This window comes from Sphaeramia orbicularis, chromosome 19 (assembly GCF_902148855.1).
Source record: "Sphaeramia orbicularis chromosome 19, fSphaOr1.1, whole genome shotgun sequence".
Taxonomy (NCBI): domain Eukaryota; kingdom Metazoa; phylum Chordata; class Actinopteri; order Kurtiformes; family Apogonidae; genus Sphaeramia; species Sphaeramia orbicularis.
Window position 1 is genome coordinate 21,235,705 of NC_043975.1, and position 288,358 is coordinate 21,524,062.

Here is a 288,358-nt window from a genome sequence, read left to right on the forward strand (position 1 = left end):
TATGTGAAACCTGAAATAAAATGACTTTGACACCAATGATTGTTAATATCTTCAGTGTAATTTTGCATTTCACAAATTCATCCCACAGGCCGGATTGGACCCTTTGGTGGGCCAGATTTGGCCCCTGGGCCGCATGTTTGACTCCTGTGGTCTATAGCTCTGTAAAGAGGATGTGATATTGTTTATCCCATGTAGTCCTAATGTAATGTCATAATAGTCACATTTATTTCTGTAAATAGTTGAATACATTTATTTGCCAAGATTTTTTTTTGGTCATGGGAGAGTTAGTCCACTGTGTAAAGTCTTCTTCATCACATCCCAAATATTCTCAATGGGGTTCAGATCTGGACTCTGTGGTCGCAAATCCACGAGTAAAAATGCTCCCATGATAAAGCCTTAATAACAAACAACTTACTATGTAAAAGTAAAATGGGAAAGAGAATTTGACATAGAAATTGATGATATAGATTGGCTAAACATGTGGAAATTACATCATACAACTACTAGCTCATGGAGGGAATTCGCCTGGAAAAACCTCATAAGATTTTTTTTATTACACCCAAGTTTAAAAGTAAACAGTTACAGAGGCATCAGAAATGTTGGAGAGAATGCGGGGAGATGGATGTTGCCCATTCTCATGTTCAAAACTTTTGGAATATTAGGAAATGATCTACAATGTCCTATGTGACACATATATTAGGGTGTGTGTATTAGGGTACACAGTTCCAAAGAAGCATGAAATTCTTTATTTGTGCAACTTTGGTGATGGCACTATATGTGAATACGATAAATATTTGGTAAAGATGATGTTGATAGCTGCAAAAAAAATGTGTAACAAGGAAATGGGGGAAGATGAACATGCCATCAAAGGATCAATGGATAACTACGATTGAGGACATATTTCTAATGGAAAAACTAACAGACAGATTGAGACTACAAGAACCACAAATGAACAAAAAGTGGAAAAAATGGACATTATATAAGCAAAATTATTGGTAAGACTGTGTTACCCAGACATGTTCATGTTGTTGTGTTTTCAATTTGTTGTTATTCTTTTAAAATTAATAAAATATAAGTTACAAAAAAAAAAAAAAAATGCTCTCATGAACCACCCTTTCACAATTTTCATCTTGGAATACATATGTGTCATGAGGAAGGAAAAAAAAAATCCACTGATGTTCAGGCCTGGTCATTTACAACATTCAGGTTGTCAGGTGACCTCATTTTTTAACACATAATGTTGCTGAACTGTGACGGCCTCCTGCCTCAAATCCAGTTCCTATTTTACTTGTACTGCAATCTGGAGGTGTGGTCCTATCAGCAAGATTGGACCACACCTGAGTTGCAAAGCAGGCTTTACTATATATAGAGGCCCAGTTCAGGCAATCTTTTTCTCCTTCCTAGGTTGTTGGTTTGGGAAATTTAGTTAATTTGGCTTTGGTTGTAGCACTTTCATCCAGATCCATACAATACACTCACTACTGACAAACTGACTTTTTTAATTTAGTTTCTTAAATACATTTGGTTATATTTTAAAGAGTGTTGTGTGGTCTCATTTTTTTGTCCTTCCTCTGAACCATGTTCAGAACCTAGACCTGACCAACTGAATCAACCCCAGATCACCGCACTTCCCCCACAGCCTTGTACTGTAGGCACTAGGCATGATTGGTAATCACTTCATCTGCCTCTCTTTTCACCCTGATACGTCCATCAGGGTAAATCTGGGCTCATCAAACCACATGACCTTTTTCCATTGAAACACAGTCTAATCTGTATGCCCCCTATCAAACTGATGGTTGTTAAAGAAATAAGAAGCTACTCACTGTATCAGAGTTACAGAATTTGTTGCTACTGAGACAAATAAATCACTGCAGTAATTATCCAGCAGAAGGATCTGAAGTATTGACAAATAAGTCAAAACAAAGTATATGAAGCTATTTTACTCACAGACACGGCTGCTTCTGGATCCAAAAAAGCCAAGATAGGGAGGGTTAAAATGCAAGCTCAAGGCTTCATAACAGTATGGTACCTGTCACAGTAACATCACATGACCCCTCTGAGGAAGGCTACAGGTATAGCTGAAACATGTAAAGGTAAAAATGAACTTTTTTTTTTATCTGTCTGACAAAAAAAGAAAAGGAAATCCTTTGTATGGAACCACTTCTGCCGGCTTAAAAATGCACAGATAACATTTTTAGCCACCACATTGTGTAGTCTTATCACTGGATATTACTAAATCTAACCCACTGGACCTTAGTAAATGGAACTTCAACATATATTTTTCATTCTATATGTCTCTGGCTGTTTTAGTTCAAAGGGTAAAGCTTCTGACACCTGATTAAAGCAGAAATACACTCAGCAGCCACAAGGTCAAACCTCATCCTGACCATTAAGATTAATTTTACAACCACTGTTGCCAATGTTAATGACCACAGGAAGGGAAGCTCCTTAATCAGTGTGAGTATTTTTGTCATGCCTTCCCTGTTTCAGGAGACAAGGGGCCTCTCTTCATTTGCACAGTGACGCCTGTGTTGCAGGGGGTGTCCCTGCCGGCTGGAGATGACGGCTGCAGAGAGGCAGTGGAGTGACTGACGACTCAGAGATAGTCCGTCTGTCAGACAGAGTGATGGCTGGGAGACACTTGCTGACAGATTAGGCGAGACGAGATGAAATAAGAGGAGAGGAGGAGGAGGAGGACGATGAGGAGAGACGGGGGGAAGCCTGCCAGCTTTGTCTTTCAATCTGGGGAGATATGGGAGGTGGGGACATCAGAAAAAAGCAGTCAAAAGTGCTCAAGTGGCTCTCTGCAGGATCAGGAAGCACCTCTACTCGTTTTTTAGTCTGGGAGGATTTTAAGACTGAAAATGTGCTCCGTTAAGCTCCATTAAGCTTGTATCCATCCAGTGTTGGTCGATGATATCAAAGATCCACTGCAGCCGGTGTGAAAGCACTCACCCTGGGCAGACATAATGAACAGTCTAATCAGACAAGTATGTAATCAGCCAAGGATCTTAATTAGGCTTGGGAGGATTTCTGAAAAACAGAGCTCCGCTGGTCTCAAACAGTCACATTTTGACTAGAGGGGGAGAGATTGATTGATAATTCCTTTTGATAATAACACAGATGGGTTCTCCCCTATTGTTGTATTGTTTGTTATTGATGTGTCATGTGTTGTATTGTGAAGCCTTTTCATTAGGAAATCATTCCATAGCAGCATCGTTCTCATGGGGTCCTCTGGTATAATCTTAGAGATAATCGGGCTCTTTCCATATTATATATACTGTATATTGTATATATACAGTATATATTCCATATATATCAACGAGTTTGTTCATATGGTCAATGTTTCAATTTCAGAAATAGACAAAACATTAAATAACATCTGGTTTAAATTTTTGGTGTGACAGTGTACAATAGGTTGCATCACATCACAGCGCCCCCTACAGGTGGAGGACAGGGAGTTTATTTCCCAAAAGAAAACACTGACTGTTTACGTGCACATTTAAACACCGATCATTATCCAATTTCTGGAGTTATCAGATTATTCAAGTGATCAAGAAAACAGCATAATCTGATATGCTTTATCAGATAACGGCACTAATGTGATTATGAGAAGTTGAATTAACACACGTGGATTTCTCCTCAGTACTCTGATGGCTTCATGCATGTTTACCCATTAATCAGATTTATTTTATTATTTTACATCTGCGCACGTGTAAAAATAATAATAAAAAAAAGAAGTCATGGAAAAGGGATGTAACATTCAAACGTGAGTGAAAACAATAATTTGAAGTTTGCGTCTACTGTCACGACATACTCGTGTGAAAGAAATCCAATAATTAACTGAAACATTGCATTTTTGAAGTGCATGTAAACGCATCATATTTGATCATTGCAATTATCTTATTACTCCCATTTATTTTTATGGTCATGCTGTCAAAATGCCTCTGATTTGAGTCATTTAGTGTTGCTCTAGTCAACAACAGTTGCTGTTCATAAAGAAAAAAATGCAAGAAACTGGACACAGACGTTTGTTTCAACTGTATTTTGTTCACTTCAACTGTCTGTGCAGAGTTGTAGATCTCCATGCCACTAACACTTAAATCAAGTTAACAGTTGTACAAAAAACATAAATACGATGGAAACTGCTTTTAGTGATCAATCTGTCCCATCTGATCAATATCAGCAAATGATTATTATAACCTAAACTCTACATTTGTCATCTGTGTGTCAGTCTGATACTAGTTTAACTAGCAATAATCAGGTCTATTTACTGATCCAGCGGTGGTTTTTAGACATAAAGTCATGAAAAAAATTATTAGACCACCCTTGTTTTCTTCAATTTCTTGCTCATTTTAATGCCTGGTACAACTAAAGGTACATTTGTTTGGAAAAATAAAATGATAACAACAAAAATAGCTCATAGGAGTTTAATTTCAGAGCTGATATCGAGGCATTCTCCATGGTTTTCTTGATAATAACCAAAATCACTACACTTTTTACATCAATAGCTATGGCATTGTACTGACAAAAACAATGCTTTTAGGCATTCCATGTTTTCTTTTCTGTCTGTTTTAGTCACATGATACACACAGGAGTTAGTACTTGTTTGCATAACCATTGTTTTTGATGACTTTTGATGGTTTAATAATTTTTTTCCACAACTGTATTTTGGTACATTATGTTGCTACATACACATTGTTGTAGGGAGAAATTCACAATCATACAAAAAGACTTGGAATTAAAAGGGGCTTATCTTTGGGACTCGTATTCAAAGCCTGATCGTTCATCATAGCAGACTCAGTTACACAATGTTCTTTTTGTTTTTAGTTAAATCATTAAAAAGAAGGCTGTGAAAATTCTGTCATTTCACCTTCGACATCACAGAGACATTACTTTACCGAGCATCGATCTACTTGATGAGAACATACATGAGTGATTCTGTCCCAGACATTTTGATCCATATACAGTCATATTAAACCCATTTTCTGGCAAAATGCTGTGATGTTTGTTGAGGTGTGACATGGAGATATCCAGGCAGTGGTGCTTACTGTTTATTTACAGCTACACAATGATCATGTAATGGTAAAACAGTGATTTTAACCTCATGAATAATAATCCTCATGACAGAATGTGACAAAAAAAACAGAAAGTCACTAATATCACTGTTAAATATGTTACTTTTAGCTGCATTTTCACCCACATTAAAAGAAAAATGTACATATAGCTGTATCCATTTCAACTTACAATACCATATCATGTTTATTATGTCAAATCATGGAAATATACCTCTGCCTTCTTTTGTTTATTCTGTGCATGTAATATGGAAAATATTGGCATGTATGTTAATATCGCACATTTATGAGTAAATAAATGTATGAATCCAACAGGTCAAATCTGTGAATTATTTAAATGGGGGATTTACTCCTTATTTTCCTCTGTTTCTAAATTAATTTCATCATTTATGTTCTGTGTTTGTATTTACATTTAAAGCTAATTGCCCGATTTGGGGCGAACTAAACTGAACTGTGAACTATGAAAGAGTTAAATTCATTTACATATTCATAGCTACTTAGCAGTCAATCATTCCTGTGTCGGGCAAAGTGCTTCTCTGGGGGTAACACGTGGTTTTCAGTCTCAGGTTTGCCTCCTTCAGGCCGAACATATCCAGGACAAGGAGCAGCACTGAGACGTACATTAGCATAAACCCTTCCCTCTCACAGTTTCCCTCTGTCTGCCCTTCACACATTCACTGACAAGTCCTGTTTCCTGCACGTTGAAGCTAATTGGCCTGGTTAAAAAAACCGAGCTGCCTGTTGGCTTTGTTTCTCCTGCTTTTACAACTCGATTACTTTTCTCTTTCCAGTTCAGCTCAAAGGCAGTTCAATCTAGAGCTGTTGCAACATTTGTATTCAGCACCATTGTATGTGAAAGATCCTTCAGTTTGGATGAAATACACAGAGTTTATCAGGTGCTTTTAAGAGCCGCTGGCTTAAGCTCTGAAGTCCTGGTGAGTCATAACAGAGAAGTCTTGATCGTTCTGAAGTAGATTGGTTCAGCTCAGGTGTAAGCATCTTGCCATCAGCTCTTACCTGCTACAAACTGAGCATGTGTTAGACGACTGTTTGCGTAGTCTTGTGGTATCATTTTTAGGATCAAATACTGCAGTAGTGTATTGAAAAAGTGAGATCTGGTTGATGCATTGCCTGTCAGAGAATCTGTAGTCATTTTGTAAGAAAGTGATGGTCGTGCCTACTAACTGTGTCATCGTTATTCAGCAGGATGGCGGCGTCGCACTCTGTACTGTACAGCCTCGGGGTAAGAGCTGAGAGTTTAACTGAAACATGCACTGGAAGCAGAAAAATGAGATGGAACATAAAAGAGTAAATGTAGAGAAAACAGAGGAGGTTATAAAATAAACTCTGAGGACCGTTTTGATGTTTTTGTCAAAGCTTTCTATTTTCATTTCTGTCTCGTTGCTGTTGCTATACTTTCTCCTTTCTTTCTGCTTTAAGTGTGACTCATCTTACTTTCTGCCGCTACCTTTTTTCTTACGATCTTTTTCTTGTTTTTCTTTCCACTGTCACCAAATACACACACACACACACACAAAACTCTCTTTCCCGTCATGTCATCATTGATTAAACAAACTTCCGAGACGCACCAGCTATAATCAGCTCTTAAAACTGTTCATTAAATCTGCACATCCCACTGCTCCACACCTCCACAGGTTTGGCTCTGAAGAGGACACACAAACATTTATCGTCACTCATTGGCACACACATTCTCATTTAAATGTAGCTTTTTTCCAAACTGTACCTACCAATTTCCAATGTTTTACACATAATAACTTCATAAAATGAACATGAGACCGTAACATTTAAAGGTACAATTGGCAGGATTTGTTAAAAACATTATCCCCTTCTCTCAGTATTTTAAAGTTCCATTCATTTGTTTGGATTGTTATGTAACTGATGCATGTCCACTCTAATATGGATATTTTTCTGAACAGGGAATTCCTTCAAAAAAACCTGTCCACACAACTTTCGTTTTAGAAAATATCTCTGTCGACATTTTAATGTAAAACTAGCGCTGTCAAACGATTAAAATTTTTTAACAGATTAATCACAGTGTTGCTGTGGATTAATTTTGATTAATCACAATTAAATATAATTAATTTTTAATGTATATTAATCGTGTTTCATTTTGCATGAGAAAAGAGACTCAAGAAAGAAGGGAATATTTATGCACTTAACGTGTTAGCTGAAGTGCTAGCAGAATCCCCGATTAATGTATGCTTCATGTTAATGTGGTATTTTAAGCTGAAACTGCGTGAAAAGAAAACTCCTTCCTGCAGAGTGTGCGTTATACTTTATGTTGGTCGACTGTTTCGTCTTGGTTTTTTTTGTCCTGATATTTCCATCCAGAGGGCCAACGTGCTGTTTGAAGTCTTCCATCTTTATGGGTTGGTTCTGCTGCCTGTCACTAACGGATCAACTGCCCATTTGTTCATGCGCGATGGTAACTGTATTTGGATAAACTGCCCGAAATGTGTCGGTAGACATGTTCAGAGCTGTTCTACGCTGCAGATGGGTTAATTGCATTAAATTTTTTAATCAGATTAATCACGATGATGGATTAATCTGCATTTACGTGTTAATTTTGACAGCCCTAGTAAAAACATATATTATACACTGGATACAGAGGCTTTTATCTCTGACAACCACAAGTCATAATCTGTATTGGTTTGAGTTGTCGAAGTGCATTCGCTACATTATGTAGATTTCACGTGTCTCCTGAAGGTGTCTACGCTGACCTCAATTTCCTGCAGTACAGCAGTGCACTGACTTTTCCACTTGGATGACCTATAGTTGATGTTTCAGTTGCAAATTCATGACACAAGGCTATAATACACATGCATAAATTAGCGAGTGATGCTATACTGTGTGTTATGCCTCCATATTCTCAATAGGCAAACACCCACCGACATCTGATTTAGATCTTCATTGCACAATCTACATTCATTCCTGGACCAAACATCCATCCAGTTGTCCAGCTGGATAGTTTAATGTATTTTATGTATTGTTTGTAGCAGTAGTGGAAACAACACCTGAAGGTACCTGCTATTTTTCACCCCTTCTCAGACATTTGTCTCCTAAATGTGTCTGTGCTGACATCGATCTCCTGCAGGTAATAAATACACTGACTTATACGCCTAAACGATCTATTTTTGATGTTTCAGGCGCAGATTCATTGATATGCAGCCATAAATTGGGGTGTAATACCATTGATACCATCCGTTTCTGATCTCTTTATTTTCACTTAATTAACATATGAACTGGACAAAAAATCATCACTTTGGAATGTTTTCTTAATCTTAATTTTTGCAACTAAAAATGCTGTTCATGTGCGAAAAAGAGAATCCATGCTAATCTGCATTTGCATGGATGGAGTGTTAATGCAAATATGTTCACTCAGATCCAAACACACAAACAACTAAGCGACTGTAGTAGCCCAGGAACTCAGATGTTCTGTGAGATAATTACTGTCCTACTTCTTTTTTTTTTTTTTTTTTTTTTTTAAATCAAAGGTCTCAAGTGGTTTTAAGGAGAATGATGTACACTGTATGTTTTGGCAAGAATGTACTAACAAGAAAGCAAACAGCAGAAACATATCAGCTTAAGAGTTTCACAATAAATCGATTGAACTCGATTAATTCAACTTTTTGTTTTTGAACAAAATGAAAACAGCTTAAATTGTTCCATTGAGAATTGTGTTCCCCTGCTATCGCTTCAACAGTTTGCTGTCCAGTGTCTGCAGTAGTTGGCCTCAGATAATGCTTATAATACATCCAAGATACGTTGTTTATAGGTCAGTATCTTCAGCCCAATGACCCGCTACACTCCAACAGGGCTGGATATGCAGAGTCAAATGATCAATACTGATAATGTACAAGAAACCACAGTGCTGCCGGACTCCAATGCAAAGCAGAGGGCGAGAGAACCAAAAAATAATTAATGCAAAACGTGTTGAGTCCAGCTAATATTTGTAACTCAGTAAATCAGAAGACATGCAGACTAGAACCGGACATTTTCTATTATCATTATGACATGCAGTTACTTTGGTAAAGCCTCTGTGTAAAACCAGACTTACAGATGACTGCATGAGAATTCACACACCAGCCCTTTAAGGTTTTAATTTGACGTGACTTTACAGTTGCAGAAAACATGTCACACAAACTCCTGCAGCTTAAAGTGGACTGACTAAACAGTTTTATTGCCGACAGATTCTAAAAAGTTGCATAGACTTAAGACTTAACCCTGTAAAGTCTGAACCATTAAATCATGGACAGAAAATCCCAGTTCTTTGAAACCAGAGCCTTTATTGGTCCTTCTGAACAACCCCCCCAAAATTTTTTTTTTCAACTATAAATTTCCATGTATGAGTTTCAATTTTGTATTATATTTGATACATTGGGTCTCAATGCTCAAATATTAGTATTTTTGAACAAACAAAAACACAATATAACACAAACATGTCTAACAAATCGGTAATTCCTTTTCAAAACTGGCAAAGTTCTTCCTCCTTCCTCATTAATGACAGTCTTGTAGTGTCACTGGAAAGGACTCTGGTGAACAAATTCCTCCCCCCTGGTGGATTATCCATGTATTGCATGTATCTAATTGTATACATCAGGTTTTTCAAGCCAAGAATACCACACTGATCATTTAGAGGGCTTCAAAATTCATGTATCAACTATGATACGTTCAGCATTATAGGGCTAATATGCACTCTCTAGGCTAGCAATACCAATGTGGACAACAAGAGATAATGCAACATAAAAACTGTCAAAGGGTTACAATTTTTTTTTGCTTTTAAGAAATAATGCACACTGACAGCCTTGCTTGTGAAGCTTGTTACGAAATTAACAAAATTGTGAATCCATGACTCTAGAGAAAAATTACTTTTGGCCCCATGCACCTCCATTTACAGTATATTTGAAATAATGTGTCGAGAAGAGTGTTTTTTGTGTGTTTTTTTGTCTTGCACGTAAAAGTGAGCTCCAATGTACGGTTAGCATATTAGCATGGTTATCTGAAATATAGGTTAATGCCACTAGTATTAACCATATTTCAGTGCAGTAGAACTTTACAAATCACAGCAAAAAATCTACGGACAGAAGAGTAGAGCATCTGCTGACAGTGAGGTGGATTTTCCATTGGACATCTGTGCAACACTTTACCGATATTTACAAAACGTTGAAAATACAGAAGTGCCTAATGTCTGTTTTTCCATTAAATCACAAATGCAAGCATGTGTTTATTTCTTATTGCGAGATGACAGGAGAAGTCATTCCACAAACATGGCGACGAACGTAAATATCACGTTGATTTACAGATATATTAATTATTATTACATATTACCCCTCTATCCCGTGCTAAATTAAAAAATGATTTGGTTTCCTGGTATGTCCACACATACTCTGCCATTTTTCTTTTAAAACTCTTCTTCTTTGCTTGTTGTAACATCTGTCAACATCCGTTTTTTGTTTTTTTTTTGTATTCACGTGACTCTAGTTGTGAAAAAAGGTCTTTCCATTGCAGTTTTGCATGATATACCATTTGCGCTACACCCAAAAAAACACCTCTTGTCAGCACATAAACTTTTAATTGAAAAACAACAGTTTTGGCGAAATTGTAATTTTTTCATTAGGCAAATTTTTATGCGCAAGTTATATTTATGCAGGGCGACACAGTGGTGCAGTGGTTAGCACTCATGCCCCACAGCAAGAAGGTCCTGGGTTCGATTCCAACACCAGTTGATGGTGTTGTGTAGAATTTGCATGTTCTCCCTGTGTCTGCGTGGGTTCTCTTCGGATACTCCGGCTTCTTCCCACCATCCAAACACATGCACTGATAGGTTAATCAGTTAATCTAAATTGCCCATAAGTGTGAATGTGAGAGTGATTGTTTGTCTCTATATGTCAGCCCTATGATGAACTTGCGACTTGTCTAGGGTGTACCCCGCCTTCGCCCCTATGTAGCTGGGATAGGCTCCAAGCGACCCCCGTGACCCTAGTGAGGACAAAGCAGGTTCAGAAAATGAATGAATGAATATATTCGTGCAATTTGAGGGTCAATGAAAAGTGACTTTTAACTTCCCTGGAGAAATATTACAAACTACTGCCCAAGTGAACACCGTCCCTTCTGTTTATCATTTCCACTATTCCACTTTTTGTTACTCAAAATGTACCTAATATTATAGTCAGAGGCGATTTCTCATAGACTGCAAGGGAAGCTCGGCTTCCCCTAAAATTACAAAAATTAAATGGTTAAATATGTACGGTTGTGTTGACATTTCATTGACTACAAATGTGTTAGGACACGTTCATCTCACAGATGAGTTCGTTCAGAATCAGCTTTATCACAAATCAACGGACTCGATGTTGTTCACTTCTCATACATTCCCGTTGCGCTGTTTTCTCATACGATCTCTGCTCAGTGCATTTGCCCGTAGATGCTCGGCGTCCATGCACTTCAATGGGACTGAGTGGAACAGTTTTTTCATTGCCTCTAAACTGGACGGTAATTGGATAAATGCCACGATATTGTCCCGCCCCCGGTCGCTCGGCGTCTCTGGGGGTGAATGGTGCTGTGGGCGGAGCTCGGCTGGGCTGGACGCCAGGCTTCCACATGCTGATTGGAGGATCAGTCGAAAGGCTGAATCCCGTTTGATGGACAGCTATTTTGAGACATACTGCTTCACTTGACAGAGTTCAGTTTACTACCATTGCGCATTCTGCTGTGAAATCGAGAGAGAAACCACTATGAAATTACTTGTTTGTTTCTTGCACTGTAAATAAAACACACTCGTTGTACTTCCTTGTTTCAATTTAATATCTATTCAACATTTTCTTGTTTACCTGGTACGATAAGGTCACTGACCATTTTCTTAAAAAGGAACAGAGGGACGAATTTATGTTTAAATAACTTGAGATTTTTTTTTATGTAAGCTGACAATGAGCTTCCCCTCTCTGAAAGACGAGCAGCTGCCACTGATTATAGTGAATATCTTTTCCCCCAAAATACATCTTCAAACATCAAGAACAGCCTTAAGTCATGATCAAGTATGAGGAGTTCTGATTGGTCCTCTCCCCGTCTGTGCATCACTGTCCCCTCCCCTAATTGGCTTCCTGGTGTTTCCTCCCACGGTGATAATCTCCAATCAACCATCTGCCATGTCATCTCTGTGCGCCACCATCCTGCCCTTCCCTCTGTCCCTTCGCCATGTTCCTAATTCCCCCCACCGATAATGTCAAGATGCAATATTCCCTCAAAACAGCCATAAACTAAATGCTTTGCATGAAAACAAAGGCTGCAATTAGCTTTGTACTGTCCTTTCTGACAGTAGATATAACCAACATCAGTGAGGATGTGTGAGTTTGGACTTCTGTGTGAGTGTGAGTGTGAGTGTGTATGTGAGTGTGAAAAGGCCCTCCTGTGATGGACGTAATAGGCCAGGACAGATGGCCTCCTTCCCACCCACCCGGGCCGACACACACACACACACACACTCAACACACACACACATTAACATGCATGTGCGCACACGCCTGAAGCGCAGCCTCTGTGTTTAGTCGTGGTTGTTGTTGCCTGTTCCAGTACTAGCCTTATTCTGTCGCTCAGAGCAGCAGGAGAGAGCTACATCTGTGCCACGTTTGCTTGTGATGTCGGTACAGAAATAGAAGTGAAGAAGCTGGTGTTTGAACCGACCATTCAGCTCTCTGACATCCCTGGGTAAAAATAAAGCTGTCTGGGACGTGGTTGGCTCTTTGGTGTTTGGTGTTGAGTTTAACATCTGCTTGTCATAACCTGGTAAAGTATCAGAGCGTGACACGGCAACCACAGGTGTGTTAGTGCTGCGGTAACTGATGAAACTGCTATTGACTGTTTTTACCGATGCCAGTCAAGTGTGTTTTCATTTTCTTGATTACCTTGAGCAGCCCAGCTTGATAGAGGGGGGAAAGTAGGACATTTTCTTTTTTCTTTTTTTTTTTCTCCTCTGAATAATCGGCCACAAATACTGTAAATAATGCGATGTCATGCTGAGAGACTTGAAGTGCAGTAGAGCAGGATTTGATGGTAAGTTACCGACATTATCCACTTTATGCGTCAATAGGAGCAATAAACTCGTACTAACTTTTAAATGTCCTAGTTAGCAGAGTAAGTAGCTCTTTGGATTCCAAGTATTGGAAGAACTTCATCAATTTCACAAAAGTTTCTCAGTTGCTTGAGGTGGTCGTTGCCTTTATCAAAAAAGACTTAATGAGTTCAATGCGAGATGGAAACACCTTTTCTAAATAGGTTTTCTCTGTAGACTTTATATAGACAGAGACAATGCAACTCTGCTCACTCCTGCTTTGTAAAAATGAAGCCAAATTTTTTCTTTCTTCTGCTTCTGTTATGCAATTTGGAGTTTATGAAGTAGAAATGTGCAGATGTGGCACCCGTCCGCTGTCTGGTCGTCTGATTCTTTTTTCCTCCAGCACAGGGGTGTCAAACTCATTTTGGCTTAGGGGCCATATTAAGCCCAAACTGATCTCAAGTGGGCCGAACCAGTCAAATAATAGCATAATAACTTGTAAATAATGACGACTCCAAATTTTTCTCCTTGTTTTAGTGCAATCAAAATTAAATTCTGAAAATATGTACATTTACAAACTATCCAAACAAAAATGATGTGAATAACCTGAAAAAAAAAACAAATTTCTTGAGAAACATAAGTGCAATTTTAACAATATTACACCTCAACTTACCATCTATACATGCATATATATTATGGATTGGATCTACAAAGGCACAAAATATTTAATAACAGGAAGTATAATGTTAAGATTTTACTTACAAAATTTCAGGTTTTTCACATTTTATTGTTAAAGGATAGTTTGTAAATGTTAATATTTTCATAATTAAATGTAAGTTTTTACAGTAAAACAAAAAGAAAATTTGGAGTTGACATTATTTATAGGTGTAATGTAATATTATGTTTTTCACATTAAACTAAGAAAGTTTGGAGTCATTATTTATAGGTTATTATGCTATTATTTTAGTTGAGATCACATTGTCCTGTATGTGGAACCTGAACTAAAATGAGTTTGACATCCTTGATTGTTTATATCTGAAGTGTAATTTTTGCAAATTCATCCCCCGGGCCGGACTGGAACCTTTGGTGGGCCGGATTTGGCCCGTGGGCCGCATGTTTGACACCTGTGCTCCAGCACATCTGGAAGGTTCAATACAGCTGTTAATCACTCATTTTTATTGAACTTTTTTCTATCAGCCCTGTGTCCAGGGTACAATCTGCCTTCATCCATTGTTAGCCCGGGCAGACTTCAACATCATCCTTCAGAGGATTTAAAAGAATGAATGAATAAACAAATTGATTAGAAACCCGATTAGAACCTCAAACATTTAAGTCACATGACTAGCTGTTTCACTTTCTAGAGAAGAAAAAGCTATTTCCATCAAATTAGATATTAACTATATGTGAAAACTTGGGTGGTTTAAGTAAATGGAACTCTTGGCCACATGGGGATAAGGCAAATGAAAAAAAAAAAAAAAGAAAGATCGAGAGAGAGAGCGAGAACATGTTTTTTTAGCGACCCTGCTCATAAAACTACAACAGTACAACACCTAAACGGAACAGAGCTATAATATCATTCATGTTCATATTAACTGAATGTACCCTGATGGAGAGGCACTTTATTGCTTCTAAAAAGGAAAGGACATTTTGTTATTTGTCATGTCAAAAATAAAATTAAAATGTCAAATACTCTTCAGACTTCTCCGTAGGTATCATCACATCCTGTCCTGAGTATTAGATTGATCAGCATACAATGGAGTTGAGTGTACGTGTCCAAAAAACTCAGTTGCACTTGACAGAAGCATTGATTCGGTAAATGCTAATTCCAAATCTCTGCTGATCAGAGTTGTCATCGACCTGTCAAACAAGCCAGTAAAAGAGAATTTGGTCTGTTGCAAAGTGGTACAGAGTGTCAGACAGCCAATGAAACGAGTTCATCATCCTATCTGCTGACAATCAAACTTGATATATCAAAAGGCATGAAGCCAAATCCCAGAGGAAGAAACCATCAATCTGATTATAATTACTCTGGATGAATCAAACCACTCTTGCATTTCTTTTTAGATTAATTGCTTGTTTAAATGTGTGGATTCAAGTCTGTGTGTCAATAAATGCATACGTGTGCGTTTTTGTGAAATGATTAACCTTGCTATCGGTGTAAAACACTGCAATAATACAGTACGTTTCTGCAAATCGGAAATATTCTCAACAATTATGCGCCAAAATTAGGTTTGTCATCAAAAGTTTTACATCATAAATGTTTAGGCACTGACAGCACTTGGTTAAAAAAGGCCTGGCTCAAGAGAGAAAAACTCTGAATTGAAGTGACGAAAAACAATTCAATGATAGTTACATGAAGTGATATTTAAACAAAACCACACACTTCCCTTAACTCTAATCAAAGTTTTTAGTTATTCAGCCTAAAAACATATAGGAGTTGGGATGCAAACCACCTTCAGTCCTAACAACTTCCTGCATAATGGTGAAAGGCAAATAGGTATGGCAACTGAACTGGTTAAAATACTACTATTTTTTTTTAAATATACTGTATGTGTTGTAAAATATTAACCCATAAAGACCCAAACACCCATGTCTACCTAAACCACCCACTGATGTAACTGTTTAATACCTGTTGAACCACTAATCCTATCAATACATCAAAGTAATTGGTGTAAAATGCAGTTCGTCATCTTTTCATGGTCATCAGATATGACCCATCTGGACATTCAGAAGCTCCGTCATCTTCTACAGCATTGATTCACCAGTAAAACCCATGGATTTGGATCAATGACAGTGGATGGAGACACTTGGTTTACGTTCAGTTAATGATAGATTTACTGAAAAAGTAACTTTATCTGCAGTTTTCTCTGTGTCTGATTTAATAACCCTCAACTTTCATTTAAGCTTTTATGAACATCTACATGATTAGTGAATTAAATATAGGAAAATACCTGATTTCTACTAAAAAAAACACAAAATACAGAAGATAGTATTACAATAAATGTCACTTTTTCTGCAGTTTTCTCTGTGTCTGATTTAATAACCCTCAACTTTCATTTAAGCTTTTATGAACATCTACATGATCAGTGAATTAAATATAGGAAAATACCTGATTTCCACTAAAAAACACAAAATACAGAAGATAATATTACAATAAATGTCACTTTTTCTGCAGTTTTCTCTGTGTCTCATTTAATAACCCTCAACTTTAATTTAAGCTTTTATGAACATCTACATGATCAGTGAATTAGATATAGGAAAATACCTGATTTCTACTAAAAAACACAAAATACAGAAGATAATATTACAATAAATGGTGATAAATCACTTAATGAAGGTTAAATATAGAGGAAAAAAATCATTTGGGAATTGCCATAAAAATAACATTGGGCCCTAATGGGTTAATGTGAAACTCAAAAAATGTAGAAATAATTTTCTAATCTACACTGTAACTAGGTAAAACAGATATTTTCTCTTTGTTTGGGCCTCTCATCCTCATGTAAACAGTGCTTTCGGTCAAACTGAGATTTTTAAAAGTGTTTTCTAAAGAGAAGATTTCACTGGTTTATGTCTATTCATGTGGACAGGAAAAACAATATCCACATTTTACCTGAAACATTAAATACAAGTGTATAAATCAGTAAATCACTATCAGCAATTACACATTTATGAAAGAAACCAGACTCTGCATGTGCCTGCATTGTACCAAAATCAACATAATATAAAGAATACACAACAGTGACCCAAACCAACATATTTTTTTCTACGGTTGGGTCTTGTGTCCACATATAAATGCCATTTTAGGTCACATTAACCAATAAAGATCCACTGCTACTTTTGTGTCAGTTCTCAAACAAATTTTTTCTAGATTTAAGCTTTCTTAAGTGATTGATCACCATTTATTATTTTTTTATTATTATTTTTTATTTTGTGTTTTTTCAGTGTAAATCATGTATTTTCCTTTATTTATTTCACTGATTATGTAGATATTCATAAAAGCTCAGATTTAAGTTGAGGGTTATTATACCAAACAACTGAGAAAACTGAAGAAAAAGTTACTTTTTCAGCAAATACACTGCAAAAATCAAAATCTTACAAAGTGTATTTTTCTCATTTCTAGTAAAATATCTCGTCACACTTAAAATAAGACATAATCACCTAAAGAGTAACTTCTAAGTGAGATATAAGAACTTATTTTAAGACAATAGATCTTGAAAATCTAATTTCAAGAAATTTTACCAAAATAATTTTCACTTGTTCCATTGGCAGATTTTTTTTTTTTTTGCTTGAATTAAGCAAAGAAATTTTGAATTAAGCAAAAAAAAAAAAAAAAAAAAAAAAAAAAAAAAAAAAACCTCTGTCAATGGAACAAGTGAAAATAATCTTGGTAAGATTCTCAAGGTCTATTGTCTAAAAATAAGTTCTTATACCTCACCGAAAAGTTACTCTTTAGGTGATTATATCTTATTTTAAGTGTGATGAGATATTTTGACTAGAAATGAGAAAAATACACTTGGTAAGATTTTAATTTTTGCAGTGTATACCAATAACTGAACGTAAACCCAGTGTCTCCATCCACTGTCATTAATCCAACTCCATAGGTTTTACTGGTGAATCAGTGTTGTAGAAGATGACGGTGTTTCCACGGTAACTACGGAGCCTCTGAACATCCAAATGTCTCATATCTGATCACCATGAAAAGATGACAAACTGCATTCTACACCAATTATTTACATGCATTGATAAGATTAGTGGATCAACAGATATCAAACATTTTAGATCAGTAAATGGTTTTGGTCACCGATGGCTGTTTGGGTCTTTATGGGTTAACTGAGATATCCATGTAGACAAGGAAAAGAAAGATCACAAAAACTAGGTGTTACACCCTATTTTACTCCTGTCTCTTATTACTTTGTGTAATGAACCTGCACCTGAAACATCAAATCTAGGTGTATACATCAGAGTATGACCTGCAGTAGATTGAGGTCAGCATAGATACCTTTGGGGGACGGACCAGACCAGTGTTATGGTGTAAAAAATAAACTTCCACAACTTGAACAAACTCTAAGGGTAGCTTCGGTTTATAGCTCAACTTGTTGTTGCTGTTCTCCTTCATGATATATTAAAGCCTCTTTGTCCACTCCATCCATTACTATCCGGTGTGCTACGTCTGACAGAAACAATAGTTTATCCCAGTGTTTGTACAGGTCAAGACACAATTATCTTTTAACAACAGTGGAGGAAAATACCCATTCAGAAAAAATATCCATATTACTGTGGACAGCCATACACTGTAGAAGTATAGCAGAAATGCACAATGGCATCATTTTACTCTTGTGACCTGGTTGGAAACCGTAGCCTTCTAATGTGTTTGTGTCAGCAGTTTAGTTGTGATTACATCTTATGGTTTGTTTGTGTGTGACTCTATTAAATGAGAATGTGCTCATGGGCAAGCGTGAGCGCCTTTGTGTTCTGAGCATAAGTTTTGGTGATTTCGGTGTTTGTTGTCTTGTTGCCGACGGACGCTACAGGCAAAGAATAATAAGGCCACAACAGAGAAATGATGAGTAATTACAAACTGAACTGTGCAATTACATGGTTCTGTTCCAACAGAAAAAGAACAAGAAAATTAAAGTTTAAACGACTCATTTGCACATACAAGCAATAAAACAGTCCTCAGCTATGTTATCCGTGTTTGAGGGCATACAATGCCAAGTTCATCATGCATTATTAACAAGACTTATATTAAAAGTAATTTATGCACATTTCCTGCACTTGTTATTACTGAGTATAAGTGGTGCTATTGATTACACCCATCATGTGTCAGGTGATATGTGAAGCCAATCCATAAAAACATAAAATACCAAACCACTATGGGGGGTGGTTATTGCTGGTTTTATATCCTTATAATCTATTTAGCAGCATGGCTGTGTTTTTCAAGTTTACACTCTGTCAAAGTGTGCATATAATCTTATTCAATCAAATCCACCCATGTGCATGCATTATTCATGTGTTTATGGAGAGCACGTTTTAATATAATTTCATAACTTGGCCATGCTATGGGGGAAACGGCAACAAATTGATAACAATATCTGCCATAATGACAAAAAACAGATACAAATCCTTTGAGACCTTGCCTTTTGGGGTTTACCTTTTGCCAGGTTTGAGCCTCTAAACCACAGGTGTCAAACATGTGGCCCAGGGGCCAAAACCGGCCCGCCAAAGGTTCCAATCTGGCCCACGGGATGAATTTGAAAAGTGAGAAGAAGATATTAACAGTCAAGGGCGTCAAACTGGAAAATAATAGCATATTAACCTAGAAATAATGACTCCAAATTGTCTTCTTGGTTTCATGTGAAAAAAATATGACATCAGGCTTGTAAATAATGGCAACACCAATTTTTTTCTCTTTGATTTACTGCAAAGAACATTAAATTCTGATATCCTTTAATAATAAAATGTCAATAACCTGAACAAATATAAACAACCTGGAATGTCTAAAGAAAAATAAGTACGATTTTAACAATATTCTACCTGTTTTGTGTCTTGGTAGATCTGATCTGTAGTGCACATGTATTAATCATAAGTTGAGACAGAATATTGAATATTCTTATTTTTCTTCAGATATTTCAGTTTTTTCAGGTTATTCACATCTTTTTTGTTTGGATAGTTTGTGAAATGTAAATGTTTTCATAATTTAATATTATTTTTTGCATATAAAAAATTTGCAGTTGCCATTATTTGTAGGTTATTATGTTATTATTTTACTGGTCTGGCCCACTGGAGATCAAATTGTACTGAATGTGGCCCCTGAAAGAAAATGAGTTCGACACCCCTGCTCTAAACTCTGGTTACCAATTCTGGACCTTGATTCACAGCAGTCCGCTCATCACATCAAATGCATTTTCATCCCAGGGGTCTGCTGCCCTGACAAATGCTATTATGGTTTTAAACATTTTTGAGATTGTCCGGTGTGATTGAAACAGGCTCGGCTGCAGTAATTATGATGTAATGAGATTGCGACGATAGCTTTTGGGCTGTCATATGATGTGTAATTATTATGTACTTTAGCTAAATATGTCCCACCTTAAAAGGAGGAGTCAATCAATCACTAAAGAATATGTGTGTGCACCTCTTGTCTACCTGTAAATAATTCCAAAGTCTCATTTCTATCACATCAAATATTTAAGTGGCTCCCTGAGTAATAAAGTTAGGATTGATTAGAGGACGTGCTCTTACGTTTGGGCGCCTGGAGCGGGATGGAACCAATAAGAAAGGTAATTAGGGGAAGAGAGATGAGAATGAGATTAAGCAGGAGATACACTCTGTCTGTCACAGTGTTGGCATCTGCATTCGACAGGTTTACAGTCAAAGGGCACATGTTCAGTTTAACTTCATCACAAGATGCTCTCATATGAACAGGGTAAAGTCAACCAATTAAACCTATGTAAATATCAGACACTTACTGCTGAGATGTACACTCAGGCTGTCTGTTATCATACATGGAGGATCTTGGAAAAAAGTCTAGCTTTGCATTTTTTTTTTGTTTTTTACTTCAGTGTACCTAGGCTAGATCCTCTGCAAAGCACATGTATGCCATCTAGTGTTCAATTATGGAAGAAACGCTGAGGCTGAATGCAATAAACTGAAGTCTGAAACAGCATTGCACTTAAAAGTTCTGCATGAAACCCTACAGAAAAAAGAATTAGCAGCAAAGCGTCATTGAAATTATGAAAATAAATAAATATTCTGGTTTCCTGCCTCAGACTGATACTGCCAGACAGCAACAACAACAAAATCTTCTGGATGACTACTGGAGGTTTGTTGATTTAAAATCTGAAATAGGTACTTCTCCAGCATGTCATCACAATTTGTCTAATCTTGAACTAAAACACATTATTTTGTCTTCACAATCTAAATATAACATGTACTAAATTGGACATAATTACTTACAGTTAAAAATTATCGAGCCCAATGACAAATAAGTAGCTGTACAAATTAATAATATTTCAGAAACACCTCAGGAAACAATTAGATGGACGTTAGTAATTGTCTAGAGCACTTCTTAACCAATTTGATGGCATGTGCTGAATGACCATTTTTGGAGCACATAGTATAACATTACCATTCTGCCATCAGAGATCAGTAATCAATGTAGGAATACATGGTTTAAACACCTTCAAAGACCTCAGGAATAGGGGTGTAAGAAAATATCGGTTCTGCAATATATCGCGATATTTCATTTCATAATACTGTATCGATATTAAAAAGTACTGTATTGATATTTTTAGGTATTTATTCAAATGCAGATATTGTGGAGGTTCATTTTTGTTTTTTCTTTTTTGTTTATATTTTATTTATTATTATTTAACACTCTTTTATTAACCTCCTAAGACCATGTAGCTATGGGTTTTTTTTGTCTACATTTGTGGACAAGAGTTTCACAACTTTAATCAAAGAAAAGAAAACTGTCCACCACAAAGGACATTCCATACAAATTTTAAAAACTGCATCTGAAAAAACTGTTGCATCATGATGTTTCCAATATAAGCACTTATTTAATAAAAAACAAAAAAAGCTTGTACTTTGCTGACATTTCCTGGGTCTTCGGAGGTTAAATAATGTTAGTTCCTTTGTTGGGATTGCACAAAAATAATGTTATGACGATCTTCAGGATATTGTGTTTTGTGAATGATGTATTAATTTTGATCACTGATAAAATTAAAACCAAGTTGAAAATCTCCCACTGTGGCCTTTTGAGGTTTTTTTTTTTTTTAATCTGGTGTATATGTCAGGGTAGAGACTGCGATCTGGTAGGATCGGCGATTCTGCCAGTAGAGACTCCGATCGTAGTCTCTACCAGTAGAAACTCCGATCAGAGTCTCTGCCCCTAACCCTAACCCTAACCCTAACCGTAACCCTAACCCTAAACCTAACCCGATCGGAGTTTCTACTGGCAGGATCGGAGTTTCTACCGGTAGAGACTCTGATCGGAGTTTCTACTGGTAGAGACTACGATCGGAGTCTCTACTGGTAGAATCGCCGATCCTACCAGATTGCAGTCTCTACCCTGATATATATAATGTAAACACAAATGTCTGCACTTTTCTGAGTGACTTTTTTTTTTTCATTTTAAAAAAAATGTAACAAAATATGTTAATTACCTTCAATAAGCATATGAATACACTTGGGCTGCTGCTAATGACTATTTCAGCAGTCAACTACTGAAATCGACTACTGTAATGAATAGTCAGATTATGAACTGCAAAGAAAGAAAAAACAAAAACAAAAAAAAAAAACAATGGCTCTTATTTACATGTATTGCAGCGGTAACATACATTTTCTTTCCCTTAAGATCATTTGGTGCACAACAATTAGAATGCGTAACAGTTTTTTAAACAAATATTCAATAAATATATTAAAGCAGCAATAATTTTTTTTTTCTTCTTAAACAAAAGTGGATGTTGTGGTTAACAATTCCAATATCTAACAAAGTTTGTTAAAACCCAAGGTTCTCAGTCTTCCCGTGGCTAAAGGTGATAGAGGAGAGACTGAATTCTGGGAACATCTGTTCCCTCTGAGAGAATCATGTGTCAGTTTGTGTTTTCAGCCACATCAGTAATGTGGTAATGTGGTATCAGATCATATCTGTGGAAGTGAAACCGGGTGTTTGAAACATGTACAGAGTTACAGATGGAACATACAAGAAGATACTGTGTCCACAGATACATTGTACATATAATAACCAGGTGGTTCCTAGCCTTTTTTGGCTCATGACCCCATTTTAACATCACAAATTTCTGGCAACCCCAGACATTCAAAACGGAGACTTTTTTTTTTTTTTTTTTTGCTAAAATGTATTTGTTTTTGATCATGTAATAGTTTGCTATACATTGTTGCAAATAAATGTTAATTTTAGATGACATTTAGTCTATATAATGTATATTATTATGGATGGAGGCAGAAAAGCCAGGTGTAGATTACTGCACAAAGTGAGAATTTTGTTTTCCTTGGTCAGGATATGTACAGTCAGTCCAGCTTGGATTTACAAGGCTGACAATGACTACTGAACAAACAATAACTCAAACTATGAATTATGAAAGAGCTGCAGCATCTGAAATTGACCACAATGAACATTTGAAAGATAAACAGTACCACAGTGCTTCAGTTTCAGCTTCAGAATTTGTCATGTCTGTTATGTATTGTGATTGTCTCTGTCAACTCACCATATATTTTTTATTAATACTTTTTTTTTTTTTTTTTTTTTTAAATTTTTAGCAATTACTCGAAATTTCAGGCAACCCCATTTGAATTCCAGGCGACCCCATGTGGGGTCCCAACCCCAAGGTTGAAAAACACTGCAATAACCTCTGTTTAAATCCCGTTCAGTGTGTGTCATTTTTCAACTAATCTCTAACCTAATTACCCTGTCTAACCTGAAAATGTAAGTGTTTCCATGCAGGTGTAGTCAGTGAATGCAGCACGATACGGACAGTGATGGAGATGAGCTGCAGTGACCTGAACATTACACAAACTATTTCAGGGTCATGTTAGATAGTACACGTACATTCAGTTAATCTGCTCTGCTAAATATCATCTATATCATTACATTCATGCTCTGTGTAGGATGTTTCCATCCTCAGTATAGTGTGCTGTTAATTATCCCACTTGTAGATTTGCTGCCTCAGAGGATGAAATTATAGAAATGGAGGCACATCATACAGAACAGATAACACCTTCTCTGTGCTGACACTGCTGGGTGACATTTTTTTTCTTTATTCCATTCTTCTTTGTGTTAAATGCAGATCTTGGTTTTTGGGAAAAATGTTTTAAAGAGAAGTTGACAAAATGTTCAGTTTGGAGAATTGTGAATTGCTTTGTGCTGGGCTGAAACAGCTTATATTGTGCTTTTTATGATGGTCTTTGTCATTACACGTGTTCCGTGTAGGAGGTTAAAGTAATGTCAGCAATGTATTTGTCACACTTGTAGATTTCCTGCCCTGGTGGATGAAATCCTGGAAATGGAGAACTATCATCTAGAGCTGCTGAAGCTGCTGGGTAAGATATTTTGTCTTTATTACTGAAAAGCTTTTTTGAGGTCAGTGAATACTCCATCTGTGGGATGTTTTTGATCTATTGGTGATTTCCTCTTTTAAGTTTATTAATGTCAGGGAAGTTGCTCAGTTTGGTCTGAATCTGTATTGACTTTCAGTGAATAGTTTATGTTTATGTGTGAATTTGTTCAACAGTTTAGGCTGCTGAGTTGTTTTTCTAGAAATTTGGAACATTGAGGTAGTTTGTGAAATGGTGGTTATTCCGATTTATAAAGAGACTTAAATTTGCAACTTTGATATGTGCAACCCTATTGTCATATTAAATAAATACTGAGTGAACAGATGAACGCTGAAACACAAAATATAGTTAGTATAGTTGCAGTTTTATTTTCTGCCAGACAAATGTTCATCCATTTGTCATCCCATCTTTTCTTCCATATTCAGAGAAAACCCAGAGAAATCTTTAATCCATGATTAGTCTAGTAGCTCACGTTGTCTGCCATGCATTTCTTGATGTTCCGCATGAAGTAAAGTCAGATACAATAGCCCAGTGGTTCCCAACCTTTTTTGGCTCATGACCAATTTTAACATCACAAATTTCTGGTGATGCCAGACATTCAAAACAGAGACTTTTTTTTTGTTTTGCTAAAATGTTTTTTTTTTTGATCATGTAATAGTTTACTGTACTATGTTGCAAATAAACATTAATTTTAGACAGCATTTAGTCTATATAGTGTATATTATTATGGATGGAGGCAGAAAAGCCAGGTGTAGATTACTGCACAAAGTGAGAATTTTGTTTTCCTTGGTCAGGATATGTACAGTCAGGCCAGCTTAGATTTACAAGGCTGACAATTAATACTGAACAAACAAGAAGTCAAACTATGAATTATGAAAGAGCTGCATCTGAAACCGACCACAATGAACATTTGACAGATAAACAGTACCACAGTGCTTCAGTTTCAGCTTCACAGTTTGTCATGTCTTGTAAAGATTGTGATTGTCTCTGTCAACTCACCATATATTTTTTATTAGTACTTTTTTTTTGTTTGTTTGTTTGTTTTTTTATCAAGTACTAGAAGTTTCAGGTGACCCCCAGGTGGAAAAACACTGCAATAACTCCACACTAAACCTTTTTGTTTTCCTATGAGGTGGCATTTGATGTTGGAATAAAGGATCGAAATGCATTAAAAACACCTCAGGAAATTGTTAGGAACATTAGTAATTATCTAGAGAACTTTTAAAACCAAATTTAAAGATGGGTCCAGAATGGCCATTTTTGGAGCATGTATGTGTCTCCATTTGGCCACTAGAGGTGCCGACGAGTATTGGAATACACAATTGAAATTACCCGATGAACAGTTTTTAACCAATAAAACATTTTTTAACCAAATTTGATGATGTATCAGACAGAAAAAAAAACATCGATAGAAATAGATTCTTATTTAAAGTACTAATGTCGGTGACTTTTTGCTCAACATTTCTGTTTATGCTGATGATTTTCACACACATGCCCTTAAAAAGTGCATTCAAGTACACTGTCACACCCACAGTGTTTATGGGTTTTGACTGTTTTTTGGCTGTAGTAAACAACAGTAAATACTATTATGTTCATATCGAAGTCCTACGGTACATGGTTTACACTTTACAAATATTGATGATGGTGTCACAAGAAAGAAGAAAACATGAACTTCTGATGCAATCCCTGGTGTAAAATTGAAAGCTTTCTGATACCTTAAAAGTAATAAAAATATAGCTATAACATCTCAAAATGTACTTATTTTGAACATGACATACATAATTTTGAATTTATTGTTAATCTGATCATTTTATTTGGAAAATTTCACATACATAAAAGCAAATATGCCAAAATACGCCCAAATTTTAAAGTCTTTTTTTTACCGAATTTGATAAATATATTAAATGACTGGAATTTATCATTGACAAAAAAAAGCACAAACACTCAGAAAATTTATAAAGAATTCTTTAAACTGGAATGAAGTTACTCTGATTTTTTTTTTAAATTTTTTTTAGATCTTTATATTTTAAAGGTTCCATATTATGCTATTTTTCAGTCACATCATATAGGTCTCAGAAGCCCAAAAACATAGTATTTAAGTTTGTTCGCCCCAAAATCATTCTTTTGATCGGAGTTTCAGCGGTCGAAAAAGTCACTCTCACCAGCCCTCCTCAGAACAGGCTGTTTCTGGGCCTGCTTCCGGGTATGCAAATGAACGCATCTGTCCATGCCCACTCCCCCTCCCCCCTCTGGGAGAGGACGCGGCTTACGCTAGCGGTACTACGTGCTAATGAGTCTTATCTGTTCTGAATACACAAGTCACCTGTCTGAGGGGCCGTTTACACGGCGTAGGATTCAGTCGACTCCGGGAAGATTTCATTGCGAATTAGCCTTCTGTTAACATGGAAATGGTGCCTAGAGTGCCTGAATCCGGAAACTTTTGATACCAGGGTCCAGGGTGGAATGTTATCGATACGCTTCGCATTTCAGCTCCATGTTAATGTGAGTCGGAGCATTCCGGGGTAAAATATGACGTCACCGCATGCACGCGCAGCCAAGAACTGCTAGTTAACCCACTCCAGGCCAGTTGGTGGCGGTAATGCGCCTCCAAGCTGGTTTGCCAGCCTCTATGACACAATAAAGCTGCAGAAAAAGAAGGAACAACCACAACAACAATGGCCAGTTTCAGAACAACATACATGCTGCTAACTGTGCTCAGCTTGTCTGTCCAGACAAAGAAGTCCTGCATCTTTGGACGACCACTCGCCATTGTTTGTAAATAGTGTTGTCCGCCTCTTCTTCTTCTTCACCTCATTTAAAGGCTGTCTAAACCGGAAATCGTTTGTGCGCAGGCGCGTGTTTTACCGCCACTGTTTCACTACAGCTCTACATCGCCAGCTACTGGTCTGGCATGGCCATTACAGCGTATTCAGCCGTCCTCGCGGACTCATGTTAACGCAGATCGTTATCATAGCGGCTTCGTCTTAACGCGGAATGATTTTATAACGCAAAGGAGAAATCTTTGCGGAGTGTTGCCGTGTAAACGTACCCTGAAATGCCCCTCTCTCGTCTACAATACACATGTCTCAGACAGAACGTCTTTCCAAACACTGGCTTTCTTTGCCTTGAGGCGTGATTGAGCCCCGACGGAAAACGGCGGTGTTGTGTCGGGTTCGTGGACCTGACACGGAAAGACGCCTGCCGCCACTAATGCAGGCAGCTACTAACAAGCTTGATGCTAACTCTACTGATGCCAACCACCAAAGGCCCGTGTTCAAAGTAGTTCTGTTGAATGTCTCTTGATATTATCAGCTCTTGCATGTTAACGGGGACGCAAACGTTAGCAGCAGTAACCGAGCTATGTTAGCTGCCATGCTAACGTTAGACATACACATCAACAACCACCAGCTTATCCATAATGTAGGGTTATGCAGTAAAGATACAAAAAAATAAGAACTTACATCTCCCACACTTGTACTTGGGTCACGAAGCGTTGGTACTGCGTCCTTCTTGATTCGGAGTCTTTGTGCTAAGCCGGAGCTGTATGGGCCCATGTTCGAAAAACACTCCTCCGTGAAATGCCGGGCACACACATACAAGCGTTTGGGAATGTTGTTTGGTACATGACCATCACAGATATAATCCAGCCACTTTTTTCAGAGAGGCTCGGAAGTGGGGAGCAAAAATAAACTTTTGTGTTGGTGTGTGCAGCCAACAACACCACAACATGCGTGTCCCGCCTTCACCATGTTTGTTGTCCAAGAGGTACTATGCCAGGGTGGGGCTCACCTTTTCATGCAGAGTGGGGGCACAATCAGGGGGAGGAGTTAAATCCGCTTATTTCGTCATAAGCGGACCCAACTCAAACTCGGCCGTTTGAGCAGGCATTTTCACAGAATGTGGTGTAGCAAGGCAAGGAGGAAACAGACAGTTTTCAAATTCGAACCTCATAATGAGGCTAAAGCAACACACACTACTATAAGAAAACTTTCACAAAGTGAGATTTGCATAATATGGGACCTTTAAGTTACTATTATTATAATTATTTGTCTTTTCTTCTTTGTGTCTGTAAGCCTTTGCATTATGTTAATTTATTTGTTTGGAGGAGTTTTCTTTCTGACATCTTGATGTTTGTTCAAAAATTTTCAATGTTTTGTATTCATGTATGTTTTCAGTAAAGTTGGGGAGGGGGGTCTGGCACAATGTCTTATCTTTGATTTTTGGTGAGATATCAGATTATTTGAACAACATCAGGAGCCAAAAAGGCTGGGATCCACTGTTTTAATCTTTATCGATATGTTGTATTTTAAAAGGTTACTGTATTGACAGTGGAGTGTTGTGGAATAGAAGTATAAAGCTCTTGAGTAAAGACAGTATATGAGTAAAAGTACGTACCTCCACCACTGTCCCGTTACATGACAAAGATTTAAAGAAACATTTAATTTGTGGGACTTAATTGAATTAACAAATAAGTTCAGTTTTATATTATGAATATGAAATGACACATGCCTGCCACTGTCAACTGAAGGTAAATGTATTTTATTATTCACAGTAAAGATATTCAAATAATACAAATATTGTGGTACAATCAAATGAGCTATACATAAAAATAATCAATTAGATGTGCAGTGTAGAAAAAAATGCTGCCTGGCATAAAACATATGTGATTGAACAAATGATTCTGAATATTAACATGAAAGACCAAATGATTCCATTCAAACTGAAAAATGTGATATAAAGTGGTTGCAAGTGTTTTACACACTTAAGGAAAGCAGCTTTCAGTGAATCTCATGTCTTTAAATTTTAAGAACTCAGTGAAGAATTGTAACAAAAACTATTAAACAAAGTGAGAGAAAAAAAAAACAGACACAATTTTGACACATATGACAAATGTCGCTCTAACAAAGCGAAGCGTGTTTTAAAGATTAGGTTCTGGGTTTAGAGTCAGAATTAGAAAAGTTTAGAATCTATTTCAGTTGTTGGATTTGGTTCCACGTCTAAAGGTTTCACTGTTAAATCCAAAACTTACCAAGTGTATTTTTCTCATTTCTTGTCAAAATATCTCATCACACTTAAAATAAGACAATGACCTAAAGAGTAACTTGTAAGTGAGATATAAGAAATTATTTTTAGACAATAGATCTTGAAAATCTTATTTCAAGAAATCTTACCAAGATAATTTTCACTTGTTCTGCTGGCATATTTTTTTGCTTAATTCAAGATTTTTTTTTTTTTTGCTTAATTCAAGATTTTTTTTTTTTTTTGCTTACTTCAGTTTGTGTGTTAAAGTGTGATGAGGTATTTTGACTCGAAATGAGAAAAATACACTTGGTAAGATTTGAATTATTGCAGTGTTTCAGCCGTCACAGGAAAGTGTGGAACACACGAGTCTTCAGACTTTTGGTTCGAGGTACGTTCCTTGCAGAATACTTGATCACTTTGTACAGGTTTGAACCAGTTCCCAGACCAGAAAAGGGGGACTTTTGCGCAGACCGCTGGTTCCCGTGAAGGTTCCAGAAGGAGGTGGAGCAGCGTTGGAACACCTCGATGTTGACGGCATACTGACCGGGCGCCCACTGACACACACGCACCAGTGTCACAGACGAAGCAAACCCACAGGTGTGAGGAGAGATGCCGTGAAACACCAACTCCCCCGGCCTCACAGACACCCCCCTCTCCCACACCATCCCCGTCTCCTCTGCTATGGCCATTCCACTGAGGTTACACAGGGCCTGAAGGCAGACCTCCTCCAGGGCCTCCCGCTCTGAAAAACGGAGCAGGATGGCGACAAGGCGAGGCACCACACCACGACGGAGCAACTGCTCCTGTAACTTAGCTGAAAAGACAGAAGAAAGGGAAGTTATTTTACTCTGCTATACCATCCAAATGTAAACAGCAGAGTTTACACAAAACTTTTACTGATAAATAAATACTTCACTTATATAACACAAATTTCCAAATGGTGGAAAATCTTCAAAATATGAATAAAACTAGATGCAATAATTTGCAAATCTCACAAACCTGTATTTTATTCATATTTTTCAGAACAGGGGTGTCAAAGATACGGCCCACCGGCCAAAACCAACCTGCTAATGGTTCCAGTGCAGGTTCATGTTTTGAAAAGCAGCCCAATTTAATCTGAAATGGGTCGAACCAGTAAAATAATGTCATAATAACCAATAAATAATGACAACTGCAAATTGTTCTCATTGTTTTAGAGTAAAAAAAATAAAATTACATGAATATGTTCACATTTACAAACTATCCTTTCACAAAGGTGAATAAACTGAACAAACATGAACAACCTGAAATGTCATCTGAGAAATAAGCACAATTTTAACAATATTATGGGTGTTTGTAAATGTTTTGCACCTTTGTAGATCCAATGCGATCTGTAAGTTGAGATGCTCATGTATAAGCTGAGACATAATATTGTGCCATTTGCACTGATGGGAATATTCATACATTAGACATGAAATCGCCCCCTTTTTATGCAAATCAACCTTCCTGTAAAAACACCTGCTAAAGACAGGCAATTTGAGGGGTTTTAAATGTTGTTTTCCTTAAAAGCCAATCTGGGAATGGCGAGGACAGCCAGGTAAAATGAGACATGACATGAATTGTGGAAACATCTTATTTAATGTTACAAATTATACCATATGTGCCAAGTCAATTTTTGATATTTGTATGTGGAAATGTTGCATATTTAACCTTTCATCTGCTCATGCTCAGTGCAGTTATTTTCTTATGCAAAAACACATTTTGTTGTACTTACGGCTGTCATATGTCATGTGTGAGATGGCCCGCGCAGAGTGAAGTAACAGTTCTTGATCTGCACTCGTCAGCACAGACAGCAGAGCAGTAACCAAACCCGAATCAACGAACCCTTTACGAACCATAGCTGAAGAGAAAATAATGTCATAAAAAAGTCAGCAAACTCTATCTATCTATCTATCTATCTATCTATCTATCTATCTATCTATCTATCTATCTATCTATCTATCTTTGGCAAAATTGACTCACTACTCCCTCTACTGGTCAAATACATTCACAGTAACACGTCAACAAAGGTCTGTGAAAAAAAAAAAAAATCACTTCATATCTCTGCAATAAAATACTCTGAAATCTTTGACATATCGTAACTTGTCATTTTGAATACACAAATGATACTTGTAGGTAACATTTTTAATCCCATCCATCCATCCTTCAATCCTTCCATCCATCCATCCCCTACTGGTGAACAGGCTAACAGCTAGCTTGTAGCTAGGTTGTTTCAAGATAGTTACCCCCTGCTGGTGACCAAGTGGAAAACAATCTAGTTTTCTGATAAATCCAAGTGAGTAACAAGTGTAATTGCAGTGCCATATATTACCTAAGGTACAAAGAAAATAAACTACAATATTATTTTTTGTTTCAGGTTCTCTTTAAGGTTCAGCTCATAAAAAAAAAAAAACAAAAAAACAAACAAAAACCTCTGGATCGTATTGGATAAGATCATCATGTTTGTAGTGTTGTCAACGTATTGACCAATTAGACTAAAAGTGTTTTATACAGAATTTGCCTCTGAGATGTGCAGATGAAATGTAAAGAAGCATAAAATGGTAAATTCCATCATGAGGACAGATGATAGACTAACACAGCAAACATTTTTGTTGTATCATACACAGTCCACCCACACTACCATGATGATCGATTGGTCAAATCAACTGGGATTGATGAATGGGTTTAGATTTTCTATGTGATGTTAGGGCAGATATGTTGTTTTGACACTGACGGGGACACATTTAAGTTATATCTATCTATCTATCTATCTATCTATCTATCTATCTATCTATCTATCTATCTATCTATCTATCTATCTATCTGTCTGTCTGTCTGTCTGTCTATCTCATTTATGTAACTTACATTCCTTGGCGAGCTCGGCTACTAGTTTTGCAGTGAGGATGGTGAGAGGCCCTCTGCTCCTCAGTGACAGGGCCAGGATCGGTAGAATTCCACTGATCACCACCTGCTCAGGAGCGCCTTTCTCTGGACACAAGTGGAATTACATGTATAAACACAAAGCTCCCAATATGCCCCTACAAACATGAATATTTTACTGGAATATACTCACATAAAATCTCTCTATACAACCAAAACCAAAAAGAACATTTGTTGGAAGATGACATGACCAGCATGAGTTAAAAAATTCCCTTTATTTATAAACCAAATTGAATCATTGGTGCTAAATTCAGTACTTCTGCGTGTCTCTGTGAACTCTCTGGTCCTCCTTTACCTCATCTGCCTCTCTATCCCCTGTTACTCTCCTGCTGAGAGACACAAATACAGCTTAACGTCTAACCAGGACTCACAACTGTCACAGACTACACCTGATCCCTTTGCATCCTGCCAACCCACAGCTCCACAACCACAGTGGATGTGGCTACGGGTTTTATCATTCGGAATGAGGAGCTATTATCATAAAGCTGCCACTGCCCTGAAATGTATGCTGGTTTAAGGTACAGCAGTTTGAAAATATATAAATATGTAAAGTGTACATGATAGAAGAGCTGTCAAGACTTTGCAATTCAAATGATGTCACATGAAAGTCTAATGATGACTGTAGAAACACAGAAAACACTCTCTAATGTAAAACTATATTGAAAGACAGGAATCCATGTGTAGTTTACAGAGCTGTTTAAGGATGGGTTAGCGTTAAATGGTCTTCAATAATAAATGAGTTGTCCCAGTTTATATGAGGATACAGAAGGACTCACTCCTCTCCTTTATGCTGATCAGCACAGTATTGAGGTGTGGTTTAAGCTCATCTTCAATCAGCTCTATGCCGAGGACTCGGATGGCACCCAGGGCATTGTTCAGATTATCTGTGGAAAAAGAGAAAAAAGGGAGTTTCAACATCGACTGAGGATGCTACAGTAGACACATAACAGCATAGAAACTATTAATGCATAGTTTCAAGAGAAAATAAATATAGAGAATACAAAAGTAAAGAACCTTTCCTACCTCAGACTATAGTATAAATGTCAAACTCATTTTAGTTCAGGGGCCACATACAGCCCAATTTGATCTCAAGTGGGTTGGACCAGTAAAATAATAGTATAATACAGTGTTTTTCAACTTTGGGGTCAGGACCCTACGTGGGGTTGCCTGAAATTTCTAGTGATTGATTTAAAAAACAAACAAACAAAAAAAAAACGTACTAATAAAAAATATATGGTGAGTTGAGAGAGACAATCACAATACATAAAAGACATGGCAATATTCCACAACTGTTTATGTAAGTTTTCTTTAATCACCTCATTAATGCTTATTGGTGTTTAACCCTGTAAAGCCTGAACCATTAAATCATTGACAGAAAATTCCAGTTCTTTGAAACTGGAGCCTTTATTGGTCCTTCTGAACAACCAAAAGAATTTTTTTTTCAATTATCAATTTCTGTGTATGAGTTTCAATTTCATATCATATTTGATACATCAGGTCTCAATGCTCAAATATTATTATTTTTGAACAAACAAAAACATGTCTAACAAACTGGTAATTCCTTTTCAAAATTGGCAAAGTTCTGCCTCCTTCCTCATTAATGACAATCTTGTAGTGTCACTGGAAAGACCTCTGGTGAACGAATTCCTCCCCCCCTGGAGGACTGTCTGTGTATTGCATGTATCTAATTATATACATCAGGTTTTTAGAGAAAAAAATATCACACTGATCATGTAAAGGGCTTCAAAACTCATGTATCAAATATGATATGTTTAGCGTTATAGGGTTAATAAGGATGTTGCTGTACGTTTAATTATCATCATGACATGCTTTGTGAAGTATAGGCCTCATGTAGTAAAGTCAGAAGAATAAAGATTCTCATTTAATTAAATGTATTACAGATATTAAGCGAAAATGACTCATCTCATAGTCATGTCATGCTTATGGCATTAGATTCATGGTGCAGTAAATGCCTCAGTCAAGGACTCTGCCACAGTAAAAAGCCATTTCCTGCTCAGATATTCCCAGCTGGTTTGAGCAAACATTGAACGTCCCAGTTGCCAGCTGAATTCTCCTCTGAAGGGCCCTTAAACTATAGCCCATATGCCAGAATTTAGTTTAATAACCTTGTAATCTACACCTCAGAAAAAAAGACTGAAAAACAGTTAAGTGAAGACATGACGATAATTACAGATTAATAAGGTTCCCATGGCATTTTCAACATTTCTGGTTATGCTCAAAGTCAGATCACATCACTCTAAATTAAACTTTATTATGTTACATACTTGTGCACATAATTGTATTCTTCCAAGTTGTAGTTTGTTTCCATTATCTTTAATATGAGATGTAAAATAAATTAAGCGTGTAATCCATCATAATGAACACCAAGTCTGTATTAATTTATTGTAGTGTTACATGATTGTTATGCTCTAGGGAGGTGTTGACTTTTCTCTTCAGTGCTTAAATTAAATTATACAACAGTGATTAAAACAGAAAGGAAAAAATGAGACCTACAGTTGACTGTTATGGATTACACTACTGATTTTTACTTCCTTGTGGCATTTTGTTTCCTTTTTCTCCCTCCAGTTGATTCACATGGTCTGTAATCTTTCAAAGTAATATGCAAGCAAACAACCAGACTATAAACAAATTTGTAAAAAAAAAAAAAAAAAAAAAAAAAGAAATGAATATATATATATATATATATATATATATATATATATATATATATATATATATATATATATATATATATATATATATATATATATATATATATATATATATATATATATATATATATATATATATATATATAAAATTCATTTCTTTCTTTTATATATATAGATATAGATATATACACTGTATATCTGTTGAATATTATGTTAGTTGCTAGCAAGAAAGTAATCACTAGAAAATGGATGACTGACAACTTACCCACATTACAAGACTGGATAGAACATGCTAAAGAAAATTCCCAGATGAAGAAACTCACATTTGCATTGAGACAAGAACACAACAAATTTGAGGCATGCTGGAAACCATGGATGGACTTTATGAACACTAAAAAGGAACAAAACATGACACCCACTGTTGTTCAGCTACTATATTACTGTTGTTTTTATTATTACCCCGTCCCAAAGGGGAGGCAAGGGGAATTGTTTTGTGTTTGGTTTGTTTGTTAACACTGTAGCAGGAAAACTTTGCTTGAATTCATACCAAATTGGGTTTATAGATTACCAGTGACCCAGAATAGATGTCAATAGATTTTGGGAAAAATAGATCAAAGTTTCAGTTTTTTATGAATTTTTAAAATCTTTTCTTCCCCCCATTTACTTATAATGGGCGGAATTTCAAATGTCTATAAAACATCAATTTTGTTTCAATTTACTTCAAACTTGGCACATGTATAGAGGCAGTAGATATGCTGACATCACCACATGCATAGACATGATGACATCAGCTGGATCGCTGCCAAAATAAGTTACAATATGTGTGAGGGGCGGGGTTTGTTGTGCCTGACACTTCTTTATTTTTTTTTTGTCACGGTTATGTTGTTAAAAAAAAAAAAAAAAGGGGGGGGGTAAGAAAACAAGAAGTGAAGACATTGGAGATATACACAGGACAATAAATGTACAGATAGATTATTATGTTCTTTTCAGAAAAGAAATATAGATGTAATAGAAGTAAAATGTTATATGTGCATGTGAATGCATAACATGTAAATTCTCCATTACAAAATCAAATAAAAACTTGAATATAAAAAGTAATATGCTGAGCACCAATATATAGCTTTTACCCGTAATTTTCCAGTTGTACTCACCGTTGGGTGTGTAGGGCTGCAGCTGACTGGATCTGCGTCTGTCCTTGTGCAGGCGTGCATAGGTGTGTGAGGCCGATACATTGGGGTGTCCCATTTTGCTGTGTCCTGTCATCTGGTAGTGAAATTCTCTCAGGCTGACATCTTCATATAAAACAAACTGCACTTGTTAACGTTAGTCCTCATTTTCAATTCCTGACCACATTTCTTTCCCATCTTGGGGGTGAGGAGGGGTCATCAGTGGACAAAATAAACCTACTTCTTCCAACTTGAGTCACAGAAGCACACACTTTCTTCTCACTCTATTTGATCATAAAAAACATACCAATAAGTACTACTTTGTGTAGTCTGTTTTCCCTGTGCTCCATCTGGCCGTGTCTCCTCTCAGGGTTAATACAGAGCAAATCCTCAGTAAAGCCCTTCTCGCCCTCCCTCCCTCTGCGTTCGAGCCTGTGTGTTTATGTGCGCTGAGATAAGGAATTAGCACTTGGCTGACTCTGCTGAGTGTATTACTACTAGCTGAAAATCTCCCACAATGCCTTTCAGCTTTTAGAAAATCCAAGCCAGAATAACACTGACAGGTAAGCATCTGGCACCTGTTTTTGTACCCTTTAAGTTTTACTGTTACTCCTCACTTACGATAAATCATTTCAGATCCCTTCCAGTCATGTGAAAAGGCATCCAATGACACTCCGCGTCAAAAATAATATTCTTCTGATGCGGTTTGTACATAAAAAGTTCATTGACCTGAGTAAAATTTAACACAGTATCTAATCTGAGGATGAAAAAATAGACTTTTTGCTTTCTTTAAAGTCCAATTTCAGTGTATGAGTTGTGACAGGTTTAGGTTTCGATAACACATTTAATTAAAGCGGAAAAGAAAAGAGTCAACCTTTGCCGACATATTATTCTACGTGAATTCATAGTGAAGCTCCAGGACTTAAGTGCACTTCAGCTTTCAAGTCAAGGGGACCAATAACAATCTTGTTCCATTTGTGATGTTAAAAAAAAGGAAATAGCACAATCAGTTTAGTCATTAAAGTAAACTTTCTAAATTTACTCAGTGTTGGGGTCTCAGTAAAAATAAAACACAATGACAGATTTTTCACCTGTAATTCTAAAAAAATAAAGAAAACAAAGACACCACAAACCCTGCCTAGTAGAAACATAATCTAGTTATTATTCAATAGTATTTTTCCTACATGTTGGTGTGCACATGAAAAGCAGTTTCTCAGGAAAACAATACGTACACTAATGGGGAAGGTGTCTGCTCACTGAAAATATACAATGAAAAAATAAAATGTCTTGATTTACAACAAAATACAACTCTGTGTAGGTAGACTACAGGATGTGTCGCTGTGTGTTACTTGTGTGAGCTCATAAAAGTCACTTACAATTCACATAGAGCCTGTGCGACACATTTAAGTTCCCATTTGACCGTATAATAACACTTTATATTAAGGAACTCATATTCAACATCAATTGGTTACTTATTATCCTCCATCTTAGTATCACACTGGCTCCTTATTAGTCATTATAAAGCAGTTATTCATGCCCTATTCTGTTGAAACGTATTCTACAACTACTGTCAGAAACAAATAGAAACTATTACAAATGAATTACAGTCTTAATATATAGTAAAGGCCTGATACACTAGTAGAGCCAAAAGAACACTCTTTCTCAAATTATGAGATGACTCACATACAACAACTTCTCTACTTAACTATATAAGTATTGTTCTCTAATGACTAAGAGCCAACATGTTAATAATATGGATGTAAATACTCTAAAAGTGAATGGTGAATATGCATTATCCTTAGTATAAAGTATTCCTGAATGTACAGTAACCTTTATTGGTTCTTCAGAGCTGTTGCAAAACCTCAATTTTAGTCCTGAGCATGATCCTTTCACGTGACCAGTCATTTAAACATTTCCTGTAGAACTGAGTCCACTAGAAACAGTCTCATATCCAACAGAGACCAATGTGAGGACGTTGCTCTCCACATCGTCTGCTTTGCACGGCTCTGCTTGCGTTTCTGCAGGAACGGCGGCTCCAGCTTCTGCTCGCACTTTCTTCCTCCCTCGGCCTCGTCCCTTAGCCTTTGAGATGATCTTCCCATGTTCTTTGACTATACCGGGTGCCTTTGGAATCTTCTCGCTGTCCGTGGTACGTGATTTGCGGTGGCGCCTGCGGATGCGCCTCATCGGTAAAGCAGAGTCAGTTGGATCTGAAGCTGCAGCGCCTGACAGGATGCGAATCTGCTGTTCAATCACCATGATAATCATATCCAATGCTACATCCAGCATACCCAGTCCAAGGCCATGAGTGACGTTATCGAACGCACCACTGTTGACAGGATCCTTAAAACATTTTCTCATATCTTCAAGGTGGTTTCTAAAAAAAAAAAAAAAAGAGGGTGTATGATGTTAATCCTCTGTTTACACAACATTCTTTAATCTCTATTATACAAAGGGTTTCTGCAAAATTAAAGTTACGATTTTATCAAAGTACAATTTGTATAATTTGTGTGTGTGTGTGTGGGGGGGGGTATTTACCAGTTGTTGCAAAGCTGTCAAATGGTGGAAACTTGTACAATGTGCTTTATTTTGCCATGAACCCCAATTTATTGCAAAGAAAATGGTAGCCTCAATGTATCTTTAAACTCCCCAGACACCCTTGACAAAACATTTTAATGAAGTATATTTATGTTGTTACACAACTAATTAATCAACTCCTATTTTTTGTTTTTGATAAATTGTTTTGTTTTTTTCCAAGTTAATTTGGTAGATTTTAAGAAGGCACCAGGGTTAGCTTCAGTTTTGGAAATAAGTAAATGTAATTTGGAATGGCATAATGGACATGTTTCAGTCTGAAGAAGTTAAATGTCTTATTTTATGTCTGTATTTTTGTGTTGCATCTTAAAGATACAATGTGTAAAAGTGATGTGCCAATCATGATAAGCACACTAGCAGTTATCAGCACATATTTCAGTGTGGTAGCATGATGAACTAAACACAGCTGTGTAGCAAAACAACTGATCACAGCAGCGTCAAGCATTACTCCAATCTAATGCAAACCATGGAAATATATCCATGGCTCTAACCCAAACAGAACTGCAAAAGCTTTTTCTTTACCAGCCTCCTTTAGCTGAATATAAAACATGTACAATACAGTATAATCGCTTTACATCTTTGACATCCCATCAAAACTGTTATTTTTGTTCATATTTGAATGTTTTAAAGTGGAAACATTACAGATTATTCCTTTAAGCCCTTTACAAAGTTATTTAAGACCCTAGAGTTACTGTGCTAAGGCCAGACTTTGTTGATGCTCCCAATGTAAACGCAAAAAATACAGAGTGATGGCAGCTATTTGCTTGTGGCTTTTTTTTTTTTTTTTTTTTTTTACTTGTGGCTTTTAACAGCAGCTTTATGTTTTTACCAGTTTCCATGCATCTGTTACTGCCTTCATACACAATAATCCTCATTTGAGCTTTTTTTTTGCATAAGGAGGAGCACTAGGTGTGACACCCAATCAGCTTTTAAGACCTGTCAAAATCATACACAAGCCATTTTAAGGGAAAAATGATTGACTACGGCTTTTTAAGAACTGGCAGAAACCCTGACCCATAAATAAAACATGCTTGGCAACATATCACAGTACATACATACTTTGTTTCAATAATTTTGGACCAGTGTTGAACTGTATTTATCTCTGGAATGAGTTGTTTTGCCATGTTGCTGTAGTCAATGTAGTCATGGGAGAAATCCTTCATATCATCACACAAAGCCCTGGTGTCACCTGGAAGATACACCAAACCAGCATTAAAACACGGCTATTGACACTTTTTGTTTTTTTAATTGTGCAAATTCAAACACATTACTCTATACGTTACCTTCAGTGAGTTTGGAGAAGGATGAGGATACAGAGGTAGTTGTGCTTGGTGTGAGGCCCAGGACATTCAAAGACTCTAGAAGAGTTTTCTTGCTGGCTGGACCTCTGCTAACCCTAGTGTAGGCTGCCAAAGACCGCAGGGACATCTTCTCGGGGGCCTCAAGGCGCCGTTTAATTTCCTCATATGAGATGAGATACTTCCCTAAAATGAACAACATGACAGTAATTTAAAACCTGAATCCAAAACTGAACTTGCTTATTATTAAATTTATTTAAAGCTATACCGTATGATGTGTCATTTTTACACTTTTCTTTTGTCATCTTAAAATGCTCCCAATAAGCGTGTGTCAAACTAAAATGGAAAAGAAATCCACCAGGTATTGAAACTTAAAAATGTTTAATTCTCATATATTGCTCATATTTCTGACAGAAGTCTGACAAATCGTTTTATTCGGTCCGAATGAAATAATTGGCCAAGCCTGGCTGAGCCTCCTGTCAATCATCTGTTATTGCCAACTCGCACGGCACAGTGTGCACGCCCATCACCTGGGCACCTCATCGCCCAGGTGATGAGGTGCAGTGAAGACAATGACCCAGCGCTGCACAGACCAGACCCTTAAATACCGGGTCTACTGATGAAACAGCCCAGCAGGTGGATGATGTTGTGTCTGATTACTGAGGGAGGGGTCGGTGGACATGCCAAAGTGGACTGGACCTCTGCCTCCACTCCCGTCTCCACCTCTGCTTCCACCGCGCGTATCAGGTGAGAGGAGGGGAGTGTCAGAGCTCAGGCAGGGGGAAGTGGGTGGGGCTTTGGAGGGAGGCGGGTAGTTCATGTTCAAATTTTTACTAAGTGCTGTGTGAAAAGCCACATCGGTAGGTATAGATTTAACATTGCTTTCAATCTTTAGGAGTATTAATCTAAAAGCATCTACTTACGAGCTTTGGATCCTTTCATATTGGGGTCGAGGAGTGACGACACCTCTGCAAATGGCATCTGTGTTGTGGATTCTGCAGCTGAATTTGTACTTGAGTTCTGAAGAGGGTCCTGATTCTGGGACATGTCCTCTGTAGGGACTGGAGGAGGAGGAACCTGCATCTGTGGTGGCATATGAGGCTGCATGGTGTGCATTTCCACCTCGTTGTGGTCGAGTGTGGCCTGTCCTTGTGTTTGAGGGAGTATCATAGTATTTTCAGCTAAATCTTGGAGCCCGATGTCTCCCTGTCCCACAGTACCAGTTTGCTCTGAGGCCACCTGAAAGATGCTCATGACTGGTTTGACCACAGTGAACACCATGTTTCCCTGGGCATCCAGACCCACCATCCGAGCAGATGGGTCCATCTCTTCACTGGCCCTGACACTGTATCCCTTTAGCTAAGTAAGGGCGTTGAAGAGGCTTTAATTATCAGATCAGGTTTCCCCAGAGGCCCATGTAGTGTTATAGTACACCCCTCTGGTCTTAAAAGGTTATGGTTTAAAACTGAACAGATAAAAAGAAAAGGTAAACTGACCCTCTATTGTCTACAGAAAACATCCCATGCTGAGACTGTGACCAGTTTTCACTTCATCGTCACACATGATGGTAGCCGCAGTTTGACTCTAGAGGAGGAACAGATAGACTGTGGTTAGGTTTAAAATTTTAACCCATGCCATTCACAATTCACACAATTTCAACCCAATTTACATTGATAAAATGAACATTTAAAAGGGGCAAGTGCACTGTGTACATATAAAATGGAAGTACCTCTCTTCTAATGATAAATGTACAAAGAGCTACAGTATGAATGAATATTTTCTCCTAATTCTCTAATTCTTGACAATATAAAAATAAAATATCCCCTTATATAGCCTATGTAGAGTATGACTTGCAGTTCAAAGCATCTCTGTAGCATCACAGAGGATCATTTATAATGATGACACATTGCATTTTTATCAAGAAATTGCAGCTCCTGCAATTTAAATAATGCACTTGGTCATATTGCAATTTCAGTATCATGTCTTTCACTCTGATTGAGGTATTACTGTGACCTCTCTAAAGTCCATGTTCTTCCAATCCACTGATGGTTTTACCTTGAAGAGTACTCATGAGTACTCCACATGAGTACTCGTGAGTACACCACACAGAAGGCACATATATACTTCAAGTCCTCTCCACTGATACTACTTCAAACTTGCCTTTCATCTGTCAGATTATGTTTTACATATAGTGGATACATACAGTACTGTACAAATGCCTTATGCCACTGTTGCATTATTGTTTTCAGGGTTTTAAATAGCATACATATTTATTAAACAAGAAAATACATGCACAACAACCAAACCAACCAAAAACGGAACGAAATGGCCCCTACAGATCAGCCTTTTGTGTGAGCTCTATTTATGTTACATAAAGTTTTGTCAATTATTAGAAACACTTGACATAAATTGAATGAAAACTGGTGTAAAACATATTAGCGCAGGAAAGCCTGAAATGCACAGCAATAACGGTTAATTCTCTAGTCACATCCCACTTTTATCCACTGCAAATCCATCCATTAAGTCCAACTGGTCCAGAACTCAGCTGCTTGCATCATTGCCAGAACCCATCCATACATCACCCTGGTCCTCAGCTTCATTAGCTCCTAGTTCATCCCCACACTGTCTCCATGATTCTATTTTCACATTCAAAGCCCTTCATAACCTTGGCCCTCCTTACCTCTCCAATCTTCTTGAATCTTACACTGTCTCCCATACACTCTCCTCTCCATGTGCCCATCATGGGACTCAAGAGCCCTTCAGCCACTCACCTCTGGAATACTCCCCAAGACATCCACACACTATGAACTCTATTCCTATTTTCTAATCTTACCTCCAATCTTACTTTCAAACTTGCCTATCCAATATAACCCACTCAGTACTGTAACTTTTATTACCCCGCCTCCAAAAAGGGAGGCAAGGAGTTTTGTTTTTGGTTTGGTTTGTTTCTTTAACATTCTAGCAGCAAATTGGATTTATAGATTGGATTTATATATTGCCACTGACCCAGAATAGATCTCATTACATTTTGGGATCAGTAGGTCAAAGTTTACATTTTTTATGATTTTTTTTATTCCCCCCATTTACTTATAATGGGCGAAATTTCAAATGTCTGTAGCACCAAAACTATTGATTGAATTCATACCAAACTGGGGTTATAGATTGCCAGTGACCCAAAATACATGTGATTAAAAGCAAGTCAAAGTTCAGATTTTTATGAATTTTTAAAATCTCTTTCTTCTCCCATTTACTTATAATGGCTGAAATTTCACGTCTACAAAAACAGTTTTGTTTTAATTTACTTCAAACTTGGCACATATATAGAGGCAATTGATATGCTGACATCAGCACAGGCATAGACATGATGACATCAAGTGATGCTACAATACATGCGTGGGGTGGTGTTTGTTGTACCTGGCACCACTTGTTTTATTTTTTCTCCATTCTCTTAAGTGTAATCATAAAGTAGGCTATACTTTATGTATGTTATTGTTGTATTGTTTTATTGCTCTTCTCTCATTTTCTGTATCTGTGTCAGTGTTTTAGAAGGCATCTTGAAATAAAATTAATAACTATTATCATTAATTTTTAGAGTGTCTACAAATTGAGGTCACACGAAATACCTGATATTCCTTATAAATTGTTTTTTCATACAATACATGTAATATTCCACTTGTATCTTGATAGAGTCAGAAATGCATATGATCACTATAACTTGGTACAACAATTAATGCACAATACTGTAGCTATGTGTACAGGTTTTTAAATACATGACATCAACTGGACCTCTATCCATCCTAGTAGATTCACTCCATCCTCTGGCAGAAGCCTCTAAGGACTGCATGTTGTCATACTCAACACAAAAATCCCAGGACCGAGGGTGTAATATTGTACAGTGTGCAAAGCCCCTTGATGGATACTGAATTACTGAAATAAAATAAATTGGATTCATACATGGCTTTGTAAAGGAATGAATGAGATGATATAAATGTACGTCTCCAAAAACATCTACATCCTGTTTGTCCACAGTGCAGCACTCCTGAGATTGGACACACAGAAGGACGACAGGTTTCCATTTTGGCCTAAATAGTTAAACTCTTTACAAAATGAATGAAAACTAGTAAGTAAACAAATGTCCAACTTTTTTGTTAGTGTTAACTGAAGATGCGCGCGACGTAACTGACGCTCGCGCTTGCCTAATATCTGCCTAGCCGGTCTAGTTAGCTTAATTCAATATAAAAATGTAAAAGTTTAGAAAATATGAAGTCCAACAAGTTTCTTCTGTCCACCTGCCACTTTATAAATAATCCAGTAATACATCAGTAGGAGTACAGGAGCAGAGGAAGCGTTAAATGACTTGTTGACGCATAATAACATCATTGCACTTTTAACGTACAACATTCATCATGGCTGCCAGGAGCAGACGCCGCTACGGTTTTGTATGTGTGTGTCAAGCAGGCCCGATTAATTATAGGAAAACCGGTAAAAGCAGCAGCGGTTCGGAACAGGACACGCCGAATTCAAACGCTAACCTTTGTGGATGCAACTAGTGACGGCTGTCCCACTCACCAGTTTGGCGTCTGTTTTTTTCCTAAAACGACACTGATCCTAGAACGGTCCGCGTCGGAGTCAGCGACATTTTCCCTTCCTCTCTGCTGTTTCATCGGCGGGTTGCAAATCAGCTGTACGTGCACTACCGCCCGAGAGCCGCAATCCTGCTGGCGATTGGCCAACTAAGACGTCAATCATATTATGAGTGCCCAGTGATTGGACAGAGAATTTATCAGTAAAGTAACATAGGCGGTACTTCCGACTCCTTTTCGCTCATTCACAGACCAATATTTATTAGTTTGCTTTACTTGAGGCAGTAAATGGAAGTTATGACAAAGAATTACACATTTTTACAGTGAATGTGAATGAATGTGTTGTCATATTTCGTGTAATTCATAAAATGCAGCTTTTATTTTATGATAGTCTACTAAATTATGGGTTCAACCTCATATAATAACTACTGAGGCTGGTACATACATTATATACAAGGCCTCTATTCTTTATTAATATCTAGTTGGAGAATTTAACACAGCATAACGTCACCGCCTATTAAATTGACTTATCTTACAAATAAAAACGTTTAATGTTAAATGCAAAAACTGGCAAAGTTAACTACTGAAATAAATCTGTTGTCACTTAGGGGCTGTGTCCTTCAGATGGCGCACTATCATAAGGATGCTGGTTAGTCTGACTGCTGTCCCCATCTAGCGGACAATTAATTAATCTTTTACCACTTAGAGTACATTACCAGACAACTGAAAATACACGGAATTTATTACTTTAAATCCCATCATCATGCCAGTAGAAATTTAAATCATAAGCATGAGTAATTATAGTGGAAATAGTAGATATTGTTGACATGTTGTAAAGCTGAAATCCAATTAAAAACACTCAAAAACACCCACACAGATTCATTGTTATGACCCTCTGTTATTAGAGTTGATGTAATTTTAAAAAGGAAAAATAATTTACCCTGGAATTAGGTTCATTTTCATCTTTTGTCACTCTCCATGTTTCCTGCAAACACGTGGCCACAAAAAACAACACCGACAATAAACTGATTTAATTTTTGCTTATTTAATTTGAATTCGTCTGGGTACAAATAAAAAAAAATGTACAAAATAAAGCATAGAAAGTAGTAATTATGAAAACAATATGTCAATGACAACAATTTGGTAACATAAAAGAAAAGGCAACAGTTAAATAATTCATTAAAAATATAGCAAACCAATTTGGAAAAGCATCTTGTACTATATTTTTCCAGTTCTGGAAATGAACACATCTACACAACAATATGACAAGTTCGGGTAAAAAAAAAAAAAAAAAAAAAAAAGGCATAGACCCAGGGGAATTTGTGGATATAACATTGTCCAAGAAGGGCACAAGAAGTGAAATGATGAAGTTGTGTTTTCTTAAATCAAATGTCAAGGTGTTATTTTAAAACAGAAACAATGCCACTACAGAAACAATGACTGATGCTTTAAACATTTTGACTGTGAAATACATTCGCTACTTCCTGATGCTTAGTTACATTTCTGACGTGGGGTTCCTCCCTGAATGAGAAGCACTGACTTTATTAAACCAAATTTAATGATGATGCATAACTATTAGTAAAGTGTTGCCTTTGTGACGGGATTGATGATTTTCTACTCGACAGTTACACAAGTAATTCAGCACGACACCAAGCTACTGTGGAAACATTTGACAGGACAGAAGATCCACTGTACGTCTAGTACTCAACATCTCTGACGTCTGGAGTCTGGTGGGTCTCATCCTTGTGGGGTTCAGTTTGCTGCACTGCCCCCCCAGTCTGACCCACAGGGGTGAAGTGTTCATTCGACTGGGCTTTGTGGTTCTCTTACAGGCTCAGCTGGCTTAGGTTTTAGTGCTGGTGTTGGGTGGTCTGAGTCCTCTGCTCAGTGTCTGCGTGTGCGCTGACTCCCTGTGCCTGTGGTGGTGATGTACAGGAGGGGTTGGGGCTGTCGCAGCTGGGGCACTCGCTTCAGGTTGTTCATGTGGGGAGAGGATGATTCTGCGATGGAGCCTGTGGAGACGGGAACAACTTAGCCCACTGTTCATATTTACTAGTTTCACACAAACACAGAAGACACATGCTATTCTGGTCTCCACACCTAGTTTAGAATGAGAATTTTGGTCAAACAAAAATTGTTTTGGAGGAGAAAAACAGGTTTTCTCATGAGGTGAAGTGTCAACCATGGATGTGTCATGTTGTGTCGGTTTACTAGACTGAGACATGGCCTCAAATGTAATCAACTGATCAGAGGTTATCAAACTTTTTGGTAGCTTTTAGAGCTGCACAATATATCGTTTGAGCATCGTCAATGTACATGTGCGCAATAGTCACATCGCAGGTCCTGCAATGTAGGACGCAAATGAACTCAACATGTTCTCATCTAATTTCAACCTGGGTACCTGACACACACTGCGCACAATGATCCACCAATCACAATCATTCTTAATCAGTTTGCCGAAGCAGACCACACCCCCTGCACATGGAGTGAGTCGCTGGTAATAACATTGAAAAATGAGCAACAAACAAAAGAAAACCACCGAAAATGAATTCTTGGTGCCAAAAAGAAAAACAACATCAGTTATCTGGAATTATTTCAGGTACAAGAAAAATGATACTGAAACTCGTGTTCTGTGTCAGGAGTGTCTTGCACCTGTTGCCACAACGAGAGGTAATGCAACTAATTTATTTGACCATTTACATCAGCTACACAGCTATTATATCCTCCTGAGTATTTTTTTATATCGCAATATATATCGCAGGGTTAAAAAAAAATCACAATGTCAGTTTTTTCCAATATCGTGCAGCCCTAGTAGCTTTAGTAACTTTTTGGAGAAAAAATTCCAAGCACCTACTCATGATGGTGGCATAGATTAAGATTATCCTCTTTACATATGAACGCACATGCATGGACTGTTCAGGGAGTGGGTGTTCTGCTCATTGTATCTGTGAAACTGGTTGCATTTGTAGAACATGAACGATGTAGGGGTGAATTACTGACAAGATAAAGCTGTCGTTTTAGGATCATATCTCGTCTCAAGCTAATGGATTTTGCACAGTTCAGTGAAACATTTTTTCTTGGACTACGTATACTGCATGAATCTCCTCAGTTTCCATGTTTGTTCCCAATGAAGGTAGATTTGTTTCTTTATTATTCAATCAAAAGAAAAGTTGCCTAAAAAAAAAAATAATAATAATAAAAAAAACTTCACTTCAATCAAAAAAACCCTTTTCAATCAAAGAAAAAAAGTGTTCAAATGCAATTTTTTGAGTCTCAAATATTTCTTTGCATTCAAACACTTTTTTCCTTTGATTGAAAAGGTTTTTTTAGATTGAAATATTTTTCTTTTGTTAAGGCAACTTTTCTTTTGATTAAATAATAAAGAAACAAATCTACCCTCAAAGTTCTCTCCATTCTCAATGATTATAATGGGAAAGTCACATTGCAGCATCCTATATGCTATGTGTTTAGTACATCCAGGGGGTGAGATGCCATTTCAAGTATTTCTATTTCTAAACCTTTGTCATAAACATCATCATAGACATGTTTCACAGTTTTTAACACATTTCAATTCAAATCATTTTATTACCATATATTATTATTATTCAGTGTTTCTTGTCTGTCTTTCCATCATTTAAAACACCTAAGTCTAGTTTGCCACTGATAATTTTTAAACAGACATATACAACTGGTCAAACCCTGTTTTTATTGGGTAATAGAAACCCTCGTCTCAGTATTACAGCCCCTACACTGGCAGTACATTTACCTGATTGCTGGATGCTGTGGGGTGCCCTGACTTTGGCGAGAGGAGGGACCCCTCTGTATTGGGGCCGGAGCAGTGGGGGTTGACCATTGATGTGGAGGTGGGGGTCTGATGTGCTGTCAAGAGGACGAAACCTCTGAGCTGTGGCTGTCTTGGTTTGAGGCAGCTGTTCACAAAAAAAACAAACAACAACAGTCAAGGGGCTGTTTTTTTTTTTTATCTGACCCACATTGTAACAGGACAAATATTTGAAAACCAACCGCTGTTACAATGAACTCAGCAAACAGGAAATACTCACTGCTTGACCAGTGACCTCAAAAGAGCGTGAGCGCCTCTTCTTTCGGCGAGCCTCAAAGTCCACTTCACGTGGGGTTTGATTCTTGGTGGTGACCTGTCTGTTACGTGGGCGTGTCCATGTGGCCTGTATCCCAGGCCCCTCCCCCGTGCTGCTGGAAAGGTTATCGTCTGACGTGGCGTGTCTGAGCTCGGGGCTCGGCTGCCGGCCGCAACGCATTGGCAGACCACGAGGGGGCGCCTCACTCAACGAAAGGCTGCTCTTTTGCTTCTTGGGGTCCAGGGGAGAAGGAGGGGGAGGTAAGCGCAAAGCATCCACCTCCAAGGCTTTGGAGCGTCGGCAGGCCGCCTTCACTACGATGTTCTGGACTCCTTTTAGGATCTGCTGTCTCTCTGCACAGGCAAAAGGACAGCTTTGTTACACGATATATTTAATTACTTCACCTTCATTTAGCTCCTCATGACCTGGAGCACCGTTTCATGCAGTTTTGCAGCTCATTACAAGGTAACATGAGTAGCTCTACAATGTCCAGTGGTTTCTTACCGTTTTGTGAAAGGGGGACATCAGCTCCTGCCTCACTGCTTTCAGGCGATGAGTCCAGGTGGCTGCTGACGCTGTGGCTCAGATGACTGTAGCTCAGAGAACTCTCAGGAACCAAAGGCTGCAGCTGCCCCAAGGCGTGACGAGCAATATTAGAATCATACGGTTTTCCCAGTACATTTGTAAATGAATAAAAGTAAGTAAACTCATGCAGGAAGTGATCCAAACAAATTCCCTCTGATTATTTTTCTCTATTTTCATGACAAACCATTTTCTTTTCACTTCAGTTATTGTGCATACATCTGCTGAAATGCTCTTTACAGGATTTTACAAATGTTTTTTTCATTGCTGAGGTGTTAATTTCACAACAGTTTTGGCAGCATTGACTGATTTCTTTCACTACTGCTGACGTTCGTCTTTTTCTTACAGCCTGTTTTGTGTTCTTTCTCAAATTTTGTGGCCTTTTATGGTGCTCAGGAGCTGTTACTTCTCCTAACACAAAACAATCACCCACAGCTGTCTAATTCATGATTAAGTGGGATTCATCATGCAGCACACCGGGGTAAAAGCAGACTTGGACAGTTATGACAGTTTGATACATGAGGTTTCTAAATAGAAAATCAGGAGAAATTTAAGAAAGTGTTGCTGCATGAATAGTAACAGCTGGAAAACATACAGGATACAAGAGATGACAGCAAATAATCATTGGAATACTATTTGAGCTTCATTCATGAGGCTGCATAGATTGAAAATGTTCCGGTAGATTGAAATACCTATTTGAGTTCAGTTCAAACAGACACACAAATTCCTTGAAGTGACAGGTAACAGTACTGTGGTATTACACAGCATAACACATTTCAAAGAAAGCAACTGAACTGACATGAACATGGCTAGAAACTGCTCATTACAGCTGCCCTCACCTCTCTGTTGCTCTTTCCGTTGATGTGAATGGGAGGTGGGGTCATTACAGCAGTGTTTTTCATCTGCCTGGCATGGGGGCTGCTTTTAAACACCCTGTTATTGTCCCTGACAGGATGAAAGAGGAAAAATGAAAGTTGTTCATTTTACCAGGCCCTATGGTGATGCTGTAATGGATGATTCAGTTATTTCCATTTCACTCTACATTTGAAAGCAAAAAAAAAATAATAATAATAATAATGATCTCTTACAGCTCGGGCTCAGGCAGAATGGGCGGCAACGTATGTCTGCGGATTTTGGCTTGGACTCGTCTGTTATCCGAGCCCATGTTGCGAACACTCTCCTGGTCTGAGTCCACATCCTGCACGTTGTCACGACAGTAAATGGGCAAGGTGATTTTGGGTAAAGAGCCCTCCTAGAGACATGGAATGCACACAGACAAGGTTGTATCACAACTGGGAGGCATTTTCACACTATACAACAAGTCAAAAATATATGCTTTAGCTCTGTTTTGTTGAGTTGAGTTTATTTATTTATTGTTTTGAAATTATCTTTTTATTGGAAAGGCAAATGTCCATCACATACATTAATTACAGCCTTCATCATTCAAGATAATAAAAAAAGGGTGGATATAGAAAGTTTAAATGATTATATCCATATTGTCCTTCTAGAATTTCCTTTTACGGACCATCAATTTCAGTTGAAACAATAACACAACAAAACAGAACAGGGGAACGCACCACCTCATACAATCACAACCTCACATAAAAGCGGATAGGTTCACACAAAGCACAAATACAGTCAAATGAAATCAGATCTGATTGGTTTTACATACCCAGTCCATTTGGACCAGACATTATTCATTTTTTCTTTTTCAACTCTGAGGGAAAAGGATATCTTCTCCATAGCATAAATCTCACAGACAATTCCAATCCAATCATCAATGGTGGGTGGGAATTGAGTTTATTTATGAGTTTATTTGTCATTGTAAAAAGACAAGTTACAATGGTTTACAAGTTTAATATGGTTTAGCTCTGTTTTGTTACTTGTGTATCAGTGAGGTACCTTGATGGTATGTCTGGTGGTCACTTTATCCAGGGCCATGGCTCTGTCCAGTTTCCTTTCGTCCAGTTCTCTCATATACATATCATATAGCTCTTGAAGGTGTGGAGGTACTAGTAGACTGTGGTCTGCAACAAACATGTACAGGTCAGATAAATCCATGCTACCTAAAGACCTAAATGACAGAGCTTACAATTACTAACAAGGAGGAATTTGACATTAAGACATAGACATTTGAAAGTGAAATCTGATATTTGAGAAAATATAAAAGACCACCACCATTTTTTTAACATTATCACCAAACTGCACCATAAATGTGTCACGTTTTGTCTTATGATTTTAGAATATATATTACACAGACATAGTTTTTATTTTGACCTCAGTTTGTTTTTTTTCATTCATGATTAAGTTTTGTGGCTGCAGAAGCCATTCAATATTCATTTTGAAGAATTAGCAACTGACAATGAAACTCAGTGACTATGAAAAAAAACATATTATTTATTTTTTTTATAGAAGATAAAAGAGTGAATTCCATCAACTATAGCCATAAAAGTGATTGTTTATTAGTGACACCATATTGTGCAGAGCCATTTTATCCTGATCCCCAGTCTCTTCTTGGAGCTATTATGGCAAGAAAAAACTGATTTGATTTGAAGTTCTATTTTGTTTTAGTTTGGGCTGCTTTGCATCATTATAGTTATCCTGTAATTGTTTTTTTTTTTTTTTTTTTGACATTTTAATTTCACTAGTAATACATTTTCAAATCTAATTTTAAGATAAACAATATTAAATTCTATACAAATATCATGAAACAAAATATGAAATTATGAATCCCACTATTTTCCCAATGACTTTTCAGTAAATGCTATGTGTTGTACAAAAATCTTGCACCTATCCTTTCAAAACTGTTGAAAATGATGTTGAGAATGGGTGTATTGCATTTACCTTTATGCAACACTTTACCATATCTTGAGATGTTATGTAAAGACATTATGTATATTAAGGACAGAAATGCCAGTTTACATTACATAAACAGATTAGATTAGATTAGATTAGATTAGATTTTACTGACCCCACAATGGGGAAATTTATTGGTCATGGCAGCAACAGGATAAAGTGCAAGAAACTGTGTATGCATAAAGATCATCCAAAAAACAAACAAAAAAACCCTGTTGACTATATACATATTTACATAAGAAGTAAAATTGCACTGACAGACAACTGCAATATGTCAGGTAAAGATATTAAAATATTTTTTATTCAAATTAACTCTGAATATGTCAAAGACAAAGGAAGCAAAGAGGACAAAGTTAGATTTAGAAAAAATAAAAGGTATTTTGTTCAGTTAACTTATTCTATTAAGTATTCCCTGCAAAAACAGGAGAAAATATTTCTAATCACTGACAATAGCAAAAAAAAACCCAGACAGTACAGGTATGCAGTCATTTTTCTGTCACAGCTAAAGAGTATTGCTAAGTACTGCTAAGGAGTTAAATCAGTAAGGACTTTAATTTCCCTGTCATTAGCATTTAACAAGAGGCATTTGCATAATTTATCATAACTGGAAAATGCAGATGGACTCACCGTTAATAAACTGCCTCTGCTTCTGTATGATCTCATCACATAGGTGTCGGTGCTGCTCGAAGCGCTGCACCACAAAGTTTTTCTGCCGGATGACATTGTCCTTGAGCAGAGCGTGCGACTGCATTTCTGCGTTTTCGATCTCCAGCTCATGGACTTTGCAAAGGAGGCAGAGGACCTCGCGCTGCTCCTCGGAGCTCACCCTCCGAGGCAGCAGTTCCTCCAAGCGCCGAGCCTGGTCCCGTAACTCCAGAAACCTGCGCTCCAGCAACGTCTGAAGGACAAATAAAAAAGTGCACAAGATTTATTGAGAAGCTTGTAAACTCTATTGTTTATGTGTCAGAAATGCTAGAATCAACAACACACTTTTTGTTTGTGGAGTTTTTTCTGTTCAGTCATAAGTGTGACGAGGTTTTCTCGGGCCAGTGCGACCTCCTGGGTCTCCGAACTGTCTGGTGGAGACTCAGAGGAGTCAGAATCCTTCTCACTTTCATCCTTATTTTCACTTTCCTTCCTTCTTTCTGCGCGCCATTTCCTCCTGCGTCGACTTCGCTCCTGCTCCCAGCTGGAATAAAAAAGGACAATAACATTTTAATAATGATACATCACCTGGTTTTCATACTTTACAGATGAGGAGTACATACATTGAGCCTCATGTATTAATGTTTTCCTATTTTTCTCTTGTATAAGGGGCCATGCCAGATGAAGCTCCGCAAACCTCCTCAATGACAATCTACGATTCACTACATACTTTCAGAAAAAAACATTATTGAAAGCCACAGAAATTTTCAAGCTCATATCTTCATCAGATTTTAAATGTTAGGGCTTTGAAAACAGCAAGTCACTGCAAAAACAAGGTGAGAGAAAAAGATGCTAAGTTCAATAAGGCATTACTTTTGAACTTGTCATGACAGATGCATGAAAATGTCACTAAACTTGTGCAAAATAACATTAGCAGTTCCTCATCTGTAAATATTAAAGCTTGCAGAAAATTGACTGTTGTTTGTGTTTTAGAGCAAATTTGGCCCTGTGTATCTCCAAACTCAAGTGTTGTACATCAGAACTGCTGAAAATTCCATGCATCTATCATGAATAGTTTAAAAGTACTGACTTCTTGAATAGCATTATTTTCTGCACTACTGGTTTTTATAGTCACACCCTATTTTCAAAGCCCCCATATCCAAAACGCTAAAGATATGAGACTGAAATTTTGCATGGTGTTTACCAGGATTAATAACATTATTTTATGAAAATATTAAGCAAATCAGAGATGGTCAGCTTCAATCATTCTGTGAAATCTGGTGACTTGAGTTGGAATTATCATGAGTGAAATGTGTATATACACAGGGTTGTTCTAACCTAAAGAAGTATTGTTACAAATCCAATTTGCTCTCAAATTAGAGGGATGTTACAATTCATTTGAAAAAAGAAAACATATTTATATATTTAGTTTATATACATTTATAAGCGCTAACCACAAACCAACTACAATTTACACTGAGGTCACAGAAGACAAGAAGGAAAAAAGGAAAAGAAAGAAACTTCACTTAATGATATTTTGTTCTGGGAAAATAAAAAGTGAGCAGTGGTTTCAAACTAATCTACAAAATCAAAAATCATTGTAGCAGAAAAACAGCAGTTAAAACTAGCTGTGTAGAAGACAGAAATCTTAATTAAATAAATGAAATAGTTTGATCTGAAAATGGACTTGAGTTGTTTTTCACGCGAGACTCAATCATATTTAATAAGTGTTAAAACATTAAAAACAAGTGGTGCCAGGTACAATAAACCCCACCCCTCGCACATATTTCACCCACTGGGAAATGGGAAGATTTTAAAAATGTATAAAAAATCTTAACTTTGACCTACTGTGCCCAAAATGTAATGACATCTATTCTGCGTCACTAGCAATCTATAAACCAAATTTGGTATGAATTCACCCAATAGTTTTGCTGCTCGAGACATTTGAAATTTCGCCCATTATACGTAAACCTCTACTATCATGTGTGAGGGAGGAGGAAGAGACGAACTCTGCGATGGTGAGTAGGTGTTTGGAGGTGTCGATCTGGATCTCCATGTTGCTGTTTTCCAATTCCATCAGGCTCTTTCTAATCTCCATCTGTTGGCGGAAAGCGTCCAGGAGCTGCTCCCTCAGCTGGTCCATCTCAGCCCGACTCTGCTGGCTCGAATGCGCTTGGACTTCAGCTAGAAAATGTGGAGTAGACAAGATGTGAGTAAGGATATGTCATCGTAACTCAACTATTACACGGTGGCTGTGTTGTGTTTTTTGTATTGTTGAAAACAGGAGGTTTTACCCTGAACATGGCGGATGTCAGCCCTGTCGGAGTTGAGCTGGCGGCTCGCCTGGTCTGCGATCTTCTTCTTGAGACGCTGGATCTCGCAGCGTAAATCTGAGATGATGTTGGTGTACTGAGCAATGTGGTATGACACATTTATCAGGTTCTTCTTTACCTGAAACAAAGGTGACACAGAAATAGCACAGAGTAAATACTAATAAGAAAACTGCAATATAATGTAATTAAGAATATAAAAGAAATATGGGGCAACTTACCCGTGTTCTAATGCTTTTGGCACGGTCAGCATATGTCAACGTGTTACGAGATTCTTCAAACGCCACGGAGGCGGGACTAATATGGGCAATCATGACAGTACGACTGTTCCCACCTAAAGAATCCTATTAATGAAAAAACAACAGAAAAACATTACTCAAACATAACATCACATGAACTACGCAAACAGCAGAAGAATGTTACTAAGGACTTGTACTCAAATACTTTTAAGTACAATTTTCAGGTACTTGAGCAGTCCCATTTTTTTCACTTTATTCTTCTGTTAATAAGAAAAATTGGATCTAAATATCAAACAGTGTGAAAACATCACAAAATTTAAAAAGATGAATAAAAACCTTATTTTCCAGAGAAATAAAATAAGTATCATCTCAATAAATTAGTAAATAAATTAAATGAATTAGTTTTTACCTACATTTTTTATTAATTATAAATGTTCTACCTGTGGATTTCTGTAATATTTATATTGTTCTGACTATAAATAATCCTTTGAAACCAAAAGTAACTGTCTGGATTCCTCAACTTTCAGTCAGGAAGGAAAAACAGCTTTTAAACTTAAAAACACTGATGTCACATTTATCACAATAATTGCTGGCAACTAACATGAACATTTTCAATCACATTTTAAGCCTGCTGTGGGTGTGATGTGTTCCAGTATTTTTGTCCATATGGTGTATATATCTCTTAAAAAAAATCCTTCAGAACTTCTACTTCAATATTTTCATCATAATCCTAATACTTAAGTACTTTTACATCAATGCAACTTGTCCCTTTTGTTTTACATTGTTGTATTAGTAGAGGATCTCCATGTGAACTGCCGTACCTTCAGCAGACGAGTCAACTTGCTGTCTCGATAGTTGACGTATTTATTGCCATTTTTGTCACTCAGGGCGTTGATGCAGTTTCCCAAAGCTAGGAGAGAGCGGTTGATGTGGGCTCCCTCTTTCAACCGCTGACCCCTGTTCTGAGTCTAAGACAGAAAGACACAGAGTCAAAGAATGAGACACTTTTCTTGAGTCTTCATGTTCCATTCTCGTCCAGCAGATGGCAGTACTTCCTTCTATTTTCCTTCAGTTTTTTTTCCCTGGTTCAACTGTCAATAGCTTCTTTCTTTTAAATAAATGACCAGAGCCACTGACTGCTTGTCGTCTTTCTCTTATGAGGCGGACTTAATGTCTCCCACGGTTTTAAGTGACAAATGTCAACCTGTTATCCTCTGTTCATAGTGGAGGCCTTGTGCTTATTCATTAATAGTCTGCCTTGAATGAACCTTTTAAACAGTCCCCATGGTAAATAAGTGTTCTCATTTGCAGACCGTTTGCATGTTTCTCTGCTAAGAGGTGGTACTGTGACAGCAAATAGACAAGGATGACAAGCCATTTGTATTACTTGTTTTTAACTGGAATACCAGGAGCAACAAATTGAAGAGGCATGTCAACATGTTGCTTGAATGCCTGAAAAGAAAATGCCAAAGACAGAACAAAACAACGAAACATCAGTGGGCTGCAGATGCTGTTTTGGTGCTTTCGGATTATTCAGTCCTGTTCGTCTCCACACCAGTACTGACTTAGAAAACCACAGAAAACACTCTCTGTGAGCAGCTAACGATGTAACACTGGCTTAGGGACCAAATTCATGAAACAATATTGGATGCAATCAGTGTTTTTAAAGGCTAAAAAGATTGTTGTCTGTGTTGTTTTGTTGGGAAAGCAAAGTCAGCATGGCCATATAAATACATATAAATACGTAAAATATTCACAAAATGAACACTGTATATGGTGTTCAGATAGATGATCATGTCTGGGGGAATGAAAACAAATGTGATGATCACTGCAATTACATCTATAACACACTGTTTATGATTCTTTCCACTGTGTTGAAAAGGCTCCAAAACTATTTGTTCACTGTACTGAGGTGATAAAAGAGCCTATTTGCCAAAATGTAGGTGTATTACTTAACCCATAAAGACCCAGTGCTACTTTTGTGGCTGTTTAAAAAATGAATTTTTCTCTATTTAACATTTCTTAAGTGTTTTATCACCATTTATTAAAATATTATCCTCTGTATTTTGCATTTTTAAGTAAAATCAAGTATTTTTCTATATTTAATTTACTGATCATGTAAATGTTCATAAAAACTCAGATTAAAGTTGAAAGTTATTATGTCAGAAACAGAGAAAACTGAAGAAAAAATGACTTTATCAGCAAAGATATCAATAACTGAACATAAACTAAGTGTGTTCATTCACTATCACTGATCCATCTCCATGGGTTTTACTGGTGAATCAAAGTTGTAGAAGACGACAGTGTTTCCATGTTCACTACGGAGCCTCTTAATGTCCAAATGAGTCACATCTGATGACCATGAAAAGATGACAAACTGCATTTTACACCAATTATTTACATGTATTAATAAGATTAGTGGATCAGAAGTTATTAAACGTTTTAGATCAGCAGATGATTTTGGTGAACAGTGGCTGTTTGGGTCTTTATGGGTTAAACTGCAGACCAGACCATAATGTCTAGTATAAAGAGGCTTTTATTAAACTCTCCCCTGGTTTATTCAGACCTTGTAAAAAACAGTCTGGCAAACATCCCTAATGGACAGACTACAATTTGAGGCCATATGTTTTCAAACCACACTGGCTTGAATGAAGCAGCATATGTAATGGGCTCCACAGTCTGTAGTCTTTAAACTCTAAGGATGGGGTGCACCTACAAAGATTGGGTTTTAAACCTGATTAAATAATTGTTTGACTACATTCAATTGCATCTAAATGTAGTATTAAATTCAAGACTCCCTTTAAATCTTAAGTTAGTTTTTTGCACATTTAATTCAGTTCCATCAAAACTTTAAACTCTAGTCTCTAATGTGATCCAGTATTGTCTGTAAGCTAACACACTAGGAGGTTAAACTTACAAAATAAACTTAAAATAGCAGATATTTTTAGAGGGACTGCATAAAAATAATCACCTTCTATGAAGAAAGTGAAGTACTAGACTCAACCCAATTGACTTTTCTTTTTTACACTCTTTTCTTTTCAAGTTTTAATTTGAGTAATATCCATTTTGCTTTCACTCCAGTTGAATTGTTAAAACATTCTTCCACTTGTTGTCAGGCTATTTTCTGTCTCTTTTCCCCTTACTTTGCTGCTGTCTGTCCCCATTATTTGTCCTTCTTTCTCCATTCAAAATGGGTAATTAGCGATTTTAGACTCTAGCTATCAAACAATGTAACATGTCATTAAGGAATACAGAGCAGCAGAAAACTAACGATGTCCCTGAATTTCTCCTGAAGCATGCCAATTTATCTTTTATTTAGCAATTGTAATTCAGGCATGAAAGCACATGCAATTTGAGTTTACTTCTACGTAATTTTGGCCAAACAAAACAGCTCTGCTTAGTGCCAAATCAGGATTTATTTATTGTCAACTCACTTTTGCTAAACTCTCATTAGAGCTAAACTGAGAATAAATGAATCTCCTACTGGAACCCTGTCTATGTTCAGCAGCAAGTTAGATGAAAGAAGTGATATTTTGCTTTTTTTTAAATGGAATTATTCATTTTAAAGCATTTCCCTGTGGTCTACATAAACTGTAAATGCTATGCTTGGGTCTGAATTCTTCATTAATTCAACTCCACAGGTCCATCTTCAACCCTATTTCTGAGTAATGACACGAGAAAGGTCGTTTTGAACGCTGGCCCTTTAAATGTAAATGAGCCACTTCACACCCCACCCCCTCCTGGCTGTTGACTGTGCTGCTCTGTCCTGTTCAGCCACTTGCATTCGTTAATAAAACCAACAACTGAACATTTTAGGTAATTGGTGCAAAGTTTGGACATATTTTCAGTTTTTACTACTACTGGTGCTGCTGATAAACAATTATGGCGTACTCTGAGGAATGTTCATCAGAAGTCTTGACCTTATATGTGCAAATGTCATGACATAACTAGTTATAAAACGTAACAAATTAAGAAGGAATTGAAACAGGTTGTAGAAATCCCCTCGATTTTTGCCAGAATGAATATAAAGATAGCTTTGCAGCACCTGGAGGGTTCAAATACAAAGTTTTTGAACTATCACAGTCCCCAAATACACATACAAATGTATTAAAGACTAATAAAAGTGGATTTAGCAAAATAAGACCCCTTTAACTACTGTACAGTCATGGTCCAAGGCTTTGTCAGTCTCCCAAATGTCATTTTCACATGCTTTTACATTTCTCTCCATATGTTTTGGAGATATATTGAAGATCATATACAAGTTTTATAAGTATCAAAGACTTATATTGCGAAAGAAATCCCATTCATGCAAAAGTTCGTTTGTGTCTGAATTGATTTGAGTTCCTTTATTGCCGTTGCGCACTGAAACACAGTGAGATTTAGATGCAACTCTTCATAAATAAAACTATATCATATTCCACACATTACAGTTACATTTGGCCATGACTGTAAATAAATAATGTCAATGTAAAGCTCCAGCTATTTAATCCTCTACCATCAAACACCTCTTCAAAGCACCTTGGCTTTTATTTACCTGAGCAGCTCTTTCCGAGCCGGCAAGGTCGATCATGAATAGCCGTGCAAAGCGGACCTCCTGCAGAACATCTCGACACCGACTCTGCTGCTTGACAGCTACCTGCAGCACAGCATGGGAGCGTGATGACGTCTGATTGGCGGCGGTTGGCTCCTGTGTGCGTTGCTTGTTTCCCTTCATAAGCAGCTCCATGATCTGACACAACATAAGCAGAATCGTATGTTGCACAGGGTGAAATATTTTATGTTTTAAAGCAAGAATGATCAAGTTTGTGTGCAAGTCTCACCTCTTGAGCATTAATGGTTGACACCTCAGTGATTCCAGCCACCTGAATCACTCCTTTAGAGTCTTCTCTCAGGTCCAAGAAGCCTGAGGACGGGTTCAGCAGGTCACGGATCATCTCATTGTAGATCTAAATACATGTAGATACAAATAAAAGAAAAAAAAAATCACTCAATGTTCTTACAGTTTAAGCTTGTGAATTAGTGGAATGTCTGATGTTACTGATGCCAAAATATTAAGATGTTTAATAAAACAAAATGGATTCTCCTGCCAGTTTCATTTACCAGAGTCTCTGCTTACTGGATTGATATTTTTGTTCATTTCAGTTCTAAAATGCATCCTCAATGCATGGAAAAATTGAAATCTTTTGGGGGTATTTTTGCTCTTCAGTTACAGGGACACAATGATGCTGAGTAGGTTGTCTTACAATGCATCCATTATTACAGAATCGCTCATCAGTGACACTATCATTATCAAATAAATGCATTGTATCCTGAGTTATTCTGTGATTCAAACCCCTTTTGCAGGACTGTACTCAAGTCTTAGCCCACCACAAAAAAAAAATAAAATAAAATTACTAAATGCCTGTGTGACAGTTTAGACATCTTGAATTCTCTTTGGGTTTAACTGTCTGGAAGTTTTCTTAAATAATTTGGTGGTATATTATTCCAAACTTACTTCAGAATGTCCCAAAGTTGTTCTTTAATCCTTTCCATTATCCAGATGATTCCATACAGCTCTATAATATTCATATTTATAAGATTTACATTCATTCAGATTTTTTTGTTTGTTTTTAATCCTATTTACATATTTCCCACGCATTCTGGTGATACATATGGTGATACAGAGATCAGGAAATGTCTATATTGTTATTATACCCCTGTTAAAACAACAAATATAATTGTGACTTGAGCACAGTAACATGAAATACAGATAAAACACTGAATGGTTCTCATCTACTTGTACATCATTTAGGCTATATTCATAAAAGTTACAGGCATTTTTAAGAAAAAGGCTCCAAAAATAGGCTCCATAAAAAGTTTTGATACTTTGTACACATACCTAGACCTGACAGGAAAATATTAATGGCTGTATTTTCAGCAGCCTGTCATTTAGAAACCTCAGCGTGTTGGGTGGCAGGCAGTCATCAACCTAGTGGCAGTGCTGTTCTTTCATGATACTAAATTTCAGGTGACGTTTCTGGACACTGACGCTTAGAGAAAAAGCCCCTAGACCCACATAAAAGCCAAGTGCAGGAAGTGACATCCTGGAAAGTAACCAGTGGTAAACGTGAAAAAAAGAAACTACCTGGTGGTAGAAGCTGTGAATACTGTTGTGTTTGTTAAGCAGACCCCAACCACAAACTCTGAAAAGGGGATGCTTTTACTGAGACTGACAGTTGGGTTTTTACTCTGTTATTTTTTCCATCTCAACTCATTCATTGATGTACAAGTCTGAAATAGGCTTCTCCTCCCATTATGTTTGCTAAACATGAGAAGAGCAGGGCAACAAAACCAGAATAAACAGTAGAAATGCAAAAGAGTTTTGCTTGTGAGTGAGAAATTATGAATGCACACTTACTTTATTCATGGATTGTACAATTATTTGCATTAGGTGTATGTGCTCATGTGCATGTGTATCACAGATTGCATGTCAAAGTGAGAGTGATTTGAAAAAGAAAGGCAGCAGATGTGTGTACATCGCTCAGCGAGGCTATAAAATGGCGTTTAACCTCTTTGTGGTGAGGCAGCAGTGGCAACAGATTGCTCCCTGGAAACAGCAAACACACATCACACACAGCCTCGTGACAGGATTCATCCTGAACAGTTCAATACAGTTCAGAGAACATCCACACTCTGCTATTGGCATGTCAATAGGACAAATGTTCATATTCATGCACCCGTCCTGAGATTTTCAGGAACAATGTCAGTCAGTGAAAATAATCATAGTGTTTAGCACTAGAAATACAAAATGTAATTTCATAGCCTGATCCTTTCAACAGAGAAGCTTTGTATTCAACAAGCACCCCTGTTATTCCATTTCCATTATATGTTTGGTTTTTTTTTAATGAGGATGTATTCTTCATACATGTCTTTTTATTACTTCCATCTATTTTTCAGAGGATCACTCTATTTCCTGAACATTTTACAGTTCATCTGACTCATACTTTACATTCACGTCTGTACTGTTTGCATATATCCATTCAGGAAATGAAATAAAATGAATGAATCACTCAGTCTTAGCAGTAACGTATAATACATATGAACTATTTGTCTTAAATATTTCTGCACTGAAATAACTAAAAACAATTAGGTCTGTGTTTTGTGTTGACTTGTGCCCAAATGTTTCTGAACAACAATCAAATAAATATATAAATAAACAAATATATGTATTTATGTTAAGTGTAATGGCATGCTTCACTGATCATATAAGATACAAACTAGACTGTATGTTATTCTATTCTGTTATTATACATTCTGGAACAATTAACAACAGAAAATGTTCAAGACATGATCTCACATCCTGCTCAACAACTATCTTTAAACCTCTTGATGAATATCTGTAGATTAAACTACTTTAAAGTTGGGCTGGATGCTATGGATATTATGATTAAAAATTTCAGGCAATTATTAGTACTTACCACAAACAAATCATTATTTATTTCAAAAGATAAAAGAAAAAGACTGAAAAACAACATGATAAGAACATACCTTTAGTCTTTGACTTCATAATTTACTGCTTATGTAATTCATTTTGCATGTTTTGATTTAATGTTGTGGAAGTTTGCTCTTTCACAACATTAAATCAAATGATTATAAACACTAAATGAGTGCAATCTGAGTCCTTATTAACAAAATTCATAATTTTCTAAGTGTTTACTTGATAATAGTAAAAATATTAAAATGAATCAACGTAAAATTCTAAACTGATAAATGTCACGCAGCTCAAAAACGAACAAAATATGATAACATAACATGCCCGCACTTGAAAACCCTTGGCTTTCAGTCCACACCAAAGTTTTTGCACATACGGATGGACAGATGGATGGATGGATAGACAGACGAATTGATGACAGTACCCTGCAGTGAGGGCTGAGGGTAAAAACAAATGTACGCCACTTCATGTAAACTGACAAAGACTTACACATTACCTCATCCATAAACATAAAAGCCTCATCTTCAAAAGGCTATTGCAGAAAACCAATCAGTTACCAAGGTTATTGAATAGAAATATAAAATATATGCCTATTATTCCCATGTGAACACCAATGCACACCCATAAGGCTCAGTTACTATCATTACAGCCAAACAAGCCACCCTCATTGAATCAGGTCTATTATGTTCATTGTCATTAAAACCACACCCTGAGCTCTACCTGCTCATCAGTAATGAGCCTCCAGGCGGCCATATTCAGAAAACACCATAACCAGACAGCGTCTTATCAGCCACTGACAAAGCCTTTTAGATAACCCCTGAGCTTCTGTGAGCCAAAAAACAGCTGCAATCGCTTTCTTTACTGGGCATTTTGCTAAGTTTGTGATATTTATCAAGCTGTAAGGGTGTTGACGGTGTACTTAAAACCTAAATAAGCATAACAGTAAATTTTATAATTACAGCCAACACCTCATAATAATTATAATAATAATAACACAGCTATGCTTAACCCCCTCAAAAAAAATCTATATCAACACTTAAAGACTACAGTCGATTGCTGGCAAACTAATGCATGCTGATATGGAAAAAAATAACTAAGTGCCTGTTTTCTTCAACAAATGTCACTAAATGAACTTGTTTATTGTGTTTAATTGTCTAGTCCATTACTGTCACTATATTGTGCATGGGCTAGCAGGAGTAATTTATGCAGCACTTGTGGGAAAATGTCAGACTTTAGACTAATAGGGTTTTCACACAATGTTTTATAATTCCCTGAGTTGTGTTTTATTTTCTCATGCAACAAAGCTTTTTCCACTACACCAGAACCTGATATCTACGTTACTATACAAGTGTCATGCAATAGGGGAGGAAGCTAGTATCACTTTATAGGGAATACACATGTTGTTTCATGTTATACTGATGACAAATTCAGTCTTTTTAACTGAAAGTCTGACTTTTTTTTTTTTTTTCATCTCTGTTATAAAATCATTTGAAATTGATACATCAATGTAATGAATAAAGAGAAATTTCCTGCTTTTAGCACCTTTGGGGGTATTATTTTTCATCAAGATCTGTAACATCCTTATCATGGGTAACATATGAGACAGAATTCAGAGCTGCACTTTCAATCAAATTGCTATGTTATCTTGTGCAATTATATGATGAATAATGACAGCTACAATTTTTCATTCCTGTGTATGTATTTTGATATTTTGGACTTAGGTGGACTGTGTAAAAAATAGCAAAGTTTTTTTTTTTTTTTTTTTTTTTTTGTAACGTAGTTGAAATTTATGTGTGAATTAAAGAAAATCACATTTTAAAATAATTTCTCATGTGAATTTTCGTTGTTTAACGAGCAAGAAGACACAAATTTTAATCATGTCCACAATAACTGCAAATACAACTTTGTGACTAAATCATGCAGCCATAACAAAAGTGGTTTGTGAATGAAAAAAAAAAAAACTTCCTATGGTGTTTTCTGACCTCCAGATAGGACATGGAGACACTATATAGCATGTCATCGCTGGTCTCTTCAATGGCACGGAACAGGTCGTTTAGAGTTCGAACATAGATGCCAGGCTCCTTGTCTGTCCCCAACATGGTGTATGTCTTCCCACAACCTGCAAACACAAAACAACTAAATTTAAGACACACATGTGACAACTGAAGTAAAATGAGCTGTCAGTTTCCATTTTTTGGGGTGTTTTAGCAGACGGCTTGTCTGGGCTGAATATATACAATACATTTAATACTATTTTGTAGAAGATACCATAAATGACCATGTGTATTTACATCAAAGGTGTAGCCTATATGTTGAATAACTGAGTTTTTAATCACAAATAATTTACACATTATATCTACAAGTGTTTAAAACATTCAGTCTTGTTAAATTAAGCCATGGAAACTGTACAGGGAGACTGAATTACTGCGAAATGGGAAAGAACTTACATTTGGGTGCTTGTATGAAACTGGTCACTGCGTTTATCTAAGGTCATCATTAGATCCATCCTGGGAGGAAATATGTCTAAATTTCTCAATTATTATTGAGTCTAAAAAAGCTGGCAAAGTGCCAGATACCAAAATGAACCCAGTTTCATAGAAGCACCCCTTTATTAATTTACAAGACCTACTTCCATTTAACTGTAAAACTGCCAACACAGGAGTTTTACCTGAAAGTATAATAAATTAATAGAAATATACTGTGCAACAAGATCTATGCTGTGTCTTGTCTTGTTTTTATTCTCTTTTCAAAGTACTGCTAAGATATTTACTATTTGCATAGTTACAGCAACAGATACAGTTAGACATTAATTATTTAGTTATGCAGTATACTATGTGTTAAGTAAAGTGCTATTTCTCTGTGTATATAGACATGAGTTGTGATGTTTTTTTTTGTCACCCCGTGGAATAAGAGTGCTGTTATAAAAGCAAATGAGTTGCGTTAAATGGGGTGTGGAAACAGTAAGCTTATTTGCATCCATTTACTTTCTTTCAGATAGAGCTCCTGTTTAAATATTTATAATTTTGTATGCTGCCATGTATTGTTGAATTTATTGTTTTGTTAATCATTCATGGCTGTTTGACATCTTTGCCTGATGATGCAGATCACAATGTTGGAAAGCACTAGTACACAAGTAAGTGCACTGTTGAGGTGAGACTGTTTTTATGAGTACACTTCAGATAGAAATTTAACATTTGCTTTAGTCATAATCACTGCTTTTTGTCAATAAGTGATGTAATGTTATAATTAAATGTCACGGATTTGCTCTCTTATTTATATATGCAAACTCACAAACAAATATATTCCTTGTTTAATTGCCCACAAGAGCAGAACAAAGGCCTGAGAAAAAGTGAGACAGATGGGAAGGCAGAAGGCTGTAGAAGGCAACAAGACAGAAAGACAGATGGGTAACTTAGAGAAACAGTGCTCGACTTTGACAATCTGCCGCTACCCACTGGAAAAGTGGGAGGCTAAGGATGACTCACTTGCTAATCAGACCTGTATAAATATTAAAAGCAAAACAGATGACAAGAAAATGTGTCACTTTTTTTTTGCTTTAAGTGTGGTGTCTGACCAGAGCTTAAAAGCCAAAACCCGCAACTGAATAATTGGTGGGTAACAGACCTCCATTTAGTCAGAACACTAAAGCATCACATTAGGTCATTCCAGAAGACTCATACATACCTGTGGGTCCGTAGGCAAATACAGTGGCGTTGTAGCCTGATATGAGGCCCTCAATCAGTCCTTTGGTTGTAGCTCTGTACACCTCCTCCTACACGGAAAGACAAAAATACAATTCGATAAACAAGTCCTGTATTCCTGGTTGAATATTTGTATTTGTTGCTTCCGACTGACCTGACTGGCTGAGTAGTCGAACGCCACATCAAACATGTAAGTCTTCTCCCTGGAGCGGTTGGCACGCAGGATGTCGTCGGGGTCCTCCATGGGGTCCATTAAAACCACCATCTAGACATGGTCGAAGAAGGAGAAAAAGGAGGCGCAGACATACAGGATAAGTTCCACAAGCCATCAACTTGACATCTGAGCAGTCAGTTGAGATGAACATGTGTCAGCTGTCAATCAGAGAGTTCAACTAATAAGAAAACATGCTGTTACCTCAGTTAGCTGATGTTCAACAGTGCAAGTTAATGACAAGAAAGTACATGTACAGGGGTTGGACAAAATAATGGAAACACCTTCACCTCAAGATGATAATGCCCCAATCCATACAGCTAGAATTGTTAAAGAATGGCATGAGGAACATTCTAATGAAGTTGAGCATCTCGTATGGCCGGCACAGTCCCCAGACCTCAACATTATTGAGCATTTATGGTCAGTTTTAGAGATTCAAGTAAGACGTCGATTTCCACCGCCATCGTCTCCAAAAGAGTTGGAGGGTATTCTAACTGAAGAATGGCTTAAAATTCCTTTGGAAACAATTCATAAGTTGTATGAATCAATACCTCGGAGAATTGAGGCTGTAATTGCCGCAAAAGGCGGACCTACACCATATTAAATTATATTTTGTTGATTTTTTAAGGTGTTTCCATTATTTTGTCCAACCCCTGTAAATGGGATACACGATATGTTACTGCAGTAATGAACTGTAAAATGGTTCTAACCATGTGTGAAATATCACACATTTTTCAAAAACAACCAAAAATCATGCCAGGACAAGAATTATTTAATAAATAAAGATATAAAACCATAAATGCCTTTTTTGGTCACTAACAACATAACAGTGACCAAAAAGTGACTGAAGATGGCTTCAGTTTATGTTGCTGTAGTAACTGAGTGAGATGCTGGTATACAAATGTGTGATAACCCTGGTTTTAGACAGTTAACTAACAACATTCACATGGGCATCTGTTTCTGTCACAACTCCTCGGTGCTGGCAGACCAGAGATTCTGATAGTTTTGTTCACTTATTGCAAGTCATATTATACTAAACAATGTAACCTTGCATTTCACATTTCCTTTATACTGTGCAGACAGAATGAAGAGAAGCAAAGACATAAAGGTGGCTACTGTTAAAGGAGATGGTATGGAAGTGAGTTGCAAAGGAAAGCAAAAAAAGAAATTACATAAAGGAGCCACATAGAAGTTAACTAATGGTCTCTTCAACATGTAAGTGCTATTTCAATATGTACTAGTGAAAGAAGCCTGCTCTATGTTGGACAGGTTGTCCTTGTGACAAAAACAACACTTGTACATCATAAACACATCCTAGTATGTAAGCATTTATGCAAATAAGACACTTCAGCCATCTGCTGTACTCTGAGTCCTGCCTGTAGGGCACAAAGCCGACCAGAACAGAGGCACCAAGGAAGGACAAGAAGGTACAGCTGAATGTATTTATTTTATTCATATATATATATATATGTATATTTTTATACAATAGACAATACGAGGATTAAAAAGCTCCATCATATTCCCCTGTGAACACAAAGTCCAAAGAGGTCTCATACTTCCAATTGTGCTCTTGGGGAAAGTTAAGTCTGGGCCACAGTCATCAGTAAATCACAACTTCCAAAGTGGATGACGGGGACAAACTTATAAACAAAAATGCCATAAAACTATGGCAGAAAGGTCTGTGGATAAACTGCCGAATGTGAAAGATTGTAACTGGCTAGACAGGCTGTCTGCAGCTCAAGGAAAACTATTCTCCTAAAATGCTTCAATCTTGAGTCTGACTTTTATTACCAGAAGTAAGGTTGCCCTCTGAAACAAAATGATTCAAGTCTTCCATTGTTATGTCATGGTTATTGTTGTTTTTCTTATTCATTTATGAAAAACTACTGGGCCTACCTCTTCATTAGATGGAGCGGCTTATGAAGAGCATCCAAACAGAATGAAATTGTCTGTCTGACTGCTGTAGAGTGTTTATTTGCCATCACTGTGGGATAAATTGGGACATGAACTATCTATAATGCCTTGATGCTAGTGTGATGCATAGAGCTGGTCAACAAACGAACTTACAAAAAGGTCACAATATAAGGTTTGCACATTTCCAATTGATATAGATATAAATTGAAAAGTTATACTATCAAAGTGCCACATTTTTATTTTGTGAGTAAATCTACACGGAGACAGAAACTTCAAGGTGCATTCAGGTGCACCTCATAAACTCTACAAAGCTACACAGACAATGTTTAAATATTAACATTTTTTCTTGTTTTCCATTGCTTAAAAACAACAATCCTACAGTGAGAGAAAGAAATTGTGGGTGTATGTAGTATTATGAAATATAACTAATAAACCCCCTCTTTTCAGGGTACTCCTCCTACCAGCAGCATTATCCAACTACATATTCTGATAAATATTGATAGTAGTTTTCATAACAGATATGTAACAGATCTGAATGGATAGTGCTCTTTCTTGAGATTTTAATTAAACTCCTTGTAAGCCAGAGGTTACTGGCTTTGGTCTATTATTTATTTATTTTTTGATGCAAAAAATATGTTCCCATGACTCCACTGCATTTAATGTGGTCAAGATCATCACTGGAATTGTGACAAAATAGGGAAAAAAAATAAAGAAATTAAAGAAATAGTCCAATTTTAGCCCTGCATCATCAAATCTGACACAACATGCCAAATTCTGAGTTGTTTTTATTATTATTCATTTTATTTTATACATAAGTTCTTCAAATATAATGATGGGAAGGCTCAGAGTTTTCCAGGGCTCAGCTGATGAGCTCTGTCGAACCACACTGAGCCTGGAGGGTCCTGAGAGGCCTGCGATGCTGAAGCACCGGGCTTGTTTGATGACCTCCTCAACCACTGAGCCGCTCACTTTGAAGCCTCTCGATTGAAATTCAAGAGGAGACATTTTACTTTTAATAAACTAACAACAATGGATGAAGGCAGGAAGCATGGCAAGCTTACACAGCCTGCAATCAATGAGAGGAGACAGGACGACATGATGAGGACTGGACAGCAAGAAATAATTAAGCAATGCATCTTCATCCTCTTTTTTTTCAATAGTAATCTTGTCTATGGGGTGCACGTGGGGGAAATCATCTTGTCACGAGGCAGAAACCATGGTCATAAAAGCAGCTGAGAACACTTCTCTCTCCTGCCTTTTATTAAAAATTTCCTGCTTCTACAATCATATACCAATTCTGAACACATTTCACAGTAAGAAAAATGTGAAAAGGAAGCACTTAACTTGCCACTCAAGGCTAAAAGCACGTGTGCTGCTATGTCGATGCTGGTCTGATTCACAACCAGCTGGGCTATAATTAAAAAAAAAAGATGAAGAATGATTGAGTTCTTTAAGCACTGGAGACTGAAATGAGTGGACTTCAATGTCAGAGATGCTCTATCATATCCCTCCTTTATAGACTCTTTATATTGTGTTTCATTAGAGCTAATGACAGTTCAATGTAACACAGTGTACCTGCTGTCTTCACAATATCTCTTCTAATAGAAAACAGTGGGAAGTGAAGCTGTGCAAATGATAATGGAATCTATGATAGTCCTCAGAAATCTACAAAATTGTGCTCAGATATATCAGTGGTAGAGATAAGATACGTTAGGAAGTTTTTCAAAAAGCTTTTCTATCTTCAATTGAGTGCATTAACTCTATTTTAAAAGAGGCAAAAACCACCTCAAACGAGACTAAAAAAAAAAAAAAAAGTCTTGAATGTGTGTTTTTGGGTTATGCAGTTTTCACCCATCATTGCTAATGGACTTTGCTAACCAGGACATTTACAAGTTTTTTTTGTCTTTCTGACACTTTCTGTAGATATCTCAGTGTCAACGTTGCCCTAACAGGAAGTACTGCATTATATTCTGCATATGTGGACAATTATTCACAAGAGAGGGAAAACGTACTAAAACTTGAAAATGTCCTACTTTTATCCAAAAACGTCCACTTGTACTTTTCACAGGAACAACCAGGTAAGGATTTACAAAAGTTCTAAAATAATCACTAAAATGGAGGAAAAAAAGTACAGAAAGAGAGACTGCAGGGCTGGATGCAACAGGAAATTAAACCAATTCAGCTAAATTGCTCTGACATAATTACGTATGTATAGAAGGTATCAGATAGTGCACGCATCCATGCACAGTCTCATTCATGTGCATGCTTTTGGGACAATCATTAAGGACCAAGGGTGTTGATAACACCTAGTCCCATCTGTCACCTGTGTTCCTTAAATTACAGTAGCTTTCACGTCTCCACCCATGGACGTCCACATACAGCAGCTGCTACTCGGGCAGATTCTATACCACTCATTTTCTTAAGACTTGTGATAAGATGCAGAGTAAGTTTCTGGCTCTGGTGACAGTACACTCTGTACCTTGGTGTCTGGGCATGCACCTGGCAGACTCCTGTAAAGACATGCCAACAGTGGACTATAGGTAACCCTCTTGGGTTTAGGCTTTGCCAAAACAAGTGCTTTCCCCGTCTGTTCTCTGAGGTCAATTAAGAGGCTTCTGAGAGAGTCGGAGGTAAACTCCAGGTCAGTAATATCCATTCAGCCTTGATGAAGCTTTAGTAGTCACTTAAAATACCACGGTCTTATTGACACCATTACATGATCCCATAGTTGGAAAGTAACTGAGTACAAAATACATACTACGTAATAAAGCTGTGAGTTTTCATATATCTGTACCTCAATATAAAGAACAATTACTCCTGTTATTCTAACATAAATATCTGTATGAAAATGACAAAAATGATGCAAAAACAAAACAACACAATTGACATATGAGACAAAAAAGTGTAAACATACATAAAAGAGACCGAACTGCAGAGGAAAGATGTTATACTGGTCTGAGTCCTGTTGCTGACATTTCAAAATGATTTGCACAGTGAATTAATTCATTATTTTAAGAATGTTGATTTGAGATGCAATATTCAGTTAGCTTTGCACAGAAATGTCCATTAGAGATGTCCTTCACAGGACTACTTTTTACTTTTATACATAATAAATTTCAAAGCCTGTACTTAATTTTCACATGAGCAAAAAAGTTAAACCCTTACTGCACTCTTGTTTTTGAAAGAAGTATCTCTGCTTCTACTGGTGAAAAAGAACATGAATCTTAATGTATCTTTAACCACCTCTGAATGACCTATGTGCATTGTAACAACTGCACATTCACATGGATACCATTCAATGACCTATATATTTACATGCACACAGACACAATTAAATGACCTATATATGCCTTCCCATAGACACCATTTAGTGACATATATTTACAGTCAAAGGATACCATTAAATGACCTCAATATACATTTCCATAGATACCATTCAATGCCATATACTATACTTGCAGTCAAAGGATACCATTAAATGACCTAAATGTACATTCTCATGGATACCTTTCAAGGGCCTGTATATACAGTCTCAAGGATACCTTCAAATGACCTATATATTCTTTATTTTTCTCTCTGTATCTTAGTTGCATGGAAACTTGCACTCATACCAACAACAAATAAACAAATGGTATATCTTGTCTGCAGGACAAACAGGGTTGCAAGAGGCATGACTGCCCACTGAATACGGTATATACGTGGTAATTGTGTATACCTGCACATATACAAACTCTGTACCATGAGCTCAACTGTTAGAAACTGTACAACAGACCTAATTATCAGTTTGCCACCGTGCACTCCTCAGTGCACCCTCATTATCCACTTTCTTTCACTGATATAACATTCAGTAAACTGAATTGCGAGTCTGTGGGCAGCTGCACAGCAACCACTCTATAAACACACCTGGCACAATGCAGCACACACATAAAACCCAATTAGACAAATAAAAACTGGTTCTGGTGTAGATGTGATTCTGGCCAGTCGACTGTAACTATGTATTAAAAGACTTCATGGCACCACAATGGGAAATGAGAGGCATTGACTGTGATTAAATATCACATTACAGCTTGGAATTAGAGTAAAAATTGCTTGGTATTTTTGGTATGAAAGGAATCTAGTGGAAACAGGCCTCATATAGGAGACAGACTCATTAATTGGTTTGGCAAGTTAATCAGTGATACCTTGATAGTGGATTTTACACAGTATCCACAAGTATTTACATGCAATAGTGGCCAGGAGATTATATTAGGCTTCTTGACTGGAAATAATATATAATAAAAATAAAAAAGCACCTAGAATTATCTTGATTTTTGTGTTCAGGTTTTATTCTAATTTTTTGCTATTTTAATGCTCATTTAACATTTATCAGTAACAGAATTGTTCACGGATTGATTCATTCATTTACATTAATAACTTTATAACTTTAATTTACATCCATTTCAACTAATCACTAGTCATTCTTAAAGCCATTTATTTCATGGCAGTGGTGATAAAAGCCCATTAACTGCCATTAGCTCATTACATTGTTATAATATAAGCCTTTAAAAATCCACTGACCTCTAATGATAATGAGGTTCAAATGACAGTCCACGTACAAGAACCATGAGATATGAGCAATTTAGGAGAACTTCCGATGACAAAATCATTTATGACAGTCACATAAATACATCAGTGACTCACATTGTTGACATTTGTGCCATTATTGTCATGATGGTTCATCCTCCACAGTATGAACTAGAAACTTCAGTTGCAGCTCCATGATCCTTCTGAAGCCATTTAATTACATGCAAAGATTTAACTAATGTCAGTTTTTTAAGTTGGCATTCAATTTAATATTTACTTAATTTTACTATATACTTTACATAATCTGAAGAATTTGCTTAACATTTATTTTTACAAGCATCAGGAAAAGTATTAATGCTGGTGTTTTAGCCACAAACTCTTTCTTTAATTGATCTACTCACTGTAAAAATATTGCTAGAGAAGTTTTTAGCTTGTTTCTAAATCAAAAATGTTTAGCTAGTCTGGAACTGGTAGAATGCTTCAATTCTTCAAAGTTAGTTGAAGCAGTTATATAATAACTGCAAATCATGCAGTTAAAGCTTCTTTATTTTCAATAAAACTGTAGTTTCACAACATACCCACTTCTGAAAAAATATGGAGTAAAGAGTAGAAAACTTAAATAAGAGAAAATACTTGAATGAAATAGAAACTGTGGTTGTTATTTCTTGGAAAAATAACCACAGGATTAATCAAATTGGAAAATATAATTGGAGGAAACGGTAGATTAATTAAAAAATCTAAAATAAAATTGTCAGGCTAATTAAAGCCCATTTAAAGCCACTTGACCAACTCTGCTATATGACATGTCAGCGTGTTCCTCTTGACCCTTTAAAAATCCGGTCAGGTAGCAATACTGTCAGACAAAAGAATGACTGATCTAATCTAATAATCGATAATAAGATGATGTTTGGGTGGGTCAGATTTTCCATCTGGGATTGAATTGTCTTTCGTGGCTTTTTCTACCAGGACACTTTTTTTTATAACTACTGATTAATTCATGGTGGCCACTGTTAGAGATGTCAGCTTTGACACAAGTGAGCCAGAAGTCTGACAGACTCAAGCACTGCATGAGGGGGAAGTGAATGGCAATTTCCTGGTTGACAGCCTCCATAGCCGTGGTGTCATTTTTAGCAGTTTTAATCATGCTGTCCCCCCACCACAATAGAGATCACATGTTAGAGGCACTTTTCATTTGGATGCGGGTCTCGACTCAGTTCAACATGACCCTGGGGTTTGACAAAACAAATGGGCAGAGCGTGAATTTACACACTGGCTATGAAAAAGGACAGCTCCTAAAATATTCATGTCCTCACAAGGATCAGCCAAAGTCATAACAACAGCTTGCTTATGCAGCGACATGAACCCAATTAGCGTGATGGAGTTTTCTAAATGCCATAAAAAGGAGTAGGGTGCGACTGAGACCCCTTGCCCGGTGCCTTTCTTGGCTGATGGCTTTTTTAATCATCAGGACCTGCTGCGCTGCTTGTTAAAGCAACAGGCTTGACAATGGTTGGCCATCTTGCTGATTGTAGCACTGCTAGCTCCCACCGCGGATCCATTATTCAAAGCCTGGATGTGGTGTGGTTTCACCTGCCTGCCCTGGTTGGTTCTCCCTGACTTGCTCCACTATCATGTGCCAGGAGGCAAATGCTGCCAAGATAGGCAACAAAAGTCAGCAGTCAGCAGACGTCAGCCCCTTTAATGGGCACTGGTTTCATTACACACTAATGATGGTGACAATCACAGATAAAAGCACAAAAAAAATAGATAAATGAGATGTCTTCATGTGATCTAGACTAATGTGAATTTAACTCGAATTTAAAAAGAATTTCTGTGCTATTAAAGAGGCAGGAAGATGCAACAATGAATAAATAAATAAATAAAATGCATAGAAAGTCCATTCCCTACTCTATGCATGTTGCAGTCACTGATTTTACTTCTTGAATTTCTTTTCCAAATACAAAACTCAAACCTGAATCTGTGTTTCTTTTTTAAAGTGCAAAACATGATGAGGGAACATTTCAATGACTGTAAAAAAAAAAAAAAGAATCAATATAAAACATAAGTGGATAAAAAGGAGCCCTGTTTTTAGTACTTTGAGATGGGATGTGTTCATCTACAAGTTAAAAGCTACAGTACTTCATAGAAAAATAAACAAATGCAATAAGGCATAATGGTGAAATCTAATTTCCTTTCAGACTGTTAAAAATTACAGTTTTGCTCAAAGTCAGATTCTTTCCTGTTTACCCGTGTGGGTTTAGTGATTCATGATTGTCTCTATTTGGTCTTATTGCCAGCAAATAGGGCTAGTGAAAATTTGGAAAAGTAAACATAACAAAATTAGACAATAATCATCATTTAAATGATGTGGTCCATTTTTTATACACACTTGCTCCTATGATCCGCAAAGCTTGTGTTTTAATCACCCCTGCATCAGCATTAACACTTATTAGCTGGCAATTATTGGGAATATTAAATAAAATAATACAGTAATGTTGTGCTATGAGGTAAATTCTTAATATAAGCATGTTGATTTTTACTAATACGCTGGGTTAACTGTTTCATTAAAGCATTAACAGCATTATTTCTCTTAGTCATTTCCATATTCTAGTCGAGTTGTTGTTGTAATTGAAATATCCCTAAATTAACTGATGCTGCTTCAAATTAAATATGACCAGGAATTTAATTTAATTTCATTTAATGTGTACCTTGTCATTCATTTGAGTAATAAATGTCGCTAACCAACCCTCAAACCACAATGTGGAAGAGAGACACCAGCACAATTTACCTTTTAACGTCATTATATTCTGTTTTCCACCACTTAATTGTAATGCTAACAATAGTTAATAACAGCTGACAGGGAAATGGAAATAAAACAGTGCAGAGGGGGTGTGATTCTGAGCGATAGGGTTACGCATGTGGACACAGCCACGTCACATTTGAAGGCTTACATTAGTGTGGACGGTCATAAGATTGTATTTTTAGCCTGCCCATAGGATTCAGCGTGCATGTTTAGAGAGATAAAGAGCGTTGCTTTTGTCCGAATGTATCTGCATGTAATATCTAAAGTCCACTCCCATCTGCGCATCCCCTCCAGACACTATCCTCTTCTACTCCTCATCCCCAGCGGTTACCATGGAAGCGTGTTTTAGTTTCAATTAACATGAATTTCTGTGAAACTGGGGAACATCTTGAATCTGCCAACCCCTTAGAGAATATAATATTTATTTACACAGCAATGAAATATTATGGGATCTTAATTCTGTTTCATAAAAGTGTTAAAATGCATGATGTATTCACAGTATTCACAGTGAAATCCTTAGTTGATCTGTTTTATAATGAAATGCGACTGAAATTAAAGGCAAATAATGAGCAGATGAATAAATACGATGGAATATAACCTTGAATCAATGCAAAATAATGCAATAAAAATTAAATACACATCAAACTAAACCTTTCATATTAGGCTATTTAATTTCAGCCAGACAGCATGAACCAAAACATAAAAAAAGCGCATGAATATTTATATGGCTGTATGTAGTGACTGTTGAGCTTTCCCCATGTCCATCCACAAATCTCCTCTCTTATCATTCAGATGCACAAGGACACAACAGTAGAGCCATTTAACCATGACATCTGCGTGCCACAATACCACATGGAACAAAGGATCAAGATCACACAAAAAAGGCCAACTAGGTCTCAACAGTGACCTTTACGGAGCAACCTTTCAAGCTGCTCTTTCACAAATGCAACCAAATGCTTTGGAAAGTCCAGCGGGCACAATTGCGGTCGGTTATCTGATAGAAAACCTCAGAGCTGCCCTCTCTGCACCCCAACAATGCTACTGTATATCTCGTTTCAGGGGCTCTTGATGAACGGAGGTTGTGCGCTGGACTGCGGTGTACCTGATACGGGGCTGGTGCTTGGTAGCATGGCCTGCTCCTGATTTGGGATTACGTAAGATGTCTGGCTATAGGCATTGGTCTCAATCTCTCTGGCAAACGAGCAACAGATCAGTACAGTCAGATCAAGCTCACTGTAATTCCAACTCAGATGCTTGTATCTGTGGTCCTCGCAATTAAACTTTGAGCCCTTTACAAATTTAGAGATCACAAAGTTCAACAGCAGAGCAGATCTTTCTTCCTTTTTCTTTCCTTTGTATCCGAGCACGACGCACAAATGTCTTATTGGATAACAAGAGTGCAGATGGTTACAGCAAAATCAATTTGTTCCCCATGAAAACAATTTACAAAAATTGCCAGATTGCAATATTTTTAAGAATGCAGAAGGTGCTGTAGCTGCCTTTTGGTTAAATAAAACACAAAACAGAGCTGTAGATTTTCACCCATATATCTTGTTTTCTGATTGTATAGTAATTCATTAAGAAAAACAATGTAAAAGGTTACCTAGTTCTGATAGATTTGTGCAAAAAACTCTTACTCTGGTTTCTGCCAATTGAAATAGCTTGCCAGTAGGTGCAACAGGGACTACAAACATTTAGAAAATAAGTGTTTTTTTTTAGTATTTAGCTAGCTACCAAATGACAAATATGCCGAGTTCTGCCGAGTTGTGAGAACATTAAAAAGTGGCACCGGCTGCTGGGTTATTAAAGGTCAGAGGTAGTCTTAAGGCCAGGGGCCGTAGGTCAGCTATAATGCACAAACTAGGACAATCACCAATTACCAAGACAACAACACACAGACACACACACACGCCTTTGCACACACCCTATGCAGAATCAGGTTACTGCCTTATAGCCTTGTAGGTCAACAACCAGCCCAAGGATGACTGAGCACTGAGGGAAAAAGTTTAAGATCTAGATCTAAAATCTAATGAAAAATAAGTGAGGAGCCTTTAACAGACACTTGGACAATTTCACCGCAACAATTAGGCTAAGATATGCTCAGTTCGTAATCACTCTTTCTATTCTAGTGCTCAACAAGTAAAGGAAATTAGAGAAAACCAAGTGAGTGGCATCTTGTTTTTGTGACTTATGAAGCAAAAACAGCATGGATGTGTTTTTGTAAAAAAAAATCAATTCAGCTGCAAAGCACGGTGAGGATTTAAAAAGGAAAATCATCTGAAACATTATCATCATTAAATGTGTTAAAACGTGATTGGTTTCAGTGTTGGGAACACCTGTTGCTAAGTGACTGACAAAAATGGACATCGCAGTTTTGTAAAATTAATATTTCAGTGTTTTTTTTCAATCTCCTACTGTCAACACACATCATTAGCGTGGACGATAACAGTGTGAAAGCACATCTAAAGCACTGTTTTTGGAAAGAGGATAATTTAACATATCATTACACAATATATCATACACAAATGGACAAAAGTATTGGGACACGTTGAATTCAGGCGTTTCTTTTCTAACAGGGGTCTGGGCTACAAAATAATAATGACAAATATCATAATATAGTTTTATATTATCATAAACATTATATTGATTGCTAATATCGATGTTTATATCTAAAATCAGCATGAACAGGACATCTTACAAGCTGTAGCCATGATGCATGTCCCAATATTTTTGTCCATATAGTTTATACACTTCAGTATTTCCTTTTTAAGTTTAATGGGAGATTTCTTTTCCTAAGTGAGATGTGAAGAGAGTAGATGGTTAGTTATGGTAGACAATTTTCATGTATAGTCAGAGCATGAAAATATTTTAGAAATTTAGAGGTAGAACATTTAAAATCATAGTCACGGATAAAAAAAAAAATACACAAAAAAATCAATGTTGAGAGAAATTAAGTAAAAACCATCTCTGAGGCATTTTGGAAGCAAAGATAACAATTGAAACCAAACTAACCAATGCAATGTAATATACGACATTTGTCATTATTTTTTCGTATCCCAAACCCTTGTTAGAAAAGAAACGCCTGTCCCAATTCTTTGGTCCATATAGTGTATGACTTAGACAATTATGCTATGAGGCAAACGATACCATTCTATGAAGATAAAACTTACTAAAACATTAAGACACATTTACTGAGGTCACATTTTGCTTTTTTATTTTATTTGCATGTACTCTGAGTAATGTTTAGTTTATTATAAGATGTTAGCCTATTAAGCACAGTTTGTGATTTCTGATATGTGCCTTTTTCACTCAGCTTAATGCACCTCTCGTGATATGTAATCACTATCTTTTTCATCCATTCATGGCTCTCATCAGGCCTGGCTATGTAACAGATTAGAGGAGAAAAAATGATTGTGGCTTGAAATTCAGAGTGCTTGATAATAGCCTTTTCACAAGGCTTTGTGCTCTACACTGTCAAGTTAACTTCACACATGACATCTGCAGAATGGGCTATTTTCAGGCAACGACCATTTGAGTCCATTTTCTATTCTATAATGCAGGACAGTGTGTGAGACGTGTAACACAAAAACAGCTATTACTGTTTTTTTTAAGAAGCTGCAAGTCCTCTGCAGCCACAGCACAGTGTGACCTTTCAGTGAAGTTTCAATAACACACTATTTTCTATGTCCTGGCGATGAAAACGTGAAGTCTGGCCATGCACATTAGCAACACGAGGACGAACACATAACGGTACAAACACGTGCTGAATTCAATAAAAAACATGCTTTTACTTTTTTTTTATGTTACGTCTTTTGTCCAAGGTTTTTCCCAGGAACAAGGTAATACCACGAGAAAAGAAACACGTTTTAGGCTAAGCTGTTCCAACAGTTTAGATGTGGTACTATACTTCAAGTGCAGTGGTTTTTGGATTTTCTATATTAATGCATCTATCTTCACTTCTTGTACCTTACAACCTTACCTTACCACCCAACCTTACACCTAGGGCTGTGCCATATGGAAAAAAAAATATCACGATAATTTTTGTCATATCAGATGATATCGATATGCATCACGATATAAATCAAATCACTATTTTTGTCAAGCTTAAATTTTCCGGTACTCATAAGTTAGTTGTGAAGACATCAGAAGGTTATTTTTGATTTAAATATGATTCATTTTCTGTCAGAGGCTGAACATGACAGATGTGCTGAAGAACATTATACAACTGTTTCAGATAAATAAAACAGGTACATATATTTAAAACTAAACTAAAAGTCTGACCAGCAGGCAAAAGCTTTCAAGTTTTAAAAGAGAACACAAACAAAACAGACCATCTTCACAAAACAGTGTCAGGGGTATATATGTGGGGGGGTGTTCGAAAGTGAAACTTAACATGCTTTGAACGTCTGACTCCCGGCTTCTATGCCTCTGTTGTACGCTGGAACTGAAATGGCGTGCACCCTACTTTTCAGTAACCCAGTCGCCCAAGTTCTTAGTCAAATTTTCTCCTGAGGGTACACTCATTATCTCCCGCTGCAGCTTTAGCGTGTGTGCTGTGGCTGCTCTTACCCCTGTGCTGTGTGCGTCAACCTAACTTGATGTAGCTCTAGCGTGATCGGTTCTGTGCAGCGCTACTTAATTATGACTGGCTGTTCTTACATCTGTCAAAACATGGACGAATGAATTCTATCAAAATTGTATCGAGTATGTCTCATATTTCTATTGAGGAAAAGTTATTTCGCCATATACTGTATATAGTTATCATTTTATCGCCCAGCCTTACTTACAACCAAAGGGTGTAAGGATTGGACGTTTCTGGGGAAAAATATGATCACAATATTGTTCCATCGGTCTGACTCACGGGGGCACTATCAAATCTTTCATCATCATTGATATAAGTTTTATCATTATCCTGTTTTAAGATAGTTTTATGTCTCAGTCCTTTAGCTATGTTACCAGTCATGCCCTTTTACAACAGTATTCTTCATCATTTGGGCAATGTCTGTGTAGTATTTTTGTGTTCGTAGTTTATACATGTTCCTTACACAGCTTAGTTGAATATGGACTGTTTTTGCAGTTTCAGCTGCAGAGAGTTTATCATATCAAATATCTTCTGCCTTACATCTTTTTTTAGTAAGTAGTCACATAATAAGCAGTGAGCTGGTCATGTGTCAACCTTTACCACCTGTTTTGTTTTTTGTTTTTTTTTGCAATAATAACAGCCTTGCTGCATATTCTAGTTTTCATACAGTGAGCTTTATTTAGCTGTTATTTGGTATTTTTCAATACATGCAGTGTCTGTTATTTTTGTGTTTGCTGCTACAGGTTACTCTTGACAGATTCATTGTTAAAGAGTATTAATTTGGTTTTGATGCATACATTTTTTTTTTTTTTTTTTAAATCGCATTCACATTCATCTCTGATATTTAAAATACTGTAGTGATTGTGATGAGATTTTGGTCACTATGATGCACAGTCCTGGTTGAAGGTGTGTCATTTGTCAACAAACGTCACTTTTCCATAGAGGATAGTCTCAGGATGAGCCACACCAGACAAACAACATGTTGTTATTACCGGGAAATTACACAAAAAACCCAATGGGAATCCCAGTCACATAAAACCACAGTGTGTAGGGATTTTATTTCTCTAAGGCTGCTCAGTGCCTTTTTGCATATTTGTCTGTCTTTCTGCCCTTGTTCTCATTTCTTTTCATTGTCACTTTTACACAGCCCATTTCACTGATATTTTACTCTCTTCAGGAATAGTATTTTAGTTCAGCTCAACAGAGGACGTCTCTGCCTTTTAGGTTGTTGTGTGAAATGACATGTGATGTATTAGCTATGTTACAATACAGAAAGTCGTCTGGCTGGAAGCCCACTGAAGATGACACATCAGTGACCCCACGGCTGGCCTGTATTTCCTGCTTGTGTAAGAGGTATTAAGTGGCAACAGAGGAAGCAGTGGAACATTGTGATTCAGTTACACCAAGCTGGAGGGACGCACACACATCTGCTGAGGGCAAATGAACATGAGCAGCACAGACCGGTAATATGCTTTGATCACAAAATTGTGTTTTTCCCCTAAAATGGGAGGGATTTCAAGCCTGTGCAGGATGTAACATAATTAGCTGATGAGGTTACAGCAAAAGCCCTTTGGGTGGCTACTCTTACCGTCACTGCCCTGTGGACTGAAGGGTGACTCAGAGAGGACGGTGTAGACAATTCCCACCAGGTATATAATACGATATTATGGCTAGGTTGTATAACACTGTTTTTACATCAAATGGGATAACAGATGATTCATGTTAATAGCTATCTGTATTCTAGTCTTTAAAGAAATGGTTCCCAGAGCTCTAGTCATTGAGGATTTGGTAGCAGGCAGTAAATGAGGTGTTTACTTGAGTGCTGAAAACATTCAAGGGCTAACAGCAGGGCCACTCGAGCCACTCACCTCCTCCAGAAGCTGCTTGTGGTTATCAATCCACGCCCTGACCTCTCATTGAGATTGGAAGAGGACGAGAGGGAGTACACAAACACACACAATAGCACTCAGTGTAAAAGAGCACTACTGTGGACAAACAGTCTCAAAAACTACCTGCTACGTCCCTTTTCTAACCACTTTTCCTTTACCTCAATGTGCGAGGTCAAGCATAGATGTGAAAGGAACATTCATAAGGACCCGAGTTAACCACGGAACTGAGAGGATCCAACTGCGCTTGCATTTAGCGACGTAATTATGTGACAGCAGATGTTAATGACACGGGCCTGCCATGGTGAAACTACAATGTTCTAGAGATGTACCACTAAAACCACATATTATGGCATCTTAGCTACTCCATCCTGTGTTTTCTTGCCCTGTCGCTGACTCTGAACATGGACAACCTGGTCATCAGTTCATCATCATGATTGAAAATTAAATATAAAAAAGGAACTGGCTGTTATACTAAGAATAGTTTGTCATGCTAAGTCTTGGTCCGTCCATATTTATTGCTATGAGTCTTCATTTGAATGATTGTATGAGAACTTCTTACATTTCTGCAAGATAGCCACAGAGTTTGTACAACTTTTGCACATCATAAAAACAAATTCTGGCTATATTCATATGACACATATACACACTGCAAAAATCAAAATCTTACCAAGTGTATTTTTCTCATTTCTAGTCAAAATATCTCATCACACTTAAAATAAGACAATCACCTAAAGAGTAATGTTTCAGTGAGATATAAAAACTTATTTTTAGACAATAGATCTTGAAAATCTTACCTCAAGAAATCTTACCAAGACAATATCCACTTGTTCCATTGGCAGATTTTTCACTTGAATTAAGCAAAAAAATAAAAATAAAAAAAAATCTTGAATTAAGCAAAAAAAATCTGCCACTGGAACAAGTGAAAATTGTCTTGATAAGATTTCGTGAAATAAGATTTTTATTTATTGTCTAAATGTAAGTTCTTATCTCTCACTGAAAAGTTACTCTTTAGGTGATTATGTCTTATTTTAAGTGTGATGAGATATTTTGACAAGAAATGAGAAAAAATACACCTGGTAAGATTTCGATTTTTGCAGTGTATAAGTTAAATTTAAAAATATACCACTTCCAAAACCAGTTTGGCTGTATTTAAAGCCAAACTTTCATGCTTTCTCTTACGAAGACATCAATAATTGAAGTCAAATTAAAGAATGTCACATCTTAAGACAAAACAACAATGGTCAAAATGAATAATATAAACTAGAAGAGGGAGTTTTGTCTGGAAAAGTGCTTGTGTCCTAAACCCTCCTCAATAAAGGAGCTTTACAAACATAATAGATACTCATTATAATCATGGATCACTGCAACGTTAACTTAATTTTGATCCTTTTCCAATAAAACTAGTAGTGTAAAGTTCAGAGTTCACCAAAGAACAAAACATAGATGTATAATCTGTCGGTCCTTGCATCCTATGTTAAAGGAGACACTAAACTGAAGCATGTTACCTTGGCTGCCACTTTAAATACCTCTGGTTCATTTCAGTTCAGGGTCTTCCAGACTGAAAAAGGTTCTTGGAACACAGCCCACGTGTCCAGATGAGCAGTGTATTTGTGTACATCTTTAGAAGTAAAAGGGAGGGGTAAGGATTTAAAGGAATTTCACTCAGCAGTCGTGAAGGTTAAGTGAAGTCAGAGATTATCCACTAATCGAGTGAGGTCAGACAGTCTATTTGTGTTGACACATTAACCTAGCTATGCAAAAAGTAGGCCTACCTCATTTGCGTAACCCAAAGTAAACTCTTCTGTATATTCTTGCTGATTTCTGTCTCTGTTGCCATTTTAAGTTCAGGTTTCATCCTTGGCTCTGTCCTTGTGTGTGGAGGTTAAATCTTCGCAGCTAAAAAGGACATGGTTATTTGTAGTTCCTTTCCCTCTCTTGTCCTGCCTGAAGCTATTCAAACAGTGTGCCTCGTAAAAAAGGGCTGTGAGTGGACAAAGCGTGCCTTTCCTCACATTTTCCCAGATTTGTAACTGCTGGATTACAAAGATGAAGTGTTTTGGAGATGACATGTAAACCTTAAGAAAGTGTCAATATACAGAGACAGAACTTCTGATCAGTATTACCGATTTCTCACCTAACCTCTAACTTCAATATTTTTGACTTAGTTAAAGCCGATTTCTTGTTTTCTTCTGGAAAGTGTCATCTAGTACAAGTAAACAAATCAAAAAATACTATGGATGCTTGTTCTAAACACAGTAAAAAATGTTTAGTCCTTTTAAAGAAAGAAAAAACAAAACAAATGAACGTTAAAGAGGTTATATGTAGTATTTCTACTTTCAAACATCAACAAATGACATAAAATCATCATTATAGTGTTCTGAAATTGCGCCAAAGAAAAAGCCAACACATTGGATGACAGATAAATGCACCTAACTGACAGGCCAGTGGATTTATGTGACCACTAGAGGGAGTAGTGAGTCACTATACCTTCCATGATGAGTAAAACCAACGCCACATGTCATTTGACCAAAGTTTAACAACACAATGAAAAAGGATGACAACTGTTAAGAAACAACTTTTAAGAGCAAAGAATGAGAGAAATCTATTAGTGCTGTTGTTTTCACCACTGGACACAGCTCTAAAAGAAAAGAATGGAGTTTGATGGTGAAATTGTAGCATTTTTTTTTTTTTTTTTCTCAACCAAGGTGAATTTGACTATGAGGCTATAGAGTTATTATGTGATGTCATTGTGTGCATGAAGTTTAGTTTGTTCATTCATTCTTTCAGATCAAACTGCAATAATTCTGACCATGTTTGGACAATTCCAAACAGATCTTTAGTGCAACATAAACTGTACAGAAAGCTGAGGTGATTTGTGGTTTCACTGTAGCTGTTTTCAGTCTAAAAACAGAACAATAATGTAAACTATCAGCCTATACCGCACCTGAAGATTATAAGACCCAGTGTTATTTTGACCAACTGTTATGATAACTAGCTATGATTTTTAATTTGAAGAAGAAAACTTGATACCATAATATAGATCCATGCAAATTTTGTCCTAATGTTAATCCTAAGTGTGTTCTGGTATGTGACATCCCTCTGCTGTTGAGAGTTTGGAGTATTAATGCTACACATAACCTTTTTCATGTCATGTGAATTAAACTTTAATTCATTACCTTGTCTGCAAACGAAGTTGCTCTTCAAGTCATGTCATAAATATATCTTCACTGACACTAACTCTGATGATGCCACACTACTCCATAACATCATCTACTACTGTTTTTCATTTTTGTTGTTATTAAGAAAGCCCTAGCAGTAGAAATTACATACTGCACATTTAAATGCTGAATACTTGATTAAAATAAATCTTCAGTTTTACTTAGATACACTTTTCATGCATGCTTCTAATATGTTCACATAGTGCCAGAGTGGATCTAGCTAATATCTGAAAGAGCAGCAAACGTCTTCAGTTCTCAGGTTTACAATCAAACCTGTTCTTTTTTCCAGACTGAGCTGTTTTCGTTGAATCAGATCAACTGTGCTGCCTCCAAGGTGAAGGCAATTTGAATCTCCTTTCAGTGACAGACCTGTGTAGAGGGGAGCAGAAACTCAACACTGAGCACTTCAAAAAGTGTGGTGCTTTATACCTCAAGAGAAAAATGGACTCATACTGAAAAGCAAGAAAAATGCATTTTGTTTGTATGCTACCTAATGTCTACTCTCAGAAATCACAATAATCCACCTGATCTTAAGCTATTTTTCCCGATACATGGCGAAGCACTTATTTTTTTTCTATAAAGATTTGTTTTTATTAACAGAAGCTCTTACAGGCCGTTTATGGTCTTTAGCAAACATCTACAGTTCGTTACAGTGAGATAAGGCAAATTTTACATAAATGTATAAACTTACAGATACATGACATAGGGATGATTTCTGAACATCAGAAGAGAAAAGGAGAAAAAATACTAATAAAAATAAAATCAAAACAGAACAAAAAATATTACATGAACTTTTCCCATCCCCCACCTTCCTCCCTCGTATGGCTCTCAGTTTCCTTTCATTTATATACCTACACAGTCTGTGCACATAGTTTATACTTACACCCATCTGCATGCATTCATATGTATATAAACCAACACACTACTCACAACAAATAAATCAATGAGGAAGTTATACAAGAAGAACCTACAAATGGCTAATTTGAAGCTGGTCCAGGAAGGCTCCCACTGTACATGGTGAAGCATTTTTAAGCTTCTTCACTCATTCTACTGCAATAAAACCCTTCATTATCTGCACAAAAATACAACCAATTGAGACGCTGACCACATAGCTAATGCTGCAATCAGTGCTTTTGTGTGATATATTTATTGCCACTACACTTGCAATCCACCCCCAAGTGCAGGAGCGACAAACCTCCAGCCATCTATCAAGCTACACAAATGTTGCATCAAAGAACATATTTATTGCAGCCATGAAAAAACCCAGCCCTAAAGGACTGCCATGGTGGTTGGGGCCTTGTTCTCCTGCTGTTTTTCACGTCTTACTCTCCCACATCGAGGACTGTACTACTGAGGAACACGAAAGAAAAAAAAAAAAACAACACACAAAAACAAACAATGGCCCTGACCTTGTCGAGGTGTCTCCATGGAGACAAGGCCTCACTATAAAGCATTCTCCACTGGGTGCTACTGTCAGACCAGCCCTGCACAAGACATGCTTAACAACTTTGAGAGCTAAAGAAGACACGTTGAGCCCGATGTAAACACCCACCTCTACGTATACGACAAGCATATGAAAATCCACAAGTATTTTTGATATGGGTTCTGTCCTTAGCTAATCTATGGCAAGAAATAAAAACCTATGACGTAAAAACGTGACAGTAATACCCACACAACTTGACATTAAGCATATTCTGTGAAGTCAAGCTGGTTTAATTGCCTGGATCAAACCTCAACCACGTGTATGTACTGCCCCCAAGCCCACACTAGGCTGCTGTAAGCGGAGTAAAAACAGTAGTGAGATAAAATGGTCCTATCAGGTGTCTCATTCACGAGGTTCAACAAACATCTTTATCTCCGACAGCTAAAGATAGCATTAGTGTTAGGCCTCTTAAGGACGTATACTATCACCTCTATAGGTCTTTTACTCTTAAGATGGGATGTACTGACCAAAGCTGCCTCCAGTGCACTACTACTAATTAAGCCATTAAATAGACATTAAAGCAACTCTCACTATTATCACCCAGATGTATCTCCATGCTCGGTTGGTTCTTTGGCACTACAGGAAGGTCTGGCCCTGTCCACTATCATTCTGTAAGAGAATTAAATTTTCACTGGTACCTGATCTTCACTAAGTTATTTAGTATTTCTATAGCATCGGCCTGATTCAGGAGAAGCTAAGTTTCATCTGGTTCATTTTAACCTCCTAAGACACAACTATGGGTTTTCTGTCCACATTTGTGGACAAGAGTTCCACAACTTTATACAATAAAAAAAGAAAACTGTTCACCACAAAGGACATTCCATAAAATTTTTAAAAACTGCATCTGAAAAAACTGTTGCATCATTATGTTTCCAATACAGGCACTTATCTAATAAAAAACAAAAAGAGCTTGTACTTTGCTGACATTTCCTGGGTCTTAGGAGGTTATGTTAGAATTGTACATTTGCTTCATCTGAGAATGAATAAATGATGAATTTATAAGAAAAAAATACTGTAAAATTTGATGTTTTTTAACATGTTATCTATAGGTGGTTTATTTGAACATACAGTAGATGAGACAAATTAATTATTGTCTATATATAACCTAAGCTAAAGCCATTTAGTTTCTCTTCCCTCAGACACCTCGCACAATTTTCCTTGGTACCTGATCTTCACTAAGTTATTTAGTATTTCTATAGCATCAGTCTGTTTCAGGAGAAGCTACATTTCAATTGGTTCATTTTAAGTCACAATTCTACATTTGATTCATCTGAGAATGAATGAATTCATGAGAAAAAGTACTGTAAAATTTGATGTTTTTTAACATGTTATCTATAAGTGGTTTGTTTGAACATACAGTGGAAGATATAGACAAATTAATTAGGCTATTGTCTATATATATAACCTAAGTTAGAGCCATTAAGTGATTCAAATTATGAAATTATGATTAATTAATTTTGCTCAATAAACATCCAGATAAGACCTATAAAGTACCAATGATAAGCTGAGAAAAAGTGCACTTTACCTGAATTTTAAAGCATATTGCTATGGTTAGTGATGAAAAAATTATTGAACTTTAGATGCTGATTTTATTGACTTTTAACACTTTTATCTGATCTACAGCTCAGCATTATTCTTCAACTCCCTGCCTTTGAATTTTGAGCTTTGTGACTTCATCTTTTTTTTTTTCATACAAGGTTTACATTCCCTTTCCGACCTTTGCCTCTAAATTAACTTCACGCCTTGGAACATATAAAATATCTTGCATAAAAGCCATTCCTCTATACCACTAACATTTACTTTAATATGAACATAATTGCAGGATTACCCTCAGTGCAATTACAACTTATTATCCCCTATACAGCAGAAATGACTGATCTCTGAGTGTTTCTTTGAGTCAATGATCCATCCTTGGCAGTCACTTCCTCCACAGTCCATGATAAAAGTCCCTCCTACGAATCAATACATCCATGAATAAACAGTTTAACTAGAGTGTAGATAAAGTGCCGCCTCCAGTTTAGTGGTTCATGGTAATGCATTGACACACACGACTCTATTCTCTTGTAAAAAACTAAGAAATGCATTTGAAGGTGAAGCAGCTTTTATCTGTTCTGCTGCTCAATGGAAGGAACTTACCTTTACCCCAAATGTGGACATCTTTCAAATACAACAATACATTTCACTTCAATGTTATTTAGTTCTGGAGTACTCTATCTGAATTTCATCACTTTACTCTCATATTATTTTCTGTATTTTGTGCTTTCTTTTCTCAATATGTACGTATATTTTCTGTGATTTTATTTCCCTCTGGACATTCCATTTATGTATATGCATGCATACTGTGTATGAATTGTTGTATATAATGTGAATAAACTTGCCTGATAAGATTGCAGAATTATTATATTTAAATGCGTTTTGTTGTGGTAAAGCGGGTCTTTAAAATTATTTGTTTGTGGTTAGCTCTTTGTATAACCATTTGTAGTTAAAAGACTTAAACAGTCCAAATGATTATTGAGGATCCACAAAAGTATCTGGGTCCAATCAAGCTTAAGTGAACATCAACATAAAAAAGTAAATTTGCACATATCATTTATCAAGTGGGCTCATTTTTTTAGCTAAAGATCTCCATTTTATGGAACTGTTATCTTTTTTAAAATACCACTTGTAGAAAAAAGTTACAACAGATTTTATCAATTGTACATTTTACGCCACAGCCATAGCTCAAATTTAACGCTAAAAATTATGAAAAATTTGAAAATGTATTCAGTCTGTTGATTATATAGACGATTGTTAAGTTTCAAGTATTAGATTTACATTATTTTGTGAATATTATTGATATTTATGAGTTTGAACAGTTGTGAGTTGCTTAAAAGGCAGCGTCCACGTGTTGCCACAAAAATATCAATTTTAAATTTTCAAGTTACGTATAATTCAGATATTTGAGTGAAACTTTCAGAAAGTAATGATCTTTTGATACATTTTAGGTGATACATACAATGGTAAAGAGTCGTCCACATGTTACTATGGCAACTGTCCATGTGTTACCACATTCTCATTTCAATAAAACAGAGACTTTTCAATATTTTACTCAAATTTTTTTTTTCAGCATAATTGAACATAATATTTAAAAGGTTTTGTCCTACTTGAGATTAATTTCTGTCAAGAACCACATGTTTTGAATGTTTGCGTAAAGCTTCATAAAATGATGTCTGTTTTAAGTCCACATGTTACAGAGCAGTAATTTGACATTTTTCACCTAAAAATTTTATTTCCTCAAATTTTGTTATACATATTGTTAGAGTGCTTATATACACCTACTGAAATATGTATAATACATGCATATAAGTTACTCTGCTTACATGATAGAGACTGTTGAACACGAAATGTGTCCGTGTGTTACCGCTTGATCAGACCCATCTCTAGACCTTCTCCATGGAAGAATTCTGGATCCTGTAGTGAAATCTGACAATACAGCATTATGTAAATGATAGCAAAACATCTTGTAGCATATGATCACATGGCCGTTTAGTGTGTAGACCAGGTTCAACGGCTGAGGCACCAAAAACAAACTAATCTACTGATATATGTGTGGCGATATTTTGGATTCAGTGATACTGGGCATGTAGCGCCACATTATGTAATAACAGTGCAATATGTAATAATGTAATAATTTTTCACCTCATCATGTCAGAATGCCACATTTTATAATAAACTTTGCTGCATTTTGTAATAACTTATTACATATTGCAACAGTTACCTATTACAAAATGCGGGTGTAGCACCTTTTTTGTTTAAGAAAATGTAATTATTTGGTGCATTATGTAATAAACCATCAAAAAAGCATTGAAATTGATGTCTTAATTGGAAAAACCACCATACCAGCAGAACAACATTAAGCATTCCAGCTGAGTTAGATTTCATTTTTAAAAAAACTAGTAGGATGTTTTATTGGTCAAACCTACAGTAAATTAAATGTAACTGTATCCATTATAATGGAGAATGTTTGTAAGATAGAGACAAAAGCTGCACTAATTAAATATTGTGTAAATGTGGGCATTTTATCACAAAATGCAGCGTCGTTATGTAATGAGGTGAAAAATTATTACATTATTACATATTGCACTATAATGCGGTGCTACAAGGGAAGAAAGAGGCAACGTGTAAAACTATGCATTTTCCTTGTTTTCCTTGATAAACAAGTCAATAGATTCATGACATGATATGTTTACTGAAATATTCTCTTTAATAATATTAGTATGACTTTTTCACTGTGTTGTGTGACCCTAAGAAAATGACTGAATACAAACACTGCTGCCAAAGCTGTTCCATTACCTCATTCACAAAGCCACTACACGACACCTTTGACCTACGTAGTACTCACTCAAGGACAAGAAAAGCCCATTGAGCGTAGTAGGCAACAGGTGGTCTCTGAAACCCAGTCTGATCACCAGAGCCACTCACTGGGGTAGAGTACAGAGAAAAACATATGGCAGCAGGCTTAACGTCAGCTAAAGCCCAACCGATGAGCTCATCTCCTCGGGCTTATCCAGCATCTCGTTGTCTGCTTTCTGCCAGGACAGCCAGGTCTGGATACTCCCACCCAGTCAGGCACCAGCACCCTGTAAATCTGTCTGAGCATTACCTGCAGCCTTACACAGCCATATGGCACTGAGATGGCACGAAGACGGACTGAAGGACTCAATATAGTATGCATTAATGCTTGTATATAACCACAACCTCAGGTCCCATCATATAGAAATGATGACGCAAATCAGAACACAGGATAGATTCTGTAAATTCAATAAATAACAAAGTACAATTATTACAGAGTATATGGGCCTGAGCATGACTTCTAATACTCATTTTTTACACATATTTTCTGTACTTATTTATTAGTACTGTTTCTACTGTGCTATTACATATATATATATATATATATATATATATATATATATATATATATATATATATATATATATATATATATATATATATATATATATATATCTGTGTATTTGACTTTGGTTTTAGGTGGTCAGAGCTACATGTAAACAAACTCAGCCATCACATGCACAGTAATCTCAACCCCTCCTGTGATGGTTGTGACCTACCAGACTACATCCCTTTCATTTATGTCAGAGTAGCACAGGTAAGCTCTTCTGAGGACACAGGTAAACAACCACCTCCCACAGTCCCTCTGTCTTCATGGTAGATGTGAAATGCAAGCTGTGCAAATCCTTTATCACAGAGACCATACAGCAAAATATCAGCTTATACTCAAAGTTATTTACACTCAACAACATAAGCACTTGCAGAGCTCTATATAAGTATGATTTGGTTTAATAAATGTTAGTACAATAGGATGTTGATGATTTAACTTGATAGCGGCAGGAAATACTTCTGAACAGGTTTGTTTGGGCAGGAGACAATAACAGCCTTGTTGTGTTGACTGTGTCAGCACCATATCAACCTGCCTCGCCTCTCTATGCTCTATCTAATCCCCTGTGTCCAAGCCTATTTTAATGATGTCACGGCAGACAGAAGTGCTGATGTTGTCCTTAAGACTTGGTGTAATTGAATTACTTCTGAGAAGACAGACAAACAACTCAGACCTCAGCACGGTGGATTATCTGTTTCGAGAAGTGCGCTCTGGTAAAACCCTTCAGCGGCATTAACACACCACTCCTAATCATGTCCTTTCCATGAATATTACACTTGCCTTCAGCACTTGTCACTGGTCTGAAGAAACTATGAGTCATGTGGAAAGTGTCAGCTGTTGCTATGCTGTTTCTTGGTTAATGAAGAAACGCTGCCCACCAACATGCCCACCACTGCCTTAATGTGACTACTGATGAGGAAAACCAGCATGTCTCCTGTCATCCATTCCCATCCATTATCATTTACACTACCTTCATCATCATCACACTCTCACTGGTGGTTCTGCTTAATAGTCTCCGGGTGGGAACCGTTCACTGTCAAAGAGCTGGGGTTGTACTTACAGCATGTATTTCCCATGAGGCAGATCTCATGACAACAAGCGCACAACAAACGGCTTTAAATACTAAGGACTGGTTCGCTCAAACTGACGCCGCATGCAGCAACAGAGACGTCATTAACGGCGCTTCAGTGAGAGGCAGTTAGCAGAACGCCAACCAGAAAGACAAATGAGATGATAAATGAGTATGAGGTTCACGGAGGGAGATGGAAAGCATAAATAACTATGTGTTCTGAGTGAGTCACACAGAAAAATTAATGACTAAAGGAAGCATCAAGCATTTAAATGTAGGTTTCAGAGTTAGGATCATTTTTAAACAATGGCTGCCGTCCTTATATTTCCGAGGCTTAATATAGTTTCCAGCTTGCAATGGAAGAAGATTTTATTCTGTAAAGTGCAAATAGAATGGAACTTTGATCACCTTGCAATGCTGGAAGGTTACAATTAGTGCATCGTAGTTTTTTTCCCTTGTTTTGGGCTATTACTTTTTCTTCTTTTATTCGTTATTTATTTTTGATGTGTTCTTCTTCATGTCTGTACACAGTTTTGGTTTTTTGGCGTTTTTTTGTGTGATTTTGTTATTTGTGGGTGTGGAAGAATGTAACGTTTTGAGTGAATTATTTTAGAACTGTGTTACACTCCAATGTGTTACATGCAGAAATCTCAGTATGTGTTGTGTTTCCGCCTGAGATTAAACAAAATATAAAACATAAATACAGCTTTTAGCCTTTGAAAACAAACCTAGCTCATTTTGTCTACACTCAAGTGGTTAAACTGCTCTTTCCATCAGACTCCTCTAACAAAAGCTAGAGTTTTAACTCACAAAATACGAGAGCCGCGAAGTAAACGATGAAAACATTCTCAATTTCCAGTAGAATATACTAAACATCTGAGCATGAAACAATTTAAAATGAGGTACAATGACACAATTTTTAAGAGATACAGGACTGAGGGAGGTGTTGGGTATCACTGGGTGTTATAAGGATGTACAAGTATATATGTGTGTGTGTGTGTGTATGTGTGTATGTGTGTGTGTGTGTGTGTGTGTGTATATATATACATACATGAGTTATTGTATTATGGGTATGTGTAAATTAAATTTATATTTCTTCATAGTAACATAAAGTCAGAAACAAAATTATTTAACAATAAGTAACAAACAGAGTATAGACATGTTTAGACTAGGAAGCTTATTATTGTTATTAATTATTTAAGGAGAAGGGGTGGGAGTTTATAAGTTATACTTCTCCTTTTTGAATATGTATTTTATGTCTTATGTTTAAATGTTTTGCTTGCTTATTTCTTTTTCTTTTTTTTACATTCATATTCAAAATAAATTCTTCAATCAATCAATCAATCAATCAATCAATCAATCAATCAAAAAACAGATACTGATTTTCAGTTGTTTTTCCTTTTTTCTACCAGTCTCCATTGCTTTGTATCAGAGTCAGTGCAATACCACTATGGCTACTTTTTCTGCATTTATGGAAGTTTGTTTTGTTTGTTCAAGTATGAAATTAGGTTCTGGCAGAAAATCTTATAACTACATAGGACATGCAAGTTGGTGGTAGTATTTTTGTCATGCTTCCTTATGAAAAAGAACACACAATTACATCAAATGATGTCTTTACTGCTGCACACTACCATCATCAACAGAAAGAAACCAAAACATGGCTTCAATTCAGGAACAAAAACAATGACAGTTCTAGATATAAAGCCTGTAAAATGGTCATTTGAGGAACACATGCATGCTATTTTCTACGCTGTATTTACAAAACATAGAATTGTTCTGGTTCTCTATGTGTACAGCTGCTCTGACACTGAAAACCAACATAAGTCTAATTCTTTTATTAATAAAAGAAACTGATCATTAATCAATAGGTGGAATCAATCAGGAATAAGATGAAAGTAAGTGAAATAGAAATGGGTCTTAGCTGTTGAGTACTTGTAAACTCAAATTATTAGCTAACTATTTTGATAATCAATTAATCAGTTTGAACTGGGATAGGCTCCAGTGACTCCCATGACTCTAGTGAGGATAAAGCAGGTTCAGATGATGAATTAATTAATTAATCAGTTTGAGTATTAAAAGAAAGTCAAATTTCTCTAATTGTAAATCTTAAAAAATCAGTATTTTCTGTTTTCGTTTCTCCTGTGTGATAGTAAACTCAACACCTTTGGTTTCTTGATGCCATCTTGAACTTTGATGAACACAGTTTGACATTTTTCACTATTTTGTGACATTTTATATACCAAACTAACCAATGAATTAAAAAAAAATCTACAGTGAAAATACAGTAATTTTTAGTTGCAGCCCTTATGACATTGTTATCAATAACATCATATCATTTAATATCCTAAAAAAAATATCCATTTAATATCCTAAAAAAAGATATTATTCATTATCTTATTAACAAAACAATGATATAGCATGAAAAAAACTGTCCTTAATGAAATCATGTATTTTAATTGTGCAAAGAGACAGAATCCATTTGCTTCTCTTATTCTGTACAATTCCGTCAAGAAAGAAAGCAACTCAAGCCTTGAATATGATTAAAACATCTTTTGGCCACAGAGGCCAGACCTCCACAGAGAATACACTGCCTTTAGAGTGAAGGTTTTATGTTCACTGTATTAGACAGCTCTGCAGTTGTTTATGTTCAATTAAACTCCTGGCATTCAGTATTCAGCAAAGCTTTCATCCAGCTCCTTATGAAGGAACCTGAAGCATTCTATCAGTCATTACAAAGGTCACTCTCATTGCTTCACCTGTGAGCCATCCAGCAGCATTCATTTACAGAAGAAATGTGACATTTGCGCTTTACAAATGAGTTAGGTTTAAAAAGACCCGAGACCCCTGGAGATACCTTATCTGAGGAGCCGTGACGGGCAGAAAGAGGGCAATGAAACAGAGACAAGGCTCTCCTGCACAAGCACACTGACCCCATCAGTCACTCAGTCACATGCATGCATACTGTATGTGCACCGACGTAAACAGGACACACAGCAGCAGGAGAATAATAAAAGGGCCGCCGCCTCTCACCTGGTCGTCCACTCTGTGGGCCACGATCGTAGCCGCCTCCTCCTGCTCAGCATCACTGAGGGGTCGTATCCTCAAGGCAACCTGCAGCACACACAGTCATTACCATTGGCCTTGGATTTAATCAACACAGCAATATTCGATTTAGTGGAAAAATGGCTTTGAAAATAAATTGAATCCTGTCTCGAGAGGAGGAAATGACACCGACAGTACACTATAGTACTCCATCCTCTAAAATACAGATGTCTTCTTTAGAAAAGGTGTTTTTCTGGAGTGTGTGGGTTAGACTCAGCCTTGTGGTACAATTCAATATTCACTGTAAATGCACTGCTATTCTGTGTACAGAAAAGGAGCTCTGCTTTTTTTTCTTTGTTCTGTGCACTTTCTTATTTTTCTTGGGTTTCCCGTGGATAGCCCAAACACGTGAGAATCAGACACGTTAACATGGCCACAGCTCCTTTAATAGAACCTACAATAATGAAATCTCTAACTTAATTCATTGAGAGTGAACAGTTTTGGTCTCACTGACTTGTGAGTGGAGCTTATGGTGTTTTCTGCCCAAATGTATGATCAGTGCATTGAGAAAATATTCTGCAGATTGACCGATTTGAAAAGTAATCCATATCTGACACCTTTGGACCTGCTTTCTGAACAAAATGACAGAAAACAGATGTATGCACTCTGATTATTTCACTCCAGATGTCACTTTGGCTTTTTTTTTTTTTTTAGCAAAAAAACAAGGAAAAAAGCAACTTTTCTCACAATAAGCAGTGTCATCTTGTGTTTTTACAAGTAAATTAGCCTTCCATTACAACTTCAGTCCACATTCTAACGTGTTGAAACACAATAAACTGACATGTATTAATGTATTACTACATAATTCACATGGTATCCATGCTGCTACATCCCTGCATGAATTATAGACATGTTCACTGAATATGTGTTTTTGTGACTACAGCAAATAATAACCACAACGCTGTGACTACTACAACTCCTACTGATAATAAATCTGGCTTTAGAATGATAAGGTCCCCTTAAATCAACACAGCGTAGATAGTGTATTTACAAGGGTGTCAAATGTATGGTCCTCCAAAGGGTCTAATCTGGCCCATAGGATGAATTTACCAAGTGAAAAAATTACACAGAAGACATGGGTGATGGTGAGTCGTCACAAGTTGTTTTGATCATGAAGTTACATGCTATATTTTTAGTTTTAGCTAAACGTTTTTCACATTTGTACCGTGATCTGTAAGTTGTAATACACATGAGTAAATGATGCACTGAAGCACAATATTGTTAAAATTAGTGGTTGTTCAGGTTGTTAACATTTTCTGTGAAAGAATAGTTTGCACATGTAAACATTTACATACTGGAATTTCCTTCTTTTTTTAACAAAAACAAAAAGAAAATTTTGGAGTTGTCACTATTTATGACTTATTCTGCTACTTTTTTACTGGTGTGGCTAGTTTGAGGTACGTGTCCCCTGAACTAACATGAGTTTGACATCCATGGTGTATTACACGGTGGACAGGAGAGGCCAGGCAACTGAAACAGCCACTTCAATTATTCAGATATGAGCTGGAGAACACACAGGAGCCTGAAGCTACAATATAGGCAAAATTAGAGTCTAACACCTGGTAAATATCAAACACAAGCCCCTAAATCAACTGCAGTAACATTTACAAGGTGAGTTTGGGTTGTGTTTTTATGTTACCTGCAGCTGTGTTTAGTCAGATGGGCACATGAACATTAATAATTCTAATAAAAGGAGTAAACAGTTGAGACTCACAGTGAGTTGGTGGTCTTTTGATTCCCCCGTGTCCTTCATGGTCACTTGTGGTCAGGCTGGAGTAAAAGGAAAAGTCAGACGGGACACTGGACCATCCTGCTCTATCCTGCTTCTACCTGCATGTCCTCCACAACCACCTGCCGCCTGTCGGTACACAACACAGGGTCTCTGCTGCTCTCGAGGCTGCTCTCGAGCTCAACCACCTGTTTTTTTTTTTTTCCTCTGTGTGTGTATGTTTTTATAAATACTCTCTCCGGTGTCCCAGGCCGGTTCTCTGTGCCGTGTCCGTAGTGCGTCGGCGGCTCCACCTGTGCGTTTTCCCCGCAGACGGAGCCGCAAAGCTACAGGTATAAGGTAAAACCCCACCACCCACAGCAGTGGCAGCAGTAACAGCCCACCTGCTCCGGTCACTTCCACGTCTCCGCTTTTCTCTTCGTGTCCCTGCTGCCGCTGCGCGTTTGTGTGCGCGCGCATGCATGTGCCCGCGTGCCTGTTTGTATACGTGCGCACGTTGTCCCTGGAGATCCGCGAGGAACCAATCACATTACCTTACATAACCCCAAACAATACAACTTCCGATTAGAATCCAGAAACCGCTTTCACTGCATCCGTAGCAAAGGATTTCACGAGAAAAAACATCTATATTCATGAAAAATATTTTTTGAAAGGTTTTTTTTTTCTTTTCCCCAGATTGCTTGTTGTAATAAACATCAAATATTTACATGAAAGGTGCGTAATGTTTATTTGTTTCAGTCATATAGAGTTATAGCTACATTAAAAAATATATATAAATTAAAAAACAAAACAAACAAAAAAACCCACAAACTTACATCATGGTGTAATCAGTGAAAACCGCCCTTTCCTGCAGAAATGTAAAGAACCGACAGAGAACATGCACTGTAGCTCTCTACTGACACCTACTGGTCATTATAGTTCCCCATAAACACTCAAAGAAACAAACAAGATAATCATCATGAACAGACTGAGGAATATTATCATTTATTTATTAATAAATGTACTATATTAAACTTTATGCACTGAGATACTCAATTAGAAGAAAAATGTTCCTCTAGCTGTTTATTTAATTTAATTTCATTTTATTTTATCTCAACTTTTTGGAGATGTGTCACTGTCATCAAATTCAAAATTGCCTTATTTTTATTTTTTATTTTTAAATAGTGCATTTTCTCAGGTTGATGTGTTGCATGATATGTGTTAACATAAATAGGATATGGATTTATGAGATTAGCAAATTACTGCATTCTGTTTTTACACAGCGTTCCTCCTTTTTTGTCTGACATATCCTCACTTTCCCACCAGAATTAAACTTGTAAGTATACATCAGAATAAACACATTGTCAAGTAACAGGATTTTAGGGTTATAAATTGTCCCAAATGGTGTGCATAATGCTGGAATGCTAGTGCACGGTTGCTGATAATGTTGGAATAATTTCATTTTCAGACACATTTTTCTCTTTATTCCTAGTCATACAAATCAGTAAGCACGTTTGACCAGGTGTAATGATTACAAACATGTAATGATTCCCAGTTACACTTTATCTGTTGAGAATAAATTACATTGTCACAATCATTTCATGAGAAAAGGTAAAAAAAAAAAAAAATTAAAAAAAAATTATTCCAACTTTATGGGCAACAGTACAGCTCACTTGAATTCAACCTAAACATTTAATGATGTAAAATGTCAGACACTGTACATGAATGCAGCAATAAATAGAATTTAAAATCTGAAACTTAATGTAAAACACTCACATGGAGCATTTTACTGTATGATGAATAATTTGACTCTTCATACTTACATTGTGCTGATAATTTCATGTAAAGCACAACTTTTACTTGTAATAGAGCAAGGGAGTCAAACTTGTTTTAGCTCGGGGGCCACATTCAGCCTAATTTGATCTCCAGACCATTAATATAATAACATAATAACCTATAACTAATGACAACTCCAAACATTTCTCTATGTTTTAAGAGTGAAAAAAGTAAAATTACATGATGAAAATATTTACATTTACAAATTGTCCCTAAAAAAATATGAATAACATGCACAAATTGAAATTTCTCACAAAAAATAAGTTAAATTGTAACAATACTATGGCCCAGCTTACCATTTACACATATACATTACAATTTACAGATCACAGTGGATTTATAAAGGAACAAAACATTTAGTAACAGCCATAATACTGAGACTTTATGATATTAAGACATTTCAGGTTGTCCATATTTGTTCAGGTTATTTACATTTTTTTGTGAAAAGATAATTGTAGATGTAGAACACATTCAATGTAACTTCACTTTTTTACACCAAAACAAAGAAAAAAAAAAAAAATTGAGTTGTCATTATGTATGGGTTATTATAAGAGCCTTTTACTGGTTCAACCCTCTTGAGATTGAATAGGGCTCCTGAATTAAAATGATTTTGACACCTTTCTGACACCTATCTGTTAAGCCTTTACTGGGCAAGTGACTATTTTTGGTAATTTTAGGTATACATTACAAGACAATGATAACAATAGTTACAGTGAGGACAGTGAGTCAACAATCTCAGGTCCAGTGTGGTCTACAGGGTCTGCAAGTCTGGATCAGCACTTATGTTGTAATGTTCTAAATGTGATGTTCTAATGTTCTAAAATACATGTTCCTTTCACATTACATGTGTTTTTCTTGTATTTTTTTTTTTTTTTTTTTACTTTTTATTTATTTGACACATATGGGTAAGGATGATTAAAAAAAAAAAAAAAAAAAACGTTGAAAAATTTCACAAAAGGTGTTGTTATGTCCTCCAATCACACAGTAAGGTTTACATTTTGAATTTCAGAGTATTTCTATGAGTGCCCTATAAAGGGTTAATATCTTCCATGTAAATTTTGCATTTCAAAAATGCATCCCATGGGCTGGAATGGACCCTTTGGTGGGCCGGTTTTGGCCATATGTTTGACACACCTGTAATAGAGCATTGTTACAGTCTTATATGAGTACTTAACCTTTTTACAATTTTGTTATAGTTATATTTGTTTAAAAAGCTGCGGAGCACACCATCATAAAATAAAGATCCACCCAGTTTTATTCAAAACAGGTTTATTCAACTCACATTTTCATCCCAAAATCTGGGGACAGTCAAAAAATAAAATAAAATAAAATGTACCACCCCAGTGGCTGTACAGTGTAACATGCTGATGAATGAATTAAATGAATTTTTAAAGGAAAACTGCATGTACCCCTAACGAGAATGTATTAGTCAATACTGCGGTAAAGTGATGAAAATAATTACCTGAATGTTGTTGCTAATTCCTAATCATATGGCAAATGCTGGCAAAAATGACACCTTACATTAGTTAAGTTAGATATGTAGAAATCATGTCTCAGTTATCATAAAGGCCCTTTTAAAGAAATACAAAAAGAATGGTGAGCCACAAAAAACTAGAAAAAATATATAAAAATGGCACATTGTTTGGAACAAAATCAAAATAGACCACATCTAAATGAGACACTGGTTTGTTAATGTACATTGTATTTACAGAAGCCATGTTCTAATGGTAGTCTCATCTCAGGAGATTACCACAGGATATTTAGAAACATAAAGCTTCACACTGTAAGTGTGTCTGTGTATTAAAATGTAAATAAGTTATATGTCAACAACACCTTGTCCTGTGTGCTGCTAGTGCTGGGTTTGTGCTTCACAAATATCAAGCATGAAGCGTAAAACATAAAAAATATGGCATCAGTTGTCGTGTTCACATTTTACTCTTTGGAGACCTGAAAGTACATCTGTTCTTGAAAGCAGTAGTAATTCGATTATAAGCTTTGAGGGGTTCCATCCTTCACAGAATTAATCCTTTTGAGTTTTCTCTTTACTGGGAACTTGCTTCAATTGATCTCCATCTTAACTCACTATTTACCTGTTTAATCAAAACTATTAATCACCCTTTTCATCTCCATTTTTCACAAGTGACAAATCCATTTTCCCTTCAGAGCCTCTCAAATACATGACACAGCGTGAAAACAAGGCTGATCCGGAGCTAAATTGTGTCACACAGTTTGTTACAGTATATCTTCATTTTTCAGTGTGTTTCAAAGCTTGTGTCACAGAGCAAAGGAATACAAGTAGGATTAGGAGTTAAGTTAAATTTGACAGCATGTCAACACTGTTAAGCAAGTTCCCCAACCAGTGGCTTGGGGCAAAAAGATGGGATTAATCATTTATGAGTGTATCACGTGAAGAACAGCACAGGTATGGTTCCATTGTCCTGAGTCTGCACAGGCTAATGATGTTCCACTGTTCTCCGTGACGTTTGGACCATCCACACATGTGAGTACAACTGGATGCTGCTTCTCTCCGACACAGTCTATGCTTGGAAGTCATTCCCAAAGTGTCTTCTCTGGTCCTCAGTCATGGACAGATAGGTAGCCCTCATACTAGGGGAGTACTGTGGACAGAAGACAAACACACATAGATACACAACACATTACAGGCAAGTACTCAGGTTAATGTTTAGTTTTTAGTAGTGAAACTGAATACTGTCATTTGCCAAAATACAAAGAATGTCGTCATGGGCTTAAAAGAATACACTACTGAAAATCTATCTTTTGAGTATCAAAATCTCAACAACTGCAGGCTTGAAATGGGACTAAAAAAAAGTAAATTTTTATTCCACTGCTGTCAGATAATTTTTGTCATATGTTCAGCATGCTCCAAATGACTTTCCTTTGCTCATTGTTTGCAATTCTGGGAAAAACTGGACATGAAAAGAACTAAAAGTAACAGAATGAATGAAAAATAAAAGGCTGTCTCAGAAACCTTTTTATCTCAAATAGATCAGGAACCAGTAGATAACAACTAAAAGCTCAACCACAGTCCCCCTTTTGTAGGTTTAGATGTCAGTCCAACTTGGTGACACATTTTTTTTTATGTACAGTCGCAGAAAAAATAATTAGACCACCCTTGTTTTCTCCAATTTCTTGTTCATTTTAAAAAAATAAATCTTTTTTTTAAATTAGTGACAAAATAATCTTAAATTTTAATGAAACCATGCTTAAGCAGAGGGTTAAATGCTTACTTTCAGAAATTTCCATTGGTTAAGCTCATTTGATTACTTAGTGATTTAAAAAAAAACATGTTTTTTGAGAAAAGTGAAATTCCCTACATAACCGGCACCATCTGATATTCAAATGCTTAAAAAAGCAATTCACACCAATTTTTCCGACAAAATAATCTTTGTAATGATAAAAGGGTGTATAAAAAGTCATAAAACTATATTGAAAATAGAAATATATGACTGAGATTTCAAATTATAGCAGTGATAAGTTATGTTTTTATTCATTCTTAGAGAACTTTCCGAGGGACTGAATTTAGTTCATATAAAAAGTTCTGTAATTTTCTTGAAAATCCTTTTTTGGCAAAAATTTTAATGGGTTTAGAAACTTAAGATGTTATACTATTGAACTACAAAAAGTTTGAAAACATTATCTCAATTCTAATTTTTTGATTCAAAGTCAACAGGCGCGTGACTTGACCCTTCTTGAACTTCACCAGCTCTACCATTTTGTCCAAATATAGTCACTTATGGCCAGTAGCAACACAGAACTGCTAAGATTAAGATTAAGATGACTGTTATTTCACTTTGTTATCCCCTTAGAGTTATTGTCTGTGTTTTCCCCATCCTAATACACACAGTACCTAGCAGTAGCATTAGCATTAGCATGTAGCACATAAGGAGCAGTGAGTTGTCACTGAAGGTGCCCAGACGTCCATCAGCAAAATTAGCAAACGCGTCAAGTGTGGGAATCATCAGTTTTCTTTTAAATTGTTTTCTATTTAATATGAATGTACAGGATGGACGTCTCTACACCAGAGGAAAAATGTATGTGTTGCTTTTTACAACTAAGGCGTTGTTGTGTAATTTACCTACTTATATTTCCAGTCTCTGCTCATACTAGTAACTAACACAAGATCGCCTGCTCCAGTTCTTTGGAACGTTTATAGCTCAGCAAAACTGTTTTTTCTATTTATGCACTATTATCATGAAATGAATTACTAAACATCAGCTCACCTGAAACACTTCTTTAAATACCTTTAAAGACATTTTACAAGCTGTGATGAAAGAAAGTTGTTACCGCTTTATATAATCTCTGTCTATGGTGTCAGTTATGAACACAGTTTGGTGCTCTCTAAACTTCTTTACTTCTTATGTTTCTTTTTTTATTCTTGTGTTATTTATTTATTCTGTTTTGAAATCTTGTATTATTTTGTCTTTTGTTCTTTTTGTATTTTATGTGCAACTGGTTTCTGTTTACACCTCTTTGTCACTGCCATTTTTATCATCACGCCCTGGAGGAACAGATCTTACAGTAAGTACTGTGCAAAAGCCTTAGGTACACATGAGATTTTTTGGTTTAGTAAAATTGTATTTCTCAGACTTTGTATTAAGCTACATTCTGGATATATGCCAATGTGAAGTATGTACAGCATTCAAAACAGACGTTTCAGGGGAAAAACAGCTTCTATAAACCAGAGTGGTATTTAGTGTGATCTCTCTTGCATTTATCATGTCTTTAATCTTCTTGTTCAAACAATATGAGATTTACTGCATTCATTTTCTGATGTTTTATACCAGGTTTCATTAAACATATGTCAGATGCTTCTAACAGTTTGTGCTCCTTCTTGTCATGGGGTCAGGGGTCACACACGATAGTGACTTTAGCCTTTACAACCCATTTAGTTCAATTTTTGCATGTCTTTTAAGGGTGTGTTCCTGTATTTTGTTGTTGCATCTGAAGAATAGAGAATGAGAAATAAATATGTATGCTCATTTCAACCCAAAAACAACAGAGTTAAAGGTAGCAAAAGACTTTTGCACAGTAATGTAATCTGCACTGTTTCTTTTAAGCTTAAAGTTTTTATCTGTTTTATCTACTGGTCTGTTTTATCTGTTTTATCTATCTGTTTTTTTTTTCTCATGCCTATACTTTTTATTGCCTCCCGGCTGTAATGCTTTTAATGTTTTATGTAAAGCACTTTGAATCGTCTTGTACATGAAATGTGCTATATAAATAAACCTACCTTACCTTACCTAATGTATTGTAATAAAGGATAAATAAAATAGGAGGTGACCAATTCTAAAATACCATTAAGAATACCTAAAATTACTTTCTAAACCATAGTTAGATCAGATATTTTCATATGGGCGATGTTAAGCACAAGGCATATTATAAAAACATTGAAATTGAATTTAATTTCATTAAGACTTGAGAGACATAGTTCAAAAAATGTCAAAAATAAAAGTATTCAGGGTGTTTTAATTAATGGAAAAGAAAGGAGTCATTCTTGCTTTTCTGGCCTTTGAAAAGTCTTTTTTTTTTTTTTTTTGGGTGGTTTTATGTTTGTCAGATGTACAGATGCAGCATGGTAATGGTAATGGTAATGCGTCTGCCTACATCTTTGGCACGCTGATAGTGTCTCTGGTTCTGTGTTTGAGTGAAGATGAGAGTCTGTTATTATGTGTGTGGGCGTCTATGAGCTGCTGTAATGGATTTGACTTATCATTATCTACAGGCTGCAGACATTACATTAGACAAGGAAGACACTGGAAGGAGCTCAGCTCAGTGAAGCGCACGTTTTCTCTGCTCTGGGTTGTCTTTATTCTCTGGATAAAAAAAAAAAAAAAAGTCTCCCCCATCCCTTCAAATCTATCAATGGATGATTTACAAGCCAATAAATCACGTATACACTATTTCCGGTTGGCTTTTTGGGCTGTAAAGGTGATAAAGTGAGCTGGAACACGCTGAAAATATGACTTGGAGACAAAAAGGGGATGTTCTTAAAAGCCGCATTTCAAGCTAAATCATGGTGAGAATTTGATGCTAAAGAGATTTTCACAGAATATGTGTTTAATTTATTAGAGCTGAATCGTCTCTATGAAGATTTGATGACCACAGAGAGCTAAAGTTTGTTCAGCTCTATGTTGACAACACTATTTTCAGCAATGTTGAAACTACAGTACCTGCATAAAATAAAATAAAATCTATGTGCACCTCAAAGTTGTAAAATCTACAGAGCTGAATGACTGGAGGGGGACTGCATGCACAGGAGGCCAGATAGTGAGGAAACCCAGAAACATTACTACAATACAACCCCGTGAACACCAGGGGGAGACAAACCCTCATTAAGTCAAACACTCAAGAATGAAGACAAGAAGTTGTGAGTTTAAAGCCATGCCAAACAGGAAAAAGAAACTGCACAAGAACTGAACAAACAAGGGCAAAGTGAAGGATAAGTAAAAGACAGGAGGTGCAACAGAGGAAAAGTGAAGGGTGTAGTCCTGAGAAGAGTTAAAAAGACTTACTCGATTTCTATATTGCTGAGAGTATATCTCCAAAAGTTGATTAAAAAAGGAGGAAAATACAGAAATGAAAGATACAAACAAACATACACATGACAAACAAACAAACAAAAATATACAAAAGAAGCTGTTAGCCGAAGACGACTGCAGAAAGCCATACAGTTACAGTCATGAGGAAGACTTTGCTTATACATACACACACACACAGATCTGCTGGTATTACAGGTTTTTTTCTGAATGTGTAAGTACTAACAATGATTCCTGAAACACTATCTTTGAAAACATTAGCTTTTGTGGCAAATGCATTTATAGAATGTGCACTTTCTGCTTCATAAAACACTAAAACAAACTATAAAAAAACACTCTGCTTCACACTTAGTTTGGAAGTTAATAACACACTCATACACACTTGTCTCTCAGTGTGATGTGAATCAAGCCTTATGGTCTATTTCTGTTTCTTGCAGCATAAATGTTTTGCTTTTATAACATTTTCAGGGGAAAAATCCACCATCCGTATACACACATGTATTGAAATACATTTACACCGGATTGAGGCAAACTAATAAATTACTTCCTTTTGTAAGAGAGGCACAAAGCTTTTTTAAGGTTTTAGTGTGAGGTTTTTTTTGTAAAAATAGCCATTCGATGAAAAGAAAGGAAAAAAAAAACAGTACACAAAAAGGCACACTGCATTAACAGTTGAGGTTACTACTGAATGAAAATAGAGGCAGAAGGAAAATGAGCACAGTGGTTGAGAAGAAGATCATGAAAGCTCGACTACGACAAAAACTTTTTTTTTTGTTTTTAATTTAGCTTTAATTAACCATAAAAACTATGATTAAATGCTTACATCATGAAAAGTAATCGGAACTAATAACAGAATAATGGAATTTAAGTATGTTAACCCTTTATTGGGCAAGTGACTATTTTTGGAAATTTCAAGACAGTGACCGCAACAGTTACAGTGAGGACATTGAGTCAAAAGTCTCAGGTACAGTATAGTCTACAGGGTCTGTAAGGTCCACCTCTGCATGAACAGTGAGTGTACCTGCTTTGTTAGGTACCATGAAGTAATGGTACTAATGTAAGGAATGATGTTCAAAGGGATAATGTGGATGTTGACTGGTGTCTGGATCAGCACTTATGTTGTTATGATGTTAAAAAAAATTATGTTCTTTTCACCTTACATGTTTTTCTTGTATTTTATTTTATTTTTTTGCCATTTACAGGTAAGGAACCAAATATGGTAACTTCAATGACCTTGATTTCCTACAAAACAATAAAAATTTTTGAAAAAGTAATAGTCTTGTTATGTCCTCCAATAACAAATAAATGTTGAAATTGTGAATTTCAGAGTATTTCTATAAGTGCCCTATAAAGAGTTCAGACAGTGTTTTCCAACCAGTGTGCCACGTTACATAAGTGTAAGTGAAATCATCAGGTGTTCTGTGGAAGATAATCCAATTTCACCTGACTGGTACTGTAAGTGAGCAACGTGATATAGATACATACGACTACACGCACCAATGATCCACTCTAGAGCTGCAACCGATTAATTAATAAGGTGCTTAAAGCGAATGCAAAACTTCTCGATTCGATTAATCGACTCAAATTGATTGAAGAGAAATATTCTATTGCAGTTTTCCTGAACTAAAGCTTCTTTTTGTGTCACAATAAGCGTCCGTGTGAAACACAACAGTGGAACCAATGTTTAACAGCAGAGAAATGAAGGAAACAAAGCTTTGATTCAGGAGAATTGTGGTTGAATGTTTTTTTTGGATCACTTTGAGTCGATTAATCGGTTGCAGCTCTAATCCACTCTACAACAACAGTCTCCTGTTTCCCTTTGCAAAATAAAAGTGAAAGTGAACCTTCCCCGATGTGATGCATTCTGTTGATAAAGCCCCCCTCACTAGTGATGAACCCGATACCCAGGGTTCGTGGGTATTGGGTTGGTGCAGGGGAGATATGCCTCCCGTACTGGTCCGTCTGAGGGGTCGCTGACGAACCCCTCTCATGTTTTTTGTTCCAAACCTATCTATGCGAGGTGGGGTTTTCAAGCATGACTTGATAAAAGACAAAAAAAGAGAGAGACGCAGAGCTGTTGAGGAACATTTGTCTGTGTCTTTCCTCAATTCCTGAAAGAATATCAGCTTTGTGCTCAACTAAACAGGCCCAGGTTTCACACTGAGTAACTAAATTGAGACTAAATTTGTATTATATTTCAATAAATATTCTTTTCATGATATTTTTGTTTGGTGGTGTGCCTTGTGATTTTTCTAATGTAAAACGTGCCGTGGCTCAAAAAGGTTGGGAAATACTGGATTAAGACATAGTGAAATTTTCCATATAAATGAGATATAAAGGTTTAATAATTTACTATTAGCACTCAATTTTCTTTAACTTCTTTTTGTTTTACAAACTGTTAGATGTGTATGTGGATTTGTGCTTCATCACAGTTAAGATTTGAAGGTGTTGTTGAGCCTCAGACTACAGATCTGACGAGTATAAAACATTTCTATAAAATATTCTTGTATAAAAACTGAGGGACTTCAAACACCTATAAAATGCACTAAACACTTACATAATCCAAATCTATTAAAAGGTCAAATTTATTAAAAATTCAATACAAAAATGTTATTTTTATCTCTGTGATATGACGTGAGACAAACGGCCCAGCAGGCGGTGAATTTATTCAGTGAGGAAGAAAACATTTACTGTCAACAGCAGCTGAGTTTATAGGCTCTGACTCGTGTCACTTCCTCCTGGGAGTTTGGCCTGAGAGAGGCTAAACGCTGTTCGCTTCATGATTAAATATTAACTGCATTACTTCTCCTCACTGCTCTGGCTTTACTGTAAGTCACCCTGGTATAAGGTATGGGGACAGTAAAAGGCACAGTGAACCAGAGTTTCACAACATTAAAGTCTTATAAAAAGCTTATTTACTTTAACAAAGTGAAATCTGGTATGACATTTTAGTAATGCAAAGGTGAGAACATTTTCAACGCCTGTTTTTAGAAACTAATTTCTACCACTGTGATGAAAAAAGGAATGAGATCAGTCATTATTGTTTGATGAAAGTTTCTCATTATGTTGAGAAAATATTTAATTATTTTGACAAAATTATTTTTATTATGAGACAATACCTAATTATTTTGAGATAGTAAGTTGATGTTTTAAGAAACTGTTATTTTGATACAATGAGAGTTTCAATAACTTAGTATCCCAACACAAAATATTTCTCAAAACAATGATTTTTCTGAAAACTAAGAAATTTTGAGCATTTTGACAAAAAAAGTATTGTTATATTGAGCTAAATATAATAAATAAATTCTTATTTTGAGAAAGAATTTCATTATTATGAGAAAATTGTTTTGTTTTTTTTCCCATGACTTCTTACAATCTGTTTTATTTCTAAGGACTAAGTAAGATTACTTTAACTTGTTGCAAAGAAAAAAAAGTTATTATTTTGAGATCCTTATTTTTTTTTTAAAGAGAGAATTTGATTGTTTTGAGAAAGTGTCATTATTTTGAGAAAAACTTTTATTATCTTGAGATGATAAATCATTATTATTTTTAGGAAATTGTCTTTTATTTTGAGATGTCAACTCTATTTTGGGAAAAATATACTGATTTTGAGAAACTGTCTCATTATTTTGATCCTAGACAATTATTTTGAGAGCGAGATTCATTAAATTGCACCAAAAACTTAGTATCACAAAACAAATAACAGTCCTGAGTTATAATTTTGAGAGACAATTTCATTAGTTTGCGAAATCATCTTGTTATCTTGAGATACTGCACCAATATTTTGAAATTCTCACATCATTTTGAGAAATAATTTAATTATTTTGAGCTATTGTGTAATTCTTTTGGTAATAATAATTATGAGAAAGACTCTATTTTGAGACAATACGTTAGAATGACTATCTTGATATAAACTTTTTCCCCAAAAAATAATGATTTCACTTAAAACTATAAATTTTGGCATTTTCAGGAAGTTTCATTTTACATGATTATTCTGACCTACAGGATACTTTTTCATCACAGTGGCTGAAACGGGCCTCTGTACTCTGCTGCATCCCTAAAGAACTAATACGCGATAATAACCTTTTGAGAGAATAAAACGATAATAATGAAAAGTTAATTATCCTAAAATGTGCTCTCATTGCTAGAGTTGCCTTTTTAGCTCAGAGGAAAGTGAAATCATAGAAAGGACTTGGCCTCTGGGACCCAACGCACCGAGGGAGGTGGCGAGCCTCGGCCAATCAGAGGAACGTTCTCGTACCGTGGGTTTCCTCCGAACAGGGCCGTCTGGTTCCTGAAAGACAAATAATAAAAATAATAATAAGTGAAAGTCGGCTCCTGTAGGAAAGACCAATCTAGGTTTTGCTCGTGGCCATACTCACATGTACTCGGACATGGGGGCGTTGGACACGGCCGGGGCGGGCGGGTGGAGGCTGTTCTGGCTGCCCATGCTGCTGCTGTAGCTGCAGAAACTGTGCATGTTGGTGTGGTTTGGGTTCTGGGAGCCTATCCTTCGGGCCCGGGGGTTGAAAGGATCTTCCTCATCGATGTCGTCATAATCTCTTTCCCTGTGAACAGAGCAGAACGTCAGTGTGTGCATCTGGATGTGTGGTTTGGAACCTCACTGTTTTGTTTTGGGTGCATTTTTTCCTATTAATCTTATTATACTAATTTACATCCTAGAGCAAACTGTACATTTTTAGATTAATGACCCAGATTTATCATCAGCTTTAGACTTGAAAGTTTCTGGCACAGGTGATCCATCACAGTAAACAGTAACATACCTTTTTTTTTTTTTTTTTTTTTTTTTGACAAAGCGAAGTTTATGTACAAACAAACTCTACATTTTCTCATCTTGGTGTCGCCAGAAAATCAAACTCACAGTGCAAACAAGAAGTGACCTTGAACCTTGAAGAAGTAAATATGAGCCTTGTGATGTTTTGCATTAACAGGAGGCTTTGTGGCAGCTCATTTTCACATCTTACTGTAGTTGTCAGAACATCCTTGAATGCACCAAGAAGAGCAGTTAATAAAAAAAAAAAAGTCCCTGCTGGCAACTCCATTCCAACATGAAGATAATAATGTAACTGTCCAAAGAGAAGGGATGATAAATCGTTCACTGTGATGGATCACCTCTATAACACAATACTCAGTCTTTAAAAATTTGCAGAGAGATAAATTATGATTTACAGAAGTGCATGGAATCAAAAGAAAACCATATGCTCTGTAATCTGTAATGTATTGAACATTTAAATGAATAATTTAATGTTGTGATGAATGGATGGATGTAGGAAGGAGTGAATGGATACTAATGTTAAAAATAAATACATAATCTTGAAGAATAGCTCAATACTAGTGGAGAATACCTCTTGGTACCTAGGGTAAAAATAGAGTGCAATGAAATAATGACAAAGAACAACTAAATAGTGATGAAAAATAGCTACATAATGAAAGATTGAATGGCAACCGTAATGAAGATTAACAAAATGAGAGTGAACAACAACTAAATAATGGATAATAACTAAAAAGAATTATGTCAAAGTCATAAAGAATTAACAAAAATGAAGACAAATTTATCATTAAAGAACTAAATAATGATTAAAAACGAAATGATAATGAATCATAATGAAACAAAAATGAAGAATAATGAAATAATAACAGACGTTGAATGAATCATCATCATCATCATCATCATCATCATCATCATCATCATCATCATCATCATCATCATCTGTAGTTTACCCTTACAGGTCTGAGCCTATTTTGGCTGTTTTTGAGTACTTTTGATTTTGCCTTTATGAACAATGAAAAAGAAATGTTTATTATACCCATGTTTGGTATCTTTTTTTTCAGGACACCTTCATCTTTCTCACCTGCCTATTATTTTTTCACCTTAACCTACTATATCAACACAAAAGGCCAAAAAACACACAAAAAATATCAAATCCAATTTGAAAAAGTTACATAATTTAATGCTTAAATAACACAAAGATGCTTAAGGAACCTTTTCAAAGACTTGAAAAGTGAATATTGGTTCCAAATATTAGGTATACGAAATCAAAATGGTAATAAATTAAAACTATACTCAAATATTTGACATAAAAGCATATCTTTACATAGGTGTTTTCTCCAGTTTTCTCACCCCCCACCCCCCGGTTCTCTTGGTTTCCGCATCCGGTTCAGGTGGGGGTCATTGTCACCCTTACCTGCAATGCTAATGCAGCAGCTTCCGATGCTATGACGTGTTGAAAATGTCATGTGATTCAGTCACGGGGCCATGACCGTGGACCCCTAAGGGTTAACCTATACACCACATTTAGTTCATTTTTTGTGTGTCTTTTAAATGTATTTGTGTCTGGACACTGTGATTTGTCCTAGAGAAAAAAAAAAAAAAAACCTAAGTGGCCTGGCACAAGTGAAGAAAATCTTCACACACATGCACTGTTTGGTTCACACTGTACGTGATGCTGCATAGGATTAGAAAATGAGGGCGCTCATGCAGGCAGACAAGTAGAGAACGAACCGACCTGCAGGCAATTTGTCTCCAAGCCCTGGGAATGGCACACAGCATGACAGTGAAGGCACAGGCTGCCAGGATGGAGAAAAGACAGAGGTAGAGCACGCCCTCCACCCCGTCGTAGCACACCCCCACCATCGCATCCAGGTAGTCCTAAAGAGGTCATACATATTGTATAAGCACAAACAATGAACATCAGAATTCACAGCAGATGCAATGGAACAAGAACAAGAGCACTTATAGCGTCGCTGTGGTTCCTTCGCTCCTGGAGGACTTCTCCTGTGTACTTCATTCGTGACGTGCGTATTCACTGAAACATTCAGCATTATGCGTTTAACCCTTTTAAGACTGCCAATATAACAGGCCGTCTAAGTGTCTTCATGTTTTCTTTGCAATAAAAGTGTCAGAAAATGTTTTTTTTGAAAATTCTTTTGCACCTCTGTTTTCAGGAGGAAATTAACTTTCAATATCTGGCCATTAATTATTATTATTTTAAATAATAAATGCTTTAAAGGAGTCACATCCTGGTTTTTAAATGGAATTATGCATTTTAAAACATTTCCTTGTGGTCTACATAAACTGTAAATACTATGCTTGGGTCTGATTTCTTCATTAATTCAACTCCACAGGTACATCTTCAATACTATTTCTGAGTAATGACACTAGAAAGGTCGTTCTGAGCGCTGGCCCTTTAAATGCAAATGACCCCACCCCCTCAAGGTGGTTGGGTGTGCTGCTCTGTCCCGTTCAGCCACTTGAGTTTGTTAATACAACCAACAACTGAACATTTTAGGTAATCGGCTCAAAGTTTGGACATATTTTCAGTTTTTACTACAACCGCTGCTGCTGACAAACAATTATGTCGTACTCGGAGAAATGTCCGTCTGAAGTATTGACCTTATATGTGCAAATGTAGAGACGTAACTAGTTATAAAACCTACCAAATTAAGAAGGAATTCAAATGGGCTGTAGAAATCCACTCGATTTTTGCCAGAATGAATATAAGACAGCTTTGCACCATCTGGAGGGTTCAAATTCAAACTTTATGAACTATTAGGGTCCAAATACACAAATAAATGTACCAAAGACTAATAAAAGTGGGTTTAGCAAAATATGACCCCTTTAAATAGAGTGTTTTAGTAAAAAAGAAAAACCAACTTGAAGTTTATAGCATATTTATTATCAGAAACAAATGTAAATGTCCATAATGAATCTTTTTGAAATGGGAAAAATAAACTAACAACTATTTTACATCTGCTCAAACATGCTTTTTGGTCTTGAACATTCAGTATCCATATTATGGCTTCATATTTTTTGTTATTTCCAGGCATTTTTTTAGCCTGTGTGGAAGTCTCTGAAACAGTTCCTTTCTACTTGTAACAGAGTCCCACCTTGCTGCCGTAAAGTGTTATGTAGTGTCGTAATGAAAGCTCAGTTTGAATTTTGTGGATATCACAAACAATTCAGGAGTTGCTGTAATCTGAATGCTATAAAGTGCAAATTGCAGCACTGGAGAGATTGCAGTTGTTAAAGGGTTAAACTACACTGCAGTCATAAGCTGTGCTGCACTAGTCAGAGAAACACTAAACTCTTCATCGCATGCACGCATTACTTTGGCAAAGCTCATGTTTAATTTCAAAAGCTTTTCCGTTGTGTCTCATCCTGCTCTCTTCCCAGTTCCACTTTCTGTTTTCTACTGAAATCCCGCTTGAGCAAACACTCTCGTGCTGACCTAGTTGTGCTGCTGTGATGCCAATTAGGATGCGATGAACAAACCTTGTTGAGCCCCCTGCAGTCCAGCAGGGCGGTCAGCTGGTGCAAGCTGGCCTCTGAGGAGTTGAGCAAATGCTGGATACCCTGTAGGTCTCCCTGTGGAGCGGTCAACAACCATCAATGACCACGTTTCAGAGAGAACTGGGCTAATAAATCTTTTGGAAATCATTGGTGTACAGCGGCGCCAAAATTATTAGAGCAAATGGCAGATCTGAAAATATTGACTTTTTTGCCTCCAAAACACGATTTCATTTCAGAATTTTCATGAAACATGCAGATGGTTTCTGTGAGCAAAACAAATATGAAATGGAGTGAATCCTACTGTTTGTATCTTTTAAAAAATTTACATATTGAGTTGGATAAGCCTTGTACAGTCAACAGAATCACACAGTGGCATTCTAAGACTCTTCCATCACCAGCAATTTAAGCAAATCATACCTGACAATGAATACACAGGAAATCTGACTTCATCTGTGAAGGAATAGGATCATGTGACACTGCTAGTGAAAGCTACGTTGTTGTTTTTTTGTAGAAAAATTATGTAAATCTCCTTATGATGCCTCTGTTCTGTGGTTTACAGAACATTTCATTTCATTTATTTGGATCTCCATTAGCTTTGGCTTAGGCCATCGCTATTCTTCCTGGAGTCCACACCCATCACACTTGTCTTTATACTGCAATACACAAAATACAAAAAACACCCACAACCACACACAAACAAAACAAAACAAAACAACACAAACAACAAATAAAAACCATTCATCACAATTACAAAACAAAAACAATATACATGTTATACAGGACCTTGTTCAATTAACAGTACCTCCCAAAAAGCAGTTTTTAGCATACTTTGTAAATAGTCAGATTATATTTCACAGTTACATATCAATGTAATGTCAATCAACTAAACATTAGAAGACACCAAGCACTGTTTTGCAAATAAATACTCTTTCAGTAATTCTTTAAATCTGTATTTGTTATTTTCTTAACATGAGGATGACTTTGTAGATATTTAATTCAAACAAAACAAAACAAAAAACAGATAAAACCTCTTAAATATGCCAAATGTTCTAATAATCTTGGCCACCGCTGTATATCTAAAACTATTTATTATGTATGTGTTATACCTCGGCTGTAGGAAACAGAGGCACAGCAAACTGCAGCAGCCCCTGGATCTGGATCTGCATGGTGGTCAGGGATCTCTGGAAGATGGTCAGAGGCTGCAAACAAGAAAGCAACTTCAACCAAATGAAGTGGAAAACAAACTGTAGAAATGCACTCACTATCACATTCTGAGCCAATACCAGGTTAAAACCACAATTTGACTGATAGCAAAACCACGAGTGGTCTAAACTCACAGTTTCCATCAATGAACTTGATTTAAAACAACTACCGTCCAGTTTCCACATTTAGTTGCTATCAGAGACACACAGTTCATCTGACCACATAAGCCTGACTGAGCTGACTATAACAAACACTAGTGTAATAATAAGGAACTGAAACAGAACTGAATGTGTGTAACCACAGCAGTTACAGAAAACATGAGCCACATCTGTCAGTGAAGGTCATCATATTCACAAATAATCCCAACAGTAGCCATAATGGGATTCCTTTTAATCTATTTTTATCAGGCTCTATGTATAAGCTTATTGAGAATTTTTGTAATGTTTTAAAATTGCTTTCTTTAGTCTCTCTGATTGGACAAGCAGAATGTGAGCCAAGATTAGCTGCATTTAGCTCACAAAAGCTCATTTAACGAAGTAAAGACTTGTTCAACTGGCCAATCTGTACAAATAATATTATAAAATATTAAATATAACATTTAAAATGTAGTTTAAATAAATTATAACATTTATTAAATCTCAGAAAATGTCACACTTAGAAATTTGACACATCCTTATCAATCTGCTCTGCTTTTATTTATTTATTTACTTATTTATTTATCTTTTTTTTTTTTTTTTTTTTTTAATTTAAATCATTATACTTTGATAATTTTGCCTCTATTAGTAAAAGAGAGAGAGAGTGACGGGAAAACTGAAAGATGGAATGACATGCAGCAAAGAATCCAGGCCTGGGGTAAAACCACTTCGGGGACTCTATGTAGTGGGACAACCTGACCACCCCCTCTGTCTGATTGGTTACAAATCAACACTGACCTTACAGAGTAAACTGTGTTTATTTACAAGTATTAATCATTAACAACCCTTCAAATTCAGTGTAAAAACTGATTACAAGTCTTGTTGAAGTACTGATGATTGAACTGCACTTTTGCATTTACTGCAAAGTTCTGGATTTAACTCATAAAGACCCAGTGCTACTTTTGTGACAGTCCCCAAATGAATTTTTCTCGCTTTAACTTTTCTTAAGTGATTTATCACCATTTACTGTAATATTATCTTCTGTAGTTTTGCACTTTTTCAGTGAACATCTGGTATTTTCCAGTATTTAATTTACAGATCATATACTTTAATCATCATTCTGATATTGCATTTGAGGGTTATTATATCAAAAACAGAGAAAATTAGAGAAAAGGTTACTTTTTGAGTAAAACTGAACATAAATCAAGTGTCTTCAGCCACTGTTATTTATCAAACTCTATGGGTTTTACTGGTGAATCGTAGAAGATTTCCACATTCACTACAAAGCCTCTGAACGTCCAAATGGGTCATATCTGATGACCATGAAAAGACAACAAACTGTATTTTACATCAATTATTTACATGTATTGATAGGATTAGTAGATCAACAGGTATTAAACAGTTTAGATCAGTAGATGCTTTTGGTCACTAGTGGATGTTCGGGTCTTTATAGATTAGACTCAAATTTGACACTGAGATTTTATTTTCAATTCACTTTTAATGCATATTGTCTCAAATGTTGATATCAGCCAAAATACTGGTCAATCCCTTAAAGAACCACAACAAGCATAGACAAGTCAGTCTCACTATACAGGCTGTATCAAAAAACTATACATTTTGAAAAATTACCCCCAGTTCCGCATTTAGGCCTGAAAATATCACTGAGTATAAAATATCACTAACCCTAACCCTAACTTGGCCTGTCCTCAGTGACATTTTCAGGCCTAAACAAGTTGAATTAACTTGGGTATTGGGAATTAACCATGGGTAAAGAAATGAAATTAACATGGTGGCCAAAGTGTTAATGCTGTAACCTTGCAATTTTGTGGAAAACAAGATGGATGCCCATTGTTTCCTCCCATGACCTTTGATTTGATTTAAATCCCACCGCTACTTTGCACAAACCAGTTTTAACTTGGATTGCGCAATTTGCCCCTGCTCACTCAAGCATGAAAACCTGGGTCTGTAAATTTGGACAAATATCCACCAATTCCCTACCTACCGACGTCCATAAAAGAAAATTCCAAAAAATCATGAAATGCGGAACAGGGGGTAATTTTTCAAAATGCGTAGTTTTTTTTGATACACCCTGTATTAAAGTAAAATAGGATAGTCTGGTTCTTTTCTTGTGATCTTGTAGTTTCCATTCTCACCAACAGAGGGCAAAAGAAGACCTCACATTGCAGAAACTAAATGGATAATTAAATCTTACCTGAAAGACAGACCCTTCTGCCTTGTGCTCCTTTTTAAATTAATATCCAAGTCCTGAACATAAAAGAATTAATCTATCATATCTGCAAAGTAAAACTGTATCTTCACAGTCAGCCAACCTAACAAGGAAAGGGTCTGGGAAGTCCCTGGCCTGTGGCACAATGTTAAATTGAAACAGGACATGGTCAATTACCTCAACTATCCATAAATGTAATTGCTTCTCTTTGATGTGACATTTTTTTCTAGATCTGCAACTGTGGTATGACAAACCCTGGTCTAAGTGTCCTCTATTGCGGAGTATAATAGCATGATCAGACATTTTTTTTTTTTTTTTTTTTTTTTTACTTCAGCTTGGGTAAGCTTGTTCTGGGCCAAAATACTGTAAAATAGGACAATGAAGGCAGATGGGAGAGTAGAGAAAGAAAAGACTGGAGAGATGAAAATGATAAGAATAGAAAAAAGAAGCCGAGTTGAGGCAGGAGTGATGCTCAGAGCAATGAAACGCAAGGGCACAGAGGGTAGAGCTTCAGTTCAGGCTGAGAATACATGAGGGTGTATGAGATAGAGGCATGAAAAGCAGGAAAAGAAAGAGGGTGGGAGCTTGTGTGTGAATTCCAGTTTGTGCCGGCTTGCTTGTGAACTTTGCACCTGTTGGGTATCTCTATGGTAGAGGAGAATGCTGACTTTGTTTACCAGGCGGGGTGACAGTTGTCTGCCCTCTGTGGCTGTGCTCTTGTTATCCTTAGGGCATGTCCATGAGAGCTAGATAATAAGATCTGAGCTCCGCTGGGCCTGAGCTCACAGAAATTCACTTCACTGCAGCGATGTCAACCAAAATCTCAACTCTTCTGTAAAGACTAAGAAGATTCACTGAATTGCTTCGTCTAATCAACATTTTTTTTTTTTTGATATCTTACAGCCCCTGTCTTCGCCAAATCCCACCAATTCATTGTGTTTGCTTGACACCTGCCAAAGAATGAGCAAATCAAGCACACAGAGAAGAAGTGGGCGACTGCATTGTTGAAAGGTGAAGTCGGGATGTAAATCAGAGAGACGGGACTGTTGCGAGAGAAAGACTTTGACAAAGATGAGGCTTGAGAGGCAGAAAAATAGGTTTGCTGTGGGTCGCTTCAAGAGTCAGAAAGAGTTCAAGAAGCATGATAAAATTTTACACTAAAAACATAACATGAAGTTTTATGTAGTACCTGCTGGAAGGGGTTGGAGAGAGTCTGGTTGCAGTAAAGATAGTAATGAAGAATATCTAAAAGAAAACACAAACAGGTCAAACATTAGTAAAGATGAATGTTTTTACCTAAAAGGAATTTGGGCTTTAGGAAAAAAGAAAAATTAAATTGTACATTATAGCAGTGGTTCCCAACTTTTTTTGGCTCATGACCCCATTTTAACATCACAAATTTCTGGCGACCCCAGACATTCAAAATGGAGCTTTTTTTGTTTTTTTTGCTAAAAATTAATTTGTTTTCGATCTTGTAATAGTTTGCTATACTATGTTGCAAATAAAGGTTAATTTTAGACTACATTTAGTCTATATAATGTATATTATTATGGACGGAGGCAGAAAAGCCAGGTGTAGATTCCTGCACAAAGTGAGAATTTTATTTTCCTTGGTCAGAATATGTACAGTCAGTCCAGCTTGTGTTTACAAGGCTGACAATTAATACTGAACAAAAGAGAACTCAAACTATGAATTATGAAAGAGCTGCAGCATCTGAAACTGACCACAATGATCATTTGAAAGATAAACAGTACCACAGTGCTTCAGTTTCGGCTTCAGAGTTTGTCAAGTCTTTTATGGATTGGGATTATCTCTGTCAACTCAACATATACTTTTTTTCATTATTAAGTTTTTTTTTTGTTGTTTTTTTTTTAATCAATTACTAGAAATTTCAGACGACCCCATTTGAATTCCAGGCATCCTCACATGGGGTCCCAACCCCAAGGTTGAAAAACACTGCATTATGGCATTTTTTTTCAGGTCCTGGGAACTGTATATACAATTAAGTCATGTGGTTTAACTTAAGTTGTCTGCTTCACTCAGGCACATATCTACTACAAAGAATTGCAGTGTTATATAGTCCTTATATCAGACATGCACTATAGAAAGTCAAGGTTAAGTTTTAAAAAAAGCAATAAGGAAAAAAAAAAAAAGAAAAAATGCCAGAAACAAGTCATAACACCCAGCACAAATGTAAACTGTGAGATCAACCTGCTAACAGTACGCTCACAACATGAAAAAAGCTGGGAATAGCAGTAATCCACTAATATAAATCATAAATGGGCAGAGTACCAATGCAAAACTTGGATTGTTTTTAGCCTTACTTCTGTTTGGCTAGTGTTTGTATTTAGGTCAGTTTGTAGTGATTCTTTGGAGTCTTTGCCAAAGAATAGAGATCTTTTATTTCATTACAAACGGTGTAAAAATAGGTTTGCTTTGTTATGAAACTGTGGCAGCAAATACGCAACCTCATTTATAAGCTATGGATAGCTTCTGGGGTAACTCTTTTTACAAAATCATATCTTGCTGTATATTATGAATACAAGTTACATTTAAATGATTTGTAAATAAAATGTGAACTGAACTGAACTGAACCTGGCCAAAAAAATAAATAATAAAAAAAAAAGCCCCACATTCTTGGATTCTGTGGGACTGACTTTAGCATTGTTGGCCGTATTTTGATTGCACTTTGGCAATGTCATACCATTTATTTTCATCATTTTTCAAACACAAAGTGTTGCTGATCCTAGACCTGACAAACTAAAGCAACCCCAGATCATAACACTGGCACCACAGGCTTGTATTGTAGGCACTAGGCATGATGGGTAATCACATCCTCCTCCTCTCGTCTCACTCTGTTTCACTCATCAGACCACATGACTTTTTTTCCATTTAAGCACACTCCAATCTTTATGCTCTCTATCAAACTTATGGTTGTTTATGAGATACGGTCACAGAAAAAATTGTTAGACCACCCCTTGTTTTCTTCAAGTTCTTGTTCATTTTAGTGCCTAGTACAACTAAATGTACATTTGTTTGGACAAATATAATGATAACAACAAAAATAGCTCATAAGAGTTTAATTTCAGAGCTGATATCTAGGTATTTTCCATGGCTTTCTTGATAATAACCAAAATCACTTCATTTCTTACATCAATATCTATGGCATTGTACCGACAAAAACAGTGCTTTTAGGCATTCAATGTTTTCTTTTCTGTCTCTTTTAGTCACATGATACACACAAGAGTTAGTAATTGATTGCATAATCATTGTTTCTGATGACTTTTGATAATCTAATAATTTTTTCCGCAACTGTAGTAATGGTATCTAGTCTGGCTCAAACTGAACTATGGTTCAGTTTGTTTTTAGTGTGAATGTACTTTTGGTTGGTTTGGAACTATTACAAACCAGTAACTAAAGAATCTGAACAAGAGAAAATGTGTTGCATATGAAGGTTTTCTTAGAATTTTTTAGTAGAACTAATCCAGGGTTTATACAGATTTCCTTTTCTTATTTGTCAGACAGATAGAAAAAGTTAATTCTTTCTGTCTGTCTTTGACAAATAAGAAAAGGAAATCTGTATAAGTTCTAATAGACAGTATGAACCTATTTGGACTACTAATCTAGAGTATTACACTTGAAGTTGTTGTTGCTAGAACTAATGTTATAATAATGACAACAGTACAGTGGAAACAAAATTAGTCCATTTCATTCATTTCAGTTTTCATTTTCATTTCAGTTCATTCAGTTTTCAGAAAAAAATATAAAAATAAAAGGCTAGTCGTTGAAATGATGGCATGCCAACATCAGATGCAGCTGTTAAGTACAGGAAAATGCAACTCATGTAGATGATGACATCAGTGCATAGGTATATTAAGTTCTTTAATGCACGCCCAAAACTAGAATATGAAACCAAAACTAACAAATGTGCACAAAGCAATAAAACCATGAACCTTGATCTAGATCATAGAAGTTTCAGGTATGAAATGATTACAAAATGAGAAGCTTTTGGTCTGTTTCAAGAGATTGTATTTGCTTGGTTAAATCATGGTGGGGACTTTTGTTGGCCCGGCTTTGTATTACTGTTTCATTAAGGTAAAAAATGGGAAACATTTTCATATAACATTACACTGAACAGTTAATTTGTTATTAGTACAAGAAGATTTAACACAATAGAGTCTGATACCCAGCCCTAACAGGAGCACAACTTTTGACTCATCCAAAGCTTAACATTTTCGTGATCTTTACACCCCTCCAGTATTATTCATAATGAGGCTTACCAGCACCGACGGCACCTTTTGTCTGGCTCATGAGGAACTTGTCAGGGGCCACGCAGAAATCACTTGTTCCCTAAAATGAAGCAGAAGATGCATAAAAACAGTTAACATTCATGTGCAGCGTGCGGTGACAAACAAGACATAATGATTTGCATCCATTAAGAACCATCTATGCAGAGAGAAAAGAAAGAATTAGTGTGTGAAACGCTAAGTTCTCTACCTTACATTAATATTTCATTAACACTTCTCCAGGCCTATCTGACATTGCAGAGTAATTATGATAAAAAATCACATTTTACACTGAAGGAGGAAGAAAAAGGAAGTGAAGCAGTTTTTGAGAATCTACTTTAACATGTCTAGACAGGGCTAATTTTCAATTCTGTCACTCAGCTATATCCCTTCTACTGTTCAGTGCTAACAAGAAACCTGTCCTGGCAAAACAACTAAAGTGAAGTGCAACCATCTCCTCTGATACGTGCTGTGTGAATGCTAAATGTCCCCTGGGCTCAGGACAAACACACTGCTTGTAGCCTAACCTTCTCTAGAGGCTACACTAATGAGCCTCACACACAGACGATATAAAACATGCCTAATTTGTCTGAAACAAGGGAAACTGAAAGCTTTACAATCCAGAAGTTAGTTTGTTAGTGGTGCAAAACAGAATTCCAGAAGGAAAAACATTGATTCATTGAAAAACCCAAAGCTCTGACTACCTGCTGTCTATAATTAAGAGTTCTATGAAAGGAGTGCATTCATAATAAATTCATTTACTACACACTCAGGCTCTAATCTAGGTGTAACCCACTGAAATGCAAACACACGTCTCTGCAGTCAGTCAAGCACAAGAACGTTAAACAAGCTGAAATCCACACCTGTAAACACAGACGAGGACACCTACTGAGGCCACACACTTTGATCCACAGACAGGAAGCAAATACACCGTCTACATTCCACACAGACGTGCAGGTTTGTTTTTCCCTTAGATATGTTGGTTGTCTGATATCATTACAGCGGAGCGACAAAACTCATTTAAATCTCATGCGAAGTGGGACACAGCAGTCTGGCTGCAAAAGCAAATGGAATTTAACTCTCAGTCTGGGAGAGTTAAAAAGAAAAAACAAAACTGAATACGACAGTCTGTGCACTATGACTGGAAATGCACTGGTAGTATTTTTTAGAGACTAAAGTTTACTCCTACATGTTTACATCAGGTTTAAAGGTTCAGTATATGTAAGAATTGCACTCACATAAAATTTGTGTTGGCGTCTGTGTTGAGCTGGGATCTGGTCATGTGTTGATTTTAGTTTACTTCATTTCTTAGCTAACAGATGCTAGTATTACTTAAAGGAGGGATATTTTGCTTTTTTTAAATGGAATTATTCATTTAAAAACATTTCCCTGTGGTCTACATAAACTGTAAATGCTATGCTTAAGTCTGAATTCTTCATTAATTCAACTCCACAGGTCCATCTTCAACACTATGTCTGGGTAATGACACCATAAAGGTCGTTTTGAGCGCTGGCCCTTTAAATGCAAATGAGCCACTTCAAACCCCACCCTATCCAGGTTATTGACTGTACTGCTCTGTCCCGTCCAGCCACTTGTATTTGTTAATACAATCAACAACTGAAAATTTTAGGCATTCGGCTCAAAGTTTGGACATATTTTCAATTTTTAGTACAACAGCTGCTGCTGACAATCACTTATGTCGTACTCAGAGAAATGGTTGTCGGAAGTCTTGACCTTGTATGTGCAAAAGTTGTGACGTAGCTAATTTTAAAACATAATAAATTAAGCAGGAATTAAAACAGGTTATAGAAATCCACTCGAGTTTTGCTGGAATGAATATAAAGATAGCTTTGCAGCACCTGGAGGGTTCAAATTCAAACTTTTTCAACTATTAGGGCCCACAAATACATTAATAAGTGTACCAAAGATGAATAAAAGTGGATTTAGCAAAATATGACCCCTATAATGTTGCTGCTGTAAAGGAGCAGGATTAGGGTTCTCTGTGGACAACCAACTCAAATTCTCCACATAAAAATCAGTGTATGGGACTGATTTCTCATGGATTCTTGGATCTAAGTAACTGATTTATTGTTAGCTTGATATTTAAGAAGAATTTTAGGATAATTCCCACAATATTGTGCAATACATTGAATTATAGTCTCTATTTCAGAATATGCATAAGGATACTTGAATCACAGTTCCTACTAAAACCCAGCCTTCAAAGTAAAAAAAGATGATTGTTCGCATTTAGTGTGGGGACACAATTCCATTCTAAGGAATTAACCCATAACGCCAAACATATCATATTTGATTCATGAGTTTGGAAGCCCTCTACATAATCAGTGTGATATTTTTTTCTTGAAAAATCTGATGCATACAATTAAACACATGCAATACACAGATAATCCACTAGGGGGGAGGAATTTGTCCACCAGAGGCCTTTCCAGTGCCACTACAAGACTGTCATTAATGAGGAAGGAGGAAAAACTTTGCCGATTTTGAAAAGAAATTACCAATTTGTTAGACATGTTTGTGTTATATTATGTTTTTGTTTGTTCAAAAATAACAATATTTGAGCATTGAGACCCAGTGTATCAAATATGATACAAAATTGAAATGCTTACATGGAAATTGACATTTGAAAAAATAATTTTTTTGTTGTTCAGAAGGACCAACGAAGGCTCCAGTTGCAAAGAACTGGAATTTTTTGTCATGGTTCAGGCTTTACAGGGTTAAAATTAGTCTACACTATAAATTTAGTTGATTGATTGGTTAACGTCATTGCAATATTTTTATCATTTGTTAATTATCAACATGATTTCACAAGGAGACATTTTAAGCTCCACTCTCTCCTAGCACCTGTATTTGCTTCTATTTTTCATTTCAGTGCAAAATAGGAAAAAAAATATTGGACAAAGCTAGAGAGTTCAAGTGTTTCACATAATACGATGCATTTTTGGTTTAGCAGTTTTTCCACACTCAATCTGCATGCAAGGAAGCTGCACAAACCGATCACTGCTGGTAAGCGAAAGCAAAACAAAATCCTGGCATTACTAAAATAATGTTTATGCACATCTGTTTGGATGAAACAACTCTGCACCACACGTATTATCACCTAGACATAAAAACACATTCACAGGTGTCAATGATGTGTAAATTGCAGCGATGTCTGATTCAGACATCAAAGCTTATTCCTGTAATTTCCGTGTGTGCAGCAATTTGCATCCCTGCCTCAGTAATTATTAAGTATTTTAAAGCTGGGTGATGATTGTTCTCTGGGTCAGCCTCAGACAAATACTACAGAATGACAGATTACAAGAGTATTTCTTATCACTGAATAAAACTGACAAACACACTGCACAAATGCACTGAATGTAGATATTTAGAAGGTGATAATCTATCATACAGGTTTATGTTTGAGGAGAATTGGATGCCTTTTTCAACACTTATTATTATTTAGGTTGTGAAATGACTGGAATTGGCCAATATTGATCTTGTTGAGTGTCATTAACCTGCAAACTAACAAAAAAACTCACTAAAGCCAGTGGCCAATGTTTGTTTGTCTGTTGTTTTGTGTGCTCTGTCTGATTACAGCTCAGCCATGGCTTCTGTCTGCAACTACACTCCATTCAATTTTGCTTCAATACCATTAAGTCTCGTTCAATACGCTGCCAAATAGCAGTTTAAGCGTCTGAATCTCCAGTGACGTGTGTAGTATGCTGAAATCATAGACTGTATGTGCTGAAAATCCCATATCAGAGCATGGCATCTGCTATATATTAAGCTTTGAAGAAAACATATTAGTATTTTAGACATGAAGTCATCCGATATAACCAAAGCAGCAACCTTCAGTGATGGAAAGTGAAGCCGATGCAGAAGTGTCAAACTGTGCACTGAACTGAATGTCCACTTGAGGCTGCCTCCATGAGCGAGTCTATCCCCATAGACCTGAACCAGAAATATATATGATATACTGTATATAATATATGTATGTATGGAGCCTGGTACAAAAAGACAGTTTTGATCTGTATTGTTTGTTTCCCACTCTGTGCATCTGTACAGAACAGCTCTTGATTATTGCATAAACTTTCTTTATTACTGTCTCCGTGATAGGCAGCTCTGCCATTGTTGAGATACTGGTAGATATTTATGGTGTTACTTAGCCGCATTAGCTGATGTTAGCATTAATTCGTTTTGGATTATATATGACTGCATGTTTTCCCTGCGTCTGTGTGGGTTCTCTCTGGGTACTCCGACCTCATCCCACCATCCAAAAATATGCACCTTAACCCCTGAGGACCCAGTGTTATTTCCCAAATGAATTCTTCCTCTATATTTAACGTTCCTTAAGTGATTTAGCACCATTTATTGTAATATTATATCCTTTATTTTGTGTTTCTTCAGTGCAAATCAGGTATTTTCCTACATTTAATTTACTGATCACGTAGATGTTCATAAAAGTTCAGAGTAAAGTTGAGGGTTATTATGTCAAAAACAGAGAACACTGAAGAAAAAAATGACTTTTTCAGCAAATCTATCATTAACCGATCATAAACCAAGCATGTCCAAACACTGTCATTTATCAAACTCCATGAGTTTTACTGGTGAGTTAACGTAGAAGATGACGGTGTTTCCACATTCACCACAGAGCCTCTAAACATCCAAATGAGTTATATCTGATCTGATGACCATGAAAAGATGAAAAACTGTGTTTTACACTGATTATTTACATATATTGATAGGATTAGTGGATCAACAGGGATTAAACAGTTTGCTTCAGTAGATGGTTTGGTAGACGGTGGATGTTTGAGTCTTTATGGGTTAATAGGTTAATCAATACCGTCTGTAGGTGTGAATGTGGGAGTGAGTGGTTGTTTATCTGTGATGAACTGCTGATGCATCCAGAGTGTACCCCCACCTTCACTCACTGGCACCCCATCGACCCTTTTGAGGACTAAGTGGTTCAGAATGAATGAATTGTAAGGTCTGCCAGGTAGCCTGATAGTTAGCTCAGGTCGCAGTAACTGGTTTGTTTGTACATTTCACCTCATTTTAAAACATAACTGTATGTGTTAACAATTATTAAGCAACTTCAAATACTGGATGGCATTTATTATTGTTATTATTATTATTATTATTATTATTATTATTATTATTATTATTATTATTACACTGTTAGTTAATGTGGTTGGTGTTTTTCAATTTCCATAAAACCAACACTGTAATGGCCATGTCACGGCATCTCAACGCTAAAACATTGCAGCTCACAAACTAATGACACCATGGTGGATTTGTCCACTATTTATATACAGTACTTTGAGTAAGTGAAAACAGAAGCTGTGATTAAGATAATTAGCAAAACCAGGCTATACTGTATGAACATTTAACATGGTCATACAGTCATGGAAAAAATTTATTAGACCATCAAAAGTCATCAAAAACAATGGTTATGTTTTAATTCCCAGGAAACGTAACACTATGAAAATTATTACATCTCCTAAGTGTGACTTATGTACACTTACTACTGTAGGATCATTTATACACATATATTGGGAGTGCCCTGGTGTGTTTGCTATTTGGAGGCAAATCTGTGTCATTTTGAGTAATATGGTGGAGATTAATATCCCATTACCACCATCTTTACTTCTGCTTAATGATGACTCTACCTTAGAACTTTCTCTTCAGCAAAGGCGTATATTATGGACTGCCCTCACTGCAGCCAAGAAAATGCTGGCATTGAGATGGCAGCCGCCTCATACTTTATCGCAACAACAATGGATCAATTATTTTCTAGATATAGTTACGATGGAGAGGTCACTGGCTCAGATGCATACAGCCAGTCGAAAAAACCCTTAGTATGTGGGATGCTGTTTACATTATGGTTAAAGAAAGAGTGCAACATAATTGTCTATGACTATCCTGATCACTTACCTGTTTATATTTGTAAATTATACTCATTTTCATCTATACACGTGTATTTGTTTTTATTAGTGGTTTTTGCATTTTGAGATCCAGGTTGGGTTGGTATGGGGGTCGCCGTTGGTTCTGGGAGGGGGGGTTATACTTTGTGTGTCATAAAATCTTGTATCATAAAATGTGAATTCCTTTCTTTCTTTTTTTGTATTGTACTTCTGGAGATGCACAATGAAAATTAATTTTAAAAAATTGCTTTAAAAAAATTGTTACGTAATGAAGCACTACCTCCTGTGTGTATTATGTGACTAAAACAGACAGAAAAGAAAACATGGAATGTCTAAAAGCATTATTTTTGTCAGTACAATCCCATTGCTATTGATGTAAGAACTTAAGTGATTTTGGTTATTATCAAGAAAACCATGGAAAATGGGGAGATATCAGCCCTGAAATTAAACTCTTAAGAGCTATTTTTGTTGTTATCATTATATTTGTCCGAAAAAATGTACCTTTAGTTGTACCAGGCATTAAAATGAACAAGAAATTGAAGAAAGCAAGGGTGGTCTAACAATTTTTTCCACGAGTGTAGCAGTGACTGATTCAGTCCACAACTATAAATCAAAACCTATGCTGTAGAAGCCTATGGATAAAGTAGAAACAAACTATAAATCATTATCAACAAAAATTCTACAGTTGGGAAACCCTGTGATTCTGCCTAGCGTCTGGTATACACACTACACCATAACAATTTCCCCTTAGCTAAATTCAAAACAAGGCATTTAATAAAGCAAGATATACCCCTATTCCCATTCATACACAAAGGCAATCGCAATCCAATAATAAGATTACTCTCAATAGTATCAGTGCTTTAATATTCAGTGCACAACCACCTGAGGCAAATGTCTCAGCTTCTATAACTAATAAATTGGTTGCTATGAAATCTGCTTTGTATTTACACAGATAATAAACCATTTCAGGTGCCGTGGCCATGACATTCATCGTAATAGCTGTAAGAATAACAGTTCATGTCTATATGTTGTCGTCTCTGTTCAATATTATTCATATCACTGATCATGAGCCTGTTTAAGGGCTGAAATGTCAATGACAGGAGCAAAACACTGACACCAAAGAGAGGGAAGACTTAATAAGGTTTTACAACACCCATAGAAGATGAAACCAGAGACTAATGAAAGAAAAATGATTGCACCTCCTGCTGCTTTTAACTCAATGCTCATTATTTTCAGCTTAAATTCACACATGTTAACGATCCTCTACAGCCCCGAGTCAAAAACAGGGGATCCAACAACACATTCGAGAAAAACAGCACAAACGCCTGAGGCCAGTGAGTCAAACACAACAGCCCATTACTCTGAAATGCACTTTTAAATATATCTCTCATCTCCCTGTTTCCACATATTCCTCTTGGTCATCTCAGACATTTTCAAGGGACTTCCTCCTCACTGTGTTTTTGCTATAGCATCATAATAAATCTAATTATCTGCTCCTTGGGAATGGGATTTCTAAGCTCCAATTAAATTCCCGTCATCATAATCCTTGAGTCAAGGTGTGGATTTTGGCTTTTGCTGATCTATTTTTGGTGCTGTGCCGCTTGAGAGGCAGCGATCAAAAGCTCATGAAGTGACAGACAGGCAAAACAAGATCAGAAGAAGCGGAGACTGGGCAATGAGGAGGCGCACAAGTGTTTTCAAATGCACTGCATGGCTTTAGGGGCACTTCATTACTTCATTTATTATTCAACAAGTACATGAAACACTTCGCTTTTGTCTTCAGGAGGGAGACCCATCAGTTCATGCAATCCCTATGACACAAGTTACCATTCCTAAATGAAAAACAAAATAAACTAAGCCACTGTAAAACTTATTTTAACCCTAACAGCGATGTTTTTAACTCTAACCATGTTGCCTTTGTGCATAAGCCTAACCATAACTGCGGCATTATCACATTTTAAACATAATAATGATGCATTATTTCTTACATTTATGCCTTTGGTTTTGTTTTGCAAATTCACATTTTTTTCACATACATATTTTTGGAGTGAATAGCAATCTAAACTAATCTAAAAGAACCATGGTTTGATGGTGATTGCATGTATATTTATATATTTACTAAAGTGAATTGTTGATGAATAATCATAATAAATAAACATCAATCATCAATAATACGTTAAATGCCATTATATGTAGTATTGATATTCCAAACTCTCAGCAGCAAGGGGGAAGTCTCATACCAGAGCACACTTCAAAATCAAAACCACAAACAATTCAATGCTATGTATCTTCAGACTGTATCACTCACTGAATAAAGAATAAATAGAATTGTTTGCACACATCTGTATTATGGCACCAAATCTTTTCTTCTAACAAAAACTCATAGTCTGTTAAAATAACACTGCGTATTATAATTTTCACATGTTGCGTCAGCTGATTGTTTGCATTATAGCTCTGTTTTACACAGAAAACAGTGACAGTAAAACCACAAGTCACCTCTGTTTTCTACACAGATTATATTGTTAATAGGTGCAGTAAAGATCTGTCTGGAATCATCCATACAAGGACAGAACTGTTATAGCTTAGATAAAGGTAATAGCATCAAATAATAACTTTATACCTTCATAAACCTCATGATCAAACTAAATTGTGTAGAAGAAACACTGTGATTAGCATCAAACTCCATTCTTTTCAATCAGAACTGGCGAAAACAACAACAGCACTTCTAGCGTTTATCACTTTGTCACTTTTTTTTATTCTAAAAATAGTTTATTGGTGAATTTTATCCCATCTTGACAAGTTCTACTCCCTTTAGTGGTTACATTAATATGATGGTTTGTAAATACAGTTGTGGAAAAAATTATTAGACCATCAAAAGTCATCAAAAATAATGGTTATGCAATCAAGTACTAACTCCTGTGTGTATCATGTGACTAAAACAGACAGAAAAGAAAATATGGAATGCCTAAAAGCACTGTTTTTGTCAGTACAATGCCATAGAAATTGATGTAAGAACTGAAGTGATTTGGTTATTATCAAGAAAACATGAAAAATGTCGAGATATCAGCTCTGAAATTAACCCTATCATGCATACTGGTCACTACAGTGGACAGTTATTCTCCAGCTGTTCTCTTGTATATTCATGGGTTTTGTAGTTTTAGTTCCATATCAGCCAACACAGTGGACTCTTATGCATCATCCCAAACACTGCAATTCACACCATTACTGTAACTTTGCTGTTCTTGATAAACCTGATCTGCAGTAATATGTTTTAGTGTAAATCAATTGTTATTTGTTAGTCAAAAAATTTTTTGTTTTTTTTGTTTGCATATTATCTCCATGACGTGAGTTATAACTAGCATTAGAATATGTTAAAATGTGAGAAAACATCAGATTAACAGCATTAAAAGGTTTTTATTTCATTGTTTTCATCTCACTTTTTGACATTGAGTTTTAAACATATGTTTCTTTACTTCAATAATTAAATGCATGGACATTCTCAAAATTCCATGAGGAAAAAAAACTTGATCACATTTTTTTTTTTTTTTTCATGCCCAAGGAGGAATAAAAACACTCAATAAAAAAATCTTGACTAAGGTTCTAATAATTTATACATGAAAGGGTTAAACTCTTATTAACTATTTTGTTGTTATCATTATATTTGTCCAAACAAATTTACCTTTAGTTGTACCAGGCATTAAAATGAACAAGAAATTGAAGAAAACAAGGGTGGTCTAATAATTTTTTCCACAACTGTATATTCAGCTCATTTCTCTACAATCTCATATATTATCATCTTTGGCAGAACTTCAGCCTTAACGATACAGCACTTGATGATACCTATATATGAAAGTACAAATACAACATATAGCCCCTTTACTTCCCCACATGGCCCATGATAAAGAAGATTCAGAAAAAAAGAAAGGACACGGCACAAATTGCATAGTCAAAACTTTAGAGACCCTCCCCATGTCTTGGTATGAGGCACTTCTCCAGTTTCCCTGCAGTTCACAAACTGATTACATGCATGCATACACATTTGTAGTCCACAGAGTCAATAATAATTTTGTGTCTCTAACTTTATGTGTAATGTGAGTGTAGTGAAGCAATTCATCATCTCTGACAGATAAGATCAGAATTGATTCTTAGGTCTAGCATGCTATTTTACGTTAGTGAAGCGAAGCAGCTTACCACAGCTGTGGCCAGTTCAGCTCCCAGAGACGCCCAGCTCAGGACCAGCGTCAGCACTCCAAACACCATCATACTGCAGGGACAAGAGCAGCGGCAAGGTTACAATGTAACTCAATACTTTGTTGAATCAAAGGTGTAATATATATGACCTCTATAACCTGCTTACTATTAAGAGGTCTAGGTCTAACAATGTAGAAAATAAATGTCTGGAAGCAACAATGGCTCAGTGAACCTCGCTATTTATCCAAGTGAAGTAAAGCTTGGCAGATGTCCAACTGAAACATTATGATGAACGCTTTACACCATTTATCTCACTTAACGGTAAATAGTTTCCAGTCATATGCATTGATTATTCCTGGACGCAATTCCATAGCTTGTATTACTGCATTAGGAATGAGATTAGTGGATGAGCATTTAATGACGACTTCTAAATTGATTTGGCTGAGGCAGACATATTTGGACAAAGACATCATGAGAGTTTTACTGAAATTGAGCTGTATTTCTGTTACTTTAATCACATGGTGTCATAAAACTCTAAAAGTCTGACCTGGATTGACATGTAAAAGACCCAAATATCCACTGCTGACCAAAACCATCTGCTGGTCTAAGATGTTTAATAACTTCTTATCCACTAAACCTATCAATACATGTAAATAACTGGTGTAAAATGCAGTTTGTCATCTTTTCATGGTCATCATATATGACCTATTTGGACGTTCAGAGGCTCTGTAGTTACCATAGAAACACAGTTATCTTCTACAACATTGATTTACCAGTAAAACCAATAGAGTTTGAAAAATGACAGTGTTTGGATATGCTTGATTTATGTTCAGTTAATGATACATTTTACAAAAAAAAGTCAGTTTTTCTTCAATTTTCTCTGTTTGTAGTATAATAACCCTAAAATGTAATCTCAGCATGATGATTAAAGTACATGATCAGTAAATTAAATATTGGAAAATACCTCATTTTCACTGAACAAATGCAAAATAGAGAGGACAATATTATGATAAATGGTGTTGAATCATTTAAGAAAGGTTAAATAGAAAGAAAAAATTATTTTGGGAACTGTAGCACTGGGTCTTTATGGGTTAAGTCTGTGAAAAAAAATCAAACCTTTTTAAAATTATCATACATTTTAGTCTTGGTTCATGCAAATGGTAATGTTTGGTGATAGAAAAACTCTCAATAACCAGTAGATGTGCTCCCTCATATTCATTTACAACTGATAGTCATTTATTTAGTAACATGCATTGAAATAGAGCTGATATGGTTAAAAAAAACAAACAAAACAAAAATCAACATTTTTTTCAATGTTATGGCCAATTTATAATTTTAGTTGATTAATTTCTGGCCACAAAACACACAGTGTTTCCCCTTAATCAGTGTTTCTCAACCTTTTTTGAACCAAGGCCCACTAATGGCATCATGAGCCTTCTGCTGCCCCCCTATCCCTGAAAAAATTTGCGACAAGGGGGGGTTACGTTATACTAAAAGTAACCCGACAAACCTGAATGTGGAGGACATGGTGGGTTATATAGAAAGCCTCCCTCACCTCATCATTTCCCACCAACCTCCCCCCAAAAACAAATTTGCGACTGGTGGTGGTGGTGGGGTTACACTTGGTCTTTATGTGTGGGTACCACCCCCATTGAGAAACACTATAATAGTCCAACTGCTTGCATTTCAACATGGGGGGAATCTGCTACATCTCCTTTGTACTAATCGCCAGTGAGTGTGATTTTTCATGACTCCCCCCCCCCCCCCCCCCCCGGACAGTGTCCACGCCCCCCTGTTGAGAACCACTGCTCTAAATCTATGTTAAGTATCTGACTAGAGAAACACATTCATAATCAATATATTATAAGAAGAAAACCAGTCGCATTCTACATTTTTGTACAGCATGAAAAGTATCCAGAAGAGAGGACTCATGCAGAGTGCATCATTAAAAAACAGTAGCACCATCACAATGTCCTACATAGCTAACATTTGCTTTAAAACGACCCACTTATCTGTTAATTTACAATATTTTAGAGACGGGATTTCACTAATCTATGGGTTTGAGCTCTAATGTCACTAGTGCAGGTTGATATTTCATTGAGTTTATTTAAGTGAGGTTTTAGCGATACTTCAGCGTCTGTCTGCATTAAAGTGTTTGGGTTTAGTTTACATTAAAGAGTTTGCATTGCAGAGATTGCGTGACATGTTGTTTTTGCTGCTGCCAAAAAAAATATTGATGAAGAATTAGCCTAAGTCTGTCAGCTGCGGGTTCAACTTCTGAACTCCAACATGTTTTTAGTTGGATTTACACAGATGCTTCAGAGCGAAAACGTGTGATTCATTATAACACTACAACTGGGTCACCACAGTGTAGGTAATAATGGCCATACTGTAGCTGTATGTACAGGAAAATGTCAGTTCATGTTAATTTTTTCTATATTGTCAATACTGTACTGATGCCAGTGCAGGATGATGCAAAAATGTACAGTTTATAGTGAATGAAAAAAGCCACTGACCACAGCATATAAGCCTCTCGAGAAAGACTAACGGTTTGGTTTTAACTCGCCTACACTTCATAGAGGAAAAGAAAACTGTGATTCAGATCGTGGATAGTGGATGATCTTTAAACTCCAGTATTTTTTGCTTTTCTTTTCTGGCGCTAAGAATCTATACTTTAGGGGTGTCAAACTCATTTTAGTTCAGGGGCCATATAATCCCAATATGATCTGAAGTGGGCCAGATCAGTAAATTAATAACAGAATAATATATAAATAATGCCAACTCCAAAGATTTCAATGTGTTTTATAATGAAAAAAGTAAAATTACATTATGGAAACGTTTACATCTGTAAACTGTCCTTTTAAAAATGTGAATAACATGAACAACCATGAAAAAATTGAAATTTATTAAGAAAAATGAATGCAATTTTAACTCTATTCTGCCTCTGCTTATCATTTGTAAATGTGCATTACAACTTACAGATCACAGTGGAGCTGCAGATTTACAAAATATTTAAGTAACTGGCAGAATATTAGTAAAATTACACTTACTTTTCTTAACACATTTCTAGTTTTTCATACAGGGTGGGGAAGCAAAATTTACAATGAACATTTAGTTGTTTTTTCTCAGCAGGCACTACGTCAATTGTTTTGAAACCAAACATATATTGATGTCATAATCATACCTAACACTATTATCCATACCTTTTCACAAACTTTTGCCCATATGAGTAATCAGGAAAGCAAACGTCAAAGAGTGTGTGATTTGCTGAATGCACTCGTCACACCAAAGGAGATTTCAAAAATAGTTGGAGTGTCCATAAAGACTGTTTATCATGGAAAGAAGAGAATGACTATGAGCAAAACTATTACGAGAAAGTCTGGAAGATACTATTAAAGAAGAATGGGAGAAGTTGTCACCCGAATATTTGAGGAACACTTGCGCAAGTTTCAGGAAGCGTGTGAAGGCAGTTATTGAGAGAGAAGGAGGACACATAGAATAAAAACATTTTCTATTATGTCAATTTTCTTGTGGCAAATAAATTCTCATGACTTTCAATAAACTAATTGGTCATACACTGTCTTTCAATCCCTACCTCAAAATATTGTAAATTTTGCTTCCCCACCCTGTATTTTTTTGTGAAAGCCTAGTTTGTAAATTTGCACATTTTCATGTAATTTCCCTTTTTTTACACTAAAACAGAGGAAAAATTTGGAATTGTCATTATTTGTAGGTTTTTATGGTCGTACTTTACTGATCTGACACACTTGAGACTAAAGTAGGGCTTTATATGGGCCCTAAAGTAAAATGACTGACTTAAAATCTTGAATGTAATTTTTGCATTTCACAAATTCATCTCACGGGCTAGATTAGACCCTTTGGCGGGCTGGATTTGGCACCCGGGCCGCATGTTTGACACCTGTGCTTTAGATGAACATGCAACAAACTTCAAACAAACTGTTCACTAAAACCTCAGTGATGATGCACCCCAATTCTTACTCTTGGGTGGAGATGAAAAGTAAACTTTGACAAAAAAACATTGTCTTTTGAAGTGAGAAGGTGTAAAGCTTTAGCCTCCTCTAAGACGCTTTTTCATGCATGTAAAGGAATAAGTAGAGTTTCATAAGATGATGTAGGTGGCCCAAACTGCTGAATAAACATGAATACAGAATACACAGCCTTAAAATGAAAAATAGACTGCAGAGCTAAAATGGTTATCCATCCATCCTACACTGAGAAACCAGAGACGCAAATGGATTTTTTTTCTCCTCATAATAGCTTCTGTTATTGAAAGGAAACAGCATAAGCCCTGAGGGGCAGGAGTGGTGATCTCATTGGCTTGTCATCACCAGAAAAAAAGTCAGAGGTCATGTTTATTTCTGTGGGAGTTGATTCTGCAGCTTCAACATACAGTACAGCTGCAGCGTTCCGGGTTTATGAACCGAAGAACAAGCACAGGAGCGCACATCCGCTCTGTTGGCCTATATTCGATTACAGCCCCCTGGGTGGATGAATGTTCCCTGCACCCATGAGGACGTAAAAATGCGGCTTTATTTTACAGTGGGCTCCCGCTCTGTCCTCGCCTAATGACCTCATAGCGTCAGGAAATTACATCATGTGACCAGCGGGGGAATAGAGCCGGAAAGGGGTGAGTGTGGGTTTATGAATGCGGGAGAGCAACAATGAATACTCTGTAAAAAAAACAAAAAACAAAATCAATAAACATTAAGACATGAACTCTGTCATAAATCTGCTTGTTTGGTGAAATAATCTGCTGCAGAACTCCCACTGAACTAAAAACGATTCAAGCACCGTATCCGTTTATGCATATACCCCTTGCAGCTTATTACCAATGTTTAAAGAGCAATTTGTGTATGCATGCCCAGGCACAGTACCAGTGCGTACATCTTTCGACACTCTCCATCTCCTGTTCTAATCCAATTCACAATATACTGAAAAGACACTCAACACTGAACTTACAAGCCACCACTTCTGTCCCCGTACACATTCTTCGGTTATCTTTTTGCTCCTTCTCGCTCCCTCTCTATCTTGCCTCTGCCGTCTGCCTTCCTCACCTTTTATCAGTTTTCACCCTTGTAGTCTGTCGGCTCACTGGTACAGAACCCTCATCGCTCCTTGACACATTACAAGGAGGGAGATACCAAAGAGAGACAGGCTTTGCAAAGTCCTCATCTTGATGTGAATTCCTGAAAGTGTATCTACATACTAAATGTCTGTAGTGCTAGTTGATAACCTGTAGGTCAGGGCAGCTCATGAGGTTCAAAATAACAGAGGTGTCAGATGATTAGTATTAAAATATGAGGGTAAAATTTGGTTTTGTTATTTTTTTGTGCTTCTTTTTTAAAATTCCAAGGAGTTTCACCCATCGTGGCTTTGATAATAATCCTTTAAATGACAGGAAAATTACAGCGCTTGTCCAGGTTTGGGACAAAACTTATCACAATACAACAACATGTTGTTGTTTTTAAGTCACAGAGGTCAGGAACTGCTGCTCTATCACACATGTAATGAGGCTGATAATAGCAGAAATCAAAGCCTCTGCCAGAACATGTTAGTATGAGTGACCCCGGGAAAGGGCAGTTTCCAAACAGGCTGTTTTGTATATAAGGCAGTGCATGAGGAGGTTGCTGAACCATCATTAGAAGCAACTGAGTAGGAACAACCCAGCCCACATGTAATTCCAGAGCATAACTAATACTAACTAATAACTGAGGCCACTGCACAGGTCATGGCTCAGCTGAGCGAGTCTGTATTCAGTGTTTGCAGTTAGTCCAGAACGCCGCAGCATGACTTTTAACAGGGGCCACAAAACATGAATATATTACTCCAATCTTTGCATCTTTGCGCTGCTCCCTGTTAATTTTAAAATTGATCTTAAGATTGTATTGTTTGTTTCTAAAGCTTTGAATGGACTGGCTCCACAGTACATCACAGACCTCATCCAAATTTATACCCCAGCGTGCGAACTGAGGTCTGAGGGCCAGCTCTAGCTTGTGGTGCCTAAAGGCAAAGACACACCAAGCCAACTGCCGATCATCGCCAGAAAAGGTAGCCTGACTAATCAGTCAGCTCCCGTCTCCCCAACACGGTCAAAAAAGTGTGAAGCAAATGCACCAAATGCACTGTTCACAAGCTAGATGTTACTGAAGTTGTTCTTAGCTGTAAAAGACACAATTTCAATGTATAACTTCTGAAGGCCTTTTTTAAGGGGAGGTTCAATATTAGCCAAAACATTACATCAATATTTACAGAGCTGAGATTATGCTTTCCATGTTGGTTTTGCAGTTTTCTTACAGGGTGATGCCAGTCGTCGACAGAAAAGGTAGCCTGACTGATCAGTCAGCTCCTGTCTCCCCAACACGCTCAAAAAAGTGTGAAGGACACCAAATCGACTACTGACTTCAGCGTACATCATGCACTTGTGTGAGATACAAAACCGGAAAATGACGGAACATCTCTGTAAGCACAGAGCTCGCTGTCGTCAGTCATTGTTGTCAGCAGAGAGTGTCGAGTCATCAAGAAGGGTTGGTGTTGTTGTACTTGTTGAACGGATGGATAGTAATAAGAAGATACTGGTGTTGTGAGCTCTCTGGCTTCTTCTTGTGGAAGAAGAAAGATGTCGCAGGTGAAAACTAAGGAGAAATCGCACTTTGCTAACAATGCTAACAGTGTTCACTTCATGGAATGAATGAAGTCCATAGTCAACACAAACTGGCACTCATTCAGATTCGATATAAGCAGTGAATGGCCTATTATAGAAGATAATAATAGTGTGAAGTACTTCGGCATAGCTGTTTTCACATGGAAACTTCTCCTTCACTGATTCACTAGTCAAGGGCTATCCCTCCACCAGTCAGATTGGTCCGAGTGAATGACTGGTAGTGGCTGATTACACATGTTGAATCAGCCGAAAAGACTGGTGACAGCATTAACGATGGCCGATCGCAGAGAACACACCAACCAGACTTGTGTCATAACCTTGCCAGACTGCCCGACGACATCCAACCGCCAAAAATGGGTTGGTGTGTCTTTGCCTTAAGACAAGACTTAAAACCAGCCCCCCCCCCCCCCCCCCCCCCCCCCCCCCACACACACACACACACACACACACACACACACATACACACACACATGTTCAAACAACTCCCATGGTGGAGTGTTATGGGTCTCATCTTAAGACAAGCTTTCATTGTCTGCCTTTTAACTCCACATCAGTTGTGTGATCCTCTGTGTCTTTTACTTATTTTATTACTATTAACAATTTGATTTTATTGATTTATTTGTAGCATTATTGTAGTTTCATGTACTTATTTATTGTTTCTATTGTATTTTCTTTTATTTGTTTCTATATGCAGCTCTTTGGAAACGTTTTTGTTGTTTAAATGTGCTATATAAATAAAATGGATTGGATTGCGCCAATGGGCAAAGGAGATTCACTGGGTCCCACACAGCAAAAGAACAGGAAAAGAAAAGCCACTATGACAGAAAAACAGGGCAGACGATGCTAACAGATGTACTCACAGATGACAACAAGTGGATGAATCAAATCAGTGTGGGAAGTGACTGTGAGTTATCTTTCACTTTAAAGTGCTGCTCCATGCATCTATAAATCAGATTTGCTGGTATTATCATCACTGAACAAATCATACTGACACTGTAACAATTAAAATGTTTAATTAACTGAAATAAAAGTGGAGGCAGAAGTGATTCCAAAATCTGTTAAGACGCTTCTTGTAATAATCACATCTTTTGTGCGATTTTTTTTCACCTTTGATTACAATTATGAGCCATTAGTAGATAAGGTACAGTCCTCATTATACACCCTTAAATTTAGATTTACTGTAGACGTAGCATAGAACTATCAGTCTGTAGTCCGTCCTTGACTGTCTGTCACTTTATTTAATAGCTGTTTAAGGATTAAAATCTCCATTATCTGCATTTGGAATCAGTTTAATGAGACGCAGGTATTTGACGTTTTGCATTCATTGCATAGATACTGTTTTTGCTCATTTGTTTGTCTGTCTGTGTTTACAAGAGAGAAAAATAATTTCAAAGTGAAAAAAAAAAAAAAAAAAATCCTCCTTCATGACACTAGTATTGTTTTACTGACTGAGTGAAAATCTGGAATCCTTAGTTTCCCCTGGATTGTAATAGACCTTATTACAGCAACCGGGGTTTGACTACCTGTCTGTTCTCTATCTATGTTTCACTTACAAACACTTAAAACAGACTTTTATTGTTGCAAGAACAGTGTTGTGGAAAAATGTTCCGAGCTCTGTTTATAATTCCTAATGTTTTCATTCACTCACTGAATATCTAAGATAAACACTGTATTTTCTAAACTAATCTGCAGTTCAGTGTTCCCCTTGAATCCCTGTTTGAGTTTAATGAATAGTCTCCAGTATCCAAACCCTCCATTATCTGGAATAGGGGTAAAAGTTATCATCCTTGTTTATTTAGCTCTTGGGCTGCACTGAGCACAAGATACTAAGACAGGGTTTGCAAAATAGCACTGGGAGCAAAGTTGTTTTGGTTAAAGTGTGTCGTACTGGAAAAAAAAAGCCACATAAAAAGATGTGTCTTTGTCAAAACTTGACATTTTCAGGATGTAGTTGAACTTTGGCTTTGGTTGTTCTTTCACATACATCGATCAGTCATAACATTCTGACTGCTGACAGGAGAGGTGCTAATATTATTGATTATTTCGTTACAATGGAACCTTTCACTGGGTTGGAAATATTAGGCAGCAAGTGAACGTTTAGTCCTTGAAGCTGGTTTGTTGGGAGCAGCAAAACGTAAGGAACTGGGGTTCCTTACGTTAAAAAATTACAAAATGTATCTTACAAATGAATTGTTGATCTGAACTGTTTCTAGTAATTTTGTAATAACTTGATTGATTGACTGGCTGACTGACTGACTGATTGATTGATTGATTGATTGATTGACTGACTGATTGATCGATCGAATGGTTGGTTGGTTGAGAAACTTTGACCAGGTCCATATTATCCTCCTGAGACCTAGGAAAGAGGAAAATTTTTGCTTTTTTTTTTTTTTTTTTTACATTAAACAGTCATTTTGATTGGAAACTGCATAATGCAACAGTTTTTTCAGATACATTTTTAAAAATTATTTCTTTTTATTATTATTATTATTATTATTATTATTATTATTATTATTATTATTTTTTTAATGGAATGTCCTTTTCAATGGGAAGCATGTTTTTTAGTAAAACTGTCAAACTTTTGGCCCTTACAGAGGACAAAAATGCATTGCTGGGTCTCAGGAGGATATAATGGTGATGACTGGGTCAGAGTATCTCCATAACTACAGGTCTTGTTGGGTGTTCCTGGTCTGCAGAGGTTAGAAGCGACCAAAAATGAACTAAGGAAGGACATCCCAACCTCAGACCAAATGAGAACCTGTAGGAAAAGCTGGTCCAATTAAACTGATCCATGGAGACCATAGCTCTTTCAGGGATCCGCTGATAACATCTTGGTCCAGATACCACAACACAGCTTCAGAGGTCTGGTGGAGTCTAGGCCTTGGGTCAGAGCTGTTTTTGTGGAAAAAGGGGAACCTACACAATATTAGACAGGTGGTAATAATGCTCTACTCCCATATATGAAAGATTAGCTGAGATCCAGATGTTCTTTAGATACTTTTGGTAGGTATTAACCACTTTAGATTAGAAGGAACAATAAGATCTGGGAATGCTCTGACCCAGTATTTGGTCATCACAATTTCTCCTTTGTCAAAGTTACTCAGATCCCTACTTTTATCTATTTTACTATTTCTAACTCATTGACTTCAAGGGCTGAATGTTCACTTGCTGCCTAAAATATCCACCCACTGACAGATCCCATTGTTTTGTTGTTTTTTTTTGTTGTTTTTTTTACATTAATACCACTTTTCCTGTCAGTGATCACAATGTCATGGCTGATGAGTGCAGTAAGGGACAGTTTTAAAGTTATAACATACAGGCAGGGCAGGAGGGTCAAACTCATTCTAGTTCAGGGGCCACATTCAGCCCAACATGATCTGAGGTGGGTCGGACCAGTAAAATAATAACAAGATAATATATAAAACATGCCAAATCCAAACCTTTCTCCATATTTTAGAGTGAAAAAAGTAAAATTACATAATGAAAATGGTTACGTCTACAAATTATCCTTTAAAAATGTGAATAACATGAACAATTATGAACAAACTGAAATGTATTAAGAAATAGTGCAATTTTAACAATTTTATGTCTCAGTTTATCATTTACACATGAGAACTTGCAGATCACAGTGGATCTACGAATACACAAAAAATTTAGTAACAGGCAGAATATTGGTAAAATTACTTACTTCTCTGAAGACATTACAGGTGGTTCATATTTGTTCAGGTTATTCACACTTTTTGTGAAAGGATAGTTTGCAAATGTAAACATTTTCATGTTATTTTACTTTCTTTTTTTTTCTTTTTACACAAAAACAAAGACAAAAATTCTGAGTCAGTATTTATAGGTAATTTTGATAGTATTTTACTAACTGATCCACTTTAGATCCTATTGGTCTGAATGTAGAACCTGAATTTAAATGATTGTTAGTAGCTTTAGTGTAAATTTTGCATTTTGCAAATTTATCCCAAGGGCCGAATTGGATCCTTTGGTGGGCCGGTTTTGGGCCATGGGCCATATGTTTGACACCCACGAGGTAGGGAAGGACAGAGGATACCAATCCTAACACCGCACACTGACATATTTACTTTTATTCCAACAGAATACCTCCAGTGAGCGAGTCTATTTGCTGAGTACTGCAGTGAATGGACCATTAAACATGCACTGTTTCCTTGCAGAGTTTCAACATTTTAACTTTTTGTTTATCAAGCAGGTTAAAACTATAAGGAAACACAAGATGTGTGTTTGTGTTTGAGTTATACAGTATTTTGGTGCATCTCCCATTATTAGAGCCATGTTTTATATATGTATTAGATATGCTTTTATGTCAAATATTTGAGTATAGTTGTAATTTATTACTATTCTAGTTTTATATACCTAATATTTGGAATCAATATTCACTTTTAAAGTCTTTGAAAAGGTTCGTTAAGCATCTGTGATATAGTAGGTTAAAGTGAAAAATAATAATAGGCAGATAATACAAATTAAGTTGTACTGAAAAAAAAGATACCAAACATGGGTATTGTAAGCATTTCATTATATAGTATATAAAGGGAAAATCAAAAGTACTCAAAAACGGCCAAAATAGGCTCAGACACCTAAGGGTTAAACCTCTTCTCTGATACATTTTTCTCTCTTAAATTTGAGTGTTATCTGAATTCTAACTTTCCCCTTCAAAAACTATTCATTACCATCATAAGTTTACTTTATCAGTAATCAGCATGTTTTCTTTCTTCTTTTTGTTCATTTGGATGCTAATTTAACCACATCCCACTGATTTGCATTGCTTGATTGTTTTTTTTTTTTGTTTTTTTTTTTCCTGTGTCCTTGCTCTGTGAAGCTCTAATGATTTCTGTCATCCAGGAATATGATTTTCCTCTGATCAAATGGGCACTTGGAATAAATAAAAATCTAAATGCAAATAGGTCTGTGGTTTATTTGCATCTCTGGACATGACTTTCCAGAAACAGTGTTCAACTCAACATAATTTACACGGCTGAAAGTTTGCTTTGAAACAACTTTGCACAGAAGAAATGGTCCCTGTGAAAACTGTTGACAGTGGTGTGTTTGCATTTCTGGCTCCTAGCTCCTCGTCTCAGTTATTACTGTTTGTCGTGCAAACAGTGAGGCCGCCGGTTAGAGAATGAGCACCAGGAAGAAAAGGATGCCCCAAAGCACTTGGATTCCACTGGAAGAGAGCATCTCCTGGGAGGGCAGACACTCTTGACACTGACTCATCTTGTGTTGTGAGTGTTCCTAAGGGGTTGGAGGTTGAAACGAGGGTGGCTTGTGGTTAGTAGGACAAGTTTAGAGCAGATCACACCCTGGGCTGACTGATTGAGAGCGACGGAGTAATGCTCCACTGAATCAATGGAAGCCCGGGTGGATTTCATTCCCTGTGAAAACGCCTTTCCTCCACACAGACAAGGGGGAAAAAAATCACATTCCAGTGGAGATGAATTCAGCTCAGCTATAGATGCTGTGAGATGATTAAATAGAAGGAGAGAGTCTAATAAAATGTGGTACGTTATTATCCATGATATAATCTTTCGTATTATGTGGGAGCCTTAAAGATTTTTCATATAAAACCTCAACTTTTCAACTCCTTCCAAAAATCTAAAAAATTAATCTATTTTTTTCTGTCTAAGGACACTGTAATAAAATTATAATAATACATTTTTATTTCCAATAACAATACTATGCCCTGTGTGCAATTACAGTCACTTAAAAAAATTATTAGACCATCAAAAGTCATCGAAAACAATGGTTATGCAATCAAGTACTAACTCCTGTATGTCTCATGTGACTAAAACAGACTGAAAAGAAAACAGGGAATGCCTAAAAGCACTGTATTTAGCAGTACAATGCCATAGCTATTTATTTATTTGTTTATTTAGCAGGGACAGTACACACTAACGAACATTTCTGTAAATGTGCCAGTCTTAGCAAAAAAGCTATTTTTCAACTGTTGTCCCTGAGTAAGATGTAAAGTGCCAGCATTCATAAAATAAGAAACATTTTAAAAATTAAGGCTACACCCACACATTACATAGGATTAGTTCATTGATGTCAGAACTTAAGTGATTTTGGTTATTATCAAGAAAACCATGGAAAAATGCTAGATATCAGCTCTGAAATTAAACTCTTATGACCTGTGTTTGTTGTTTAGGGATGTAACAATATGAAAATTTCATATCGCGGTTATTGTGACTAAAATTATCATGGTTATCATTATTATCACGGTATTGTTGAAATTGTGCTCAAAATGTTCAAAAAGTACTAATACACACACTGAAATAATTTAACCAAGCTGTATTTTGCAAAAAAAATAAATAAATAAAATAAAATAAAATAAAATAATTGGCACAATGTACCTTCTGTTGTAGAAACATTTAAATAGTATATTAACCCTTAGTGGTCTGAGCCTATTTTGTCCATTTTTCAGTCCTTCTGATTTTGCCTTTATATACTATATAAACAAATGTTTACTATACTCATGTTTGGGATTTTTTTTTCAGCACAACTTCATCTATATCATCCGTCTATTATTTTTTTTCACTTTAACCAACTATAAAAACATAAAAGGACAGAAAACACACAAAAAAATAAAATTTTATTTGAAAAATGTATATACTTTATTGCATAAATAACACAAAGATGCTTAATGAACCTTTTCAAAGACTTTAAAAGTGAATATTGGTTCCAAATATTAGGTATAGACAATTAAAATTGTAATAAATTAAAATTATACTCAAATATTTGACGTAAAATCAGATTTTTACATTGGGTTTTTTCCCCTAAAAGTGTAGTAATCAAACATGGTTATCATGATAATTAGAATTTAAATGGTAGTACTAACTGCAATTTTACCGTGGTTTATCATTATACCGGTAATCGTTACATCCTTATTGTTGTTATCATTATATTTGTCCAAACAAATGTACCTTTAGTTGTACCAGGCATTAAAATGAACAGAAAACTGAAGAAAACAAGGGTTGTCTAATCATTTTTTCTGCGACTGTATTTCTCTTTATTTATTCTTTTTACCGCAGCCTTTATGAAGTAAAAAAAAAAAAAAAAAAAGACTGATTCATTGTGGATGATGTTTAAAGCAGGTTAAGTGTTGAGCTGCAATAGTCACAGTGCAGACAGCCTTGTTCCCATCTCTCCACAGCTTTCCAATCAAATTTATGGAATGAAAATATTGAGATAGCAGCACCAACCACCTGCAATACCAAAAGACAAATGATTTAATAGAGTGGGACTAACGGCACAGTGTTTGTATTAGGACATTATCCGGTGGTTAGTTTCCCATGGGATGAATAGGTGCTTCCTCCAGCGTCCACTATCTGCACTCGCTCTCATAGTATTACCACATTCCATAACGCATTACAGTTAATAATTTCTTATTTGAGAGGGTCTATAGAAAGTCACGAAGGTTAAACACATTCTTTATACAAGTAGATGTACAGATTCTTGCTTTTAAAAGACTCTGGTAAAAGCAGAAGTACTGATGCAACTTCTTTGTTCAAGTAAAAGGGAAAGAAAAGTAAGAAAGTTGAAATAAGTAATTCACTTAGAGCAGCAGACCTTAAAACATTATTACATCTGCTGTCTTCTTCTTGTTATGTTTAACATTTGTTTGTCACACAAAGAGCTCAAATATTCAATGTACTATCTTCCATCCATTTCAGGCTGAAATCTGTCTTTAACCCTCTAACGCCAAATATATCAAATTTGATACACAAGTTTTGAAGCCTCTACATGATCAGCGTGATATTTTTTTTTCTTGAAAAACCTGATGTATACAATTAGATACATGCAATACACAGATAATCCACCAGGGGGGAGGAATTCATTCACCAGAGGCCTTTCCAGTGACACTATAAGATTGTCATTAATGAGGACGGAGGCAGAACTTTGTCAGTTTTGAAAAGGAATTACCAATTTGTTAGACATGTTTGTGTTATGTTTTTGTTTGTTCAAAAATAATATTTGAGCATTGAGACCTGATGTATCAAATATGATACGAAATTCAATTCATACATGGAAATTGATATTTGAAAACATTTTTTTTTTTTTGGTTGTTCAGAAGGACCAATAAAGGCTCCAGTTGCAAAGAACTGGAATTTTCTGTCAATGATTTAATGGTTCGGGCTTTACAGGGTTATTATTGATGTTTATATGTCAAATCAGTATGAACAGGACATCTTACGAGCTATACACATGATGCGTCCCAATATTTTTGACCATATAGTTTATAAACATCAATATTTCCTTGAAGTTTAATGGGAGATTTTTATTAGTGATGTAAAATATATGTAATTAATTATTTGCCTCAAAGGAATCAGTGGTAGCAGGTACAGAGATTTGTTTTAAATATATACTGTAAATGTAAAACATCTGTCAGTCAAATTAATACTCAAGTAAAGAATAAATACTTGAAAAATCTACATACGAATTTGCACTTAGTTACTTTTCACCTATAACAAGATACACTAAGATCGTACTTTATCAGTCCTCAAGGAAATTCAGGTATATGTCGGCTAATCACGGTCTCTCATAAGAAACAGACAACAATTAAATACAATAAAACATAGTAAAAGTAGTAAAAAGCAAAGTAAAACCATATAATAAATGCACCATAATAAAATGCACTCCGTGTACACAAGCCCGCATTGTGATGTTTCTAAATCCACCTCATCATCCTTCTATATCATCACCATCACTCCTCATCCTCACTCCCATCCCGACAACATAACGCATTATCTACAAACACTGCATGATGTTAAAGTTTACCCTTTATTATGCAGTAACACCCACATTCAACAAAAATCTGCTGCTTTTTATATCCTACAGCTAGAACCCCATATGTTATACATTTGCATCAACTTTGTAATACATTATTTTATATATTGCGATGGTTATCACAAACTGGGGGTCATGTAACAGTATGTTGTATTATGTAATAAATAGCCATGTTTATTTGTATAAATGTTATATTTCAACAATTACCCTAAATGAAAGATTCCAAATATTAACCTAGACCAGGGGTGTCAAACTCATTTTCTTCCGGGGGCCACATAAAGCCCAATTTAATCTGAAGTGGGCCAGACCAGTAAAATACAAGCATGATAGCCAATAAATAATGACAACTCCAAATTGTTTTAGTGCAAAAAAATAACATTCAATTATGCCGATATTTACATTTACAAACTATCCAAACAAAATGGATGTAAATAACCTGAAAAACAAAATTTGTTAAGAAATGGAATTACAATTTTATCAATATTATGCCTTGACTTATCATTAATACATGTGTATTACAGATCAGATCTACAGAGGCACAAAATGTTTAGTAACAGGCAGAATATTGTTAAAATTGCACTTAATTTTCTTTAGACATTTCAGGTTGTTCATATTTGTTCAGTTTATTCACATTTTATTGTTAAAGGATAGTTTATTAATATAAATATTTTCATAATTTACTGTCTTTGCACTAAATCAAAGAGAAAAAAAATGGCATCGTCATTATTCATAGGTTATTATGATATTATTTTTGAGTTCGATGCCCTGACTTGCCCTTTGCAAATTCATCCCGCAGGCCGGACTGGAAACTTTGGCGGGCCGGTTTTGGCCCCTGGGCCGCATGTTTGACACCTGTGACCTAGACTCATGGTGATAGTGATCTACAGGGTGTCCCATAAGTCTCCATACATAGGAAAAATAAACGTTTCTTGACATAAACCATTTTTATTTATATAATATGCTCTATATGACTGCCATTTTGTCGGGAACACATTTCAATGCGTGTCCTCCACTGCTGAAGAACTATAAAGAAGAAATATAAAGAAATACATGTTAGAACCATATATATATGGAATGTATTATGCCTCCTATATATGGAGACTTATGGGACACCCTGTAAGTCTAAACAGACACAGAAAAGCATCAGCTAATGTCAGGGACTTCATGTGTAAAACACTTGTATTTCAAACAGGGTTGAATATGTTATGGTATTAGTCAGAGATCCCCTGTGAGATAATCGAAAAACTTCAACCTATACAGAATGTTGCTGCTGCTGGAGCTGCTAAAAGTGTAACCCCCGAATTTAACATGCTTATTAAAACAGCTTATTAAACTCATGTTAGTGAATACAAATTATTGAGTAATGGTGTGTTTGACTTGGAGATGTGACCGTTTATTGCACCGTTCTGTCTTTACAATAACCTACGCTACAACAGAATTGTATTTAAAGAACTTAATTTGTCTTTCTTTGTTAATTGGAACATTGCACATAAAAAAACTCTTAATGGGACAGAGTGCTTCTTAAACAAAAAAACCCATTTGGTCCCTATAAAGAGCTCGGTTTATAGAGGGAGAATTAGACTCACGTGGTAAGCAGCCAACGAGACTGCTTGGCCAGACCCAGACAGGCCAGCAGGCAGATGATCAGGTCCAGGATGAGGAGCAGCAGGTACGTGAGCCACCTGCAGGGACGGGCACAGGGAGAAAATTAAAATGGCGCTGCTTAATGCCAAAGCTGGCAAGCGAAAAGGTGTTTTAGTAATGGAAAATTCTGGTTTCACAATACACAGGTTTTATTTTACAGCTGACTCGACTCTAATCCACTTTCAAAGTCCCTTTAGCGGGTACTACCATACAATAGGGATAATTCACCGCTGTAAACATAGGTGTCATAAGCCTGGCCGTAACTTCAAGTAAGTGAGGTAACTTCAAGTAAGTGAGTAAGCCTTTCAAAAGTACAAAAAAGAAGTAGAAGAAGACTGAAGGCTGCAAGAGATGATGAGGTGTCCTACTTATTTTCACCTCAGCTGCTACAGTACAGTCAGTATCTGTCATCTGTGGAGCCATCCATCTGTCTATCTGTCTATCTCTTCACCTTCATGCTCATTTGTACAGTCTTTCTATGGTTTTAATCATTTCTGTCACTCCATACCCCAATGCCTACGAACACTCTCGTGGTTTTTTTTTTTTTCTCGTCTCCTTCTCTTTAATGTCTCTTTGCCTTTCAGCCCGTTTTTCTCTCTCTTGCCCTTTTTCTCCCTCGCCACCACCCCACTGCTTTTTCTTCCATGTTTCATCTTTTCCCCCTTGGCAGAGCACAGTACCAGAAGATGAAGCATATGGAGGCTCTTGGGTGACACAACCACAGTGTTTGTCTGTGTTATCTTAATCCAATTACAGTCAAACTGAACACAACGTAGAGTAATGTACTGTACGATGTAGTACAGTATGTACTGTCTGAAACAGCTGAGAGGAATATGAAGTATACTGGTTTCATTTTGATCAGCTGAAAGTGATTATACAGTCTATTACTGTCACTTGATTTTCTTTTTTCTCTGTTCATCCACAGAAAGGTCAGACACCACATCCAGCATATGTTTCTCATGTAAAAAATTTTTTGCGGAAATATACGATTTTCTCTACATAAACCCTACTCATACTCTCTTGCTGGGTATTCCACTTATACACTTCCAAGCACACACAAAAAACACAAAACAACCCCCCCCCCCCCCAAAAAAAAAAAAAAAAAAAAAACAGTTCAAGGCCAGATGTCAGAAACAGTGTGGTATTTAGTAGATTAAAAGCCAGATAATTACTTTAATAGTTGTTGGAGATCAAAAAGGAGCTAAAAGGAGATTAATTTCTTTTCTTTTTTAAAATTAATTTTTCTGTTATTTTAAATTATGCATTTACATAAACATGTACTTAGACATAAGGAACCACACAGACACAATACAAATAAATAAATAAATAAATAAATAAATAAACCCAAAAAAAGAGAAAAAAACAACAACAATAAGATAAATAATATTATCAACTCCTCTTTACAATGCTCAGGGCTGATTAAGAGTTAATATAATGTATACAAACAACAAATTTCTCTATCAAAAGGACACAGGAGACAGCAGGAGATGAATTTCTTAGGATAATAAATAAAGGCTTTTACAAATTATTCGCTCTTGAAAACCTGTAAAGAAAAACCTAGAATGCTACTTTAAATAGTTTCTGTAGCTTTTAACCAGTTACACTTACACCCAAAGACTATTCTGAAATGTCATTTCACATCCACGCTGGAAACAGAGAACAACCAATGTGCAGGAGATGTCTGACCTTGGTGATGCTCTGATATGAATACAGAACATACCGGGGGGTGCCTGGTATTTGCAACAACCTTATGTTTTTTTTTTGGAATTCCTCTCTGACTCTAGTGCTCTTTTACCCTTGCATATGATGTAGCTGGCTTCGATTTTTTACAGTGGACTTCAACTAAGCACCAAATGTACTGTTCACAAGGTAGACGTTTATGAACTTGTTCTTAGCTGTAAAAGACACTATTTCAATGTATTACTTCTGAAGGCCTTTTTATGGGGAGGTTCAATATTAGCTAGGCCTTCAGAAGTAATACATTGAAAGCTACATCGATATTTACTGAGTTGAGAGTATTCATTCCATGTTGATTTTGTAGCTGAGTTTGTAGTTTCTGACAGGATGATGCCAAAAAAACCCAAAACAAAACATTTTATTTAAAATATTATTATAATTATTATAATTTAACAGGCCAATTAAAGTTGAACAAAGGCAGCAACATTAGCTACAACAAAGCAGCAAATTGGAGAAATTAAATTATCAGTTTTTTTGTGGTTATTTTACTGTCTTACATTATAAATTCTAAATAAATATGCCCATACTTCTGCACAACCCTACAGGAAGGTTCTGAGTGAACCCACAGTGAAACAATCACAAAATAAAGTTTGTCACATACTTTTTTTTTCTTTATTATCTGACTTTTTTATGGAGAGGTTCAATTTTAGCCAAAACACTACATCAGTATTTACTGAGCTGAGATCATTCTTTCCATGTTGGTTTTGTAGTTTTCTTATAGGGTGATGCCCCCCAAAAAACACATTTAACTGCAAGACTGAAGTTTCTAAAAGTGGCGTTACTAATCAAATCAGTTTTTTTAAGCCTGTAAAAGTTAGATTTAGAGATATACTAGGCTACATGTTTTTAACAGGTCAATTAAAGTTGAACAAAGGCAGCAACATTAACAACGACAAAGCAGTGAATTGGAGAAATTAAATTATCAGTTATTTTGTGGTTGTTTTACTGTCTTAAGATAAGATAAGATAAGATACGAAACGATACGATATGATACAACACGAAACCATACGATACGAAATGATACGATACGATGCAATACGATGTGATAAGAAAAGATAAGATAAGATACGAAACAAAACGATACGAAACGATACGATGTGATGCGATACGATGTGATAAGATAAGATAAGATACGATACAAGATGAAATAAGATAAGCCTTTATTAGTCCCACACAGGGTAATTCCAGGTTTGCAGCAGCAAAGTACAAAAGCACACAAGACCAAAAGAAGTACATACAAAATCAAAAACAAATACAAATCAATTTTTTTTTTAAAAAGCTATATACAATTTACTTCTGGGCACATGCTGATCATGTCACAGGTTGGATAGTACGGTTTATTGCACTGATTATTACATGGTTTATTGCACAGAATTATTTGGAGCAGTTTCTGTTGTTCTGTCTTCTATTATAAACTAAAAATAAATATGCCCATACTTCTGCACAACCATACAGGAAAGTTCTGAGTGAACCCTCAGTGAAACAATCACAAAATAAAGTTTGTCACATACTTTTTTTTTCTTTATTATCTCACTAAGACTTTTTTGATTTCTTGAGAAGAGGGAAAGGGTGAAGTCTGTTTAAATATTTACAGTTAAGAGCCTGCAGAACCCTGTCTAAAGTAATAATAAAAAAGAAAAAAAAACAAAACAAAAAACCTTCTAAAAGGTGGAACTAAGCAGCAGACATGCAAATTAACCACCATATAAAATCATCACAACTGATTCTGACCTGCAGCTGCACTTCATTTTTTGCAGCTTATTGAAGATATTCCAGCCACACTGCCATTGGATATGTAAACAATTTATTGCTGCATTAACATGCTGAAGATAAGCAACCGACACTGAGAAAACAACAGCTACACACAGTCTTTTAAAAAGTCAAATCAAACACATGCCTGTACACAAACTGCCAACCACACACTCAATTTGTTAGGGTGCAGCGGTGATAATAAGTCCATTAACAGCTAATAACGTCTGGCTGTCTGGTCTTGGTTTGCCCACTCTATTAGTGTGGAGCTATGAGGTGTATTGAATTATTGACTCAGCTAAGGAGTCACATTACAGATCAATACAAACACACCAGCCTGTCTGTTACAGCAGACTCCACATAAATATTCTCATGCCTACACAACAGTTTCAGATTGGCTGTGGGCTTGTTTCTGCTCACAGCTGATAAGAACATAAGTCTAACGGTCTGGATTATGTAGTTTAATGCAGTGTAGTTGTTAAGACTGCAACGCGCTGACATTAGATTCTGCGTTGATGCAATCCTTACATCCCTCTGAAACTTCTCGCTAACCAATGAAGATTAGTCCCTCTGCGAGATACTTCACATGCACAGTCGTGGGAGTCTCACACATGCAACCACATTATTTCAGCCAATCCACTAAATATCATGTGATATATTCAGGTCACACCGTGCAGACAGTAACTACCTACACATGAATTATCTATCAAACTGCATGTTCAACTCACAAATTGCTGTGTGATTGCAGACGCTTGAGTAGACATGATATTATACCGTCGAGTGTAACTGTCTCTAAGACGTAAACCTAATTACATTTTACTCTAATATGTAGCATCTATATATAATGGTAATGACTATGTGATAATCCACTTCAGTTTAATCAGTGTCCATGCTCTTGTACTTTGAGGTCTTCGACAGCTGAGCAATTTCACTATGTTGGAGTAATATTTATAGTGGAAAATGTCAAAATATTAGGACAATAAAGCTGTCATTATTTGAGAGAAGTCATAATATTATGAGAATAAAACTGGAAATATATGAGAATATATTACAGAGTTAAAAGCTAAACTAAATGTATTTGAAGGGAAATTTCAATAAAAAAGTTACAGTAAATAGATGTAAAGTTATTCTTCTAAAGGAACAAAAACAGACTTTAGAACAGAAATAAAACTTTATCATTGTAATAAAAATATCATAATTTCCGGACTATAAGCTGCTACTTTTTTCACACGCTTTGAACCCTGCGGCTTAAACAATGATGCGGCTAATCCACCATAAATCAAACGCACTCACACTAAATTCTTCAAATCAGTCATTTTGTGCATCATGCACACACCCTCATCATGGAACACACACAAAGAAATGCATATGAGGCAGCTTTCAAGTTAAGGTGATCAATTTGGCTGTTGAAGAAGGAAATAGAGCTGCTGCATGTAAGCTTGGCATCAATTAGTCGATGGTGAGATGTTGAAGACGGAAGCGTGTGGCTTATATCCAGGTGTGCTCAATAGTCCGGAAAGTACGATAGTCTACCCTCACTAAATTATGGCCTTTGCTTGAAATATTTAAGACTTTATTCTTGAAAATATCTTTTTTCACACATTTACACATGACACATGTCCTTATTACACGTCAAAAACAAAACAACTCAAAAAGGAAAAATAGCCTCCCTGCAAGATTCACAGTCTGTGCAAAATCTTCTTGTCTGTGACTAAAGACTCTGACTTTAGATGTGAGAGGTGCCACACTTCAGTCTTGACCTGAATTTTGAGTGTTAGAAATTATGTCATTTCTAGTTAGAATCAGTGCATTTCTTGGCAAGTTTCTCTCCAACTATATCCAGAAACCTGTTTTATAACAAACCCCTGATTTCCTGCCAAAAGCTCATCATCTGTAAAGTGAGTAAACACAGCCCCTCTGGCCACCCTGCACTGTACTAGCATAACACATGTATTTTTTTCTGTTTCTCACCTGTAGTACTCAATGTTTCCCGTTTGATCTGCGATAGATGCCAGGTCCACTTTAGCCTCCTCCCAGTCAGGCAGACCCAGCAGCTGTTTGATCACATTGTCTGCCATCTGCTGCATGAACTGCAAGGTCTGCACGAAGTCGCCCCGTGTAGCAAAGATCTCATCGAGCCTCGCGAGGTGCTGGTGGAGACCACTTTTCATGCTGCTCATGGTTCCAGTCACCTGGAGGGTAGAGCAGAACAGTGAAAGGAGGAGGTGAATGGTAAACCAACACTCAGCATGGGAACTAGAAAAAATCCAAATCATACCAAGGGTGTTTTTCTCATTTCTGTTCAAAATATCTCATCACACTTGAAATTAGACAATCACCTACAGCAGTGGTTCCCAACCTTTTTTGACTTGTGACCCCATTATAACATCACAAATTTGTGGAGATCCCAGACATTCAAAACAGAGGTCTTTTTTTTTGTTGCCAAAATAAATTCGTATAGTCTATGTAATGTATATTATTATGGACAAAGGCAGAAAAGCCAGGTGTAGATTACTGCACAAAGTGAGAATTTTATTTTCCTTGGTCAGGATATGTACAGTCAGTCCAGCTTGGATTTACAAGGCTGACAATGACTACTGAACAAACAATAACTCAAACTATGAATTATGAAAGAGCTGCAGCATCTGAAACTGACTACAATGAACATTTGAAAGATAAACAGTACCACAGTGATTCAGTTTCAGCTTCAGAATTTGTCATGTCTTTTATGTATTGTGATTGTCTCTGTCAACTCACCATATATTGTTGATTAGTAAGTTTTTATTTTTTATCAATTACTAGAAATTTCAGGTGACCCCCTTTAATTCCAGGCAACCCTACATGGGGTCCTGACCCCAAGGTTGAAAAACACTGGCCTAAAGAATAATTTTTCAGTGAGATATAAGAACTTATTTTTAGACAATAGAGCTTAAAAATCTTATTTCAAGAAATCTTACAAGATAATTTTCACTTGTTCCATTGGCAGATTTGTTTTGCTTGAATTAAACAAAAAAATCTGCCAAATGAACAAGTGAAAATTATCTTGTAAGACTTCTTGAAATAAGATTTTAAAGATCTTTCATCTAAAAATAAGTTCTTATATCTCACTGAAAAGTTACTCTTTAGGTGCTTATATCTAATATTAATTGTGATGAGATATTTTGACCAGAAATGAGAAAAATACACTTTTTGCAGTGGAACTGATTACTGAGGAGTGGACAGAACAAAAAAAAATGTGATTTGAGATTCAATTTAATAAAATCTTCATCTCGATACTGCTGACCAAGCAACAGAAATGATAACACCTCTGTTTTTTGTTTTGTTTTGTTTTTTTTCCATGAATGAAATATTACTGAGCTGCTCTTCCAGGTTTAATATACATGCTTATACGATAACATGAAGCTTGTGTTTGACTGTACTGTTTGTATTGTTTTGTTCTGTGTTGATATTAGATGAGTCTATTTGTAAGTGCTAGGTAGTGGTGCACACACTGATGTCTCTGCGGGGGATCCAAAAAGAGGCATTGCAGGGACTCTGGAGTGGGCATTAAGCTTTTCACTGAAAAAAAATGTGAGGCACTATAGAGGCTGTTATCATCGGTGAAGGCAACCGAGACAGTCATTAGCTTAGAAATGGAGTTAGCTAGCATCAACAAATGACCGGCAAAAGCCCAATACTGACTCTATTCAACATGAATCTTACATTACGTACTGAACCTTAACATCATTATGCTGTATTTTGTGGAAAAAGTCAGATTATGTATTAAAATATGCAATTTGGTAGCAATCAGGGTGAGGCGAATAAGGCTGGTCAAATACCACGATGCAGGTCGAACAGTCAAATCTGTATGCTTATTGTTGTTGTTTTTTTTTTTTAATTTTATGAATGCGATATCTACAAGTGAGTAACATATTTGTCTCCTAATTCATCTGAGTTAAAAAATCCGATGTCTGACATATAATAAAGTATACGCTGTAAATGTAGTCTGCACCCATAAGGATCAGCTTATTCTGTACCTGGGCACTATAGTAGATGTTAAAAGCAATAAAAATATGTTGAGGCATGTCATGTTTTCCTGCCAGCAGTACAGCATACTAAGAAGATTATTTTGTTCCTGTCTTTCAAAAATATAATACTTCCAGACTTTCCAAAGTGCTGAGCACAGCAGTGAATGCCAGTGCCTCGGGTCAAGTTTTTCTACCTGAGAAAGTTTCTAAAAACAAAGTTGCCAGAGGTGAAATTAACCCAAACATGAGGCTGGTTTATGCTGCCAATCAGCTGCAGAGTACTGGGAGAGGGGACAGTGTGGGTGAGCTGAAATACTGAGTGTGGGTGTTGGTGAAAAGGTCCATTTTGAGTAAACAGTTCAGCTCGGAAAACAGCCCAAAACAAGAAACCCTAGAGGTGAAATAGTAGGCTTGGTGGTGGTGGAGTTTTATATTCCCTACCAGTTATTTTTGTTTGTCTTTTTTTTTTTTTTCCAAATTAATGCTTCACTAATGAGGCAAATGTATTGATGTTTACCTTTTCAGGCAGTGTTATCATACAACCACTAATCCTTTTCCCAGCAGAAATGTATCCCTCTAGGGCAAATATCAAACAAAACTACTAAAAAAAGACTCCCTTTCAGAATGACACCTCACATTTTTATCTTGTTGGCCAAATGCAGCAATACCAGATATATGTGGAGCAAGGAATCTACTGTACTGATATTATAGTAAAGGTTTAAGGTTTAGGTTTATTCAGTCGTCTTCCATAATACACAACATACAATCAGTGAGGTTGATTTTAATTCAGCTGACTGTGAATTCTGTTGAGACTGAACAGGCTTAGGCAGAAGCAGAATGCTTATATACTAGGGTTGGGAATCTTAGTTGTAAGGCCGACACGATACGCATCTCTGATCTGATATATTAAAGATACATGTGTGGCACTTTGCAATGTGATACAATATGATTCACACCCAAATCACGATACAGAGCGATTAAGCAGATTATGATTCAAAACATTCATTCTGGTAAAAAAAAAACATGCAGTGCAATTCAATGAGCTTGATTATTTATTGATCAAATAAGACCATGACTTAGACCACAGGTGTCAAACTTGCAGCCCGGGGGCAAAATCTGGCCCGCCAAAAGGTTCAATCTGGCCCCTGGGATGAATTTGTGAAATGCAAAAATTACACTGAAGATATTAACAATAAAGGATGTTAAAATTATTTTAGGTCATTTCAATCTAAAAATGATCAGACCAGTAAAATACTATCATAATTAACCTATAAATTCTGAAAACTGCTGATTTTTCTCTTTGTTTTAGTGAAAAAAAAAAGTTATATTACACAAGAATGTTTACATTTATAGACTAGCCTTTGATAAAAAAAAAAAAAAAAAAAAGTGAATATCTGAAATGTCTTCAGAGAAGTATGTGGAATTTTATTAATATTCTCCCTGTTATTAAATGTTTTGTGTATTTGTAGATCCACTGTGATCTCCAGGTTGTGATTCACATGTATAAATGATAAACTAAGGAATAATATTCTTAACATTGCACTTATTTTTTTTTTTAAAGGAATTTTCAGGTCGTCTATACACTACAAACAAAAAGTTATGGATATTTTTTAATTTTGGGGCTTTTTTTTCAGTTGGGATTCTTGAACAGTGCTTCTTACTTTTTTGTGTGTGAATTGAATTGAAACACATTTTTTTAATGATCATAGTTTTATTCACAAATGGCAAAAATGACAAAAAATGACCCAAAAAAAGAAATATCCTTAACTTTTTGTTTGTAGTGTATTTGTTCATGTTATGTTTGAGTACAATTCATAGATGTAAACATTTTCATTACAGAATTTTACTTTTTCACTCAAAAGTTCTTATCCTATTATTTATATTATTTTACTAGTCCAGCCCACTTTAGATCATATCAGGCTGTATGTGGCCCCTGAACTAAAATGAGTTTGACACCCCTGACTTAGACCATACAAAGTGGCTTTTGTGTAATTTCAGAACACATGCCTCACATTCAGTCAGTGAAAAAGTTAGGACTTTGTTTCCAAAGTCGTTTCTCTGCATGTTTCTAACACTCAACTTCTTGCTCCCTCACCAAATCAATTTGTAATGTAATGTATTTGTAATGTAGGTAAAACAGAAAAAAGGCTCTGTCACTTTAAGAGACACCTGCGCAAGGTATTCTGGGATGCGCTGTTAGATATGTACATCACTGTTTAAGGAAGTACAGGGGTTGGACAAAATAATGGAAACACCTAACATTGTGGCATCATAGAAGGTGTTTCCATTATTTTGTCCAACCCCTGTGTCTCTGGTATGTACGTCAGTATTTAATGCAGTTGATATAGTAAAAAGTACACGTTAAGAAACCACATGTCGTCACCTCCCTTCTATGTCTTGTCAGATTCAGGTACAGACATTTATTCATCGGTGGCCCTCGTGCCACAGTCCATCCACGGAGGTCATACTGGTGTGTGCAGTGTACGTATCTGTGAATCTATGGCGTATGTTAACGTGGGTCTGAAGAAAAGAAAAGCTTTACCTAAACAAATAGTCACACTGTTAAATGCAAGTAAAAATATATTCTATTGAACGGATTGAATTTTATCGATATAAACATTCAATAACCGATGCATTGCGATATCATTCCAAACTTTTCATTCACTTGCAGCTTCTCTACTGGTGCACTCAGATCGTGCACGCGCGTGTCAGTGTATCAATACAAATTGGATAATCTTCCCATCCCTATTATATGCGCCTCACCTACATTCAAATCAAAATCAGTTTTAGGATACCAATCAATATTTAACCAATCAATACAGCAATATGCAACCAATCAATACATCAAAAATCATTCTTGCTTGTATCCTTTGAAAATAGCTTTACAAAGTAATGTTCTGAAAACTATTAATGAATGACGCATCTTTAAATGTATATTTATGTCATTCAATAATTTAACTCCAGTAACAGGAATACATCTTCTTTTATACATTTAACGGCTTTTTGTACAGTAAATGTTGCACTCTCCGCCCAGACATTCAAAGGATATGGCTGCCTTGTGTGAGTTTTTGAAAAAGACCATGAACTAGCTACGTGTCCTCACTCATCCATAGTTTATTCAACAACAGCCATTACAATAATGACCTCAACGACGCACATGCGTACAACAACTTCCTCTGAGACCGTATCAATCGATCAGACATGAAACATCGAACAAAGCAGTGCATTGCTTGTTTTAAATAAAACCTTTGTAAATGCTTTAGCTTTTAAAACAAAATATGTAATGATTTTAATAAAAACCATTTTAAATGCAATGTTAACCCTTTCATGCATGAATTGTGAGAACCTTACAGTAATTGTGTGAGTGTTGAGTGTTTTTATTCTTTAGGCATGAAAAAAAATAATGCAATTAAAATACTTTTTTATGAACCTATTTTTCATGGCGCTGCAAAAATGTCCACTCAGCTGGACACCATGTGTTTAATTTTTGAAGCAAAGAAACATGTATTTACTGATACGCTGTGTGAAAACTATGAAATAATTTTTAAAATGTTGTTAATCTGATGTTTTGTCACATTTTAACAAACTCTAATACTAGTTATTACTCACTTTATGGAGATTTTATGCAAAAAAAAAAAAAAAAAAGTTAATGACAATCTAAGAACAATAACAAGCACCTGATTTAAACTCAAACATGTTACTGTAGATCAGGTTTATCTAGAACAGCAAAGTTACAGTAATGGTATGAATGTCAGTGTATGGGATGATGCATGAGTGTCCACTGTGTCGGCTGATATGGAACTAAAACAACAAAATCCTTGAAAATACGATAAGAGAACAGCTGTAGAATAACTGTCCACTGTAGTGACCACTACGCATGGAAGGGTTAAATTTGTATAAACCTGTATTTTTCCTCATTAACTATATATAAACGTAATTATATTGTACCTGTGTACTTCAGTACCAATATGTATGAAGCTATAATAATACCTGAGAACAAAACTTCTTAATGACCCATGGAGAGCATACAAAAAATAAGGTATTTTAAGCTGTCACATAAACATACAAACACCTCTGAAATCATACCTGCTTTCCTGTATCAAAAATAACTTTTGACCTATTTCCTTGGGTTTAATTACTCTATGGTTTGTTTGAAAGGAAGTTGTTTATAGTGAAGTGGCATTCAGAGACACATCCTGCTATTTGATAATTAAAAAGGGTAATAAATGCTCTCATTCAGCGCTGGGTACTTGGCATTCACAGGAGAGACAACTCATATTGTTGCTTTGTTTGTCAGGGACAGCATTTTGTTGGAGCTGTGATGGGGAGAGGTAGGGTGGAAGTAATTAGTTGGTTTTGCATTCACAGAGTGGCCCACACTGGAGCGCTGATGGACAAAAACAAAGAAAAGGAGCAGAGAAAGGAAAAGATGAGAAAAGTCCAAATGACTGATGTTCTATTAAAGTTTAAGACTGCCAAAACTATCTCATCTATTGTGGCACTGGCTCCTAAAAAGCTTATTTTCAAGTGGGGAAAACATCACGATTCAGTTCTAAAATAGCCTTATAGGCATGTCTCAGACTGGGTGTTATTTTTGTTATGCCACTGGATTGATTTGCGTTTTGGGTGCTCTGAAAATAAAGGTGGGAATCAATAAAAAGCAATAATGCTTGAAATTAGTGTCACTTTCTAACTTGAATATGAAAAGTATGAGCAGAAAAAGGGAATCTGAATGTAAGAGACACTTTACTGCCTTTTGTGTGGCTGTTTCACCATGTTTTCATGTTTAAAATTCACAGAAAATTGGAGATAGATTTTTTTCAGTGGGACTATTCATACAGTATACGTAACTGCCTTAAAGTAAAAAATAAAATCTGTGTTAACTTCAAAAGAAAGCTTTGTCAAAATATCATAACCTCGCTGACAAATTGAGCAAAATATTGTCTCACTAACATCTAAGTAATACTTCAATGTGATTTGATGGATTTTCTCATCTCAGTGCTGGTGGATGATTATTTTTCAGGAGCATCAAAAGGGTGAAAGGGAAGCCTTTGAAGTGTAATACCAGTGATGGCCACTAGATGCTGGCTTCAAAAAAAGCCTGCCTCAACTACCAAGGAAATGTTCTGTGGTATATTTGGGTCATTTAACAGGAAAAGGCATACCAAGTAAGGATAAATATTTGATTAAAATCCTCTTGGCATCGTCTAAAAAAGCCATCACATGAAAATGGTGCAAAGAGGACCCCCCTACCCTAAATAATTGGAGAGACATTGTGGAAGAAATTCACAACAGGGAGAGACTTGCGTATATCATAAGACTACAGCAAGCAACTTGTGAAGATCGATGGAAAAAATGGAAAATATACAGGACAACTGACACTATGTTCTAAATGTTTGTGTTGTAAAATTTCAAAAATGAAACAATAAAATATAAGTTCAAAAAAAAAAAAAAAACCTGCTTCCTCTGGACTTCTGTCATTACCCCGCCCCTGAAGGGGAGGCAAGGGGTATTGTTTTTGGTTCGGTTTGTTTGTTTGTTAATAATAATAATAATAATAATAATAATAATAATAATAATAATAATAATAATAATAATAATAATGGATTAGATTTATATAGCGCGTACAGTGGATCCATTATTCATTTGCTCTCACACTTCATACTCTGGTGGTGGTAAACTACATTTGTAGCCACAGCTGCCCTGGGGCAGACTGACAGAAGCGTGGCTGCCAATTCGTGCCTCCGACCACCACCAAACATTCATACGCATTCATACACCAGTGTGAGTAGCAGCACTGGAGGCAAGGAGGGTGAAGTGTCTTGCCCAAGGACACAATAGCACATGGACAGAGCGGGATTCGAACCGCCAACCCATTGGTTATTGGACGACCCATCTGAGCCATGGCCACCCCCATGGCTGTTTGTTTGTTTGTTTGTTAACATTCTAGCAGCAAAACTGGTTGAACTCACACCAAATTGGGTTTATATATTGCCAGTGACCCAGAATAGATCTGATTACATTTTGGGAACAGTAGGTCAAAGTTTAAACTTTTTTATTAATTTTTTTAAAATCTTTTTTTTCCCCCCATTTACTTATAATTGGTGAAATTTCAATGTCTGTAGCAGCAAAACTATTAGTTGAATTCATCCCAAATTGGGTTTATAGATGCCAGTGACCCAGAATAGATGTGTTTACATTTTGGGAGAAGTAGATCAAAGTTCAAATTTTTTTTATGAATTTCTCAAATCTTTTTTTTTTTTCTTTGTTCCTTTTTCCTTTGTTTTATAATGCTCCTAAAGTAAAAGGATTGACTGTTCATATCTTGAGTGTAATTTTTGCATTTCACATATTCATCCTACGGGCTGGATTGGACCCTTTGGCGGGCCGGTTTTGGCCCCCGGGCCGTATGTTTGACACCTGTGTATTAGAGTGTTAAAATGTAAGAAAACATCAGATTAGCAGCATTAAAAATGTCTGGTAAAGGATCGTACTGTCTTCCACATATAATTATTGTAGGTAATTCATTTATCAGACAAACTAGTAAAGCAAGTAAACAAACAACTACCCCTGCCTGATAAATTACCTACAATAAGCACTAAAAATATTTTTATTTCATAGTTTTCACACAATATATCAGTAAATACATGTTTCTTTGCTTCAAAAATTAAACACATGGTGTCCAGCTGAGAGGACATTTTTGCCATTCCATGTAAAATAGCTTCATAAGAAAATTTTCTGTAGGCATGTTTTTTTCATGTCTAAAGAGGAATAAAAACACGCAGGAAAAAAAAAAAAAAAACTTGATTGAGGGCCTCATAATTCATGCATAAAAGGGTTAAACAGAAAAAAATGAGAAATAAAGGCCTGTGTTTAATACAATAAATATCTAGGACCTCCAGCAGCTGAGATAAATAAAGGCCCTGGACACTGTTTGAGGAAATACAATATGTTCAGTACTTTACATGACCAAACATGTTACTGTTAGTATCTACATCACGACAAAGGTGCCAAACAGATACAGCTAAAGAATTACAAGCATTCACAAGCCGGTACTGCTCTGTAGTTTATCTGACCAGCTCATCAATACGGCTTCCTGCTCAGACTGAACAGATGAAATCACAGATGAGAAATGCATGTATCTGATCCTTGGCTCCTCTGTGAGAATCTTATCTGAAGTGCCTGGGGACACAGCCAATCCAACTAATCTCAGCTCTGTCTTGGTCTGATTCTCACCATGTAAGTGATCCACACCGATCAAGGAGATACGATTCCCAGTCCCACGTCTTCCTGTTTTTTTTTGTTTTGTTTTTTTTTATCTCAGTCTAATGATGTGAGGGCATGCAGGGATCATTGTTTGCCTTGCATCTTTCTAAACAAACATTTTTAGTGCAGGATGTTTAGTGTGCTCCTTTTTTACTGTGGGATACCGTTCCCTGCATGCTGGAGGGTGAACAACAAACAAAAAACACAAGGGCCATGAAAAATTACATATCTGTGACAAATGACAAGTTGCCCGGAGCTGGAAACATGTGCACTCAAATATCAAATGCAGAGTTTCACTGAAGGACACAAAAAGAAAACAAAAATAATAATAACACTAACAATAATAATAATTATTCTCATGATGATGATGTGCTTCACGCAAAGACACACGAGCTTTCAATTATTGGAAACTTAAGAAGTGTTGGGGGATGGGGTTAAAGAGGCACAGTCTCACATCTTCCTCCCTGCAGCACTGGCTCATCACTTACTACACTGCACTATAAACACACTATAAGATACTACACAACCTTACAACACACTATAAGACACTACACAACCCTACAACACACTGTAAGACACTACACAACCCTACAACACACTATAAGACAATACACAACCCTACAACACACTATAAGACAATACACAACCCTACAACACACTATAAGACACTACACAACCCTACAACACACTATAAGACAATACACAACCCTACAACACACTATAAGACAATACACAACCCTACAACACACTATAAGACACTACACAACCCTACAACACACTATAAGACAATACACAACCCTACAACACACTGTAAGACACTACACAACCCTAAAACACACTATAAGACAATACACAACCCTGCAGTACAGTACACAACACTACAATACATTACATAACACTACAATATACTACACAACAACACAATACAATACACAACACTACAATATACTACACAACACTACAATATACTACACAACAACACAATACAATACACAACACTACAATATACTACACAACAACACAATACAATACACAACACTACAATATACTACACAACAACACAATACAATACACAACACTACAATACACTACACAACACTACAGTATACTACACAACCCTACAATACAATACACAACCCTACAATACACTACATAACACTACAATATACTACACAACACTACAATATACTACACAACACTACAATATACTACACAACACTACAATATACTACATAACCCTACAATATACTACACAACAACACAATACAATAAACAACACTGCAACACACTACATAACACTATAATATACTACACAACACAACACTACAATACACAACACTACAATATACTACACAACAACACAATACACTACACAACACTTCAGTACAATACACAACACTACAACATACTACATAACACTACAATATACTACACAACACAACACTACAATACACAACACTACAATACAATACACAACACTACAATATACTACACAACACTACAATACAATACACAACCCTACAATACAGTACAAAACCCTACAATACATTACACAACACTACACTACAACATGCTATAAGACAGGCATGTCCAAAGTCCGGCCCAGGGGCCAATCACGGCCCGCGGTCAGATTTTATACGGCCCACAGCTTGGGTTTTATATTATATTATTTATGGCCCGTTTGGACTGTTGAACAGAGTACATGAATCATAAAAGGTTCAAAATGCAGTTTCTCCTTTCACCTCATGGTGGCAGCACCACTCTAACTCTATCTGGCTCTGTGACCTTGCCGTGAACCCTTTTCGCTAATTTCTAACCACGGTGCCTGTAAATAAAAAAACGAAAGTTGACAGTGAGGGCCGCCGCTTCCAGGAGAGATGGGAATTACAATTTTTTTTCACTGAAAATCGAGGTGATTGTGTTTGCCTAATTTGTCAACAGACTGTTGTCTTGTTTAAGGAATTCAATGTAAAGAGACACGAGCAGACAAAACATGCTAACGCATATGACAAGCTAGCAGGGAGTGAGCGTTCCGAAAAAGTGAAGCAAATTCCAGCTGCTTTAAACTCACAACAGTGACTCTTCATGTGAACCTGGGAGTTCAGTGAATTCACCACCAGGGCAGGCTACCAAGTTGCCAGGTTAGTTGCCTGTAACTGCTGGTTTTATGTACTTGTAGATGTGACACAAATATTACTTTCTGAATGATTTTGTGAAAGACAAGAGTAAGAGTCATATGTTTTCATCTTAAACGCTAACAGACTTTGCATTACTGAGTAATATATGAGTAATGATTACTCATATAAGTCATGTTTAAAATGAATGTGGGGTTAAGATTTTTATCAACTTGGAAGTTTAAGATACTCTATACAGTTTGTTCTATGTTATCTGACTCCAGATGTGAAAGGAAGGCAGAACTGTTTTGTTTTGTTTTTTTAATTTGTTCACACCTGAGTGGCTTAGATTTGGTTACATTGCCATTTTAAAAAATGATATTGTGACAGTGAAAATAAAATTGTTGTAGAACAGCGCATTTATATGTAATTTTTACTGTTTAAAAAATGTCTGAAGGGACCACTGGCCCCTGGCAATGTCCACATTATCAGATCTGGCCCTCTTGAAAAAAAGTTTGGACACCCCTGCTATAAGACAATTCACAACCCTACAATACACTACACAACACTACAATATACTACAACACACTACATAACCTTACAATACAGTGCACAACGCTACAATACAATACAAGACAATACACCACCCAACCCTACACAACAATAAATTGCACTACACTACACTACAATACAATACAATACACAACACTTCAGTAAAACACACTACACTATAATAAACTACACTACACTACATTACAATACACTACACAACACTTCACTAAAATACACTCCGCTACAATACAATACACTTCAGTACAACACACTACAATAAACTTCACTATTCTACACCACACTACAGTACACTGCAGTACAATGCAGTACAGTACAGTTAAAAAACACTACACTACAACTCACTACAGTGTTTCTTTGTGTTTCATGGTTGCTTTCTGAAAGAAGTGGCAACACTAAATAAGTCAGAAAAAACAACACCCTTATTTCCATGAAATTGTCAAAGAACTCTGAAGAACAATTTTGAAATGTCACAAAAAGAAAGAAAAAAAAAAAAAAAAAAAGAAAATGCAAATTCAGAATGTTTCAATTAAATGACCTGGACTGAGTAAAGCAGGCTTCATAATGTCATTTGAAGGTGTTGGGAAAGGCCATGTTACACAGCTGCAATAAAAAGTAGAAAAAAAACCCGCATTCAACAGCACAAAAATCCATTTACAATCTGGTCAGCACCTCGTCAGTCATATATACACATACATAGTACATTTTCCTACTCTCTAAGTTAAATGTTACATGTGTTACATCAGAATTTATTTTGAAAAGCATATCCCTCTCCCATGCAGGAAAGCACAGAATTTTATTTGCAAAATTCAGGAGCATTTTCATTTATTTATTTTACTGCTTAAATAAACCTCTTCTACTGTACTATTGATTTTGAGAGCTGAATGTCAGAGACACTATAGCAGCTTTAGGTATATGATATCCCATATACTTCTTTTTCACCAGTATTCAAAAGTCAACTTTTGGGCTGGTGATGATTCCAAGTCAGAGATGGTTTGACCAGCCTTTTAGGAACTAATCTGCTTTTTCCACAAGCTAAAAAATACAAAAACATAGAGGCATGTAATTATATCGCTGTATATGTCACCCCAGAAATGCCAGCATCTATGTTGCTGCTGGATTTTATGCCACAAAACACAACTGGTTCACTCTTTATTTAGAACCAAAGTTCAAGGTGACCACTCCTCCACAAACCTCTACTGCTTGGATTTCATTTATTCCAGTTCTAGTTTATTGTCTTGAAATAAGAACAGCTAGACTAGACTCTTTTAAATTACAGTCACAAGCTTTACTTCACCTAGTTGGTCAGTAATCACCCCTCCAGCCCCTGACGACAGTGGCTCCTGGTTCTACATCATCGAAAGCCACCTAAACACAGAGATCCCGGAAAAAAAGGTGAGATGGTGATCCCACCTTTTTTCCACCATTGTCCAATTTCCACAGCCAAACCAAAGGAGTAACAGAGGTGAGACAGGCTGGACTTTTACAGCGGACCTGCATTCCGGAATCAAAGGGGCAGTGACGCAACACAATGCAGCGTATAGTGTGATGTAGGGCATTAACGGAAAAGTCGGTTTGTCGACGCGTCAACGTCTGTGGCACAAGTCGATGTTACTTTGGAGGAGTCGACTAGTCGTGTGTTATTCTTACTCTCCCTTCTATCACCCGACAGCGCGCGAGCCGTCATTCAGCGCATGTCGATACTCTCATCTGTCTACATGAAAACATGGAGCGCAGTGAGTGCAGTGAGCGGTAGTGATGCGCAGATCAGCGGACCCGGCTCAGGTTTGTGCAGGTCCAAAAAATGTCACTTTATTTGCGGGGTGGGTCAAAAAATTCCACAAAGTGGCTTAAAAAAAAAAAAAAAAACCCGGTGCATCACTAGTGCAAGGCCAAGACTGAAGGAAGAAGACGACTCAGAGTAGGAACTAAACTGACTGTGATCTAGAAAAACTCTGGTCTCAGTCATGTTCTGTGAACCATGTAAGCACCACCAATAATGAATAATAATTTGAACAGTATGTTTGGATTATTCTGTTCATTTATTTCATGAAGACAATGCACTCTTTTCTCTAACATGCCGTGAGTCTTTTCTGCCGCTGTCTTAACTTTTTCCCACTTTATGTTGTTCACTTCAATTTAAAAGAAAATTCAAGGTGCTAGCCTATGTTTTGTTTTGGTTAAATGTCTGAGAACTGTTGATGCTTGTGTCTTTCCAGTTTTTTTATTCTGCTCTTTATTGTACATTGTTAATGTTACAGTGAACGTTTGTACAAGTTGCTCATTGCTGAACGGTTGTGGGTCGGTGTTGTTCCTCCGCTGTCGATGTAATAACGTCATCATACGACAAGTCGACTCGACTTCGACTTTACTGACAAATAAGTCGATCTGAAAAAAGCTTAAGTCACTAATGCCCTAGTGTGATGTATGACTTGCACTTTGGAAATACCTCTGGCATACCGGTGTTGCTAACCTCTCCACAGTCTTTCACTGTTCCACAAATGTTAGCATGGCTAGAATACTCCACCAGAAGGGACAACAGCTTGTGGATCTCAGCGTCTCCCCAGTTCGACGTCTTTCTGGTTGCGTTGATATGTTTGTTTACTGTACATGTACCTGTGCTAATTTTTAAATCCTCCTGGCATGGGGGTCGCACACGCAATACGTCATCAAAATGTCACACCTTGGTTGCGGAACAAGAGGTGTTCCTTTTACATAGCATTACAGAATCATGATTCCACCTTTATCACGGCTCTGTTACTACCTCCAGAGGCGTTACAGAGCTGCGATAAAGGTGGGACCAAATGATCCCGCCATTTTGTTTACACAGATGCTGCTCTGGAATAAAGGTGAAATATTCCTGGAACAGAAGTGCTGTGTAGAAGGGGCTAAAGTATTGGTGTATCTCTGGTATCATTTTTCCTGACTGTGAGCCAGTTTTTTGGCTGTAGAAACAAAACACACTGATTTGAGAATCAGCACTGGCTCTGTTCAGGCTTCTGCCTGGAAAAGCAGAGTCTTTATCTCTCTTTAAGCTGAAACACAAACATTCTTGCCAAATTAAATTTGCCTTAATCATCACCGCCCCACTTTCTGCAAGATGGCATATTTTGCTTCTTGATGATGAATTGTTATTTTCTTTTGGAGAAGCTACACCAGTAAATCCAGTTAGAACTGCTGAACCAGTTCCATTCCAGTGAACATCCATAGACTTTTAAGGTGACAGCAAAGCAAAGTATGGACTCTACCTCTCCATGTTCCTCTTTATATTATCTTGATAAATGGGTCCAGTAAGCCTATTTGTTAAACTAAGACAAAGATATATATAGGATTCAACCTTTTTTTTTTTTTTTTCCTGTGGTTACTTATTGTCTTTGCTGACAGAAGAGAGAGTTTCTTCAATTAAAGTTGAATGTGGGAGCTGGAGCGTGTAATGGAACATGAGTCTGAAGTGCATAGGCAACTCGGTCACCGCCAATATAACTTCACCACTGTAGCTAAGCAGAGAATTCCTTTAAAATATATATTCCTTTTTACCTGCCCGACCAGAGAGCTTTTAAGAGGTCACTTGCTCTGCTATCTCTTGTTGACCACATGGAAGGAAGTGGGGCTGAGGTTAGGTGGTTAACCAAAAGAAATGTTATACTCACTCAAATGAGACGTCTGTAGTTCGACTCTTCAGAGAGAGAGTTCACAAAGGTCAGAACAAAGTGAAAAGCGGTTTTGGTACAGATGTCACCTCTGTCCTAGCATTAGTAGTCTCACTTCAGCTTAAAAAGGCTGCACGTCCAGCCATGAGAATGAAGGAAGTCGGCTAAAGACAGCAAAGTGCCCATTAGTCGGATCTCAAGTGAATCCTGAATCCATTTATTGAAACCCACATCCAGATGTTATGGAGGTTTTTGCACTCGTACTCTGGGACTGCAGTTGTCAGAAGAGTGTCTTCTTTTTCTTCTTAAGAGGAAGATTCTTTGCTTTCAGAAAAAACTTTTTTCTATTTGGAAAGGTATCTGCAAACTACAAGTAAATGTAGGAGAGAAACTACTACTAATTTCAAGGTAGAATGGAGATTTTAATGGCCTGTCCCTCTGACTTCAGCCTTTAGTTATTACCAGTGTCAATGAGAAACAGAAATACACAAAAGGGCGTATCTACAATATAAAATACATACACGCACATAATACCGCTTTTTAGTTGCAGTTACAGTCTTAAAAGATGAAGAACAGAATACTGTGACATTCTTAAAATTAATAGATTTATTAAAATGACAGCTTTTTTAGGTCCTTTTCCTCTGGGAGTCTTAAAAGTCCACACAGGAACACAGTGTAACCTACCTGTAAGAACACGACATGTACAGTCAGCCAATGAGGACGCAGTGTCACAGAGCGCCAGCCAATCAGTGTGCAGCATCACAGAACGTCAGCCAATGAGAGAGCAGCGTCACAGAAGGTCAGCCAATGGGAGCACAGCGTCAAAGAATGTCAACCAATCAGTGTGCAGCGTCACAGAACGCAAGCCAATGAGAGTGCAGTGTCACACAACGTCAACCAATCAGTGTGCAGCGTCCTAGAACGTCAGCCAATGAGAGCACGGCGTCACAGAACATCAACCAATCAGTGTGCAGCGTCACAAAACGCCAACCAATGAGAGCGCAGCATCACAGAACGACAGCCAATCAGAGTGGAGCATCACAGAACACCAGCCAATCAGAGCGCAGCATCACAGAATGCCAGCCAATCAAAGCGGAACGTCACAGAACGTCAGCCAATGAGAGCGGAGCATCACAGAACGTCAGCCAATGAGAGTGCACTGTCACAGAACGTCAGCCAATCAGAGCGGAGCATCACAGAACACAAGCCACTCAGAGTGCAGCGTCAAAGAACGCAAGCCAATGAGAGCGCAGCGTCACAGAACGCCAGCCAATGAGAGCGCAGCGTCACACAACGCCAGCCAATGAAAGCGGAGCATCACAGAACGTCAGCCAATCAGAGCGCAGCGTCACAGAACGCCAGCAAATGAGAGCGCAGCGTCACAGAACGTCAGCCAATGAGAGCGCAGGGTCACAGAACACAAGCCAATCAGAGCGCAGCGTCACAGAACGCCAGCCAATGAGAGCGCAGCGTCACAGAACACCAGCCAATCAGAGCGCAGCGTCACAGAACGCCAGCCAATCAGAGCGCAGCGTCACAGAACGACAGCCATTCAGAGCAGAGAGTCACAGAACGCAAGCCAATGAGAGCGCAGCGTCACAGAACGCAAGCCAATGAAAGCGCAGCGTCACAGAACGCCAGCCAATCAGAGCACAGTGTCACAGAACACCAGCCAATCAGAGCGCAGCATCACAGAACGCCAGCCAATCAGAGCGCAGCGTCACAGAACACCAGCCAATGAGAGCAGAGCGTCACAGAACGCCAGCCAATCAGAGCGCAGCGTCACAGAACGCCAGCCAATGAGAGCGCAGCGTCACCGAACGTCAGCCAATGAGAGCGCAGCGTCACAGAATGCCAGCCAATCAGAGCAGAGCGTCACAGAACACCAGCCAGTCAGAGCGGAGCGTCACAGAACGCCAGCCAATCAGAGCGGAGCGTCACAGAACGTCAGCTAATCAGAGCGCAGTGTCACAGAACGCCAGCCAATGAGAGCGCAGCGTCACAGAATGCCAGCCAATCAGAGCGCAGCGTCACTGAACGTCAGCCAATGAGAGCGGAGCGTGACAGAACGCCAGCCAATCAGAGCAGAGCGTCACAGAACACCAGCCAATCAGAGCGGAGCGTCACAGAACGCCAGCCAATCAGAGCGGAGCGTCACAGAACGTCAGCTAATCAGAGCGCAGCGTCACAGAACGCCGGCCAATCAGAGCACAGCGTCACAAAACATCAGCCAATGAGAGCGCAGCGTCACAGAACGTCAGCCAATGAGAGCGCAGCATCACAGAACGCCAGCAAATTAGAGCAAAGCGTCACAGAATGCCAGCCAATCAGAGCGGAGCGTCACAGAACGCCAGCCAATGAGAGCATAGGTCCAACAACCTGAGAGCCTAATCCTTAGTTTTTCTCTTTCCTGTTGTGCTGTTACACAGTTATAACAAAAAATTTTTGTAATAAATAACTTATATATACAAATGCAATGTAGAACATCACTTTCATCTAAATACATGCAGTACGTTATTAATCAGTCCCTCCAGGATTTCGTGGGATTTTTTTTTTTGATTCTTGTGGCCTAAAATGCCTGATTTTGTGGCAGCTTTTCCAAAAAATTGCGGTGAAAGCTGTGATGATTTGAGGCGTCTTTTATTAAAGCCACAGGAACATGGGCATTTGCACATTACCTAGAACAGTCTTTTTTGAGTTTTTAGCCTTAAAAAGCACTAGGAAGCCATGATTTTAAACAAAACAAGCTTTTTTTCATTCATTCATTTATTTGTTTTGAGCAGAAGAAAAATTTTAACATTTTTTTGTGTACAAGGAACTAATATCAGAGCAAACACATTAATAAACATGATCAAGACAAAATAACAATTGCCAAATACACTAGTAATAACAAAATAAATTCAATATGTACTGCTCAAAAAGGAGTGGGAAGAAGACAACGTATTAAATCCCACCCCCATCACACATTTATACCACACAACACATGACTTTTGCTTCCTTAATGATATAGTAGTGTATTTAGGGTTAGGGTTAGAAGGGTTACATGCACACACACACACACACACACACACACACGCACAATACACAGAAAGGAAAGCATGCCTCCACAGGTTCTTTCTTCTTCTCTTCTATTGCCTTATAGAGTATATCTGCGCTAACCTTGACCCTTTCAGCCTCTGCTATTGTTCTGGATCCAACAGCCTCTGTCATTAGGACTTGTCTCATCTTTCCTCTTCTGGTTTCAGCCGTTCTCCTGCATGTTTTGTGTGGAGCGGCCACTTTCATTTGTGTTCCACCACAATATTGCAGGCAGTGCAGAAAACAGTATACTTCCACTTTTGTGTAACACATCTGGAAACTGACTTGCATGAACTTGGGCAGTGATATTTGTTGGTAAATATGAGTGTTTTGAATCACACGTGTCTTCATCTTCTCAACCATCAACAAGGAAGTGAACGTGATGACATACATGTCACGTAGACAGGGGTGGGCGAAAGGGGGCTAAGGCGACTAGTCAAATTTGCGGAAAATTCGCTGTGATTGGACAACATTGCAGCGCCGCGCAGAATTTGTGGTGATTGGTTGAATTTGCGTTAATAGTTGCAATCACAACATCGCAAATTCCTGGAGGGACTGACTAATTGATGATATTGCTGTGAAAGTAAGACTCATACCTGCAGTGACTGAGAGTGGACAATAGCACTCCAGGTAAGTGACCTTAAACTAGTATTGAAAACAACTGAGTTACACTGTTGAATGTGCTCAGTTAAACTTAGAGAAGTGTACATTATGTGTTTGAGTGACAGCTCTTTACATTACAGGCATAAATCCATCCATTATTTTTACCCAGCCTGTAATTGAGGTCTGGCATTTATTTGTTCATTGTTGACCTTCACACCAGCTATTATTAGATAACAAGTGATTATTTGAGGAATTAAAGTGATTAATATTTGGGGTGCACCAATCTATCACCTGGTATTCATCTTTGTGATTGGCATCGATTTCTCACCTAAAAGGATGACATTCACAGGTTGTGTCTCCCATATTACTGGCAATACTGTGATAAGCTCTAGTTGTTTTCTCGTTCAGACCACAGTCCCAGAGGCAAACAAACCCAGGGTTTCTTCAATAATAGAGGCTTAACTCTACCACTGTCCCACTTCCTTTCAAAAAAAGAAAGTCTGTTTTGAGAACTGTTAATATAATATATAATAATCAGCTAGTGACATTGGAACCAGTATTTGATCTCTGGCCAAATATTCAGCAACTGACCTAGACATTGACCCGGTCTACTATAGTCTGCCAACCCCCCCCCACAACACAATAGAGTTATTAATAGTGTGGCCCAGCACTTCAAATGTCACTTCACTCCCACTACAGCACAGACAAACCATCCCAGTTGGCCAGTTTCCAGATTTAGCTCTACTCTATATGTGTTTTGTATCCCTGTGTAAAAATAAAATCTCCAAATTGCACCTTTTACTTTAAGACTGTTCTTTAGCACTACTTTCACACTAAATAATGAGTGTGTTCAGAGTATTCATAAACACATGATGAGCTTATGTTCCAGACTGTAACTAATCGCAGTTTCAACAAAATGCGAGTCAAAAACATCTGCAGATAATGGGTCTAACTTCCTTCCTCTCTCATACACTGGGTCTTTGCTTGCGACAAGGCTAAAAGGCATTTGTGTGGGCCAAAGGGCAGTGAGGCCTTCACTGTCAATGCTTTCAATACCGATTTCAATCCTCAGGCTGCCAATCAGACCGGCTCGCATTGCTTCTTGTTCTTGCCCATCAATGGGCTTTGTCTCCTGGGCTCATGGTTCATTAGGTGGGGGGAGATTGGGAACTGTGTGTGGCACACTGGGCTCTTTGTCCCACTAGACTCCTTAACAGTCTATAGCGGAGTGCAATGAACTCACACACATAGTGGTGTGCACATTAGTGCACTCACACGTCTTAGATGTTGAATAAAAGCCGCCATGTCCTATTATGTGTTTGCGTGAGTTCACACATTCCACAGGAACTTACTGACAAGCTCTCAGACAAGCTATATGTTAATGATTCTCTACTCTTGTTAAAATGACTTGGTTAATATCAAGCTAGTGCTTTGAGTGATTATATGAAGCTATCAATGAACATCAACTGAAACAACTGAAAATGGAAGTACTTATCCTTAACATGTGGTAGTGCATCAGAAATATTTGTGTTAAGTGCTAGCTGGTTCCAATGCATCACATGAGACTTAATCTCCAGTGACACTCTGCAGCTGCTCCACAGATTTCCTATCGACAGAGGTCAAAGACTTCTTACATCCCCTATCATCAGCATAAACAGTTTAAACAGTCCTCTCACAGCGTTGCGGTGAGCGTCTACTCTTCCCCTTCTATAAAGTGTTAAGTGCTCAGGTCTTGTTGCCTCACTGCTCTGAGTGGCTCAGATACTGCCACATTAATCTCCATTAACACAGATGGAGTTTTAATCCCTACTCTTCGACAGCAAGTCAGTCAGCGTCTCTGCCTGTGCCGACAACTTTGGCGAATCAGACAAAATCCCTGCTGGAACAAAGCTCCACTAATGTTCACAAAATGCTACCTCCATCAACCAGAGTGGACGTCAAGTATAATAGGCTGCTTGAAAATCTTCACACTGCGAGCACTAAGTAGGGATTTTTAAAGGTACTTGTAATAAGCATTCATTAATAGGCAATAAGGCACTTATAAGTCTCTTACTAACATTAGTATGCGCTAATAGGACTTTAAGTGTTAATTATAGGATCATAAACAAGGCTATTGTTAGATAGTAAGCACCTGCAAGAAACAGGATAACAATTTATAGGATGATAATGCCTTATGGGTTTCATGCATTGGAATAGAATAGCAGTACAAAACACATTTATTAAGTTTAACATGCTGTTAGGCTTTCACAAAGCTTTTGTTGTTGCTTTATGTTTAGTACTTCATAATGTACTTATATTGACTGTTATCTGTACTTTTTGTAGTTGCTGCCAGATTTTAATGTAAAGGTCTATTAAAGTAAGTCCTATCTGATACTGTCAATTGTAGTTGTCAGGTCTTAAGTCTTTAACCAATCCTAATACCAACACTTCACCAAGAATGTACCCACCATCTCTGCACCTGACAACACACAGCTAATATTTACAACAACTCAGATCCACCAGAACAGTACACTGTATTTTAAGGTTATTTGTCACGTGGTAGAGTTGTAGTAATTTATTTCTAATGCAAAAAAAAAAAAAAATTGCAGGTACTGTCAGTTTTGTCAGGAAAACATTTTGCCATTGCACACTTCTGCAATGCACAGATCCATATGATATTGTCTTTGAACTGAAATTTTGAACTAAAGAGCAGCCAGTATATTACATTCTGTACTCTGTTGGGGAACGATGGCAGGAAAACCCTGAGTATAAATGAAATAGAAAATGAGTCATGATGTAGTTAGTGCTATTTAAACTGAACCACAATCTTTTATAAGCAGAACCAAAGCAGCTTGATTGCCAGACCCAAAAGACTTAGCAAAGCTCTGAATAAAACACTATTCATTAATATTTAAACCGATCCACAATGCTGAAGGATGAGCTGGGATACAAACTGGGATTTTGAGGAAATGCCAAAAAGTCACTGGGTACCTAAAACATAGAGACGTGAACATATTATTAGCCTCAAAGCATGACTGCCTAACTCATACACAAATGGACAAAAGTATCGGGACACGTTGAATTCAGGTGTTTCTTTTCTAATAGGGGTCTGGGATAATGGCAAATATAATAATAAAGTTTAATATTGGGATAAATGTCATTGCATTGGTTCGTTTGGTTTAAATTGTTATCTTTGCTTCCAAAATGCCTCAGAAATGCTTTTTACTAAATTTCTCTCAACACTAATTTTGTTTGGTTTGTTTTGCTTTATCCATGACTATGATTTTAAATCTTCTACCTCTAAATTTCTAAAACATTTTTCGTGCTCCAACTGTAAATTATAATTTTCTACCACAATTAACCATCTACTTTCTTCACATCTCACTAAGGAAGAAAAATCTCCTGTTAAACTTTAAGTAAATATTGATGTTTAGAAACTACATGAACAAAAATATTGGGACGCATCATGTGTATAGCTCGTAAGACGTCCTGTTTATGTTGATTTGATAAAAAAAACATCAATATTAACCCTGTAAAGCCTGAACCATTCAATCACTGGCAGAAAATTTCAGTTCTTTAAAACTAGAACCTTTATTGGTCGTTCTGAACAACGCCAAAAATTTTTTAAAATATCAATTTCCATGTATGAGTTTGTATCATATTTGATCCATCGGGTCTCAATGCTGAAATATTATTATTTTTGAACAAACAAAAACAAAATATAACACAAACATGTCTTACAAATTGGTAATTCCTTTTCAAAATTGCCAAAGTTCTGCCTCCTTCCTCATTAATGACAATCTTGTAGTGTCAGTGGAAAGGCCTCTGGTGAACAAATTCCTCCCCCCTGGTAGATTATCTCTGTATTGCATGTATCTAATTGTATACATCAGGTTTTTCAAGAAAAAAAATATCACATTGATCATATAGAGGGCTTCAAAACTCGTGTATTAAATATAATATGTTTGGCATTATAGGGTTAATAATCAATATAATATTTATCCTAATATAAAACTATACTATGGCATTTGTCATTATTGTTTTGTAGCCAAGACCCCTGAAACATCTCTATTCAACATGTCCCAATACTTCTGTCCTTTTATGTATGAGTTACGCTCTTATGCTATGAGGCTAATGATATGCAGAACTGTTGATTAGTTCACAGAAGTTAATGCTGCAGAAACATATAATGGCATTTTTTCCCTGGCAATTGGGTTGTTAATATAACCCCATTCAAAGGTTTTTAAACACTGCTGAATTAAACCTCAACGTGTCTGAGTCTTAATGTAAGGAGTGAAAAGCCACGCTCAAAGTGTGAAATCTGCCACACAGAGCTACACTTTTCTGTCTGTGATAGCTCAAAGGTGGGAATCGAGTTGATAAGAATAGAAACGGTTCATGCACAAGAAAGGCACAGGGCGAGTCTTTGTTTCCGAGGCCACAGAGGCTGGGAGAAGGTGCAGAAGAGGGAGGGAGAGTGTGTGTGTCTGTCTGGGAAGAAAGTGTGTGAGTGTGTGGGGAAGCTGTCAATTTGAGTGTAGCGGTAAAGAGCCATAAAAAGACCATAAAAAACATTTAAAGGCGTACCAAATCGAGTCCTCTGGGTTTTCCTCCTCTGGAGTGTGTTTGAGTGTATGTGCTTTTGTAAAGCTTTCACTTTTGAGACTTTTGTTGCTGGAAATCTTTCATCTTTAAGTACAATAATAAACGACTGAGTGAATTCTAAAGCAGCAAAATCCGAACTGTCAGGATAATTTATGTTGTTTATGGTGATGATATTGTTTTGTTACTGTTGATTCATTACGTGACATTAGTGATAGGTGGCCGTGTTCTACTCACCAGACTGTCCACACCTCCCAGTGTGTGGTTGGCGTTGTACAGGGAGTAGGTCAACTGGTACACGCCATCATTGGTCTCGCTGTTGCCATAGAAACCCACACCCACTGCGACGCTGCAGAGAGAAGAGGCACACAGGGACAGGTAAGGCTTTGATAAATTAATGAGAGCAGTGAACAACAGCATCAATGTGGGGCGTGTGAATCCTGTCTGTCCGAGGTGATGTCCTGATTTAATGGGCTTCAGATGGGTTACTGCATTGTGTTCCGAGATCAAAATAAACATGATTCAAGATGAAAAAGGTCTTTGTGTCCGGATGTTCCATTAAAAAAAAAACAAACAAAAAAAAAACATACAGGAGATTACGCAACAAAAGCTGCACCTACGCAACATTCAATGAATATTTCATGCCCTCCTTTTCACACTGGCATTTTGGCATAATCATAAAGCCCTGTCATCATTTTCTGTATCAATATTGACTTTTAGGATGAAAAAACCCAAAAGGAATAACTTTGAGAATCTCTCTAATATGTCATATTGCACATTCAAAAGTTTACTGCAAAATGGAAATGGGTGCTTCTATGAAACTGGTCCCTTAAAACAGGACATGGGGCAAAAAATTCAAACAAGATGTAGACTAATGTTATGAAGCAAGTTTGGAAGCACTTTGGGTCTATTTTAAAAATAAATACTTACTGAGATAAAAGAGAAACTATTTTTCCGATAAAACACATTTTTATATTATTGTACATTATATTTAATACAAAAATCTGCATGTAACATGGTCAAAAGGACATGAAAATTACATGCTATTATTTTTTTTTTTAAATATTTCTTTATTTTCTCACAGGTAGATTTTGGGAATTGAACTAATTATGCAAGGCAGAGTGTTTCACAAAAATGGCTGCTGTTGCAAAATGACTGCGATTTATTTGCATTTAACTGGGTAGGTTCTGCTTGAAACACAAGTGGACACGATGGGTTACATACAAAACCTGGAATGAAACTGCCAATTCATGAAAAACCTGCATCTCTGTATGAGAAAAACCACTAGGATTATCAAATTTAACACAGTGTCTTTATTTAGTGCAGTATTTAAGACCATTTCAAGACATGTGGTCCAGATCAAATGCACTGACACCTGGTAGCTTTTTATGTTCCGATTTTGGTCCTATTTTTGGCCCCAATATTTATTAAAAATTCATTAATTTTGGGATGGCACAGAGCAAGAATATAATTTTTTTGCATTTATCTGAGGTCATCATTAGGTACATCCTGGGGGGAAATATGTCTAAATTTCTCTTTTATTATTAGGTCTAAAAAGCTGGTACCAAAATGAACCCAGTTTCATAGAAGCACCCAAATACAAAGTCGTAAAAACAGTTTTCTAAATGAATGAATGGCATTGAATTAGAGGAGAAGAGTTACACACATCTAAGGTATTGACAGCATCATTAGAAAATAATTGTGCCTGAGGGAGCGGAGCATTTCTCTAATATGTATCTTTTGTGCCGTACATTTAACCAACATTCGTCTCTTCTAGTTCAGTTCAGTTTAGAAAAGCACAAAAAACAACTGAAATTTACTGAAAGTTACATGGAGCAATCTTCTTTTATTAAATATTTCTGTGCAAGCCTGGTATAATAGCGGTAAAACATAATTTAATCTAGATGGCAACGATGGTTTGAACATTCTTCCTCAAGCAATCATGATTTCTGAGCTCACTTATGTAAACATGCTGTGAACCAGAAATTATACAATGCAGGGTTTTTGGAATGTGTGTGCATGTTTTATGAAAAAACAAAACAAAAACTCATTTTTGCATATTCAGTCATCCAAGGATTTCATTTGTTCAGCTGGAGCATCAGCACAAACTAAATAATCAGCAACATAAACACACACACACATACTTAAGCAGTCCCTTTGAGCTTCTGCTGTAGCAACAGTACCTAATAAATTGGCAACCGAGTTTCTAATCAGTTAAAATTAAATGAGGAGGGTCTAGTGTTCATCTCAGATTCATTTCATGGCCTGGAATTGAGACGCAGCACGGTTTTATGGCACAATTATTTATTTATCATTCGGAATATTTTTAAGGTTACCATCAACTCTGAATTTTATCAGTTGGTTTGCCTGTTCAGAGCATCCACTGGCACAAATATCAGATTTGAATGGCAGCCACTGGGATTTTTTTTTTTTTTTTTTTACCATTTAAAAATCAACTAGAAAAGCACTTGAGTGCATACCTCTGCCAAGGCAGATTAACCCCCCCCCCCGATCACCACCAAAATTTAATCATTTGGTTCTTGTGCCAGTATCAACATTTCCTGAAAATTTCATCAAAATCCGTCCTTAACTTTTATAGTTATTTTGCTAATAGACAGACAAACAAACAAACAGACAAACCCCAATGAAAACATAACCTCCTTGGCGGAGGTAAGAAGTGATGGATCAGATCATCACAAATTGCTGCAGTGTATCTCATAACTAGTAATTAGTTCATTTTAGATCCTTAGAGCTCCATTATCATCATATGAGGCAGTTTCTAGTGATATTCAGCTTCATTAGAGGTTACTGTCCATGTGGATCTCTTAGAAAAACGTCTTTGCTTTTTGTAGATTTTCTCATGAGCCAACCACACTGGAAAAAATCTAAATCTTACAAAGTGTATTTTTCTCATTTCTAGTCAAAATATCTCATCATACTAAAAATAAATATACATAATCACCTAAAGAGTAACTTTTCAGTGAGATATAAGAACTTATTTTTGGACAACAGATCTTGAAAATCTTATTTCACAAAATCTTACCAAGATAATTTTCACTTGTTCCATTAGCAGATTTTTTTTTTTTTTTTTTTTTTTGTTTTGCTTGAATTAACCCAAAAAAAATCCTGAATTAAGCACAAAAAAAAAATTGTCATTTTAGTTCAGGGGCCACATTATGCCAAATTTAATTTAAAGTGGGTCGGACCACTGAAATAATACCATAATATAAAAATAATATCAACTCCAAACTTTCTTCTATGTTTTAGAGTGAAAAAAGTAAAATTATGCAATAAAAATGTTTACATCTACCAACTATTCTTTAAAACAAAGTGAATAACATGAACAAACTGAAATTTCTTAAGAAAATTAAGTGCCATTTTAACAATGTTATGTCTCAGTTTATCATTTACACATGTAAATTACAACTTACAGATCACAGTGGATCTACAAATACACAAAACATTAAATAACAGGCAGAATATTGGTAAACTCACACTTTAGACATTTCAAAATGTTCACATTTGTTCAGGTTATTAGCATTTTTGTTAAATGATAGTTTGTTTGAGTGTAAATACAGTAAAATGACATGAAAATGTTTACATTTACAAAGAGAAAAAATTGGAATTGAGAGTATTTATAGGTTATTATGACAGTATTTTACTGATCCAGCCATCTTGAGATTAAACTGGTCTGTATGTGGAACCTGAACTTAAAATCTTCAATGTAATTTTTGTATTTCACAAATAGGGATGTAACGATATGAAAATTTCCGATCACGGTTATTGTGACGAAAATGATCACGGTTATCATTATCACGGTATTGTTGAAACTGTGTTCATAATGTTCAAAAAGTACTTATACACACACTGAAATAATTTAACCAAGTTGTATTTTGAAAAAACAAAACAACAACAACAACAACAAAAAACCCAAATAAAATAATTGGTACAATGTACCTTTTGTTGGCAGAAACATTCAAATATTAACCCTTAGTGGTCTTAGCCTATTTTGTTTGTTTTTCAGTACTTTTGATTTTGCCTTTATATACTATATAAACAAATGTTTACTATACCTATGTTTGGGATCTTTTTTTTTCAGCACAACTTCATCTATCTCATCTGCCTATTATTTTTTTCACTTTAACCTACTATAAAAACATAAAAGGACAAAAAAGCACAAAAAAATATAAAACCCGATTTGACAAATGTATATACTTTATTGCACAAATAACACACACATGTTTAATGAACCTTTTCAAAGACTGTAAAAGTGAATATTGGTTCCAAATATTCATTCATTCATTCATTTTCTGAACCTGCTTTATCCTCATTAGGGTCACGGGGGTCGCTTGGAGCCTATCCCAGCTACATAGGGGCAAAGGCGGGGTACACCCTGGACAAGTCGCCAGTTCATTGCAGGGCTGTTCCAAATATTAGGTATATAAAATTAAAATTGTAATAAATTAAAACTATACTCAAATATCTGACATAAAAGCAGATCTTTACATAGGTGTTTTCTGTGGTAATCACACACAGTTATCATGATAGTTAGAATTTAAACAGTAATACTAACCGTTGGCAATTTTACCGCGGTTTATTGTTATACTGGGAATCGTTACATCCCTATTCACAAATTCATCCCATGGGTCAGACTGGACCCTTTGGTGGGCCGGATTTGGCCCCTAGGCTGCATTTTTGAGACCTCTGATCTACAGGATTAGCAAATTAAATATAGGAAAATACATGATTTTCACTTTAAAAAAAAAAAGCAAAATACAGATAATAATACTATGATTAATGGTGATAAATCACTTAACTCTTTAAGTGCCAGACAGTTAAGGGGCTAATAAGCCTTAAAAGTGCCACAGATTTTGGCCGTTTTTCAGTATTTCGCGTCGTTTTTATAATATTTGAAGAATCCTGCAGGAAACAGCTCCGTAACATCCGACCGACTGCTGATTAGATTCAAAACGCAGCGGACGCAGCCGATTCATTATTGATCGTAATTTGCATAATTTATAATAATAATAATAATAATAATAATAATAATAATAATAATAATAATAATCTTTATTTATATAGCACTTTTCATACATTAAAAACTGTAGCACAAAGTGCTTTACATATCAGTTTAAAAATCAGTACCCGCCCCCCACCCACACCCACCCACTCACCCGCACACACACACACACACACACACACACACACACACACACACACACACACACACACACACACACACATATACATGCAAACCCACAAGCTCACACATACTTAAGAAGACTGACTGAACACGGGTAGACCAGAACAAAAATGTACAAGTAAAAGTAAAACACCAATTTAGGAGGCGCTGTCTCAGGGAGCCATCCGCACCAGGAGGCAGCCGCCGACCCCGGCGACCAGGCACCAGCAACACAGCCCCGCATCCCAACTAGTGGGAGAGGGCCAAATAGTGGGAGAGGGCCAACTGGGACCCCCACCCACCAGAAAGGAGCGGACCCCAGTGAGAGAAGGCGCCACAGCCCCCGGAGTCCACAGCCGCCCCCCGGCATGGAGGGCTCCCTCTGATGAAACACCGGAGAATAAGAAACATTAAAAAGATATAAAAATATTATTCGGTCGCGTGACCTCAAATTCCCGTCTGCTTGGTCTCAAAAGGGGGACACAGAAAGAACGTCATCGAAATGTGAGAAAGAAATGGGGGTGGATGGTTTGTTTGTACACAAATGTGGCGTGTTCTCCAAAGCCGATCTGATCGGCCCGTGGCACTTTACAGGTTGTTTTCGTAAAGCCGATTTAATCGGCCCATGGCACTGAAAGTGTTAAGGAAGGTTCCATCAGGAGAAACATTAATTTGGGAAGTGCCACAAAAGTAGCTCTGGGTCTTTATGGGTTAATATTATGAAATGTTATTAGTGCTTTTTCCTTTTTCAGTAAGCTATAAAGCACCACTAAATGTTCCTGTGGTTAATTGTTCCTTGCTGCATCCATTAGAGCAGCCTTATAAAGCAGCACCATCTCATCCCGAGACAAGATCCAGATGAAGGCCGGGATCAGGTCAGGTCAGTGCCAGTGGGAAGGTATGGAGAAGTCAGGCTAATTGAGACTTAAAGTGGTCTTGCTAACCTCTCGGCTCCATGGATTCCTCCCTAACGATAAGAGGATAGAAAATAACAGAGACTTTAAATCCATAGTCAGCGATACTTCCTACAATTGTCCCCTGGAGTTGGGGAAGTCTGGCTCCTCTGGTAGGGGTGATACTATGACGAACTGTGACGATATGTGCAGGTGGAGCAGAAAAACGAGGGCCACAGTGCTAATTAGTACAACATGGATGGAGTCTCATTAACTGCCCCCCTGCAGGTAAACCTCCCACTTTGCAGTTTTTAACATCGCCTTCAGGGAGAGACGAAGGGAGGCGGAAATGCAAGGCAGTGAAGACATGAATTTAATCAGCCTGGAGAAAGAAATACTATAGGGAAGACACAAAGTGACAGATATAGACATGAGAAAAAAAGCGAACTGACAGTTATCCAGACGAGTAGACGGTATTGTAAGAAGACAGACAGGTGGAGAGACAGTTCACAACAAAGGAAAAGACACATAGGCAGGAAAGAGAGCAGGAAACAGAGCAGTTAAAGGCCCAGGGCACAAAATTTAAGAGGATTTAGGAAGATCTAATGGCAGAAGTAGAATATTCACTGTGTTTTAATTAGTGTATAATCATGTAAAAACTACAAACGTCCTTCAGCGTGAACTTTTGATGCTCCTTTCTTGGAATATTAATTACCCACGCCATGGAGTCAGGTTGTGTGCAGGGCATTCAGCACCGTCTGCATGGGAGTGTGTGTTTGTGAATGTGTTAGCAGGTAGCACCAGGCAATACGGTCAGAGAAAGTCTACATTTTTTCCAAGGTTTTGGAGGATTTGTGATTTTAATTGATTGTTTCAGATTGAATGATTTTATTTTTTTATACTTTATTTTTAACAGGTTTTAGATTTTTTAACAAACAGATAGTAAAACAAAAAAGTAAAGACATATGAAACAAGAGACGTCCACAAGCACAGAAAGGGTAGTATCAAAAATTAAAGTACAACAATAAATATGTGGGTCAATGAGTCATAATGCCATCCCATCATAATAAGAGCGTTGAGTTAGTGTGGGTATTGTCCTGTTTCAGTCCAAGTCACAACATTCGGATATATTCTCATATTGCATCCGATCGTGTCCCGTAAACCTGCTGACATAGTTACATCCATCATTTTCATAAACATTTGTGCACATTTTCCTGGAGTGCATATTTACACATGTTGATAATAAAACACACAGATGTTGACATATATGTGTATTTCTCATGAGAAAAAAACAAGGTGCTGTCCTATTGGGGCGTCACATCTTCTGGGATAGATGTCCATTTTAGCCAATAATTAGTAAATTTGTCCAAATTGTGGTTCAAAGAGAAAGTTAGTTTTTCCAAATTGTATATTTCTTTAATAATTCCAATCCATTCCTTCTTTGTTGGGGGTTCTTCGCTCAGCCATTTTCTTGTTATGGCTTTTTTACAGGCTGCCATCATCTTATTAATCAAATATTTGTCTCTAGAGTTGACTGTGGGTGGTAGATTTCCAAGATAAACTGTGCAGAAATCATGTTTAATCTCAAACCCCGTTATTGTGTTAATCATTTTTATCATTTCAATCCAGTAAGGCCTAATTTTTGGACAATCCCAGAAAATGTGAAAATTGAATGATTGATTGATTGATTCACTGTTTCTTTAGTAAAATGATATGCTATATATAACTGGGCAATGAAATTCACAATTAATAAATTACAAGAAGCAAAAACTCAGATTGTACAGAACTGCAGGATATAGTCAATAAACACAGCAGCTGGGGTTTTCTGTCTTATTAATTCTGTGATCACACCATAAAACATGACGGCAGCAGCATCATTGACGGTAAAGGCCCTTAAATCAACTATGCCTTGACAGCAACGGGCATGTTTTTCTTGTTATGTCAAAGCCGGTAATTGATGATGAGAAACGGCGCCAGTGTTTTGGAAAGTTTGCCAGGACGTCAGTGATTAAAAAGGAGAACACACACACAGTCAGTGAGCACAGGCGCTTGGGTTTATGAGAAATAAACCAACCCTCCAAAGGGATGGAAGATACAAGAACTAGAGTAAGTCTGTCACTGGCCTAAATGCAGGTTAGAATTATGTTCATTTCATTTCATTTCTTTTCATTTCATTTTTTTTTTCATTTATTTCGAGCATTTATAGAATACATACAAATTCAAAATTCCAAAATCATCCATCTACACTCGAAAAACTTATTTAATCCCACCCCATTCTCATCATCAAATAACTTAAGATAATAACATTTTAAAAACTCACTCCTGTCCTTATACTTAAAGCCAGAACAATAAATAAAATAGGCCTATACCCAATTAGAATGAACTCATTTGACAGTTTTTACATTATATAACCAAAATGTGTGTGAAAAATAGAAACAAAGTACATTCCTGGTGGTGTTACCATGGGTAACAGTTAACTGTCAACTTACATTATAATAATTACATACCAACAATGGTAAACAACGTTCATTATATACGAAGCATAAGGTAAAAATGCCTGAATCAGGCTTCCTTTGAGAGGGAATTTCTCCTAGTTTATGTGTTTAACCCTTTCATACATGAATTATAAGACCCTTAATCAAGTTTTTTTTTTTTTTTTTCCTGACTGTTTTTATTCCTCTTTAGACATGAAAAAACATGCCTACAGAAAATTTTCTTATGAACCTATTTTTCATGGAGTTGCATAAATGTCCGCTCAGCTGGACACCGCGCGTTTAATTTTTGAAGCAAGGAAACATGTATTTACTGATATATTGTATGAAAACTATTAAATAAAAACATTTTTAATGCTTATTTTAGGTAATTCATTTATCAGGCAGGGGTAGTTGTTTGTTTACTTGCTTTACTAGTTTGTCTGATAAATGAATTACCTACAATAATTATATGTGGAAGACAGTATGAACCTTTACCAGACATTTATTTTTAATGCTGCTACTCTGATGTTTTCTTATATTTTAACACTCTAATACCAGTCATTACTCACTTCATGGAGATAATATGCAAAAAAACCCCCACAAATTTTTTACAAAAACTGTTAGTTACAGACTAATAACAACAATTGATTTACACTTAAACATGTTACTCAAGATCAGGTTTATCAAGAACAGCAAAGTTGCAGTAATGGTATGAATTGCAGTGTATGGGTCCACTGTGTCGGCTGATACGGAACTAAAACTACAAAATCCATGAATATATAAGAGAACAGCTTTAGAATAGCTGTCCACTGTAGTGACCACTATGCATGAAAGGGTTAAATCACCTAAACTACACCAGTTCACCATAACATGTGTCTGATGTATGTTAAAAGTTTGATAAGATCAAAATTGACTGGATTTTCACACATAATTCATATGTACCTATGGAAGGAGATGCAGCAACTTGCATATTTTATGTGTTGCATGCTCAAGGGTAGGATTCTTTGTCTAAAATAGCTCCAAATATTTAGAGAAAATTGAAAAAAAATAAAAGCATTCAGCCTCTGTAGTGCCACAAATACTCTAAGGGTAAAATCTAATTAACACAAAGAACTGCAGGGGAAAGAAAGATATGTGCAGAAAAAAATGTTAAAAGAAGCAGGAACCTACCCACCCACCCCCCCTTTCTCTTTTCTGTCCTTTACATTATTTTAGTGCTGCTCCTTAAAATATCTGCAGTCCAATTCAAGGAGAAAGAACAGATTTGAGTAGGCATGCACTGAGAAAAAACTCCAAACTGTCATATCAATAGCAGAAATAAATCTGGAAGTGGAAGTAAACCTCCCACTAACAGCAGAAGATGACTTCAGACACAATCAATAGACACAGACAGGTTTGGTTATGTAATATTTTAGCCTAAAGTGGCAGCCGTGAGTATCCAAAGGTGAGAAACATCAACAGATGACTTTATTTTACGCTTAAAAAACATCATTTATAAAGAGTAGGTTGAAAAAATAAAACACAAATAGCTCCATTCTGTTTTTTTCATCCACGTATGTCCATGAAAAATTTACAACACAGCTAAAAAAAACGCATAAATCCCCCAAAATAACAAAGTTTAGGCCAGAGATGCAATAAAAACGATGTTATAAATTGCCATCTACTAAAAAAAGCTGACCTCAAAAAATGGAAGAGGGTTATAAAAAACTACCGCTGGGATGTTTTTATAGCTGATACTTTAGGTTTTGCAGGTTGCGTGCCAAAATTTCTGAGTATACCCTCTTAACAAGTGAAGAAATGCTTTTTCCACTTCAGAAAAGTAACAATAATCTCCAGGAAATCACAGACAATAATTGGGAATATTGAAGGTGACGGACATCTTACTTGCGCAGTTTCATTCCGGCCCAGATGTCATCAACATGAGTAGCTCATTTAGTCATGGTACGACATAATTACAGAGCTAATGCGGTACACTGTGGGCTGGGATGCAACCATTGCTGAGTGACATCTGCTCTGGCTTCAGCTATGTTAATTTGAATGGACATCACGCCATATCAGCTCCAGCCGCTGTCAAACATAATTAGAGTTAGGAGATGAATAGACTATAAGCAGAAACAGGAGGGAGAGGACTACATGAATGAAAAGTGTAGAAAGAATTGAGGACATAGGGGGGGAAGAGGGGATTCAGGGGAGGATGAAAAAAAAAAAACCTTTAGGACCAATAAGATTCAAATTGAGCCGGTCTTATGCCAGTCTCTGGCGATCCAGGGGACTGACATAATCAAAGTTGCGAATCAGATCAAGAGGAGATGATTTCCCACAGGAGACTTCCTCACACTTCATTCATCTCATGATGTTAAGACTTATAACTTAACAAGTCAGGCCACGTTAACTCCGAATCTACTCTAAATCTAAATGACTATTTTAACACCGTGGTAGAGAACCTGCAGTTGGAACATAGAAACAAGGATCTGATGGGTGCATTTCATTTAAAGGCTCAGTGTGTAAAATTTAGGAGGATCTAAATGCATCATTGGAATAGTCAATTATTCATTCATTGCTTCATTCATTTTCTGAACCATTTAATCCTTGAAAGGGTCATGGGGTTGTGGGGGTACTGGAGCCGGCCACCAGCCACCAGTAACATTCTCGATAATATTTGGGGGGGTCATCAGAGTCAGATAGTAGTGATGGGACTTTTGTCTCTTTGAAGGGAGCCGTTCAATCAGGAGCCGTTCACTGAAAAGAGCCGTTCAAAAGACTGGCTCTTTTATGTTTTTTGCATTATTTTGATTTGAAACACCAATGTTTTAATGACTAAATAGGCTACATGAGATGATTGACATTACATTTTAAAGGTGTTTAATTGGTGCGGCAGTAAATATTATCTTACCGTAAAAAAGAATAGTTAAAATGTGTGGGCTAAATACATGACATGAGAGCTGACATTAGGCAAATGCTGGAATTGGACCAAAAACATCACGGTACATTATGTGGACTAGTGTGTAGCCTAAAAATGAAGTAGAAAATTAAATATTTTCTTATGAAATAACATTTTATTCTCCTCAAAACAAGAACAATAAATGTGCGTAAACATACGGGAAAAAATTGCACAAAACACAACAGTGATTAATCACTGCAATTACTTAAATACCTGAACTGTAGTGCAATCCTCAGAACAAGAACAGTATGTTGGTAAATTTACAGGCAATCGGACACTCCCTCCTTATAAAAAAAAAAAAAAAAAAAAAAAAAAAATGAACAGCTCTTTACAAAGACTTGGTTCCCATCGTTCATTTCAAAGAGCTGTTCAAAAGATTCGATTCGTTCATGAATGTCGCATCACTATCAGATAGTGCACCCTCATGACCGGATGGGGTGGGGGTGTGGGGGTCACGATGGACGTTACACACAAGGTTTAGGAACACTAGGCTTATTTCTAGCTGGGTATTTTTTGCAGTGCATTATTGAAGCCCTGTGTGTCTTTTTTCATGTTTTTATGTTATATACACTACCAGTCAAAAGTTTGGACTCACCTTCTCATTTAAATGACATGAGATGGACCAAAGATGGCCGACAAGTGCTCAGCATCAGTGGGAACTCCTTCAAGACTTTTGGAAAACATTTCAGGTGACTAAGAATCTAAAATATAAAACATACTTTGAATTATGTCACGTTTTTTTAACTACTTAATTCCATTTGTGTTCATTCATAGTTTTGATGCCTTCAGTGAGAATCTACAATGTAAATAGTCATGAAAATAAAGAAAAACCAGGTGAGTCCAAACTTTTGACTGGTAGTGTACCTGATGTGAAGCACACTGAGTCTGCCTTGTGCATGAAATGTGCTCTATAAATAAAGCTGAACTGAACTGAACCTTTATTCATTCATGAATCTTACATACTGAACCTTTAATGTGGAAAAAACATGACACAATTAACAATTAGCATTTAAGCTTTTCAGTAACAGCGCTATTTTATGAATCAAGTCACGCAGTGTCTATGCAAGCTACCTTTTCATGAGCATTTCTGAAAGTCAAAAGCATTATTTCTTCATTTTAACACTGCTATAAATTGCAGCAACTGCGTAATTTACTAGCTTTTAAATGCTAATGATAATACTAATAAATGTGTAATACTGTATGATGTGATGGTGGTGGTGTGAAACTATGATGTTTTCTGTGGCTATACTCTGAAAACCTGGAAAAATGAAATGAGAACAGCTCTACCTTTCTGGCTTCAAAGATCATATAGCTGGTCAGTTCACCACAAACTGCTTTGCAACTTTTGGATGGTTTCCAATTAGATTTTGATAATCGAGTATCCAGTGCCATCAGCAATCAAAATGTCCACTTATCTGATGAAATATCTCAACATCAGCTGAATGGGTCGGCACAAAACTTATGGCCCTGTGACAATATATCATGGAAGATGTTATTGAACCTGACTTTACCGTATTGAGACTTTAGAGGTTGTTTTCTCATCTGAAAAAAAATGTAAGAAATATTGGAAAAGGAGGTACCACAGTGGAAGGAGGTTTCTGGGCAGCTGGTGTGACACACTTTAATTCATCTTTAATGTGCAGAGGGCCATTTTGAAGTCATTCTAAGTTTTAGCAAACCGGATATAAATAATTTAACATCATGTAAGAAAGGCTGGTTGACTGGATGAGAAAAGAAAGATAACCTTGAACAAGTGGTGCCAGGCACAATAAACCCCGCCCCTCGCACCTATTGTAGCTTATTTTGGCATCGATCCAGCTGATGTCATCATGTGATGTTGTCAGCATATCAATTGCTTCTATATATGTGTCATGTTTGAAGTAAATTGAAACAAAATTGTTGTTTTAATAGATATGTGAACTTTTGCCCATTATAACTAAATGGGAGAAAAAAAAGATTTTGAAAATTGATAAAACATTTGAACTTTGACCTACTTTCCCAAAATGTAATCACATCTATTCTGCATCACTGGTGATCTGTAAACCCAATTTGGTATGAATTCAACCAATAGTTTTGCTGCTGCAGACATTTGAAATTCCGCTTATTATAAGTAAATGGGGAAAAAAAAGATTTTAAAAATCCATAAAAAACTTGAACTTAGACTTACTTTTCCCAAAATGTAACCACATCTATTCTGTGTCACTGGCAACCTATACACCCAGTTTGGTATGAATTCAACCAATAGTTTTGCTGCTACAGACGTTTGAAATTTCGCCCATTAAAGTAAATGGGGAAAAAAAAGATTTTAAAAATTCATAAAAAATTTGAACTTAGACTTACTTTTCCCAAAATGTAACCACATCTATTCTGTGTCACTGCCAATCTATAAACCCAATTTGGTATGAATTCAACCAAAAGTTTTGCTGCTACAGACATTTAAAATTTCGCCCATTATAAGTAAATGGGAGAGGAAAAGGGATTTTAAAAGTTTATAAAAAATTTGAACTTTGACTTACTTTTCCCAAAATGTAACCACATCTATTCCAAGTCACTGGCAGTCTATAAACCCAATTTGATATGAGTTCAACCAATAGTTTTGCTGCTAGTGTTAACAAACAAGCAAACCAAAAACAATACCCCTTGCCTCCCTTTCGGGTAATAAATACGTACGACATGGAGCGCCTTATTTGTGCTTTACTGATCCTTTTTTCAATGATTCACAACCATCACAGATTGTACTTTTAGGAGTCTGTCTAGAGGGATTAAAAAAAGGCTTTAAGAGGGTTTTTCCATCATTTTTATAATTAACCAATTTACTTGCGATAAAGTTGAGGGTGAAACATGACAAAAAAACCTCAAGATGTTTCTCACATTGCCCACAACAGCACTGTGTTTCTATCTTACAACAGATTGAATGCCCCAGGTTGGACTTAATTAAATAATACCCACTAGCTGCTAAACATGACTGTCACATGGTTGAGAGAAGTCGCCACTCCTCTGGCAACAAATTCAATTAACTTGTTTCTGGTGACTGCAGCTCCTATTGATCAACTTAATAAGTTCATTCTAGTGATGTAAATGCTGATTATGCTGCATCAGTCCCAGTGTTTTGTTAACTTTATTATAGACTGTTACTGATTCTCAGGTTGTAAATTTTCATCAGGGGCATAAAAAGTCAATTCACAGGTTTAACACACAGTAGTGAAGTTTGACAGAATGAAAACTTTCAGCAAAAAAAAAAACAAAAAAACAATACTACATGCAGTGAGCGAGCTAAAGGCTGTATTACTGATATCATTCTTTATCACAGCTAAAATAGAATGTCATTTAACATTTGCACAGTTTCAGTTAACCTCAGACATGATGAAATTCTAAAAGCCTCGAGCCAAAACAATTTAATGCTTTGCTTCTCTGCCATTAAATCTGATGAAAAATACAGGGTCAGATATCATCTCATAAACACAAAAATTTCTCAGAGGATTCACAATTTTTTGAAAAAAGCCATTTTTCATGCTATCAGATGTCAAACTGTATTTATGATTAGTCCTTTTCTATCCATGAAGGATGTAAAAGGAATCGACGCTAAAGGGATTTAATGAGAGATCATCAGTAACAAACTGCAACATTCTGTCTGTTATTTCAGCTGTATTACAAGACCACTGATGCAGAGGAGATGAAATAAAATTACGTGGCTATGCTTGACTTATTCTATAGTCTGCTGACTTTGACAAGCTAAAGTAATATTGAAACCTATCAACCTGAAGCTCTGTGAAATACTCTAGTCGTGTCCGATATTTTGTACGGGACAGTAATCATGAAAACATTCTTGTATTTGTTATAGAGCTGTGAAGATATTTTAAAATAAGAATCTGTCATCAATGTGTTGGTTGTAAGCTTTATGATTAACTACCCCACCCCCCGAAGGGGAGGGAGGCAAGGGGTATTGTTTTTGGTTTGTTTGTTTGTTTGTTAACACACTGGCAGCAAAACTATTGGTTGAATTCATACCAAATTGGGTTTATAGATTGCCAGTAAAGGCGGCCATACACTGTGCGATTATTTCGATCGTTGTACGCAGCTCCATCTCAAACTGTGCGAATCAATCGTAAAGTCAGGCTCACGATTCATGTTCTCACACTGATGCTCGTATGCAACCTGACTGCTCACACTGTAGGACCATACACCAGAGGACGCACCACACGTTCCAGTGTTGTACCTGGAAATACAACGTTAAAATACCAAGGAATCCGTAAAAGTGCATAGACGATTGTGTATTGGCGTGAGTCACGAAATGGTAGTGCTAAACAAAAACCAACGAGCTGCTTTGACAATATGTGCCATTATCTGCGGGGAATCAAAAAAAGAAGAAAAGACGACGACGTGTTTGGTGCAGGAACTGGTTGGCCAGACATGGACAGTATGGGCTGTCAATCCTACAGCAAAGGGAACTAGAGGTAAGCTGCAAAAGCTAAATTGCACTAGGCCAATAGCCAGCTACTGTAAGCTTAGAGTTAGCTCACAGTAGCTGGCTGTTATTGTATTTGCACATGCACAGTGTGAGAATTTGAGGCACATCAGCTCGTGGCACTGCTTTGACAGTCCGATACCCTCACGAGGAGCGAGCAGGATTTCAAACAGCTCCGTTTTCCTTGCGAACACACGATTGCTGGTCGTGAGGTGGTCGTGAGGTGTTAATGGCTTCTCCTTACCCCATGTACACTGCACGAAGCATGACACACGATTAGAGGCACATCTGGCCCGATCCCAGAAATAGTCGCACGAGTGAGAAATCGTCTCTAAAATCACACAGTGTATGGCCGCCTTAACCCAGAATAGATTTTATTACATTTTGGGAACAGTAGTTAAAGTTAATTTTTTTTTTTTTAATTTTTAATCCCCCCCATTTCCTTATAATGGGCGAAATTTCAAATGTCTGTATCAGCAAAATTATTGGTTGAATTCATACCAAATTGGGTTCATACATTGCCAGTGACCCAGTATAGATTTGATTACATTTTGGTAAAAGTAGGTCAAAGTTAAAATTTTTTATGAATTCTTGAAATCGTTTTTCTTCTCCCTTTTAATCATAACAGGCAAAATTTCACATGTCTATAAAAACATCAATTTTGTTTCAATTTACTTCAAACCTGGCATATGTATAGCGGTAATTCATATGCTGACATCATCACATGCATAGACATGATGACATCAGTTGGATCAAAGTCAAAATAAGCTACAATACGTGCGAGGGGCGGGGTTTGTTGTGCCTGGAACCACTCGTTAAACATTTTATATGTAAGATTTGTATGTATTTAGACTTTGTTAACATCTGTGATAACAGCTCCTAAACTGTGTTTCTATTTTCAGGACTCTTGTGTTTTTAAAGGGAATCCCTGCACTTCTCTTCTACAACTGTAGCTACTGTTAGCTTAAAATGGTGTCAACTAATGTCAACAAAAAACACTATAGAAACTTCATGTAAGCACCTAAACATGTGTAAACTGCGTTTTGTATGGTCACGGCCAAAAGTTTTGCAAATGACACAAATGGATCCTTTACTTTTATGTGATTTATTTGTTAATAAAAGCCTGTGAAACCTATATAATACTTCACTGTAAAAAAAAAAAAAAAAAAGATTCTGTTGTTTTTATGGAAAAAAAACTGGCAGCTGTGGTTCCCAGAACAATACTGTAAAAAACACATCAAACCACAAACATATTACGGCGTAACATGTAGATTTAACATTGGACTTAAGTGATATTTACATGTCTAAAATGTTAATGTACTTTTTTATTACTTTTAAACAAAAATTAAAACAAGTATGAGAACAGGCTGTCATTTCAACATTATGGTCTTGCAGTTTAAATGGCACCACTTCCCAAAACAATAGAACTTGAAAATTTCTACATACAAATCTGGTTTTGTTAACATACTCTTCCACTAAAAACTACAGCTATATTTGATTTAATTGTTAAGACAAAAATCTTTTCAAATAAACAACTCTGCATTGCATTATCACTTACAGTTTTTTTTTTAATGTTGCAATTTTACAACTTTTTGGTCTTAATCCTACGGTTATTTTTTACAGTGTTCTGTTTCTTAGTGTACCTCAAAAACACGTGGCAGCTAATTTTGTGAAAACAAACCTTGTGTCATTTACAAAACTTTCAGCCATGATTGTATAAATAGTTGTCGTTAGCATCCCTTCTAACAACATGAGAAAATTGAAACATTGTAATTGTAATTTTGCTGTGCTTCCTGGAAAAACATGAGCTACCATCCATAAATGCAGAGGAAAAACATATACTAATGTCATGTTCCAAAACTGCCACTTGGAGTGTGCATGTCTGCTCAGTTTTTATTCACATTTAGAATTTCTACATTAAAAAAAGTGTAAAGACTGACAATGTTTCCACACTTGGTGGAAAAGTCGGTTTATCATTAAAAGGTAGATTCAAATAAATGCAATGGAAACTGTATTATTACGTACATTTGTGTGTCTGCATGTGTGAACCAAACAGGAGACTGCAACATTCACTGAATTAATACAAGAAACAAAAATGAAAGTCATGCTGAAGGGAAAACAGCAATGGAATGTCAGTGTGCATGACGACTTGTAAGAGCAAATGTTTGACAAAGGCTTTGAAAAATGTGTCTGAAACAGTGTTCTGTGATCCAGACCAGTGGTTCAGCTCAGGAGTAAAAAACTGTCAGACAGTTTCAGGTATTAACAAAATACCTCCTACATCTATTTAACAGCTCTATGATGATAATATATGAAATTATGGAACAACAATGGAACTGTTGACTTCTAGCCACAATTAGTTTAGCCCTTAGGGGTCCATGGTCATGGCCTGATATGACAATTTCAACATGTCATAGCATCGGAAGTCAGTCACATACACCACTGGGGACAACTGCATTTGAAAATGCAGACTTGAAATACTCTCCCACTTTTTATTTGATGTTGATAGAGCAAATACAACCAGAGATATGATGGTTCGAACTCTGAGCAAACAAATGTGAATTAAAGTATGAAAATGAGGTGGGGTGGGCGTTATATTTCTCACCATATCTTCGTCATTTTTTGTCCTTTTCAAAACAGAAAAACAGGCCAAATCTGTGGATTCTAATCCACAGACTGAATTAGCACTACAGGTAAGGGTGAGAATGACCCCCACCTGGAACCAATATTTACTTTTAAAGTCTTTGAAAAGGTTTGTTAAGCATCTTTGTGTTATTTATGCAATAAATTATATAAACTTTTCAAATAGGATTTTATCTTTTTTGTGTGTTTTTTGGCCTTTTTGTTGATATAGTAGGTTAAAGTGAAAAAAATAATAGACAGATGAGATAGATGAAGTTGTGCTGAAAAAAAAGACATCAAACATGGGTATAGTAAACATTAATTTATATAGCATATAAAGGCAAAAAAAGTACCCAAAAACAGCCAAAATAGGCTCAGACCCCTAAGGGTTAATATAAAAGAGAAAAATGTTCATGACTTGAAGGAAAATGTGTGGAACAGCATCAGCAAACAGCTAGATTATCCGGATAGTGAGGAGTTTGTGTTTTTTACCTGGACACTGGACTTAGACCCAGAGGAACAGAGGATCTGGGTCAACCAGACTGGAGACCCACTGCAGATGAGGCTTCAGCTGATGTTGAATCCATTACTACCTCTTTCAAATGACCTGGTTTGAATATGTCACAAACTTTGGTGGCCGTGTGAATACTCTTGATATGTAGTATTCACCCACAAATGTTTCCCATATTCATGTCATTTTTTCATCATACCCCTGATGCATAAAGGTCTCTAGGATGGAAACCCTTACGAACAAATTGGCCAAATAAAGTTAAGAAAAACTCAAAATCTCCTTAATTTAGAGCCTGTAAAGTCTCTGATAATCCCTCATCCTTTGACCTGTAATCCACTGTAATCTATTTAGCAAATGAGCTGGTTAATAGCATGACTTGAAAAGTCTTATTACTCATGTTAACACAAGCGTCATAGCTAGCAGCTGCGAAAAGGCTGACCTTAGTATTTGGTGTGAAATGCTTTAAGTTGAGGTGATATTTCAGGTTAAGATAGTAAAATGAAACACAAAAGCCCTTAAAGGAGTGATATTTTGCTTTTTTTTAAAAAATGGAATTAAGCATTTTAAAACATTTCCCTGTGGTCTACATAAACTGTAAATGCTATATATACTTGGGTCTGAATTCTTCATTAATTCAACTCCGCAGGTCCATCTTCAACTCTATTTCTGAGTAATGACACCAGAAAGGTCGTTTTGAGCGCTGGCCCTTTAAATGCATGAGACACTTCATGCTCCACCCCCTCCAGGTTATTGACTGTGCTGCTCTGTCCCGTTTAACTGCTTGTTTTCATTAATACAACCAACAACTGAACATTTTAGGTAATCGGCTCGAAGTTTGGACATATTTTCAGTTTTTACTACATCTGCTGCTACTAATAAACAATTATGGCATACTCAGAGATATGTTAGTCGCAAGTCTTGACGTTACATGTGCATATGTCATGATCTAGCTAGTTATAAATGTAACAAATGAAGCAGGAATTAAAACAGGTTGTAGAAATCCACTCAATTTTGCCGGAATGAATGTAAAGATAGCTTTGCAGCACCTGGAGGGTTCAAATTCAAACTTTTGGAACTATTAGGGTCCAAATACACAAATAAATGTACCAAAGACTAATAAAAGTGGGTTTAACAAAATATGACCCCTTTAAGACTGAAATGACACACCACACTCCAAACCTTTTGTATCCTAAATATCATGTCTTGCCAGATTAAAGATTCCACTGCTGCCAGTCTTGTTGTGCTGTAGTGTGTTTGCTAAAGCTACGACTGGATTGCTGCTGCTCGGGAAAGTGTCAACGGAAGATAAGGTGAATTGGATTTCTTTATACAAATTCCTGCATTTATGGACATATTTTTAGTATAGACTACAACCGCTGCTGCTGATAAACAATTACGGCGTACTCGGAGAAATTGTTCATGCGTAGTCTTGACCTTATATGTGCAAAGTCGAGACGTAACTAGTTATAAAACATAACAAATTAAGCAAGAATTGAAACGGGTTGTAGAAATCCACTCGATTTTTGCCAAAAGATAGCTTTGCAGCACCTGGAGGGTTCAAATTCAAACTTTTGGAACACTTAGGGTCCAAGTACACAAATAAATGAACCAAAGACTAATAAAAGTGGGTTTAACAAAATATGACCCCTTTAAATCAACAGTTGCATTTTGACATTTTGCATCTATCACGTTTACAAAGCTACTAAGGAAGGAACACATGTCATATAATTAATCTGACAAAATGAATGCAATTTCTTTTCACGAATCATAATTTATTATCAAGGCTGTTGAAGTGAAGGTTTCGTTGTTACTTTTAACCGGCTGGCTGGCAACAAACACCATATTTCCAGACTGCATAATATTCATGAAACACCCACATCAGCTGTGTTTTAACCCAGGGCTATGTTATAGTCCCCTGGGAGTCGGAACACAAGCACTAAGTTTGTCGGTGCTTTTATGAAGCTCAAAGAAAACATTAAGCCAGTGTTGAATCACACAAGTGCCCAAGCATGGTGCATATAAAAACACATGTCCAGAGTCAGGCTCAAAGAAAACACTGTCAGTATATATATATTTATCAAAAAGTTCTCCCTTTTGGGTAGTTATCATACTCTTTTAAAGCAGATATCATGCAAGAGAAAAACGTTATCACAGTCATATCATCCACATCAATATCTCATAGAAGGAAAGAGGCTTAACAGAGAGACATCAAACAGTGTTTTCATCAAAAAGAAGGAAATAAAAAGGACTGGCTGAGTCTTTGCTGTTTGTGAGTCTGAACTCCAAGTATTTGCAAAACTACAAATACAGAAAGAAATATGGACATATAACCTAGGAAGAGAGACCACGAACGCTTTGAGAATACAGAAAAATAAGAGGCAGGTACACAAATAAGCAAATAAACCGAGAGAGAAAGTCTGCAAAGGTGAACTAAGAAGATATGGATCTATTGGAGAGGTAGTGAGTGGAGAGTGTTTGCAGTGAAAGCATTACAGCACTTACAGCTGTCAGAAAGGAATACAAAATGACCAATAAGGACAAGTGGAAAACACAAAGAAGGGGAGACATAAACACAGACGACCAGACAGGCGGGGAGTGTCGACGTGCACCGTAATGAGTAGTTAAATCCTAACAACGGGTGTTTTCTCACCATGTGATGAGGCCGGCAGCCACAGCGGACCAAGTGACGCAGCACGACTTGGGGCTCTTGCTCTCCTCGTCCTCATCTTTGCGGCAGCAGCAGAGGATGCTCAGGTAGATGGCCAGACAGAGCAGGTTGAGGCCGAGGCCAGCAGCCGCCACACAGCTCAGGAATATGAGGGACTGGAGGGGGGGCAGAGGAGTAAGAAATATGATGCTTGCAAAGTCAACTTTGTTAGATTTGTTAAGTTTGATGTGTACGTATGGACACATTACCCATCATTATTAGTGGAAAAATAAATGATGACTCCACTTGAAATGCATTAAAAACAAAGTCTTAAGCCTGCTTTGACAATGTAAAGCAGGGGTGTCAAACTCATGTTCTTTCAGGGGTCATATTCAGCCCAATTTGATCTCCAGTGGGCCGGACCAGCCAAATAATAGCATAATAGCCTAGAAATAATGACAACTCCAAATTTTCAAGTTCAAAAAATAGCTTTAAATGATGAAACTATTTCTATCCAAAACAAAAAAGATGTGAATAACTGGAAAAAACTGAAATTTCTGAAGAAAAATAAGTACAATTTTATCAATATTATTCCTCAACTTATGATTTATACATGTGTATTACAGATCAGATCTACCAAGGCACAAAACAGACAGAATATTGTTAAACTTGCACTTATTTTTCTTTAGACATTCCAGGTTGTTCATATTTCTTCAGGTTATTGACATTTTATTGTTAAAGGATATCGGAATTTAATGTTCTTTGCAATAAATCAAAGAGAAAAAAATTGGTGTTGCCATTATTTAGAGGCATAATGTCATGTTATTTTTTTCACATTAAACTAAGAATAACATTTGGAGTCATTATTTCTAGGTTATTATGCTATTATCTTGATGATTTTGATTACTTTGATGCCCTTGACTGTTAATATCTTCATGGTAATTTTTGCCTTTTGCACTTTGTAAATTCATCCTGTGGGCCAGATTGGAACCTTTGGCGGGCCGGTTTTGGCCCCCAGGCTGCATGTTTGACACCTGTGATGTAAAGAGTAGAAAGCACAAATATTTGTGTTCAAATGAAGGTGTATCAGAAGTTGTCATAAATCTATAGTACAAATATACCGTTCTCCATAAAGTCTGAATAATTCTGTTTTCAGACACATTCCTCTTTTTATTCCTATTTATACACATTAGTAATGAACTTTTGACTTGATCAATGATAACATACTGAGTCCCAGTTTCACTCTATCTATGAAGAATAAATCATATTGTCACAATCATTTCATAAGAAAAGGTAAATATTCCAACTTTATGGGCAATAGTGTAGATACAACGAAAAACAGATTCCACGGACATGTAAAAAGTTGTACATTAACAAACAATACAATTTTTGCAGTATCAGCTACAAAACCTGCCATCTGAAAAATGCATTCATTCATTCATTCATTTTCTGAACCCGCTTTATCCTCACTAGGGTCACGGGGGTCGCTTGAAGCCTGTCCCAGCTACTTTTGGGCGAAGGCAGGGTACACCCTGGACATGTCGCCAGTTCATCGCAGGGCTCTGAAAAAATACTACTGATACTGATGAAAAATGGACTTTGTTGAAAAAACAAAACAAAAAAAATGGCATGTTTTCTTGCAGAATCCTATAAAGTAATGAAAACCAATAAATAATGCATTGTTTTTGGACCATCTTACTTTTTACAAATAGCATTAGATTGGAGGTTTTGTTCTTTGGCCATCATGTAGAAGTTTATCTGCAGACTCAGTAGTTCACACCCACACAGGTCTTTCCAACTAGACAAGAAAATATACAACCTTAACCTCTACAGCCACACTGACCAATCAAAACCCTGAAAAAGTAGGGAAGCACAAATTGCACAATTTTTAACAATGCTGATACTTCACGACATTTCAGCCAAAAGCCAGTGCTGATACTGATGATTACTGTCTGTTTCTTTATATTATCAGCCCCTTAACACATAATTATCACTTATAGTAACAATTAAAAGAAAACAATGCATAAACTTTAATATAACACATCAGATCTACCACTGCCACAGGTGAAAATACATCTAATACGATACCAGCAAGTATCAGCCTACACCAATGTATGGCTGATATCTATCACTGCATCCACATGAAAAAGCCATTACTGGTTCCAACAGTGCAATTGATCTTCAGTATCATTAAAGGGTAACTATAAAAAGCAACATTAGCATCAACGTTATTTTGTAAATATCCACTATATTTCTACTATAAATTTACACTATTCAAAAAACAATAAGTTTAGAAAAAGTCAGTTTTCAGTGAAATACAACTACATTTCCGTGCGCACAAAAGGCACATGGAAAAGGCTACGTTTTGTAAATCCTGCTCTGTATGTCAACAAGACTTAAAACAGACAGATTACATAATAGACAACTTGATTAAAACAGATAAACCATCAACTCTGTAAAAAACTGATGCTTTTCTTTAACACAGAATTATATGTTTAGAATTGGGATTATTACCCGAGTCAGTTTATTTGATAATGAAAATAAATCCTGTATATCCTCCTGTAAAGAATTGTAATATACTTTGCATCTCTTTATAACAACATTACAGCCTCAGAGCATCATGGCCTAAGTCATATTTTTTTTTAGGTTATAGCCAATGATGCAGAATGAAGCAGCAGTGTTAGAGTAAAGTTATGCAGATATCCCAATTTGACCAAAAATATGACAGGCAATTATGTTATGAGGCTCACAATATGTTACATATGAGAGGATATAATGTTATCACATACAGTACATAAGTCCTCTGGTTTGTAACTATATTTCACACATAGTTTGTTATCATGTAAATACATGTAAATACAAGATCACATGTGTGTATATTTCATATGTAGACACTCAATATATGAACAAAATTTGCATAGAACACATATATATAATTTATTTAATCAGGTAAAAAACCTCAATGAGATTACAAATCTCAAACCTCTCCATGAAAAGCAGCATAACACACAGTTTCTGACAAGACAAGACATAATCAACACATAATACAAACAAGTTAAAACTGACAATTAAAAACAATCATTTGTGTAAGTTTCCACCCTGTAAATACCAAACTGAACAATAGTTGAATGCACATTTACCATGAAGAAAAATGTTATTATTGTACCATTAGAGCCTCATGTTCATTATCATGTGCTATAACTCTGGATAAACACTTATAATCTAGCCTCAACAGTTGTTGCGATTACTGCAGTAATAACACACTAAAAACTAATCAACATGTCTGCACCAGCTCCTGAAACAGGGCCAACTCCTTCCTGGGATGGTGTTATCCTCCAGCCTCCAGCTGGAGGGCAGACACCTCCTCACTCATCCCTGCATCCACTCCTCTTCCTCTTTCCTCCTTTGCCCCCCCCCCCCATCCCACCTTCTGCGAGAGATGGAGTGCGGTGACAAAAATAGCAACAAGACCGTCCTAACAGCCTCAAATGAATTCTGCATCCATCTGTGAGCAGATGGGTTTATTCAACCTCACTCCATTTTTTTCTTGCTCTTCCTTTTAGAGAGTCTGAAATCTTTTTGGTGCTGAGCCATCTGTTCTCCTGCTAGGATGTCATGTGTCCTGTAAATTGAGTAGCGGGATTAAAATCCAGAAATGGAAGAATATGCAGGATTATGTAAACGATTGCTGAGCAGAAGCTAGGTGAATTGCTACCTTGAAAATCCTCCAAAACCCTCAAAACATATTTAATATTTCCACTTTATCCCCTTAATTCAATTAGAATTAAATTGTAAAAATAGATAACATACACCTCTAAGAGAAATACAGAAGGAGCTATCATTGCTTTCTTTTTACACCATGGTTTTTCTTATCTGTCACTGGCTTCCTTCCCCAAAAAACAAATGTTTATCCCACACTCCCCTTTCCAGCTCCATCTGTTGAGGTGCAGTGCCTCATCTAGTCCCATTTCACGGCTACATGCCTTTCATGTACAAGGCCACACATCTGCTGACAAAAAGAAAAAGGACAGAGCAGTCACAGGGATAGCAGAAGGTTGAGAGTAAGGAGCTCCAGTTGCTGCCCCGTCAGTTTTCCCTGTTCACATCTGGCATTAATGTGCATTTTGATCTGAATCCAATCACAAATGGGCAGCTCGACAAGTACAGAATTCACCCATGAGGCACCGACATCCAGTCACTCAGACCTCAACTGAAGCGACCTTCTCCACAGGGATGGCAATTGATGTCATTATCGACTCTGCTTATGATTCAATTTGCGTTTCCTGGTGTTTTATGCGTGTTATGTTTTATGTTCCTGGAATTTAAGTCCATATGGAAAGAGACATAACAGCTAGCAATGTTTTCATCATTCTCTGTGAACTGTTGCCTCTTCCTCTATGCCAGGACACCTTTCTGATTACAAGGCTCTGGCAGTCAACACCTATGAATTTGACATCGTGTTGCAAAATGCAGCTGTCAGAAACACACACACACACACACATACATAGAATCAAGGTCAGAACTGATTCTAAAATGAACTACTCAACTGATGCCCTTTGCATAAATGGAAATACATACTCATTCATGTAGCAAATGGAAATATTAAACAGTTACATACATATCTAATGGTCTCGGGTGAGGAACACGGCATAAACACACACTCACTGCAATGCTGTGATTTGATTCTTCTTCTAATTTAACAGACTAGGCGCATTCTTTCCTCCTGACCTTTCAAAATGTAAATGAACATGTACGTGTTTATGTTCTTATAAGAGAGGGATAAGCTCCGATCACGAGAAATCACTGGAGATGCACAGGGATGCTCGAGTGTGTGAGATAACGTACTTAGAGTCGTCCACTTGAGACCGGGTCATTCAAGACACATGTTACAGTACACAGGTGTGAACAGGGCCTATGTCTCATTCGGCCCATAAAGTAAACGAAGGAGGTGTGGAGATTAGTGGCAAATTAGTAAGTGCAGTTTAAGCGATGGAGTCATAAAATATGTTAATGTGTGCTCAGCGGATGGGCTTCTGTGTGAACGGCAAAAGTGACACAACACAAAGTAAACTTCACTCATACACATGTACAGTATGATTTTTGTCGATGCATACACACATACACTATAAACAAAAATTTAAGGATATTTTTAATTTTTGGGCTATTTTTTTCAGTTGGGATTCTTGCACAGCGCTTTTTACTCTTTTGTGTGTGAATTGAATTGAAACACTTTTTTTTTTTTTAATGACCAGACATAGTTTTATTTACAAATTGCAAAAATTACCAAAAAAAAGATCAAAAAAAAAAAAAAAAAATCCTTAACTTTTTGTTTGTAGTGTACCTCTATAAGGAAGTTTCGTCTGTTCGTCAGTCAGTCCACATTATGTTTAAGAACGTGATATGAATTCAGTGACTGGATCAAAAGATAATGGTGAGGTCAAAGGTCAAGCCCATTGTAACTAAGGACGGGTATCATTACTACTATGGGGGGGCCGTGGCTCAGGAGGTAGAGCGGGTTGACAATAACCGAAGGGTTGGTGGTTCAAACGTTGTGTCCTTGGGCAAGACACTTCACCCACCTTGCCTCCAGTGTCACTCACACTGGTGTATGAATGCGAATGAATGTTCGATGGAGGAGCTGTTTTGCATGAATTGGCAGCCACGCTTCAGTCAGCCTGCCTGAGAGCAGCTGTGGCTACAAACGTAGTTTACCACCACCTGAGTGTGAATGTGAGAGTGAATGAATAGTGGATCAATAATGTAAAGCGCTTTGGGTGCCTTGAAATGCACTACAGAAATTGAATCCATTATTGTTATTATTACTAGGGATGTCATGATCCAGTCGAAAGATCAGTACCGGCTGCCAATCTGGCATTTTTTAGAAGATCGGATTGGATTCAGGGTATGTTGACACGGCAACACTCCGCAAAGATTTCTCCTTTGCGTTATAAAATCATTCCGCGTTAAGACGAAGCCGCTATGATAACGATCTGCGTTCACATGAGTCCGCGAGAACGGCTGAATACGCTGTAGTGGCCATGCCAGACCAGTAGCTGGCGATGTAGAGCTGTAGTGAAACAGTGGCGGTAAAACACGCGCCTGCGCACAAACGATTTCCGGTTTAGACAGCCTTTAAATGAGGTGAAGAAGAAGAAGAAGAGGCGGACAACGCTATTTACAAACAACAATGGCGAGTGGTCGTACAAAGACGCAGGACTTCTTTGTCTGGACAGACAAGCTGAGCACAGTTAGCAGCATGTATGTTGTTCTGAAACCGGCCATTGTTGTTGTGGTTGTTCCTTCTTTTTCTGCAGCTTTATTGTGTCATAGAGGCTGGCAAACCAGCTTGGAGGCGCATTACCGCCACCAACTGGCCTGGAGTGGGTTAACTGGCGGTTCTTGGCTGCGCGCGCATGCGGTGACGTCATATTTTACCCCGGAACGCTCCGATTCGCGTTAACACGGTGCTGAAATGCGGAGCATATCGATAACATTCCACCCTGGACCCTGGTATCAAAAGTTTCCGGATTCAGGCACTCTAGGCACCGTTTCCATGTTAACAGAAGGCTAATCCGCGATGAAATCTTCCCGGAGTCGACTGAATCCTACACCGTGTAAACAGCCCCTCAGTCATGAGATTGGGCCAATCCAGCCCTGGTTCTTGGGGGGTAAACAAACATCCTGTCCCCTCAAATTAAAGTTTCCGAAGGTAGAGATAAGGACAATTAGCTGCACAACAGCGGGAGGCTTACAGGAATTAGTAAAGCATCTATAAGTTTCACTTTCACTTTATGGTCCGATAGTGATGCACAAGTTGGGGTTTTTTTTTTCAACCCATGGGGCTTTTGTGGAATTATTTGATGCAACCCCACCTGCCCCACAAATAAACTGGCATTCTTTTGACCCGCCCCAACCCAACCTATGAGTAACCCGCTGATCTGCACATCATGAACGTACAGCACAGAACGTACCCCATATAATCCCTGGACGGACCAGTCCATAGACACACTACAGCAGTGGCACACATACGGCCCATGGGCCAAAAACCAGCCTGCAAAAGGTTCTAATTTGGCCCACAGTATGAATTTGGAAAGTACAAAAAATGTACTAAAGTTGTTAAGAGTCAAAGGTGTCATAGTTGTTTTAGTTCAGGTTCCACATTCAGCCCAATTGTGATCTCAAATAAAACAATAGCATAACAACCTGTAAATAATGACTCCAAATTTAAATCAAAATGTCACTGTAAAAAGTCAATATCTGATCGGTATTGGCAAAACCAATCCTAAAAAAATTGTATCGGAAGCAAAAAAAATCCAGATCAGGACATCACTAATTACTACTACTATCCATACAGTATTTTAACAGTGTTCTTATTTTTACAGATTAGGGGAAGGGATACAGTTCAAACTAGAACAAAATTATTTTAAATTACTGCTGGCCTATATTTAATACATTAAATGTATTCTAGCAGCCTTTTATACTTAACAATCACAGAGCAGGTCAACTAGTGTTATGTGCTAGTGCCCAAAAACTCATCACAGATGAACATCCTATTGAAAAATTAAGTTAGTGAGATGAGTTTGCAGGACAACCATTATGCTGCAGTAATACATAAGAAATCTGCATTCTATTGTTCGGTCTCCACTACCATTTAGAAAACCTTTAATTATTTGGCCCTGGAGCCCATTTGATACTGGGATTTGGTATCCATCTGTGAGTGTGACCTCACAAATCATGTTTTTAGCAATTAGTGATTAGCTAGTTACTACAAGAACTGCACAAACAGATGATGATGCATGGATAATAGAAATATCTAATTAAACTTAATAATACGGTATAATTATTTGTCAACAAGAGGTGTGCATTTTTTCATTAGTTTGTTGATTGTAGTTGATGAAAAATAACAAACTCCACAGGAAACAGCTGCACTCAGTCATGAAACACACACTGACTACACATGCATGCAGTTTTTATTTATTCATTTATTTATTTATTTGTTTGTTTTGCTTTACTCTGAAAAAGTCTAAATTCCTAATAAACTGTTTACTGATGAAATCCACTAATATTCCTGTTTACATGTTGCTGTGCAGACTACAAATAAAAGTAGGGTTTGTCAAAGTTTTCCACTAGTATGAAATCAGCCTCGCTCTTGTGTTCCTTCTTGAAAAGGTTAGTTTTTGATATTTGCTTGTAAATACCTCTCGATATCCTCTTTCATTATGTTTAAAAGTGCCTGTGATGGTGTTTACATCCATCTCTTCCAGACAGGATCTTTGTGTTTACCCCAAATGGGCATAAACATCAGCAATGTGTTGCAACCTGTGGTAAAACATGCAAATTAGACTCATTTTCTGAATATGATGTATTTTTCTTAGCCCAAGGAATCCTGATATGTTTTTCTTCATATTTCATTTCTCACTCGTTTTTTTTTTCTTTTTTCTACCTGTCTCTGTCAATACTTGTTGCTGTTAACAGTGAAATTTCCCCATGGTAGGATAAATTAAGTCATCTTAAAACCCAAATTATATCTGCATATCTTTACTTTATCAGAGAATGATTCATTTAGATTCAGGCCTGATTCATTATATGCAAACAGGACAGTTTGTTTATGTGATAACTGTCAAATTCAGAATATCATCATAGATCCACATATTTTCTGAACTGCTTAGTCTCTGTGATGTTCAGGGGGCTGTTGGGGGCTATCATTCAGCTACTATCGGGTACAGGTGGGGTACACCCTAGATGTTTCACCAGTTCATCCAGATATACAGACGAACAACCATTTACTCTCACATCCACATCTAGATTAACCATGTCTTGCTGTGAGGTGTTAGAGCTAACCACCACACCCCCATGCCACCCAGAACATTATCATATTCAGAATAACATGTGATAACAGTTTACATGTCAACATACTCACTATTAATAGTAGAGATGCAATGGTACAGGTTATCCCCGGTTCGGTACGTAACGCGGTTCTTGAGTCACGGTTCACGGTATGGTACAGTTCAGACACAGAGGCCAGCTGGAACCCGGTTGTGTGCCGAAATGTAACTGGGAGCTGATGGAGAGCCTTAAGGCTCATTTATGCTCACTTTATGTACCTGAAAAGGTATGTCCGTTTTTAACGTTGTCATGCATCACTGCCTTCATACTTCCATGCGTCCTGTACATTGGAATGAGCGTTTCTCAATCAATCCACTAGAGGGGCCGCTTTTAATTACCATACTGGCCGAATACCATGAAGAAGAGTAAAGTTTTATGAGAAGAAGAAGAAAGTCAATAATAATAAACGTGACGACGACAGAGGAGATTTTACTAATGTGGATACTAATGTTAACGGGGCTTCGCAGCTGCATGTCCAGCCCTAGCTAGGCTGTGTGGCCGGCTCCAAGCAGTATCAGTAAAATTCTGTAAGTTAGTCATCTTGCAAAGCTCTAATGCTGCATTTCCACTGCGTGGTACCGGCTTGACTCGACTCAACTCAACTCGGCTCGGCCTTTTTGCATTTCGATTATGAAAAAGGACCTGGAATCTGGTACCGGGTACTAGTTTTTTGGTATCACTTCTGCTGAGGTTCCAAGCGATGCTAAACCGTGACGTATAACACTGCAGACCACTGATGGGTCAGACAGTTTTCTCTGTGACTCACCGTTTTACAAAAAACAGATGCGGAAGTTGACAGTAAATATAGCGGTACATTAATCCACATGATAAAAGCCCAAAACTACACCATGGTCGGTCGAGGACATTCAGTCTTTGGGGGCCGACGTACAAATTCAGATGAGACAACATGCGAGTTTATCAGCAACTCTCTGAACAGACGACACGGAAATAACACGCTGCATCGCTATGACGTCCAGGTACTGTAAAGTCAGTGGTATCCTGTAATGGAAATGGTCTCCAGGAATACCGAGTTGAGCCGAGCCAAGTCGAGCTGGTTCCACATAGTGGAAACGCGGCATAATATAAACGCGAGTGGTCTGGAAATGTCATTTGAAAACGATGAATAAGCCGTACCGTGGTACACCTTGTACTGAACCATGAGGGGTGTACTGTTCGGTACAAAGGTATGACGTGTACAGTTGCACTCCTAATTAATAGTGTTACTTCTAAGTTCAACCCTTAAAATCAAACCCCAAAAAAATGAGTCCCCAAAAATTACTTTTTAATGTTAAATATCTAACATTTGTTCATTGCATTTTAGTGCCAACGGTAGCTACTGTTTCACTCTGTTGTTGCTGTAATGGAGCAGAGAGGTGGCATCGAAAAACGGAAAGGATTTAAGACCCCTACGAATCAGTGTACAAGCTGTTGTCATGAAAGCAACCAGTTAGTTTAGAAATGGAATTAGCGAACATCAACAAATGGGGTAAACCTCATTCTTAACAATACTGTAATTACATCTGATTTAGTCAAGAATGGAAAATATAATTGAAGACAATATGAGAAAATAGGAGACTGAAAGAGATAAACGCAAAGACATAAGCTCCTTGTCTCTTTAGCAGACGGGGTGGGGTCCCAGTGGTGAGAGTCGGTGTAAACTGAGTGTAATTGAGGTGAACGCAGTAAATGAGCTCGGGATTTGGGGCGCAGGTGGATGATATATGAAAATGGGGGATGGGTTGGAGACATCATGTGCACAGATTGCAGACAGAGAATAAAGGGGTAAAATGGGGGTGGGGGTCCTGCTGAACATACTGACACTTGGCCACTCGGTTGTTCTTATCGTCATGGTAACACTCAGGTTAGTTTGGTGCCCTTACGGCAGGGAGGGAAGACGAGTGAAAAGGCAAATTATCGCAGCCTATTTGAATTAAGCAGCATGTGACAGGCCTGCTGAAATGACCATTCCTCGGTCTTGTGATTCCTCTGCAGCCAGGCAAAGCAGAGAAAAGAGGAAATGTGGCAAAAAGGGGGAATACTAAACAGAAAAATAATTAAATAAATAAAAACATTGACAGTTGAAGACTAAGGAACCTGACAGTGGCTCTGTAGAGCTCAAGCACCAGTGAAGGATGAAACTTAGCTTCATATTATCTTTTGTGTGAAGTTTTAAGCACCAACCCCCATCAGGGACTGTTATAAAATATAAAAAAAAATGCTTGATGCTTGTACAGAAAGTAGGAATAAAAGCATCAAGCAGCGCTCTCCACTTTCTTTCTGTTCCTGACTGTTTTTCAGGCTACTGTCCTTTCTTACGCTGTTACTCTGTAGCAAGGTGCAAAAATAATGGCTTCTGAATTATGTAGCATCCATCCAGAACAAGAATGCACACAAGCGCTGTATGTTACACAACCGGTGACACACACACACGCACACCACAAACCCATCCTGGAACCTTCGTTTCCGAGGTACTCCAACCTTCCATTAAGTTTAAAAACACCATTTATCTTTTACAGACGAGCCTGTGCACACATTCACTCTTTGGTCAAATCGAATTGGCAGCTCTGACCACTTAACTGCTACCTAAATGAGGTCTGAGTAGTTTCCCATAAAAGCAGACTCAATATGTTTACACACTTCTTCTTACTTACTCATTTCAACTAGAGAGGCCCACTCCACTGTCTTCTCTGTTTTGTTTCCTGCTACTTGTCCCTATAGACAGGGGGTGGGGCGAGGAAGAGGCTGCAGGCAATGACACAGGAAAGAAAGGAAGGAAGATCTAGCTGAGTAGAAAGGCAATCACTAAGATGAAGAGGGAAAAAACAGGGCGACGGTGGGACAGAGTGGAGAAAATGAATATGGTTAGGCAACTCAGTTTGGCAGAAAATATAAGGAAAAGAAGCAGAAAAAGAGAAGGAAGGTGGGTGTTGGTGTATTCAAAGAGGGGGAAACAAAGACAGAGCAACCTCAGAAAAAACCCTCTTCATTACACAGAGCACGGCCCATTTTCTCACTCTTGTTACAAGCCCACTGTCTTCACCCCCAGGCTTGAATGTTGCATAATCCGTCGACATCCCAAAATAGTGGGGAAACTCAAGTATCTCATTGTTGGATGTACAAAAAACGAACGCAAGCGTGAGCGACGAGACCAATCAGTTTGGTCCCAAAGGATGACTAATGGACTAGTTCAAGAGATGACACATGAATGAACTCTGCAAAGTTTACACAGGAGGAGTATTCAAAAGAACTGTTAAACCATCTGTTAGCTGCAAATTCTCTCCACTGGCCCCAGTATGAACGTAACAAAATGCAAACTGTTGGTTTATAATACACCCAGTGCAAATGAATTTATTCTCATTAAGACATGAAGTAATAGTATTATTTTAAATGACAATCCATCCAGTTTTAGCACCTTTCAATGCACCAAAACCATCGGATTATTTGGTTTTCTAATAACTAAAAGAAATGAAGGGTCAAAAACTGGAAATATATTGCGTATACATTGAACTTGAATGAGTGAGATGTTTCTTTTTTATATTGTTTATGCTGTTTTTAGCAGATTTTAAGTTGTCTTTGTTTTAATGATGTTGTATTTTGTTGTTCTTAGGCCGCTTTGCACCCTATGTTATCACTGTTTTTACTTACTTATTTACTTATTTAATCCCTTGTTTTATGTTTCGTGTACGGCACTTTGGCCAGCTGTAAAGTTCTTAAAGTGCTTTATAAATTTATCAGTTGGTATGGTATGGTATGGTATGGTAACTAGAGCATCACCTTGAGTTGGATTTCCATCTCTGAAACTCCAAAGATCTCAACCAACCAGTGCTGTAGTCCAGGGTAGCGTTGCGTTTACCCACTCCTCAATCCCCCTGATGTGCACCATTCAGTAGTATCTGAACCAAATTGCCCATTTTTTCCCCTATGATGGTGAAGCCATGACCCGCCCTACTCTGCCTCTAATTGGCTAGTACTCGCTGCCTTCACTGATTACATTGATTAACTTTAGGCATGAGGACTGATGAGCCAATCAGAGGCAGAGTTGGCAGGTGATGCAGAGGAAAATATTGCTAACTAGCGCTGGCCACCTCTGGAACCTGATTGGACACCTCAGGTGCCAGTGCCACCCCAGTTGATTGACAGATCACTGCACATCTCGTTGAAAGATGTGGGATTCTTGGAAATGCGAACGAGAAAGGCAGAATAAAAGTATTTCAAGTGAGTGACACATATTGAGAGAACCTACTTTCATGGAATACATAATTCTGAGGTAAGTTTGAAGGTGGTTTCAGAATGAGTCACAGTTTTAAACTTCTGGTCATATGACTGCACATTTAGAGGAGAAGAGATGATGTCACCAATAGTTAAACTGTGCTAGTAGGCTAACATTATGAAAGGCCAATGTTATGAAAGGCTAATGTTATCCAATGTTTGCTTCATGTTGAATCCATTAACATTCATGCAGCTGCTTATGTGACCTGTAATACCTACAAACTGCTGATCAAGTCATGATAATTTTATAATAATGAGCAAACACTACTGATGGATTTTTGGGTAAAGTAAATAGAGTAGTCTGACATGTCACTGCTTCTAAAACAGGGCGTTTTTCTGGACTTTTTTTTTTTTTTTTTTTTACAGCAAAAATATAAAGTACACCCACTTCTCCAGGGACCACTCCACCACTGCAACCAACCCTTCCTTTATCTTCAAAACCTCTCTGTGCATTAACAGTGACAACAATTATACTGTTAATAAGAACTTTTATCTGTGTGTCTCAGTGAATCAGAATCAGCTTTATTCGCCAAGTACATAAACACATACAAGGAATTATTTGCTAGTGGTTGTTGTCTCTCTAGTAAATTATTAATAAAAAATAGAATTTTTTTAAAAATGTAAGGAAATTGAAATAACAATACAGAAAAAAATATACAAATAAACTCTATGTAAAAAAAGATACAGCACTGATTTATATATACACTTATTGTGCAATTTCTGTGCATTTGTGACACACAGTCCACTGTTCAACCTCTTTCTGTCACTTTGGTGTTTATATGTGTAAAACACCACTGCATTATCAACTGGTATCTTAAACATTAGTTACCAGTAAGTGAATAAGTAAATTTTATTTATAGAGCGCTTTTCACAGACAGGCAGTCACAAAGTGCTTTACAGTACAGAAGATGATTAAAATACAATACATTACAATTTGAAACATAATACAATTTACAATACAATAAATACATTAAATGCAATCAGTTACAGCAGCCCTGAGTCAGTTTGGATTTAAAATGCCTGCTTGAACGGGAATGTCTTCAGATGTTTATTTAAAAGACTCAACAAAGTCCATTGGTTAATCTGGCTACAGCTAGTATTGCCTCTACTTTGTTGACAATAAACATGTTTGGTTGTTCGACTTTAACCACCAGAACATTCTGCTGTTAATAAAAACAATAACAGAACAGCGCACATAAAACAATGTGAATTTGCTGTTGGTGTAGATGTCTGTTTCTGTATCTATAATCTAACTGTGTAATAAATCTTTCCTGCATGACTGTATTATCTAAACCATAGCATTCATTTAGTTATTATCTTTTGTTCTGCTCTGATGTGCACCATTGAGTTTATTGTTTTAAGGTATTTCAATGTTTGATTAGCTGCACTGTTATTCCTTCATAATCCACATATAGTGTGTACATTGATGCTCTACCCCTCAACTGAACTAAATGTTTTGCATCTTTACACATTGTGTAGCAGGGGTAACGTCATTTACATGTGATCAGTCAGGTCCTGATGGTCATTGTCCTGTAGCAACACTCCGGGATTGATCATCAATAAGGTGAAGTATTTGTAATAAAGCAGCCTCATTTCCATCATCATGATTTACACTGAAGTAGATGAAACTCATACTAATCTAATTCCTCAAATATCTGACGTGATACCAATAAACCTTAATTCAGCATCATTCAAGCCTCAAAGCCCTAAGATTTTGAGGAGACTGAAAGTAAAACAGTTAATGAGAGGTGAGTTTGTGCAGAGTTTTAATTTAACCAACCAAACGGTATGTGACAATCTATAGGAATTAGACAATTTTTGCAAGTTTGTTTTTTTTTTTTTGCATTGAAATAGGGCAAATTTGTGCCAAATGTAGGAATATCTCCTAATTTACACTCATGCAAACAACACCGACAGTGCAGTTTGTGGTGAATTCCATGACTTTATGGGTGCTTTCTTGAATTATATTCTATATTTTTGTCTCATTTGCACCGTTAAATGCTGCATAAGCCTTTTGTGAGTCTGGCTTCACATCTGAGAAACATTTTCCAGTATTCAGTTTTTATTTTTCATTATTCTTCCTTCCAGAGATGGATAAAATAGTAGAAAAAGGGTTAAATGAACTCACGCTGACACAATCTCCCGTGAATACAAGTTAAAAGGTATAGGTGCAAAGCTGCTGTATGGACTTCTTTAGACGTAGCTGCTGAAAACACATGTAATAATCTACTAAATATGGTTTTACTTCACCAGAAAAATTTGCAGTGAATGACCTCTCTGCAAATATTGTAAAGGGTAAACAAAATAAGGCCCATACACATCACAACACACCTCTGGGACAAAAGGAGTAACATAATGAGGCAGTAATGACGCCTGGAGCAGAAATGACCCAGAGGGCATTGGGTGAGTCATTTACACTCCCTCAAGTCCCATCAGAGGTAGGATGAAAGCCGAAGAGAAGATGACAGCACAGATGGGGCAGAGAGATAAACGGTCAGAGGTGCTGTAATGTTCAATTACAATGCCTTGTGGAAAATACAACAAACACGGATGCATTTAAAGGTAACGTTTTAGACAAGTGGCCACCACAGAACAGCTCTTAACAAAAGCCGTTATGAAAAAGCACTGAAGAATAAACCACTGAATGCTCCCAAGCCTATTAAATGCAAAATCATCAATACTAAGTACAATCTATGCAACTTCAGAGCCAGTTTGTGGTGCTTTTTGAATACAAGAAAAGAATTGTGGTAGGTTTAATTTAAGGGTTAGATATAAAACTCTATACTTAAAATGTCATTAAACTCCAAAGTCACAAAACTTTTGCCTTACTTTATCACAAAAAAACCCTTTATTTCACAATTTCACAAAAAAAAAAAAAAAAAAACATAGCGTGACATGTTTCATCTTTAAAGTGTGAGTGGAAAAACACTTTGATGAGCACGAAATAAGTACGTCAACGGAGCAGAATGTGATGTGACAGGAAGCTGAGAAGATGCTAGATATGTTATATGTCAAGACAAATGCATATTCACAACACTCTTAAGTGGTGTACGGTTCTGGCTTTATGCTGATGTGCAGTGCGATAGAGCACCCATTAAAAATCAATTTTTAATACACTAGTAGTGACCATAATTAATACATAGGGCTGGAAAGCACATCCATCTGTTACAGTGCATCTGCTAACCAGGCCAAAGACATGTAAGAGTGGAATTCCACAAGCTTGGAGCTCTGCTAAATGTGCGCTAAGCGATATGAAATGTCTTCCGCAAGCATGGCTGCTCCACAGCAGGTGGCAGACAGCTGTGTGTAGGTGGAGGAGGTCTCCAGGCGTGCTGTGCACTAGTGTATAATACGACTGTGGATGTGTTTGTGAGTGTGTATGACCTGAACGGACAGTGACAATCCTCCAATGTGATCAGGTTAAACGGGTGTCAGGTCTGTTGGAGAAAGGAGAAGACATGGACGAAGGGCAACAAGTTCACCTTTAAATTTGAAGCTGTGGGGGGAAGTTCCTTGCTACAAAGCAGCTGAAATGGTTTAACTTGTTTTAGCACCTGTACGAACCTTGAACTATTGCTTAGCTTGAGGATTTTATTCCCTTACAAAGAAGGAAAGAGTGCAGATTGTTTTCTGCACCACAAATAGGCTGTCCACTGCTTGAAGAACTGCACATCTTAAACAGCATCTCTATGAGCCAATGCCCCACTCCCACAAAGATCAATAGAGCAGTTTGACTCGCTGCCTTCTTCAACGCCACTGCTTGTTCCGCTCTGACAGTGGGGTGAATGCCCCAGGGACCCCTGGTTGTTTCCAGCAGAGTACACATGGTTGGGCCTGCCCATGTTCACAGATGGGATGCCATTCAGTGGCTCATAGATAAGAGGAGGGTAAAGGAGCATCACTAGCCTTTTAACACACAAATACCACTATTCCTGATAAGAAGACCCCTCATTACGCTGGCTTTGTCGGTTTACACTGAACCAAACAAACCCAGCATGATGCCGACTAGGGATGTAACGATATGGAAATTTCACATAACAGTTATTGTGGCCAAAATTATCATGGTTACCATTATTATCACGGTATTTATACTTATACACCCACTGAAATAATGCAACCAAGTTGTATTTTGAAACAAAAAAAACACAAAAAAAAAAAACAAATAAAATAATAGGCACAATGTACTTTTTGCTGGCAGAAACATTCAAATATCAACATGTAAACATCAAACATACAAATGTGCATTAAAGATGTCACCTTATGGCCATTGTTTGACCATTTTCCATATAAAGTTTCAGTTGTTTTAGTTTCTTTTTCATAGTTAGATAGATAGATAGATAGATAGATAGATAGATAGATAGATAGATAGATAGATAGATAGATAGATAGATAGATAGATAGATAGATAGATAGATAGATAGATAGATAGATAGATAGATAGATGGATGCTGCTTCTCCAGGAAATGTGCAGTACCGTGAGTTTTCAAAGTGTGGTAACCAAACACGGTTATCATGATAATTAGAATTTAAACCGTCTGGAATTTTACCGCGGTTTATTGTTATACCGGTAATCGTTACATCCCTAATGCCGACCCAGTGTGTGATTTTAGATGTCATGCTGGCATTCCAGAGGTAGAGGTGTGACAGAACAGCCTCTACTATGATGGATAACATCGCAAATCAAAGCATACAAAAAATCTACAAATAAAAAAAAAACAAAAAACAGTCATTTCATCTCTCACAGCTCCAAAAAAAGGCATTCTCAGACCTTAGTGTCTCCCCAGGTCACAGATATGTTCAACAGTAGTGTCTTCCCATAGTGCAGCTGCTAACTGTTCAGAGAATTTTACATCTTCCCATTGCAGTCATAACATACGGTGCCAACAATCTCTTTCACCCAGACAATAATTCAGTTGTGTCTATTTCCGCTGCTGTTTTAAGATCAAACAACAATGTCTCCCAATCCCGTGTTTGTAGTTTTTTCCATTATCCGTGCCCGCAAAACCATGTTCAGACATCTCAGCTCAACTCAAACCAGCTAGCATCCCTTGCAGCTCAGCTTAAGTTGCCAGAGGCTGGTTTTAGCATTAAAACAAACTCAAAAATTAGCCCTTGCTGATGTCTTTCATATTTTCAGACACTATAAACTACATCCAAGCAAAAAAAAAAACAAAAACAAAAACAAACAAAAAAAAAACAAGCCCAGAAAACCAGGAGTGGGAATGGAAGTACACAATCATTGCTATGGAAACTTCATCTAGCTGCTTTGGTGTAAACTGGCAGGTATTCAGAACTTTGGAAACCAGCATTGCAAAGCTGAATAAAGGCTCAACGTTCCTGCCTTCAACAGAATGTGTAAACAGGGTGGTTGTTAAAGGATTCCTTCAATCTGTTCCACTGCACAGATTTGTTGCCCTCAAAGACAAATGAAGGTCTCTGGAGCTTTGCAGTATGTAAGTCTTGCTCATTTGTACAATTTTGTTTCTTCATTTTTCATAGATAAATATTTGCTTCATTCCTATTGCTACTTATAACTTTTTTTTTTTTTTTTTTTAATTGAAAATGCCATTTGTGCAGGCCATGCTGACCAGGACATCTCTGGTGATCACCGAAGCAGTTTATTTCTCCATTTCCTTGAGACCTTCTCTGAACCCGGAGCTCAAACCCTTCCCTCGGGGGAGTCAGGGGTCGTTTTTGTGGCACTACACCCCCACAACAAAAGAGACCCAACCCCCCATCTACAAAGCACAGCAGATTTTCATTGTTGTTTCCGCTGGAGGGGGAACCCGGCTGTGTGAATCCACTTGTCCCAGTTCAGGCAGCTCTGGCAAGTGGGCACATGTGACTCAGATATTTCTGTTATGATGTTCAAATCACAAAATTAAAAAAAAAAAAAAAAAAAAAATAACTCAAGAGATTCCCCACATCTCAGGTGGATCTCCATTGTCATTTAGTACCATCCCTTAGACCGGGATGAGGAATGGAAATCATGGCTTATTAGTGCATACCTCGGCCATACCATAAAGCTAATCAGGTGATGCTAATCAGTGTCTTCCAGCACTACAAAGACAGATTGGGGTTAATGACCTTCTGGAAAGCCAGAGGGGACACACTGTGTTATGTCTGTCTGTATGCATGACACGAACCAGGAATAAGTGGATGGCTGCATAGCAAAAAAGAAATCATGACAGCTACAGAATCTGAGCCAGGGTGAATTACTGCATTAACACATAAGCTACACAATCATTTACACAAACAGGAAGGGGCTGAGATGGATCAAGAACCATGAAAATCAAGAACAACACATTTAAGATTGATTTTCTAGAAGAGGAAGCAAAAGGAGTTGGTAAATTTCCAATGCAATCAAGAGTGGCTGTGATAGCTGAACGAAAAATGGATTTTCAGCACTTGGCATGTGTAAAGTAGCAGTTTCTATCACACAAACCAACATAACAGTGCAGTTTATGCAGTCAGCGGTAAAACCAGCTACAATCAGTAGCATTTACAGGCTTGTAACATCATTATTTTAAGATGATCTCATGCAATCAAACATGTGAGATCATAAAATTAGGAATACTAGCAAGGAATAAATGGTCTGACGATATAATAATTACTATATTTTAACACAACGTCACTGTTACTTTGCAATCCGATGAAGTTTGCCATTTGGCGGACAGTATCTGTTGGCAATATCATGAATATTTATCTCTATGACTCCAAATACAGTCACGGAAAAAAAATATTAGATCACCCTTGTTTTCTTCAATTTCTTGTTCATTTTAATGCCTTTAATGCCGACTAAAGGTACATTTGTTTGGACAAATATAATGAGAACGACAAAAGTAGCTCATGAGAGTTTAATTTCAGAGCTGATATCTAGCCATTTTCTGTGGTTTTCTTGACAATAACCAAAATCACTTAAGTTCTTACATCAATAGCTATGGCAGTGGTTCCCAACCTTTTTTGGCTCGTGACCCCATTTTAACATCACAAATTTCTGGCGACCCCAGGCATTCAAAACTGAGACGTTTTTTGTTTTTTTTTTTACAAAAATTAATTTGTCTTTGATCATGTAATAGTTTGCTATACTATGATGCAAAGAAACGTTAATTTTAGACACATTTAGTCTATATAATGTATATTACTATGGACAGAGGCAGAAAAGCCAGATTACTGCACAAAGTGAGGATTTTATTTTCCTTGGTCAGGATATGTACAGTCAGTCCAGCTTGGATTTACAAGGCTGACAATTAATACTGAACAATCAAGAACTCAAACTATGAATTATGAAAGAGCTGCAGCATCTGAAACTGACCACAATGAACATTTGAAAAATAAACAGTACCACAGTGCTTCAGTTTCAGCTTCAGAATTTGTCATGTCTTTTATGGATTGTGATTGTCTCTGTCAACTCACCATATATTTTTTATTAGTAAGTCTTTAGTTTTTTTTTTTTTTTTTTTTATCAATTACTAGAAATTTCAGGCAACCCCATTTGAATTCCAGGTGACCCCATGTGGGGTCCCGGTACCAAGGTTGAAAAACACTGAGCTATGGCATTGTACTGCCAAAAAGTTGTTTTTTTTTTTTTTTTAGGCATTCCATGTTTTCTTTTCTGTTTGTTTTAGTCACATGATACACACAGGAGTTAGTACTTGATTGCATTGTTTTTGATGGTCATCTGTAGATCAGATTATTTTGTTGAAATTGGTGTAGCAAGGTTTAACACAAAGAAAGCAGTAAAGATGAAGAGGAAAAATATAAAGTAAGAAACAGAAAAACAGATGAAACAAAGACAACGGGAAAAAGAAAAATGTGGAGGAGGAGGAGGTTGTTTAGATGCACTCGGGTGGAACATTGTTCTCAGGGAATCTCTGAGAGGCAAGTGAAGCAGAAATATGGAACGTGTTAAGAGTATACATGTGTGTGTACTTGCCCTCATAAGAGATTGGTGTGTCTGTTCATTTATCCCAGTTAATTTCTGGTCACAGTAATATCAGGATAAGTGCTTTCAGGAGAAACACGTCGGAGTTGGACATTAACATGATCAGCAGTGAAACTTGAAAAGTGGACGGTGTTTCGTCAAGGACAGGAGAAATGGTGTCGTGTTTAACCAAAAAGCCTTTGTTCAGTTACGCTCGAGGACAAAATAATGTTCCTTTACAGTCTGTAATAACCCTGTATGTGCAAAATATGGTTTATTATCAATAAAAGACCAAATTCTGATTTCTTTTCAGATTTATCATACAGTTAGTGTGTCTAATTATAACAACAGCTATATATCAATTATATATGTTCCATTCCTTCCACTTGCCATGGACATAACACCTTGCAATCCACCCCTAGTAAAAGTACAAAGTATGTTGACTGTTTTCTTTGCTTGGCTGAGCACATATTTTCAGACACTTATTTTCACAGTCGCTCAAAATAACAGTCTTATAATCTTCAGGTGCTGCATCAGCTGATAGTTTACATTATAGCTCTGTTAGCTTAGCTCTGTTTTTAGACTGAAAACAGCCACAGTAAAAGCACCAATCACCTCTGTTTTCTGTTCAGTTTGTGTTGTCAGTAGCTGAACTAGAGATCTGTTTAATCCAACAAACAAGGTCTGAACTGTCACAGTTTAGTCTGAACCGTGGGTCAACAAACAGCAACTTAGCAATGATAATAAAGAAACAACCATTTGTTGTTTGCTCAGCTACGCTCGAGGACAAAATAATGTTCCTTTACAGTCTGTAATAACCCTGTATGTACAAAATATGGTTTATTATCAATAAAAGACCAAATTCTGATTTCTTTTCAGATTTATCATACAGTTAGTGTGTCTAATTATAACAACAGCTGGATATCAATTATATATGTTCCATTCCTTCCACTTGCCATGGACATAACGCCTTGCAATCCACCCCTAGTAAAAGTACTGAGTATGTTGACTGTTTTCTTTGCTTGGCTGAGCGCATATTTTCAATTTCAACAGCAATCGCTTTCTCATCAACAGCTCACCATAGAAAATATAATAATTTCTTATGTAAGCTGTCATAGCTTTCAGTGAGCATCTAATATGAGGCCAAATACACCATGTCACCCTATTTGAGCCTATTAAAATGAGCATTCGGAGGCTGATTTTTATTGAGTCTATGATTAATAGACTTATAAATAAATGTGGTTAAGAATAAAACTGTCAGCAGCTCGTGATAAACAGTTGGTGGCACTAAATATCTACTCAAATTCAATTGAATGAGATGATGAAACATTAAATTAAACAGTGGAGAATAAATGTGACAGTTCTGTTTTACCCAGCTGTTTTTACATAGGTTAGTGGAAACTACACTGTTGAACATGCACAGATAGTGTTAGGCTAATTATGCAATAATTCTAACACTTCTTCTTAAGGGAAGACCGGTGTAAAATGGAAGGATTAGTGTTAAAGACATCATTCTACGTTGACTTTAACATGGTGACTGCTCCATGTAGCACCTCAGTTATGTAATTAAAGAAACAACCATTTAATTTAACACCTAACTCCAAATAAATAAAGCCAAAAAGATAAACTGACACTTCTACTTCACATCTCCGTGTAGCTAATGCAGAATTTCAGACTAAAGCAAAGCGATTTATCCAACTACTGTGATCCATGTTGGTTTGCTGAGCCTTGGATGGATGGGATGGATGGATGTGAGATAGGGGATGGCTATATATGGAATAAACTCCAACTAATACGGCTTGTTCTGCATGGGTTGTAGTAAATGATTATGTCAAAACGGCCCGTACAAATTGTCACGTAATATTTTAAGCTGCAGGCATGAGAATCGCTTTGGCATTTTGCTTCATTCATTGGCTCTCTTGCTTCCACAGACACACAAAGAAGAAGAAGAAGAGGAAGAAGAAGAAATTACTAGCCTTAAGTATAGTATTTTACACTATATTTATAACATGAGTCAGTTTTAACTTTATGTTGCTAGGCTTGCGAGTGAATTAACTGTTTATAGTGATTTTCTCAGCACTAAAACTGTCCAACCTGCAGGAATTTATGTAATGTCTTCAGCAACCACATAGGAGAATGAGTAGAAATTGTCTCCATAGAGATGTTTTTACAGTAGAAATGAACAAAGAAGTGATTTGTTCGACAGCCAAAAATTAGAGCTGTCACAGATGATGAGCTAAGAAAGACTGTGAAAACTCCAAACTGTCAAACATGTTATTGAAAGCACTTTCTTTCAGATCCAGGAGGTCTGTACACTCTGTATTCATCATGTACCTCAAACTTTTTTTTGATGAATAAAAGTTGAGGCATCTTGTCTGGTTTTGGCTTACACCTCATGTTTTACCCACTTCAAAAAAGAACCAAGACAGTCACTGAATAGAATATGATGCAATCTTCTTATTTTTTTGGTTTGTTCTGTCTAGGGATGCAACGATTACTGGTATAACGATAAACCTCGGTAAAATTGCAGACGGTTATTATTACCGTTTAAATTCTAATTATCATAATAACTGTTTGATTACCGCACTTTTAGGGAAAAAAAACGCCTATGTAAATATCTGCTTTTACGTCAAATATTTGAGTATAGTTTTAATTTATTGCAATTTTGATTTTATATACCTAATATTTGGAACCAATATTCACTTTTAAAGTCTTTGAAAAGGTTAGTTAAGCATCTGTGTTATTTATGCAATAAATTATATACATTTTTCAAATCAGATTTTTTTTGTGTGTGTGTGTATGTTTTCTAGCCTTTTATGTTGATATAGTAGTTTAAAGTGAAAAAATAATAGGCAGATGAAATAGATGAAGTTGTGCTGAAAAAAAAGATACCAAACATGGGTATAGTAAACATTTGTTTATATAGTATATAAAGGCAAAATCAAAAGTACTGAAAAACAGACAAAATAGGCTCAGACCACTAAGGGTTAATACTTGAATGTTTCTGCCAAGAGAAAGTACATCGTGCCAATTATTTTATTTGTTTGCTTTTTTTTTTGTTTTTGTTTTTAGTTAGTTTTTTTTTTGTTTTTTTTTTTCAAAATACAACTTGGTTAAATTATTTCAGTGTGTGTATCAGTACTTTTTGAACATTTTGAGCACAATTTCAACAATACTGCGATAATAATGATAACTGTGATAATTTTAGTCACAATAACCATGATATGAAATTTTCATATTGTTACATCCCTAGTTCTGTCTGACATATGAAACACAGCAGGCTTTGTGACTGGAAACATCAGCATTTGGCACAAACATGTTTGAGTCATAAAGAAGGAAGTGGAAAGGAAAGTCAGATGGACTGAGACCTGCTGACCTACGCATGATGACTGTTTTATACACACACACACACACACACACACACACACACATACACACATAGACAAATATTACGAAAACTAGGCCTCTGTCCTATTTCTGGGCCAGCTTTCTCAGCTGTCTGCCCTCTTTCTATCGTCTCAGCCTCAGGATAGAAAGATGAAACGTTAAGAAGCACAAAAGAGACTGATCAGGCTGAAGATGGCCAACTTCAGACATCAGCGGATTAGGAGCTCTTATATCCCCAAAGCGTTCAATCAATACAGAGGGTTTTTATAAAATAAACTGTCACTTTTCACTGAGAGGCCTGCAGGTTAACCCAACACCAGATGAGATTTCTAAAATAATGACACGGTAAGAGGTCAAGCTTGTTTATTATCAGAGGGAAATTAGAGAAAAACTCCAGTCAGGTGACTCAGCTGACTGACATTCCATTACTGACAAAACCAGTGTCCTACAGTGGACGACTACCGACTACTGCACACACCCAGACAAAGCACAGGGGGAGGATCACGACCCCTCGCATTCCATCACATTCGATGGCTCTGAGCCAGAAGAGGAATTCACCAGGATTGCCCACGCTACAACAAGCCAATTACAATTCCTCTGACTGTGCATGTGGCCTGGGTTAACAGTATCGCTCAGTGGCCTGATACTCTCTCGGCCACGGCTGAATAAACATCGATTCAGCAATTTCTTCACAAAAGACTGGAATTTACACTACACAGCTCCATTGACAGGCTTATTTTTTCTCTTCTTATATTGCCTTCTTTAATTCAACAATGCATAAATCCCATTTGTGGTCCAATTAGTCATCCCAGATAAGCCTCAAACATGACTAAAGTATATTAGCAGCAGACATTGTCATTAATGCCACAGTATGACATTGTCTGTGTAGTGACATAATATAAGCAAATTCCCCCAGAGGTAGGCAGAGTCACTTCACTGGTAGGATTAACATTAGCAATCATTAATTTGACTAGAACACATGCAGTAATAGCTTCACTCAGAAACAGCTGCACCTGGGTCAGTTTAGTTCTTGTTCTCTCAATGTTTTCTGGCACTTACAGCATTAATAGTGCCAAGAACCAAATGCTCACACATTACAGAAAAAATAAGGGCCTAAATGGAATCAGATTGTACCATTAGCTTTGGTACTTAAGCAAATGAGTTCAGGTAGTGATGAGTGTTAGAGCAAAAACTTTTTCATAAAATCCTTATTATATTCTGCACAATTTGGTCAAACAAGTCCTTTTATGATCATCACAGGCAACGTCATGATGTCAATTTAAGTCTACGTACTTAGCTATCAAGGAATATGACTACTGATTTGGAAATTTGCAGCTCAAACTACCATAAAAATACAAAAATTTAGCAAAAATTTGCCAATATTTCGCACCATTCTGACGCTGAATGAAATTTCTCAGTGTACTACAAATGTTGTGCTTGTTTGTGCCCATTTTTCCCATAAATTGCCTCATATCTGGACCTTTTGCAAGTATACAAATATATTGGACAGGCTGATTTAAAGCCTGATATCTAATCCAGAGTTGTGTGTTATTACAATATTTATGATTTATTGACAGAACATGACATGCACTTGCTATGCAGGGAAGCCTTTCAGAAATCTAAAGGTAGAATATTCATAACAATAATGTTTCACTGACAAAATAAGCAAAATAAACCTAATAGACTAATGTGCATGCTGATAATGCTAATTACTGTAATAGAATTTTAATTTATTTTATCATTCAAAGCTATTTAGGTGTTGTCTTGGATGCACACATTAAAAAAAGTGTCCACAAGACCATTAAGACTAAAGGTTTCTGATTTCTAAAATTTGGTGCATCTATAAAATCTGCCCAATTTTAAGGATTTCATTCTATCTTTCTTAAAACGTACCCGTGTGTGGCCAGGAAACCCAAATACTAATGAACCTATAGGCTAACCTTCAAGTTGAAGGATCAGAAATCAATAAAAAAGACAATATTGTAGAATTTAGATCAGGTAAAACTTCTTGAGCCTTGAGAACTTTAGAAATCTCTTTTATTTATGAAATTGACTTTTATGTCTTTAAATGGTTTGAAAGAGTCCAATGATATTGAATTACTACAGCAAGGAGCCAGTCAGTCAATTCTCTTATTCAATCCAAGGTCCACAGGAGAAAGAGGAGATTTTATTTTATTATTTTTTTTAAGTTTCAGTAATGAAGCAAAACTAGACCTGAAACACTGGCAGATATCTTAGCTTTGTTCCTGTCATTACATCTGCACTTGTTGTATTTGTTTGTTTGTCCTCAGTTATGTCCGATTGTCTTATTGATCATTTATATTTTGCCTTTTTGTTTCAGTTATTTTCCTATTCTGTGCTACAGTGGTTGTACTTCTTCAGTGTTTTGGTATTTATGCCTGTTTTTCATAATTTTAGTGTTTATGGTGATGTAAGGGTTGTTTCTTAAAAGCCAATAGAGAAGTGACGTCATGCTTCATGGGACATTATTTTGGGGGGAAAAAACAATATTACAGTCAAAGATGAGACTATCGAATTTTTTGAGGAATTTTGCCATTAGTTACAGATATAATGCTTGTTATTTTAAAAGACAATTTTACAAGTCGCAGTTGCATTAAATGGTAAAACTTGAATTCATACATTGAAAGATTAAACAGCTGAAACTATTTCTCTCCATGATCTGTTCGGAGTCGCTGAAAATGTGTCCACAGCTTCAAGAAGATCAAATGATTCAACATGATTTTCAGCTCTATAAATACTTTTTCACCTTGCTCCCAAAAGTAGAGGTAAAATATGCCATCGTGGCAGCTGTTTTAGTTTTGGCAAAGTGTATCACATTTAACAAGTGTTAGAATTATAAAGTTGAAGAACATATAAAAAAAAAACCCTAGGCATTATATAAGTACAATACAATATGTTATAACCATGATTTCTATGTTTTGTAATCAGAATGTCATATGATGTAGCGATGATTTTTACCATTTTGCTGATTTGCTCTGAGTTGTGTGATATATAGACATTAGAGAGTTACAAGCTTCAAGGGGTGAAATGGAAAAATACAGACATAGTGGATTAGTTTGGTCTTTACAGGGGTGTGGAATGTTTATTATTTCATTGTATTATTAGTCATAAAGAGATGATAATAAGGTCTGTGGGGCAAGGACAGCTATTGGTGGGGGTGATACATGAAGGGATTGGCTGAAGTTAGGAGGAGGAAGGCGACACTCCAAGTAAAGCGTATAAAAAAATAGGGAAAAGATAACTTGGGGCTCTTGAGCAAGGGGGGTCAGAGAGATGGGTTCTTTGCTGGGAGACTTTCTGTCTGTTGGCCTGGAAAACTGATTCTCTGTGACCTTGGTGGACCACAGATCTGTGTAAGATTGATTAATGTACATTAAATGATTGATTCATTGTTATTCTTAAATCCTGTTTCTGGTCTGTTTTATGGTCAAAGTAATAACCAATGAAACGAATGTGGGAGATAGAGAATTGGAGTCAGATTTGTACGTAGAATCCCAACACAAGGGATGCAGTCCATTGAGCTGTGTAGAAGTCAGTGATGTAATAACAGCTGATAACGTAATAATGGCCGATAACATAATAAATTTGCCATTTTTAAAATGTAATCAGCCAATAATGTAGTAAGTCCTGAACCGATAATGTAATAACTTTTTGCAAATAACATTATAACTTATTACATTATTGGGTGGTTATTATGTTAGTGGCCTGGTAAAAAAAAAAAATTCTTTGCAAATGTAATTACTGAACTAATAACATAATAAGTTATAACATTATTGGCCAAAAGTTATTACGTTATCGTTTCAGGATTTTTATTATGTAATTGTCCAGATATTATGTTATTGACTTATTACATTTTAAAAATGGAAAATTTATTACGTTATCGGCTGTTATTACGTTATCGGTTGTTATTATATTATTGGCTTCTACAAGCTGTTTATCACAAAACACGACGTTTAATTACTTTTTTTGCACAGAACTTTCTTGGTTTGTAAGATTAGCTTTTGATTCGACGAACATCATAAGTGCAAATGTCTCTCACCATTTACTGCACTCCGTATACTTCCCAAAATTAGGTCTCATGGGACACACTGGAAGGAGCGGGTCTTCGGTTCCCCATAAACAATGCTTATATGTATTGTCCTTGAAAAAATGAATAAATGTCCGACAAAGCAGGACGTGCATGGCATGTATTGAGGGGAGGTTGGCAACAAAGGAGAAGTGTTCTGTGCAGTGAAGAAATAAGTTCAGCAAAATCTTGTGCTGTGTTGTGGTTGCGGGGGGTTTTCCCGCTTACCCTCGACTGCTTGTGGTCGACAGTCATCACAGGAGGAAACGCTGCTCTCTTGCTCAGACTCATCATCCCCCTCCATCCAGTCAGAGAGCTTGTGGCCCTGACTTGACTTCCACCACGCCAAGGAGAATGAATACTGGCAGCGAGAAAAGAAACTCCCTCCCTTTGCCTCTTTCTGTCTCTTTCATGATACCAGCACAGCATAAATCCATTTCAGTTGCGCTGTCATCCGATATCTAGTAGAGCAGAAATGTAGCAATACTGCTGCTCCCAGATATCAGTGAAATGCCTATCGCCAAAAGATTGGTAGATTTGGATGCTATTGTTCCCTTAAGAACATTTTGAGGCTTTTAAAAAATAAATTTCTTGTTCTTTTGTAACTGTAAAAGTTATGATTAGAAAGTACATCAGGGTCAAAGCAAAGTGGCAGAATTACGGTTTTCAGGTTTTTCTTTCCATAATAAAAGCCTGAAAGAGCACCTGGGTGGAAGACAAGAGGAACAACTGCAGAAATTTCTCTCCCACTCAGGAGTGAAAAGATACCATATGACCCCAAAGAGATTGTTCTTTTTCTTAAGCTTTTAAATTTTTTATTATTTTTTTTTTTAATAGTAGTCAATCCAAACACATGCAAAAATGCACTGTGAGATAGCTACAAAAAAAAAGTAAGATTAATCAACATCTTTTATTAATATTCAACCAATTTTATTTGTGGTTAAAATAAGAGTAGATTTATGTTTTTTTAAATTGTGACGCAAAACTAATATTTATGTCTGACTATTTGACTATTCAGTTTCAAAATCTAATCAAAACACCTATCCTTGCTACAAATTTAAGGAAATCTAAGTAACTTCATTAAAATATTGTAACATTTCTAAGTGTTCTAGACTATAGACACAATATTTATATGAATGCTGCCTTTTGTTAAGATTCTCTACATCACAGTGTCTTGTGTTTTACAACCAATGCTTTGTCCAATACCCCATAATACTGGGATCTGGTCATCATTAACCATGAGGAGACATTGGTGATTTTAGTTTTCTATCATCAATCAATAGTTGTTATAACTTCTGTTCCCTATAGGTAGCTTCTAAGTTCCTAGGATTTTGTGCAGAACTTGGTAAATCAGTAGGACAATCTCCAAAATATTGTACAACTAATGTTTTGTCTCCCTATGTGAATGTAAAATTCTGTTATGAAACTATAACAGGAGAGAGTAGCTAATTAGTATTCCTAAGCTGCATTATGTCTTGTACCTTTTTCTCTGTTTTCTATAATTGCTTTAATCTGTTATTTTTATTTACATCATGTTCGACATATCTTTTCATGCATAAGTAAAAGAATTTTCTATGGTTGCTGTGAATTCTTGGTCAGGTCTTCCTTGAAAAAGAGATTTATTCCCAAGGGACTTCCTGATTACAGAAAGAAATAAAATATATCACGTAAAAAAACAGAGAACACATCAGTTCATACTTTGTCATTTTAAATGGGTAAAATACTGGATGGACTGCCATTGTTTTCCTTTCTGCATCATGTCTCACAATTTAAAATCTGTCTTCTGGGCATTCAGAAGATTAAGAGAAAGTCTGGCGGCATTATCATTCTGTAATAGGGAAAAAAAAAACAAAAAACTCTTGTTTAACTAATTTGGATTTCTTCAAATGAGTCACACTCATCTTGGGCATTGCTCAGCACAGGATACAATGACTGCTCCTTTGCAAAACAGTGTCAAGGAGAACTTATTCTGGTGGGAAGAAGTGAGATATGGTATTAAAATGACTAAATCCATTAAAAAAAAACTGTCAAAAGTTGCCATTTTCAGCGTCTAATTGCAGCTCGGAGGTTGTTCTTTTTACACACTGGTGACGACACACAGATAGTGGAATAGAGGAGAATGCAGATGGAAATAGCCAGCCAGGATTATTCCAACAGAGTAAATCCTGTGAGCCAGCCTACATCAGACCTGTTTTATGGGGACACCGATTTATCAGCTGAAAGCTGGTGCCAGCAGGTATTCACCTTTCTGAATGCCGTCGGCCTACCTGCAAATAAGATGACATTCACCCATAGAAGGGACATTTATTTTAGTACCCAACACTTCCCTGTCTGAGGATGGGACAGCTCATCCACCGCATCGGAACAAAGCTGCAATACGTGACTTAGTTGTTATTACAGTGTTGTGTGCTGAGCTGTTAAGGTCTCTGATGGTATGATAGATGATGGTATACCCCCCCCCCCCCCCCCCGATCACCACCAAAATTTCATCATTTCTTCCTTGCGCCAGTATAAACATTTCATGAAAATTTCATGATAATCTGTCAGTAACTTTTTGAGTTATCTTGCTAACAAACAAACACGCAAACAAACACGCAAACACACAAAGCAAAGCGATCACAATACTTCCTGGTGGAGGTAATAAACATCAGTATTGGCCAGTTTTATAGAAGTCACTTTAATGATTTGGGCCAAAATAGTGCAATAGCAGTTTGCATGCTAGTGGTTAGCGAGCTAACAGTTATTATGCTAGTGCAAAGAAAACAACAACAACAACATCGAAGCAAACAAAGTAAACTAATTAATACACATTAATATTGGTCAGTTTTATAGAAGTCACTTTAATGATTTCGGCCAAAATAGTGCAATAGTAGTTTGCATGCTAATGGTTAGCAAGCTAACAGTTATTATGCTAGTGCCAAGAAAATAACAACAACAACAATATGGAACCAAACAAAGTAAACAAACTAATTAATACACATTAATATTGGTCAGTTTTATAGAAGTCACTTTAATGATTTGGGCCAAAATAGTACAATAGTAGTTTGCATGCTAATGGTTAGCAAGCTAACAGTTATTATGCTAGTGCCAAGAAAATAACAACAACAACAACATGGAAGCAAACAAAGTAGACAAACTAATTAATACACATTAATATTGGTCAGTTTTATAGAAGTCACTATAATAATTTAGGCCAGAATAGTGCAAATGTAGTTTGCATGCTAGTTGTTAGCGAGCTAACAGTTACAATGCTCGCTCTGAGAAAAACAACAACAACAACAACAACAACATGGAAACAAAGTAAACAGACACATTTTAAAAAGTCGGTATTGGCCAGTTTTACATACATGTCTTTAATAATTTCAGCCAGGATAGTGTGATAGTAGCATGCTAGTGGTAAGCGAGCTACCATTAATCATGCTAGCTCCAAGAAAAAAAATAAAACAACATGGAAGCAAACAAAGTAAACACACAAATAAAAAAATAAAAAACGTCTCTTTAATCTTTATGCCCAGGAATGTGCAAGTAGCTGTTAGTAACAAGTAGTTATCACGCTAACACTTAGACAAATAAAAATAACAACACAAAAGCAAAAAAAGTAAAGAAAGAAAGAAAGCATCAATACTGGGCAGTTTTATAGATGTTGCAAATCATTTTGGCCAGATGGATTTTTCAGTTCCAAAAGTAACCACTAGGGAGAACTAACATAAAGACTGAGCAACAACATTGCATCCACTTCAACAAAAAAAAAAAAAAAATTCATACATAAAAGAGGGACCATTTCTGATGACTGCATATGGTTTGGGTATAAATAATCCTAAAATAAAAGATAAAAGATTCCTGGCCAGTTCAACTCTTGATGAAAATGGAACGGCTAACCTGCAGCTAATTAGCTTTAGCTTCGATCACATCCCTGTGAGCCAGTCAGTATCAGCTCTCTGATCTCTCCAACAAAACTATCAGTTCATTTAAGTTAGATCTTATCGGGTGGCAACGTGACATCTTACTGTATGGATAAGATGTTTAAGATCATCACAGAGGTCACCTGATTATCATGAAACCAAGAGTTGTTACAAAATAACTGCTTATTCAAGGAACTGCATCCCTTCTCCCACAGGACTCCATTGAACCAGATCAGCCTCCGGTCTCCTTTTGAAGACCACAAGGCCAAGACAGAGATTGGAATCTTGTGTCTTTTCTCGGAAAAATCACTGGAATCATCTTGTATGGATCAGAAAACTTAATTTGTAAGTTACGCCACAGACCAGGCCAAACAATAGACTCAAACACCACCAGCATCTTTCATCACCTACACAAGAGCCGTGTCTAATCCTATTTACATACTTCTGTATATTCTGTTAAATAATAAATAGCAATGCAATAAGAAACAGACCATTTAAATGTACTGTGTTGTAAAATGTACTATTAGGACAGTGTTTCTCAAACTGTGGGGCGGGTGCGAAGGTTTGCCGGGGGGGGGCACACGATCACTCCTGGGTGTTTTTTTTTTCTTTGGGTTAGAACATATAGCAGGTGGAACTAATGTTTTGGCGTTGGAGCACCCTGGACTCATTTTAGAGATGTACAACAAACAAGTCTATTGCCATGGTGATCTGTCGATGGACTAGACCAGTGGTTTCCAACCTTTTTTGGCTCGTGACCCCATTTTAACATCACAAATTTCTGGCGACATTCAAACAGACATTCAAAATAGAGACTTTTTTTTTTTTTTTGCTAAAATAAATTTGTTTTTGATCATGTAATAGTTTGCTATACTATGTTGGAAATAAAGGTTAATATTAGACGACATTTAGTCTATATAATATATATTATTAACGATGGAGGCAGAAAAGCCGGGTGTAGATTTTATTTTCCTTGGTCAGGATATGTACAGTCAGTCCAGCTTGGATTTACAAGGCTGACAATGAATACTGAACAAACAAGAACTCAAACTATGAATTATGAAAGAGCTGCAGCATCTGAAACTGACCACAATGAACATTTGAAAAATAAACAGTACCACAGGGCTTCAGTTTCAGCTTCACAGTTTGTCATGTCTTTTATGGATTGTGATTGTCTCTCTCAACTCACCATATATTTTTTATTAGTAAGTTTTTTGGGTTTTTTTATCAATTACTAGAAATTTCAGGCAACCCCATTTGAATTCCAAGTGACCCCACGTGGGGTCCCGACCCCAAGGTTGAAAAACACTGGACTAGACAAAGAGTTTAGGTTTGGAGAATGGACAAGGATTGGACTGGAAAAGAAAAATGTGCAATGTTTTTGTTTTTGCACAGTTTTACAGTTTGCACTTTAATGTTCTGAGATGTGCAATGGAAACGGGCTAATTGCAGCCACTGATATTGTTAAAATGTTCATTTTTGTTACCAAAATTTGTTTGTTCTAAAAAAAAAACAAGGAGCTTTATTGTCATAGTTGTAAGATAATTGTGCATTTCCTATTTTTATTTAGGAAAATACTGTCTCAGGGAACAGTCTGGTTGAGTTTATTTGTATTCAAGCAAAAATGTAAGTTATTTTTAATTTGCACAACAAATTATTCAAGGAAAAGCGAAAAGTATTGTTACGATATTGATGGTTCTTTCAGTAAAAGCTATAATTGCACCACTGTTACAATGTTGTTGGGGTTGGGGGTGGGGGGGTGTCTGGTGATTTTTCATCCTCCAAAGGGGTCTCTGACAGAAAAACATTGAGAACCACTGGATTAGGATATGATGTTTTGGTTGTATCGTATAGGCCCTAGTACTGTCTGCCCTTATTTCTATGGGGGAAAAAAAAAATCACATAACTGTCAAACGCAGCACCCTCACTGTTCTTACAACTAAAATGAATCCCATTCACATTCTCTTGAAGCCCATCCAAACACTTCCTCCCAGACAGCATCATTTCCTCACACTGGACGACTACCCTGTGAAGGCGCTGAAGCACTGAACTTAAATGTGATCTATGTAAACCCATGGGAGTTAAGCTGTAATGTTGAAAAATTAAACAGTGAACTAATGAAACATTTATAGAAGCTGACGTGTTCACAAGAAGACCATTAGTCTGCCAGCAGTTGATCCCGTCTAACTCCAAAGCCAAACAGTCCTGTCCAAATCCCCACAGGTGGAACACAAACACATCCAATAACACAGTGTGCATCAACTTTTATTGTAATACCACTACTCAATATGTCCATGTTTGGTTCCTTTCTGACAAAACACTTCACTTTAATGACACTGAGGTAAATTTTACAGCATAATAGTCCACGCTGAGGTCATAAAACATCTAAAACTGTAAAGCTGGACTAAATCTGTCTGACTGCTGAAGGTGCCTACCACTTAAATGGACTGCAGGACTTTCACAGTCATCATGGGCCACTTTCCTCATTAATAATGAAAACTAGAATCTGAGCCTGAAGGCAGCAGCAGGCACAATGATAATAAACAAATTTTAGGGCTAGCACAGGAATACATCCAATATTTACTCTAAGGCACAGGTGTCAAACATGCGGCCCGGGGACCAAATCCGGCCTGCCAAAGGGTCCAGTTCGGCCCTTGGGATGAATTTGTGAAATGCAAAAAATACACTAAGATATTAACAATCAATGATGCCGAAATCCTTTTAGTTCAGGTTTCACATACAGACAAATATACTCTCAAGTGGGTCAATCCAGTAAAATACTATCGTAGTAACCTATGAATAATGACAACCACAAATTTTCTCGTTGTTTTAGTGTAAAAAAAAGTCAAATTACATGAAAATTTTTACATCGACAAACTTTCCTTTTTTAAAAAAAAATGTGAATAACCTAAATAACTATGAACAACCTGAAATGTCTTGAGAGAAGTAAGTGCAATTTTACCAATATTCTACCTGTTAGTAAATATTTTGTGTTTTTGTAATTGTAAAGTAAGATGTAATGCACATGTGCAATGATAAACTGAGGCAGAATATTGGTAAAAATGCACCTGTTTTCTTAAGACATTTCAAGTCATCCATGTTATTCAGATTTTTAAGGAAACTTTAGAGATGTAAACATTGACATAATTTAACCCTCCGGTATCCGGATGTGCCTTTTAGGCACACTTTGCTTTAAAAAACTTCATGTTATTTTTCACAATTTAAATAAGGTTAGAATTCAAAAGTTGTTCATTTTTGCATGATCTTTAAAATTCTGGCCACCAACTAAAATTTGCACATTGTAAACAAAAGAAAACTACAAGACTAGCATCTGTCTCCCAAGCGTGCCCAAAACACACTGTTTCTTCCATTTGATATGTATGATTAGGGCTGGCCTTGATTTACAAAAATAAAATCAAATTAGAGCAGAAAAATAAATCAATATATAATATTAGATAGTTTGATTTATAGGTGTGCATTTTACGCACACTTGGTGACAGATGCTAGTATTTTTGAACATTTGACCTAGCGCCAAAAATAATGCAAATTAACCAATTTTGGAGTTTTGACATACGCCAGGCTGCAAAAATCAAATAATATGTGATCAACTTTTTATGTAGCATTTTGAAAAAAAAAAATTTTTTTGCATCCAAAAAAATGTTTTGTTTACATTACAAACACGGCATTTAAAGGGTTAAAGAAAAATCTGACAATTATTGAGTATTTGGTATTTTTATTTACGGCTCAAGTTGATGAAATAGAAAAAAGTGTAAAAGAATTAAAAACAAACTGTATGAAATTTTTTTTTGACATTATTCCACAAGTGTGCCAAAAACACACACTTGGTGCTTAGTAAGGGCTAAGAGTTAATTTTACTTTTGTCAATGTTATTATTTTACTGGTCCAGCCCACTTAAGCTCTTATTGGGGTGAATGTGGCCCCAGAATTAAAATGAGTTTGACACCCCTGCTGTAAGGGTAATAAAACTGAAACTGCTTTTTTTTATTACTATTGTGATGATTATTATCATCAATGAGCATAGCAGTTGTAGTTTTTCTTCCCAGCCCTTCTACTGACCTGCTTGTAGTTCTCATCTTCAGGTTGGAAGCTGTTATCAGAGGGTTGAAACCTCAGGTTGATATGAGGGAAATTATGAAGCCAGTAAGTCCACCAGGGCGCAATGTAGTCCACCCGAGCCGAAGACATCCCTGCCCCGGGTAAAAAAAAAAAAAGTTAGGCTAAATCCTGAATTAGCCTCTCTTTTACTAAGCGGCCGGTTTTGGATATCTTAATCCCGTCTCATATCAAACAAAGGCAGTGATAAAAGCATGCTCCTCCGCGCAAATACGCTCACGGTGACGCATGGGATAGAAATCTACAAGAAGTCCCAAAAAAACAGTGGATTAGCTCTAAAAAGTCCGATACAGGAGAAAAAAAAGGTTTATTCTATGGAGGAATGAAGGTAAAATCACACTGAGCCCATGTCTCTGTGTCAATGAGGATCCACAGCTATCCGACCGACAGCTGCTCCAAACGCACAGCCACCAGCGGGGCCGCGCACCCATAGTACGCACAGGACACGAGTCACGGGAGCGCGCAAAGCCACTCTCCTCATTGCACGATCAGTGTAAATGCGGCTAAAAGCTTTTCTATGGTTTATTATAAGTTAGAAAATCACAATTAATGCATAGTAGTATCGTATTTATAGTGCTGAGCTGTGGTTTGTTTACATGTTTTATCATTGTGTAGCTGAATATTGCTCCTATGCTGCCACCTACTGGTACATTAAGGCAATTACAGCTGATTTCACATGATATTCTCACTGGGGACGTCCGGGACAGGTATGATCTGCATGACCACTCAGATAATGGTCTTTACCTGCATCTACTGCGAATACACCCCTGTTACTATATGTAGAATTAGCCTTCCCCCCCCCCCATTATTGCTCATCATTGTTTCTAAACCCAATTTAACTTTACTTTGAAAATTCCTCACATCTATTTTTGCTCATCCAGTCTCAGTCTCCAGAGCCATTTTTAACATTTAATGCTTGTTACACTTCACACTGCACCAGGGCAGAATGTTAATAATAGAGCTGTAAAACACGACCTTTCAAGCCATTCAATTTTCATGATGTATTGTACACATTTGTAGCTGCAGGCAGCGTTGATCGTCATTTTCAGTGTCCAATACAGATGTCAAAAATAACAATTAAACAGATAAAATCCCTCTTGCAGACCGACAGTTTTATCGGTTTACAGTGCCATTAGCTATGAATGTTGTGACATGAAAGAGACACACACAAATACATTAGTTTTCCAATTTTTATTACAATTCTGTACATCACAAGTTTACTTCAGCTCCTTCACAGCCAGACCTGTAAAGACAAAAGGCAATGCATTAGAAAATAAATCACTCATTTAGTCAGAACAAACAGTTTTTGTCAAATTCATTTTAGATTTCCATCAATGAAGTGCACAAAACAATTTCTCACCATGACAAGGCATAAAAGACTGTTAATATTCAGATTAAGTTGTCAAACACATCATGTTTTGGATATTGGAGGACAATTTTTGAGGACGTGAACTGGTTTTGTTCCATTTTAAATCAACTGACAAGACATTTCAACCTTTCTACACTATGCAGCTGACAAACTGATTAAGAAAGCAGCTTAACTGTTATAAACAAGACTAGTAGGCTATTATAGAAACACAATATTAACATAAATTGTCTGCCCTGGGAGATCAAAAGTAAGCCTCACTGTCTTCAAGGCGACTGAAGAGAGTAGCAGCATGTGACATTTGTGAATCTTTATTCAACTTAATGTGTGGCTGTGGCACCAGTGCTGTCACTTGGCACTTCTTAACTTGAAATGTTACAAGAACCTTGTATCTGAATGTTCATCCTGCAGCTGACAATTGATTTATTGTCTAAAAGTACATCTTTCCTCAGCGGCTGCATCTAAAACTGTCCAAGGTTACACAGCTGTATTTCACCCTCTGTGGCAGAACTGTCCCCCTCCAAAACTCCACAACCATCATTCTGACGTTTCACTGCGACCACTTGTGACCAAGCAATTCATTTACACCCAAATAACTTGCACATTTCCTGTTTTATCAAGACACATAAATGAATGTTTTCTCAATGCCGGTTTACATCCTGTGCTATTACTATATGCGTATGTGCAGCACTTTATGTGAATGTTATTCTTTTCTGTCAGTGTGTAGAAAAGCATGTGATAAAGAACACATTTATCAAAACCCTGCTTTAAGCTAGTGGTCCTCAAAAGATGCACCCTTCCTAAAGTTTAAGTTCTGTCCAATCTCATGCATAAAAAATTCATTGAGGCAGACACAGTTTTCTTATTTCAACTAAGAGCACAGCTTTTGAGTGCAGGTCTCTCGGCTTAAACCGTATCATTTCCACTGACCTGGAGGCAAGGACTGCTTCAGCTTCTCGGCCTTCTCCTTGTCTGTGATGACCAGAGTGTACAGGTATCTGCTGCAGCGCACCTTGAACTTGACATTGTCCTTGTTCTTCTTGATCTTTACGGCTGAAGATGAACCAAAAGAATAATTCAATTTACATTAATATCACTGACATCTTTTTATTTAAGTAAGAAGTTATGGAGACTTGCTCATTTATGTCTGAATTATGTTTGAATTTCATACTTTGGCCAGCACATAATGCACCATCTGTATCAAATTGGCAAAGAATGAATGAAAACAGACACTTTATCATCTTGTTTCAGCTCTCCAAGTATGGCTTATGCCACAAATTGTAAATATGGACCAAAACGCAGTGTTGACAAGAGAATCATTAAATAGCTCAAACAACATTTTCTTTTGCATTTCATATTGCAATGTGTTTTACAAAGTGGGGAAGTAGCATCTTTATGATGAATACAGTGTTGCAACACACAGTAATATCCAGCTGAAAATTGTACAAGTCACGAGCCTAGTCCAATTAACCTCAGTGACAAGATCAGTTTCTTAACCATCTTAAGATTGCAGCCAAATTCAGGGACTTAGAGTTAGAAGTCAACCCAGAAAACCACTTTAACATTTTAATTTAATGTATTGACATTTTAGATGGGGTGGCCCAACAAAAACTTGAGCTACTTAATTGAAGTCTGTTCTTTATGACCACTGTACGCAATTACAAAGTGCAAATGCTTTAAACATTGTAGTGCTCTTATATCCAACAACATAATCTAGCTACGTCATATTATAGTGCATTTACATGTTTTGTTGAACAAAAACTCAAAACTGAGTCGGTTATTCACTGATCAAAGCAAACTGTTGCGTTAAGTACTAGTACATTTATCACAGTATGAACTACTTGTCCCACACATAAGTGCATGAAGTAGTCTCCAAACTAAGCAAGGACCCAGAAGTAGACTGTATCCTACTTACACTTAGCATCCTTCCTCCTGGCTGTCAGCAGGAAATCTTTGATTTCTTCAATCTTGCGTGGCTAAAAGCACAGAAGAAAAGTTAAAATTTACATTCAGCAGATACTCAACTTCAATTAAAGTTTAAGGGGTAAACTAATGTTAGTGGACCGGTGGAACTGGCGTTTCTGTCAAAGATCGAAACTCAGCACTTGGTCCATCATTAATCTAGCAAGCATGTGAATGCATCACGGGCACGTCAGCCTCGGATGTTTGGACTTCTTGCTGTCACAACTTTATGGTCGCAGCCTTGCAGTTTTTAGCTAAATTTAAATTACCAACAAGGCTGCAACACATTAGCATTGTGCTATGCGTGTCCAATATCTTAGTTCGGAGTCAAACACAACAAAACAGCTCAGGGTAGGAAACGTGTCTTTGAATCAGACAGAAGCCGGTGGCCCAAACGAGCTAAGCTAGGCTAATGCTAATCATTTACGCTAACCACTTCCAAACGACTAATGAAAACCACAGACAGAATATTCCAGAAAAAATACACCAAATAAGTGACAGTACTACATTTCCGATTAGCTAGACATATCCAGCACAACAACAACATTAGTAAAAATCCTTACCATGTTGCCGTGTCCGCGGACTGAACGCTGAGGAAAGGAGGAAAAGATAAGTCAGATCTTCGGTTAAATAATGTGTTAGAAATCAAATATCTACCTCATTATGTACACCGTGAAGAAAGGCATTAGAATTAGACGTAAACGGCGATATACATATAAATACTTAGGAGGATGGATGATGATTATAATAGTGATATTGTTTATGTGAGAATGTGTAACTCACTCAGTCTGCCAGAGAGGGGACGAAAAGGGGTGGAACTTCCGGTATGGAAAGCTTTTATACTTAAATACGGCAAGCGAGAAGGATCAATATTTTTTATCACCGCGATCCGTACTTCGGCTGTAAACAGCGTCTCAATCGCTTGTCACCCTTTTGTTTTACCTTTGTTACTGCATAAATTTACCCATTATATATTCCACGTCATACATTAATGCATTTAGGCGTTTTCTCGTACAAAACACTCGTTTTACAACTCACAGAATAGCTTACATGTCTTTAAATACTTTTTATAGCATATTCCAGTAACCTATAGATTACTAGAGTATTATATGTCAAATATACTAGATTCCTTTACATTTGCTACATGTAATGATATAAATTAACACATATCTAAAATGTTAAATAACTTTTAAAGCACTAATCCTATCAATATGTTGTAATAATTCACATAAAGTGCAGTTCCTCAGTTTTTCATGGGTATCTGACCCATTTGGAAATTCAGACACCACATGGAACATGAAAACAACTTCTGCAGCATTTATTTAGCGGGAAAACCCATGTAATGTGATAAATGACACTGTAGATAATAGTTTTATGTTGATTAGATTCTATGTTTTGTTTAAAATAATAATTTAATCATAGAAAAATTACAAAATGCAGCGGGTAATATAATAAATGGTGACAAATCATTGAGGAAAGGTTGAATCCAGAGGAATATATATGGAAATCCCCACAAAAATAGTTGTAGGTCTTTGATCTGTTAATGTGGAATTTATTAATTTGCACAATACTGCTGCTCAGGAGTGAACTGAACCCAGGAGTTGCTCCAAGTGTTTACACTATAACTTGCTGTACACATGTAAACTGTAAATATATAAAACACAAAAGTAATGTGTTTTTTCTCTGCCAAAAGGAATAAAGACACAGTTTTCCTTGACCTTTTCTTTTCGCCAGCATTAAGTTAGATTGAAGACCAGTACACAAAAATGAAAATAACATGTGATGTCAATTTACAGTTTGTTTTCACTTTAGATTGTGAAGTGCATTTTGTCACCTCGCAGTTAACCCTCTTAAAGTTAACCTACTGTCAGAAAAGGCAGCATGAAATTGGTGAAAAATAAAAGAAATAACTATAGATAGATGTACTGTTCAGTTGAAAAGCCAGGGTGATTGCACATTGTCACCTTCAATCCCTATGTCTTGTGTGGGCAGACATACAACACTGTGTGCATAGCAATGTTTGGTGCAGAGATGCTTTTTGTTATAAACCAAGGGCTTATGGGAAATGGTAATGCATCTTTGATATCCAATTAAGTACTGACTGTAAGAATATAACTGTATTCTTATGACTACTCATTAAAATTCAGACTGTAAGTAAATACAGTTACTTCCATCTTGTATTCTAATGTGATCCAGCTATATTTTCTCCCCTGTGCTGTTGCTCAGAGTTTGTTTTCACTTTAAAATACAGTATATCTTCTTGGCTCAGTTAAACTGATCCCACATCCTTGTTGTGAACTGAATTGTGTATCTCCTCATTTGATCACTGACCCACACAAAAGCAGGTACAACACCACGAGTGAATCCCTATATCCATCCTCGTTTCATTGTGAGCCTTGAAGACACCAGTATTCCTTGGAGGTGAGTTGGCAAACAAACTCCAAGAGGAAATTGTTTTGTTGCTGCACAACCTTGTCCAGGCATTTGTTCTGTGAAAACAAAATTCAATAAAACAGTTGTACCCCTGAAGTGGCTGTACGTTAACCTCTGAAAAGTAGTTTTTTGCAGCTAAAATGATCTGTATCTGCAATTACTGGTATTTTTTGCATGATTAATAAAAATGTGAGCATGCTTTTGTGTCTTATGTGTTATTATTGAGCTGTGCAGTGTCACTGTATGTTATGTACTGGGGAAGATACACAGCGTTTTTCCAAATGCATAATGCAGATTCGTAAAATGGTAAATATAAGAAAGATTACCTTGAAACACCTCTATATCTACACACATTAAACCCTACCTGCTGACTTATGAGTTCAATTATTTTATGCTGTCTTGACAGTTAAATCCAGCAGGTGCCTGAATAATAAGCCTGTAAGTGTATAACTGGTTTTGTAGTGAAGAAATGCTCCTGTATTATCGCCACAGTTTGTCAAAAATCATTCTATTTTTTTGTAATGGAGCACAGTTATGTTGCTAGTCAAAGCTGTGAAACTTCAGGTTTGGTTTTCAGCTCTATTCCCCTCCTATTAGTTAATGTATTGGGTTTTTGTGTTTGGCCTTCTACATTTTTGTGCATAGACTTTGTTTTCAAGGGAATAACCTTGGAGGACTCGCAGGGCTGTATACATTCCTCTGTGATGTTCACCCTGGAATTCTACAGATTTATTATTTCAGTTTAAAAAACAAATGAACACCCTGTCAATACTTTCAGGCCAGGAGCTGTGTGTTAAAGTTTGAGTGACACTGTACAGAGATTCCACAGAGATTCACTTTAACAGGGCATTAATTTATAATGACAGGAAACACCAGACCAGTCGTTTTTAATTAACCTCCCATCTACCTGTCTGCCCATGACCACAGGCCATCTTCCCCTCGATACTCAATCAGTGTTTGTTCTATTGGACACGTTTGACTGTGAATCTTACATTTTTAGTTGTTCTGTGTCAGTCAAGGTCACAGTAACAGTGCATGTTGTATTAATAATGGTTCAGGATTTTAGGCACGTGCTGCAGCATCAACAATCATTGAAAAAAAAACCACAGCACTGCAGAATGCATGTTTATTCTGTCATTGCAGCCTTGGTATTTGTTTACAGTCTTTCACCTCAACTGCTGTGAAAATGAACAGTTTATCTCAGCAGGGTGTTATACTGAGAAAACTATACTTAATTTTTCAACTGGCATAGAGTCAGGACTGCTGCACCGCTGAGGTGATATACAATATATAGGATCTTCATTTATCTGGAAGTGAGACGATTTTCACTAACAATGAATGGATGCTGAATCTCCACACTACTCTGAAAAGCCATAAAATAGTCCTTTATCACTCAGCGTGTAAGGAAACAACTGCTGATTTGCATCATCCCATTTCTGTATAAATGTTATGAATGTATAGAGGTAGAAGAAAGGAGATTCAATCAAATATCTTGGATGTTAGACTGACTGAATAATCCATCAAAACCTACCTAATACGGCCTACAATTCGCATGTATATGACCTCTATATATCTAAGGAGGCTTATGTCAGTAATTACCAAATGTCGGGCTGTGAGAGGTCAAATTAAAGGTACAATATGGAAGATTCATGCATGCTAACCCAGACAGCAAAGAGACACTGGGACGGATCTGGAACATAATCGCTGACCGATTCGGCCTGAAACCGCTTGGCAGATCTGGCCCAGTGTCCAAACGCACATCGGGCCAAAACAGGTTCTGCTCCACTAAACAGATCTTCTACAGAAGCAGTCCAGCTCTGGCCCAGCTCCGTTCAATCACATCTTGAATACACACAAGAATCATGTCGGCCCAGATTCATATTACGATTCTGATCCAGATCAGCATTACAACTTTGAAAATCATTCTTGGTTGTGTGATGGGAGACTGTTCTGGGCCGAATCCGTAAGCCAGCACAACTCCGGAACTGCTAGAGAGAGCTGAAAGATGGATCAGATGCATATTTGGTCCAAAGTCAGAAAACAGATGTAAGCTATAAACCAGGGGCGTCAAACATGCGGCCCAGGGGCCAAAACCAGCCCGCCAAAGGTTCCAGTCCAGCCCGCGGGATGAATTAGTGAAATACAAAAATCACACTGAAGATATTAACAATCAAGGATGTTAAAATAATTTTAGGTCAATTCCATCTAAAGTAAAATACTATCATAATAAACTATAAATAATGAAAACTGCAAATTTGTCTCTTTGTTTTAGTGTAAAAAAAAAAAAAAAGTAAAATTACACAAAAATGTTAACATTTACAGACTAGCCTTTTACAAAAAATGTGAAAAACCTGAACAAATATGAACAACCTGAATTGTCTTAAGAGAATTAAGAGTAACTGTACCAATAATCTGTCTGTTATTAAATGTTTTGTGTATTTGTAGATCCACTGTGATCTGTACATTGTAATGAACATGTGAAAATGAGAAGCTGAGGCCAAATAATGGCATAAATTGTTAAAATTGCACTTTTAAAAAAAATAAATTTCACTTTGATCATGGTTGTTCATGTTTTTCCACATTTTTTTTAAAGGATACTTTGTAGGTTTTGATAGTATACAGTAATTTTACTTTTTTAACTCTAAAACAGAAATTAGACATACAAATTTTTGGAATTGATATCATTTATGTATTATTGTGTTATTATTTTAATCATCTGGCCCACTTCAGGTCATATTGGGCTTTATGTGGCCCCTGAATTAACATGAGTTTGACAACCCTTCTATAAACGGATGTAAAGGCTTTAATGCGGATCCGGCCCAAAGGTAATTGCTATCTGGGAAGCTAACTCCATTTCTAAGTTAATGATTGTCTGCTGCCTATATTCATGATAAAAGCCTGTACACGGATTTCTATGTTCACGTGTTGGTTTTTCTCCAAAAATCCTCCATGGTAGAAAGTGTTTGACTGTTTCAGAGCTCCTGTAATTTTTTAACAAATGTTCAGTGGCAGAGTGGTTAATCAGGAGATTCAAGAGGATTCCCGATGGGCCGGCTCATGTCAATCTGGACTTTGGGCCGGTTGGATGGGAAAAATAAATTTGACACTTATCTGTCACTTTTCTAATCTTCTTCTTGCATTCAATCTTCATTCATCTGACAGCACAGCAGATTCAATGGGTTCTACCATCTGAGGGGATTCTTCCCTCCCAAATGTTTCAGTTGGTTTGGCCCATGAGTTGTCTTTTCTGGAGCGGTAGCACGAGTTAGTCGGTGGTGATGGAGGGCAGGAAGAGGCTAAGTATTGCCGAAAAGGCCAGGTTAAAGAAAATGAAGCTACTGAAGAGTTTAGTGTAAACCTGGCAGATTTACCAGCGCCATAACCCTCTGATGTTTATATTTAAGCTTCAGAGTTAATTAAGATTAAACTATATATTGTGTTGTGAAAAATGACCATAGTGCACATATATGTTCTGTAAACAAAGCAAGCAGTCCTATGACATGTATAACTTAACTTGTTGTCCTTTATTTATTGCATTATTCACTAACTTGTACTATTATCCCATAAAGACCCAAACATCCACGGACAACCAGTATCACTTACTGATACAAAAAGCTTAATACCTGTTGATCCACTAATCCTATCAATACATGTAAATAATTGGTGTAAAATGGTGTTATTCATCTTTTCATGGTCATCAGATATGACCCATTTGGACGCTCAGAGGCTCCGTAGTGAACATGGAAACACCGTCGTCTTCTACAATATTGATTCATCAGTAAAACCCATGGAGTTGGATCAATGACAGTGGTTAGAGATGCTTGGTTGGTGTTCAGTTAATGACACATTTTACTGAAAAAGTAGTTTCTTCTTCAGTTTTCTCTGTTTCTGATATAATAACCTTCAAATTTAATTTGAACTTGTACGAACATCTACAGGATCAGCACATTAAATATCGAAAAATATCTGATTTTCACTGAAAAAAATCAAAATAAGGAGGATAATATTACAATAAATGGTGGAAAAAAAAAAAACTTAGGAAAGGTTAAATAGAGAGAAAAATTAATTTGGGAACTGCCTTTAAAGTAGTACTGGGTCTTTATGGGTTATTATTATTATTATTATTATTATTATGCATTTATACTTTTTTTTTTCATATATATGACTGTGATTTTTTCAGTGGTGTTCGCTAACATCAGCGTCCCATGTTCCATACTTTTTGGCCATATAATTACATTACATTTGGCTGTAACTGAGTGAGAGCATACTTATAAACTCCAAATGCTAAGTATGTGATTTGAGACTAGAAATGGAGTTGGTTAACATCAGTTAAATACACTGACTCTCTACACAACACAGACTCCAATACAAACTTCACACAAACACAGCACATAAAGTCACGGAAAAAACTATTAGACCACCCCTTGTTTTCTTCAATTTCTTGTTCATTTTAATACCTGGTACAACTAAAGGTACATTTGTTTGGACAAATATAATGTTAACAACAAAAATAGCTCATAAGAGTTTAATTTCAGAGCTGATATCTAGGCATTTTCCATGTTTTCTTAATAATAACCAAAATCACTTCAGTTCTTATATCAATATCTATGGCATTGTACTGACAAAAACAGTGCTTTTAGGCATTCCATGTTTTCTTTTCTGTCTGTTTTAGTCACATGATACACACAGAAGTTAGTACTTGATTACATAACTACTGTTTTTGATGAGTTTTGATGGTGTAATAATTTTTTTCTGCAACTGTACTGGACCATTAAATATTATTTACAGAAGTAATATGAAATAGTAACACAAACCTAGTGGATTTAAAGGTTTATTTATTTTTTATATTCATTGAATGTCGTCTGTGGTGGCGGCTTAAAAATGTGAAAATCCCTCATTAAAGGCAGTGTTTGCTGTACCCATTCTGAACCTCTTAACTTGATATTAACTGGTCGTCTCTTATTTAACGCTGCTATAAAATGGAGATAAAGATGTTACTGAGACAACACAGTGCTTATTTTCAGGTGATTATTTACTAATGAGATCAAAATTGATGAATTATGAATATTCTGTTCCTTTTATGTCATCAGATGATCCTAAACCCTCTTAAATCTTATACACTGGACATTTAAATCAGCTGTAAATCAGAACCGTTCATGAGCATTTTGTGTTCCAGTTGTAAAAATAGTTGCATTCAACATTCTACATTTGTTACTTCTTTTGTGTGCGTATGTGGATTTCATTGGGTTCGTCCCATTCAGTTCATGGTTATTATAATTATCCTTCTTATTCAAAACAGTTTTTGTTTTGCAAATCTTCATATCCTCTCAGACACACACAATATCCCTATTACAATATCTTTTTTTTTTCTTTTGTCTCCTCGAATTTACAGAAAAGTCTCTCTGAATACAGTTTTTTTAGGATCTATTCCCTCTTTCCATTGCTACAGGTCATCTTTATTTTTGTGTTTGTTCACGCTGTAAATAACTGAAGACTTTAATTGTTCTTTCTGCTAATGCAACTGATGAATATAGTGTGTGCTTTCTTGTATTATGGTCTGGGGGAGTGGATGGGTGGGAGTGGATCAGTAAACTGTCTATATTTGTGTCACTGCAGTATTTGTTATGTAATGCAGTTTTGTCGGTACGTGGGTTTTTTTAGGACCTCCCTTCAAAAACAATGCTACTTCTCAAGGAGCTTTTTCATCAATAAAATTATACCGAATATTGCACCACTTTACTGTATCTCATTCTATCCTTTATTATTGATTTTTTCCCTTACTGCAGATAGATAAATATCAATTTATGTGAGAAATGGTTGTTGTAATTCTTTATATTGCTCTTTGTATCTGTACAGCTGCAATGTGTGTTATGTAATGTTTTTTTTTTTTTTTAATTTATGTTTTTATGATGCTATGAACATTAGATGCAACATTTCAAGCAGTATTTCTCAGTAAAAATCCGATTCAGAGTGAAATTATTATGTATGTCACACAATTTTACTGTAGCTCAGTGACATGGAAGGTTACTGTTTTTCTATAGTGGTTTTTTTTTATTATTTTATTTTAATCTATCACTGATTTTCCTCCTTCAGCAGATAAATGTCAACATCTGAGGTGGATGCAGTAATTTGTCCTCAGCTCAGTCTCATACATCAAACAGCCATTCTCAGTTTACTTAAAACCCCTTTGCTCTGTGATGATCATTCTTCCATGTGCTTACACAGCAACAAACATGATCCTCTGTTCCACGCTACATGTGGAAACAGCATGATTCTTCCTTTTTTTTGTCCCCCAGCAATTGCAATTCCCAATCTCCACCAATAGAGGGCAGTAAGTAATAGAAAATGTGGAGTAAAGCAGTGACTCATCCTCACAGATGACAACAGGAGACGCTGTTTATCAAGAAATGGACTTCACCAGTCACCACCAGCTCAAACATATTATGGTTTAAGATTGCTTTTCAAAGAACAATAATTAACACATTTTGTTTCTATTAGATTGAATGTGAGAAGTCGAACCTGCTACCAAACACGCCAGATTTATGTATCAAAATCTTATCAGAATCGGGGTCATTTTTCTAAAAACCCTTCTCTTCTAATCCTGTTTATCAATATGTAAGCAGTGTTTCCAGATATGCTCGTCTTTCTTTCAGTCATCACAGAAAGAAAGACTGAAAGTTCTGTCTTACTGGTAATTTGTCCTAACAAAAACAGTCTGGCCTCCCCCCAAAAAAAGATTCAATGAGTCTGCCTAGGGCAACTGTTAATTTATTTACACAGCAGTGTTCTGTTCTGAATTCATTCTGCACTGAAAACTCATTTAAAGTCCTTTTTTTTTTTGGAGTCACCTGGAATTAAAATAGTACCTCGAAACTCGGATCGTCTTTTTTTTTTTTTTTTTTTGTACAAAGGTAGCAATTGGAATGAAAATGTGTACCCTGAGGCAAAGGGATGATCATACTTTGTAACTACGCGGCAGCTTATTAAAAAGGCATAGTGAGGTTACGAGGAAAAATGATTTTTAGCTCAGAGATCCTTTTTAACTGTAACAGACACATAAAGCGTGGATGATGGAATTTCTGGAGCTCCACCACAGACATTGTAGGTAATGATACACATCACTTCTGCCTGCAGGCCTGTATGGGCGACAGCAGAGGAAGATCCACCTGAGAGCTAATGAGTAATGCAGCGGCAGGCGATGTTATTAATCACGATTTGATCTGCAGGTGAGAAGCAACAAAAGATTACCTGAAATAGTTTACTGAACCGTTATCATTGGATTTACTTCGGTTATGAAGTCGGCAGAAACCTTTAAATGTCTAACATGAATGCACTTTTAAATAGAGCGGAGGTGGTCGGGTGTATTTTTTTTTGATTTAAAGGATTAGCTGTATTTGAAAAGTTGTTATTCACTGCAGGAAGCTACCTCGAGTGATAATGTGGGATGAAATACCAAGGCTTAAAAGTTAATGTGAAATTAAAATGAATGTCTGTGTCATTGAAGTTATGTTCAAGTGCAGCTGCCATTTGAAATGCAAGCAGAGCATGTACCTCACAATCCGCTCTACAACACTGTTTCCCTAATCTCCCTGATTATTGATCAGATTGATTTGTCAAGTATTGATCCCTTTCTGGCTGCCTTATCAGAAGCAAACCTAAAGTACATCTGCAGATGAGGGGAGATTATTAGAGAGTCTGAAGTTTACTCTGATAGAATCTCAATGTGGATGTACTAAGACATGTCAGAGGAACTGCAAACTGTTAAAAAGTTTACCGCGAAACTCTCAGGTATCACATTCAAAGACCAATTTGTCTGAGTAAAGTGCTTTTCAGAAATCGTTCTGGCTTGTTCCTCTGATGTAACTTGTTATTTCATAAGAAAAACAGGACAAGGAAGGTAGGTGGTTGCAGAGTGGCCAAGCAATAAGGCTTTTTTTTTTTTTTTTTGAGCTGCAAACACTGTAAAATGTTGTGGAACAAACAGACTTTTTTGATGATTGATGAAACCATGTTATAAGAAGGATTCATGTGTGACAAATTCTGCTGGCCTCTCTCTGTCCTTACACATCAGTCAGCAATACCACTCGGTAGCCTCCAGCTCCATCCACTCAGCTACTTCCCCCATTGTTCAGGGTTCAGCTGCTCAGGAGACATCCGCCTACACCGCCTTCCATCCGTGGTGGAGGAAACATTTCAATCCCTGGTCAACAACTAGTCAACATTTCATCAACACTAAGAAAGACACTATTTTATACTGTTATTTAATCCATATATCCATTGGGTACAGCATTATGTTAACGTTACCTGTCTAGTTTTACCCCAAAACTCTTCTGCTCCTCTACAGCAGCCACAGTGTGCAAAAGTGTAAATTCCAATCAAAATGCAGTGCAAATTTGAACTGAATTTTTACATTCAAGGTTATGCACATCTCCACCCACCATTGTTAACCCTTTCATGCATGAATTATGAGAACCTGAGTCGAGATTTTTTTCCTGAGTGTTTTTATTCATCTTTAGGCATGAAAAAAACAATACGATTGTTTTTTTTTTTGTTTTTTTTTTTATGAACCTGTTTTTCATTTAGTTAGAAAAACATCCACTCAGCTGGACACCATGCATTTAATTTTTGAAGCAAAGAAACATGTATTTAAAACCCATAATCAGAAAGTTATATACTGTGTGAAAACTATTCATTCTTTCTTTCATTTTTTGTTTATTTCGAACATTTACAGAATACATGCAAATTCAAAATTCCAGAATCATTTATCTACACTCGAAAAGGAGTGGGAAGAAGAAAAACTATGAAAAAAAAAACCATTTTTCATGCAGGTAATCTAATGTTTTCTCACATTTTAACATACTCTAATACTAGTTATTACTAACTTCATGGTGATGATATGCAAAAAAAAAAAAAAAATTTGATTAAGAAAACTGTTAATTACAGTCTAATAACAATTAACAACTGATTTAAAGCATGTTACTGCAGATCAAGTTTATCAAGAACAGCAAAATTACAGTAACAGTATGAATTGCAGTGGATGGGATGATACTTAAATGTCCACTGTGTTGGCTGATATGCAACTAAAACAACAAAACCTATGAATATACAAGAGAACAGCTGTAGCATAACTGTCCACTGTAGTGACCACTATGCACGAAAGGGTTAAATATAGTTCTTCATCATTATACTGTATTTGTGCCTCAAAATGTTGTTAGACGTGATATAGTTCAGCAACATACTACTTGAGCTGTTGATGTGAAGATGATAGTAATAACTCTGACTGGCAGCTTTTGACCTCCTGAACTGAACTTTTTTTTTTTATTTTTTATTTTTTTATTCTGGATCATAAAACCTTGCCTTTCAAAGCCTCTGTCTAACATTTGTGTCTGCAGCTCTTCAGACATGTATTCAGGGTTCCTACACATTTTTTTTTTCCAGACTTTAACCCTTTCATGCACAGTGGTCACTACAGTGGACAGTTATTCTACAGCTGTTCTCTTATTATTCATGGGTTTTGTTGTTTTAGTTCCATATCAGCCAACACAGTGCACACTTATGCATCAACCCAAACACTGCAATCCATCCCATGACTGTAACTTTGCTGTTCTTGATAAACCTGATCTGCACTAACCTGTTTGAGTGGAAACCAATTGCTAATTGTTATTAGACTATAATGAACACAGGTTTTTTTTTTTTTAAGCAAAAAGGCTTATTTTTGCATATTATCTCCATGAAGTGAATAATAATTAGTATTAGGGTGTGCTGAAATGTGAGAAAACATCAGATTTGCAGCATTAAAAAAGTTTTTATTGCATAGTTTTCCATATCACTTTCTGATATAAGGTTTAAAATACATGTTTCTTTGCTTCAAAAATTAAATGCATGGTGTCCAGCTGAGTGGACATTTTAGTAACTCCTTAAAAAACTCCTGTTTTTTTTTCATGCCTAAAGAGGAATGAAATCACTCAGGAAAAATATCTTGACTAAGGTTCTCATAATTCATGCATGAAAGGGTTAATTTCCAGATGTCTTGGTAAAAAAAATTCCAACCAGCCAAAAAGTCTTTATATTTGGGATTTATGAGCCAGTCAGAGAATTTACATCTACCCATTATGAGTTCTGCCAACAATCATACAAGGCATGTTGAATAGCTCATTCACGAACAGTGTGTGGACATCACCTGTCCATCGAAGCAGCAGTGAAACTTAATGACACCTGGGCGGGCCTTAAAATGGTTTGGTGGAGGATAAGAGCAGAAGGCTGGGCATTCAACTTGTCAATCTGCCCAAATGTTTTCTGGGACACGAAGCCTACTGTATGTGCTCTCACACAAATACTTTAGCAAGCCCCTTAAAAAAGCAGATCAATCCATTTCTTTTTTTAGATATTCATAATTTTATGTTTTAGAGCACAGGTGTCAAACATGCGGCCCGGGGGCCAAATCTGGCCCACCAAAGGATCCAATCCGGCCCGCAGGATAAATTTGTGAAATGCAAAAATTACACTGAAGATATTAACAATCAGTGGTGTCAAAATCATTGTAATTCAGGTTCCACATACAGACACATACAGTCTGATTACAGTTACAGTTATACTGTTAGATTTCAAGTGGGTCAGACCAGTAAAATATTATCATAACAACCTATAAATAATGAGAACCCCAAATTTTCTCTTTGTGTTTTTTTGGTGCAAAAAAGTAAAATTACATGAAAATGTTTCCATTACCAAACAATACTTTTACAAAAAAAAATGTGATAATAACCTGAACAAATATGAACGAACAGAAATGTCTTAAGAAAACTAAATGCAATTTTACCAATATTCTGCCTGTTACCAAATGTTTTGTGCGATTGTAATGCACATGCGTAAATGATAAACTGATAAACCCAGGCATAATATTGTTATAATTATACTTGTTTTTCTTAAGACAATTCAAGTTGTTCATCTTATTCAGATTTTTAAGGAAACTTTGTAGATGTAAACCTGATCATAGTATAATTTTACTTTTTTCACTGTTATTATTTTACTGGTCCGGCCCATTTCAGATCAAATTGGACTGAATGTGGCCCCTGAACTAAAATGAGTTTGACACCCCTGTTTTAGAAAATAGAACAGTGGTAACAGTCTTGGAAACATGAATATTTTCCCATACATTTGTTAATATTTTCCATACTTTTCCAGACCTGGACATTTATAAAATCAAATTCCACACTTTTTCATATTTTCCATACTTGCACAGGAACCTTGAGTATTTTGTCAATTTTTCCACTGACATTAGATGCTGCAGTTTCTTTACTGATCCACATATACAAATTCATCTAATAACTTGCAAAATCTATTTTCCACTGCACTTATTATTTACCTTTCATTTAATTTTTCTTCCATTTTAGTTGTATTTTGAGGCTCTCTTTTTTTTTTTTTTGCATTTCCATTCAAGATTTTAAAGCATAAATAGAAAATCCAATGAATAAAATCCAATAAAAACAGCTACTATTAACACGTATCTTAGAAAATGAATAAGCTAATGAGAACAGATGACAACAAAACACAGAGTACAACATAAACTTCATGTAAGTAATCATAGTGTCTGCAAATCATACATATTGAACCTTTAAATAAAAATATAGAAGTATTATCACCAACATTTGAAGCAGTTAAAGTAATCACTGTGTAGTAAAGTGGGGTATGTTTTACTATTATATACGGCATTAATGTGCATTTTACTGCTGTAATGTCTGAGGTTGAGGTAATTTTAGTTAACAATGTATCATATTCTAAAAGATCATCATACAGTTGCTGCTGTAAAATGTCATAAAAACAGGCCTATTTTCAGCCATCTAAAAAGAATTTATACAGTTTGTTTAGCTTAAGGACGAGAATTTTCCTCAACCCCTAAAGGAACATCTAATCCTTCAGTTTAATATTAGTATCAATATTAACACTTTTAAAGACATGGGGTTTTAACTGGACAGAAAGGGGATTAAAATGTGTCATCTGAAAAATATTTAAAGGTGTCAGACAATTATTGTGGCGTAAAAAGTCGAATATTTGCCTCCAAGACGTAATAAAGTGGACAATAAAGTAGAAACTTCAGTAAATGCATTTAAAATCCACATCAATTGGAGAACTATTCATGTGGCAAGAGGTCAGATGATGAAACGGTTACATATTTATTTTATTTTTTTACATTATGAAACATTAGACCGCAGATTGCGTCTAAATATGATGAAAATATGGTTGATGTGCGCAGAATGAGTTTAGTTCAGCCAAAGCATCTGATGTGAAAATATTATGACCCAAGAGTCACAGAGTAAATTGAGACAGTTCGAGGCATGTGAGCAAAGTTTTAACTGACTAAAGGGCATGTAGTTTCAGCTGAAACCATTAAAATAAAAATACAAGACTTCAAAGTTGGGGGAAAGTGAGGTGGAGAGCAGGTGGAGGCCACGTCGCTCTGGATACAGAATTCAAGAACAGTTTTTTTTTTTTTTTCTCATAGTTTTATAAGGAAGTAAAGAGAAAAAAATCAAAGGAAAGAAAACTTTAGCAAAAATAAAACTATAATAAAAACAGAGGAATAAGAAGGCTGAAAAGGACTTAAATTTACATATTCATGTTCACTATTTAGTTTTTTCAACTAAGCAAAGTCTTTTCAAACGTGTACAGTCCTTGCATTTGCATTTGAATGTTTTTACAATTACTCCAATTTTCACAGCTTTCAAAACTGAAAACCAAAAAGTGCTTTTTTACTGACATTTTTTCAGTGTTTTTCATTTCATATTAAAGGTTTCCTGTGGGCACAAGCATAACGAAATACGGTGTCTCCGGTGGCTTGCAGCGACTAAAGAATTGCTCAGTGTATTTTAATTGCATATAAAATTTCATTGTTTGGTTTTACTCTGTTTTATACATATGTGATTCATTTATTCAGTCAAATAAAGGATTCAAAGTAGACTGAAATAGTTGTAATGAACACAATTGGTTTCTGACAGGCCAATGTGGAGCATTTAACCCTTTCATGCATGAATTATGAGAACCTTAATCAAGATTTTTTTTTACTGTGTTTTTTTTCCTCTTAAATTTGGCATTAATTGTACAGCTTTTTTATGTTTTCAATCTAGTCTTGTATTTTATTCTTTTATTTTGGTTTTATCTATTCTTCTGTATTTTTATCTATCTATTTTATTTAATTTTTTTTTAAAGTTGTTCTATGTCTTTTAATCTATTCTTGTATTTTACTCTTGTTATTTTGGTTTTTATTTATTTTTCTATACAGTACTTTAATCCACTGTGCTTTACAAATAAAGTTGGATTGGATTAAAAAAACAATGAGTTTGAAATGTTTTTTTTTTTTTTTTTTTTTTAATGAATCTATTTTTCATGGAGTTGCAAAAATGTCCACTCAACTGGACACCATGCATTTAATTTTTGAAGCAAAGAAACATGTATTTAGTAATATGCTGTGTGAAAACTATGAAATTAAAAAAAATAAATAAATAAATTCCATGCTGGTAATCTGATGTTTTGTCACATTTTAACATACCCTAATACTAGTCGTTACTCACTTCATGGAGATAATATGAAAAAAAACAAAAAAAACAAAAACTTTTTTGGTGTTAATGACAGTCTAATAAAAATAATAAACAATCACTTATACTCAAACATGTTATTGCAGATCAATTTCATCAAGAACAGCAAAGTTACAGTAATGGCATCAATGTCAGTGTATAGGTATGTGGAACTAAAACAACAAAATCCATGAACATACAAGAGAACAACTTTGAATAGCTGTCCACTGTAGTGACCACTGTGCATGAAAGGGTTAATGACATCTAAGGATGGCATTGCAGACTGAAACCAACTAATAACCTCTACAAACAAAAAAAAAAAGCTATGTCTTTTGTTATACTCATGTGAACCATTTATTAAAGCTATACCTACTGATCTGGCATGTCACACAGCACAAACATTTTAACATGCATAACCCGCCTCCCTCCAAAGCTCCGCCCATTTCCCCCTGCCTGAGTTCTGACACTCCCCTCCTCACCTGACAAACATGGTGGGAAGTGGAGGTAGAGGTGGAGGTGGAGGTGCGGTTGTTTTCTGAGTGAGATTTTCAGAGTTGCACATTATTTATTAAAACACGTTTTTTCCTGGTTTGACAGTAGTTGTGCTTAACAGGTTCAACCAACATGACTGTAAAATGAATACTGAATGAAACAAATACTTTATGGTCTTTACAGTTTTATGTGAGTTAGTAAGCTAGCCCCTGTAGTTCCACCCTTTGTATCCAAATATGGCCACTTCAAACTCTAAAAACCCAACACGGCCTAATCGTTAACTATTACTTTCAAAAAAGCAGAAAAAAATGTCTCAGTTCATCTGTCTATTAATATATCCAAACTATAGTGAATTCACAAGGTACATAAACATGAGCTGTTTTACTGCCTCTAATGTCCATATATTCTAATCCATTCCATCTATAAAACAGCATTCTGTCTTTCATTTTTTATTTTTTAAGGAGATATTATTACCTTGAAAGACCACATATTCTATTCTGAGATGCTGAAGGGAAAAACTGCAGGACACAGACAGGTAAATGCTGAAGGATTTGCCTCTGTAGCCTGTTTCTCACAGACAGGATATTCATTCCATATCAGACGGAGCACTACACCAAAATTCCCACATACTGTACCATGGGAAAGACAGTAAAGACATTCCAGTGCTGTAATTCTGTAAGCTCTACCTCGAAATAGCACTTTGCTCGGACAGTTTTGTTCAGGTCAGACTGACTGTGCAGCAGAGTCTAGTACATCATGAACTGGTACTTCTCTCTGACTGTCCTTTGGACCATGTCACAGACCTGCCCACCTGCTAGTTGGTGTCTGTACAGCCATCAATTTCATCCGGCCCCCCCCTCCCACACACATACACACGCCTACACATACACACACACACCTGCCAGCCTGCAGTGCCAGGTAATGTCCCACATGCCTTCAGTCAGGTCGCCCTTGCCTGCACTACTCTGCACCCACAGTGTCAGTCCTGGCTGTCAGCATGCATGCATCAGCCAGTGAACATTTATTTCCTGGCCTCTGTTTGTTCAGTACACAGGCAGAGCTGTCGACTGCATCCTGAGCCGATTCTCAGGGTACTAATGCGACTGTTAAAACGACAGCATTCATTTGTTTGCGGGCTGTGCTTTGGTTACATTTGCACACAGTGGAAGCCTTGCTCTTCCTCAGTGATGTATTCTTTTACATCTGCCACCATTAGCAGTATATCCTCTCTTACTGGGGAAATTAGCATTTTTATTATCCTTTAAATGCCTTTTTAAAGGATTTCAGAGTGTTAAAGGAAGAGGAATTTTGTGAGTTGTTTTTTAATCAATGTGGAATATCATGCTGTAGTAAGAGGTCAAGATGTTCCTTTATTTCTTACAATACATATAAAAGATAATACATTTATATATATATATATATATATATATATATATATATGACTCCTCTACAGGCCGCCTGTAAGCCCATTACAATTTTCAAAACAACTAATAACTCAAAAAGTATTGGTCGTATCAATAAGCAGTTTTCACCTGTCTGATCCTTGACCCAAAATACAAAAGTACCTCAAAAGGCAAAGGCTAGCTCTGTCCAGTTTTTCAGTTATAAAACAGATACACATACACGCATACATACGCCACTTGGCTTTTGTAATTATATATATATATATACATATATATATATATATATATATATATATATATATATATATATATATATATGAATGAATACATGAATGATTGATCAATGAATGTTGTGTAGTTAGTTTACAGAGCCACGTTAAGCATAGATATCAATCATTAGGGCTGAGAATAAATGAGTCATTTACATCACAATATGTTGCCCACATTAATGGTGTCACATAAATGATTGCAAAAATTCTTGGTACATTGCAGTCATCCATGATTACAATGTATGCGCAACTGAAGAAAAATAAATTTTCTCTGCAGCAACAAACGGCAGAAATTATGAATGTACCCTGGAGTGTGTTCCACCGAATTAGACGACTGAAATTATGTATACAAAGAGTCTTAGCATAATGGCTCTTCAACACATAGAGACTACAACTTCCATGTTTATGTGTGCCATCATTTGACGTCGGTGGCTGTGGCTCAGTTGGTAGAGTGGGTCGTCCAGTGACCGAAGAGTCGGCAGTTCAAATCCTGGCTCCAACTGTCCGTGTGTCGAAGTGTCCTTGGGCAAGACAGTGAATCCTGAATTGTTCCCAGTAGGGCCTGGCAGCGCCTTGCATGGCAGCAGCTGCCCACTGGTGTATGACTGCGTATGTGAATGGGTGAGTGTGAGGCTTTGTAAAGTGCTTTGGGCATGATGAAGGTGTAGAAAATGCATTATATAAGTGCAGTTCATCTACCATATTAAGACTCAAATTGGCATGGAAATTCATTTAGAACACCTATATGTTTCAATAAAATTTTATATATTTGCCACCAGTACAACTCAATATATATTTGTTATACTATGCCATATATTCCATTATATACCTTTTGTCCCACCTCTATTAAAGAGCTATTTCCCACTTATCTTGTACTGTAAAACTGTGATACATATGTGATATATACATCCTGATTTTAGAATAAAAATGTGTATTTACACCATTTCATTAGAAATGCATGACTTTCCAAGAGGGTGAAAGGGGAGACAGTGATATTATTTTGGCAGCTTATATCCAAACTAACGTGGTAAAACACCAAAGTCATACAGGAACAAAAACAAGCTAACATGTCGGGGAAGGAGTTCAAATTGTCCTTTTTTCAACACAGTCTGGTGGATATGCAGAGCACATCAGTGCTTCAAACCTTCACCAGAATGTGCAAAAGACTGACAACAGTGAAAATCTTCCAAATAAAGCATTCTTACAGGGAGTTAGGCAGAGGACTGAGGAGGATCTAATTGCATAAATGGAGTATAATATTCATAATTGGTGAAGATTCTTGTGATTTCATTACTTTAGATTGAGCAGAGGAAGCGGATGCTATTTATGTTGTTTGTTATGGTGTGCTGCCATGTTTCTATTGTTCCTCAGGATGGATATCTGCTTCATCAGCAAAGTCAAAGTATTACTGTCATCCATGGTCTTTGACACATTCAGGAAATTTTGAGTGTAAAACATAAATTCCTTCATTTTGATGAATTTTATTAAATAGTTTAAGCCATTGGTTTATGGTGGAAATGCCTCGACTTCTTAAAAGGAAAACACAAATGTATATATTCTGAATTATATTCAATAATTTATGATCCTGCACCTTAACAGCTGCAAAACCGTCTGAAGCACAGCCACCAAAAGCATCTATCGAGGTCATTCTTCTGAATTTAGTGCCAACAAGCAGTGTTTAACTGGCAACTCCTTACATAGATGAGATGAGGTGCACTTCTGGTGGCTGTCTTACTACGAACATATCTCACAATAACTTTCATTTAATTAATTCAGCAGTATAATCCAGACATTTTCAACATGTGCAGTATCTGAAGTATCATTGTCTCAAAGCAGGTGTGTGTCCTATGCTTGAAGCACCACAGTCATTTGTAGAAGCTTACAAGTGCTACAGGATGACAGCCTTTACACAACAATGAATAAAATAATAGAAGGCTTTTATTATGAAATGGGAAAATAAGTTTTGCATTAGCATAGAATCACATTGCAGCACTTTTAACATCACAAGCAGGAGCAGATTAAAATGAAGTTTGAGGTTTAAACTAAATAGGACCATTTCTACTTATTTAACAGGGGAAATCAGACATTACAGCCTGACCTGACCAGAATTTCATGCTTTTAGTCATGGAAACTAATCTGTTTTATGGCCACAGTAGGTCAGGGAGAGGTGAGTGCAGAGCAGTGCAATCTGCAACTTTACCACAAGATGTCACTAAGTATTAACCCCAATAACCATTTCAGACCCTGTGGTTGTGCATGGGCTTCTTAAGATTCTCTTCTGAAACCACACCTGTCACCTCTCCCACTCCTCAAAAAATCACACAGTGGGCAGAGTTAGGCTCAGACTGGGGGGTAAAATCCCTTCTAACACTCTGACCTTGGTTGGTGCAAGTTCTAGTGTGAGGATGAGCCAAGTGTGTCCCAAAAAACAAAATACTTTCAATGTAGAGTTCAAGGACTGTAGTACATCAGTGAGTCTGTTCAGTACTTATTGTGATGCAGATCATCTCCACTGTTTGGTATTAATGTTAGTTAAAAGAAAAAGTACTTGACTTTCATCACTAATTTTTCTTCAAATTTGTAAAACCCGAGTGATAGCCTAATTATCACTGAATTAATACAACTATGTTTTTCTTTTTTCTGTCTGTGTGCTAAATGTATAAATTGTAATACTTGTATATCGATAAGTAATCATGTTTTTTTTTTTTTTTTTTAAAACAAGTGTTAAGAAATCTGTAATCGATAATCAAATAATGCAAAATTAATGTACCTATGTTTTGTTTTTTGTCTTTTTGTCTGTCTATGTGCATTGTAAATATATAAATTGTGACACTTTTATATTGGGAATGGACTCCAGGAAGAATAGTCTCAACTTTGGTGAGACTAAATAAAGAAAATAAAGAAATCCATCAGTCTTTCCATACTTACCCACCTGAATCACTTCCCTCACTTTGAACAATTTTGAAGATGACTCCATCACAAGCATTCCATTTATTTACATACCAAACCAAAACATCACTCAGGCCTTTTTGGAAATTTAGTCACAAAGTGCATTGTGAGAATGGGAATTCCACACAGCCACAGTGTCCGGGTCAGAAGAAATGGAAAGAATCACTGCTGGTCAATTGTCATTTTATAATGAATGTGACCGTGAAAAACAATACTTAAACATCAGCTTCATGTCATTTTTGGAATATTTCATACCTCACAAGCATATAGGGTATGGCCCTCACCCCTCACTCGCTCCTTATAGTACGTGTATGATAAACCTACACTGGGAAAAAAACCAAAATCTTACCAGGTGTATTTTTCTCATTTCTAGTCAAAGTATCTCATCACACTTATAATAAGACATAATCACCTTTAGAGTAACTTTTCAGTTCACTTGTTCAATTGGCAGATTTTTTTTGCTTGAATTAAGCAAAAAAATCTTGAATTAAGCAACAAAAATCTGCCGATGGAACAAGTGAAAATTATCTTGGTAAGATTTCTTGAAATAAGATTTTCAAGATCTGTTGTCTAAAAATAAGTTCTTATATCTCACTGAAAAGTTACTCTTCAGGTGATTATATCTTATTTTAAGTGTGATGAGATATTTTGACTAGAATTACAAAAAATACACTTGGTAAGATATAATTTTTGCAGTGTATGCAATTATATATTCTGAAAATGCCATGAAACTGATGTCTAAGTGTTGTTTTTTACGATCACACACCCCTTATTATGAGATGACAATTGACTTACAGTGATTCCTTCCATTTCTTCTGACCCAGTAGCAGACCAAGGTTCTAATAGTCTTGGATTTTTCATTATAGTTTAGTTTTATTTAGTTTTGACTTTTTTTTCTCTAACTCAGTTAGTTTGAATTCATTTTTAGAGCAGGTTTGTTAGTTTTTATTAGTTTTCATTTTTTTGTAAATGCTAAGTTTTAGTTTAGTTTTAGTATTATTTTTAGTTTTGTCATATCTTTTCTCTTTTTCTCCGTCGTATTCAAATAAATCCCAGACAGGACTCTGCTGCTTTCTCCCAACTTTAGTCTCCATGTTTCCAGGTAGAGTGGGGATGAGAAGACGACTGTAAACCACAAGTGACCACGAGTGATGGACTAAAATTGCTAGAGTGAAATAAATCGCTTTCGTATCAATCCGACATTGACAAAGACGAAAACGAAGGGAATTTTATCCATAATTTTTATCCGTTTTAGTTAGTTTTGTAAGCACACAATACAGTTTCAGGTAGTTATTATTTTTTTCTTTTAATTATAGTTTTTATTTATTTCAGTAAACGAAAATGTTTTTTCAATTCTAGTTTTCGTCATTTCATTAGTTTTTGTTAACGATAATAACCTTGTAGCGGACACGGTTTCATTGCTTGTTGCCTCCATGTTTGTTGCTGTTGCGGCTACATGACATTCCCATTCCCAAAATGCACTTCACGATAAAATTTCCAAAAAGGAGTGATGTTTCAGTTTGGTATGTAAACAAATGGACTGCTTCAAGTTGTTCATGGTTTGGGAAGTGATTCAGATGCATAAGCACGGAAAGACTAATGGATTAATAATAATTAGGCTATCACTCGGGTTTTATAAATGTGACGAAAAATTAGTGATGAAAGTCATACGCCGCTTTAATATGAAAACGACTAATAATATAAAAATGCAAAATCAACAAACGGCCCCACGTGCTGCCTCTTCTTGTTTATAATCACTTAAACCTGCTGTCATCGTCTATTGCAAAGTGGCAGTACCTGTTAAATCCAGTATTAAAGTATTAAAGATAAACACGTACTCATCACAAGTGGTTGCTATGGCGACTTTACACAAATTATGCTTTGCAGCGAACACTGTTGACATTGTGAGTCAAGCAAAACCGCACACTCCTCCCTCTTCATTTGAATTATGCTTATTTTCAATACTTACCAACTAGTGCGGCCGTGACATTGATTCCATTAGGTTAATCAGTTCATTTCATATCTACATAATGGCGATATCTCACTCACTGTTCTCATTACCATTGGATCATTACTTCCTCTAATACCATGTACCTTCCAGCTGCTCTTTGTCAGTGGTAATTAGGTGATGATCTGTACCAAAAGATATTAAGATGAATTCTAAGGGCAATGGGTGGTTTCATAAGAAGAGATAAGGCCTTCTTCAAATGCCCCGATTAAGCTTTAAAATGACCATAGGGTATTTCAAGAAGATGGGGCTGAGAATCTATTTTCAAATCCCAAAAACAGTTCACTCACTTGCAATTTTGTGCATAGAGAATACTGCTCCACTCTATTGCTTTATAGCGGTATATTGAAATCTCTCCACCTACTCCTCTTGAATATTTATCCAATCTCTCTATCGCTATACCGTCATAGTTATACGTGATATTTATGATCTGCAAAACAAAATAGGTCTATTTAACTTTATTGTCACTCCACATTCACCGTCTGCCAGAGGAGTCTTGTAAACACATTTCTCTCTGCGCAAAAGTCACCGAGAAACTGCAGCACAAAAATGAAAAAAACTTCCACATCAGTCACTTCTGACAGCCTTTGAAATTTTTTACATTTGCATATTTGCAGCTTTTGTAATCACAGACAGCTTTAATACCCCGTATTAATCGAGAATTTTGGAGACAGAGCATCACCTTGACAAGTCGAAGGAATGTCTATAGAGTGATAACTGCGTTCTTTTTTTCTAGTGCTGACCCTGCCTTAACCTACAAACATTAAGCCTTTTTCTCCATGGCAACATGGTTGAGGATCGACACTCCTGAACACCCACATTTGTTCATATAATACCAAGTGGTCATGGGAGTGTGAAAAGAGAAATAACGATCTTTGCACTTTGTTAATAATACAAATATTATAGAAATTATCAAGCAAAACAGATTAGTAACGTTGAAAAGATATTTTAGTACATTTTCTACCTCATGCAATAATGATACGATATGTAAGATATGTGGAGAAATGCATTCATTGCTTCTTCTTTTTAAGTCAACACTCCCTGACACCCTTTACACTGATTTTTATGCAAATGACTTGATGTGGTTTGTCTGTGAAAAAACTTTTGGATCAAGTTCAAAAGTGCTTCTTTTCTGCTCTTCCATAACAGCAACAATGAGAAAAATCAGCTTCCATTATCTTAGAAATCAAAAAATGACTGAGCCTGTGCATAATAGACAGAAATCTTAAAACTGAATACACAAATGTAACTCCAAAAAGCTGGGACATTGTGTAAATTGTAAATAAAAACAGAATTCAGTGATATGCAAAACTCATAAACCTATAGTTTATTCACTATAAACCATATGATGGCACCATCAGGTCTCTAAAAAGTTGGGATGCGGTCATCAAAAGACTGGAAAAGTATGTAGTAGTAAAAATAAGTACACTCACAGTCAGTGAAAACATTGAGACTATGTTTTTCGACATAATCTTTATTTTGAAACCCTAAACAGGCATTTTTTCATATGAATCATTTGTTTAGGACATTGGCATACAGAAACAAACATCTAAAGTTTCAAGAATAATTTCAAAACAAAAAACTTAACAAAAGAAAATGGCACCTGCCAAACACAAAGTCACAACAGTCAATACCGGGTATGGCCTCCGTTTGCTTCAGTGCAGGCGGTCTATCGTCAGCAGAGCCTGTCGTGTTGTGGCGTTCAACCAGGTTTCTGATTGTGGGTTGGGAACAGCCCATACATACGCCTGGCTATATCACTGTAGTTCAAACCGGCCTCCACCATACCCAGTGCCCGGAGACGCTGTTCATGTGATAGATGTGGCATGATGCCTTTCACTGGACTAACAATGGTGGCCTTTTTTGGGCCTTTATATAGGCCTTCAAAACCAATCCTCAAATTGTGCAGATACCCACTGAGTATTGCTCAATGTGTATTTGGTCAACTTTTGCAAAGAGACCAACCCATATGCAATGAACCGTGACAACATGACAACTCATCATTATCTCAACTACCTGAGCACTAAGTCATCAATAAATCCACAATGAATAATTTCAACCCCCCTACAAGTAGAATATGCATACATTTCTACCTCAAAGTTTCTTTGACTGTCAGTATAGTTGGAAGAACATTTTGCAGCTAGTGATGTGAATTGTCAACAGGACAGTTACATGATTGAGTATAAAAAGCACATCTTAGACCAGAGGTCTCCGACCCTAGTCCTTGAGAGCTACGATCCTGCATGTTTTAGATGTTTGCCTCTTCCAGCACACCTGACAGGTCGTTATCAGGCTTCTGCAGAACTTGATGATAGGTTTATCATTTGAATCAGGTGTGTTGAAAGAGGGACACATCTAAAACATGCAGGATAGAAGCTCTGGTAAAGGTTCATACTGTCTTCCAAGTATAACCATTGTAGGTCATTCATTTATCAGACTGAAAGCAACAAGTATCATCACTTGATTGCAGAAGCCATCAAGATGCAGGAATGCACGCCAAGGACGATAAACAGGGATGACGGCGCATACACCCTATCACACACCTGGGATGCGGTCCTGGAGAAGAGGTCAGACAGCAGGGGGTGTAAACCCTCCCTGCTGTCTGACCAATCCTCCTGAGCAGCCTATAAGACACGTCACAGCAGCATCATGTGACACTTCTGACGAAGGCAACAGGAAGTAGCTAAAACTAGTAAAGCAGGTGAGCAAAAAACTACCCCTGTCTGATAAATTAATTATAAAATTAATTATGAGAACCTTAGTTAAGATTTTTTTTCTTGATTGTTTTTATTCCTCCATAGGCATGACAAAAACAATGTGATCAAGTTTTTTTTTTTTTTTTTTCATGGAGTTACAAAAATGTCCGTGCATTTAATTTTCGAAGTAAAGAAACGTGTTTAAAACCCAATATCAGAAAGTGATATGAAAACAATGAAATAAAATCTGATGTTTTCTCACATTTTGACATATTATAATGCTAGTTATTACTCTTTTCATGGAGATAATATGCCAAAAATAAATAAATAAATAAAAATAAACAAATAACAATTCATTTACACTGAAACATGTTACTGCAGATCAGGTTTATCAAGAACAGCAAAGTTACAGTAATGGTATGAATTGCAGTGTATGGGATGATGCATGAGCGTCCACTGTTTTGGCTGATGTGGAATTAAAACAACAAAACCCATGAATATACAAGAGAACAGCTGTGGAATAAACTGTCCACTGTAGCGACCACTTTGCATGAAAGTGTTAATTACCAACAATAGGACAGCAGCTCTCAAGGACCAGGGTTGGTGACTCCTGTCTTAAAGAGTAAGAAGTAAAGTTAACCAGAGGTTCAGCAGTCTGGAAAACTACAACTACAAACTTTATGGAAACATACAGCTACATCAACATAAAACCAGTGTATGACTTTGAATATCTCATCATCTAGATTACATAATATAATCATAATTATCATACAAAGGTGACAGTGCATTAAAACCAGGTATGACTCTGTAATTGGAATCATTGCAGTGAAAGGAACACTTTCAGAAATCACTGTCTGTGAACCCAGTTCTCCATGACATCCACAAATAGAGGTTAAAGCTCTGTCAAGCGAAGAAGAGACCATATGTGAACATGATCCAGAATCACCATTGTCTTCACTGAGTCAACACTGTTTTAAAATAGACTGAGGGAAAATGGAAAACTGTACTTTGAATTCTTTTTGGAGACTGTAGATACTGTGTCCTCCAGACTTAAGAGGAGAGGGACTGTCAGACTTGTCATCGGCACTTAGTTTAAGAGTTTGCATTTTTGATGGTATGAGGGCACATTAGTGCATAGTCTTTTTTGTTTGTTTGTTTTGTTTTTTTGAGGGATGGCCTTGCATATTTCAGCAAGACAATGCATCTATTACACTTGCATGGCTTCGTTGTAGAAGAACTGGCCAACCCACAATCTATACCTTTGAGATGAGAATATTGAAAGGTCTGAGCTTGTTGTGCAAGTGTCATACAGAGTAAAACCACTGATGTTCACCAGATGTGGCTCTAAAAAAGCTTGGCTACAGATGACTCCCACTTTACTTCTCTGTAACAATACTAAGTGAATATCTTTTACCAGGAGACATTCTTGGTTGATGTGTTTTATTCACAGCCAATGTCCCCTTTTATTCTTAATTTTTAACCCATAAAGACCCAGAGTTACTTTTGTGGCACTTCTCAAATGAATTTTTCTCTATATTTAACCTTTCCTAAATGATTTATCACCATTTATAATAATAACATCCTCTGTATTTTATTTTTTCAATGAAAATCAGGTATTTTCCTGTATTTAATTTACTGATCATGTAGATGTTCATTAAAGCTCAGTTTAAGGTTTAAGGATATTATATCAAAAAGAGAAAATTCATGAAAAATTTACTTTTTCAGGAAAGTAGTGTCTCCATCCACTGTCAATGATCCAACTCCATGGATTTTGCTGGTGAATTATTGTTGTAGAAGATGATGCTGTTTCCACGTTCATTACAGAGCCTTGGAATGTCTAAATGGGTCATAAATGATGACAATGAAAAGATGACAAACTTTATTTTGCAACAATTATTTCTACATATTAATAGGTTTAGTGGTTCAGAAGTTATTAAACATCTTATATCAATATATTATTTTGGTTGACAGTGGCTGTTTGGGTCTTTATGGGTTAATATGAAATCTGGTTGATAACATGACATTGACGGCTTGGTCACATACTGCTCCTGTGAAATCCATTATTATTATAGTATTTGTCTTCTGTAGGGCATCACAGACTTGTCATTTGCTCATTTCTCCCTTTGTAACAGATAAAAGTACTGCACAGATATATATGATAGAAAGCAAGGAGCATCTTACATTGACATATAATTTAAAATTTAGTAAGACATTCCTTGTAGTGTAAAAAAAGTCATCTTGGAAAGAACTTGTAAGAATAGTAGCTCAAGCTACAGAGATCAAAGAGAATGATATTAAAAAAGAAATAATACTGGTTTCTGTGGGAAAATTAGGCCATTCTCTGACATTTCCAGAAAACCTGGAACATTTTCTGAAAAGCAATAAAAACTAAAATCTGTGATTTCAAACTTTATTTAACTGAAGAAAGGACAAAGAAAACATTTCCAGTGTTTTTTTGTGACCAACTGTACTTTGTAAACACTAAAGAAAAGTTGGGACAGAAACAAGTGACAGAATAAACAGGTAATAAGAGATTCAAGCATTAACAGGTTAATGAAAACAGTGGAATGGTTGGGTGAAAAAGGACAAACTTGTAGTTTATTTGCTGTCCAAGTTATCACAAATTTTATGAAACTCTGTGAGATAATTGTCAATCACAAAAATAATGTTTCTCTAAGCAAAATTACAAATAATTTAAGCTTTTCAGCATCCGTACTACATAATATTGTGAGATGATTCAGTGAGTTTGACGAAATCTCTTGTGACCTCTGAACCCACTGGTTTTGCTGCATGAGAAACCATGAAGTTGTGGTGAAAATCCACCCCACATGGGGTCAGGAGGCCTTTTGGAAACAACTGACACTAAACAGTCTGCTACTGCAATCAGCAATGCAACCAATACAGTTTCAGTATTGTATTCAGTAAAACCTTACATCACTTTTGTGCAGAAATCCAGCTGAGTTTGGACCAAAGGTTATGTCAGATGGACTGAAAGACAGTGGAGAAGTGTTCTGTGGTCAGACCAGTCCATGTTCACCATCTGCACATGGTACCAATGATGCAAAACCATAAACTGGAGTCAGCCATCGAGTCAACATATTTTCCAGGGAGGTCATGAGTTGTTTCAGAAGAACAATGCCAGGCCTCAATCTGCACAAATTCCAACAGCATTAGTTCATCATCTCAGAATGGGTTTACTGGACTATCCTGTCTGCAATCCACAACTGTCTTCTATTAAAAATGTATCAAGTATCAATGTGCTAAAATTCTCCTTGTAATAGTCAGGTTTCTTGATCTACAGTTGCAGAAAAAAAGTCTTAGACCACCCTTGTTTTCTTCAATTTCTTGTTCATTTTAATGCCTGGTACAAGTAAAGGTACATTTGTTTATGCAAATATAATGATAACAACAAAAATAGCTGATAAGAGTTTAATTTCAGAGCTGATATCTAGACATTTTCCATGTTTTCTTGATAATAACCAAATTCACTTCAGTTCTTACATCAATAGCTATGGCATTGTACTGACAAAAACAGTGCTTTTAGGCATTCCATGTTTTCTATTCTGTCTGTTTTAGTCATATGATACACACAGGAGTTAGGTAGTTGATTGCATAACTATTGTTTTGACTGTATGACACAGTCCTGTTTATATAAACTATGAAGTCAGTCAATGACACATGGTGAGTTGCAGATTCATGACACATCACAGAACTGTTGTCCTGGTAAACTGGCTTTAATGGTCAGATGATGTGGTTATAGAGTCACAAAATTTCTTTAGTGAGAGGAAGTTGACCAGTGTCAATGTTTGTGTCCCTTTCCACAGACATCAGCAAATCTATAGGTTGTTATAAGAGTCACTATGTCCACTTCCATCTATTTTATGTCCATTTAAAACTTGCACATGAAACAAGACAAGTGGAAAAAGCAAAAAATCATAAAAAAAAAAATATGTTCAACTATACAACTGTTGGAAGAAAGTTTCTGTTCTTTCATTCTGTTTTTCCAGGAGATATGTAGAAAATATATGAATATGAGGGAAATGTGATGAGTTAAATGAGAACCATTTCAGTGAATAAATGCTGACAAACTGAATGTGAGACTGAATGAGACTGCAGTGTTCCTCGAATTAATACAAGAAACAAATGTTTGGATGGGAAACAGCACCATGACTAACAAGCTGCAGACACAAAATAGGGCAAATTGAGAGAAGAGTCTGAATGGATAACAAGATTGTGAAGTGTCTGATGTCTGCAAGCAGGTCAGAAGCACAGCTAATTGTATTTAACAAAGTGGACAAAATTACGGGTCAAAAAGCTCCAATTACATTTATCAGCTCCTCGATCAACAGCTCAGGCAGGATGTCACTCTATGAAATATGAATTCTACTTGGTAAAATGCAAAAAAAAATCCATCCTAAGTCTATCGTTTGTCACAGTAAATTTATTTATTTCATATCCCATTAAGATAATGATGAAGGACATCGAAGGACAGGAGCTTGATAACTTTGAATTATTATTTCAGGCCTTTCTGCTCCAATGGGCAATTAGAATATACAGCTATTAATATGCACCTGCTTATCTCAATGAACCAGCATGGAACTGAAGGTGGCAGAATCTTAAATCTGCATTTTATTTTGTTGAATTTCTGAAGATTTGCAATGCATTTGGATGCAAATCTGACAATTGGCAACATTATGTGTGTAAGATTATATTATCATGGAGATGCACGTGTAATAGTGTCTACTGCATCTTATAAAATGCCACTGTGCACGACTTTCACCTGCAGTTCAATATTACTATGCAGACAAGTGATGGTACTGAGCTGTTCATGCTTCCTGGTGGAGAATGTTGCTGGAAGATGCATTATAATTTTGTTTTCCGTTCACCCACACCACACCTCTTTGTGGAACTGACTTTACAGAGCCACTGTGACAACTGCATGACTCCCACATGAATTATGGATCGCCCCATGGGGCAAACACTGGGCCAAAAAGCTGTTAGGCCCCACGGCCCTCTATGTGTGACATTCCTCACTCCATACAAATTCATTTGCAGTCAAAAATGACAGTGTATTGTCCTTCATAATCCAAAGTTATGGTGTCTGGGTTTGGAATGTGGTAACATAACATTGTTTTTGACTACGCTCAATTTAAGTAGCACTAAATTCAGCAGTGCCTGAGCTAAAATAGGACAAATAATTAGATGTACTGTCTGGAAGGGGTCTCATTTCATTTTATTTTCTCTTTTAATGTCTCCTTTAGTGTGCATCAGTGGTGGAGGAAGGACTCGGGCCTTTTTCTCGGGTAAAAATACCAGTGTCACAAAAACTTAGTTAAAAATATTAAACCATTAACATCAAAATATACTTAGACTAACCAAAGTAAAAGTGCAGAATGGCGTGAATGTGGTGAAGTCAATGTAGACCATTCACATATATTTTGGAAATGTCCATATATTACTGTGCTTTGGAAGACGATTGGGGACATACTGTACCATGTGTTGGATTATCCAAATCCACTGATTCCTGATGTTCTGTATCTTAGTAACTTTTGGGACACTACCATCCTTAAAAAGGACGAATATTTGGTGAAAATACTCTGAATAGCTGCAAAAAAAACTACAACAAGGACCTGGGGGATATCCACAACTGAAGAAATATTTCTAATGGAAAAATTAACACACAGACTGAGGCTGCAAGAACCAGAACTGGATAAAAAGTGGAATAAATGGACTATATTTACACAAAAATCAATAGACTGACTGTTGCTGCCCAGACACATTGTTTTCTTTTGCATTCATTTGTGCTCTCATTTGTCTGTCCTTTTTTTTTTTCTCTCTCTTTTGTTTGTCTTTGTCTTTTCTTTTTGGTTACTGTCACAATTCTACATAAAACTCAATAAAGATTTAAATTACAAAAAAAAAAAAAAAAAAGTGCAGAACGGCTTGTTACAGAGTAATGTGTATCCCTGGATTGTAATTATTGAAACATTATGTTCTTTAATGCAGCTGGAAATGGCCTGGCTCATTTTAATATCTGCATATACTGTACTGTTGGGTACCTTCATCTATATAACACACCAAAATATATTAGGGGATGCTTATACTTAAATGCACAGTGTGTATTTTCTGCTGCCAGGGGTCTCTTAATGAAAACAGTAATAAAAGACATGTTAGTGGAAGATGATGGGATCTGTTGTTTTCAACTTCTGAGTTACAACTATAGTTATATCATTATCTGCAATGACATATATCCACATATTTAATTCTAATTACATAGTTGCAATATAAGCATTAAAGGTGACATGATGTCACTGACAGACAATGACATTAAATGATGTGAAATCTCTGAACATTTGTTGGGAAACTTGATGCAATGTTTGTACAAGTCAACAATATATACATGGGTGCATCTATGAAACTGGTCCCTAAAAACAGGACAGAGGGGCTAAAAATTGAAACCAGATGTAGACTAATGTTATGAAGCAAGTTTGGAACCACTTTGGGTCTATTTTAAAAATAAATATTTACTGAGATATGAGAGAAACTATTTTTCAGATAAAACACATTTTCATATTATCTTTATACAAAAATCTGCATGGTAAAAATGGTAAAAAGGACACGAAAATTACGCACTACTATTTTTTCAAATATCTTTTTTTCTCTGACAGGTACATTTTGGGAATCAAAGTAAATATGCAAGGCAGAGTTTCACAAAAATGACCACTTTTGCAAAATCACTTGCGATTTATAGGTGTTTAAATGGGTAGGTTCTGCATGTAACGTGAGCGGACATGACAGGTTGCATGCCAAAACTGGAATGAGACTGAGATTCATGAAAAACCTGCATGTCTGGATTAGAAAAACCACTAGGATCATCAAATTTAACACAGTGTCTTTATTTATAGTGGGATATAAGACCATTTCAAGCGATGGTTTCAAGATAAAATGCACTGACACTTAGGTAGCTTTTCCTGTACCAATTTTGGTCCTATTTTTGGCCCCAATATTTTATTTAAAATTCATTAATTTTGGGATGACCTAGAGCAAGAGTCAAATTTTTTTGCATTTATCTGAGGTCATCATTAGATACATCCTGGGAAGATACATGTCAAAATTTGTCTTTTATTATTGGGTCTAAAAAGCTGGCAAAGTGGCAGCCAGAAGAACCCATCTAAGACATCATCGTGGTTTTAGATATTTTAATGTGGAAATGCAGCATATTTTTCATGAGTTTTAATATCATTATCATTCATGAGGTAGTTTTTATGTTACACTGATTATTTTAATCCAAAATGGAACAACAATATTGCATTGGTGCAAAACGTGCAAAAATTTTACATTATGGCGGCGTGCACAACTGTAAAGTAGCACCAAATAGGCAAGTAAGGTTCAGTCTGCTCAAATTTTACATAAATGCAGTGTGGAACTTCTACTACTACTGAACTCTTAATGTAATGACAAAAGTTTTATTTTGATGACAGTGTGATGTGGTGTGGGATTCATTTTTTACCCACACTGCAAATTGAAGTCCATGTGATGTGACCCAGACAGAAATTCTGTGTATAAGGACGTGACACCATAGACTGGCATTTTAATAAAACAGACACTTGGAAAGAAAATTACACATCACACATTTTCTCTTAATTAGAACATTGCTGGGAACATCATGATCACAAAGCTAACAACAAATGAAAAAAAGCCTGGTTATGTTTTGACGCTTAAGTATAAAAATAACTGTCGAAACTGTTTTCCCAGTGGATGTAGGTTGCTGGGGATTCCCTGCACAAACTGTGTAGAGTCTGTTAACTAGGAAGAGGCCAAGAGAGAAGGAAAGCTGTTCAGAAGGTGGAAAGAAGAAGCTCAAAGGGCTTCCTGTTGGTTGTGGTGGAAAAGACGGGAGATGGAGGCAAGGAGGAGAGAGAGCTGGTCATTACCACAACCCACCTACTAGACAGTGTTCTGTTTAGGGGTCGAAACACTTGATGAAGGTTGGACACCACTTGAAGACCCCTTCTCTTGGCCAAAATTACAAGTAGCTGAAGTTTTTTTGTATATCAGCTAAAATTTACTTGGGGGTCAAATGAGTGGCCATTTTTGTCAAAAAAAAAAAAAAAGTTGTAAGAAATGCATAGAACTGTGTTGAAATAATGCTAATACATTTGTGCACAGACTACTGATATTATTTGACAGTGGAAGCTATATTTTCAGAAATATTGGATTTTGAATAGCACGTGTATGTGAAAACTTCTGCTGGTGGACGGACCAGACATTACCCATGATGCTCTGGTCAGTACCAGTACTTTATTAGGAATAAACTTATAGACTTACTATTGCTAATTCTCCTCTTATTCATAAATGTTAGTATTGTGGATGTAAAACAATAACAGCTGACACAAAAACACAAAATGTGGCAGTGGACGGATGTGACATGGTTGTTACAGATCCCATCATACTGATGCTCGGCAGCCATGTCACCGTTTCCACAAATGATCCCTGTGCAAAAACTAGGATCAGAATTATTTATTGTAGTTTATCATCATACTAAAGAGTAAATAACAATATAGAATTGTTATTTCTTTATAAAAATGCTTATTATTAGAAAACTGTTGATTTAAAAAGTGACGTGTGACATTCTTAATGTATGCATTGGCATAACATAAGCAGGATGGATCAGCACCATACTCCATATTGCAACCTGTAAAAATAAAACATGTGATATGTAGTATATAATCTTGTAAGAAAAATTGGGGAATCTAAAAGAATAAAATATTTGTTTTTCAGGTAAATTCAGTTAAAATATAACTTGGCCATTTGTGACATGAAAATATAGCATTAATTGTGAAATTGGACATTTTTGACCTGAAAACATAGTTCATATGACCATCAACATGTTGCAACAGAACTGAAATCCTGTAAATTTGCATAACTTGCATTTACCAACACAAAGTTCCTTTGAGGATTCACTTATATTGATTTCTTATGCACAAAGACATAAATAAGACCTCTAAGCAAATTTGAGCCGATATTCTTTGAATATTTTGTTTCTTGCATTACTTTAGCAGCTCATGTGTATTAATATTTTATTCTGAAGCTCTCGCACAGTTCACTTTTCTTAACACTGGAATAGTTGTATTTTATTTTATTGTTCTCATACAGGCCCTTTTACACTAAGTGTTTTTCTGCTAAATTGAACTGAGATGCTAAACTGATTTTCATTGTTCCTGTGACAGTGACAATAAAGTTCTATTCTATTCTATTCTATTCTATTCTATTCTATTTCTTTTTATTTTAATATTTTAAATCACTTTTACAGTGCAAAAACAACAACAAAAAAAAGAAACTCACACAATACAACAAGGGGGGATGCTATTCCTGATGCATTCGATTGCTTTTCCGTACCTGATCTGATATCAAGAATTAGTGTTCTTGAATATGATCCATTTCTCCTACCTTCGCTTAAAAGTTCCCATCTTAATCCTCAGATGAAATGTTAATTTTTCCATGGTATATATTTTCTCTATAATGTCCAGCCATTGTTGTGATCAAAGAGGGTCACTTTTTAACCAGTTCCTTGTGACTACCTTTTTGCAGGGAAGAATTAAAATTTTAAATAAGTGTCTTCTCTTTTAATTACATCATCAGGTATTAGACCAAGGTAGATAATCTGGGGTTCCATTGGAACTTTATAATTTAAAATATTCTCCATTGTCTGAGCAACATGGTTCCAAAACATTTTCATTTTTACAGATGTCCAGAAGATATTTCTATTCTATTTTAAGATGCCAACTCGGAGATATATAAAATTAAGAGACACTGCAATTTCCTCTGAAATCAGCATGATTGCATGCATGACAGCCATTCCATTCCTGTATCTGTAGAATTCCAACACAAATACACCTTATTCTACTGAATAAAAACCTGATCCATGTCTTATTTAAGAAGGAGAAGTATAAAAAACACTACTGTGGCCATCACTATCTTCTTACAATAGGCAAAAACAGTGCTATTAGTACCATCCATCCATCCATCCATCCATCCATTATCTTCCGCTTCTTCCGGGGCCGGGTCGCGGGGGTAACAGCCTAAGCAGGGACGCCCAGACTTCCCTCTCCCCAGACACCTCCTCCAGCTCTTCTGGGGGGACCCCGAGGCGTTCCCAGGCCAGCCGAGAGACATAGTCTCTCCAACGTGTCCTGGGTCTTCCCCGAGGTCTCCTTCCGGCAGGACATGCCTGGAACACCTCCCCAGGGAGGCGTCCGGGAGGCGTCCAGGAGGCATCCAAAACAGATGCCCGAGCCACCTCAGCTGGCCCCTTTCGATGTGGAGGAGCAGCGGCTCTACTCCGAGCTCCTCCCTGGTGACTGAGCTCCTCACCCTATCCCTAAGGGTGTGCCCAGCCACCCTGCAGAGGAAACTCATTTCGACCGCTTGTATCTGGGATCTTGTCCTTTCGGTCATGACCCAAAGCTCATGACCATAGGTGAGGGTAGGAACGTAGACTGACCAGTAAATCAAGAGCTTCACCTCTCGGCTCAGCTCCTTCTTCACCACAACAGACCGATACAACGACCGCATAACTGCAGAGTGCCATTAGTACCACAAAAGTAATTGGAATCCAAAAATAACTGTTGAAAACTACTGGACTTCTGCTCTGACAATGTTTCCAAACTCTGAGGACTGGTTTTTCTATCAGGACAATGCCCCTGGCCTCAGCTAGGTCCATAAAGGTGTAGATGACGGACCACCACATGAAGACCCTGTCATGACCAGCCCAATCTCCAGACCTGAACCCACTTTGAAAACTTCTGGAGGAAGATGGATGGTCACAAGCCATCGAACTTTGATGAATTCTTGAATTTCTTGAATTTCTCTGCCAGGAGCTGCATAAAGTCATCCAACAGCAATGGTGGAGAGCCAAGACACGTGAAAGCTGTCACTGAAAATCAGGGTTATTCCACCAAATATTGATATCTGCTAATTTTCCCAAGTTACAACATTAGTATTGTGTTGTTTAGAAATGAATATGAACTTGTTTTGAACCCACCAGACCCCTCAGGTCATCTGGACCCGGTCTGTTGTCAGTTCCCAGAGTCAGAACCAGACACGGAGAAGCTGCATTCAGCTTCTATGCTCCACATGTCTGGAACAAACTTTCAGAAAACCTCAGATCAGCTGAAACATTCAGTTTATTTAAATCCAGGTTAAAGACCCACCTGTTCCCAGCTGCATTTGAATAGAGTTTTTATTCATCAGTTCAGATCTGCACTATTTCTCTTTAGCTTAAAGTTTTTATCTGTTTTATCTGCTTATCTGTTTTATCTATTTTCCTTTTTTCCATGCCTATACTTTTTATTGCCTCCCTGCTGTAAAGTTTTTAATGTTTTATGTAAAGCACTTTGAACTGTCTTGTACGTGTGCTATATAAATAAACCTGCCTTGCCTTGTTTTCTTTGCATTATTTGAGGTGTGCATCTTTTTTGTTATTTTGACCATACATCATGTTCTGCAAATACATGCTCTAAACAATGTTTTTATTTAGAATTTGGGAGAAATGTTGTTGGTAGTTGAGAATAAAACAAAAATGTTAATTTTACTCAAACATATACCTATAAATGTACAAATCAGATAAAGTGATAATTTTGCAGGGGTCAGCTTTAGTAATAGGAACCTGCAAATCCAGTAATTTACTTGGGAAAAAAAGTGGTGGCGTATAAGCATTAAGAAAAACAAAATCAATGAACCAAGTTAAAAAAATGCCTTGAACTGGCAACATGAGGTGAATTTATCCAAATAAAGTAAACTTGTCATATTAGCACAGGTGCTACAGGTCAAATGTCCTCAAATAACTTGTGTTCAACAACTTAATTTTAAGGATGTTTATTTTTCCAACTGTCGCTTACATGACCAAATATTTTATGTGTTAACCTCAATGTGTGATTTTAGTTAAAAATAGTATTTAATGGAGTGCAGAGTAGATAACTGAGCGGATCCAACTGCAGTCTGGGGTATTCCTATAATAACTTAAGGGATTGGTATTCTGATACCACAACGTATTAAAGATAAATATCTTGTTGTTCTGTCCTGGCCGTATTTCACCTGGAAAGAGTTATAATGTAACAACATATCCTGTATACCAACATTGACACTACTGCATTGTTTTAGCAATTTTTTGTTTGTTTTTGTGTGATTTGTGGGGTTTTTTTAGTTGCAGTTTTTTCTTGTTTTTCTTGTTTTTTTTTTTTTTTTACATTTGATTTTCATATTTCTATTATAATTTCTTATAATCTATCCTGTTGTATCACTGGAAAATGTTTATTGGGTGAAAAGAAAAGAAAAAAAAGTAAGTTTAAAAAAAAATAATATTCAATAGAGTTGACTGAAAAGAAATGTCAAAAAAACACACATATCTGACATTTTTTGGATGTTATACTTTACTAAAGAAACACTCATACCATGAACTTACAGTTGCTGTTCACATAAAGAAAGTACTCATTAAAAGTATGTCTTTTCTAAAGCAAGTATTCAGTAAAAATAACTGTTTATGGGAAGTGTATCTAAATGCCAACATCAATATAGTTAGCTGAATGAGATTTATTCCACTTATTACTTTGTTTAACTATTACATTTTTATTGTATAAATACTCAAGTGAATCACAAGTATTTGAAATGTGTGCTTAAATCCCACTGCTGATGCACATTTTATCAGTTTCACATTAGTCGCTGGCAGCCACCTTAAATTGCATTGATAGTCATCAGTTTCATCTCCTCAGTTCTGCTAATATGCCAATACTATTATATTCCTGTGTCAAAGGAGCACTTTAGATTCCCTCGCTGCTGCTTTTAACCAATGCCAAAGCACTCCCTTTTACTTTCTGAGAATGTAATAAAGGTTATTGCTGAATTGGTTAACTGTTTTCAACGTGCTTATATGAATCTGTGAATTCAGGCGTCTGGCCTTTGCCCAAACCATTACGCTGTCACTTAAACAGAAACGAAGAATTGGCAAATAGTCACAGCAGAATATGAGTCACTCCTCATACATAATGCCAAGTTTGTGCACGCTGCATTTTTATACTGGTTTTACATTAACAGGAGTTGACATCTAAACTGGTGGCATTTTTATGCTTTTGTGTTTATTCCATTAAATCCACAATGACATGAGTGAATGAGCATAGTATTTGTTTGTAAGGGGAGGAAAAGATAGATTAGGAAAGCGGGATGAGGCAGGGGAAGCCTCTGAGCCAGAGCGGTGGGATTAATTTCCTTATTAGTTACTCTCTGTAGTGATGCCACACCATGAAAGTCTAATACCATCTTTTTATGGATTTGACTCAGTTTAGATTACCTCCTCCTACATTCACCGAAGGGATCACACTGTCTGCTTCTGTTTCTCCCATTTTTTTTTTTTCTTTTTTCCCAAGTGACTTCTCATTGCTTTGTCAGAAATGATGTAGGAGAAACGGGCGAATAAATTGGAGTCTGGTGAAGGAAGATGCCATTAAAAATGAACCTACCTCACCCTAAACAACAAAAACACACACCAATAGGAAAACAATAACAGCCTGCGCTTCAGAAGAATCATTAAAGCAAAGTGCGAAGTTTTTCTACGCGTAAAAAAAGGGAGACGTTTTCACAGTGGATATAGTGATTTTCAAGGTGATTAAAAAGCCATTAGTGGAATGACTCTCGCAGGTAATTCACAAGGTAGTCATTCAAAACCCAGTTAGAAACCAGGAAGGGCTCTGACTGAAGAAAATGTTATTAGATGAAGATATTATATCAAATTGCCCAAGTGCGAAAGCCACCCCACAATCTCCTGTCTATGAGCTAAATCACTGTCATTTGGAGAAAAAAAAAAAAAAAAGGGCTTTCATTTATTTTGTCATTTTCCTCATTAAACAAAAGAATCTCTGAGAAAAGCTCGTGTTGACTTGGCAGGGAGTGAGAACAGAAATTAAAAAAGAACTACCGGATCCAATCGCAGAAACATTACCTATCCGTCAACACGGAAGACCTTAACATTAAACAACTAAAGCCCGGCAAATAAGAGAACATTTCCCAAAGAGCAGGGGGCTGTTTTTGCAAAATGATTTCTTCCGTGTTAAATGTAAACCTTATCCAATCATCCTTTGGGGGAAAAAATAGAGAGAAAAACTTTTCTCATAGAGCAGAAACTATTACTGAACTCTGAAAGCCATTATTTTGGTGTCATTCAGGGGTGCTTATTGAGTTGTACACAGCATATGATTTTCTAATGTATATTTGTACTCTACATTGACCACAAACTCTGCTTCTCTTTCAAATTATAATCATGATGTAAATCTATTTCTATTCATGGCTTATTGGCTTCCATCTTTCATTCCAAGCTCCATTATTTTTGAAGATTGGTTCTTGGTATTTGATGATATGAGTTCAGCAGCCAATCTGCAGATCAAATTCAGCAGAGGCAAGGGAAGTGGGAACACAAAAATCAGGTAAAGCACAGCATTCACCTGCAGCGATGTCTAATACTGCATTTATGTTTCTCTTCTCTGCCCCAGCACTGCCCATCATTATTCCATTTTGGTGTATTCCAACCCACGTTTCTATCCTCATCGGGTACTTCTTCTTTGACCTGATCCAAATGTGGGTTTCCTGTGGATCTTTTACTTCAGCCTAGTCCACATCAATGCTGGTACGTTTCGAAATGGATTTTACTCCTCCAAATAAATATAAGAAAGGAAAATTTGTCCTGGTAGTGTTTATTTTTACAAAATATCTTTCTACATGGAAGAATGCAAAAATTATTAAACTTAACCCTGTAACGCCAAACGTATCATATTTGATACATGAGTTTTGAAGCCCTCTACATGATCAGTGTGAATTTTTTTTCTTGAAAAACCTGATGTTTACAATTAGATACATGCAATACACAGATAATCCACCAGGGGGGAGGAATTCATTCACCAGAGGCCTTTCCAGTGACACTACAAGATTGTCATTAATGAGGAAGGAGGCAGAACTTTGCCAACTTTGAAAAGGAATTACCAATTTGTCAGACATGTTTGTGTTATATTATGTTTTTGTTTGTTCAAAAATAACAATATTTGAGCATTGAGACCTGATGTATCAAATATGATACAAAGTTGAAAATCATACATGGAAATTGATATTTGAAAAAAAAAAAAATTTGGTTCAAAAGGACCAATAAAGACTCCAGTTTCAAAGAACTGGAATTTTCTTTCAATAATTTAATGGTTCAGGCTTTACAGGGTTAAAATATTTTATTGTTAAAAAGGTTTATTTCTTTGAGTTCTGTATCAAATGTGTGTGTGTGTATCAAATCTGTATCAAATATGATACAAAATTTAAACTCATACATGGAAAATGATATTTGAAAACTTTTTTTGTTGTTGTTCAGAAGGACCAATAAAGGCTCCAGTTTCAAAGTACTGAAATTTCCCATTAGTAGAAGCTGCCTATAATGATCACAGTTACAACAGCTGACTGCTTATAAGGATAAAACAAAAAAAAAAAAACAAAACTGGAGAAAAGCATTACTATTTATATATAAATAATACTAATCAAGCAGTTGACTTACAATAGTGGCTTTTCAATTAGAAATCTGCACAAAACTTTACTGATATTTACTAAATATGGAAAAAATGTTGTTTGTTCCAAAATAATAATATTTGAGCATTGAGACCTGATGTATCAAATATGGTACAATATTGAAACCATACAAGGAAATTGATATTTGTAAAAAAATAAAGTAAAATTTTGGTTGTTCAGAAGGACCAATAAAGGCTCCAGTTTCGAAGAACTGGAATTTTCTGTCAATGATTTAATGATTCAGGCTTTACAGGGTTAAACATACTGTAGAGAAATTGGTAGTATCAATATTTCTGTCATTTCTATGTATTTAATGCACATTTTGCTGTTTTTTTCCTTTGAATTTATACACACAATTTGGAATCAATTCTGTCATCGCAAAATTCTCACTCACATGACTGATCACATGTTTACTGAATCTTCACAGATATTTTCGATTAGGCAATGTGATATCACGAAATCGCGTAAATACACACACCACTTTTAACTGCCATGTTATCTGTATGCATTATAAGCTTTCCGCGTGTACGTTCACGCCGCGTCAAATACTACGCACTAAGGGTTAGGGTTATGTGAACAGGAGATCTTGGCGTAAATTGTCACACAATCAAATTGCGTTGAATTATACGCGAAAGGTTGAAAATACATATATATAGCAAACTAAATGCTATAAGAACTGGCATGACATACAACACGATTACCTGAGATCGGTCTCAATTAGGTGTGAAAATATGTCTACAAGTACAACAGATAATATACAGTCGAGGTAAAAATTATTAGACCATCAAAAGTCATCAAAAAAAAAAGGTTATGCAATCAAGTACTAACTCCTGTGTGTATCACGTGACTAAAACAGACAGAAAAGAAAACATGAAATGCCTAAAAGCACTGTTTTTGGCAGTACAATGACAGATATTGATGTAAGAACTAAAGTGATTTTGGTTATTATCGAGAAAACATGGAAAATGGCTGGATATCAGCTCTGAAATTAAACTCTTATGAGCTATTTTTGTTGTTGTCATTATATTTGTCCAAACACATGTACCTTTAGTTGTACTAGACATTAAAATCAACAAGAAATTGAAGAAAACAAGGGATGGTCTAATAATGTTTTCCGCGACTGTAGACTGTCTAGGAGACAAAGTGAAAAAGTATTTTTGTCTCATCCATGAAAACACATAATCACTGCAAAATGAGATGTAGTGCCATTATTTTATATATCTGCACAGACTCTCAAAAACCCAAGTTTACTTTTAGTGAGGTAAAACATAAAATACTTGTATTATCATGATAGAGCTTTAACCCTTTCATGCATGAATTATGAGAACCTTCGTCAAGATTTTTTTTTTCTTAAGAGTTTTTATTCCTCCTTAGGCATGAAAAAACAATGCAATCAAGTTTTTTTTTTAATGGAGTTACAAAAATCTCCACGCATTTCATTTTTGAAGTAAAGAAACATGTTTAGAACCCAATATTAGAAAGTGATATTAAAACAATGAAATAATAACATTTTTAATGCTGCTAATCTGACGTTTTCTCACATTTTAACATATTCTAATGCTAATTATTACTCACTTCATGGAGATAATATGAAAAAAAAACCAAAAACAACAAAAACAAAAAAAACTGATTTTGTCTAACAAATGACAGTTGATTTATACTCAAACATGTTTCTACAGATCAGGTTGATCAAAAACAGTAAAGTTTCAGTAATGGTCTGAATGTCAGTGTATGGGATGATGCATAAGCGTCCACTGTGTTGGCTGATATGGAACTAAAACAACAAAACCCATGAATAAACAATAGAACAGCTGTAAAATAACTGTCCACTGTAGTGACCACCATGCATGAAAGGGTTAAATGAGCTGTATGTTTGGGTTGGCGCAATGGGGTGGTGCTTGTGCTGAATTCCAAAGTACTGGGAGATGGGAAGTTTCCGGCATCCACCTCGGTAAAATGCATTGAAACACCTGTCCAAGCCAGAGGTCCTTGTTGCAAAGTGAGGCCAGATCGTAGTACCCCGACCTCACAGCAAACTACAATGTGACGTCAGCACAGCAATGGCAAACAAAGCTTGCAATCAAAAAAAAAAACAAAACTTCACAATGTATAAGTTGCTCATCTGTCATTTCGCTTCTTCCATCTCGTTTGCGTATATGAGAACAATGTACTGTCAACAGTCAAAATGCCTCTTCAGTGACAAAGGAAACAGGAGTTTATATTTGCAATCTCCATATTTGTGGTTTATCTTCTACATGGATCACCTGGAATACTTTGAAGTGGGATGTAGTTAACTCCAAGTGAGATATATTCTACCTCCCAGCACTCTGGAATGCAGCATTAGTACTATGCTTTCTGTGTTGACTTCACCTATTTTCTCCACAATACTTTTGCCCCACCAAACAGGTACCTATAGGTAATTCCCCTGTTGGCACCTCTGACCCTGGTGTTGATGAAGACCTGGAGTTGGTCTCTGAGCCCTCAACAGCAGCTCACTGCTCCTGGCATGCTAATGCTAGGTATTGTGTGCGTATTAAAGCTGCGTATGATGTTCGTCACCAATTTTTCATCAAATCTGTAAAATCTGACTGATAGCCTAAGTATCACGAATCCGTTAGTATTTCTGTGATTACGTACCTGAATCACTTCCCTCACGGTGAACAACTTCGAAGTGTACTCCACCACAAACAGTCCATTTTTTTACACACTAAACTGAAACCTAAATGAAACCGTCACTCGTTTTTTTTGGGGGGGGGGATTCCACACAGCTGCAGTATGGCCGTAGCAGCAACAAAAGCAGAAACAGCTTCATTATTTCTTACTACTGCAGCTGCATGGAACCCCAAAAAAACACGAGTGATGGTTTTGTTTTGGTACGTAAACAAATGGAGAGTTTGTGGTGGAGTACACTTCAAAATTGTTCATCATGAGGGAATTGATTCAGGTGCGTAAACACGGAAAGACTAATGTATACTTAGCCTATCATTCAGGTTTTACAGATTTGATGAAAAATTTGTGACGAACAGCATACACAGCTTTAAAGATGCCGTGAAATGCAGAAATCAAATTTCATGAAGTTGAAAATAAAGAACCTAAACATTAACCTTCATGTAGCATACGTGAAGAAATGTACATGAAATAATTATTTTTATTTGCAATGTGTGAACAGATTGTAGCTAAAATCTTACACCTTCTAAGGCTGCTAACATCCACAGTAACAGCCTACACTTTTCCATGGAGAGGACGCTGGCCAGTTTTTCTGCAAAATCCTTAGGTTTGCAGTTTAGTTCTTTAGTGCCTCTGTAGAACTTTAGCTACTGTGCATTTTTTATGCTTATGTGCTTTTTTGAAGTTTGTGTTGTTGTCTGTTTTGTGCTAGGAGTCATTTGTTCATGGTAATGCAATGTCTAAGCTCATAACTGTCTCAGTTGCCTACATCCGTGATAACAGTTTTCTATGTAGGACTCTGGTTGGTTTTTCTTTAAAAATCCACCTCCTCTCTTCTATAATGGTCTATAATGGCTTTTAGCGCAACCTTTAACTTGACATGAAACATAATGCATTTATCATCTATCATCTGTCTTCATGATGAGACAGTTATAAATATTCTCCCTGACAACCAAAAAGTCAACACTATAGGCCAAACACACAGCTTTTCATGCTGTCAGGATGCTTTAATGTCTCTCTAGGCTTAATTGGTCGAATTCACAGAGCAATTGGCAAAGTCTATTTTTGATATCTCTGTCAAACCTCTAAGGCAGAACATTGTGTTTCTCTATTTTGTCTCGCTAGGACAGATTGGAGGGGAGAGCTGTTAAAATTCATAAGATGTTCTTCTGTAAAGTGTTTCCAGACATCTATCTCCATAGTTTTCAGGGGGTTTGTGAGTTTATTCTGCCAAGCTTCAACCCAGCTTCTGTCTTTAAGGTTGTTTTCATCCTTGTATTATGGCCAGATATTCACTCTGGGCATAAATGACATGTATAAATGAACTGTATTATACTTCATATCAGTTATTTTTGGCAAACAACAAAGAAATAGCTAACAAAAACCAAAAAGAAAAGGTGCACCGAGATGATCCATAGGAGTAGACAGAAGTCGTGACCCATTTACGAATATGAAACTTATTTCGGTCACGGTTCTTAATCTGCAGTTTTTTTGTGCTGTAGGACAAGTGTACATATATGAAATTAGAATGTTAACCACAAGGCAGCTAACTGTAGCTTTCTACTTAACTGAAATACATTATATCACTCCCGAGGGCTTTCGGAGGTTTAACACACTCTGCTTTGACGAGATGGCACCCTTGTTTGAGTTAGGGCTCGGTGTGAAACGGGGTTATGTGAAAATGAAAAAGACAGAAGTGGAAGCAGCAGTTTATGTGAATAGCACAGTGAGAAATGACTCGTTTTTCAGCGCTGAGAGATAGGACCGAAGTGATTCCCCTCAGACTTAAGGCCTTTATTAATGTCCCAGTCCAGGTTTTCTCTAAGGGACGCATGACCGAAGACAAGCTTCCACTTTCATCTCCCAGTTAATGAGAAAAGGCCAGATAACCATTGAGCCCCTCTAGGCTTCGGCAAAGATATAGAGGCCTGGTTCTTTTTGTAATCCTCTAACATAAAGCTTCATGCTCCGCTGCCCTGGGATCCAGGACCACTTCAATAAGTCAATATATACACATTTAAACATCATGTTCAATACATGTATCAGATGTTTTACTATTAGACAGTCTAGTGTGAGAACCATTTGTTTACTTTTTCTCCAGTTGCAGATCTCAGGTTCTCTAAAGTAGCTTGTTTTGTTACTTTCACTGATAGAGAACTGATCAGCTCCAAACAACATGTTCTATCTAATAAAACTGTAACACATCTACAGTCAGGTTCGTATATATTTTGACAGTGACATAAATTTTGTAGTTTTGGCTCTGTACACCACCACAGATCTGAAATTAAACTACCAAGATGTGTTTGAAGTGTGGACTTTCAGCTTTGATTCAAGGTGTTCAACAAAAAAACTGGGATTACAATCACTTTAATCAAAGCCCTAGATTTTCAAAGGCTCAAAGGTAATTGAAGAAACTAAGGGTGTTATGAATACGAGGGTTGGTTTTAATGCTTGGATGACTACCTGAAGTCTGGAACCCATGGACATCACCAAACACTGAGTTTCCTCCTTGGAGATGATTTCCCAGGTCTTTTGTAACACCACCGTTCAGTCGCTGCTTGTTTGTAGGTCTTGGTGGCTTCAGTTTAGTCTTCACTAACTCAAAAGCTCTGTTCAGTTGAGATCAGTTGACTTGGCCACTGAAGAACATTCCATTTCTTTACCTTCAAATGATCTTGGGTTGCTACTGCGGTATGTTTTGGATCATTATCCATCCGCAACGGGAAGCATCATTCTATCAGTTTTTCAGCATTTGTCTGAATCTGAGCTAAGATGATAGACATCTATACCTCAGATTTCATTGTGTTGCTGCCATCAGTCACATCATCAGTAAACATCAGTGACCCCCACCTCCACTAACACACTAACAGCTGTACAGGGCCATGCTAACAATGTCTCCGCTATGTTGGACACATGACATGTAGCTTTGTATCAGAGGTTGTTTCAGGTTTTCATGTGTCCTTGCTGTTGTTTAATGTTGCACCTTGTCGTTAACCCTTTTACATTCATGAAGGCATCTTTGGATCGTAGCCTTCGATAATGTCATGCTGACCTCTTCAAGTGGATTCTTCTTGCCTGGATGTAAACATGTTTTTCTTCACTAACAAAAGAATTGTGTGATCATCCTCTTTAGTTGTTTCCCATGGTCTTGCAGGTCTGTTGGTGTTGCTAAGATCACCAGTGGATTCTTTCTTTTCAAGAATGTACCAATTGATTAGCAAACACAAGAATAAGGATGTTGTCTTTCTGGCGTTTTATGCACATTTTAAATTTGTGGATGATAAAACTTGAGAGAAAAAGGTTTACACTGAGGAGTAATGTTGCATCGAATACTAATATTAGAAAAGTACTTTGATACCTTGCAGTTCAAAATTGTACACAATCGCCTCAGAGAATGATCTTTACAGGGTTCCCGCAGGGTCTTAAAAGTCTTGAATTTACAAATCTGCATTTAATATCTTAAAAAGTTTTTAAAAAGGTATTAAATTTGATGTGGAAGGTCTTAAGTTATGTTGCCATAAACTCCTTCATCATATTGTGTTTAATGTGTCCTTTAAATGTCC

At 36.7% G+C, this 288,358-nt stretch overlaps 4 protein-coding genes across 8 annotated transcripts; all 4 read right to left on the reverse strand.

Moving 5' to 3' along the window:
* Positions 1 to 28,736: 28,736 nt before the first annotated feature.
* Positions 28,737 to 36,402, reverse strand: LOC115410070 (rap1 GTPase-GDP dissociation stimulator 1). The gene is made up of 6 exons (XM_030121490.1): positions 36,020 to 36,402; positions 32,973 to 33,080; positions 32,122 to 32,244; positions 30,992 to 31,117; positions 29,575 to 30,052; positions 28,737 to 29,225 (listed from the first exon to the last, which is right to left on the reverse strand). The coding sequence occupies exons 1-5, from the start codon at positions 36,129 to 36,131 to the stop codon at positions 29,580 to 29,582; spliced, it is 942 nt and encodes a 313-aa protein (XP_029977350.1). The 5' UTR covers positions 36,132 to 36,402; the 3' UTR covers positions 28,737 to 29,225; positions 29,575 to 29,579.
* Positions 36,403 to 37,055: 653 nt separating this feature from the next.
* On the reverse strand, positions 37,056 to 44,590 carry LOC115410069 (uncharacterized). Of its 3 annotated transcripts, XM_030121487.1 has the most exons (6): positions 44,497 to 44,581; positions 42,608 to 42,700; positions 40,851 to 41,511; positions 39,913 to 40,113; positions 39,689 to 39,818; positions 37,056 to 38,411 (listed from the first exon to the last, which is right to left on the reverse strand). In XM_030121487.1, the coding sequence occupies exons 3-6, from the start codon at positions 41,251 to 41,253 to the stop codon at positions 37,940 to 37,942; spliced, it is 1,206 nt and encodes a 401-aa protein (XP_029977347.1). In that variant the 5' UTR covers positions 41,254 to 41,511; positions 42,608 to 42,700; positions 44,497 to 44,581; the 3' UTR covers positions 37,056 to 37,939. The 3 variants fall into 3 exon arrangements, with proteins under 3 accessions (XP_029977347.1, XP_029977346.1, XP_029977348.1); XM_030121486.1 differs by lacking the exon at positions 42,608 to 42,700 and having other exon boundaries at positions 44,497 to 44,590; XM_030121488.1 differs by lacking the exon at positions 42,608 to 42,700 and having other exon boundaries at positions 44,460 to 44,581.
* A 955-nt stretch (positions 44,591 to 45,545) lies between these two features.
* Positions 45,546 to 98,360, reverse strand: kif19 (kinesin family member 19). The gene is made up of 20 exons (XM_030121766.1): positions 97,919 to 98,360; positions 96,133 to 96,213; positions 66,586 to 66,696; positions 66,415 to 66,502; positions 64,713 to 64,849; positions 60,080 to 60,205; positions 59,794 to 59,988; positions 56,081 to 56,227; positions 55,242 to 55,364; positions 54,985 to 55,141; positions 54,700 to 54,874; positions 53,036 to 53,234; positions 52,673 to 52,943; positions 51,092 to 51,216; positions 50,278 to 50,441; positions 50,029 to 50,134; positions 49,112 to 49,235; positions 48,572 to 48,960; positions 48,277 to 48,439; positions 45,546 to 46,522 (listed from the first exon to the last, which is right to left on the reverse strand). Exons 1-20 carry the CDS (start codon positions 97,955 to 97,957, stop codon positions 46,395 to 46,397), a joined length of 3,048 nt encoding a protein of 1,015 aa, XP_029977626.1. The 5' UTR covers positions 97,958 to 98,360; the 3' UTR covers positions 45,546 to 46,394.
* Positions 98,361 to 101,000: 2,640 nt separating this feature from the next.
* ttyh2 (tweety family member 2) lies at positions 101,001 to 237,826 on the reverse strand. Of its 3 annotated transcripts, none has more exons than XM_030121718.1 (15): positions 237,335 to 237,826; positions 200,806 to 200,978; positions 179,305 to 179,416; positions 155,170 to 155,390; positions 149,655 to 149,750; positions 132,579 to 132,651; positions 122,461 to 122,530; positions 119,370 to 119,425; positions 115,723 to 115,815; positions 114,599 to 114,691; positions 112,833 to 112,975; positions 110,688 to 110,873; positions 110,521 to 110,599; positions 106,282 to 106,308; positions 101,001 to 102,366 (listed from the first exon to the last, which is right to left on the reverse strand). In XM_030121718.1, exons 1-15 carry the CDS (start codon positions 237,461 to 237,463, stop codon positions 102,286 to 102,288), a joined length of 1,632 nt encoding a protein of 543 aa, XP_029977578.1. In that variant the 5' UTR covers positions 237,464 to 237,826; the 3' UTR covers positions 101,001 to 102,285. The 3 variants fall into 3 exon arrangements, with proteins under 3 accessions (XP_029977578.1, XP_029977579.1, XP_029977580.1); XM_030121719.1 differs by having other exon boundaries at positions 106,282 to 106,296; positions 237,335 to 237,463; XM_030121720.1 differs by lacking the exon at positions 106,282 to 106,308 and having other exon boundaries at positions 237,335 to 237,463.
* Positions 237,827 to 288,358: the final 50,532 nt, after the last annotated feature.

What these genes read in the sequence shown, in the direction of transcription:
- LOC115410070 (XM_030121490.1), bottom strand. Translation starts at nt 36,131, where the DNA reads ATGACAGGACACAGCAAAATGGGACACCCCAATGTATCGGCCTCACAC. An exon ending in GCAGCCCTACACACCCAACG is followed by an intron (nt 33,081 to 36,019) that starts GTGAGTACAACT and finishes CTTTTTCCACAG; the next exon opens with ATAATCTGAACAATGCCCTG. An exon ending in GATCAGCATAAAGGAGAGGA is followed by an intron (nt 32,245 to 32,972) that starts GTGAGTCCTTCT and finishes ACTTGTGTCCAG; the next exon opens with AGAAAGGCGCTCCTGAGCAG.
- LOC115410069 (XM_030121486.1), bottom strand. Translation starts at nt 41,253, where the DNA reads ATGGACCCATCTGCTCGGATGGTGGGTCTGGATGCCCAGGGAAACATG. An exon ending in CTTCTCCAAACTCACTGAAG is followed by an intron (nt 39,819 to 39,912) that starts GTAACGTATAGA and finishes TGTATCTTCCAG; the next exon opens with GTGACACCAGGGCTTTGTGT. An exon ending in TCCAAAATTATTGAAACAAA is followed by an intron (nt 38,412 to 39,688) that starts GTATGTATGTAC and finishes TTTTTTTTTTAG; the next exon opens with AAACCACCTTGAAGATATGA.
- kif19 (XM_030121766.1), bottom strand. Translation starts at nt 97,957, where the DNA reads ATGAAGGACACGGGGGAATCAAAAGACCACCAACTCACT. An exon ending in CCCACAGAGTGGACGACCAG is followed by an intron (nt 66,697 to 96,132) that starts GTGAGAGGCGGC and finishes GACCATGTCTAG; the next exon opens with ATGGTGGTTTTAATGGACCC. An exon ending in AAAAACTCCACAAACAAAAA is followed by an intron (nt 52,944 to 53,035) that starts GTGTGTTGTTGA and finishes TTTGTCCTTCAG; the next exon opens with ACGTTGCTGGAGCGCAGGTT.
- ttyh2 (XM_030121718.1), bottom strand. Translation starts at nt 237,463, where the DNA reads ATGTCTTCGGCTCGGGTGGACTACATTGCGCCCTGGTGGACTTACTGG. An exon ending in AAGATGAGAACTACAAGCAG is followed by an intron (nt 200,979 to 237,334) that starts GTCAGTAGAAGG and finishes CCCCCCCTCCAG; the next exon opens with TCCCTCATATTCCTGAGCTG. An exon ending in TGGGAGGTGTGGACAGTCTG is followed by an intron (nt 155,391 to 179,304) that starts GTGAGTAGAACA and finishes TCTACCCTCCAG; the next exon opens with GTGACTGGAACCATGAGCAG.